Here is a 288,358-nt window from a genome sequence, read left to right on the forward strand (position 1 = left end):
AGAGCAGTAAACAATTCTTTTCTTGTCCATTTATTCTATCTGTGAATCTCTCTAGAAGTTTATCTTTTCCTCAGTCCCCTGAGTGGCTTAACTATGAAATCTTATCTAGCACCTCCAAAAGAGGGTGCCCTATCTCCCCAATTAATAGAGTCAGAATTAGGTATTTATAAGTAGAAGGAGCCATCTTCATTATTATATTTCTTGCTTTTGTTTTGTTTTGTTTGAGGAAGAAAGGCAGGGCAGTTGGGGGTAAGTGACTTGCCCAAGGTCACACAGCTAGTAAGTGTGTCAAATGTCTGAGGCCGGATTTGAACTCGGTTTCTCCTGACTCCAGGGCTGGTGCTCTACTCACTGTACCACCTAACTGTCCCCACTATTATATTTCTATGAGAAATTGCTAAGGGGGTATCATAATAAACCTTGGCGTTTCCAGTCATAATTGCAGCTTTTATTACCTCCTCCTTTAACTTTCTCATACAGTCCCTAAGCAAATACCAGGGTCTATCTCCACTAGGCCATATAGAATCAGTAACATAATTGTTTTATCCATCTGCAGCTAAAGCTAACAGATTGGTTATGTTGCTACCTCCTTTCGTACGATAATCCCTAAAGCTTGCTGTACAAAAGGATTCTGACTAATACGTATGAATTTCAAACAATCTATGCTATCAATACTCCTGGCCTCTTCATCACCGATTCTCACCATCCAAAATATTAATGATTCTCCCATCCTTTGAGTGAACTGACTCAAAATATCTGTGACCTCCTGCTGAGTAAAATCCTCAGTTATCTCCCTCAACACTGTGTTTCCCTCTGCTTCTCCTGCTTTCTTCTTAGTATTGGATGAACATCTGCCTGAGAAGCCTCATCTAACATTGTTCCATTTTCCTCCCACGCATTCTCTTGGCAGTCGTTGGGGCAACTAGGCTCAGCCAACTCCCGAACAATAATTTGTTCTCCTGCCACCTGAGACCTTCCAGCTTGCTCTTCTAAAGGAGAGCCGGAACACTGAGAATTCCCATATAAACCAGCCAACTCCCCTTCCATCTGAGATTTCTCCTTCAGCAGCTCATCTCCTGTTTTTACACATAAGATGATAACTTGTTAGCAAAATTCAGCCTCTCCTACACACCCCTGCCAGTTCTTTCCTTGGTTTTATGGGTATTCCTTGCAAACATCTTTTCAAATCTCTAGGTTCTCCTTTCCCTAGCCTGGGTTCCCTGTTTTCACAGGGTCCGGTGCTTTTAGCCCATTCTCTTACTAGGGAGAAATGAGGTAAATCCTCCCATCCTGAGATATCCATTTCCTCCTCTAAAGCCTTCTTGCCTCTAAATAGAGATCTGATCCTGTTTGTGATGCCAAATGTATCGCCGGTGCAGTATTCACAGGGCCAAGTGACTGAATATGCTGGCATAGTTATGAATTGCAAAATATAACAGACTCTCTATATGGAAGGCAGAACTGAAACATTTATTCAAACACCAGAAAACCAAATCCACCAAAGCAACAAAGAAATTTATACACATTATGACTGCAGGGTACACCACCATTGCAAAGCCTTCCCCCTGCTTGGGCATTCCCACAAACACTCAGAATCCTGGCTGCCTGCTTGCTTCCTCTCTCTCCCTCTAACTGCTCTGACCAATTTCTTCTGTTCTGTTCCACCCTTCCTGCTCCACCCTTCCTGCTCCACCGTTTCCTGTTCTTCCCTTTCAGCAAGCTCCTCCCACCACAGGCTTTATGTAACTTAGGCTTCCATTAGCAGGTCACACAGGCCTATTAATGGATGGGAAGATCTTCAAATCTATATTACCATTACAACCCATGCTGAAGGATTTTGTATCCCCTGAAGATTTAGATCTTTCATTCTATATCCAGTCTTCCACATAATCTACAAAAATGTGAAATAAGTTGACCAGTGCCCTGAAATGTTCTGATGTCACTGTTCTCCATTCAGAGAAAAGTCACTTGGTTACTCCTGTTGTAGGCCAGGGCTAGTAGTTTGGCTACCATTTTGTAATGAAATGAGATATTTAAGGAATATTTGTCACTTAACGAAATGAGGTTTATTTAGCCGTAGCCAGGAGAGGACATTGACAACAGGAAAAGGCTCTTTTGTGAGGACACTGAGCTAATTCAGGGAGCAAAGCAGACAGAGCTCGCCTGCATCTGAATGCCTCGTAGTGGTCTGCTAGAGCCCACCTGGAGCTGTTGTGGCTTATTTTGTACTCAGGGGAGCAGGAAGTCATGTCAGTCCTAATTCCCTGAACCCGTTAAATCATAAAGTCATTCATTTTCTATACTTTTTAAGGAAAAGCTAGCTAACCTTAATGGGGCAGGGCCTTCAGTTACTATTCCTACCCCACCTAGCCTTTTGTTTCTTGAGTTTTGCTTTTTAAGCCATCTCTCCCTTTAGTTCTTGTGAACTTTTTAAAAAATTTGATAACTGTGTTTTAATATAATTGATTTTCTTTTGAATCTTTTGATTTTTGTGCATTTAAAATTATTCTGAGAAGGGGTCCATATGCTTCTTTCTACTTAAGAAGTTCACGACCCCCCAAAAGATTAAGAACCTCACTAGACAAAACATTCTCCCCCATCCTTAGGGTTTTATTTTATACAGGCTTGGTTGTGGAATGTTTAAATGCCATTAGATAAAAGCTCCTATTTCCCTGTTAATGTTTCTCTTTTCAGTAGATTAGCTGGGTGTGGAATGTTTTATAAAAGTTATGTTGCCTTTCTTCTAACAAGTTACCTCTACTTAGCTGTGTGGAGATTTTTTGAAATTGTGCAATCTGCAAGAAAAACCACTGAGGCAGAGCTCTGAGACAATGGCACTTTATTAAAGGGTCCATGGCCCCTTCTAATGAAGTGGACCTCAGATCTTCCTCACAATCTGAGATGCCCTCTTCTTCCAGGGCCTGCTGGACAATACAAGTGAAACCGACCAAAAATAGCACGTCTCAATGGTTGATAGACCTTGCCCTTGGAGGTTCTACACAAAATATGGAATCCCATAGGTTGACAAACAGGCTAGTGAGCAGACCTTAACCTATCTTGACCTTTCAGGAGGTCCTACCAAGCCCATGAGCAGGCTCACGAATGGGGTTAGAGTGATAAACAGATGTCAAAACAGTGACATGCACCAGCAAAAGGGCAGACTGCAGTTCAGCAACCAGGGTCACTCATTGGTCAAGCGCTCATGGTCATCTCCCCATGTTGGGAAAAAGAGGGTTGACAAGGGATGAGGAACAACAAAAATAGCTGCGGGCCCTTCCATGTCATTGAGTTACCTCTACCATACTGGACTTGGTCACCATAACAAGGAAAAACAAAGGTGGAAGTACTCTAGTTAGCTTCCTATGATTACTCAAGTGAGTTTACAATCTGCAGTTCACTGCTCTGGGGCCCACTATCAGACTTTCATCACTACCCCTATGGAATCGTATCAAACTGATTAATACTAATAAAATAGGGGTCGAATTGACCATCTATCGCAGCTATACAATAATGATAAGTAGCGTTTATAGCACTTTAAGGCTTGCAAAACACTTTCATGCAATATCTCATTTGATTCTTACAACAGTCCTGTGAGGTAAGGGCTATTATATTATCCCCATTTTACAGAGAGAGAAACTGAGGCCAAGAGAAGGTAAGTGACTTGTCTAGGTTCACAGCTGACAGAAGAGACCCCCCCCCCCCGAGTCCTTAGTTCCCACAGCTTCCTCTGGAGTCTTTCTAGAAGGGAAGATCCATGATAGGTTGTTCCCCCTGAACATGGACCACTGCTCATTTTTCCATCTGCACTACTTGACTGTTTCATCGACCCCTCAGCCCCCCAGGTTTTATTGCTTTCCAGTATTTAATGTGGACATCAAACACAAAGGTGGTTTCAAATTTCTCTCGCCTTTCAAAAGTTTGTATTTAGAATTCCCTTTTTACAATTGGGAATGCTAAGCAGGTTAAATGATTTGAGTAAGATTGTCTGGGAAATTGAACATGCCCACAATTAGAATTTTGAGCCTCTCGAGTTGCAATGTCGTTGCTTAGTCACTGAACCAAGCACAGCTGGCTCTTGAGAAAATTTTCCCTCCTGTGTTTGCCAGATTAAGCCTTTGGGGCCAGAGCTGAGCTGTGGAAGCCCAAGTTTGTTGCATCATTCATATCTAAATTCTGAACACAGGATTTATTTTCTCAAGGAACATTAGGCAATCGCCTGGGGAACCCTGGCAGTGCCAGGGACTCCTTGACTATCCTGAAACTTCATAGGTTTTTAAACAACCTCAAATAGTGTTCTGTGAGCACAGTATGATGCTATTAGTCAATGAACAAATATTGATTAAGCACCTGTTGTGTGCCTGAAGCTATGCTGGGGATACAAAGACAAGAGTGAAATAGGCCCTGTACTGAGGGACCTCACAATCTACCAGGAACAGGAAGCATCTTTATAGATAAATATGGGATATATGCAAAATAAAAAATGATTTGGGGGTGGCCCTAGGAACTGGGAATATTCGGAAAAGGCCTCTTGAAGGAGCTGGCCTGAGCTGAGCCTTGAAGGGTAACCCAGAAGCTGAGGTGAGAAGGGAGGAGCATTCCGGGCAGATGGAACATTGGGGTGAGGGAGAGTATGGTGGAGTCAGCCTGAAAGGCGGCAGGCTATTGTCATATTGCGAAGGGCTTTGAATGATACATAGAGAAGCTTGTATTTTATTTCTGAGGCAATGGGGAGCCACTGAAGTGTTAGATCTGGATTCCCTCGTACCATATCTGTCGCTCATCAGTTGTCACACAGACAGCTATATTAATAGCCTCCTAATCAGGCTCTGTTTCCATGCTCTTCCTTTCTCCAGTTTATCTTCAACATAGCTCTCAAAATAATCTTCCTAAGGCACAACTCTAACCATTTCATTTCCCTACTCAAAAGTCTTCAGTAGCTTCCTGTTGCCTGTAGAATAAAATCTGTATCCCCTGCCTGGCTTTTAAAGCCCTTGGGGATCTGGTTCCAACATTTATTTTTGGACTTATTTCACATTACACCTCTTGACACCCTCTATCTCAGTGGTTTTTAAATTTCTTTTGTGTCATGGACCCCTTTGGCAGCCTGGGAAACCATCTGGACCCCTGCTCAGGAGGTTTTTAATGCATAAAATAAAATACTCAGGATTACAAAGGAAACCAATTATCCTGAAATAAAGATGTTTTTTTTTCCCCATCCTCATTCATGGAGCTCAAAAGAGCCATCTCCCACTCTGATGGCTTCTTTCTGGCTGCCCACCCATGCCTCCAATGCACTCTTGCCTATTATAAGCCTGCCTTGGGGGCCCAAGCCTTCTGATCATAATGAGCTCTCCAAGTTGTTAGGGCTCTTTCCAACCGTCCATTCCCTTCTGTTTGCTTATCTTTGCACATGTTGTATTCCCCTTGCTCAGTGGGAGATATGCTTCTGGAAGGAAGAGACTATTTTGTACCCATATTTGTAACCCCAACCACTACTGATTGTGTTGCAGAGTGCAGCCTTTTAATAAACTGTTGAGTAGAGTCGAGTCAATGCAAGAATCTTTATGAGAGCATTTTAGTATTCTTGGCACATGATTTATCTAGTATTAGCTTAAGCACTTTTAGTGACAAGGGGATGGGGGGTGGAGGTAAGGGCTCCCTACTTGTTTATTCAATTTGTTTTAGTGTTTTCTAGTTCTAATTGTCATAAAGTTCTATCCCATTTTGAATCAGAATCTGCCTCTGTTGTCTTTCTCTTCCTGTTCTCTTTGGAACAAAATAGAAAAAGTTCCCAACTGCTTCTGCAGCATAGACCTTTTAAATGTTTGGGACCATTTTTATGAGCTCTTTCATTGTTTCTTAAGCTTACCACCTCCAGGGCTTTTAGCCTTGCCTCATATCAAAAGGTCTCCAGACCTCTTCACCTTCCCATATCGTTTGTAATATATGGCATGCAGAACTTGCCACAGTATCCCAAATATGATCTTAACAATGTAGGAGATTGTATGGGGGGCACAAAGAGTCCCACAAAAGTCAGATCTGCCAATGAATGTGTAAAGCAGTTGACCTATATTTTCTGGCACACCTTAACTTCCCCAAGGAAGGGCTTAGGGATTTAGGAGGGACTATGTGAGAATGGGACATGGGGGCAGGAGTAATAGGAATCCTAAAACTGGGGCAGGTCATGATACCCCAAAATGGGGCAACCACTGAAACCTCCAGAAGACAGTATTCCCATACCTTGGGACCATATTGAGAATTTAGTGTGATATAGGTAAGGGGAAGGAAGCATGTAGTGGAAGGAGCCCAGGCTCTGGACTCAGAAGGCCTGGTTCCAAGTCCTGCTCCTGATGCTTACTACCTGTGTGACCTGGGGCAAATCCCTTTATCATTCGCAGTCTCATCATCTGCAGCCTCAGTTGCCTCATGTGTAAAACTGAGGGTAATTGTACTGGGTGATTTCTGAGCTTCTTTCTGGCACAGCATCTGTGATTCTATGATCCCTGTAGTGCATCTGATTGGATACGATGGAACTGTTACTAATAGTGGGATTACTGAGGCTAATGGCATCATGACTCATTTGGGTTATTGCTATTCCTGTACATCTGCCAACATTGATTTTTATAGTTATAATTTATTTCTGCCACACTGAATGTTAAACCTCATAGTTTTAGTTTCTTGAATTACTAGTGAGGTTATGTATATATTTTTTAAATTGGTACCATTTGTGTTTCATTTTTTTCAATCGTTCTTTGACCAGCTGTCCACTAGAGATATTTTCAGGCATTAAAAAGAAAGAAAGAAAAGGTGGTTTTTATTTTCAAATAGTTGGTCATCTCTGGTTTTTTCTCTTTATAGACTCAGAATTTTAGAGCTAGAAGGGAATGTATTAGAGGACATCTAGTTTGACCCTATTTATTTTATAGGTGGAGAAACAAAAGCCCGAGAGGTTAAATGATTTGCCAGTGGTTACACAGCTGTCTGTGGCAGGGTTAGGACTAGAACCTGAGACTTTCTGACTTTCACTCTAATGCTTTTTCCACAATAACTTGATCCTGCTTCTAATTTTATTATGTTGTTGTCTCAGAATATGGTAATCAGGATTCTTGCCATTTTGTATTTACTCATTTTTTTTTTTTTGGTGTGCCCTGGCATTTTTGTTAAATAGATTTTATTGGTATTTTTATATCACTTAAATTTCCCCCTTCATTCCTTCCCTTCCCCCTCCTAGAGAGCCACCCCTACAATAGATCATTTTTTAAAAAAAGAAAGTAGAAAGAATAAGAGAATAAAAATTTAACCAAGTCAATCCAATACATCGAAAAAAATCTGGCATCATATACATTATTCACATCCAGAGACACTATGACCCTCCAAACTGTAAAGAATGGGGGAAAATGCCATCTTATAGTTCTTGTTTTTAATTTTGCACTGTTCATTTCTGTTTTGTGATTGTTCTTTCCAGTTACATTGTTAACAGTCTTTGTATACATTGTTTTCTTGGCTTTGCTTGCTTTACCTTGCATTGGTTTGTGGAGTTCTTTCCTTCCTTCTCTACATGCATCATTTATTGCAGCAAAGTAACAATCCTATACATTCAGTATCACACTTTGTTTAGCCTTTCCACAAATGATGCACATTTGTTTTGTTTCTAGTTCTTTACTCTCCTAAAAAGCACTTTGGCATACATAGAACCTTTTGTCAGTTGCCATGCCTCCAGGAATCTCTGGGTCAGAATGAAGGCATATTTTTGCCATGTTGTTTGGGCAATTTCAAATTGCTTTCCAGAATGATTGTGTAGTTCCAACAACAATGCCCATCTTGCAAGGACCTCTCTGACATTGACTATTTCCATTTTTGTCATCTTTGGCAATTTTTTTTACTGTGAGGTAAAACCTGTGTTGTTTTAATTTGTGTATCTCTATTATTAGCATTTTGGAGTATTTCACATTGGTTTTAATAGTTTGTATTTCTTCTTTTAAGATTAAAATTTTAAGATCCTTTGTGTGTCCCAGTATTTTTTTTTAGATCTGGTGGAAAGCTATGATTTCGTTGGTATGGGGAATTCCTGGTCTGAAAACTCCTTCCACCAATGCAGATCCCCAATTACTCTCGCAGCTTCTAGTCTTAGAGGATCATCTGGGGTACTGAGAGATTAAATGATTTGCCCAGGATCATTGAGTCAGCAAGTTTCAAGAAGCAAGACTTAAGGCCCAGATCTTGACTCCATTGCCAATAGACCAGCTCCCTATCCACAATTCCAGGATGCCTCTCATGTTTCAGCATATGGTCAATTTTTGCGAAAAGGAAACTCACCTTAACAGTGAATTTTGTGTAGCTTTATAAAGCTCCTAGCAGCCCTGTAGTCACAGTAGTGGCTCTATCACACTTTTGACGTTTACAAAATTCTTTCCCTACATCCTTTAGTGAGTACTGTTAGAGATAAACTGCTGCACTGACAATCAAGTCAGATTGTGCCCCTGATACTTACTAGATTCATAATTCTCGAAAAAGTCACAACCTCTTTGAACCTCAGTTTCCTCATCTGTAAAATGGGAGTTATAGTAGATTTAGTAGTTTGTAAAGTGTTTTCTTGCAAATGATAAAGCACATGTAAATGTCAGTTTATATGATTAATGCAAATATTATTTGAGGAAGGAACAGACTTATACAAATCATATTTATCCACAAGGGTCTGCATCTTTACAGTCACACTTAAGAACAGTCACAAGTAATATGAACAAGGAAATAATTGTATTCTCTGTATTTTTTAGCATATTGTTTTTATTTGTAAAAAGCACTGCTACCTTAAAAGCTTCTCCAGCAAGGTGCCTTCCATCTATGTGTCAAAATCATATAAACTTCTGTAAAAGATATGACAGCAGAGATAACTTTGTTCTATGACTTTCTGATGATTAATATTAAGCTAGGTATAAAACAAGAAAACATAGAGCATTTATTGCTATCATGGAAGATCAAAGACCAGAAGGACAGAGGAAAGAATGAATGATTATGAGAAAGTTGAGTGTTTGGAGCTGTGAGGCTAATGGATATCATTCTTCTTAGCAAAGGAGTAGGCTGAGTTATCTCCTGGAATCAAGGCAACAGTTGGGAAGTGGAGGAATAGAGTAAAAGTTTTGGAACAGTCACTGGGCAAGGCTTGATGATAAGCCTTGAGTAACTAAGCAATAATTAGGACTATGGATTGCAGGAGAAGGCTTGCCACGCAGCAGAGCACACTTGCTGATATGTACCGCACCTTCCTGTTTCTAGTTATTTGTTGCATTGCTGCAAATGCCTCTTGTAGAATTTTGTTGTTCTTAACCATGTTGAACAGATAGAGAGTGCTGACTAAAAGACTGCTGCAACGTGCCTTTCTGATTGCTGTGGGAGATTTTATTTTGAGTTCTGACTCCTTGTTTCCCCTGGTCCAGGCTTCACCCATTTGTTATCGGGGACAGACTTTAGCCACAGCTTACTTAGGCTTCTACTCCCTTTGTTAGCAGGCTTCTTCTTGAAGCCTTCTGGGGAAATGTGTATCCTTTCTGTGGTACATAAATCCATCACCCTAGAAAATTGTACTGTTAAGCTGTTTTTTTTTTAACCAGCATTGTCCATTAGCTTCCTTTTCTCAGTTCCATTCATATTTATTAAGCACTTTACATCAGTTATAGGATTTCAGGGAATATAAAGCTTTATTGTTGATATACAAAGCAATTTGTTGGACTCATACAAGAAGAATACAAGACATTTATATTGTGTCTCAGTGTCTCCCCGCTTTGTCCTGGCTAGGGACAAACTTTATATTTAGGTGCTATACTGTTAACAGGCCAGTTCTGGATGGACTGTGAAAATTAAGGGCTATGTGTTTTTTTACTGAACAACTTAGAGCCTCTTACAGATATATGAGCCTATAATTTGTAAGCAGAATTAAGAACCCTTTGAATACCCCAGTAATGAGTAGGTCAGATTAAATAGGATTCCTTTGGAGTCTGGGTCTACACTGATGAAATTCATCTTTTTGGTCACCTTAGCTGTCCCTCCATGGCCTTTCTCACCTTTGAGTTTAGTCTAAACAGCCTGTATCATACATCTACCCTTTGGTAGATGTTGAAAGAACTGGAGATAATTCATTCAAAAAGACCATAAGCTAGTTGTCTTCTTTTTGTGGCAACAGATTTGATGTGTAGACAAAGGTTTTTAAAATACAGTCCATTCAATACAGCATCTGAAGTAAACTTAGCTTGGAAAATTGTAATAGCAATGTCGCTAGCAGCTACTGTGGCTGTGCAAGACCAGCAACAACAGCAGCAGAAGGGCTGCCAGCACAGGTTTTTTTGATCTGCTTTTGTAAGGAAAGCAACTTTAAGGGGTTAACAATCTCACTTTAATTAAACATACATACATATATCATTCACTTAGTTCAGGAGGAAAAGCCAGTACCCTGAACTTCAGAGCAAATACAAACAGAAATTACAAGCATACAATATATAAACAGAGCAAATAAACATGAATCAACAGACAGATTTCTGTCTGACAAAGTCACAATACATACTTACCAGAGGACCACCAACATCTGGGTTCTTTTCAAATCTGGGGGACTCCTTAACAAGGGCTACCCAGAGTTTCATCTGATCAAATCACAGGACATTATTTCAGTGAGTGAGAGCCCCAAACAAACCACTAACCTTTGAGTTTATATACCCTTCTTAGGTCCCTGAAGGCTTCAGACCTAATCAGCAAAAAGGTGTGGGCCTGGTAAGACTTAATCAAAGGTACTTGATTACTTCCATGCTGAGAGGCACTCCTAAAGAAAAAAACAAAGGCAAAAAAATCCCACCCTGATTAACATTACAAAAACCTTAGAGAAGAAGGCCCTTTACCTTTTTGTATTCTGGACTCTTTGTTAGCCTGGTTAAGTCTTCTAAGAATTACATTTTTAAATGTATACAATAAAATACTATGAAATAGCATTATAGAGGAAACAGTTATGTTGTAATTTTTTTCTGCCATCCAAGTTCATGGACCACAGGTTAAAAATCCCTTGTCTTAGAGGCAGATCATGTTGAAAAGGGTAGAAGAGCTGTGTGTGTACTGCAGACCCTGTTTAGAATATTTATATCCATTGAGAGAGTTTTGATAAAGGAAGAAGAAAAAGTCCTTTGAAGGAAACCTTGAAACTTTCATCCCAGAGCAAACTTAGACTAGCTGCCAACATAAATAGCCTGATTTGAGAAATCCACAGCTCTTTACTATATCCTAAAATCTGATGGTTTTTGTTGAATCCAGTCAAATGTCAAACATGGATTTCACCCTAGAGCCTAATAGAGGTGCCATGAGACCATTCAGAAGAAATAATTTTAAAGCAATTACTAACAACAACAAAAACCATTGGAAATGGATGAAGTATGTAAATACTGAAGACATTTATAATAAAGGTATGAATGGATTTGATTAGAGGTCTTTAGAGTAGAGAATTTTGTATCAGGTTTTTTTGAAGGACTTGTATGTATGTGTGAGGCAGAGGTTCATTTTAGATGTAGGAAATGGCATAAGTTACAGAAGTAGGGTTTACGGAGTTGTTTTTCTGATTGAGGGCTGGGAAGAAGGATTGGGACAGAAAATGGAATCACTTAAACATGAGTAGAGAGTCTGTTTTCAAGGCATGGGCAGAAGGAAGTTTGTGGAGAATAGGTTAGTAGACTGAGGAATTTAGATTTTTAAAAGACTGGAATATATAATTAACTTTGTCAAATCTATAAGAATATGAGTCATTCTCTAATTGATAAATGGCCAAAGGATATAAATAGGCAGTTTTCCAATGAAGAAATGAAAACAATTTGTAGACATATGAAAAATGCTCTAAATCATTATTGATTAGAGAAATGCACACTAAAACAACATTAAGATATCATTTTATACCTATCAAATTGGCTAAAATGATTGAAGAGGAAAATAAAAAATGTTGGAGGGGATGTGGAAAAAATGGGACACTAATTCACTGTTGGTGGAACTGTGAACTGATCCAACCATTTTGGAGAGCAATCTGGAACTATGGCCGTAGTTGTTAAACTGCCTATGCCCTTTGATCTAGTAATACCACTACTAGGTCTGTTTCTCAAGATGATCAGGGAAAAAGGAAAAAAAAACCCTATATATTCAAAAATATTTATAGCAGTTCTCTTTGTGGTGGCAAACAACTGGAAACTGGGGATGCCTATCTATTGGAGAATGGCTGAACAAGTTGTGGTATATGATTGTGATGGAATAGTTCTATTATAAGTAATGATGACCTTGATGATCTTAGAAGAACATGCATAGGCTTGCATGAAATAACGAAGAGCAAAATGAGCAGAACCAAGAGAAGGTTGTATACAGTAATAGCAATGTTGTTTGAAGAACAATTTTGAGTGAATAAGTAATTTTTACTCTCCAGATTATCTACAAAGGACATATGAAGGAAGGCGCTATCTGCATCCAAAGAAAAACTGATAAATAGAATTATGTACAGAATGGTGTTTTACACACACACACACATACACACACACACACACACACACACGTGTCTAATGGTAGCCATGTCTAGGGTGGGGAGGGGAGGAGACGGAAGAAAAAAAGGGGGGAAAAGTTACATAACTGTTATATTTAAAAGGAATATTAAGTTGTACATAATAGATTTGCAGTGTCATACACAATCATCTTTTTTTCCATATTCTATTATGTTATGGAAATCTGTTTCTAATTTCTTAAGTTCAGAATAAAATAAATAAAAGAAAAAATAAGTAAAAGACTGGAAGAAAGGTGTCAATGAGGATTTTTGAGTAGGCAAAGGACAGTCATAGAATGTGAGCTAGACCAGATCTTAGAGGTCATCTTGTCCTTTCTCCTCATTTTTCCCAGTTAACTTGTATTTGTACTTTTTAGATCATCCTCATTTCCTGACATGCATCTCTCAATTAACCTTCTATTAAAATATTTGAACAAAACCCAACTGACAAAACCATGTCTGCGACATGCTATACCCATAGTCCTCTACCTCTCTAATGACAGGAGCGAAGTGTGTTGCCCCCTATTCTCAGTGGGACCCAGGGTAGTCATTGTAATTAATCTGGACTCAGTGGTAACATTTTAATGTTCTCTTTATTTATGGTATTTTAGTCATTGTTTTTATGGAAACCAAGGAAAAAAGTGAGAGTCTCAGGAAGATTCTCTGAAATGTATGAAGGAGAGCTTAGGAGTTATATGTTGGATGGAGAAACTGTAGCCAAGGAGACCACCTAGGAAGAGACTAATGGAAGAGGAGAGGGGAATAAATATTTATCTAGTACCTACTATGTGCCAATAACTGTGCTATGTGCTATGTCAGTTGATCCTTACAACAACTCTAGAAGATAGGTGCTATTATTATCTCTATTTTTCAGGTGAGGAAACTGAGGCAATTTGGCCAGGGTCACACAGTGTCTGAGGCCAAGTTTGAACTCAAGTGACCAGCACTCCATCCACTGTTCCACCAGCTCCCTTTGAAGTACTTCAGATAGGTGATAAAGAGAATCTGATTAAAGGAGGGATACAAACTAACTTCAAGATAGAATTCTAGGGGTCTTGGAGGTTGATTATCCTCACTGACATTAATGGAGATGTTGGGAAAGGAGTATGTGTAATTTTCATAGTGAATATTTTGACTTAGGGATAGTTTCAGGTGTCATAGGGAAACTTCGTGGAGATGCCTTTGAAGGAGTTAGAAACACTACTGGTACTGGAACAAGGATGCAAAGCCAGGTGTAGATGTAAGTTACAGAATTATTTATGTGCAAGTAGATTGTGGTCAAAACTATGAGAATGATTGAGATCCAAGAGAGTTATGAGTGTAGATTGGGAAGAGTAGAAGTGTTAAACCTTGAAAAAATGCCCAAGGTTAAAAGGTAAAAGCAATCAGAGAAAACTGGGAGAATCAAGAGAGCAAGCTAAGGGTGGAGAATGTTTCAGAAGACAGGGGTATAGTCAGCCATATCAGATGCAACTGAAACGTCTAGACAGGTAAGAACTGAGAGTAAAGGTGACCTTGGGTGAGTCATTTTCATTAGAAAGGTGAAATGCGGAATTTTAGAATGCAGAAACTGGGTTACAGGTAGTGAAGGAGAGTGTTGAAGAGGGGATAAGAACAAAGATGCAGAATCTAATTTACTGTTAGATATGGAGTTGAGAATATATTTCATTGCTTTTGTTGTTCCAGAGGAGAGAAAAATCTCCACTTTTTTTTTTTTACAGGAAATGATGCCAATACTTATAAAAACCAGATTTTGAAGGTTCAGGAAAGACTGTTATCTTTACAAGAAGAAAATAAAAAAAGATCTCTGGAGTTGTCAAATGCCTTGAATAAGATCAAATGTACCACTTCAGAAAGAGCGGTTCCTGCTGCAGAACTTGAAGGTTTGTTCCAGAAAAGGCTTTTCTTTTATTCCCCCTACTCTCTCTCTCTGCAGAATTTTGATTTTCAAATTCAGTCATCTTCTATCTGCATGAATATCAGGCCTGATCATTTCCACGTTAGGGAGGCAGAATTCAGGGAAGTGATTGCTCTTTCCTGGCTGGATGGCAGTGTTAACTTCCCTCTACCACATCCCACAGTGGCCTTGGGCTTCAGGAGAATGTTGAGATCAGGCACATCTGAGACTCATTGTTGTCTTTTGGAAACCCAAATGAACTTCCAGACCATATAGCACCCCATTTGACCTCTTTCTGGATGCATGTTTGCATCATCCCATTCTTCCTCTCCCAGCACTCTCCTTTTATCCCTACCCCAGATGCCCCCTGCTGCAAAGCAGGCAGGAGCAAATTACTTCACTACCCACGTGCATTAAACCTTACAGTCACTACCTCATGGCTTCCAACTCCACTTTGCCTCTTAGTGGTAGTTATAATTCACCCAATTATTTATTTTTTTTTCTTTCTCCTAGTCTATCCTAGTTCTCAGATAACCAGTCCTTTTTCTGTTTCTTTTTTTTAAATTCAGTTTTTTTTATTTTCTGTTCCAAATTCTCTCCCTCTCTTCTCCCCATCCCCCACCTATTGAGATGGCATGTAAAACAAACCCATTACAAATATGTATAGTCATACAAAACAAATTCCACATTAGCCATGGATAAGGAAGTAAGGAAGGAGAGAGGGGAGAGAGAGAGAGGGAGAGAGAGAGAGAGAGAGAAGAAGAAGAAGAGAAGAAAGTAAAGGAAAAGAAAAGAAAATATACTTCAGTTTGTTCTCTGATTCTACTAGCTCTGTACCTGGAGGTGGATAGTCTATTTCATCATTAGTCCTTTGGAATTTTGGTTGGTCATTTTGTTGGTCAGAGTTCCTCAGTCTTTTGCTGTTGATTATCTTTACTATATGATTGTCATTGTTTTCTTTGTTCTCTTGGTTCTGCTCACCTCACTTTGCATCAGTTCATACAAGTCTACCCAAGTTTCCATGAAACCATCCCCTTCCACATTTCTTAGAGCAAAATAGTGTTCCACCATATTCATATGCCATAACTTGTTCAGACATTCCTCAATTAATGAGCATCCCTTCAATTTCCAATTTTTTGCCACTACAAAAAGAATTGCGGTAAATACTTTTGTATGCATGGGTCATCTTCCTCTTCCTTTGATCAGATAACAAGTCTTCAGTGCTTAGAATGTGGTCAGATCTGCTAAGCAAGGGTTGAGTAGGGAAGAGAAGGGCAGTTTCTGTGGTTTCCTCTAAGCCACCAGGTACATTATGAGACAGAAATGAAAACCAATCCCTTGCAGGTTCCTGTTGGGTGATTACATATAAGAGGCATATAATATAAACATATGCATATAAATAAATACGAGGTAATCCTAAGGATGGAGAAAGCAGTAACAACTAGGAAGATCTTTAACGTTTTCCCACAGAAAGTAGCATGTAAGTTGAGACCTGAAGGACGCTGAAGGACAAAGAGGTGAGAGGTAGATGGTGGGGCATTCTAGGCACATGGGAAAGCCTGCACAGAGGCTGAAAATGGAACACTGAATTCTGGGAACAATAAGTTGGCCAATTTATCGGAAAGGTAGAGTGCATCAATCAAGCAAAACACATTTGTTAAGTACTTACTGTGTTCCAAGCATTGTGGTAGGTTCTGTGTTTGCAAAAACAAAGAAAAGTAACAATTTCACCTCCTGCATATATATTCTATGGGGGACACAACATGTAGTATAATAATAATAAAAGCTAGTATTTATATAGCATTTTAAGGTTTGCAAAACGCTTTATATGTGTTATCTCATTTGATCCTCCCAACAAGTCTAGGAGGTAAGTGCTGTTACTGTCCCCATTTTACAGATGAGGAAACTGAGACTGAGAAAGGTTAAGTGACATGTCCAGAGTCATACAGCTAGTAAGCATCTAAGGGAGAATTTGAATTGAGGAATCCTGATTCACACACACACACACACACACACACACACACACACACACACACACAGAGTCTTTGAATACAATGTTATAGAGGTAGGGTAGCTCTAGTAGTTGGGATCAGGAAAGGTTTCATCCAGAAAGTGGTGCTTGAGCCTACTCGTCAAGAAAGCAAAGTAAAGAGAAACACACTGCAGTCACGGGGGAGCACCTAAGCGTGGAAGTCAGATCTGGAGTGCAGCAGAAGTGAACAGAGAGTATAGGAAAGGGAGTCTGGGAAAATCCACAGGGAAGAGTTTACATTTAATATTTTTATATTTTATTCTAGAGTTAATGGGGAGCTATGTGAGTTGATTGAGTAGGGGAATGCATGGTTAGAGGAAGATGGATTGTGATAGAAAGATGAGGCAGGGAGCACATTTAGGAGGCTGTTGCCATAGTCTGGGTAAGAGGGGATGAGCCCTGAAGGAGGGCAGGGGCTATATGAGTGGAGAGAAGGGGACATAGAAGAGAGGTCCTGTGGAGAAAGAAATGGTGAGGGGGACTGGGGAGGAATTGAGGCTAACAGTAAGATTATAAACCTGGGATCTAGGAATAATGGTGGTGTCCTCAGCAAAAATAGGGAAGTTTGTTAGAGGACTGGGTTTCTGGGAGGGAGGGGAAGAAAATGATGGTTTGGGGGGACATGCTGAGCCTCAGATATCTGTGGAACATCCAGTTTGAAATATCTAGTAGTGTTGGGCTTATTGGTGCATACCTGTAATTCTCACTACTTGGGAGGCAGGTGCTAGCAGGCATCATGAGCTGATCTAGATCAGAAATATGTTAGGCATTAATGCAGTGAGTCCTGAGGAGCAGAGGCCACCAAGTAGTCTAAGGAGGAGTAAACTTGCCTGTAATGGAAATTGAGCAGGTCACACTCCGCTGCCAACTAATAGTGGGACCGAACCTGTGAGTAGTTTCTGGCCTTTCAGCTTGGACAAGATAGGAGGAAGAAAAGAAGGAAGGAACCCATTAAAGCTCATGAGCTCAGCAAGAAAGGAAAAGATGGCTATGGATAATGATGGAGTCAAAGAGACTGAGAAAGAGTGCTCAGACAGATAGGAGAACCAGGAGAGAGTAATGTCATAAAAACCTAGAAAGATGAAATTATCCAGGAAGAGAGAGAGTGACCAACAGTGCCAAGTGATGCAGCTGAGAGCTGAAAAAGGATGCAGACTGAGAAAAGACCATGAAATTTGTAGTGGAAAGGGTGAAGAGGAGGTGTGTGTGTAGCATGTGCAAGAGTGCGTTGGCAACTTTGGAGAGAGTAATTTCAGTTAAATGATAAGGTCAGAATAAGGGCCAAAGAGTAAGACAACAAAAACTGAAAGCACCCAGCCTAGATAGCTTTTTCCAGTAGTTTGAGAAAGAGAGAAGCGATACAGAATGATAAATTGAAAGGACTGTAGGGCCTACTGAAGTGTTTTTTTGTTTAAGAATGGGAAGACTTGGACATCTTTGAAGACAGCAGGGAAAGAACCAGTACCTTGGGAAAGTTTGAAGATTAGAAAGAGAAGGGGGTGATTAAAGGCCAAGGAGTGATCTCATGGAGAAAACACGAGGGTATGGGATTAAGGGCACTGTAGAGTGGTTGGCCTTGGTGAGTATTAGAGTCTGAAGAAAAGGGGATGAGAGTAGATGAAAATGTCAAGGGGGGTTGAGTAAGGAAGAAGATGGAGCTCAGAACAAGTAACCTCAATTTTCTGAGTAAACTAAAAGATGAGGTCTTCAACTGAGAAGGTAAGAAGTGGGAGAGTTGTGGGACCCATGAGGAGAGAAGAGAAGATAGCATAACATCTATGGGGAGTAGGATATGGAATCTATTAGGGAGGAATAAAGAGATTGCTTTGCTGAAGTGAAGGTCCAGTCAAGGTTAGATGAATGAATGAAAAAATGAAGAGCATGTATTAATATTAAACATATTACCATGTGCTAAGTTCTGGAGCTCTAGATACAAAAGACTCCCCTTTCCCTCAAAGAACTTCCATTCTGATAGAGGAAAATAGAACATTTAGGGCAGTGATAGCTAGGGAGGGACAATTTCATTTGGAGAGTTTTAGGGATGATGATTGGAGCTACTGGGGTTAAAGTTGTACTTATTAAGCTTCTAAAACTAGAAGGGATGTGGGGGGGGGGTAGGGGAAGAAACAATAGTGGGTCTTCTATGTATGGTGGCATGATAGCTGGTAAAGAAATAACCAGGGTGTGAAGAGTAGCTGGAGCATACACATAGCACCATCCATCACAGCAGGGCTCCTAAATGGGAATTCTAAGTGTGAAAAGGCTAAGTCTTCCAGGGCTTGGTTTCTGGGCTGGGCAGCATAGCAGCTCGTGAGGAAATGGCCAGAGAGTGAAATTTGACTGTGTAACTTCATAAAGAGGAGTATGAGATATAAGTCTGGAGGGGTAGACTGGAGCCAGATTGTGAAGATTCTTCGAGGCTAAGTTGAGGAGGCCTGTTACCACGACTGAGCTGAGTCACAGGAGACAGTGATGCTGCTTAGGTGTCCCCCTGATCTCTCCATTACCCTGCAGCCTCCCCACCCCCGGCCCCCATCCTCTTCAGGATGTGAGCAACAGGGTAAGGCCACGACTTTATATTTTATAATTATTAATAGTAATATAGAGTGATTGAAGGTTTGAAATGTGCTGTTTCATTTTATACAAAAATTAAATCCTATTTCATCCTAGAAGCAGGATAAAAGAGTCTCCTGAGCAGGAGCTTGTATAGTTAGATCTAAGCTTTAGGAAAACTCTTTTAGCAGCTGTGTGGAAGAAAGACTGGTGAAGAGAAATAGAATCAGGGAGACCAGTAAGGAGGCTGTTGTGAAAGCTGATAGGGTGCTGGTCTTCCATGTGAGAGGAGGTGAGGGGATGGATGTGAGGGAGGAGGTGGAGGCAGGACCAGTTAGATTTAGCAACTGATTGGAAACGGAAGTGGAATGTGGAAAAGAGGTGAAGGATGACTCTGAGATATTACACCTGAGCATTTGGGAGAGTGGTGGTGGTCTTGATGCCAAATAAGGAAGTTTGAGGCAGATGTTGGGTCTAGAGAGGTAGATAATGAGCTCTGTTTTGGCCATGTTGAGTTTGAGATACTTGCAGGACATGCAGGTGGTGGTCCAGGTCTATGATGATGAGGCTCTAGCATAAGCCTAGATATGCAGATATAGGAGGTCATCTGCAAACAGATCATAACTGAACCTTTTGTAGCTAATGGGATTACTGAGAAAGAGGGTATGGAGAGAATAAAGAGCCTAATACAGAGCCAAGAAAAAGAAAGTTTTATTGGAGACCTCTAAAATGTTCCTGTTTTCTCCATAATTACAAGTCAAATGAAGTAACATTGACCAGATTAAATTGATGCAAGGAAGGAAGCAAGCATTTATTAAACACCTATTGTGTGCTGTGTAGGGTGTATGGGGTGTGCAGAGGACCAGCATATCTGGTTTAAGGGCTGCTGAGCCCTTTTTTGGGCTACTCATCCACCTTTGGTGTCCACCTGTCACCCAGCTCTCACCTGTGGCTCCAAGAAGCTGTAGCATGTGCAGCGACCACCCCTGGGCAAAAACCATCTTGGCTGACAGGCTAAACCGGGTTGAGGGTAACTGACTGGCCACAAGTCCATCAGTGAGTTGGGGAGATGCCTACCCCAAGCATGTGAAGGCCAGAATGGGTGGATAAGAATGATTTGTTCCCACAGCTACGAAGGTGGCTAAGAGATCAAAGATGCCAAGGTCATCCCCTGCATCCAGAGCCATTGCCAGTTGTCCTGACTTTTGTCTTTCCACTGGACTTTGATGACTCAGGAAGAGAGAGTGTGTCTGATGACTTGGTGCTACTCTTCCTCAGTTCAATCCATGCATGAGTCAAGACATTAAGTACTTCACAAATGTTGTTTCATTTGTTCCTCAACAACTCTGGGAGCTATATGCTATTACTGATTACTTATTAACTGAGACAGAAGTCCAGTGACTTGCTCAGGGTCACCCAGCTAGTAAATGAAGATTGATATTATTCCATTTGAAGATATTCGTGACTTACAGGCCTAGCGCTCCATATTCTATGGTGCCATCTAGTTACATCTAATTGGGGTGTGTTGCAGCCAAAAGAACCCTGGATTTAAATTGGAGGACCTGGGCTCAAATCCTGTGTTTCCTACGCATATCTCTTAGGGTTAGATGATTTCTATACCGCGTTCTGTCTTTAATGCCTATAATCCTAGTGCATTTGGAAAGTTAATGGGAGAATTAACAGAATTAAAGACTATCAACCAGGTTATTCTGTGACTATTTAGTCTATTCATTTGAATAAAAAATAGATATGAACTCAAATCTTTGTTTCCACAGCAGGTAATTTGACTGTGGAATTAGGATTGACATTAAAAGGAAGTTGGTTGGCTTAAAAAGGAAGAAGTAGATCTAACCTTTAAGTTGGAAAACCAAGATAAGAAATAAAGGAAGAATTATCTGGCAAAGATTTATGATTTTAATTTCCCTTGCAGCTTTTTGTTACTATAAGTCTTGCTTTGGAAAAAAAGTGTCACCCCAGTGCAAATATACAGTAGAAGTTTTATTTGTGAAAGTCAGTGCAAGTACAAGCCCAAGGGACATTACAATGTTTCTACATTAATAACTCAAGACACAAAATTACCAAAAGAAGCAAGGGGTAGAGATCATGATTGTTAGTGAAGTAAGTAAGGCAGGGCATCTGAGCTGTGGGGACAGCAGGGTAGCAGCTCGTCAGTAACCCCAAGGAGTACACCTGCTTTTATCCTATTGGAGTGTGGGGGGCTACTTGTAACCAACACATAGTCAGGGAGGGGCAAAGTTGCGCTTTCCTTTGGGGGGTTAGAAAGTAACCTCTTGATACTGATGTATATTATAGTGTTGGAGAAGGGAGAGAAGATGAAACAGGTAGGACTTTGTTACTGTGTGACTGTTGGATTCAGGTGTTTGGAGGAATTTCCATGGGTGTGTTTCCCCAGAGGAGCCTTATGTGCCAGGGCATACTGCCAAGTGAACTGAGTTCTGGGGTTTGGAGAAAGCTGCTGATGACACACCCTTTTCCTAGGCTGATCCTGTAGCATTTTCCAAGCCACTCCATTACAATTTGTCAGTGACAAAGGTTGGGAGACTCTGACATTTACAATACAGCATATTCCTTTTAAAGGTTGCTCATTGGTCCTAGGAAAAGTTAGAATGTTACAGATGGTAGTTACTTCTTGGTATTGAACTGGTGCAACAGTGTTACCGTAGGGGTTTGTAATGTTGTTCATCCTTCATTTTAGAAGAAGGCCAATGACATCACCATGTCTTGACTTGGAGTTAAGTGAGGCAGGGTTGCACAAAGTCATCAGCCTCACTCACTCTCTATTTCCTCAGTCATCAAAGTCCAGTGGCAAGACAAAAGTCAGGATGACTGGTGATGGACTGGGATGTATGTATGGCTTTGCTTTCTTCTATGTCTAACCAGGTTCTAGGTGCTCCACAGTACTTGCTCCAGCCTCAGTCATGGCCATTGGAACAAATTCTCATCTGCTCATTTCTGCCCACGAAACTCTTCACATTCTTGGAGTATACATGCCAGGACAGTTCACCAAGATGTGGCTGATGAGCAAGTTATAGCATGCTATGTAGTGGGATTTGGAAGAACTCTGTTAATGTCACTGTGAAATGACCTTAGTGTGCCTGTTTGAAAATAAGCATGGCCTTGTTTTTTTAAGATTCTCAAGACATTGAGAAAAAAGACATGATAGAAGGCCTGGTGACTGTAAAAGTCAAGTATTTCTGGGGCAGTGGATAGAGTGCCAGGCCTGAAGTCAGGAAAACCCGAGTTCAAGTTTGTGTGCAGATCATTACTAGCTGTGGGATCTTGGGCAAGTCACTGTTTGCCTCAGTTTCCTCATTGTAAAATGAGCTGGAAAAGGAAATGGAAAACTACTCCAGTCTCTCTGTCAAGAAAATCCCAAATGTCGTAATGAAGAGCTTCTGAAACAACTGGACAACAACTGTACATTTTATACAAAGGAATGTTGGGGTTTTTTTTTTCCTGCATAGGATCCCACCAGTTGATGTAAAATGTCCCAAAACCCAAACATAAGTAAAATTACAAAATAAATTTTAAAAATAAATGTAGGGTTTTACACTTGAGGCTTATTCTCCAATAGGAAGAAGGGGGGGGGGGGCTGGAATTATGACCTGACAAAAGCTAGGTGGAGCTGTGGATAGAGTGCTGGACTTGGAATCAGGAGGAGCTGAATTCAAATTCAGCCCCAGGCTGTTAGTAGGTGTTACCTCAAGCAAGTCACTTATCATTTGCCTCAGTTTCTTCATCTGTAAAATGAGGATAATGATAGCAACTACCTTCCAGGATTGTTGTGAGGATAAAATGGGATAAATTTGTAAAGTTATAAATAATAATAAATTACTACTACTACTGATTTCAACCAACATCTATTTATGATCCTTTGTAAAGTATCACTCTCGTCATTAGGGATGGAGTACTTCAATGAGTGTGTGTCCTCACAGATGGGGGTGTTCTTTCTGAGGATGCAGAATCAGGCCCCCTCTACCATCTCATTTTATGTTATTCTCCCCTATTTTACTCAGTTGAATGGCTGCCCATGGTGTAGGAGCAGTGCGATATTCTTTGGTTATTTTATTGGTGCCCGTAGAGCACTTGAAGAGTTACAAAGATGAAGGAAATATGACATGGCCCTTACCCAATACTGGGTTGAGTGATTGCAGAGTTCACAGTCTGGTAAGGGGTGATGACAGATACATAGTGATAAAAGATGAGTGCATCCTCATCTGTAAAATGATGTGCTGAGTAAGATCTGAAGAGAGTGAGCATTGTAACCAGCTAGAGTTGGGAGCAGGAGAGACTTGTATTCCCCAGGAGAAGGTAAGCCCCTTGAGGGTAGGGAATGCTTTTCATTTTTGTCTTTGTATTCTCTTCTAGGTCCTAGCTTAGGGTCTTGAAACTAGTTCATACTTAATAGAGGCTTTTCAGTAGACTAAGTTGGCATTTTTCTTAAGCCATCACAAATATTTTTTGAATTAATGTTACAGAGATATCATTGTTTAGGGAACGGTTAGGCAGAAAGTGGTACGTGAATAGAGTGGATGTTCTTGCATTTTAAGAAATGCTCACTCAATCAAGCATTTATTGAGTGACTACTGTGTGCCAGGTATGTTGCTAGGTGCTAGAGAACACCAAGTCCAACAGTGCCTACCCTCAAGGAGCTTATATTCTATCAGCAAAGACAATGAGGACATATTGAAGTATATGGAAGAAGTGCAAAGATGAAAAAATGAAATACAAATACAAGGTACCCACAATGATGAGGGTGGGTGGGAGTGCATCAGGAAAAGCATCATGGAGGAGGTGGTTCTTGAGCTACATCCTAAAGCAAGAGGGATTCTAGGAAGGAGGGTGCCTTCCAGACCTGGAGTAGAGCAAAGGTCAAAAGAGAGGAGATGGAGGCCACACACAAGGAGCACAGTGCCAGCTTGGCTGAATCAGAGAGTGTGGAAGAGGGAATAATGTCCATTGAGGCTAGAAAGGTTGCTTAGGGCCTCAACAGGTCTTTACTATCGTGAATGGCTTTCAAAGCCAAACAGAGGTATTGCTATTAGAGACAATAGGGAGCCACTGGAGTTCATTCAGTAGTTACCTGGTCAGAATGGTGAATGTGAATTCCAAAAAACTTGGGAATACTCCTTTGGGCTGATGCAGAGTAACAGAAAGAAAACCTGAAAAATAATACATACTGACTACATAATCTAGTATATATGTATAATAATATATAATAATACATATAAATACTATGTAATAATACAAAAAATAATGACTGAAACAACATAAAAATGGTAAGGATAACAACAAGAAAGAGTGAAACTGAATGCTGTGTAATTATGACCCCCAGTCTGAGAGAGGAAATGAAAAAAATATCCAATATTTAAAAAACAATTTCATTTTTGTCATTCAGAATTTAACTAACAGCAATTAACATACATTTCCCTATATAAAGAACTGAAAAAATATTATGTATATGAAATCAGAAATCTATTACAGCTTGCATTTTCAAAAATCATAATAAATTTGGCATGTTGATTTCAAAGTTAGTCTTCCTGTAATTGTCACCCTCTGAACTTCTTTTTTTTTCCTTCTTTTTCTTTTAAAATACTCCAATGAGATCTTTCTTTTCTTTCTCTTTTCTTTTCCTTTTTGGCATTACTGTCTCTTGCTCCCTTTCCCCTTCAATTCCTGCCCTTGATTTAAAAATAACATGAACCTTAGTGACAAATAACCACAGCCAAGAACAAGTCCACACGTTGGCCAGGTCCAAACATGCACATCTCATTTTGTATCTCCCATTTCTGTCAGGAGGTTGGGGAGTATGCTTCATCTGTCACTGGGCCGCTGGTGTCTTGGTCAGCCTTTGCTTGCATTGTTCTTAAGTTTGAACGCCTTTTCTGGACCTCTGTTTATCCTTTGCAGGAGTGAGGAACTATAGCTATGGAATTTTGCATATGCTCTCAGACTTGGTTGATGTATGGGTTAGTTATTTGAATTTTTTTTCATTTCTTTTTTTATTCTCTGTTCCAAGAAACGGCTAAAGGATATATTCAGAAATGAAGGTGATGTAAAAGCAAAAGATATAAATAAATGTCTTTTAAAAAAAATACAACTATAGAAAGCAAAAAAAAAAAAGACATGGATACTTTATTTGCCTTGTATGTGGTTTTTTTTTTTCCTTTACGTACTTTCTGATACTAAGTTTTCTGATTCTTTAGTGGACTGCAGGAGTTCTGATATTATGTTGCACCAGAACAGCAATCTTGCTGCCTATGTAGACAACACCTAGAAATCAACAGATTCAGATGAAAACATTCAGTTCTATTCCTGAGATTGGGAAGTTTAGAAGAGACGCAGATAAGATGGCTATGGTGTTTTGATCTAGGAATAAAGGCTTGAATTACAACGCATCAAAGAGACAACAGTTCCATTTTAGATGATTTCATTTCACATGAGAATATTCTTCAGTGTTTTTAAAACCCCTCTAAAATGATAGGAAAGGTTTACAGATGTTGCTTACTTATTGCCTGAGTTTGTGCCCTATTGGGGCCCTTTGGCTAGTTCTCTTAACATTCCTCCCCTTTCTCAGCCCTTTAAACATTTTGGGTCTCACTAATTTACCAGTCTGATGCTGTGATATGGGGAAAGGAAAAAGGTGAAATAAAATCTATTGACTTTGCTTTACGTAAACAGCTTTAAAACAAACAAACAAACCAACAAACCACACAGGGCAATGGAGGACATTAAACCGCATGCATGGTTGCAATGTGTTTTTCTGATTATCTATGGATTTCTGTTACCTGTATTTCTTCCTGCTTTCATGACCAGAAAAAAAATGGCAATTGATGTTTGTTAAATTAATGTTTACACATGGTTAAATGAGGTCCTTAGCCTTCTCATCTTCTCATTTAACTAGTAGGCCCCAGAAGAATATTTCTTAGATGTTTATGGTAACTGCTGGCAGGAAGAAAACCACTCAGATTCTCCATGGCTTAATTTTTCATGTGAACAATCTTCAAACCTTTCTCAATCTTGAAATATAACCAAAAAGGTAATCAAAAGAAAGGAATCAAAATGAGAAGAATCATGAATGAGGTCAGTTTTCATTAATGACAACTATTTTCAAGTGAAATAGTGAGATTCAGAGGTATTGTTGAGAAATAGGGAGTAAAAGGGAGAGAAGATTTGTAGCAAGAATGGTCAGATTATATAGAGGAATAAGGAAATGGAAAGAGCCCAGGGTCAGAGGACCTATGTTTGAATCCAAACTCTGCCTGCCACTGAACCTGGGTGACATTGGGTAAGTCTTTCTTTGGGCTTTGATTTCGTTGTTTGTCAAGTACCTTCTAGGGATACATCAGGGATGGTAGGTATAGTGAAACTACATTTTGTTAAATCCAGTTTTCTTGACTAGATTGAGGTTTACTCCTTTAGATTTCAAAATGCAGAGGGTCAAGGAAGAGGATTTTATGGTAGTGGTAGTATAGTGAATGGAGTACGTCACTTTGAAATGGGTTTAAATCTAACCTTTGACCCTTTTTAACTGAGTAACTCTGGGCAAGTCACTCAGTTGCTCTGTGCCTTAGGCAACTTAATAGGATTTTCCTGTTAGTGAGTTCAGAGGGATGTCTGTCCCGAGCATGTGAAGACTTTCCAGGGTGGGATGGGGCATGAGAACAATTTGTTCTAGTGGTCATGAAGGCAGCTTAGAGCTTGATCAGACAACAGAGATGCCAATGTCATCCACTGCATTCTGGGACCATTGTCAGTTGTCCTGACTTTTGTGCTGCCACTAGACATCGATGACTCTAGAAAAGAGAATGAGGCTGATGACTTTGTGTAACTCTGCCTCTCTTAAATCCAGTTCATGCAAAAGTCAAGAAATCACCCCATGATGTCACTGGCCCTCTTCAAAAAGGAAGGACAAACAACGAGGATTTTCCTGTTCTTTTATATATGGATTGATTAAACCCCAAATTTATGGCCTATTCCAGGGGTTTTTTTTAACCACAGATTTAGCAAGAGTCACTGGCCACACATTGTTTGGACTTCATTTAAAACATTAGAGGAAAGTTCATCATTCATTTAGTTTACCTCTTGATGTATACTCTACCCCAATGGCCCTTTCCTTTGACTGGTCAGTTTTTCCCACAGTCTCCATTTTAAGGAAAGTTATGCCCAGGCCAGCCAGGTTTTCATTCCTTCTGTCTCTCTTGACTTTGGTTGGATGTAGGTTAGATTGTGGTATATTTCTAATGGTGACTTTTATCTAATGGTGACTTTTCAAAGATTTTCAAGAGAAATATAACTGGAAAAGGAGGTAGTCCAGTCCTATAAAGATAGGGACAGGTAGCAGATGCAAAAGCCAAGTGCTGCGTTGATATATTTATGACATTTTAAAAGACTTAGTGGAAATGTATTGGCTAAATCTTCAACAAAGGATATATAGAAGCGCATGCACAAAAATCATACAGGATAAGGAAGCATGGACGGGTGACCATTTGTACTGGTAGAGGGAGTATCTACATCAAAGATGCCACTGATTCATCTGTACACTAATCAGAATCAGAAAAGAAGGAAGACAAGTGTGAAACATCAGCCCACCCAAGGGAGAGATGTTAAGGCAAAGGAGGCAAATGATTTAACTGATTTTTTAATCTACTTCTTGGGGTGCCAAGGTAGCATGGTATAGTGGATGAAATATTGGATTTAGAATCAGAAAGACCTGGGCTCAAATCCTGCTGCAGATATTTTTTAACCTGTGTCACCCTGGGCAAGTCACTTAACCTCTGGGTCTCAGTTTCCTCATCTGCAAAATTATTCAGTGATGCTCTGAGTCTCTTCCAGCTCTGAATCCAGGATCTCATCCCAATACCTCATTTGATATTTCTCCGAGCCAGATCTCATTGACATACCTCCACTTTCACTCCCTTTCCTCTTTCATAAACTCACTCTTTATTTTCAGATTATAATTCCATTGTTTGCACAGGGATTGCATGAATCCTTTGAGATATGTTTTGTATGTTCAGTGTTGCAATGTCTTTTGTTTGTTCTCTCATTCTTTTGTGCTACCAAAACTGAACATCAGCTTGCTTGTAGGTGAAAAAGCCATGCTTTCCTTTCTGGAGGGGGACAGCATTTTTTAGTGTAATTGGGAGCCCTTTGTAAAACTCTGCTTTATATTCCACTAGAAATATCAGGGGCTTAAACAAGTCAGTTTACCTTTAAAAACATCAGCTTTTCTTTTTTTATGCTTGTGCACATCTTTACTAAGGGACACACTTTTAACATGAAAAATCATTAATTAAATTCTCATTAGTGGAATAAGGATTTCATTAAAACTTCCTTAAACAGAACATGTTATTATCTTTATATTGGAGTCATGGAAACGTGAGGTCAAAGATGATGTCTGGGTAGTATAATAGCTAGAATTCTTTATTAGAGTCACTTAGACGTTCTGGTTTTCAGAGTCATAAGGAAATTAGAAATTGCACATTAAAGAAGGATGTATGAAGTGAAAATTGAGCTAACCAATTTTATTTTGCCCCTTCTTGCTACCTACAGTCCCAAATATCACTGGCTCATTGGCCATTTAATTTAAGAGTCTCTCTAGTAAATTCTAGGAAATCTGTAGCTTCTCTCCAATCTCTTTGATAGGTATTTTTTCCCCTCACTATTTCCACTTTTTCAAATGTGTCTTCAGATAGGTGGAGATCCTTTTTACTTTCTCTTGTTCAAAGTGTTTTGTCAATAGGCCAGGTGTGTGAGGGGAGGAGAAAGGATTATTTTCATTTGGCAAATGGAAAAAAAACCAAAATGCATGTAGATCTGTAGAGGTGATTCCCTACTCATTCAGATTAAAGCTCTCTGAGAGTAGTGAGTACCCCAAGTGGGCCTTAAGGAAAGTGAAGGATAGTAGTTCAAGATGTGGAAGGAAGGGAGTGCCTTCCAGGCAAAGTGGGATGGCCTACACCAAAACAGGAGACTGCAGGAGGAGATAAGGAGACAGCTGCAATTTGGCTGAGGTGTGTGTGGCATGTGTGAAGAGACACAGTGTAAAAGAAAACCTAAAAGGTTTTTTGGAGTCAGCAAGGGGAGAGAACCTTAAGTGCCAGGCTAATAAATAGCCAGGCTATTTATTTCATAAATAATAGTCACCAAAGTTTCTTGAGCAGGGGGTTGTCCCTGTGTTTTGGGAATGTCAATCAGCCATGTGGAAGATAGATTAGAGTGAGGAGAGAGTAGAGGAGGGATACTACAGCAGAATTAAGAGATCGTTGCAATAGCCCAAGTGAGGAGTAATGAGGGCTTGGACGAGGGTGGTGGCTGGCTGTGTGGGTAAGAAAAAGGGACAGAAGTGAGACATGTTTGGAGGTAGGGCCAATTAGATTTGGCAACTGAAGGAATGTGGAGGGCGAGGGAGAGTGAAGTTGTGAATCTGGGTGACGAAAACGAGGGTCATACCCTTAACCTTCTCCTGAAAAGATTCCCATCTCTTTCATGAATCATAAACACAATCAATTATAAAAGGAACTTGAGGAAAAACTTGAATTTAGGAGGGATCATTAGCATCTTCTAGGTGCAGTTTCTGTTTTACTTAAAAAGCATTTTTAAGGGATTACCACCTATTAGACACCCAAGAGGCAAAGACAAAAATCCCTGTCCTCAAGGACCTTACATTCTTTTGCTTTTTGTTTCTCATATGACACATCATTACATTATTCTAACACCCTCTCCCTCTGACACCCTGCCCCAAAACTTCTTGAAAGCAGGGGCTATCCTTTCCTCATCTATCTCTCCTAGCCCTCATACAATACTTTCTCCAGCACTTTAAGCATCACTGATTTTGTCACCACAGGTACTGTCTGCCCTAACCCCACTTACAATCCTCTACAAGTTTGTGTAGACAGCCTTTGAGAATTGCTGTGGCTATTTTTTTTTTCACTTTATGCTCCCTTTAATCCACTCTGGTCATTCTGGTTTCACTTTGCAGTCACTCCTAGCTAGACTGGCTCTTAGACATAGTCCATCATCAACCTGGTACTTCACCTCTTTCTTATAGCATCTGTCAAAGCTTCAGCTCCGTTGGCAGAGCCTTGAAGGATTCAGGTTCACTGCCACATCATGAGACATCAGAGGAAGACTTTAGTGTGGGATACATGATAGACACAATAAGACAATGAACCTTTGCTATTTATACAGCTAAATTGATACATGGATAGAGCTTATTATGCCCTGGTCAGTATGCTATACATGGAGACTTAGAAGCAAATATGAAACAGTCTGCCCTCGATGAACAACTTATGTTTTATGAATTCTTTCAGGGAACATGAACATGAATAAATACATACAGAACAGATGCAAAAGGAATATAAGGTATTAAATGACAAAAAAATCATTGAATTGGGTGCTCTGTTCTATTAATTTTAGAAGCTTTTATTTTGGGTTCGGTCATAACTCCATTATAGTAAACCCTCTAGCTTTTCTAATTGATAGATATATGAGCTGCAGGAACTGTCAAGTGCTGTCTCCTTTGATCCTAGATTTCAGGAAACTTTGTCACATACTGGTGAATAAGGACAATTAGCCTAGGTGAGGCAAGAAATCTGGGGGCCCACTAACTAACGTTGCCAATAGGGCCCCATCCATCCATCCATCCACCCACCCACCCATCCATCCATCCATCCGTCCACCCACCCGCATCTCACATCTCTCTCTCTCTCTCTCTCTCTCTCCACCTATTTATCTGTTTGTTATCTGTCTGCCACATACACTTATTTATTTCATTTGTGCTGATTCTTTATGCTTATGGCATACAATTTGAGGTGTTCAGTTCTTAATGTGGGAAAAACTTTTATCTTGGGAACTTTTCTTCTTCAGCTCCAAATAAACTCTGTCTTTCTTCAGCACTGACTTTTCAGTTCTATTTTAGAGGCAGCTCAGAATATTGGGAAAAACGGTGGATTTGGAGAAAGGAGATCTTACTCCTAGTTCTGCCATCTAGTTCTGTGATTCTGGATAAGACAGTTAAGTTTTTTCCTCATCTGTAAAATGGGTTGTGCTGTTATTTACACCTTACAACAATGTCATGAGGAAAATGCCTTACCATTTTCTTTAAGACATTATATCAATTTGCATTATTTTACATTCCTTAGAACAAGAGTTCTTAACATGGTGCCCATGGATGTGTGGATAGATTTCAAAGGATCCATAAATGTGTATGAGAAAACAAAATTACATACTTGCTTTTATTAACCTCTAACTAAATTTTAGCATTTCCCTCCATTTAAGTTTTTTGTTCAGAAGTTATTCTGAGAAAGGGTTCAGAGGCTTCACCAAAATGCCAGAAGCGTCCATAACACAATAAAGATTAAGAACCCAGTTCTAAAGACTCAAATGCTTTTGACAGCAAACAGTTGCCCATGCTAGGTGGTGTTATCAGCAACTTCTGGGGTGGGTAGTACGGAGAATCATAGATTTAGAACTAGAAAGATCCCAGAGACTATCATTTTATGTCTGAGAAAACTGAGGCCCAGGAAGGTTAAGTGACTGTTTCAGAACACACAGATATGTGACAAATTGGATTTGAATTTCACCTCCTCTGACTGCAAAACCAGTACTCTTTCCAACTTAGGATCCTCAACTTGTAATTGAATTCTCTTGGGAAATTTAGGATAAAAAATTAAGATAGTCTAATTTCAGTAAGAATCTATTACCTAATGCTTTTCTCTCCAGATGTAACATGTTTTATTTGTCTCTCAAGTGCCTATCATAGTGCCTGGTACCCAGTACCTACTTAATAAATGGGGGCTAATACACACACTTATCACTAATAAGCAACTTGTTTGTAAGTGCAGATTCATGTAACATAAACTTTAAGTGCTAATGAGAGGTAAAACAAAATACATAGTCAAGTGGCTAAAGTAGGGAAAATATGCTTCAAGACCAGCAACGATATTTTGGGATACGCTGACAGCATTTGGCTCTGCCAATTTGTGATGTACGATCTTGTTTTGTGGCCCCCTGGCACCCCAGACTAGATGATGAAGGGTGCTACAATAGAAACCTAGAGCCTGGTGAGGTCAGTACTGCCACAATTTAGGGGAATTCTAGGTTAAATATTCTACTAGATTGTAAGCTTCTTGAGGGCAAGGATTAGCTCTTATCCCCAGGGCCCAGTATAATAGTAGGTGCTTAATAAATGTTAATTGGATGAATAAATGTTTTAAAGTTATGGATAGGTCACGTTGTTTTGAGGTTGTATAATATCATGATTACACGTACTGTATTGTATTTGCTTCTAAAGGTGACACAGTGAATAGAAAGCTGGGCTTAGATTCAGGGAGACCTAAGTTCAAATTCTGCTTCAGACTTGCTAGCTGTGTGACTCTGGGCAAGACAGTTAACTTTTTCTAGACCTTAATTTTTCTTATCTCCCTCCGAATGAGAGAGTTAGACTCTGGTCTCTTAGGTTCCTTTTAGGTCTAGATCTACGGTCCCATGAATGTTTTATTTCTGTATCATATTATATTCTATATCATACTAATACAAATAATACACCTCATCCAAGATATCTTTGAAAGAAAAATATATAATGAATAAGTTATTATATCATAGATGTTATACTCATATAATGTTATAAAAATATAGCGAATAAGTTATTTTGATTATTATAAATACCCAAATTAACTGTAAAGGATGTATGAAGATACTATCTGCATTCAGAGAAAGAATTGATAAATAGAAGTATGTATAGAATAATTTTACACGTGTGTGTGTGTGTGTGTGTGTGTGTGTGTGTATAACCATCACTAGGGTGGGGTTGGATAGAAAAAAATTCACATGATAAATTTGTTGTAAATGATTTGAAAGAAATAGCAAGTTGTACTTAGATTTGCAGCTTCATATCCAATCACCTTTTTATTGCACTGTTATAGAAATGCTTATTTTTTCCATAAATATGTACTAATGTAAAGAAATGAAAAAGGAAAAATATATTTATACATGAATACATATACATATGTATGCACATATGTGTATGCGTGTGATTGTCTGGAAAATAACACATTATTATAGCACTCAGCTTTTAGATAAGCCAGATTCGAGAAAATGTGTGTTTTGTGTTTGAACCAATACAATATTTTCATCTATTCCAAAAAGTCTGCGCTGTAATATAAGAGGAAAATGCAATAGCAAATCTTTAAGATGCTGTAACAAGCCAGTAGGTTCTGTGATGCTGAGCTATTTCAACTTGACATACCATTGCAGTTGTAAAACGTGATTTTCCAAAATTCTGATAAAGGATAAGGTGATTTGAATAGTTGATTTGACACGCTTGTCTCTTCTTGCAGGTGATATGAATTTGAAAACTCTTGGATTTTCCAGCATGAAGTTTAGCAGCCTGTATTATCATCTGCCTCATCTAAGGGCTCATGAAAACAATATTTACCCAAATATTATCTTTGGGAAAAATAGAACAGGAGGTGAGGCATAAACTTTAATTAGTGAAGTAAATTGCATCTGTGTTAAAGCTAAGGGGATCAAGAGAGAGCCTGGTGTAGGCTACTGCAAGGCTACTTGGAGATAACTTAATTCATTCAGTAACAAACCTCTGCAGGGTAGTGTCAGCGGAAGCCTTCAGGCAATGGGCAGATGGCTGCTTATCTAGGATATTGTAGAGGGGGGTGAGTCTTTTTGAGATGCAGGTTGGGTAAGATCAGGGGTAGGGAACCCGTAGCCTAGAGGAAGCAGGTTCTCCACCGTTGGACTAGATGGTCTCTGAGGGTCTTTTTTTTAACTCAGAGATTGTGTAATTGATCATTGTCTCACTTTGAGTGCCAGCCTGTTATGTAATAGGAAGATGATCGCTCAATAAAGGGTAGCTCCCTTGGAGCAGCAGAAAGAACCCTGGCTCTGGAGTCAGAGGATCAGGGTTCAAATTCCCTTCCAGCTATAATTCTAATAAAAGAAGGCCTGGGACTAAATACTGCAAACTGTATATGAAAAATATGACTTCCTGATAGGCATAAATAAATGTACGAAATAGTCCCCAAGCCCTCTTTTTTCCAGAGATGAGGGGTAGGAATGGTTTAAGTTGCTGACATAATATGACACAAAATGAGTCCTTTCCCATTTACTAATATGGTTATAACAAATATATTTCATACATTATTTTGTCACATCAAAAGAAAAGTCTTGTTGTTAAAACAAAAGTTTCTCTATTACTTGAAATGATATGGCTCTATCCTCTTGTGTCTGCAGTCTCTGTGGTGATGGGTGTTCCCACCATAAAAAGAGAGAAAGAAAGTTACCTGATACGTACGCTGACTTCTCTCTTCTTCCAAATGTCCAGATTAGAAGAAGAAGATTGTCTCGTGGTTATCTTTGTAGCTGAGGTGAGTATGAAAAAGTGGCCCTTTGATGAAAGATAAAACACATCCTCACACCCCAAAACAAATGTTTTGGTCAGGGTTTACTAAGATTTCATCCCCTAGTTCTCCATCAGAACTAGTCTTAGGAAGCCTGACTTGAGGGAGGCACTTATTGGCAGATTCTCACATGTGATAAGTTGCAAACTAACAAGTTGTAAGTATATTGTAGGTAAAAATATACCATGTTACTTCTTGAGGAATTTTAGCTCAAAAACAAATATTCCAATCTGCCAGTTGACTTATTTGTATAGGAAATATGTTTGCAAATGAATACACCAATAATAAGCAAATTCCCTCTTCCTTTCCTTTAGTTTGTTAGTAGGGTTGTATTAGTTTCCTACTCTCCCTCTGGCAATGAAAATACTTTACATAGGTATCTTAGAGGTCCTTCTGCTCACCTCCCACAAATCATTCAGACAACTAATCAATCAGGAAACATTTCTTAAGTGATTACTGTGTGCCAGACACCTTGCTAGGACCTGGAATATAAAGGCAAAGTGACAGCTGCCCCTGCCCTCAAGGAGCTCATTACATTCTTGTGAAGGAGACAAGAAATGTGTATGTATGTGTATCTGTGTATGTTTATATGTGCACACATACATACACACATGGATGTGTGTGCGCACACACGTATGATACATGGAAAGGTAGGTAGTTGCCTTAATGTGTTATAATTTGAAGCTTGTTTTATTAATTCTACTCTGAATTGATAAATAGACATGAGGCCATAACTACTGCTCCAGATCCTCTTCCCTATTATCTTTTCTGAGGAAACTATTGACACTTTTTTACATCATCATTGTTCTTTCTATGGTGTGCCCCTTGTTTATAGTATACAGTTGTATAGCTTTATTCAGGCATTTTTCTTTCTGCCCCTAAACTTCAGCTTAAAACACTCTTGGTAAGGTCACAAACCTCTTGCCAAATGTGTTGCCTGCTTTTGCCTGACATGGCCCATCTCTTGCCAGGAGCCCATTGTTCTGATACATAAGACATGGTAGTGGAGAGTCAGCCGTTCATGTCCCATACTCTCTGTTCTTTCAGTGGTCTGACCTTCAACGGGAAGGCAAAATAAAAACATCACCCATGCTCCCAGCCAGAATTTCATAGTCCCTGGAAAGATGTCTCAGGTATCTTCTGGCTATTTTATCCATGTGTACCTTTGTGGATCAGCTTTAATAACAGGATTCCTCTTAGCAGTGAACATTCACAAGTCCCTCCTGTTGTAATGTGGGACTCAAGCTGGTGCTTTTCAGTCACTCAGCAAGCCCTTATTGAGCCTCTGCTATGTTCTAAGCACTCTACTAGGTGCAGGAGATACAAAGTCAAGGCCAAAATGATTCATGGCCTCATAGAATGTCCATCCAGCTCTGGGAATGCATATGGTCCCATATCAGTACATACAAAATAAGTACAAGGTCATTTCATGTAGGTGGTGTTGCCTCTGCTTTGTTTGGAAGGAGCTTCGGGATTCTCAGAAGTAGGAGTGAGGAGGTGTAGCACATTCCAGAGATGGGGGACAGCTACTGAAATGTATAGTAAAAGCAGAAAGGACATTCTGGTTTTTGGTTGGGTTTTTTTTTTTTGGTTTTTTGGTAGGGCAGTTGGCGTTAAGTGACTTGCCCAAAGGTCACACTGCTAGTACATGTGTCAAGTGTTTGAGGCTGGATTTGAACTCAGGTCCTCCTGACTCCAGGGCTGGTGCTCTACTCACTGCACCACCTTGCTGCCCCCAGAAAGGACATTCTATATAAAAAAGAGCAAGAAGGCTAGTTTGACGGAACTGTATAGCGTGCATGAAGGGGAGTGATGTATATAATAAGCCTGGAAAGACAGGTCAGATGCAGGGTGCAAAGAGCTTTGATACTAGGGGTAGTAAGGAGCAACTGATGCTTATTAAATGAGGGAGTACAGTGGTCAGAGCTGTGCTTCGGGAAAATCATTTTGGCAACTGTGCGGATGTTGGATTTGAGAGGGGAAAGGCTTGAGGCAGGGGACTTCATTAGTCCCCAATAAGTTCCTAATTGGAAAGCTGTTGCATTTGTCCAGGTGAGATGTGATGAGTACCTGATCTAGCATGGTGGCTGTCTTATTGGAAAATGTGACAAGTGGTGTAGAAATAGAATTGACAAGACTTGGCAAATGATTGGATGTGTAAGATGAAGGGTAATGAAGAGTTGAGGATTGTTCTAAGGTGGCAAACCTTCATGACCAGCATCATGTTTGGTGCTTTTGACAAAAACGGGGAAATTCTGAAGAAGGGTAGGTTTTCAGGAAAAGATGATGAGTCTAGTTTGTGTATATTGGGTTTGAGATGCTATTTGACATACAGTTTAAAATGTCCAAGAAGTTGGTGATTTGGGAATCGAACTCAGGAGAAGGAGCTGGGTTGGCTAAAAGATATACATAAAGCATTTATTTTATTTTATTTTTTGATAAAGCATTTATTAACCACCAAGTGCTGCTCATTGTCCAAGACTTAGCTAGGTGCTGGGAACACACAAGGGGGGGAGCGGGGATCCAAAGAATAGTCTGGAGATTCAAGGGCTGAGCCAGGTTTGAATTGAGCTTTATTGGTGTGGCTACTTCCGCAAATGGAGGGTTCTAGGAGGAAGGAACTTACCTATCAGAGGAGGAGGCCATGAAGGTGGAGTTAATGCAGGGCTGAGAGGGCCACCCATGGCTCATGCTCTTCTCTGTGCCTAGAGTGTCTTTTTCTTTTGAATTTTTATCTGGAAGGAACTTTAGAGATTAACTAGTCCTCCTTTTACTGTGAGGAAGACTAAAGCCCAGAAGATTAGATGACTTATCCAACATCTCAGAGACTGTATTTGAGCTAGGATTTGAGCCCCTTCTCTCAGGCTCCAAAGACAGTTCCTATTCCATATTCCTATGTAAGACATGCTTCTCACATAAAATCTTTAATATAATAACTATTATGAAACAGGTCCCTAAGTGTCCTTATTTTACTTTACTCTGTTGCTAGAATGATATAGATTCTGCCAGAACCTTTTCTTGGACAATGACAGTTCTTGCAAAGGCAATTGAGAATTCAGGGGTAGCCTTCTCTATCTCCAAGACAACTGAGGGGTAGCCAGAGGGTGTTGTAATGCAGTATGCTGTTTTTCCTGCATGTGAATTGACCTCGTTGGAAATTTGCTTGACACTGAAATTCAGGTATCAAGGGCAATTTATTATTATTGAGGAATCCAAAGGAATTGGTAAACTTTCCTGGTGAGGAACTGACTCTGCCCTTTGGAAGAGGGAGTGGAGAATACAGGAGTGAGACCAGCTTTATTCTATTAGACTGACACAGATTGATGTACCATCAGCTCAGTACCTCCCTTCAGAGAAATGATTGGTCTTTCCCCTTCTGGGTTACAATCTTCCCTATACCGCCCACCTCCGTCCCCCCATATGTAACTCCTTGGTATGTTCCCCCCACCTCAACATATGTCCCATGTTCAAAAATGGCGGAAAACTCCTCCCTCTGGGTGTGTAAGGTAATATTCAGTTAGCCAATTAAGCATGCATGGTAGCCATTTGACCCAGTTTTCTCTTCAACCCTGACAGTTATCTGCCCGGTTTAAATCAGTTTTCCTAACATCCTGAATCTGTGTTTTCTACAAAACCACAAACTTTATTCTGTTTGGCTGGGGACCCTCATCCTGGTTAATTTTTACTCCTTCTTTGTTCAAGCTGACACTTCATTAATTATTCTGTGGAACTTAATTAGCTCACTGTGGAAACCTAACTTTTATTAATTTCTCACAACCTCTTAAGAGCACTGTATCATATACAGTTATAGTGCCAGGACTGTGAATTTTTTCTTTTTTCATCATAAACTCTTGTGAGACTTTATTAAGATCAACAAGTTGGAAGCATCAACTTTTTTTATTTTTTTATTCCACTTTTTAATTTTGGAGGGGGGATGGCAAGGCAATTGGGGTTAAGTGACTTGCCCAAGGTCACACAGCTAATAAGTGTGTCACGTGTCTGACGCCAGATTTGAACTCAGGTCCTCCTGACTCCAGGGCCAGTGCTCTACTCACTGCGCCACCTAACCACCCCAGCATCAACTTTTGAGCAGCTTTTCACCTTATCCTTTATTTTTCAGAGTACTGTTATGCTTTAATCACTGTATTTCAATGTTGAAGGTATTTTGCTGAATTGTCACTTTCTGAATATGACAAGTTTTTCTTTTTCTGGGAAGCTGTGGTAAAGAAGAGTTGTGTCACTTAGCCAGTATCATAGAGAACCAATATTAGCATTCAGTATAGTTGGGGTTTAGACTGTGGGAACCCCCTTGAGCCCCACCCTGAATCTTCTCACTTAATCTGGCTTTTCATGGCCAAATAGCCTAACCTAGCCTTCCACTCACCACCCTAGATCCCTTCCTTCACATTATTCCCCTCCATCTACTCTATCAACAAGTTAGTCTCCTCCAGTATCCTGAATAAATTCCCTCTTCTTCCAGTTCCATGCCCTTAGTCATTATTGTGGTTCAGTCCTGACGCTGTGACCTCATTTGGGACTTTCTTGGCAAAGATACTGGCTGTTTCCTTCTCCAGCTCATTTACAGAAGAGGAAACTGAGGCAAACAAGGTTAAGTCACTTGACCAGGGTCACAAAGCTAGTAAGTGTCAGAGGCTGGATTTGAACTCAGGAAGAGGAGTCTTGACTCCAGGCCCAGCGCTCTGTGCACCATGGCGCCACCTGGCTATTCAGGCTGTTCTTTATTCCTTCAATGTTCTTACTTCCTCTCTTTCCCTGTTAAATTCCTTCCTGTCATTTTAAAGGGCAATTGACATACCAAGTCCTCCAGGAAACCTTTCCTTATTCGAGTGTCCCTCCCACTTTTGTGCCCTATTCTGGCAGTACTGTGTTTTCTCATCAGACCTCACGTAATATTTTATATTAGGATGTTCTACTGTATTCATCATGGAACATTGGGTATTATAGTGTCTTATAGTTCAATACTGGATGGTAAGCTTCATGAAGGCGGGAACCATATCTTTAAACTTTGTGTCTTCTGATTTTAGCAGAGTGATCTATACTCAGTAGGTATTTGATAAATGAATTTAGGGTAGTGAAAGATGACATGGCCCCTAACCTTGAAAAGATGATGAAATTAAGGTCTATGAAATAGATGATCTTATGATGACTCTTCAGAACTATAGATACTTCAGAGTGTCTTTTTTTTTTTTTTGAGGGGAGAACCTTCAGCACTCTGTTTTGTCCCTCACAATTCTTGCCTGGGTCTTTGTGCCTCCCAATTCAAATATCTGTGTCTAGTAAGTTGTCCATAGTTCATACCTGAGCTGGTAAATCCCATACCTGTCTGGCAAATAAAAGAGCCTGTGGTGGGAATCACAGGCCTAACTCAGTCCCTGCTTGTGTTGTTTTGTGGTGACTGGCAGGGCACCAACCACAAGTGGTTTTGTATTAATGCTGTGTTTTGGACCATTTTCCTTAGAAACAATGGTTAACTTATAAGGGGATTAATGGTTTATGGTCAGACTATACTATAAAAAAAGACCTATGTAGTTGTGGATTGAGATTGGACCTAGTGCCAGAAGTTCTGGATTTGAATCATTTACTTTGGATAAGTCACTTAAAATCTCTGATCCTCTTTGTTACCTCATCTGTATAATGGGTGTAATAATATCTGCCTCTTGCGATTGCTGGAAGGATCAAAAAAGACTATGTAAAGAGCTTTGTAGCTACAAAATGTTATGCAGATGTCATCTATTATTATTCCTAAAGGGGTCCTTGGTGTAGGTGTAGAAGTCTCGGTGGCCTTCAGGACTGTCACTTAACTTCTCTAAACTCAGTCTCTTCTTCTGTACGATGGGCATGATAATGCCTATTGCACCCATTTTGCTTTGCTTACTTTATTGTTTTGCTACCATGAAATAATGTATGTACAGTACTTTGCAAAGCTTTAAGCCCTGAAGTGGCAATAACCCAGCCACTCCTGGTATCGCTACTTCAATTGCTGCTATAGATTAGTTTATTTACTAATGGTAGTCATTTGAATTTTATCAGAACATTAAATATTTAATGTAGAATTTGGCTTCCTCTTTTTCATTCTCAGATCTGATTCTCCTTTTTTTGCCGTGTTAATAACATTTTGTGCATTGAAATTACAATTATAAAAATAACTTATTCTAAATTGGGTGAGGGATGACATGAATCCTAATTATGTACCTGTCTACCACTTTAAATTCTCGCATTTAAATTCAGGCTAACCACTGAATTTTCCATGCTGAAATTAATCATTTAATGACTCCCTCAGGAAGTCTCTTGTGGTAATCTCTAACCTGTATGTTCCCTGGTCTGCTAAGCCTGAACTAAATTCCTAAATTTTAAGTAGCCCCAGGCAAAGGAGACTCATCTAGGGTTGATTTGTTCACTCATTGTTATTCAAGGAAAACCAACATAGCCAGAAAACTTTTTCTCATGATTAAATGAAGTGGTGGTATCCATAATGATATTTTGCTTTTAAAAAATTAACATGCCAGGCATTATATATTTAAATATATGCTCTCCCCTTTAGGTCACCACTATTCGAGTCCACATGTGTATTTCAAAGATGCTGTCCCTGCTTAAAACCCCTTTGGAACTGCTTTTTTGTATTTCCTTCAGTGTCTTAACTTTCTTTTAAATGTTCATCCAATCCTAGCATTTCAGAGTTGCAAGAGACCTCAAAGGCCATTTAGTCCAGTCTATACTTGGCTAAAAATATTCCTTACATCCCCAACAATTAGCCCACCTGAGGTTTGAAGATGTGCATCGAAGAAAGGCCACGACTTTTTTTTAATAGTACTTTATTTTTTCCCCCAGTTACATGCCAATAAAATTTTTAGAATTAATTTTTACAAGATTTTGATTTCCAAATTTTTCTCCCTCTTCTGAAAATGGTAGATGGTTTGATATAGTTTATATATGTGCTATCATGTAAAAAATATTTCCACATTAGTCACAGTTGTGAAAGAAAAAGCATTTTTAAAAAAAATAGGAAAGATTAAAGTAGGTGAAAAAGTTTTGATCTGCATTCAGAGTCCATTAGTTCTTTATCTGGTTATGGATAGCATTTTCATTTGTGAGTCCTTTGTACTTGACTGGGATCGTAGTATTGCTGAAAAGAACTGAGCCATTCGTAGTTGATCATCATATGGTGTGGTCGATACTGTGTACAATGTTTTCCTGGTTCTGCTCATTTCACTTTGCATCAGTTCATATACATCTTTCCAGGTTTTTCTGAAATCCGCCTGTTAATCATTTCTTATTGCACAATAGTATTCTATTACATTCATATACCACAGCTTGTTCAGTCATTCCCCAACTGATGGTCATCCCCTCAATTTCCAATATTTTGCAACCATGAAAAGGGCTGACAGAAATATTTTTGCACATGTAGGTCCTTTTCCCTTTTTATGATCTTTTGGTTACTACCTTTTCAATTGCTTTTCTAGTCATAGATTCATTAGAGTGGGAAGTAGTCTTAGGCTCAACTAGTCATTTATCTTCATTTTACAGTTGAAGAAAGCAGACCCTGGCGGGGTTAAATAACTTGCCCAGAGTCACACAGGCATTAAATAGTAGTAGGATTTGAACCCAAGTGTTCTGATTCCAAATGTGGTATGCTTTCTAGTGTACCACATTGCCTTATGTTGAGCAGAAATCTGTCTGCCTTTAGTGCCTCTCCAGTACTCCTCTCACTTATCTATAAGGCTAAGTAAAAAAAGTCTACTCTGTCTTGCATATGACAGCCCTTCAAGTATCAGATAATTTCTTTGATATTCACCCCCTAAAGTGGTCTCTTCTTCAGGTTAGGCATTGGAGAATTCCTTCCACAGATATTAATGTGGCCTTCCACAGATGTGGTGTAGACAAAATAGTCCCAACTGTGGTCTGACCAGGACTGTCATCACCTACTTCCCTCGTTTTGGGTAGTGTCACACACTATACCTTTGTTAAGGCATCTCACTCTTACTTTAGCCTTTTTGACTACCACATTGCACTACTGGTATTATGCCATTCTCATTTATGGTAAATTGGTATTCTGGGAGGATAGATTTTAGTTTTGAAAATAGCCCAAGATCATTCAGAACCAGGCTTGTTGGCTAAGGTGAGTGTCAAGCCACAGAATTCTATTTTGGCCTGAAAATGAGACTAAATGAGCATAAAGTCACAAGATTTAACTTTTAAAAATGTATCCTATTCATTCATCCATTTGTTTATTTTTAAGTTAGCTTTATTTGTTTATGATTGGTAAACAGGGCTTTAAAGGCCCTTTGAAAAGAAATATCAGGTCCAAAAAGGTTTGAGAAACAGCAGCAAAAATTGGGGAACAGATATGGGCTTCCACAAGTATTTGTGGTGGGAGCAGCACTTATGTAGGTGCATAAGTTTGGGAATGTTTATTTTAAAATGTAGTTTCACAGCTTTCAGTCCACGCTGTACATATCCACAAAAGGGGAGGAAAGGAGTGGCTGCTACATTCAAATGGCAGGTTTTAAGCCCATAGAAAATCTGAAAATTGTGGTTTTGAGAAGTGAAAATTCCAAGAAATGGAAGATATATCAACCTTTCATACTTGCATTCTGTTTGCAGTTGGTGAAAATATGGACTTGCTGAAATAGTGAAGCCCTTCTAATTTTGACAAACTTTTTGTTTCCTTATTCGTTAGGTTGACGAAACTTATATTAATGATCTTGCAAAAATGGTCAAATATAAGTAAGTATCCTATGCAAGTAATCTATGTTATAAAGTGAATCACTTTTCCATTTTATCTTCATCTCTCCTCCTTACCCTTCACCTTTTTACTGCTTTTTGCTTTTTCAAACATTTCTGCTAATGATTTGGTGCCTATTGGTAAAATGAGCTGTGTGGTGTGATCATGAGCAGGGGTTGATGTCCCTTGTAGATGAGTGGTTCTGTCCATTTCTTTGCAGGGTTTCTTGCATCTGAAGCTCTGCTTTTACCCCTTTCCATTTATTCATGTGAGCATTTGAGAAGTATCTGGGGGAGAGATGGAGGACTGGGAAAGGTGACACTTGATCTGATGGAGCCTTGAAGGACGTTAGGGTTTCTAAGAGGTGGAGGTGAAGAGGGGAATGTGTGGGGGACAGCCCACACAAAGGAATAGAGGTGGGAACTGGTATACTGTATTAAAGAAACTACTGGAGGTTGGCCAGTTTGTCTGGAATGAAAAGCCTGCGAAGGGGAGTAATTTAAAATCAATTTGGAAAGGTAGCCTGAAGCCAAATTGTGAAGGGTTTTTTTTTCAATGCCAGAGGAGTTTGTATCTTATATCATAGGGACAATAAGGAGCTACTGGAGGTTCTCTTAAAACAGGTGATACATAGATCTATAATTAAGACCTATCACTTTGGTCATAGAGATGGCGAATGCATTGAGCAGTCATTTGACGTGCTTGTACCAGAAGCAATGGTGGTATTTGTTTGGTTTCTATTCTAGAGCAAGAGGCAGAAAGTAGCAGAAGGGGAGAGGGAGCTAGCTGACCTCCAGTCTCTTACAGAACCAGAGCTGGAGAAGACCTAAGAGGCCATCTAGTCCAACTTAGACCAAGGAGAAGATTCCCTTCTCTAACATACCCAAGACATGATCACCTTGCCTTTTCTTGAAGCCCTTCAGTGAGGGGAAACCTACTACTTTCTGAAGTTATAATTGTCAGACAGATTATCGTTAAAAAAAAAAAGGCAAGAAATTGACAGATGTCCAGATATTTAAAGTCTCCCATCACATCTAAATCATGACCTGGTGTCAAGCTTATGTGTGATTTCCCAAATTTGTCTGTTTACTCTTTCTGCCTGGGTGGAGTCTATCATATTCTGATGACAGTCTCACTCTTCCTGCTTGTATCTATCTTCTTTCACCCAAATGTTCTTTGCACTGATTTCCCTGGCTGGTTCCTGGATTTCCTCATGAGTATATCTTAGTATGGAATTTCTCCCCTCTCCCATGCCACTTCCCTTTCCCCCCAGTCCTTTACCTGTTTTGTTTCTTATGAATAAGGTATTGCAGTCAAGGAATCCCATGAAATCTCAGAGATATCTGTGAAGTCACATTTTTCTCCTTGCATTTGGATCTGTAATTCATCTTTTTCATTACCTAAACCTGGTCTATCAGATTAAATATCTGGTGTTAATTTTGATTACAAAGGAAATAAAAGAAAATAATGGATAAAATTTTTCATTAATGTTTTCTAAGTATCCCAAGGAACCTATAACTAAATGCTTCATTAGTAAATTTGTTTTCTAATATTAATAGCTATCCTATTTATTAGCTGTCATTTATATTCTCAGATTACATAGCTTATAATAAAATCTTTCTCTTTTTTTAAGTTTTAGAAAGAAATTTATTAAGTCATTTGGTATAGGAGAACAAGCAGGAAAGGAGGTATGGCTTCCTCTCCAGACTCTGGAAGGTTTACATTATATAGGATTTGGACAAGGGAACCAGGGAACCTGCACACAAACCACACACGTGCAGTTAGGCAATTTTGCTGAGAGGGCAACTTGAAAGTAAGGTAGATTGAGTTGAATATTAGTAAATCTAAACATCCAATAAAATTTGGGTAGAGCAAAAACACGAAGAGAAACCAAAACACAAGTTTAGGTTGACCCAAAATATGATTTAGGTGTGGGGATCCAAAACAAGAATGTTTTGGGTAGATCCAGGACCTGGGGGAGCCCAAAATTCTTTGTAGCTATCTCCAGCTTTCCTGGAGAGTTACTGAGGTCAGGGTGACATTCTGGGTTCGAATAATCCCTGATCATAAAAAAGTTAATTTAAACAGTATTAATAAGTTTTCTGAACACTATAATAAATGGTAAATAAAAATCCACAGGAAATGTAGTGGGAAACATTTAAGTGAAGATCAAGAAGAGAAAAAAAAAACCAAATAATATTGTCATGAAAGTATGCTATAGACCACCAGGACAGAAGGACGAAAGAGTGGAGGGAGCATCACAAACTTTACACAGAGTATTTGGTAGCTTTCTTTAGTCTTTTTTTTTTTAATTTTAAAGGCAATTAATTATTTAATTATTAATGTTTTTAGTTTGCAACACTCAAGAGTTCCACAAGTTTTTGAGTTCCAAATTTTCTTCCTCCTTCCCCTCCCAAGATGGTATGTGATCTGATATAGATTCTACATACACCTTCACATTAAACTTATTTTCCCAATAATCAAGTTGTAAAGAAGAATGATAGCCAATGAAATGAACCATGAGAAAGATAAAACAAAACCAAAAATCAAATCAAATCAGATTTTAAAAAAGAGAGAGCAAATAGTTTGCTTCAATCTGCATTCAGACTCCGTAATTCTTTCTCTGGATGTGAATAGCCTTTTCCATCATTAGTCTTTTGGAGGTGTCTTAGAACCTTGCATTATTTCAAGAACCAAGTCTATCAAAGTCATCACAGAAGCAATGTGTCTGTGGTTGTGTACAATGTTCTCCTGGTTCTGTTCCCTTCACTCATCATCAGATCATATAAGTTTCTCCAGGTTTTTATGAAGTCCCATCTGCTCCTCATTTCTTATAGCACAATAGTATTCCATTATATTCATATGCCACAATTTGTTTAGCCGTTCCCCAATTGATGGGCATCCCCTTGATTTCAAATTCTTTGCCATCACAAAAAGAGCTGCTATAAATATTTTTGTACATATGGGTTCTTTCCCCCCTATGATCTCTTTGGGATATTGCCCTAGAAATGGTATTGCTGGGTCAAAGGGTCTGCACATTAAAATGAAATCTTATTTATTAGGAAAATGGTGTGTGTTGAGGGAGGAGACCTTGTTTTTTTGTTTGTTTGTTTCAGGAAATGTAGTATTCATTGTCGATCTACCATTTGTTTCTGTTTACAGATTCCCTGAAAAAGTACAATCTGGAGTCTTAGAGATGATTTCTCCACCAGCCTTTTATTATCCATCTTTTTTAGACATCAAGTTAACTTTTGGGGACTCAGAAGAAAGAGTGAGGTATGACAAATCTGGGCAACAGTGTGTTTAAATTGGTAGTGATTCATTTGGTGAAAATTTATTCGTAATGTTTGAGAATCTGCATCCAAGTAGTATATTCCAAATGTTGTCGGTATTTGGGTACATTTAATGAACTTCCCAAGAAAAGCCTGGATCCAATGGGGAAGTCTTGGGGCTCTGAATCAGGGAACCTGCATTTTATTTCTAGGGCTGCCACTCACTTAGCTGTGCTACTTTAAGAAAGTCACTTAGGTCTCTGAGACAGTTTATTTAACCTTTCAAACGAGTACACAAATACCTTCCTCATAAAGGTGTTGAATCACCAGAGGCAACAAGTATAAAAGAGCTTTCACAAATTAAAAGAGTTTTTTGGCTTTGCGGTTGTGTTCCTGTTGTTGTGAATATCATAGAGGAAGTATTATAAAAATGCTAAAATGTTGGTTCCTTCCCTGAGTATTTTTCTTGAGAGCAAGACTAGGCAGGCTTTCTTCCTGAAGCTTACAGTTCTGTTTGACTTTAGTTTGGAAGTGGCTATGGTATGTCAGACAGTGGATGCTTATTATCGGCTTGACATAATGATTGCAGAATCTTAGAATCCTAGAAGCTCAAAGCTGGAGAGAGCCACAGAGGCCACTTCATCAACTCTTCCCCTGAACAAGAATATGCTCTTTACGTGATTTATTGTTCAACCTCAAATTTAAGACCAGCGGTGAGAGTAGGTAGGAGGTTCTACTTAGGCTTAATGGTTAGGAAGTTTTTCTTTATTTTGAGCTTAAATCCCCCTCCTGACAATGTCCCACAGTTACGTGCTATCCTGTAGACCGGTGTAGGAAGGCGACCTGGGATTTAGAGGGAGAAGGTATTATCTTTCAATTTTTAGATGAGGAAACTGAGGCCCACATGGTAAGTGATTTGTTCAAGACTACCTGGAACTGGGATTCAAACCCATGTCTTCTGACCTAACACCCTTTCCACTGTAAAGTGCTGCCTTCCCAGGCTCATTAGTTTATTTTGAAGTTTTTTGTGATTCCGGTCACTCTACTTTGGATCCTGCCAGCTGATCAACATCCTTCTCAGAATCTAGTGCTCAGAACTTAGCATATTCCAGATGTGGTCTGACCAAAATAGAGTGCAGGGGGACTATCCTCTCTGTCTTTCTCATCACTGTATCTCTCCTAAAGTCTCTCTAAGATTGTGTTAGCTGCTTTGACATCCACGTAACACTTACGTCTAGCTTTAAGTCTACTGCTACTCTTAAGATGTTTTTCAGAAGAACTATTTTCTGGTTATACCTGCCCCGTCTTGTGAAGTTGATTTTTTTTTTAATCCCAATATAAGATTATTACATTTATCTCTCTCAGATTTCATCATTGCCCAGATTCGGGCCAGCGGTCTAGGTACTGAACCATTTTTGAATACTGATCCTTTCATCCCATATGTTAGCTAATCCTTCTAGCTTTGTGCCACCTTTTATTGGATAAGGACAGATCCCGTAAGGAACACCATGAGTTCAAAGTTGATATTGAGCCATTATTGACAAATGTTTATTGTTGTTAAGTTGTTTCAGTCATGTCTGACTCTCTGTGACCCCATTTGGGATTTTCTTGGCAAGGATACTAGAGTGGTTTGCCATTTTCTTCTCCAGCTCATTTTACAGATGAAGACCTGAGGCAAACAAGGTTAAGTGACTTGCCCAGCTACTAAATAGCTGAGGTTGAATTTGAACTCAAGTCCTCCTGACTCCAGGGCTGATGTGCATTAACTGCTGTGCCAGCCGTGTAGCTGCCCAGCTAACACATCTTTGGTCTGACCATTCAGTCAGTATTATCTCCACCTCACTGTACCGTTGATTAGTCCACGTCTCAACAGCAAAGAGACTTTGCCAAATACATTGCTAAAATCTGGGTGTAAACTATATATACAGCTTCTACATGATCTACTAGTCTATTTTTCTTGTCAGAAAAAGAAATCAAGTTAGTCTCCTGTGAAAACTAGTGTGGCTTATTCTTGATGACGCCATGTTGATTCTTTGTAATCCCTGGTTCCTTTTTCAGTTATTCACTAAGCATTCTTTCAATAATACATTTCAGAATTTTGTAAAGAGCAGAAATCAAGCTCACTGATATACAGTTTGCAGACTCTACTCCCCTCATTTTTTTTGAAAATTAAAATATTTGTCCTTCTCCTCATGTGACCTATCTCCTCTTCTCTGTGATGTTGAGTTTCAATTCCTTATTCGTCACTTTTGTTCTGTTTTTTCTAGTCCAAAGGTCATTCTCCTATGACTTCTCTGTTTCTCCATTAGTTTTCAGCATTTCCAGGTCTGTTTCTTTAGACAACTTCCCCTTTTCCTCCATGTAGGTAGGAATTGTTTCTCTTTGTATCTGTAGAATTTCTTTCTTGGACTACCCATCTCTCTTGTGCTAATGGCCTCTAGCTTAAGTCCATCCTTTCTCTGAACCCTTTGAAATCTTCTTGCCCTGGGTAAATGTTCAGCTCTTCCTGGTTCTCATCTTCATTTCTCTCAGAGGTTCTCAGAAAGAAAGGGAGTGGTCACTTTTTCCCAAGCTTTCCACCGTTTCTACTTCTGCAACGTCTTTCTCCTTGCTTGGTGAGATTCTGGTCCTTCATCCCTCATCTTGGTCTTTTCCACAAGATAATCACAGAAAAGAAATTCGAACAGCTTCTTATGTCTCATATTTCAGAGGATTTATTTTCCGAAAACATTTTAATGGTTTGCACTGGTTGAGCTAGTCCCCAGCTTTTTATCTAACCTAAAGTGAAGTTAGATTTCTCTTAATATTCAGGTCAATTTAGCTAGTTTTGGATCAGCTGTTCATTCATGCCAAGTGCTATGGGAAATATGCATGCTTTGCCTAACAGTGCCCTTCCCTCAGGAAGTTTATAGTCTTTTTTTTGTCAGGGGAATAAAACTTTTGTATATGAAATTACAGAAACATGAGCAATAGTAATGCATGCTAAATCATATAACGCTGTATTATCAGATAATTGGTACAAGATGCAGCATTGACATAGTGGATAGACACCTGGCCTTGAAGCCAGGAGCACCTTTGGTTCAAGTGCTGCTGCCTCTGACCCATATTGACTGTGTGACCATGGGCAAGTCACTTAACCCTTCAATGTTCTTGGCAGTTCTGTAGGACTAGAAGTTGTTATGTAATGGCAGAAGGATTTCCTTACCCAGGAGTTTGTGGTATCAGTGTAATCACGGGTCTAATTCCTATCCCTATATTTAGCAAAATATTTCAAGTCATGAAAGGGAACTGATGGAAGAGACAAGAATCATGAGTTGGAGGGGAAAAATCAATTAATTTTCCTTCTGGAGAGCATATTAAAACAGTTCATTATACACAGAGAATAAGGTTCTTTTAAAATCTTCATTTAGAAAATACCTAATTAGGAGTGCATGGGATTACCAGCATATGGTTTGAATGAATGAAAACATTTATTAAGAGTTTTTGGTAGGGGAGCAACTAGGTGGCACATTGAGTAGAGCACTGGCCCTGGAGTCAGGAGCACCTAAGTTCAAATTCAACCTTAGACACTTACTAGCTATGTGACCCTGGGCAAATCGATTAATTCAGATTGCCTCCAGAAAAGGGGGGAAAAAGTTTACTGTGTGCCAAGCACCAAGGATACAAGTAGAAAAAACAAAAACAAGACAGTCTCTGCTCTCCAGGGGCTCATACTCCGGTTGTGGAAGACCACACTTATTTGATCATTTAATTCTCTGGACCTCAGTTTCCTCAACTTTAAAAGGAGGCAGTTAGACCAGATGACCATGGATTCTCAAAATGATTTAATTGTTAACTCTACTCATAAGATCATAAAATCGCATATCTAGAACTAGAAGTAACCTCAGAGGCCGTCTTGTCTGAACCTACCACCCCATTTCATGGATGAGGATGCCAAAGCACAAAGAGGTTTAATCATGATTTGTCCAGGATCATACAAGTAGGAAGCATCAGAAGTGGGATTTGAACCAACCCAAGTCCTCTGACTTTATAGCCAGTGCTTTTTTTCCCACTGTACCACATTTGAAAAATATTAATTCATTCTGCTTCTTCTGAGTTAATGATATTGCTGCTAGCCAGAGTTAAATATAAATCAAATGTGCTTTCATTTCAATATATTACTATTACATTACTAAGTGACCATTTTCTGTGCCCTGTTAGTGCCTGCTTTTGCCACGGCAATAGATTTTAAAGAGGTGTGGGGTGAGAAAGGTGCCCTTAAGAGGTCTTGGTTCTCCCATCTCTATCAGTATGCAAATCATTTGGCTGGAATGCAGCCAGGGTTGCCAAAGTAAATCATTGACTTTGCCTCATTCTGATTGCTTTTCGGTTATTCTAAGACTCCAATGTGGCTTTACTCCTTCAAATTACTTTTTCATTTATTTTCATTTAGGAATTAGCTGCACTTATTCAAAATATTATTTATTTGTTTTAGTTTTGGAATGAACTACTATGAGCCAATTACAAAAATATGTTAAGGAGAAAAAAACAGCTAATTCTTTCCCCTACTGTTTTCTGAGCCAAATGAGGCACTTCTTCACTTTCCCTCTGTCACCTAAAAATGCCCAGGATATCAGTATATTATGCACACTGTGGATAGCTAATACTATCTTTTTATGTACCTTATGTATTGCTTCATGTGAGGATAAGTATAAATTACCTGACCTCTCAGAAGGTATTGGGTGTCCCCAAATCCTAGGAAGTAGCAATTGAGGCTGCTTCGAAATTGTAGAGAGATTCCATAATTTCTGGCCCTGCTGGCATCATAGTTGTTAAATCAGCAGGCAGCCATGCAATTCATTCATTCACTTAAAAAAATACTTGTAAAATGTTCCTTACCAATTGCTGGGGGAGCTGGGGACTGATTGGAAAGGCAGGAGGTAGAGAACCAATGGCATGGAGGATGAATCCCAGGATGTGGGTATGTTAGATTCTCAGGTATGAGACAAATCCATATATAAAGAATTACATATGCCTGAATGTGGGGAGAGGGAGAAGTTGGCGGGGGGGTGTTCCTGAAAGAAGGTCAGCAGGTACCATGGGCATGGAACAAGGAAAGTTGTTTCTATCCACCAGCAGCTAGTTATTGCATTCTGCATTTTTTTTCATTGCATCATTTATACACACTGATTCACTTGTACTGTAACACATGAAGTTTATATTTGAGCAGAAACTAGACCAGAAGAAATAGTGTACCATCCTTCCCCCTTCTCCCACCCCTCCTTGGCCATACTTCTACCATGATAGAAATGGATTTTAAGTTTGTGTCATATTTTATGGCCTGCTTTAGTATATGTACTGTAGGATAAAGTAATTCATTTTTAATACCACTGAAACCCTTATTAGGAAGGGCAGATTATTTGTAAAAATGCATAAATTATGCTGGTTGAGAAACTCATTCTTCTTATTTATGGATCTTGTTCATCCCATTTAGATCAGTCCCATGTCAAGGTGCCATACAAGTATATCTTTTAAGCATGACAAATTGTGCCAGATGGCATGGAAAAAACTATCTGTGAGAAGATTTGTATGCACATCTCTGATAGCCCTAGGTCTCTGTCCTAGAGGGCATCTTTCATTAGGACTCATACAGTTTATATAAAATGTATATAGACTGACAATCCATAGAGAATTGAGAGGATAGCAGAAATGAAGCATTTTCTTTTACTCCAGTTGACAGCTTTCTTGGTCCTCATGTACCTCATAAATATAGGAAAACCTTTTTTTTTTTCCTTGCCACCCATTAATTGCACTGGTAGGAAGAGAATTCTGGTGGCTCCAAATGATAATGACTCAGATTTATTATTTGTAATAAGTTAGAGGCATCTCAACAGGAAACAGAATAACAAATTAGATCGGAGGAGTCCAGCTCAGTGCTTTAAACTCCCCTAGCCTAATGGTGGTCAATCATAGCTCAGTAAAGAAGATAGTACCCTTTAGCATACAAAAATGGCAGCTTCACTTAACCTAGGAAGCACTTTCTTCCAACAACCATCTTGAAGAGTTTGTCAGTTCTTTTGATCCCTAAACTATGTTGCATACATCGTACCTTTAAACAATAATGGAAAAAAATATTAATGGAGATTTTATTGCTAACCTTTAGGTGGAGGACCAAACAAAACCTGGATTACAGCTTCTTGATGCTGTATGCCCAAGATAAGGGCAAGTTTTACCTTCAGGTAAGGTGATATTATAAATCATTCCCGCAGGACCATTCACTTGGGAAGTATATCAAGCAGTTGTTCTATGGGGGGTAGATGCTAAGATCAGTCTCTGACTTGTCATATCTCCCTACCCCCTTACAGTTGTATGGGAGAATAAGCTAAAAACTGTTGTAAAGTAAAAAAAAAGGTAAATGTGTACATAAGAATAGAAAATGCTATGTATAAGGACTTGTCAGCTGTGGAGAACCTGAGACAGATTCATCGAGGGAGCAGCCTGTGCACTGGAACTTGGAGGACAGCAGCATAATATGTCAGTAGGCAGCAATTGAGTGAAGGCATTCCAGGCATAAAGAGTATTGTGAACATATATTTAGAGGGAGGAAAGAAAGTGTATGCCATGTACAGGGATCATCCATTTTTTCTCATGAGATATTGCTGGGAAGGTTGGTACCAGGTTCTGGAGAGCCCCCTTTGTTTTGCTGTAGCAATGATCATTCTTTTTATTGTTTATTCTATCTTTTTCATTTTTTATTTTGGCAATTTAATGTTTTTTCTTTTTGTTCATGGTAGCTACCAATTTATCACTTTAGCTTGTCTTTAAAAAAAAACCATATTCCAGTGATCATTTCTATCATAGTTTATCTATTTCTCCCTTAATTTTCAACATTTTGTCTTTTGTGCTTGCTTTGGGTTTGAGTTTTGTGGTTTTCATACATGGAAATAAATGAGGCTTACACTTGAAGAAAAGTGGAGGTGTTTTTTAGCTCAGAAAGTGAAAATGGTAAGCCTGATTCTTCCATTCGTGTGCAATGAGGTGGCTCTCTCAGTTTCCTTAAGCATACTTATGTTTTCCTCTGTGGCAGAAATACCATATTACTTCCTTACAACCCCCCAACCAGGAATCATAAGTTGCAATGATTCTGTTCCAGGACTGACAGTGTAGCTCCCAGATAGGGTTAAGACCAGAGGATTAGAGACCTTGCTTCAAATCACTTCAGTTATTAAGCACCTACTTGTGCAAAGCACTGTGAGTCCTGGGGGTTTTAGTGAAGCCCAAGCCCAATATGACGAGAGTTGTAACTTCAAGAGCTACTGTGTCTCCCTCTAGTCAATGTGGGGATGATCCCTTTTGAATGTAGGCAGGCTGGTCCTTGGGCAGCATACCTAAGAAAATTTGAGGATAGAAGGAAAACTTAGAGCTGGGGAGACAAGGGACAACTCCAGGGAAGAACTGGCCCCTGGGTGGAGCCTTGGAGGTAGATAAAGAAGCCATGGATTTGTGGGAGGACATCCTATTTTCGGATGGCTCTAATTGCTAGGGTAGAGCCTGAATTTCCTTCCTTGAAACTTGTATCCTTAAGTTCTTTTTTAGTTCTGAAGCCAAGAACAAGTCTTAATCCCTCTTCCAAGGGACCAGCTCTTCAGATGCTTGAAAAGAGCTGTCATGTTCCCCGCCCCTCCCCCCCCCCACCTGGGGTCTTTAACAGTTCCTTATAGGGCATGAATTTGAGGTGTTTCACCACCCTGACTATCCTCCTCTTGACTCTGACGTCCTTCCTAAAATGTGTTGCTTAGGACAGAAGATGGCAATCGAGGTATAGTCTGATTTTGAGGATTGAAGGCAATAGGACCAACACTTCCTCTCTTCCTTGCTTCACCTTAGCCAAATGACTGTACTAACTTCCTCTCTTGCCCCATGATACACTTAATGCATTTGCATTAAACTCATTTAATGAGTTTGCATTTCAATATCCATCTCCTCCTCCAGATCTATTTCCAGGTACAATATATCCATACTTCCTCCTCTCCTCCCCATCTTGTAATTATGAGTTGATTTTTTTAAACACAATTATGAGACTTTACATTTATCTTTATCGATTTCATTTTATTAGATTTGACCCAGCATTATAATCTGTTTGGATCCCAATTTGGGGATCTGACTTGTGAGTTTTCCTTTCCAACTTTGTGTAATCTGCACATAAAGGACTTATTACTCCATCAAATCAGATGACCATGTTATATAATAATAAACCTAACAAATAATACCAATAGCAACTCAAATTCTTGCAGTGGTACAGGATAGGGGTACAGGATACTTTCCTTAGGATGCTCAGGGATGACACTCTCCATTTTTCAGATGAGGAGACAGAGGCTCAAAGGCTGACACTTTTCCAGGGTCAAATAGGTATTAATTGTCAAGAATAGGTTTGAACACAGGTCTCCTGAGTCCCAGTCCAGTATTCTTTTCATGATACTGTTCTGTAGCTATAACAACTTGAAAGCAATATTTGTTACAAACTGTTTACTTTTTCTTCTTTCCTTACTTTTAGTTTAATCATCTGTAACTCAGTTCTTCTAGCTTTCCTTTTTGAGAAACTTCCACTATATCTTAATTCCTGACTACTTTGACCATTAACCTCCAATCTCTTTACCTTCACTTTCCTGAGAAGTACGGTCCCCAAAGAGTCAACTGAGAATTCCCAAAGAATAATGATCTGTTGAGTGCAGTGCCTGACTGGTTATTCTAGTTTCTAGTCATTCTAGTTTCAGTAAACAATCTGTTAAAAAAAAATCCTAGGTGCCCAGAGTTGTTATTTGTTAAGTAAACTGCCTGGTCACAGTATACCCTGCATCCATTCCCATTGTGCTGTCTGGAGATATCTCTAATATTTTTATTTCATTTATCTAGAATTCTTTATTTAAATAGTGCTGGTTTGTCTTCCCGATTGGATTATAAGCTGGGTGATAGCAAAGACACTCACTGTGTGACATACTTCTTTTTGTCTCTACTGGGCCAAGTGTACACTCAGAAGTATCAGTATTTGATGATTGATTGACTCAGCGGAGATTTGGAAGAAGGAAAAGCTGCAGGGGGTGCTCCGCTCTGGACTTGTTGAGTTTGAGATATCTCTGGGACATGCGGTTTGAAATGTCCAGTAAGTGATTGGTGACATGGACCTGAAGCTCAGGAGAGAAACTAGGCCTAGAAGTGGTCAGATAGGTAGGGGAAGAGGAGGGTAGAAGCATGTTATAAAAATCCAGAGAGAAAAGAGTACCCAGGATGACAGTGGACAACCATGTCAAATGCAGCAGATCCGTCAAGAAGAGTGAAACCCAAGAAAAGGCCATCAGATCTGGGAAAGAAGAGACCTTTGTCAATTTTGGAGGCAGTGTTTCAGTTGAGTGATGAGGACAGAAGCTGTATCACAAAGGATTGAAGAATGAGTGAAAAGAGAGGGAGTAGAAGACAAAAAGAGATTTAGGACAATAGCTTGAGCAGGTGGTAGTATCTAATAAAGGTGGGTTGTTTTTTTTTAAAGGATGAGGGAGACTTGGCATGTTTGAAGATTGCAAGAAAGCAGCTAGTAGCTAGGGGTGATTGGAGACTTGAGAAAATAGAGGATGCAATTTCTCCTCACAACAACCCTATTGTACATGCTACTATCTCCACTTTCCAATTGAGGAGACAACTGAAGTATATAGACATCAAGTGACTTGTCCAGGTTTACACAGCTTGACTTGGTTTTTTTTTTTTTTGAATGCTTCACTTTTGTTATAGAACCCAAAATACAAACTCATTTCCAGGCTTCATATTAACATCACTGAATATGGTCCAGCTTGTTAAGTGTCACAGGCATGATTTGAACCCAGGAATATTGTTATGCTAGCATAGAGCATCAGCTTTTTGGTATCATCCATGCTAAGAGATTTCTTCCCTCCTAAAATCTGTGTTCCTATAACCAAAAAGATAATGCATATTTATTTGAGTGTTGTAGTTACATATTTTTAATCATATACAAATGGATTTAAATCACCTTGATGGGTGGGGGAGGCCAATTAGGAGGCTGTTGCTACATTCTAAATAGTATTGTTTTTGGTGAGATAGAAAATTTTCCCTTTTGTTTCCTGGTGTGATCAACCATAATGTGTACAGCACAAAGGATCCTGGATCTGGAGTCAGTGATTCTGGATTCAAATCCTCACTCTCCTCCTTTCCATCTCTGTCACTTTGGGCAGACCGTTTCACAATTTATTCATGGATAAAATAAGGGTATTGGACCAGATGACCTCTAAGACCCCTTCAAATTCCATAAATTCTGTGATTCAAGGAGTAGATTACCAAAAGTCAGCAAAGAAGCCTTGACCTCAAAATCACAAGCATGTAGACCCTGGGGGAGGGAAAGGAATGGGAAGGGGAATGCAAAGGGAAGAGGAAAGGAAAAGGATTATCTGTCCCTACTAACTTCTTTGCAGCCTTACTTAACATCCACTTAAAGGTTCGGTTGTTTCTCATAAATATTTGTAATAGAAAATTTTAATGTTCTGTTTAGAGAGATTTTTTTTCCCCTCTTCAGGTTATAGTCTTATCATCCCCCACTCTAGTACTGTTTATTAAGGTTAATTGACAATGAAAACAGATGGTTCCCCCCCCCCCACCACACACACACACACACACACACATGCGCACACACACACACACACACACACATATATTATATCCCTCTGTGCTCTTTTGTCATGCAGTTATGAGATATAATCTGATTTATTGTTCCTGAGGCTGTGTCCATAGCAGACTTGAGTCAGAGTCCAAAATTATGTTGAGATGTTGCCCTAGCCAGTGTGGGCAGAAATATCAGATAGTCCTAATAACTGCTTCATAACCATCATCATAAAATTCTTGAACATGTTAACTTTTTTTTTTGTCTTTCTCTTTTTTAAAACGAAATTTTATATAAAGCTAACCTACATTTCTCCTTTTACTGACAAGGGACATTTGATTCTAAATCCCCATGCAAGTACAAATGAAATGTGAGAAGCTTTATGGAATGATTAGATAAATTTTATATGATCAGAAACCTTTATGAAACATGAGTTTCTTGAGACAGAGCCTAATACCAAGCTCCAGCCGAGGTTTTCCTGAAAAAAGCTTTGCTTTCAAATTGCATGATCTGATCAATGATCTGCCCATTGGACAAATTATTGAGTACGCACTGTTTGTAAGTCTCCCTACTAGACTGCTTTGGGGGATGAAAAGTCAAGGCCTGGTCTCTGTGCTCATAGAAATTACAGCCTGGGAGAGATAGATGAGGAACAGAGATCATTTCAGATCATATAACGGGAAGGTGGAAGTCCAGGAAGAGAGAGGAGAGTGCTGTTTTAGTTCAAAGTAAGGCAAGCTTACTCCCACCCTGAAGGAGGGAGAATTGGCCCCATGAGGTGGTAGAAATAGGGTTGGATTTTCAAGTCAAAGATTATCTTGATCTCCCTCCTGGTACTTTCACTCGCCACCACTGTGACGTTTAGTAATCCAGTTAGATTCACTGGCTTCAGTTTCCTGCTATGATCTGTTATGTGAGAGGGTTAGAGGAGATGGCTTCTGAAGTTTCTTCTAGCTCTGTTACATCTTCGGTCTCCTGACTCAAGGAAAACTCTGGGGAAGAGATGACACTTGATATTTGCTCTGAATTAAGCAGATGGTAGTGGGAGGAAAGAGCAGGGGCACAAGGATAAGAAAACAGGGGGCATTTGTGGGGAATTGTGAGTCCTCCAGCCAGGCGGGTCTGGGTGCCCTGAGTGTTACAACAGGGAGTGGCGTGAGATAGGCTTGGAAAGCTAGGCTGGAACCAAACAAAGAATGGGCCTTGAAGATGGCAGAGGAGTTCAGAGTGACTGTAGCTGGGAATCAGGGGCCTTCAGAGTTTGGGGTTTTTTGCACAAGGAAAACGACTGCTCAGAGGTACTTTTTAGGAAAACTAATTTGACAGTTGTGTGTAGGATGGTTTGGAGGGAGGAAAGACTGAAGACAGGGAGACCAGTTAGGAAGCTAATGCACATGTCTGGTGAGAGATCGTGGTGGCTTGAAGCAGAGAAATGATGGGGAGGAAGAGGAGGCGCTGGTCCTGGTGTCATACAGTGGCATTGGCTCCAGGACCTGGAGGTCCTGGTTTCAGATCTCACCTCTAAGATATGTACTGTGTCACTTAATATCTTTGGTCCTCAGTTCCCTCGTCTCTAAAATGAGATCACTAGATGGCCTCTGAGGGCCTTCCTGGCTCTGAAGGTGTGAGCCTGTGATCCTGTTACATTGTGCTATTGTTTGGTGGGAGAGCAGGAACCCCCCAAACTAGAATGCAGTGGTCAGTTGTCTGAACACCCCAGGAAACAATATGAGGGACAAAGAGTATGAAGTTATCAGAGGCAAGGAGCAGGTGAAGAGGCAACAATCCAGCTTGTTGTTAGTAAAAGTGCTGAGGGACCCTCACTTCTCATGTGAATGTCAGGAATCTCGGTAGCTAAGTCACAGGATAAAATACCAGGCGAAAGGTACATGATCCAGGTGCTCAGGCCAGTTGGGTCACAGCCCCGTCATCCAGAGAGCCCTGGGATGTCAGTGAAATCCTGAAACCAAGTTTGTTTCTGCCAGAGGCCTCCTCTGTACGTACACACAAGCTATGGAGTCACCAACTCACCTCAGATGGTAAAAGAGCATCGGCTGTGTGTTCTTGCTAGATTAGTAATCAGTCTTGATCAGTGAAAAATGGTGCATGGTTATTTAAAAATTTTTAGCAATTAATGAGAACTTTCTCTCTTTGCCATCCCCCGTAAGGAAAAAACAAAACAAAATAAAACCCCTGTAGCATATGCACATAGTCAAGCAAAACAATCCCCTTGTTGGTCATGTTAAAAAATAATAGACATAGTGTCCTTCAAGGCTTGGCTGGCTTTAGGAGTGCAGGGTCACAGATTGAGAGGGACCTTAGGGCTAGATCAGAGTAGTCCAGACCCCTCATTTTTCAGAGAAAGAACCTGAAGCCCAGGCTAGTGAAGTGATTTGTGCAAGGTTAGGTGGCACAGGGGACAAAGCACTGGGCCTGGGGTCAGGAAGACTGCTGTCAGATACTTCCTAGCCTTGCGACCCTGGGCAAGTCACTTAACCCCATTTGCCTCAGTTTCCTCATCTTTAAAATGAGCCAGAGAAGGAGACGGCAAAGCGTTCCAGCTTCTCTGCCAAGAAAACCCCAAATGGGGACACCAAGAGTGGGACAGGATTGAAAAACACCTGAATGACAGCAACACCGCACAGGTAATGACTGACAGAGCCAGGGCTCAGACTCAGGTCCTTGGACCCTTAAGTCCAGTGGTCTCACCCCACTTACCACCATAGCAGGGAATTAAAGGCTTCAGTTTTCTCAGCATGCTTTACTATTGTTTCTGTTGATAATTCTATTAATGGTATATAAATGGCAGAAAAGATAGAATGCTGGATCTGGACTCAGGAAGACTGCATTTGAATCTTGCCTAGAGGCTTCCGAGCAGTGTGACCCTGAGTATGTTGTCTTTCTGCCTCAGTTTGCTCCTCTAGGAAACGGGGCAAGAGCACCCACTTGCCAGGGTTCTAAGGATCGAATGAGAAAATAAATACACACAAAGCTCCATATAAATGTTATCAGGTGATGAAGTCCCCCCAGCCCTTCCTGCAGACGATGTGGTACTGATTGAATTTTGCACCTTTAACCACTGCAGTGCCTCCTCAAAAAAAAAAAACCAAAACCAGATCCAGAGCCCCTCTAATGCGGCGTAGTGGATAGAGTGCTGGACTTGGAGTCGAGAAGACCTGAGTTCCCGTCCTTCCTCAGCCACTTACTAGCAGTGTGGTCCTGGGCAAGTCACTTAACTCTCCCCATCTCTTGTTTTCTCCTCTGTATAAAATGATGATAATTACATGACCTACCTGACCCAGCTGTTGTCAGAATCAAATGAGATAACATGTGTAAAGCACATTGGGGAAAAATAAAGGTGTCATCCAAATGATCCCTATTATTGTTAACGATGTTATGTTGATAAAATTCTTGAAACTTTACCTCTATTTAACCAATTGAGTGGGCGCTATAGGTATTGTCCCCATTACGCAGATGAGGATACTGAGGTTGAGAAAGGTCAAGGGGTAAAATTCTCTTGGGTCAGGAATCTAGAGAGGTGAACTATGGGTTAAATTACCAGACAAAAGGCATAAAATCTGAGTAAGATGGGTCTGAGCCCAAACACTCAGAAAGCACTATGTTATGAATAATTTTTTGAGAAAAAATTTGTCTTATATTTGTCTTATACAGGTTATCTCAAAATTTAGTGCTGTTTTAAGTTTTAATAGGGCAGCTGGGTGCCACAGTGGACAGAATGCTGGCCTTAGAGTCAGGAAGACTCATCTTCCCGAGCTCAAATCCGGCCTCAAACACTTACTAGCTGTGTGACCCTAGACATGTCACTTAACCCTGTTTGCCTCCATTTCCTCATCTGTAAAATAAGCTGGAAAAGCAAATGGCAAACCACTCTGGTACCTTTTCCTGGAAAACCCCAAATGGGGCCTTGAAGAGCTGGACACAACTGAAAACGACTGAACAAAATGAAATTTTAATAGCTTTTAATAGAATTCAAATTCTTACATCAGTTTTAAACTATTGAAACTCAGAACAGCACTAAATTTTGGATCATCCTATCTATCTATCTATCTATCTGTCTATCTATCTATCTATCTATCTATCTATCTATCTGTCCTATCTGTCTGTCTTGTCCATCCATATATATGCCCACAAATTAATGCATTCTTAACTTACCTAAAATGGTGATTGTCTGGACTTTGGCTGAATTTACTGGCCTTAGATAGCTTGTAAGAAGTCACACAGCTAGTAAGTATCAGGATCAGAATCAAACCCCGGTCCTCCTAGTCCAAGTCTAGCTTCTGTCCATTATAACACGCTGCTTCCAGCTCTATCCACTCTTCTCCTCTGCTTTCATTACATTTGCCCCCACCCCCTTACTTTTTGAAACCCACTAGCTGGCCATCTCCCTCACCCTTGCCATTGATGCTCAGTGTTAAGACTCATTTCCACTGACCTTTGGAGCTCTAAGTTTAGCTTCCCATTAGTAACAGACATTTAAAGTAAAATGCATCAGGCCAGACTGATTTCATCATGACTGTCCTTCCTTCTAAAGACATGGTTTTGCCTCTGATAGTCTTAAGTGCACAAATCCCCAGTAATGCTTCCATGTTACTCTTATACATAATTCAGGTAAGTAATGTGTTTACTCTATACTTCAAAGGATCCATGACCTTATTAGCATTGGTCCTTGCTCCAGTGATGCAGATAATAACCCCTCCATGCTTTCTCAACTGATGTAATTCTTATTCATGTGTTTCTATAAATCCCCAATGCAGGAGCTACCAAACACATCAGAGGTCTTCCTCTTATATTTCAATGTTGCGTGGTTGCCAGTGACTTGCTTGGCCCTATTTATCAGTTACGTTACATCCTTGCTGTCAAGGATCACCTCCTTTCCCTGTTACATAATAAACACAGTGATGGCTTTTGTGGACAGATGACAAAGAATTGGAGGCAGTGAGTATAGTAGCTCAATCATTCTAGTGTTTGTTAGTGAAGGGAAAAGAGAAATGGGGTGGTGGCTCAAGAGCATAGCCCAGCCAAAGAAACGGGAACATTTCTGTAGATGTTTTTCAAGGATACGGCAGAGCTTAGAATGTTTATGAGTAGAGAGGAAGGCAGCCCCTGGAGGAGAAGATGCAAGAGGGTTGGGAACGGGAGCATAAGTCACTGTGGTGAGGGTGTAGGAGGAACAGAAAGGGATACAATGGGATTAGGCAAAGATAGAGGAATTAACTCTGGAAAAGGCAAAATGATTCTTGGAATCATAGAGTTTAGAACAGGAAGAGACCTTAAAAAATCATGGAGTCCAATCACTCTCATATTAAAGATGATGAAATTGAGAAATGAAGTTACTTTCCAGGGTTACAAAGCTAGTAAGTATCAGAGGAAGGTCTTCCTGACTCCATGTCCAGCATTCTATCTAGTATACCACACTGCCTTCTTCATCTGAGACTCTGGGAGTATAAAGAAGGCAGTGACTGAACAGCAAGTTGGAAATGCCTTAAAAAAAAGTAAATCCAAAAGACATTGGCTGGGGCAGTATCCATTCAAGTTCATGTCCCATGCCATCTCCATCTGCACAGACAATCACAATGTCTGATCACCCCAAGGAGTCAAAAAAAAATTATACTTGCGATTCTCATATTCCTGAGTTCAAATCCAGCCTCAGACACTTACTAGATGTGTGACCCTGGGCAAGCCATTTAACACTATTAAAAAAAACCTCAGTTTCCTTATCTGTAAAATGAGCCGGAGGAGGCAATGGCATATCGCTCCAGTATCTTTACCCGGAAAACCTGAAATGGGGTGATGGAGAGTCTGAAATGACTGAAAAATGACTGATCTTTTATAATATTGGCATATGCAAGGACTGTTGACTTGCCCTTATTCTGTTTAAACCCAGAAGTAATTCTGAAACTTCCTATCAGTTTGAAACTTCAAAACTGTCTTCTGAAAATACAAGTGGTTGATTGTTAAATGTTTTCCCTTCTCAATTCACACAGGACCAGAGGCAGACATTAAGAACCACTCATGGAACATGATTCATGTGCCTTTGGTACGTCTTAAAGAATGGTTCCATAACTCTGGAGCCTGAGAATTTACTGAGTCCTTTTTAAAATTTTATTTTAATTAATTTATTTTTAGTTTTCAACATTCATTTCAACAAGATTTTGAGTTCCAAATTTTCATCCCATCTCTCCCCTACCCCAACCCCAAGATGGCATGCATTCTGATTACCCTTTCCCCAGTCTGCCCTCCTTTCTATCACCCTCCCCCCATCCCCTTCTCCCTTTCTTGTAGGGTAAGATATATATACCCCATTGTCTATCTCATTGTCCAGTTACATGTAAAAACAATTTTTAACATTTGTTTTTAAAACTTTGAGTTTCAAATTCTCTTCCTTCTTCTCCTCTCCCCACCCACCCTCATTGAGAAGGAAACAATTCAATATAGATTATACGTGCATCATTATGCAAAACACTTCCATAACAGTCATGTTGTGAAAGACTGTATTTCCCTCCATCCTAGCCCACCACCCATTTATTCTATTCTCTCCTTTGACCCTGTCCCTCCTCAAAAGCGTTTGCTTCTGATTACCCATCTCCCCCAATCTGCCCTGCCTTCTATCACATCCCCCCTATTCCATTCCCCCCTAGTTTCCTATAGGGTAGAATAGATTTCCATACCCAATTGAGTGTTTATGTTATTCCCTCCTTAAGCCAAATCTGATAAGAGTGAGGTTGAAAAATTCTCTTTCACCTCCCCCTTCTTCCCCTCCACTGTAAAAGCTTTTTCTTGCCTTTTTTATGTGAGATAATTTACCCTATTCTACCACTGAGTCCCTTTTTTTAAGGTAATATCAGACAGAGATGAGCCAATATTGTACTCACAAAGCGATGTCTCCCCATACTTAGCTTTTTAAAGTAATGGATAGAGGTTTCTTTCCTCATTTAAATATAGGTCAATCTTTTTGCAGCTCTGCCCTTTGCCTTCCACTAAAGGAATATTGGAACCCAAATTATCTTTGGCTTGGAGAGCCTCTGGCCCAGGGATGAGCAGTGATTGGCCCAAGGTCACAGAAGTAGGAAGCATCAGAGCCCATACTTGAGCCTAATCCAAGTCCAGTGCTCCTTCTGGTTCTTCTGTTGTGCAAGCCACAATCCCCTACTTTACTGTGACTCAGCTTGTTATTCAATTATGCTCAATCTACCAGTCAATCAGAAAGCATTTATTAAGCACTCTAGGAAATTATTAGAGTGCACAGGGGGAAATGCTCTCAACATCGATGGCCTCACCCTGGTGCTGTGGGCTGTTACAGTTATTCCTCAAATCCATTTACATTTAGCTCCCTTCATCAACTAATTGTGCTTTTCTAAAGCTGAAAGCATCTTTGAGAGAGGCTCAGTTACAGTTAAGTGCTTTCTATGCATGCACAAGGGAACTGTAATAAAAATGTGAAGTGTGACGGCTACTTTGAGGCCCTCATTTGGAATTTGTCATGAATTCAGGCTTATCAGTATAGGCTGTTATTTTAGCCAGTGGTTTATGCCTAACTCTGTCATGGATTGAATAAATGTGTTCTTATTTGCTATAATTAACTCATTGCACTTGATAGGAGAGGATACCAATAAGGATGATCTCTATATCAGCTCAATTAGCTGAAGAGGAGAAGTTTGAGCTCTTAAGGACAGAAATTCATATAAGCATGCATCAAAAGTAATTGAACAAATTTTTAATAGACTGAAAGATATAAAATACTAAAGGATCAGAAAACCCAGGGTTAATTAGGTACAAATTGAATGGTGGGGGAGGTTTTTTTCTGTGTCGTCCACATAAAATGGAAAGAAAATATTAAAAAATGAGTGCTTTTCTTATCTCTTAAAGGAAATAAGCCTAGATGAGGTATAACTGTGCTATTTAAATATTTTAGCATCTACATACATTTCACATACTTAGTATGTGTCAGGTTCTGTATTAAACCCTGCAGATACAAAGAAAGGGGTGAAAATGGTCTCTGCCCTTAAAAAGCTTACATTTTACTGTGAGGTGAGTGGTAGGGTGGGTGGGGAGAGACAAAATGCAAAAACTTGTACATAAAAGATATGCACAATATCAATGGAAGATAGTCTCAGAAGGAAAGCACCAGCAGTGGGAATGACCAACCCAAGGAAAGGCCTTTTGCAAAACATGGGATTTGACCTGAGTTTTGAAGGAAATCAGGGGAACCTGGAGGGGGAGATGAAGAGGGAGAACATTCTGGGCTGAGGAGACACCCTATGCAGAGTCTGGAGGTAGAGTGTTGCATGTGAGGAGAGGTTAAGTTACTTGTCTAAATTCTCACAGGCAGAAAGCATATCTGGGATTCAAACCTAAGTCCACCCCCCACTGCATCTGCACATGTGCTGCTGTCTCTTTTTTCGAAATGCTAGGTCCTGAGAACAAAGCTGTCGTGCAGTGGCAGGGCCCTTTCCTCATTTCTGTGGCTGCCTCCTTACCCTGAGAAAGGAAAGGGAACCATAGCCAGAAGGCAGGGATCCCCTGCCCTAACGGGTGAACACTCCCTTCCCAACATCTTAGGGAGGAACCTGTGGCTGCAGCTGAAGTGGGGGAAGGCCACAACTTCCAAGTGCATCTTCTCCCAGTTCCCAAACTGAACAGCTGCCCTATAATCCCGTGGTCCTGGTTTGCTTTTGAGGTGTCAGACCTTGGGCTCTGCCCCATTCTCTTGCAGTGGCAATGAAGCACACTGGGAAAAGCAAAGCTAAAAGGAGATGATATACCACCGGTGGAAAAAATAGTCACAATTTGAAAAAAAAGATTCTGCAGAATAATTTTACTGCCCTGTGTGATAGTGATATGAGTACAGTTTCCAGTGGTCTCCATTCTGCTCAAAATTTTACTTGCACCTTCTGGTCCTAGCACCAGTCTGTGAGCTGGACTTTTCATTCAAATTGGCTTATAGAATCAAGTCATACTGGTTTATAATAAGAAGAATAGTATATATATCACTTTTTAAGCTTTTCAAAGCATTTTGCAATTTTATCTTCCTAACCATGGAAGGTAGGTATTATCTCCATTTTACAACTAAAGAAACTGAGGCAGACAGAGAATAAGTGACTTGGCTATGTAGTCACACAGCTAATAAGTGTCTAAGGTCAAATTTGAACTCAGGTCTTCTTGCCTGATTGAATAATGGAATCATAGACCCACTAGTTGAAGAATTTTTCTGATCATGGCTTACTATAGTGCTTAGTAGTGGGTTTTTTTTTTTGTTTTTGGACACTGTATAGCTTGATGGAGAATTAGAACATCAAAAAAATCTTTTGTTCTCTGAAGATGTGAACATACCTGTTTGAATCTCAGTTAGTGTGGCATGTGATACAGTTCACATAGGTGCTTAGTGACTTTGCTAGTGTCTTCATGTGGAATTTGTCTAATGTGTAAATCAACTACCAGTAAAAATCTCTTTAAAACAAGTACCATTCCAAAGGGTTCTCTACACACATGAAGAATAAGCTATTTGGATATTTTGGTGGATGACCTACAACTAATTCTGTTTTGTTTTTTTAAATATCAGTCCACCAAGAAATCCTGCCCAAGTTGCTGGTTTTTTTTGTCTTTTTTTTTTTACTTTTAAAAAAGCCATCTTCTAGCCCAACTTTTTCATTATGCAAATATGAAAAAAATCAAGTCTGGGGAAGTTACCTGACTTCCCCAAGGCCACCTAGCAAGACGTAGTGTCAGAAAAAGGAGTAGAATTTGATTCTTCTGAGTTCCCCACCCAATGCTGAGTTGGGGGTTTAGGCCTGTGAGTAATCAATCAGCCATTTACAATAATATGAAAGAGAAAAGCTAAGTAAAAATTCAAAATACTTTATAAAGACAAGCTAACTCTTTTTCTTTATCATAACATGGGGATAGTATACTGCCAATAACAGGATGATTGATTCATCTGGTGAGATTGCTTTGTATCTTTAATTGTACCACTTATATGAACAAAACTGATTATTCTCTGGAAATATGGTGCCAACTTGAATTTCCACTAATTTTTAGGTTTTTGATGGAAGGAGATTTTCTAGAGCAAGAGTCTTATTCTGTGGTCCCTGGACCCACAAGGGGTCTGTGAATACATTTTAAAATGTCTGTGTACTACAATGGGGAAGAAATTTTATTAATCTCTAACTGAAATTCATCATTTTCTTGAGCTATGAATTTAAAATTTTTTTAAAAAAGCAATAATAATAGGCTTCAACAGACTGCCAAAGGGGCCATGACACAGAATAAGTTAAAACCTCCTGTTTTAGAGCCAAGACCAAGAGGGCAGGCTGGGCAGAAGGGCATTAAGGGGACATGCCACGGTGAATGGAAATCACTGGGTAGCTGGAAGCAATATGGGGCATGAGGGTCAAGAAGTAAGGATATAAAGAATGCTGACACCTGTGGTCTTAGCTATGTGTATGTGTAATGGGCAAAGATTACAGAGTGCTGGAAGGAAGGTGGATGGCAATATAGTCATAATTTGCTTTCTTCACAAAATTTCCCTAGACATAGTTCTTCCCCCTACCTCCCCCACGAGGGTCTTTGGCTCACATATTTTGAGTCTTGTCCTCTTCCGGAAAAGAACTAGCTGCTCCTTTGACTTCCTTCCTTCCTTCCTTCCTTCCTTCCTTCCTTCCTTCTTTCCTTCCTTCCTTCATTCTTTCCTTCCTTCCTTGCTTCATTCATTTGTTATTTATTTTTTCATTTATTTATCCATTTATCTATCCATCTATCTGTCCATTTATTTATTTATTTATTGGGGGGAGGGGCAGGCAAGGCAATCAGGGATAAGTGACTTGCCCAAGGACACACAGCTAGTAGGTATCAAGTGTCTGAGGCCGGATTTGAACTCAGGTTCTCCTAACTCCAGAGCTGGTGTTCTAGTCACTCCTCCACCCACCTAGCTGCCCCTATTTTACTTATTATTTTTAAATTTTTTTTTTACTTTTAAACTGTATGAAATGACATCATTTTATTTGGATTATAATTCTGTAGAACAGAACACTTCCCTACCAAATATCCCCAGGCCTTCCTGTGATATTTTTCTATGTTGTTATTAGCTCCCATAGTGCAAATACGCAGTTCTTGGCAACAGTCATTTCTACCATAGTTCTTTGCTTCCTGTAGTACAAAAAGCCTATCTATAGCATTTAAATGGACTTTTTGAAAAAGAAAAATTGTATTAATTGTGTGTTTACTCAACAAGTGTAATGTTCTTTCCTTAATCAGGTTTGGCTTTCTGTAGCCAAATGTCAACATACATAACTGCTGTTTCCTTGTTCATGTTTGTGAAATAAAATGATTATTGTGTTCTATCAGGGGAAAAGCATGCCAAAAGGTTACTTGTCTACTTGTAGATTCCTAAAGTGGAACAGATGAAAAAAAGCTTCCCCCCAAATTCTTGTATTCTATAATATTTAACCTTAAGTCTTTGGGGAAAAAAATACAAAATAGTGAATAGAAAGAATTTCATCTTTATTTCCACTGCCATAATCCACATTTCTGGAATGAAAGTCTAAAAAGATTATGGGGCATGAGTTGTCATCGGGTTTGGTTGAATAATCAGGTCCAAACATGCTTTGGGACTTTAATACTTGCATAAATCTTTGATTTTATCAGAGTGGGTTGTTATTTTACCGATGCAGATCATAACTCATTTATGTCTTCTCATTCAGTTCAATCCTTGCCCTTGTCCTTCCATGAATATGCTGCAGAAAGACCTACCTAATGTGCTAGAGTCCTTCCTCTGGTTCTTTTAACAATCCAGTTACCACATCATTGCTATCCTTCTATAAGTTATTACTTTCCCTTCCATATAAACAGCCCACCTCTGTTTCCATCATATATATCCTTGATGCATTTTATATCATTTCTTCCATTTCAGTTCTTGTTGCCTTCTCCTTATAGATAGTAGATTCCTTCTATTGTCCTTTGAATTACCTACAGCTTTTATTCTTATAAGATGCTGGTATTTCATGATCTATAGTCATGTCATTATTGGGAAGATGTTGGTGTTAGGTTTTGCTGATGTGAAGTCATTTGGAGTCATTGAGGGTACTGTGAGACGTGCATTGTTGGGCAAACTCAGTAGGTTTCCTACTCGAGTATGTGACATGATTAATCTGAGCAAAAGGCATTCCTCATCCATTTGGGTTTTCCTAGGTGGATTGCTAGACTGACCTTAGCTAAGATTTATAAAGAGCTTTCTGCTCTTGGGAAGTGTTTTGCATATATTATATCACTTGATCAGTCCTAAGAGATAGGTCTCCATTTTTTACAGATAAGCAATTGGAAGCAGAAAAGCTTTAAATGGATTGCCCAGGACCACAAACCCAGAAGTGGCTGAGACAGAATTTAAACTAAAATCCTTCAGACTATGACACTTTTGAGTGATTATAGATCTTTTCAAGGAAGGACTGAAGTATTCTGAAATTGAATTCAGTCAACATTGTGTCACTTGCAAATAGCCCTTGTTTGGAGAACTTCATCATTTATAGTGAATCTTTCTTACATTTATATTTTATGTGACATCCGTGACATTGGCAAACATATTTAGAAAATATTTATCTCCCTGGCTAATGCCTTGATTGATAAGGATAATCAGGCAGTCATTGAACTGAATTACCTCTGTGGTTGAGGCAGTTAGATGGCACAGTGCATCGAATAGTGGACATAGAGTCAGGAAAAAATAAGTTCAAATCCTGCCTCAGACACTACTAGCTCTGTGACCCTGGGCAAATCTGCCTCAGTTTCCTCAAATGTAAAATGAGATAATAATAATAGCAGCTAACTACCAAGGTTGATGTGAAGATCACATAAGATAATACTTATAAAGTACTTAAAACAGTGTCTGGCACATAGTAGATGCTTAAAATATGCTTATTCCCCTTTCCCCATTTATCTGTCAAGGAATCTTTTTTATTTAATCTTAATATATACAAGGCTAACAGATGGTTGAAGGAGAATCTCTAGGAGACCATTGAGAGAGAATCTTTAAGGATGCATTTGGCAATATGGAGTCATGCTTTGTTATAATTAACCCACATGCACACACATACACATACACCTATGAAATCTTGTATTCTATAATTCTCAGTCAATTCTGTAACTTTGAAGATGTGGTTCTCCTCCACTTCTGCTCTATACCACCTGATTCTCTCTACTGTGCTCCACTGCCTCTAGGGTTGTCAATCTGAAGATAATCCACATTCTTTTCTGCTCTTAGGGGTGTGTGTGTGTGTGTGTGTGTGTGTGTGTGTGTTTTAATTTAATTTTTTTAAGTTTTTTTTTATTTTTAGTTTACAACACTCAGTTCCACAGGTTTTTGAGTTCCAAATTTTCTTCCCTTCCCTCCACTTTCCCTTCCACCCAAGATGGCATGGAATCCGATATATGTTCTACATATACCTTTGCATTAAACATATTTACATGGTAGTGAAGTCGTAAAGAAGAACTATGATCAGTGGAGTGAATCATGAGAAAGAAGAAACAAAACCAAGAAAAAAAGATAGAGAAAAAAAAAGAGAGCAGATGGTTTCCTTCAATTCGTATTCAGACTCTACCTCTTTATCTGGATGTAGGTAGCTCTTTCCATCATGAGATCTTTGAGGCTGTCTTTGAACCTTGTGTTGCTTCGAAGAGCCAAGTCTATCAAAGTTAGTCATCACAGAATCAATATGTCTGTGGTTGTGTACAATGTTTTCCTGGTTCTGCCCTACTCACTCAGCAGCATATCATGCAGGTCTTTCCAGGTTATTATGAAGTCCATATGTTCCCCATTTCTTATAGAACAATAGTATTCCATTGCATTCACATGCCACAACTTGTTTAGCCATCTGCCAATTGATGGGCATCCCCTTCATTTCCATTTCTTTGCTACCACAAAAAGAGCTGTTATAAATATTTTTGTACATACAGGTCCCTTTCCCCCTTGTGTGATCTCTTTAGGATTCAGCCCTAGAAGTGGTATTGCTGGGTCAAAGGGTATGCACATTTTTATAGCCCTTTGGGCATAGTTCTAAATTCCAAACAATGTAACAATGTTCCAATTTTCCCACATCCTCTCCAGCATTTATCATTTTCCTGTTTTGTCATGTTGGCCTATCTGACAGGAGAGATGTGGTACCTCAGAGTTGTTTTGATATGCGTTTCTCTCGTCAGTAGTAATTTAGAGCATTTTTTCATATGCCTATAGATATCTTTAATTTCTTCCTCTGAAAACTGCCTGTTCATATCCTTTATCCATTTCTCAATTGGGGAATGATTGTTATTCCCATAAATTTGGCTCAGTTCCCTGTATATTTTAGATATGAGACCTTTATCAGAGACACTACTTGTAAAGATTTTCCCCCAATTTTCTGCTTCCCGCCTAGTCTTTGTTGCATTGGCTTTGTTTGTACAAAAACTTTTCAATTTAACATAATCAAAATTATCTACTTTGCATTTTGTAACATTCTCTATCTCTTATTGGGTCATGAATTCTTCCCTTTCCCATGCTCTTAGGTGTCTTGACGCCTCTTACTCCACTTGTTAGATGAAAGTAATTTCTGGTAACAAAATATTTGCCCCCATTGCACCTCTTTTCAGTGCCCTTTTTAGTTATATTTCATTTTAATCCTCTGTAGCTTGTGATATTCCATTATTTGTACCAAGAGAGTATCATAGGGAGAACACCGCTATTCAAGAGGTGAGACTCTTTGAGCACTTTAGTATCATTGGGGGCACTGGGCAATTTCCCCCCAGCAACCTAGCTTGGAGTCCTGTGCCTCCAGACCTGAAGAGTGTCAATGAATAGAGGGATTAATGTTAGCCTAGGAGGCAGCGTTAGAGTGACACGCTGTGGGCACCTATTCTATGCAACATTTTATTAGGGAAACTATCCCTGCTCTTAAGGAGTTGGCATTCTCACTGGGAGAGACTGTGTGTGTGTGTGTGTGTGTGTGTGTGTGTGTGTGTGTGTGTGTCTGGAGGCATGTCTGTGTGTATATAGAAAGGACATACACAGGCATAGCAGATTACAAGATAATCTCAGATAAGGAGGCACTAGCAGTTGAAAGGAATTAGAAAGACTCCTTGTAGAAGGTGCTTTTGAAGGAAACTAGGGACTCACCTAGATGGAGGTGAAGAAGGAAAGCATTCCAAGAATAGGAGACAACCAATGCCAAGTCACAGAGGCAGGAGGTGGACTTGAATAGAATATGTATATTGGATGACATAAGCCAAATCTAAAAAAAGAACTCGATAGTCCAGTCCAACTCACTCCAATAAGATGAAAGTGTATGCTATTTCTCCCTCTTATTTGCTGTATCTTAGCCTGGTAGATCAGGTGCGGATTAGCGGAAGTGTAAGTAGGCCAGAACAATGCGATCAGCTAAGAGCTGCCCATCTACTGAAGAGCCCTGCCCATACAAATTTAGTTTACCATTGTATGCATAGCATTACAAATGCTTCCATAGCTTGGTTCATTGACTCCTTTTTCCTAATTTCATTTCATCAATGTTGATGTCCATTGTTAGAAAAATCTGCCATCATCCTGTTCTCTGACTAGGTCTTATTGTGTGATGGAGCTGACATTGCATCTCATTCCTGTAAAACGTTAGTACCCTCTAAACTATGGCAGCCACTCCCCTGCCAGTTCATAGTATTTCAAATGCATGCAGTCCAATGCAATGCACATTTATTAAGAACACTGATGATAAAGAACATTTGGGAAAGGCTTCTCAGAGTAGGTTTCATGTGGGCTAAGATTTGAGGGAAGCTCAAGATTTTAAGAGGCAGAGTTGAAGAGGGAGTGCCTTCCAGACTTGTTCCCAATGTTAAACCTGAAAGTTGGTTGAAGGAAACAACAGGCTAGGTGATAGAAAAATTCATATTACTTATATTTATTCATTCATTCATGCCCTTTAAACTTAGCAGATACATGCATGCTTGGGAGCCAGACTAAGTCTGACTCCCCGAACAAAGAAATCAGTAAGCTTAAATACATTTTTTAGTCCCGACACAGCAGCCTGCATTACATCACTTTTATGACCCCTATGTATGTTAATTATGATACAAGACAAGGATTTTCCTTAGTGGAATAGATTGTAAATACAACAAATCAGATAGTTGACAAAGTATCAATTGAAATTACAACCCAGGATCTCTGTGTTTAATTTGCCATTAACATTCCATAACATAGCATATGCCCATAAAATATTAAGATAAGGAAAAGTCACATAATTCAAGATAGTGTCTGTGGTCAGCGTTTTCACCCTTAATGGCCATGGACAGAGCAAGGAATGCTCCATCTGGGTTTGTTGACATAAGATAGAGACATCTCTGAGCTTACTCAGAGAACAAAGAGACTGTTAGGATCTGGCTCTTCTTTTGGTTAATTAGTTCAGGCTCTGAGTCTTATTGAAATTACAAAAATGATATAAAATGGTATAAAATCTTCCACACCAATGACTATAATGTTTCCAGTGACTGCTTCAAATTTCTACAACCCAGAGAAGTGTACTGCCTCTCACCCTATGGTGGTGTGATCACAAAGTTCTAGAGTTCTAAAGCTGGCCGAAATATCTTTGTAGAAGCTGCCCACTTCTGACTACAACTGGAGTGGTTCCAGAGTCTGTTGCATTACAGCTATCAATCCCAAGCCAACTGGCCAAAGGTATTGCCTGGGTTTCTGTTTTAGATCAAACTATTCTCTGGCCATCTCTCATGAATTACCTGATGACCCAACTAAAGTTGCTCTGGTAGTCTCTTACTTCTGCTGAGATCTCCCCTATAATGGATGTCACCATTGACAATGACAGAGAGCCCCCTGCTAGGTAACTTTGACATGTTTGTTTTGGAATACTTTGGAATGTCTCAGCACCCTGGGTTAGGAGAAAAATTCCATAGAGAGGTTCAGGACCTGAGACAGGGACAGAGGTCAGTTATTAATGTTTCCTACCCATTCTAGACTGTGAGTCAGTATTTAGCTTGCAAGAAAGGAAATTTAAGAGATTAATTTGCCAAAGGATTTCTCCCATGTAATTTAGGTTGAAGTCACAGGCAGGGAACCCAGTCTCCTGGCTGCCCTGATTAAACAGTTTCCGTGCTGAGTACTAGCTTTGGAAAGGAATAAGTCATATGGCCAGCTTCACAGCCCCTTTACTGTAATCCCAGGACCTTGTCATCCAACTTTACTTCCATGTATCTGCAGCTACTAGATGTCATTGAGTGAAATGGTGAGATAGATATTTTTTGTCCCCCCTGCACTTCTATCAGGTACCTCATTGTTCCATAATATTGGGCATGATTTTAAGGATGGCAACGGAGAAACACTTTTCCAGGGTCCTTGTGGTGAGGAGACACCCATTTTGTTTGTTGTTTTCTTCCTAAGTAGTTGGCATACCATGTCAGCGACCATATCTTTAGTGTACTGCCCCTTCCCCCTGCCCTGGTCTAGAATACCAGTCGTGTCCATTTTCATTTCCAAATAGTCATTACCTGCCCCTGCTTCTAAGATTCCTAAGATAGGCTGAAGTCCCTTTTGGAAAGGAATGTGACTGAGGAGTGGCATTTCAGAGCAGTATACTAGCTGCTGCTGAAGCACTGAATGGAGGCTCTGAGGGCTTGAGGAGATAGGAAATCATATTTATTTAAAGGCTTCTTGTCCTGATGTGCCACTCAGTGACCTCCTTCTCCTAATGTCCTTCAGTGTCCTCTTCCTGAAACCTTTCTGGCCAGTGAGCCCCCATTGTGAAGAGGTTCATTCTTAGACAATACCTGGGCCATTTGGGAGATGATAGCTTCTTCCCTATCCCCTCCAGGGCCAGGCGTGATTCTTTTCTAAGTGCCTAGCACATAGTAGGTACTTAATAAACATTCATTGTCTAATGATGTCTTCCCAGAACTGCACAGTGATAGATTTAGAGTCAGGAAGACACAGGATCAATTTCCCCCTCCAACATGACTTTCCTTGTGACCACAGACACGTCATTAGATCTCACTGAGTCTTGGTTTCTTTATGTGTAAAATGAGGACAACAGCATCCATAGAACTCACTCTACGGTTGAGACCGAAATAGCATCATGTGTGTAAAGTGCTTTGGGAACTTTAAAGCATGAAATAAATGGCAGTTGTTTTTGATTTCTCGTGACTCCGAGGCTAACAGGCAGACGCTCTCTATGGAACTGTCAGAAGTTTCAGACGTTAGCTTTTAAGAAAAGCTAATGCTATTGTGAGTTGCAGTAAGAGACATGCTGTCAAGGATGTCAGTCCTGGTTAAGACGAACGTGGTGTACTACGGTCACCTCTACTTTGAGAATATTTAATATGAGAATGAGTTGAAAGAAATGAGGATATTTAGTCTAGAGAAGAGATTTGGAAGGCACTTGAAAACTATTTTTAAATATTGGGAATGCTGTTAAATGGAAGGAGAAATTGGTCTTACTGCTTGATTCCAGACAGACATTTAACACAGCCAATAACCCTTCCACCCATTTTAGGACCGATGGGTGGAAGCTGCAAAGGGTTTATGTTTTGCCTCAATGAAAAGGAAAAAAAAACTCCCTAAGAATTTGAACAATCCAGACATGGAAATGGGAGGTAATTAATAGTTTCCTTGTCCCCATCACTGGCGCAGCAGGTAATTGTGGAATGCTCAGGTGGAAGCTGGATGTCTATTATAGTTGTTAAAAAAGGGTCAGGTATCACTGACTAGAGCAGTGGTATCAAACTCAAATAGAAAGGGAGCTAGCTGGGTAGGTCTCATACTGACTTAGAAAACTACATTATATTAACATATTTTTTTTTATTTGTTAAATGTTTCACATTTAAATTTTATCTGGTTCTGGCTGTACCTGGGATGTGTTCGCTGTGTATTTGATGCTTCTAGTCTAGAAGGCCTGGTAGGTCTCCTTGCTGCTCTTAGATTCAGTTTGGCCAATCACCACGAGTTTATTAAAAATACCTGACATGTGTACAGGCATACCTCTTTTTATTGCACTTCACTAATTTGTGTTTTGTACAAATTCTTTTTTTTTTTTCAATTGAAGGTTTGTGGCAACCCTTCATGGAGGAAGTTTATTGGTGCCATTTTTTCAAGAACATGTGCCATGTCTCTGTCACATTTTGGTAATTCTCACAATATTTCAGACTTGTTCATTATTTTAATGTTACGGTGATCTATGATTAGTGATCTTTGATGTAACTATTGTGATTATTTTGGGATGCCACAAACCACTTTTTTTTTAGATCGTATTTTACTTTATTTCAGCTTATTTTTTATTTAATATTTTTATTCTTCAGCATTTTCACAAGAGTTTAAATACAAATTTTCTCCCCATTTCTACCCTCCCCCCACTCCAAGATGGCCCCATTCCCCAGTCAGCCCTCCCTTCAGTCACCCCAATCTCCCCCACCCCCTTTTCCCTTACGTTCTTGTAGGGCAAGATATAGATCAGCAAAAATAAGATAAAAAATGAAAATTACAAAATGGAAATTAGTTATATGGTATATTTTTGTAAGTGAATACAAAGATCAGAGAGACAGAAGGAAGGAGGGAGGGAGAGGGAGAGAGGAAAATACAGGTTTGAATCCTTCCTCTCTCTTTCTACATGTGTGGACTTGGGCAAATCCTGCTAAAAATGTTATCTCTTCAAAATAGGGCGATACAAACAGCCTGCACCACATATAAGTAGATTGTATTAATTTCCCCCTGCAGAATACTAAAAACTGCAAATGTTTATTTTAGGAACTATTAACATGTCGAATTGAATCCTGAAGTACGATGCTGTGCCTACAGAGGGTTTGTTAAGAGCTTTAAAAAAAAATTGACCCACAAAAAGAAATTTATGAGCCAATACTTTCCCCTTCCGCTAAATACCTCCAGTAAAATGTTTGGATCAGTAGGTTGCAGGTATGGAGACGTTATACTTATAATAGTGTTTTCATTTCTAACGTAAATTTTGGGCCAACAGTTACATTTTACTTATAAATTGAGGAAACAAGACTTTATAAGTGAAAACATTCCCTAGGGGAAAAAAGGAAATGGTTCCCTGTTTAGTAGCTTTTGGCTGTGCTTTGCTGAGACTTTTAAGAGATTTTTCTTCCCTCTTCAAACCAAAACTTCCTCAGCAGAGTTGAGAAGAAATGAGGAAATGGCTAGCAGCTGTGAGCTGGAAGAAAGACTAGTGATGAGCAAGGCCTCCTCATGCTTTTGACCACTGGCCATCAGTTGTGGAACTGCTAGGTCATTGAACACAGCCAGTGATCCTGGTTGTATTGATTGCCTTGACAAATGGACTTCCCCTTTCTGGTCCTTCATTTCTCCATCTATAAGATGGAGGGGGAATACATCCCATGAAAAACATTTAACACAGCCAATAACCCTGGTTGTATTGCATTGACAAGTGGACTTATCCTTTCTGGGCCTTCATTTCTCCATTTGTAAGTTGGAGGGGGAGAAAAATCCCACAAATAAACATTGACTCACCTATAGGTGGGAAATTGTGAGGTTTTATTCATCATGCCAAGGACCACCTCTCCACCATCACCACCACTCAGCTTCTGCCTTCACTTCTGTCTCCTTGCATACATTTAGAAAAAGTTCTCTTACTAGTCTGGTCTCCCTGTTGTCACTATTTTGCTGTCCTTGGCAGCTGTATTCTGAGCTCTGTTCTTTCCTCTTCAGAACATGTTATTCCATTCCCTCTTACATTTTCTGGTGGATGTAGAATAGTCTCCTGTTATTGGAATTTTCCTTCCCTTTGCATTTGAAGGTCATTTTCCTGGTCATTTGAAGAATTTGTTGTTTCTGATAAATTTAAGACACCATGTGTCTTGGCTTTGGCAGCCTGGTTTTTTGCTTTGGTTTTGTTTTGTTTTCTGCAGATGATCTATGCATTCATTCAAATGTTATTTCCTTTTTTGTGTTTAGGAGTTTGGGGCAGTTTTCTTGTACTATTTCTTGTATTATAGTAATCAAATTCTTTGACTTCTGGAGACCTGTAATCCTCAGGTTGTTTCTACACATGCTATCTTCGAGATCAATATGAAGAGCATGTTTTCTTTGGTGTTACTACTTTTCATTTCTCTTCAAATCTCTTTTTCCCTTCTTTGTATTTGTATTCCTAATGAGTTGTTCTCTCCTTTGTTTCTTTGGTGAGACTTGCCATTGCAGATTACCATGTGGTCAGTGAGGGAAGAGGTATTGAGTAATCTCAAGGCAGGCATTAGTTCATAGGAGGTTTTTTTTAATGTCCTTCTTGGGTTTTTAGTGTCATAGACCATGGAGGTAGCTAAAATTACTTCATCTGTGGCGTATAATTTCTATTTTGTTGAGGTTTGAGAGGTTGTGAATATCAGAGATAATATTTAGTCCTTCCTCTTGTTGGTCACATGGCTGATCCAGTTAGATATGCATTTCCTATCATAGGGTCATAGATTTAGGGTTGGAAGTGGCCTTAAAGATCCACCTCCGTCATTTTACAGATAAAGAAACTAAGACTCAAAAAAGCTAAGTGACTTCCCCAGGGTCTCACAATAAGTGTCTGGGGTAGCATTTGAACACCTTTCTTCCTAACTCCAAATCCAGTGCTACACCCTGTATATCATACTGTCTAGGCATTTTCTATCCCTTTTTGTTTTCTTTCAGCCTGTATCCCAGTTAGTAAAGTTGCTTCTTTGCCTTTGAGGCTCCAGTCACGGAGGTCTAAACCTCTGTGTTTCCCAGGTTTCCCTGAAGGACAAAAACAGCTCTGGTGAGATCACCCAGCTCAGTTCCATTACCCCTTTGTCTAGAACAAAAATGTTTAGCAGCCACACTACTTGAACCTTGGGCATATGATAATATCAAACATAAATAATGTCAGGATACTTCACCAGTGCAGTTTTATGTATGGTACCCGATTATGTAGAAATACAAGGATGAGAATGAAAATAAGTGGGGGAAAATTTGTCTTTGAATGATAATGTTGGGGTGGGGGAGGATAGCAATTTAGTCTGTCTACTCTCACTATCAGAAAATAAATTCACAGTTCTTTAGATGAGTGTGAAAGTAAAACCAACAGCATTACCTCATCAGATTGTATTCTCATTTTGGTCCTGTGAAAGCAAGTAATTACATTTCAGACTTAAAGTTCATTTTACTTATTTATCACAGTCCATGAAGGACTAATGTCATTTGGGTATTGCCTTTTTTTCCAGCTAGAAGATGATATCATAGCCAAACCAAGGTACTTTATGGCACTGAAGGATTTTGCATTTACACAAACCTCCGACTGGCTTGTATTGGAGTTCTCAAAGCTTGGGTTTATTGGTAAGTAATTTCTCTGTTTTGTTGGAGCCAAGATTTTGGGTTGTTGTTGTTGTTGTTTTAATAGCCATTAATCCTGAGAGTTCTTAAGAATTTAAGAAGGGACTTACTATTGAGCAAATAATAGAGGCATGACAAGACATAGTTTTAATAAAATCAATTGTTTTAACAGAACCATTGGTATTCCGAATAAAACTAATATGCCTAGATTTTTTTTCTATGAAGAAGAAAACAGCACGCCCTGTCTAAAGAGATTTAATTCGGTCTCACTCATATACAGAAACCCAAAATAGTAGTGATATTTTAGGCAGATGTATTCCTGAAAATGTCAAAGGAAAAATTCCTTCTATTAAGCCCTGTTTTCCATCTAGCTTGCACCATAATAAAAATAAGAGCCAACATTAATAAAGCACATTAGGGTTTGGAAGATGCTATCTTCACATTATTTCATTTTGTCCTTCTACCCACCTTTTGAGGTAAATGCTATGATTATCTCCATTTTACTGATGAGGAAACTGAAGCTCCTCCTAACACAAAGCCCAGGGCTTTATCCTCTATATCACCGGGCTGTGAAACATTCAGAATCATAATAAATGCTGGCTCAATTTTCAGTATATTAGGGAAGTGATGTTTATCAAAGCAAAGAGCCGAACTGCTATTTAAAAGAAATGGGAGGTAACATGACCGAAAAAAATAAGGCAGGGCTGACGCTTTGTTACCTTGCTTCTATTTTCTCTGTTAAGGATGACCTTTGGATTGGAATGGACCAAAATCCAAACCAAAACAAAAGACCAATAGGGAGTTGAAGCACAAGAAAACTAAATAACCTTGACCTCATAAAAGTCAAGTCAGCAAGCCTTGACAGACCGTATTTCAACAATATAGGAAGAGCTGGGAAATATAATCTTCAAGGGCTTCTTGTTGCTTCTAGTATAAAGTAGAACCCCTTATCCTGGAATTTTGAGCCTCTCATGTACCAAACTGACTTATTAGCTGTTCCTTGAATTCAACCTGCCATCTCCTATCTTCATGCAAAGGTACATGGAAGTTGCCTCCCATTCCTAGAATGTACACCTTGGTCATTTCCTCCTCCTAGAATCCTTTACTTCCTTTAGGGTTCAGCTTAAATGTCAGCAATTATTATTGTTAGGCAAACCTTCCATGATTTTACAATCATTAGTATTCTCTCCTTCCTGAAATAATTTTCTATTTACTTTTGTCTGCATGAGAGGCAGCACAGCCTAGTGGATGGGGAACTGGCCTTGAAGCTAGAAAGGTCTGAGTTCAGATTCCTGCCTGTGACACACATTAGCTGTATGACTGTGGGAGACTCTCTTAACCTCTCAGTGCTCTAGGCAAATCTCAAAAACTCCCAAGTTGTTTTGGTTTTTATCTTTTTATTTTTTAAAATGTTTATACTCTTACATTTTGAGTTCTAACTTATCTCCCTTGCTCTACCCCTTCCCCACTCATTGAGAAGACAAATAATATGATACTCATCATACATATGAAATCTTGTCAAATATATTTTTTTATCAGGCATGTCGCAAAACAAAAAAAAATTTTAAGCAAGGAAAAGAAAGAAATTTCCCTCCCTGGAGGTAGATAACATTTTTTTCATCATGAGTCCTTTGGAATTGTTATGGATCATTGTATTGATCAGAGTAGCTAAGTTTTTCAGAGTTGATCATCCTTACAATATTGCTGATACTGCATACAATGTTCTCCTGGTTCTGCTCTTTTCACTCTGCATCAATTCATAGAAGTCTTCCCAGCTTTTTCTGAAACCATCCTGTTCATCATTTCTTGTAGCACAGTAGTATTCCATCACAGCCACAACTTTATGGACACCCTCTCAATTTCCAATTCTTTGCCACCACACAAAAAAAGCTGCTATTAATATTTTTGTACAAATAGGTCCTTTCTCTTTTTCTTTGATCTCCCAAGGACTCCTAAGTTATGGAGAAGTTGTAGAACTGCATTGGTGGAGAGACTTTCCTCAGTCAGTGAAATCTGTCTTTGTGTATACAGTCTAGCCTTACAGTAGAATATATGTTCTAGGACTCTTGGTTTATCTGACTTTGTATTCCTAGTATATACTGAGTAATAAATATGTAATAAATGTTGATTGAAATGAATTGAATGCAATTGCTAAACTTATGTCATCAAATGGGAAAGAATAAGGCAAGCCCAGAGAAGAGAAAATGTTCTGATTAAAAAAAGGATATGGGGAGAGACTATAGTATATAAACTATAGGCCAGGGAGCTTGACTTTGATTCCTCAAAAAGGGAACTTTTTACGTATATGTGTATGCATGCCTACCTGCCCATACGGATACATACATGCACACACCAGTTTCACATATGACCATAACAATGGATTAGATGATTCCTCTGTTGGCCAGCACAGGTGTAATGAGGATAAAAGCCTCCCATGAGGCACTAAGGACACAGTCACCCTGCTGGTGAAGCTGGGAATTGAAGCTGTATCTATTGGGAAAATAATCTGGTGATATATAATAATAGTTAGAAAATGAACCACACATTGCTTTTACCCATAATTTTATATTAAAACTATTCCCCTAAGGATGTTTTTTTCAAGGGGAAAAAAGACATAGCTACACACAGATATTTGGAATGACTTCAGATTTAATAGCAACTAAGTATAAACAACCTGCATGGCCAACAACAGGGTAAGAGGTGGTTGTTGCTGTAGTGGTGGTGTATCCATTTATCTTCAAATAGCTATGTAAGTTCTATCTCACATACATGGAACACAAGATCAGGAAGGGGACTCAGAAATAAATAAGATTGTTTTTTAAGTTGCAGACCTCAAATCACTATATAAATGCTAGCTGTTATTAAATTTTAATATGAAAATATTGCAACAATTCTGTACTTCACTCAAATCATCAGATGTAAATCTAGGCTAAAAATGTGGTATAATATCAAAGACGTGGTGGTAAGTGTATCTTAACCTGGTTCATTCACATGGTATTCTCATTACAGAGGTAGCTGTGTCTTTTACTCAAGTGGTTTTTAAGAATATGAATATGAATGCAATTCAACAGGCATTTCTTTACTAAGCACCTCTTATGTGGCAAGCATTGTGTTAGGTTCTAGAGATAACAAAAACAAAAAACAAAAAAATCAGTCCCCATTCTCAAGAAACTTGCATCTTTTACATTGGTACCATTTGGATATTAGGAGAATTCCAGGAAGGCTCACCCCTTTAGGGGATCTGCAGGAGGCCATGCTCAGGAAATGCACCGGATGAACAGACCCAGATATTTTGCAGTTTGCATGCCACTGTGGCCACAGATCCAATGAGGCCTCCAAATAAACATCTGATAAATACCAACAATGAGGAACTGAGACTTGAATTCTAAGGCTTAGTCATATTCCCTAGAAGCTACTGTCTCTTGCAAATTCATCAAGCAATATATTAGAAGAAAGTATCTTGACCCTGAGAGGAGAACAAGTGAGAAGTTTCTAGAGGTGGAAGGAATCTTCAAGATTGATCCTCTAGAGCAACTCTCTCATAGGAAGAAATTGGAGGCCCGGACAAGTGAATTAATTTATCCAAGGCTGTAGAGAATTTTTTAGACTCAGTCAAAGGGTCTTTGGTCATTCTCTTCCCCCTTTACTACACCTGGATTTATACTAGCCTCAGGCTGCCTTAACTTTGTACTTAAGGGAATCCTTTAAATTTTTTTTTTACTTTTAGGTCATTTCTCATTCTATCCTTTTGAAGAATTATCTATAGCTAAAGCTTCTTTCCAAGCTCAGCACAAGGACTGCCTCCTACATGAAGCCTCTCTCAATCCTCCTAGCTGTTCCTGCCACCCCCTAAGTTTCCCTTGTAGTTTCTTTGTATATATTTTATATAGAATTATCTGTACTCATGTTGCTTTCTCCAATAGCATGTAAGTGCTCCTTGAGGACAGGAAGTGTCATGTCTGTTTTTGTGTTCCTAACTTAGTGTAGGTACATAATACATACAGATTAATTACTTGATGCCTATATGATATATGTGTATGGATATGTATAGTTTACGTACATAATTGGATTAGTTATTTCTTTTCTCCCCCCAGGAAAGCTGTTTAGAACCAGAGACTTACCTTTGATAGTACAATTTTTAATAATGTTCTACAAAGATAAACCCATAGACTGGCTTTTGGATCATTTATTTTATGTGAAAATATGCAATCCAGAAAAACATAATGTGAGTATTTCTTTGTTTTATGGAATACCAACTATGTGGTGACAAAATAAGGCGACATTATCGGGTTAAGAAAATGTCACCAGTCACGCTGAATGCCTTGCTGAAACGGAAGTAGACGCCATTGACAAGAGGCCTTTCCTGCTTTTCTTGGTCATTAGCGCCCTCAATCGCACTCTCCTCCAATATTTTGTATTCACCTATTTGTGTACGTATTTTATCTACTTTGTAAATTGTAAGCTTCTCGAGGACAGGGACTATTTTACTTTCATTGTTTTATTCTCAGTGGCTAGCACAATGCCTTTCACGTTGTAGCTGCATAGGATGAGGCGAGGGACTGAGCCCATTATTTTGCTGGTATAGGGAACTCCTGGATGAGAAGACCTTCTGGTGATGAAAGTCAGTACCTTCTTTGCAACTTAGAATTTTTGAGAGAGTTCTCTCTCCTCAGGAGGCACCAGACATTACCAGTGAGCACCTAAGGCAGAACCTGAACCCAGTCAATCTATGAGAAATTTAACTTTGAGATTCCTTGCCCTCACTGTCTTATGTCCTGCCCCAATTCCCACAGATGGCTGGTTTGTGGTGTAATGGAAAGATTTAGAGTCAGAGGTGGTTGTTCAGTTTGGTCTCATCTGACTCTTTGTGACCCTATTTGGGGTTTTCTTGGAAGAGATACTGGAGTGGTTTGCCATTCCCTTTTCCAGCTCATTTTACAGATGAGGAAGCTGAGACAAATAGGGTAAAGTGACTTGCCCAGGGTCACACAGCTAGTACATGTCTGAGGTCAAATTTGAACTCAGAAAGGTGAGTCTTAGTGACTCCAGGCCCAGCGCTCTATTCACTGAGTCAAAGGACTTGGCTTCAAATCTCAGCCTTGCCACCTGCTAAAAAGCCGAAGTCATTTTTCCTTGGGCCTCAGTTTGATCATTTAACTCATAAGAAGCAGAGGTTGCGATGGATGGCATCTAAGGTCCTTTCTGGCTCTAAATCCATGATCTTAACTTTTTATAAAAATAGAATCAACTTGCTTTCTGGAAAATGTTAGCACTACAGCATTAACTGGGAGAAAACGAGGAGATGGGTCCAAGTTCATAAGATTTAGAGCTAGAAGGGGAGCTTCCTTTCTGAAGTCCAACACCTCACCACTCACTCACCACCTCCCTCTACTACCTACCCCCTGATGCTTTTTTACAGCTGGACTATAGCTTCTGATCATTGTTAATCTATCAGATAAGTAATCCACCAGAAACTCAACTCTTTGAGAGTAAATACTTCATTTTTTGCCTTTGTATTCTCAGCACCTGGCACATAGTAGGCACTTAATGTTTGTTGATTGATTCAGAGATTTCCACTTTTATCACCCCCAAATCTTCATAACCTCTAAAATGCCACTAGTGAAGTAGCTCCTCTTCCACATTTTCTTTCTTGCTTTTGTCCTTACTCTGAGTACCAGAGAGAGAGAGAGAGACAGACAGACAGAAAGAATGAAATCCCATGAAGTTATTAGGGAAGTGAGGAAAAACAAGGAATTATGTACTATAATATTCTATTATTTGTTAAAATAACCATTTATCATCAATTACTTATTTTAGGTGAGTAATTTAGCAGATTTCTTTTTTAGTTCCTCTTTCCTCATTCTTTCATTTGTATCTAATGAAATGACTAAAGTCTTAGAACCTGTCTGAGTTCACTGGATTGTTTTAGACTGACTTTTTCCTCCATGAGGGAAGTTGCAGGTCCATGGTTGCCACACGTGGAATTTTATCCCTTCTCCAGAGTTACTTGTTTTCTTCTTTAGATGACTTTTTACAGTAGCATTATGGTGTAGGGCAGAAGTGTCAGCAGCCAAAACAGATTAAAATATAATTGGGAAATATTTAACAAAATAAACAAAAATCTAGTAACATATAGATAATGGGAACATATAGTTTTCGAAGTCAATATGTTGCAGTCAGGGATCCTTGTGTATGGTTTAGTGGCCCCTGTTTCTATGAGTTTGGCACCTCTGGTATAGGGGATAAAGGGCCAAACTTGGAATCAGAAAGAGTCAACTTCAAATCTCACCTCTGACATTTAATGATCCGTAAGATTCAGAGTGTGTCACTTAGCCTCTCAGAGACTTGTCCACACTGTATGTAATACTTCTTGTCTTGAGTTAAGTATAGTTTCCTTTGGGGAAGTAAGTTCCCACATATCTCTACAATCCTAGTTATTGCCAAGGAGGTCCAAGTCCTGAGTCCCCTCAGGCAGATGATAACCTTGCTAAACTTCAGTTTTATCATCTTTAAAAGATGGTTCACAATTCCTGTGCTGTGAACCTCACAGGCTTGTCTTAAGTAAGACCAGAGGAAGCAATGAATGTGTGTGTTATGTAAATAATGGTAGTAGTTTTATTAAAATAAGTAACCAATCACCTCTTATCCAGTATAAGATATTCCAACATAACAAGGAAGCAAGCAAGAAGCCACTTATTAATCCTCAATGATGTAACAGGTGGAGCAGCTAGGTGGTGCAGCTTATAAAGTGTCAGGCTTAAGAGTCAGGAAGATGCATCTTCTTGAGTTCAAATCTGGTCTCAGACATTTATTAGCTGGGTGACCCCGGGCAAGTCATTTAATCCCTTTGCCTCAGTTTCTTCATCTGTAAAATGAGCTGAAAAAAGAAATGCCAACCACTTTAGTACCCTTGCCAAGGAAACCCCAAATGGCATCACAAAGAGGTTGGATGTGTTTAAAACAACCGAACACCAACATGTATCAGGCACTATGCTAAACACTAGGGATAAAAATTCTGTTGGAAGAAAAACATGTATACTCAAGTAAATACATAAAAAGTAATTTGGAGGGAGGGATGTTAGCAACTGGGGAGATGAGGATAGACTTTGATCTTTGAAGGAAGCAGAGATTCTTTGAAGCAGAGATTAGGAGGGGGGGCATCCCAGGGGGGAAAGTCTGTGCAAAGGCATCAAAGTGAAAAAGCAGGCTTTAGTTAATAGTTACTGTACAAAGGTATAGTATGTGTACATACACATACAGACATACATGCACACATATGCGTATGTGCATATGTATGCATATGCATAGTGGGAGAGGGAGTGGGGGCAGATTCTTTAAAAAAACAATTTAATAAAAATGTATACATAGAATGATTTGTCTGTGATATACATATTATAGATCTGTTTCCAAGGAATTAAAATATAATGAAATGAAATTACTGTACTATACTAATACCATTCAATATTAAGGGCAGCTAGGTGGTACAATGCATAGAGAACCAGGCCTGGAGTCAGGGAAGACTCATCTCCCTGAATTGAAATCCAGCCTCAGGCACTTACTAGCTGAGTGACCCCTGGCAAGTCACTTTACCCTGTTTACCTCAGTTTCTTCATCTGTAAAATGAGCTGGAGAAAGAAAAAGCAAACCACTCCAGTTTCTTTGCCAAGAAAACATCAAATGGGGTCATGAAGAGTCAGACACCATTGAAATGACTGAACAACAAAGATTTACTATTAGCAGTATGTTGAATATAATTCGAATTTAGTATACCATTCAAAGCAATAGCATAGGGTTATCTTTATGTGCCTCAAGTATCATTGTCTGATGAGTCATTTAGTTGATAAACATTTATTAAGCACCTACTGGGTGATATTCACTGTGCTAAGCACTGGGGATTCAAAGAAAGGTGAAAGATGGTCTTTGCCCTTAGGAGCTCAGTCTAATGGAGGAAATAACATGCAAACAGTAAATATAATTCCCAAGCTGGTTAATAGTTAATTACAATTTATATGTAATATGATTATAATATTTAAAAATAGCAGTTAATTAATAATTAACTATGGAATAGTTCATACAATGCTGGTTAATTGAATTTCTGCATAACTGAGAACTTTGGAGCTATAACCTGAGGGTCAACCTTTTGATTATATGGCTTTTCTCTAAAAAGATATCCAGCCTCACTGCTAATCAAAGAAATGGAAGTTAGAATTACTTATTGGCAAATTACTCATCATAATTAATATTTCTAAAAACATTTAAAGTTCTATTTTTTTTTCCACTTGAACATTATTTCTCTTCTTCCCCCAGCTTGACTGTGAGAAGCAAAAACAGAAGCTGCGCATTCAATATAAACCTTCTCTCTTTCAACACATGGGAAAGTATTCATCATTGCGTGGAAAAATACAGAATTTGCAAGTAAGTTATTTTCTTTTTTTTTTCTTTGTTCTTAATCATTTATTTATTTAATATATTTCGTTTTCAGCATTGATTTTCACAAGAGTTTGAATTACAAATTTTCTCCCCATTTCTACCCTCCCCCCCACTCCAAGATGGCGTATATTCTGGTTGCCCTGTTCCCCAGTCAGCCCTCCCTTCTGTCACCCCCACTCCCCTCCCATCCCCTTTTCCCTTCTTTTCTTGTAGGGCAAGATAAATTTCTATGCCCCACTGCCTGTGTATCTTATTTTCTAGTTGCATGCAAAAACTTTTTTTTTTTGTTTTTGAACATCTGTTTTTAAAAACTTTGAGTTCCCAATTCTCTCCCCTCTTCCCTTCCCACCCTCCCTCCCTAAGAAGTCAAGCAATTCAACATAGGCCACATGTGTATCATTATGTATAACCCTTCCACGGTACTCATGTTGTGAAAGACTAACTATATTTTGCTCCTTCCCAACCCATCCTCCTTTATTGAATTTTCTCCCTTGACCATGTCCCCTTTCGAAAGTGTTTGTTTTTGATTACCTCCAACCCATCTGCCCTCTCCTCCATCATCCCCCCTTTTTTTATCTTCTTCCATCTTCTTTCCTGTGGGGTAAGATACCCATTTGAGTATGTATGGTATTACCTCCTCAGGCCAAATCTGATGAGAGCAAGATTCACTCATTCCCCCCTCACCTGCCCTCTCCCCTCCTCCCACAGAACTGCTTCCTCTTGCCACCTTTGTGCGAGATAATCCACCCCATTCTATCTCTCCCTATCTCCTTCTCTCAATATATTCCTCTCTCATCCCTTAATTTGATTTTATTTCTTTTAGATATCTTCCCTTCATCTTCAACTCACCCTGTACCTGCTCTCTCTCTCTCTCTCTCTCTCTATATATATATATATATATATACACACACACACACACATATATACATACATACACATTCACTTATATATATATGTATGTATATATATACATATATATATATGTATATATATATATATATATATATATATAAACACACACACACACACACACACACACAAACATATATATGCATATTCCCTTCAGCTACCCTAATCCTGAGGTCTCATGAATCATACACGTCATCTTTCCATGTAGGAATGTAAACAAAACAGTTCAACTTTAGTAAGTCCCTTGCAATTTCTTTTTCTTGCGTGATACCCAGTTTTGCTGGGTAGGTGATTCTCGGTTTTAATCCTAGCTCCATTGACCTCCAGAATATCGTATTCCAAGCCCTTCGATCTCTTAATGTAGAAGCTGCCAGATCTTGGGTTATTCTGATTGTGTTTCCACAGTACTCAAATTGTTTCTTTCTGGTTGCTTGCAGTATTTTCTTCTTGATCTGGGAGCTCTGGAATTTGGCGACAATATTCCTAGGAGATTTCTTTTTGGGATCTATTTGAGGAGGCGATCAATGGATTCTTTCAATTTCTATTTTGCCCTGTGGCTCTAGAATATCAGGGAAGTTCTTCTTGATAATTTCTTGAAAGATGATATCTCTTTTTTTGATCATGGCTTTCAGGTAGTCCAATAATTTTTAAATGATCTCTCCTGGATCTATTTTGCAGGTCAGTGGTATTTCCAATGAGATATTTCACATTGTCTTCCATTTTTTTCATTCCTTTGGTTCTGTTTTATAATATCTTGATTTCTCATAAAGTCACTAGCTTCCACTTACTCCAATCTAATTTTTAAGGTAGTCCATTGGACCTCTTTTTCCATTTGGCTAATTCTGCCTTTCAAGGCATTCTTCTCCCCATTGGCTTTTTGGAGCTCTTTTGCCATTTGAGTTACTCTATTTTTTAAGGTGTTGTTTTCTTCAGTATATTTTTCAGTATTTTTTTGGGTCTCCTTTAGCAAGTCATTGACTTGTTTTTCATGGTTTTCTCTCCTTCTCATTTCTCTTCCCAATATTTCCTCTACTTCTCTAACTTGCTTTTCCAAATCCTTTTTGAGCTCTTCCATGGCCTTGGACCAGTTCATGTTTTTCTTGGAGGCTTTTGGTGTAGGCTCTTTGACTTTGTTAACTTCTTCTGTGTGTATGTTTTGGTCTTCCTTGTCACTAAAGGAAGAATCCAAAATCTGAGACTGAATCTGGGTGTGTTTTTGCTGCCTGGCCATATTCCCAGCCAACTAACTTGACCCTTGAGTTTTTCAGTGGGGTATGACTGCTTGTAGAGTTTAGAGAACTATGTTCCATGCCTGGGGGGATGCGCCAGCTCTGCCACACCAGCACTCCTCCTTCCCCAAGAACCCCCAACCTGGACTGCACTTAGATCTTCAGCAGGCTTTTCACTCCTGCTCTGATCTGCCACTTAATTCCTCCCACCAGGTGGGCCTGGGGCTGGAAGCAACTGCAGCTGTACTTCTGTAGCTGCCCCACCTCCACTGCCCCGGGGCAGTGGCCAAACCGCCAACTCCTTCCACTCCTGCAGCTTTTCCCACTAACCTTCTCCACTGTCTTTGGTGTTTGTGGGTTGAGAAGTCTGGTAACTGCCACAGCTCACTGATTCAGGGCACTAGGGCACACTCCGCCCAGCTCCTGGTCTGGTTGGTCCGTGCTGCTCATGCTGGGCTCTGCTCTCCTCCCAGCTCCATGCAGGATAGACCTCAACCAGAGACCATCCAGGCCCTGCTTCCCTCTGCTGTTTTGTGGGTTCTGCAGTTCTAGAATTGGTTCAGAGCCATTTTTTACAGGTTTTTGGAGGGACTTGGCAGGGAGCTCATGCTAGTCCCTGCTTTCCAGCCACCATCTTGGCTCTGCCCCCAGTAAGTTATTTTCAATTTAAAAGTTGTTCCATTTTTTCCACATAGTTTTCATTTAATAGATATCAGATAAATATCAATACAAGATAGTTTTGATGAGAGTCACTTTGTTTTAAAGTCTAGGAGTAAAAAGAATGTTGGGCTTAGAGTCAAAAGTACTAGGTCCAAACCCGACCTTTAACACGTAGTGGCTATATGACTGACCACTGAGCCTCTGTTTACCTATGTATAAAAAGGAAGTAATAGTACTTACACTTTCTACCTCACAGATTTATTGTAAGGAGTATTATATGAACCTTTGAGAAAAATGAGAGTTTGATTTCACAAATGAAGTGTCTTCAGAAGATTGAAGCACTTACTACTAAGTCATCCTTACCACGTGAAGATACTGGACATGAGCTGGTCTTTATTTTATGCATATCTGCCAATATAAGTCAAATTAGGGAGACATAAATGCACAAAAACAAAATATTATATTCAAGAACTCTAACAAGGCTATATGTGCGGAATCGAATGCCACAGACAATAAGTAAAATAATAAGAAATAATAAAATAATAAAGGCTAACTGCCATCAACTCAAAAGATAGTGACAAGACTGTGTCCTGGGGAAGTCTGAGAAGCCTCATTGGTTAATTAAGACAGTTCTGCTTGTAATTACCTGTTTGGGATATTCCTTGGTCTCTCTGGGCTTCAGTTTTCCTCACTTGTATAATAAAATGGGAATAGCTGCTGTTTAAGGTGGCTTTGTAGCATTTTCGGAGGACTTCCTGCCAGGATAGCTGCCTAGCTCGCACATATCTCTTCAGCCAAATCCTAAAGTTTGCATCAGACCAAATAGTGACCAAGAAATCTGAGGAGAAAGCTACTTCTTCCATGCCAGAGCTGCACAAAAAATCAGCAGTCTCTTCACCATCCCCAGCAAAGCCAAGCTGGAGCAGGGCTGCTTCAAGGTATGACCAGAGATAGCCAGGGACACATGTGACATTGAAGGTTCTTTTTCCCAGGATAAAGCCACAGGGTGGTCAGAAAGACCCAGCAGGCCACAACCAGCTGTCAGGGTAGCCCAAGCCCAAGGAGTCTGAAGTCCCCACCACTGTTCGGAGATGCCAGAGCAGGCCCTGAAGATCTTCTGCTCCTCTGAGCCTCAAAGACCTAGAGCAAGGCTTAATTTCAGGAATCGGAGGCAGTGCAGGAATCTAGGAGACCCAGGGCAAGACTAAGCAGGGCTTACTGTTTCCTTGCCCTGGAACAGAGCCCTAATTCAGGTGCTAAAGCTGGAGAGATAATTAATTTAAAAAAATACTACTCATTATCAAAAATTACTCCAAATTTAACTCCATGACAATTGTAACCAGAGATTCAAAGGAAAAGCTGAATTTTCCACAAGGACTTCATAAATAACTAGAATTGAAGGAAAATATTAAAAAAAAATCTCTTGAAGAAAAACTTGGAGGAATAAGTAGCCTAGTCCAACAAGTAGCATTTATTAAGTTCCTACTATGTCCTAGACACTGTGCCCTCACCCAAGAAATATACTTACCGAAAATTTAATAGACCAAATAAACCAATGATTCCATGAGAAAGGAAGAAATATTAAAATAAAATCAGTATCTATATATAAAAAACTGATTTGAAAAACACGTCAAAGAGATAATTTAGGAATCAACGGAATCTCTAAAAACTATATTTTAAAAAAATCTTCGACATTACACATTTCACAAAATGTAAAGAAAAAATGGGAAAAGGCTAAAAAATGCTGGTGTGTAAAGTAATATTATTCCTCCATAAAAATTGATAAAAGAGGCAAGTTCAGAGAGTCCTGGGTCATATGAACTAAAAGAATGAAATGAGAAGAAACAAGAAAATAATTTATACAAGGATACCGACATTATAAAGGAAACTGACCTTGAAAGGCTTAAGAACTCTGATGAAAGCAATAACCAAACCATGTCTCTTTGTCATGTTAATTGGGAAGGATCATTGTAACACCTTGTTAAATGCACAAAAGAGAACAGAAGGAAATACAGGTTAATAGGACAGTTTTGAAATTTACTGTAGAATTTATCATATATTTAAAAAGGCAAGTCATATGAATTTGAGATTCATGCCTGCATGAGTTTTCTTTTTATATTCTGCTCTATTTATAGAAATGTTCTCTCTTTTCTGGTGTTTAAGTGCAGCATTTTTTAAAAATCAAATTTTAAATTTAAAAAAATGTAATTATACTATTTTCTTTGTGTCTTTGCTGTTATTGCTTACAGGTCTAGAGCTGGAAGGTATATCACAGGTCATCCAGTCCAGCTCCCTCATTTTATAGCTAAGGAAATTGAGGCCCAAGGCAGTTAAGTGACTTCTCCAAAGTCCCAGAATTAGAATCCAGATCCTCTGTTTCCTGGCCCTATTTTGAGCTATGCTATAATAATTTTGAAAGTCCCACTCCCCCACGCACAAATTATGCAAAACAGGTATAGAAACAGGAAGAAAGCGTGTGTATTCAGTAACACCCATGGTTTCCCAAAGTGGGTGATACCTCTCCCTGTGGGGCACTGGAACAATGGGGGTGGAGGGCAGTAGTAGCCTTGCGGGCAATTGAGGGGTGTTGAATGAAAGTAAGGGGGTGTATTGGCAAGTACCCTAGCACACCCAGGATGGCCTGCCGGCACAGGTTCTTTGGTCTGCTTTTCTAAAGAAAAAGACATCTCAACAATCTTACTTTAATTAAACAATGTCATTCACTAGCTCAGGGTAAAGGTCAGCACTCTAAATGTGGAGAAAATATATGCAGAGAAATTAGCACAAAGATCCAATAGACAGGGCTCCAACTGTCTAGTAATCTTGGTACATACTTTTATGTTTACATACATCACTAGATGGGAAAGCACCAACATCTGAGTAGTAGTGGGGGTGGGGGGGGGGTCCCTCCTTAACAAACGTGTTTAAAACACCTGTTAAACCCAGAGTCAGGTCCCGGAAAACAAAACATCCTTCTCTTGAGCAAGCCCCCAAAGCAAAATCTCACCTCAGAATATATATACACTTTTGCCTAACAGGCTCAGAGCCAGAAGGCATCGCAACCCTCTTGACTCAGTGCCTAATTAGCTTAATACTGAAAGGTGTGAAAGCCTTGCAAGCAAGCTTTCCCTAAGCAAACTTCTCCTTAGGCAAATTCTTCCCCCAGTGGGTTCTGTGTGACTCAGAATGTATCAGAGCTAGGAACTGGGCCAAAGCTCAAAGCAGCAAGACATCCATGATTGAAATACCTGTGTACCTTTAGACCTGGGAACACAACCCCTGTTCCAAGGAAAAAAGCAACACTTGTGGTTACCTAGGCCTGTTAATGAACAGGGAAGATCTTATATTCCATTAACCTTAAAGCGGACAGTAGAAGCATAAGGAAAGAAGAAAAGATAAGAAAATTTTGAAAAACCATTTTTATATGTTTCATCCATTGTATAACAGAGTTGATTACATTATTTTCCAAATTAACACACAAAATGCAAGTTGTAACTGATCAGTGTTCAAGTCTGCTGATGGGCCTTAACAAGCAAGTGTTGGAGGCAGCTGTATTGTTGGGAAATCTAGCATGCATTGGCAGGAATATGTACGTGTAGTGACTTGTTTACAATATGATACTATATGGTTACAAATGAAATCTTGTGCCATCAAAATTTCAATGCAGGAAAAAACCACAAATTTAGAATAAATGATTAAATTTAAGATGTGTCATTTAAAAAAAATATATGTTTTGTATTTTTTTGAGATGACACAAATTTCAAAACAAAACTGTTAAAGGATTAAGAAAGTAGATTTCTTTGGGGGGTGCTGAGTAATTTTTTTTCAAATGGGGTGTTGGGCCAGTTAAGTTTGGGAATCTCTGGGTAACACCTATAGACTACTTTGAACTCTGTATTTGCATAATGTAAGCACAGGTATGTGTATTTTAGTCCATTTTCCTTTTTGGTTATAGGATGCTGATTTTGGAAAACAGGAACTCTATCCACACCATTCCAATCCACCTGCGAGTCTGCATACTTCTTTAAAAGCCCATGAGCACTATTCTTTGGAAAATGCTTATCTAAGAAGAGGGTTTTTCTGGGCTATCTCTCCAAAAGCTGGTGACTATATCCTCATACAGTTTAATAACCCATTGAACATAAAGGAGTAAGTATTACTGCAAAAGAATTTACTTGTCAACATCCCATTATGGTGTTTTGTTCTGTTTTTTTTCCCCAATGTTAATCCTTTTTAGTATTTTATTTTTCCCTAGTTAAATGTAAAAACAATTTTTAACATTTGTTTTTAATTCTCTCCCTTCCTCCCTCCCCACCCCTCTCATTGAGAAGGCAAGCAATTCAATATAGACCATACCCATGTAGTTGCGTTCATCCTTTTTGACTAATTCGACCCTGTTGACCACCCTCTCCTCCTGGATACTTTCTATTTTCTGGGTTTTCCTAATAGTGCTGTCTCCTGCTTTACCTCCTAACCTGTTTGATCACTCCTTCTCAGGCTCCTTTGCTGGTTCATTTTCCATGTCAAGCACCCAATGTGTGGCTGTTCCCCAATCCAAGGTTCTCTCCTAGGTCCTTTTCACTCCTCCACCATCAACTCCCATGGGTTTAACTCTCATCCTGATACCTATAACAACACCCAGTCTCTCCCTGAGCTGAAGCCCACATGACCAATTGCTCCTTAACACATTTCAATTGAATGTCCAAGAGATACCTCAAACTCAACATGCCTAAAACAGGACTCATTCTTTCCCCCAAACCCTCTCCTTTTCCAAATTTTGCTATTTCTTTTGAAGACCATACTGTCCTTTAAGTCACCCAGTGTCAAAATTTTAGTACTATTCCTTACTCTTCACTGTCCCTTACCCCACATAACCAAATCACTTGCCAAATCCAGCTGTTTCTGCCTGTCTCTGGCTTCTGATGCTTCTCTTCCCCCACACAGCTCCCACCTTAGTCTAGGCCTTTGTCATCTCTCCCCTAAGTTAATGCAACAGTCTCCTGATTGGGCCCTGTGCCTCATGCCCCTCCTCACTCCACTGTGTCTTACACAGAGCTGCTGAAGCCTACTCAATCAACTTCAGGGACTGCCTTTAGGATGGATTGCTTGGTTGTTAAAGACCTGGTCCCAGCCTGTCTTTCCAGACTTGAGGGGTATCACTGCATCTCCCAAACTCTGTGATCCAGTCCAACTGGCTGGCCTTCTCTCCTTGTCTCACTCATGCCACCCCATCCCCCAATTGCGGAGATAAGCTGGTAAGATGGTCTTTGCAATGGCCATCCCACATGCCTAGACCCTATTCTCTCCTCAACTTCTCCTCACAGAGTACCTCACTACCTCTAAGACTCAGCTCAAGCTTTATCACTTACATGAAACCTTTCCTGATTCCCCAAACTATAGTAACGCTTTCTCCCCAGTGGCTCTATATTTAACAACCTTGTATGCATTTAAGCTTATTCACTTTATATTGTATTATTTATATATGTACTTGTCTCCCTAACTAGAAGGTAAACTCTTTACAAAGTAGAGATTACGCTATTCTTTTACTTGTCCCCTCAGTGCCTAGCATAGTGCCCACCACATAGAAGTGCTTAGTAAATATTTGTTGATTGATTTTTCTCCCCTGTTGGGATCTGCAGCCACAAGCTTGTTTTTTCTTCTCCTTTCCTTTCTTTCTGGAGCAGCTAGGTGGTGAAGTGGATAGAGTGCTAGGCATGCAGTCAGGAAGCCTCCTCTTCCTGAGTTCAAATCTGACCTCAGACATTTGCTAGATATGTGACCTCGGGCAAATCGCTTAACCCTGTTTGCCTCAGTTTCTTCCTCCTCTGTAAAATGAGCTGGAGAGGAAATGGCAAATGACTCCTGCGTCTCTGCCAAGAAAACCCCAAACGGGGTCACAAAAAGTCCAACATGATTGAAACGACTACACAAACAACAAATTGTTGTACCAATTTCATTATATCTCCTTTTATTGCCACCATCAAACAGGCCCAAACTTCCCTTCTTGAAACATATATTCCTTCCTTGTTGAGTTTTGAACTCATGTACACTCTTTAGTTGGACTCTAATATTCCTAAGGATATGTGTTCTCATCGATCTGTATATTCTCGTTAGCAGTACAGTAACAATCCATTGATCCCTTTCTGTCCTATGTGATTCTTGTCTCGAACCTCACTTCAATTTGCCAACATTCTGGGAAGCCTTTCTCATTTTTCTTGATATCACCAGGGTGTCAGTGAAGTGCACAGGCTGTCCACTAGTTACCCCTCACATTTCTCTACCCTATTTGTGCAAAAATTCTCTTTTAATTTTGTCTTTGGACAGTTTTCTTGATGATCAAGACAAGTAAAGATTGTGTCATTTTTCTACAGATTGCTACAATGTATAGTTTTGTTTTTGTTTTTTTTTGGGGGACAGGTATGTTTTTACAAGTGGAAATGTTCAACATCCAGGAGATATACTGTCCAATACCATTGTTGAAATTTTACCTGAAAATGTAAGTATTCAGCTTCCAGTTAGGATATATATTTTATTATGACTGAGACTTAAGAAGAAACCACTAAATGTACAATTTTTTTTTCTCTGTTTGTTGCAGGAAACAGATTTTTTGTCAAATTTGTTAAGAAATGGAAGTAAATTTGACTACGAAGCAACCAGTCATGGGTTTTTTAAAATAGGTAAATTATCTACTGCCATCTGGAGATTGAAACATTTAGTTCTTAAGCAGATTTTTAAAAAATCTGAGTTGTTGAAAATCTGTTTGGTATCTCCTGGTATGAATTTTTATATATTAAAACGAGGTCCGCATATGAAACAAGAATGGTGATAGACTTTGATTTTTTTTATTGTTCTTGTAATTATATATTGAGAAATGCTTATTCTTTAATGTTGCATTCTCTTCCTTGAGATGACTGGCTGTGATTCCAGTTCAATATACTGAACAAAGGACTGAAAAAAGTTAGATTGTCAAGATTTTGTCATGAAACTTCCTTTATCAAGAAACAGTCTTTGTTTCTCCCTAAATGTATTTTTTGCATCTTTTTAAATGCTAATACTACATTCAGATATGTAATAATTAGCACAATTGGGGTCATACAGATGAAAAAGTATACATTCTAATCTGAATTAGACTGTACTATGTAATTGAATCAGGTCATTTTGGTTTTTTTTTTGAAACATGAGCACATCTATTCCAAAAAACATTTGTCCTGTCATTCATTACATTCTTTTAGGTGAACTGTGAGTATACTTATCCACTTGTTTATTTAAAAATTTTATCAATACAATTTTTTTTATACCATAGATGTTTTCCTTTCTCCTCACCCCACCAATCTCTCCTTTTTCACAAAGTATATTCACTTTGAGCAAAACCAAGAAACATGATGTCCACATTTGAAAGCATATGCATCATTTTGTTCCCTAGTCTACCAATTCTGAACTAAAACTATAAGGATCACAGGTGACAATCTGGAAGTGACTCCCAAGGCCATTTAGCCTCCTTTGGTTACATAAGTCATAGGCATCAGAGGTGGGAGTTGAACCCCTATCCCTTGACCCTGCCCTTTCCAGGGAACAGGATGATGGGGGAAAGGGGTGGGAAGGGGTTGTCCTCTGGAACCAAAATTGATCATTGCCTTTAATCTGAGTTCAGTTGCCTTATAGTCTTGTATTCATTTGCTTTATTTTAGTAATCTGCATCAGTACGTTTAGTGAATTTTAAGTTTTTCCTAATAGATGAATATCTGCACATCAGTAGCCCAAATTCCATTTATCATCTTTAAATTACCACTGTACTTTGCAGAATTTTTTTTGTACTCCTATTGCCTTCCTTTAACTGTTCTTTCATCTTTAGTTCCTTTTTTTTATTTTTCACCTCTTTCATAGATTTGGTATAATTCTTTATCACTAGTCAAAAATGTGTGTGTATTCTGAACTAATACTGTTGGTTATTTTAATTTTTTTTGAGAGAGAGCCCCTTTTTGTTCAGAATACACAACTGTAGTTCCTCTTTGGAAGCAGCATGGTACCTTAGAAAGAACACTTGATTTGGAGGCAGAGGACACAGGTTCAAGTCCAGCTCTGCTACCTGTGTGACCTTGGTTTACTCACTAACCCTCTCTGGACCTAAGCTTCCTCATCTGTAAGATGAAGGTGTTGAGATTATCTCATTCTTTGTATTTGTATCCCCAGTGCTCCTCATAATGCTTGGCTTAACCTCTGATTGATTGAATAGATAACCTCTAAGATCCCCATCATCTGCTTTAATTACTTGACCATTTAAGGAGAGAGTAGTATAGTGGAAAGAATCCTAAACTTAGGATTTGGGAAGCCCTGTTGAATCCTACCTCGGCCACTTTGTTGGCCTTAGACAAGTCATTTAACTTCCCAGGATTTCACTTTTCTCTTCTATCCAATGAAGGCAAGATCCCTTGCAGCATTAACCTCTGCTTAACATCGTTCCAAGCTGATCTACCTTCTATGTTACTGCCCTAAAATCCACATCAATTTTAGTGAACTAATATAAAGTGTTTCTTTTGGTGCATCCACTGAACCTGCATTTCCCAAGAATTCTTTTGGAAACTTTTTCATACATTCTCAGAGTGTGTTCTTTCCAGAGGAGCTGAATTTTTTTCCCCTTAAGTTTCATTTTATTTATTCATTTTGTTTGGTACGTAACAATCTGCCCCATCGTACCCTCTATTACATAAAAATTTTTAAAAACCCAATAATTCCATCCCACAATATGTTAGAAGCAAAATACAGTTTTCTGTAAAACCAGTTGTTGGAACAGTGCTTTGTAAATTATAAAGTCCTATATAAATGTGAACTGTTAATTTAAAAGATGCAATTTTTGAAAGATGAACAGCTATATAAAAACAAATTCAAATAATTGACAAAGGTCATAAAAGAGAAAAATAGTGTTCTCTTTTTTTAGCTGACGGTGGCAGGTGAGATAAAAAGGTGGGTTCTTTTGGTTGTTTTATAATTGTTGGTTAGTTTTGCTGTATTACTTTTTTCTCTTAAAAAATTTTTCAGAGTGTAGCTTGTTAGGTAGAAGAGGGGGAAGGATATATTAATGAATATGATGTAAAAACAAAAAACAACAAAAATAAGATTTTAAAAGGTCACATACAAAAAATTTTTTTTTGCACAACCACAGCAACAAAACTATATACACATGGATGGACAAGAGATGAGAAGTATATATGCAACAATTAAAATGTTATTTTACTAGGGTTTACATTAAAGTATTTCTCTTTATATTAAAATAGGATTTCGTAGTTTTATTTAATATTCAATTTCTTATTGTGTTGAATTAAAATTTTAAAAATTTATGTGAATATCAAAATATAGTCCTTTTTTTCCATTTCCCAAAGGTACATTTGAAAATGGAGTAGCACAAGGCATCATCAATCCTGCAGTAGGAAAAATCAAGGCTTTTCGTTTAACTGTGCTATCAGATTCACCTGTGTGGGCTATGGTGGGTGAGGTAAGATCAAAACTAGTGTTGCTACAAAATCTCCTTCACACATGGGATACAAGTACAGTCTGAGCTTTAGGGGACTTGCCTGTCATTTGGCAGTGGCTGAATAAAGTGAAATTTGTCCTCATAAATATTGCTTCATTTTTCAACAGCAACAAATTCCCTTTTACTTAAATTAACATAGAAGATTCATTAGTATTTTTAACCATGCCATATATGTATTTCCAAGTTGTCTATTGCTAGTAGAATATTGAATTAGTCTAAACACCCAAATTCATTTTGAATTTACATTAGATTTTCTCTAGGTTTTTTGTGTCTAGCAGAAATTTTAAGCAGCCTCTATAAGTCCAGTTGTCATATGAGTTTATTAATAATTATTTCATTCAAACAACTGTGATTGGTAGGTTTCCTTATGATAATAATTCTCATTTGTTGATATCTTTAGGCAGTCATCACAACAACCTTTCAGGGTACGTAGTAAAAGTATTATATTATTGTCACTTTGTAGGTGAGGAATGTGAGGATTAAAAAATTACAAGAGACATAATTTCTTGGTATTTTGATAATTTTATTAATATGGCCAGCACGTTTATTTATAAAAGGATAGTCACATGGCCATCTCTCTTAGAACAAAGACAGTTATGGCAGTGGACTCAGTTTACATGCTCTGTGAAGAGTAGGTGTTCCCCAGGTGGGAGTCAACCCTGATTGGTTAACAATTAATGAATGAATACTATTATGCCTAGCTGAGAGTGACCTCCTGTCACCCTGGGACAGAGAAACCATCTCTATGCCCAGACCATCCCCAGCCTTGGGCGGTCTATTCAAAGAACCTTACCCAAGCCTGAGCAAAACACAATAGCTACTGTACCTGGGTGGAGTCTGAACAAGAAAGTTAGTCCAATCTCATTATCAGCTATATCCTTCAAGAGACTTAACTTATAAAAATCAGGACTTTTAGCAAAAGGGGGAAATTGGATCTCCCCAAATGATTGGTTGTTAATAATAATTTTTCTCAGGAAACTGAGGTTCTGAGAATGTGTATCTTGTCTTTAATTACACTGTCAACTGTACACTTAGTGGTGTTCATGGTTTATCTACTTTCCTTCTCTGCCCTACAATGTAAGTTCCTTGAAGACAGGAACAGCTTCATTGCTGTCTTTGTAGCCTCAGTAGTTCATAGGACTTAAGTACCCACTATGCTTTCACTAAGTACTTTTTGAATTGGAAAAAAGCTAGAACTGGATCCAAGAATTCAGATCTTTCTTTAAAGGACTATTGCCCTCACTGAGACAATTTCAGAGTAAGAGTAAAAGCAGCACCTGGTCCACTGGGGTTGAATTCTTTTGGAGACCTCTCAGAAGTCCTGGCAGTACAGGCAAATCCACACGCGAGCTGTTTGATTGTTGGGAAGTAGTTGGAGTTCAGAAAGAACTGGCCCTCCCCTCCATCTGCTTTGGGACCCGCAATTCTAGATGTTCTACTAAACTCAGGTTTGCTTGTGTCCTTCCTCATGTAAATTGTTTCCATTTTTATAGTGAGCAAAGACAATGATCTAATTTGTTTTCCTTGTCATATCAATATCATTCCCCCCAAAAATTTCTTCATGCTATAGGAAAAGCCAGAAGATTGAAAATTCTAGCAGCTAAAAAGTACAATATTTCTTTTCTTCATTAGGTGTTAATAAGGAAACAATAATAAATTTTGTGCTTAATATACTATTGCTATTGCTAATCAGTACACTTTTATACTGAGAAATGGGGAGGGGAGGGAGAACTAAAGAACTGGTATGTCTTTTCTGTATTGCATTCTTTAGCTATTTTCAGCTACAGCAGAGGTAGGGAGATGGTATAAGCCTTCAATTCATATATTTTCTCTTTATTACATGGACCGACAGGCTAACATCACTAGCTCAAGCTGTGGTATCAGCTTTCAGTGTTCAGTAAAATAGCCAGGGTGTCAGCAATTCTGACTAAGACTAATTCAATAGACTAAGACAGCAATAACATGTTCGAAAAAGTTGGGAAAAGTTCTGAACTTGGAAGAGTACCAGGTTAGGGAAGAGTGTGGCTTAAAGAATATCACGAATATAACCACCTTAATTATCATTATCAATCCTTCAGATGAACTAATCTGACGTTATTTTCAAATGATAACCAGCTTCTTCTGTTTCTGTTTCAGATATTTATCAAGGCACATTGAAACTATAAACTGCCAGGCAAGACCAAGAGTCATGATGCATTTCAGAAATCTCTCTCATAGACTACCGTGAAAATCAGACCATCTATTGTTGGAAACAAATATCTGGAAATAATAATTGTGGGGGAAAACTAGCAACAGTGGACTTTAAAATGTAAACTTTTGAGGGTTTTTTTAAAGAAAAATTTGAACCTTTTTATGCAGAATATTTTTGCCCTGGAGAACTTGAATACTAAGCAAAAATGTGTAATATAAAAATAATGAAGTCAGGAACCTTTTTAAAATTAAATAATATTTTTTATTCACTTAGATAAGAATTTACTATGTAAATATCTGTGTAATATGTACATATATATGTACACATACATACACAATATGCATGTATATAAAATTAATTTCATAATACTAGAATTTGTAAACTTGATAAAGCTAGGCTTTCACTCACCTGAGTCTCCTTGGGTGGAAGTCAGTCATTAGTTTGGGCATGAGCTGGAGAAGCATTGAATCCACATTAAAAGTGGCCACAGATTGGGTACAGCACCTGAGTCATGCTGCTTATCTGACCTTCCTAGTCAGCCTTCTGCCAAATATTGAGATCATTTTATATTCCTGCTATTTCTTCCCTCACCGCTCCCTCCTCACCCATGTTGTGTACTACCTTCACTACACCACATTCAGATGATTTTCATGGGGTGCTGCTTATCATTCTCTCTCTCTGTGTCTCATTTGTTAACTGAAAGATAGTTATACATTTGTTTTTTAAATGAAATCTTCTAAAGAGCCTAATAGGTTATTAGGAAGGTAAAAGAATGATTTTATATGGTTTGTCTGATGTTCATACCATCTTTTCTTGGGGATTAAAAAAAGGAATTTAGTTTTCTTATCTTTTCCAGGACTAATAGAGTGAATTTCAGAAAACTTGTACTCTTCTACTGTAAAAGGAATATAAAATTATAGAATGTTACATATTCCCCACTTAAATTTTTTTGTATATTTTTAAATTTGGAAGGAAATAACTTTTTACATTTTTCTACCACGTAGAGTATTAAGTTCCTTGGGCAGAGGTGGTTGAGGGTGGCACATTCTGCTAATAGTATTTCTGTCAATAGTACTACTTTCCTCTTCTAATCTGAGGATGGTGCACTTTAAGAGATAAATGTTAATAAAAATTCAAGCGAAAATATCTTAAAATACAGAGAGTTAAAAGAGGTAATATTATAGTAGGTGAGGGGAGGTGCCTAAGAACTATGGATGAATGCCCCCCCAAATTAACACTTTAATGAAAACAGTTAAATTGTAAATTTTTAACTAAAAATAAATGTGGGTTCCTTTAAAAATGTATATATGTTTGTATATATGTACATATACCACTGTTTATTGTTTAAATTATAGAAGAGCTATATAAAATCTTTGTTTTTGTCTTTGTCTTTTTTTTTTCTAAATAATAAATATGTATATGCAGCGGACTATTTTCTGATAAAAGTTTTCCAACATCTTTTCCCCTCTTCCAAAGGCTAAATGTTTAGGTTAGGGTGGAGTGTGCTGACCGAACTCTGAACAAAACACTCAGCATTTCAGCCTCTGAGCTAAGGAAGCTTAGTAACTAATTTCCAATTCACTTATGCTTCAGTTTCACAAACCAGAAGTCACTTTAAGATTGACAGAAAGTTCTGCAATATTATACTATTATGATTCCCTAGATGCCCAGGGGAAGGGAAGAAAGTTAAGCTCATGAATATCATTTTCCTTCAGATTGAATGTTGCTGATGCTGTTGTGCATTTCCACACTGGGTATTGCATGAATCTGGTCTGATTTTTTTTTTCTTTTTGCATAGCTCCTCATTATTTTCAGCCCATTTACTGGAGTGGCCACATATCCCCTTTGCTCAAAGTTTGCTTCAAATATTTTTTGATATTATAGAGTCCAAAATAAAGAGTACTCCTTGGGAACAAGTTCAGTCCTATACAGAAAGCTGTATTTCCCAGGATACTAAAGACAGCGAAAGTCATTAGCCAGGGCAGTTGATGCAGCCTTCAGAGGTACTTTGTCATATCTTAGGGCACTTTAAGTCCTGTCTATGACACATACACTGGCCTAGGCAAGTCATGTAACCTCTCACTTTTCCAGGGAAGTCTCTCAGAGTAGAAATTGTGGAGAAAGTAGGACCTAACTCATTGGGATCTGCCTGTGCCAGCGCAGGCCTGATATCCTCCAAAAGAACCTAGTAACTACTAGGTGCAGAGGCACAGCTAAAGTAAGGCAGGGAACAGGGATAATTAAATTATTTTTAAAGGAAATAGTTACCTGTCTCTTGTTACTTTTGCTGAGGAAACAGCACACTGTTAATAACAAAGGATGCTTAACAATTCTGTAAGGTTTATAAGAAAATCTCAAAATTCATTAAAATAAAATTCAAAAAGGTGGGGATGTAGTTGAAGAGATTTTCATTTCCCTCTCTGTAGAAAGTTATATAGCCACTGATGGGGTATTACTTTATAACAAAGTAAGGCCAAAAACGGTATCATTTTATTAGTTGAAACTTTAATATTTAGCAATAAATGTCTGACCACTCAGGGTCATTAAAAGAATTGCCAAGGAAAGCTTTGGATTCTCCTTGAAGGAAAGTTTTAAGAAATACTGTTTCCATTAAAAGATTTTAATACTTAGCAAGATTCATCATATTGTGGGAAACGTTTCTAAAATCTCATTTTTCTTTTTCCTGTTTCCTTGCCACTTTTCTAAAGTTTTAATTATGAATCGAGTATGTTTTCCCTACCAGGTATGTACTGCAAGGGCATATTATAATAATGACTTAAAGCTCTTGATGATTAGACTCTGTTGTCTATCAGAATCTAATGAACCAGATCAGGACAGGATTGTCCAATCAAGAGAACTGAGCCTTTTTCTGCATGGTTTTCTTCATAGCTGCCAAATCTAATCTATTCTCAGTCTTCATCCTTTTCAGTCTGTGTGCTACATTTGACACTGCTGACTGCCCTCTCCTCCTGGATACTCTCCTCTCTGTGTTTTCATGACAGTTCTCCTGGTTCTCCTTCTGACTGCTCTCTCTCAAACTTCTTTGTTGGCTAACATCTCTATCATGTTCCTTTGATTCTGGGTGCTTTCTCACCCAAGATTTTGTCCTCCCGTGTGTGTGCGTGTGTGCGTGCGCGCACGCGCCCATGCCCTGTGGGTTTGACTATTCATTTCCATGCAGGTAACTCCCATGTCTATATATCCACCTCTGATCTCCCTCCTGAAGATCAAAACCTTATTATCCATTGCATATTAGAATTTCAGCTCATTCAAACTCAACATCTCCAAAACTGAACTGGTTATTCTTCCCTCCTAAACTTTCCTCACTTCTAACTTTCTGTATTTCTCTTGAAGTCACTACCAGTCTCCTGGGCTTGTAACTGTAGCATTATCCTACAGTCTTCCATTTCCTTCATCCCACATATCCAGTCTACTGCCAGATTTTGCCATTTCTTCCTTTACATCTCTCACATCCCACTCATATCCATGTCTAAGTAACTACCACCTTGCCTCTGGTCTCCATTACCTCTTTCCTGGGTTACTTCAACAGCTTCCTGGCTGTTCTCCCTGACTCAAGTCCCTGCTCACTCCGATCCATCCTTCAGACTGCTCCTGGTTATTTTCTAGGAGCACAAATCAGGACTGGGGCATTCCCCCTCCCCTTTCCCCACCCTCCAAACTCAACTGTTGCTTCTAGGATAAAGTGTAAATTGCCCTACACCACCTGGCCTAAACCTATCTTTCTGGCCTTACTGGTCATCACTCCCTATCAGGTACTCTGCAGTCCTGCCACATTGGCCCCCGCTCTATTCCTCACACATGATACTTCATCTCTCTTCATGGCTTTGCATTGGCTGCTCCCCATGTCTGAAATGCATTCCCTCCTTGTCTTCACCTCCTCAAGCACCATCTTTTTTTTTTTGCATGAATCTCATGCTCGATTTCCCCAAATAATGCCCTCCTTCTCAAACTACCTTATATGTAATTACTTTGTACATGTTTGTATTTATTATAGCTTTATGCTTACGCCAAATATATTTTCATATTAATTTATCATTTTCCGCCATTGGAATATAAACCCTTTCCTAACAGGAATCGTCTCATCCTCTGTACTTATATCCCCAGCGCCTAGAACAGTACCTGGCACATGGGCAGGTACTTAGCAAACACTTGATTGATAAAATTTCAGAGGCAAAATTTAGGAGTCATTATCAAGTGCCATAGTTTGCTACTCAGAATATAACTCAACTAAATCAATATTACTGCTTTTTCAAAACTACCTCTTTGTGAAAGGTTAGAGACTGGATGCAGATAAGGAAACTACCTATTCCAATTCAGGCCAGCACAATCTTTACCACTCAGAGTTGCTTAGAAGCACTGACATAATCAGTGATTTGCCCAGGGTCCTAGCTGGTAAGCAACTGTAGCCAGAATGGACTTTGTTTTCTTTGAATGACTCAGCTCGCTTCGTTGAGCTTCCCTGGATGCTGGGGCTTGCTCTTCCAGGGCAGGACCAGACAACTTCCTGTGTGATGAGTCATGGGGCTGGCTGAGGGGAGGTGTTAACGGCTACGCTAGGGGGAGGGGCCAAGTCAAGAACCAATCGGCCCTGGTCGTTCAGGCGGTGCTTGATGATGTCAAAAACTCTATAAGAGGGGAGAGGACAGCTTGAAGATCCTCTTTTCCTTTTCCGGTTGGAGCCAGCGACAGTTACAGCGACAGTTACAGCGACAGTTACAGCTACAGTTGGAGCCAGAGGCAGTTACAGAGGCAGTTACGACAGTTACGTCAGTTACAGCCACAGCCACAGACACAGCTGAAGCAGGAGCTGCCAGTAGCAGAGCTGACCTACAGGAGAAAGCTGAACAAAGACTTCAGGCCAGTGGGTAATCTTATTACCATAGAGGGGGAAACATGATTTTGCTTTACGCAATCATGCTTCTCTGTAGCCTCCTGGTTACTCTTTCAAGGCGTACTTATTGGGCCTGGAAGCTTTTGATCAATATATCAAAATGGGGTTGTTGGTTCATGGGTTGGTTACTGTGGAGCCTAAATAAATGTTTTGATTCTTCTGCCTTCTACTTTGAGAGTTTCTTATATCCGGCGATTCCGAACGTTTCAGACATGTTTATGATCCTATTTGAGATTATAAACTCTGCCCTCCTAATACATTTGGCGACGAGGATGGGATCGCTAGGTATAAGATCTCTATTTAGAAGCAGAACAATTCCAGAGGAAGAGATGAATATCCCAGGATGGGAGGATCCATTTTATTCCTCCCTAGCAAAAGAATTGGCTAAAAAAGCTGGACCCTGTGAAAACTGGGAACCAAGACTACGGAGAGGAGATCCTAGGGATTTGGAAAAGTGTTTACGAGAAGTTGGGATTCAGTCAGGGGCATCACTATCTAGGCAAAGCTGGATAGTGTTATCAGCCTACCGGCTAGTATACGAAAGATTGAGATTAAGTGAAAGACATGGGGGCACTCCTACCCCACAGGAAGAAGAGGAATCTCAGATAGCAGGAGACCAAACTGACTCAAATGAGAACTTTTCTATTAATGTGGCTAAGAGCAACAGGAGACCAAAAAAGCCCAGAGTGCATTTCAACCCAGCCCAGAAAGAGCCTGACTGCCTGCTTCGTCCTAGCCATGGTGGCAGAGGAAGTGAGTGGGGAGAGAATGAGACAATGTTAGGGGCTGAGGCACAAAACACTACTAGGGTTCAGGATGTGCATCACACAGAGAATAGGAGATGGTTAAATGATCAGACAAGGGCTCGACCCATACAAAGGAGGAAGACAGAAACCCGAGGTGAAGATTCAGTTACAAGGGAAATTCAGGAAGATTTCTCACCGCAAGAGGTCACAGATATTTTGAGTAGATTCAGCCAAAGAATAGGAGAACCATTGATATCTTGGATGGTAAGACTCAGTGATCAAGGGGCCAGTGGAATATCAGTAGATGGGACAGACTGCATGAGATTCATAGGTATCAGCCATGATCCTCTAGTTCAACAAGCTTTTAGGGAACATCATCAGCAAGGAGATGGTGATAGCAGGACTACTCTGTTGGCATTAGCCGCTGTGGGATGCAATAAGAGATATGCTACTGATTCTATGTGGCCCACTGAGCACAGACCCTGGTATTCACTTAGAGATTGTATCATGAGACTAAAGGAGGAGGTAATGAAGACTGCCATTATGATAGGAACTGCAGACAAATATTACAATGATCCAATGGAACTGCCTCATAGGAATTTAATAATTAGGACAGCTCCCCCTGCTTATAAACAACTAATTTTGAATTTATTACTTGGAGAAGTAGGGAGCCGTCTTACAACAGTGATAAATAAGATTTTACAGTTACATGACTTAGGTGACTGGGGAAGGGATAGATCTCCTCGAGAGAGAAGGGTGAATAACCAGCAAACTTGGCGCCAAAGGAGAGTAACAAGGAAAGAAATGTTTACTGCTTTATTGAGAGCAGGGGTAGGTTTTGAAATGATAGATGGAATTCCAACCAATGAATTATATAGAATGTACAGAGATAAAGGCCTTGATAACAGGAGAGATAGGGAAATAAGAACTGCTCCTGCAAATGCTACAGATGTTGAACCTTCAAACCCAAGTGAATCATATGAAAGGGAATACTAGGGAACAGGCCAGGCCCCAGCCCAAATTAAGGAAATACGTAAGCTGGATTGCAGACCTCACATTAACTTGACCATATATTGGAAAAATGGGTCAAGTACGGTAACTGAGGCATTAATAGATACTGGGGCCGAGGCCACCCTTATTTATGGAAATCCAGACAAGTTCAGCCATGGAACTCCTATTACCATTACAGGACTAGGAGGGACTGAAATATCAGCCAGGCAAGTTAAATTAATGATGAAAATTGGACAGTTGCCCAAGAAAGAATATAGTGTGGTTATTGTGCCTATTCCCGAATACATCATTGGAATAGACATATTGAAGGGTATGACCTTAAATTTACCCGAAGGGAAATACCAATTTGCTGTGAGGAAAATGGGCATTAATGCAGTCTTAGTGGGGAAAATCAAGATGGATCCAATCACTTTGCCCGAACCTTCTAAAATAATTACTTTGAGGCAATATCGTGTGCCAGGTGGGCAAGATGAAATTGCCAACACTATAAGAGAATGTGTTGAGGCAGGAGTGTTAGTCCCTACAACTACTCAATGGAACAACCCTGTCTGGCCAGTCCGAAAGTCAGATGGAACATGGAGGATGACAGTAGATTATAGACAGCTGAACAAAGTGACTCCTCCCTTGTATGCTGCTGTTCCAGACACGGTTACTTTAATAGAGAGAATACAAAAACGTGAAGGGACTTGGTATGCAGTTATTGATTTGGCCAATGCCTTCTTTACGATCCCAATAGACCCCAAGCAATGGAATCAGTTTGCTTTTACTTGGCAAGGCCGACAGTATACATTTACACGCCTGCCGCAAGGATATATTCATAGCCCAACTATTTGCCACAGGATTGTAGCTGAACATTTGGATGAATTAAAGTTACCTGGTGTACAGCTTACACATTACATAGATGACATCATGATACAGGGAAAGAATATAAAGGAGGTGGAGGAGAGTTTAGCATTATTAATTGACCATATGAAAAGCAAAGGATGGGAAATCAACCCCGCAAAGGTTCAAGGGCCAGCTCAAACTGTAAAATTCTTGGGGATACAGTGGAATAGAGGACTGCGAGAAATTCTCCCACAAGCTCGACAAAAAATCCAGGATTTTCCCACCCCTACCAATAAGAAAGAGGCCCAAAAGTTCATAGGGCTGTTTGGTTATTGGAGACACCACATCCCACATTTGGGACAGATTTTAAAACCCTTGTATAAAATCACCAGAAAGAAATATGAATTTGACTGGGGACTTGAACAAAGTAGAGCTTTTGAGGAAGCAAAGGCTGCTATTCAATTAGCTCTAGACTTATGGCCTATGCAAAATGGGCCAGTGGAGTTACAAGTGACTGTACAAGATGACTATGCAAATTGGAGTCTGTGGCAAAAACAACAAAGCCGAAGTGTACCTTTAGGCTTTTGGTCAAGGAAACTGCCCTCATCTGGAGTGCAATATACACCTTTTGAGAAGCAGCTGTTAGCTGCATATTGGGCTTTAGTAGAAACTGAGCAACTAACTCTGGGTCATGAAGTGGTATTAAGGCCTGGAATTCCAATTATGACTTGGGTAATGAGTACCCCAGCTTCTCACAGAATTGGACATGCACAAGAGGCAAGTATAATCAAATGGAAGTGGTATATTCAGAATAGGTCCAGAGCAGGCAAAAATGGAGTTTCTGCTCTACATGAATCTGTGGCGAACATTGATACTGAGAGCAATGAAAAGCCCCTTGAATCTAGGCAACAGATGGTACCATCCTTAGTGAAATGGAATAATGGATATGACGGACTAAATGAAGAACAGAAGAAACATGCTTGGTTTACTGATGGGACAGCAAAATATTTAGGACAGAAGAGACATTGGAAAGCAGTAGCCTATAACCCCTGTACAAGGAGAACTCTGGAAAGTTCTGGGATAGGTGGAAGTAGCCAATATGCTGAACTGATGGCAGTGCATCAGGCCATCAGAGCAGAGAAAGGAGGACAGTGTCATATATTTACTGACTCGTGGGCGGTAGCTAATGGATTAGCTACGTGGATGCCTATATGGAGGAATCAGAATTGGGAGATTCATGGCAAACAAGTTTGGGGTAAAGAGTTATGGGAAAATATATGGGACATGTCTTTGGTTACAGATCTGTCAGTTTTTCATGTTGATGCTCATGCAACCCTGACCACACCAGAACGTGAGTACAATGCACATGTGGATCGACTAGCAAAGATTGCTACTGAATGTATTGTCCCTACTCCGACTCCAACTGATGACCCAGCCTTAGCAAGATGGGTCCACCAGACTGCTGGCCATTTAGGGGTCCAGGCCACCCATCGATGGGCACAGGATCGAGGTATCAGTATTTCTCATGCGTTGTTAAAACAAATAACAGAGGAGTGTTGTATATGCCAATTAGAAAAAGAACGAACTCTTCCTAGGATAGTTACTGGAGAAATAGCAAGGGGAAAAGTTCCAGCCCAAATTTGGCAGATAGATTATATTGGCCCACTACCCCAGGATAAAGGATGTAAATATGTATGTACGTGTGTTGACACCTATTCAGGTGTACTAGTGGCTTGTCCTTATAAAGACGCAACTCAGAAAAACACCTGTAAAACTTTAGATATTGTAAGTTTATATTATGGAACCCCAATGCAGATTCAAAGTGACAATGGGTCACATTTCAAGGGCAAAGAAGTGAAAAGATATTGTGTGTTGAATAATATAGAATGGATATATCATATTCCATATTACCCACAAGCATCTGGGCTAATTGAAAGAATGAATGGATTGTTGAAAGAACAGCTGAGAAAATTAAGCTCAAATAATTCATATCGACATTGGAAGGATAATTTGTCTATTGCCTTACGTAATTTGAATAATAGGCCCTTAGGGGGGAGTACACCTCTAGCCAGAATGATGACCCCAAATCTGCAGATCAGAGAACAGCAAACATGTGAGATCCAAAACATTGAATTTTGGACTGTGAGGGAAGATGTCCCACTACCAAGTCCAGGAACACCTGGTTCAGCAGGATATGATTTACATTGTATAGAGAATTTTAGGTTAAATAGGAAAGAGATAAGAAAAACCCCTACTGGAGTATGTATGAGAATCCCCAAGAATCATCTTGGACGGATATTACCTAAACCAGGATTAGCGGCTCAAGGAATACATGTATTGGCTGGAGTGATAGATTCTAATTATCAAAAAGAAATTGTTGTGACACTCCAGAATATGGGTAAAAAACCTGTACAATTTTGTAGAAATGATAGGATGGTTCAAGTCATTATTATCCCCTGTGAAAAAATACCCTTTGTGAAAACTAACCCTCCTCCCAAAATAACTACTAGAGGGGCAAAAGGGTCTTGCTCCATTGATAGAATAAAGTCAGGAGCTAAGGTATGGGTAAAACGGAAGCCAGATGATATTCCAAAGGCTGCAGAAGTTATAGCCCATGGGAAGGACAACACTGTAACAGTTGTCTATTCAGGGGAAAATAATTACCAAATCGTACCCCTGAACCATATATTTTACCGTGAATAGGTTATAATAATAGATTCACAGACTCCACACGTATGGCTGATGCTGGTAAATGCCATAAGCCACTCAGAGGAAAGGTAACTTTGTGTGATTAACGGGTGAAAACTTGTACATTTGGGGAAAGGCTGAGAGGACAATCTTAGTCTCTATCTAGGGTGGGATCCTCTTGGCTTCCTCATTATGTTCCTTTTGAAAAGAAACATTTCCCACCTGAGTTTGGCTCTGATGTTGGATCTTTGCATAACTGAAATCTCAACCAAACTTGAGATGATTTTATTTGAAGAATTATAGTCCATACTTGTCTATTCTTTTTGTCCTTTGTTTTGGCTAACCTTGTTGCTAGTTTTGTTTCCTTCAGGCTTAAGCACCCTGCACTTTCCGGTGACTGCCTAAGCATGTAGCATTCTTGGAATTCCTGCCAGCTCGTTAAAGAAATGACCTCTGGAATGGGACTTTTTGGGGGCAGGGCCATCTCTACATCCAATTTCAGCATGAAGAAGCTATGGAAAATGAGACCTTCACCCCTCACCCCAAGATTTTGAGCCCCAATCGTTCAAGGGGGGTGGAAATGATGATAGTGTTCTGTTTACTTATTTTGTGTTATCCTTGCTGTGTTGTTTTATTGTTATGATATTATTGATCCTATGTAATGGATACAAGGATTTAGGGGTGGACATTTGAATTATTAATAATTATTTTGGGGATGATTGATTGAAGAGATTATCTTGCTGGGACCTAGGGGTGGATCACATTTGAATCGTAAACCAATATTTAGGAATGTCACCAAATGATATGTTTTGCTTTATAATGAATGATATGTTTTAGTTTCCTTTGTAATTGGATCACAATGTATGTTCTAGGATACATGGCTGATTAGATTATGTATCCTATAACAAGGGGTGGAGTGTAGCCAGAATGGACTTTGTTTTCTTTGAATGACTCAGCTCGCTTCGTTGAGCTTCCCTGGATGCTGGGGCTTGCTCTTCCAGGGCAGGACCAGACAACTTCCTGTGTGATGAGTCATGGGGCTGGCTGAGGGGAGGTGTTAACGGCTACGCTAGGGGGAGGGGCCAAGTCAAGAACCAATCGGCCCTGGTCGTTCAGGCGGTGCTTGATGATGTCAAAAACTCTATAAGAGGGGAGAGGACAGCTTGAAGATCCTCTTTTCCTTTTCCGGTTGGAGCCAGCGACAGTTACAGCGACAGTTACAGCGACAGTTACAGCTACAGTTGGAGCCAGAGGCAGTTACAGAGGCAGTTACGACAGTTACGTCAGTTACAGCCACAGCCACAGACACAGCTGAAGCAGGAGCTGCCAGTAGCAGAGCTGACCTACGGGAGGAAGCTGAACAAAGACTTCAGGCCAGTGGGTAATCTTATTACCATAGAGGGGGAAACATGATTTTGCTTTACGCAATCATGCTTCTCTGTAGCCTCCTGGTTACTCTTTCAAGGCGTACTTATTGGGCCTGGAAGCTTTTGATCAATATATCAAAATGGGGTTGCTGGTTCATGGGTTGGTTACTGTGGAGCCTAAATAAATGTTTTGATTCTTCTGCCTTCTACTTTGAGAGTTTCTTATATCCGGCGGTTCCGAACGTTTCAGACATGTTTATGATCCTCTTTGAGATTATAAACTCTGCCTTCCTAATACAGCAACACAGCCATGTGTCAGGAAAGGGACTTGAGCTCACGTCTTCTTTACTACCAGGTCACTTCTGTATCTGCTATTCTACTCTGCCTGTAGATATATCTCATATGTATGTGTATGTATATGCATATAATATTAACAAGTGATATTTATAGCAGCATACACTGAATTACCACCCACGCGAGCTGCCTTTTGGTTGAAGATAAGCATCTATTGACCCTGTTATTTCGTTTAACTTGAAAATTGTGGTGGCTGACCTGAGGTTTATAAATCAAATGATTTGTAGGAAGAAAAATCAGGTGGCAATATGGTATTTATTATAAGACCTAGCAATAGATCCATCTTTTTAAGCAGCCATTTGTAAATGTGAGCCAAAGAATCTCAATGGCCTGTTGGTTACTATTAGTAAGGGGCATAGTACCAAAAATTGATGAAAAATATTACCTATACAGAAATATGCTTGACATTTTGATAATCTCCTTGATAGTATGAAGAAATCAAAGAAAACAGAGAACTATAGAGAGAAAACATAGTTCTGAGACTTACTAAATATTTAAGTACTTAATAAAATTTGAATTTGACATAATTAAAATAGGGTTCCCCCCAATTTTTGTTTTATCATATCAACAAGATAGTAAGGCCTTAGTATTAATTAACTGTACCTACTATAATATAGGCATTCCTCATTGCACACAAGATTTCGCCATTTACAGAATTGCTAAATCTAAGTAGGAACTCGGGCTATGTTATGAAAATCTTGACGTGTAGAATTTTGAGTCATTGGGCATGTATTCCTTTGCCTCTGCCTCTCCTTGACAGCACCAGATATCTATGGCCAGCAACCAAGCTATGTCTTCAGGGTCCTGCCCACTCCTACTGTTACCAAAGCAACCTCTATGAGTTCCTTCCTAGTGTTACAACTGGTAGATCGCAAGTGGCAAAAGTAATGCAGACATGTCACAGGTCAACAGCCAAGACGGAAGACCGGCAGGCAGCTGAAAGATGACCTCTCCACTTCCACCTTAGCCTCCCTTGTGCAGTTCTTCAGTATTATTTGTTGCGCCACTCTAAGCCATAAAATCAGTTCTTCGACCCTCCTGCACCTGGCCACCTAGCTAGCTGTCCTAGGCAGCCTTCCCAGGGAAATCACTGGTGTTACACCATGTTGGTTGAGCTCAAGTATGTATTCTTTTATAAGCATTCTAATGATTTTATGTTAATAAAGAAAACTAAATATATTTTGAGTCCTAGTGAATGTTGTATTCAAGTCACTAACTTTTAAAGTTGTGGAGATGTTTATTGTGTCCAAATTAGACACCCTGAGTCTTTCCAATTCAACCAAATAAGCATTTTTAAGCATTATGCTAGCAACTGTGGAAGACAAAGCATTTAGGAAAGGGATAGTATCTACTCTCATTCAACTTACCAATCAGCCTTTCTTTTGAAGTGTATAGGAACTGCAGGCATCAGGAATATGATTGTCCTTCATGTACAAGTCATTGCTGATAGTAAGGCACATTAACTTTTCAGGTTCCCAAGGACTCATTGAATATACTAATATGTCTGTCTCCCTGAGCACCTAATTACCAGTGCATGATTTAGGTACCTCCTGAGCTCTGTGCTATCCTTTACTCCCTGAAGAACACTAGCTACGTGACTTCATGCAGGTGAAGAGGGAGAACAGGTGCTCTCAGGTGTCTTACCTCTTGATAGAGGGGAGAATTCCACAGTAAGCTGCATTTGTGTTACGTGTACCTTAAAGATGGGCCGTGTCTGCTTTTCTGAAGAGAGGTCAAGTGCACTCACAAGACTGCCTTAACTATTGCCTTTTTTTATCCTCTTGCTCATTCTAGACTTTTTACTAAGCACCCACAATGTGCCAGGCATTGTGCTGAGAACTCGATTTTGACTTTGGTTATTCCTTAAGGCAAACTTGGCCCAACTAGACAATGAGGTGTAGAAACTGTGATGAGTTAAAACTGGGGAATGGTAACTTCCCCCAATAATATCAGTGACTATAAATTCCCAGGACTTTTGCATGTGCTTTTATCCTGACCTGCTTCTGTAAAAGAATTGGGCCAGTCATATAATCCCTTTGGGCCTCAGTTCCTCAGCTGTTTAAAAAAAAAATGAAGACCAAATAGCTTATAAGGTCACTCCCAGACAAAGATCCATGAACTTAATTGTGGTGCAGCTTTTGCAGTCTCCAAACCTCCACTTGCCAGGACTGGCAGGTTGGGTCCTTAGAAGGCAATGACTAATTACTTCAGGAGGGGTGACCCTAAGGGTTTTGAGGTTTCTGGTTACCATTGTTCATGACACCCCCACCACCCCTCCAATGTTCTCAGTCCTCCAGGAGAATTCTATCAGCATTTAGAAAAAAGGACTTACTCCAGGCTTGGAGTCAGGAAGATCCGAGTTCAAATCTGGCCTCTGACACTAGCTATGTGACTCTGGGCAAGTCAGTCACATAACCTTTCTACCTTAATCCACTGGAGAAGGAAATGGCAAACCACTCCAATATCTTTGCCAAGAACTGCCCACAGACAGTATCGGTATGCTATGGTCCATGGTGTCTCAAAGAGCTAGACACAACTGAATGACTAACAATTTACTAAGAAGGCATAGGAAGAATCGTAGATAAAAACATAATACTGCACCTGCTTCCCCCAAAATAAGTGTTCTCTACCCTTGCACATACAAAATTCATGGGAAGATTGGACCCATACTTGGCCCTGGAAGTCCTTTTCTCCAACGGTGGAATCATCCTGAAATTCTCCTGAGAAACAGCACCCCGCTTGTCTCTGAGGATCAGTGCTTTTTGAATCCACGGCCAGTATTTCTATCACAAAACAAAGTAAACCTTGAACTATGGCTGTCCTCCCACCTCCTGTTTCCTCTGTCATCAGCCATTACTACTTCGTCAGATTCTGGGACTGCCAGATGGATGACTTGGTTACCTGGGCTCTTGCTTCTCAGAATACTCATTAACCTGAGATCAGGGAAAAATGCATGCAACAGAAACAGAGGTGATGTGCTTGCATATGCAAGCAACCAGGTGAGAGATAGGGTAGCTGTCCTTAGCATTACCTACCTCACTACAGTTCTGTCCCACTTTCAGCCAAGAAGAAAAAAAGAGATCCAAGTCATGCTTTTTGTGTGCAAACGCATCTCTGACTCAACCCTTTCTGAGTCAGCAGTCCTGGCTTCTCAGACAATTAGGAGACTTTGTCATGCCACTATAGCAGCTCCGTATTGGGACCAGGTAGAACTATCTGCACATACTCTGTAGTATTTACCAGGAAGGACAAATCCAAGCATACTCTAAAGACTGGGTCCTCACTGACCAGTCTCCCTTTACTCATAGTTATGAGCACACAAACTGCAAAAGTTTGGTGGTAAAAGGTTTGACCCTTTCACTCAGCATGTGAACGCTATCAAGATCATAGTCTACAGCGTGGGATCCTCAATCCTGTGAAACTTGTACTTATGTCTTAGTGTGCGCAGCTAGGTGGGGCAGTGTATAGAGAGCCTGTTCTGGAATCAGAAACTCCTCTTCCTGAGTTCAAATCTGGCCTCAGACACTTACTAGCAGCATGACCCTGGGCATGTTACTTAACCCCGTCTGCCTCAATTCATCATCTGTAAAATGAGTGGGAGAAGTAAATGGCAAATCACTCTAGTATCTTTGACAAGAAAACCCTAAATGGGGTCACAAACAGTTGGACATGACTGAAAAATGACTGAACATATATTTTAGTGTACATGTAAGGTTAGGTTTGGTAGAATAAGTTTAAAACTTAAGTTCTCAAACCTGACAAAGGAACATATATGTATAAATATATATATATGTATGTGTACACATACACACACACACACACACACATTTCCCCGGTGTGAGAATCCGCATGTTCTGTTAAAGGCAACAATATTAATTCACTATTAAAAGCATATTTATAAATAACATAATTTAGCAGGCATGTGCTACATCACAGATTTATATAATTAGGTAGTTTCCTGAAAATATATATGTGGCAAAGTCTCAATGTATCTTTATGCCAAATTCTAATAAGGACAAATAAAAACTTTAGTAAAAACATAATAGCAATGACACATTATTACTTTTACAATGAATTACTTTTTAATTTAGATTTTTCAAAATGGGGGAGGGAGAGATAAAGATCAGGAAAGATTCTAGCAGAGAAAATATACAAAATACAGTAAATTATTCCTATACAAATGAAAACATTCAACATAAATGCCCAAGACAATCCTTCTGGTAATATGTGAGATGACAATCACACAATCTGCAGCAGCCAAAACATTAATTTCTAATGCTTTTCCCTTTAAAAAATCATTTCTTGGATTGCCTGACACACACAATAATTATTCAAATGTGATTCTTGCTAGTGGGAACTTCTCATAAGAAGTTTATTGCTTGCAGAAGTGGATACTATGAGAAAAAAATATATAATTTTAGGGAGAGGAATAAAAAGTGGCAATATGTTATAGACTAAGTGGGGTATCAGTCAAAGGTAACTTACATCACAGAAAGCCCATGTTATGGATATGATTTATTTTAAGAATTTACTGAAATAAAAGGAAATGTTTCTATTTATGCAAGGTCAACAGAACACTCTACAATCCTTTGAAGCAGGTGGTACAAGTTTTATTATACTATTTTTGGCAAATTCAGGTTTTTTTGTTTATTTTTTTTTTAGTGGGAAGGAATCATATATTAGGTCAATTCCTGATTCCATTTCCCTGGCACACATCTGGAGCACCAAAAAGATGCCTGTCTCTCTCTCCTTACCACATCCCGCTTCTTGTGTATGGTGCTGCCAGTGTCTGACCAAGCTCTCAGTACTTCACAGCATCTGCTTCAGCCACCTTCATGGCCGTTGCAATAAGTTGCTCCCATCTGCCCATTCCACCACGGGAAGTCTTCACATGCGAGGAGGTAGACATCCCCCTAACTCACTGACAGGTTTGAGGCTTGCTGGTCATCCTCAACCTGGTTTAGCCTGTCTGCTGAGATGGTCTATTCAGTCTCAGTGTCCTTTCCGGTAAAATATGAATATTTGTTAACTGTGAGGATAAAATAAGAAAACCAAATGTATATGGAATTTCACTGATTCAAGCGTTTCCTTCGACAATCCAGATCACAACCATCCAAGTCCTTGCTAAAACTAGACACACAGATATCTCACCCAATGTTTCAGAGGCCTTTCTGCACCTCCCTATTGAGTTGACAGGGTACAAGTGAATTGGTTGACCTGTCATCCCTCATTCTTGCCATACAAACAGCTTATCTTCTCTCCTAGCATAGGGAATGGGATAGGGACTGGAACTGTGATATCATTGGTATAGGGCAGGGCTGTCCAACCTTGGGTTATCTTAGGGCCACATTAAAACAAAATAATTATTCGAGGGCCGCACCTAGAATAAAAAAATACAGTACACTAATAGAAAATGGGGGAACGGGCATCATCAACATGACAGATGAAGGCACATAGCGGGAAAGCAAACACAAAACAACAAAGCAACAACACAACAGTATAAAGGTAGGTGCATACTGACCACTTTGCATTGGACAGACGGAATGCATCCCACAGATCGACTGAAAATTCCATGCAATGTGTTCCCTCTGTAATACTGCTTAAAAACACCAAAGGAAATTAAGGTCAACGAGATTATTTATTAGTGAAAGAATTAAAAACTCTAATATGCATTTCATGCAAATTATTATTTTTTTGCTCATGAAAATTAAAACCCACAGGCGGGCCCCATAAAATCATACTGCATGTGGCCCATGGGCCATATTTTGGACAGCCCTGATTTAGGGAATTCCCGCTTAAGTGAACTTCCTCTACCAACACAGGCTGGCCCTTTCTCTGAAATTTATAGCTGCCAGAACAGTGGCCCCAAAGTCAAATAGAAACAGGGGGACACTAAACCTTCCTAAGGATCCCTGTAAGCGCCATATTGACTTAGTTTTAAAATGTAATGTTATTTTTTATTGGATTTTTATTTATTTTGTTAAATATTTCCCAATTACATTTTAATCTGATTCAGGTTGTATTCGGGAGCGTTGTGGGTTACATATTGCCTGCCTCTTGTCTGACACCTCTAGCCTAGAATACAGAAAGTTTAACTGACTCCGTCAAGCCAGGTTTTCCTGACTTCATGTGTATATAAAAGGCAGCTGGTGGCACAGTGGATAGAGCCGTGGCTTAGAGTCAGGAAGACATGAGTTGAAATCCAGCCTCAGAAACTTACTAGTTGCGTGATCCTGGGCAAGTCACCTCTGTTTGCCTTAATCCACTGGGGAAGAAGTGGCAAACCAATCCAGTATCTTTGCCAAGAAAACCTCATGGACAGTATTGCTTCGGTTCATGGAGCCCAACATGAATAGCTGGATGTGACTGAACACCAATAAAAGGCATTGGATGAGTAATATACAATCAGGGAATTTCAGATGCCATTCAGCTCCATCCCTGCCTGAACAGGATTCCTCTCCAGCACACATCTGACAAGCCTTTGCCCTAATGCTTTTAGTGAGGGGCCGCACTACCTCCTGAGGCCACCCCTTCCACTTCTGGATGGCTCTAATTGTTAAAAAGCGTTTTCTTCCATCATACATAAAGATCTTTCTCTGGCAATGTATATTCAGTCCGCTCTGTTGTGGCCTCTAGAACCAAACAGAAGAGAAAGCAGCCTGGTACACGGGCAAAGACACTTGAATTTGGGGTCTGGGGTGGTGTCCTTGCTTCTTACTGCCTAGTCGACTGCGGACAGCTCATGTCACTTTGAGCTCTTCTCCAGGCTAAACGTTCCCAGGTCCTTCACCCTCAGATACTCCCAAAGTGGAAGCCTCCACTTTCCCTGGCCATCCAAGCGCCCTTTCTCAGGCTGGGCTGGGCTTAGACATAGGGAGACGTGCATAAGGTATCTCCTCGTACAAGGTGAACGAGAGGCCTGATCTGCGGAAAAATCTGGATGTAAGAGCTGAAACCGACCTTGTCGGGCATGCCTGCCCCCCTCTTCGTTTTACGGATGAAGAAATTAAGGTCAATCAGAAAGCAGTTAATAAGAACTCGCACAAGGGTGCACAGTTTTTGCACTCTAAATTGCACGCTCTTTTCATTGCACCAAGTCCGCCGGTAATAGCAAATGCAAACACTGGGTCACAGTAATTCCCCAGGTCCTACCCCAGCCTAAACGATCTATCCCCTCAAGGCCATCTGATTCCCCTTGCTCAGCTCCGCTTCCACGCTCGCTCGGCAACCTTCGGTTTCCCAGATACCTGGATACCAGGCAGGGGGAGGGGCGGGCAGATCGTAGACACAAGGGCTGGGATGCCCCAGAAAGAAGCCCTATATAGGCTGACATTGGGTGAGGGTGCACAAGAAAGACGCGGTTTCCACGAGACGCGACTAAACGCGAATTCTCGTGGGTAAGAGCCGGTCCCTTGAGTTCAGCTCGTGACTATTTCCCACAGCATGACTGCTCCTGCGTGAACTGATAAAATCTAATTTCGGAGCCTGCTAAGCTAAAGGCTCGTGCAGGGACCCGCAACTGACACCTCCGCACCAAACTCCAGGTGGTTTTTTTGCAAGTCCATTCGGACCCAAGAAGCCTATCTGCTCAAGAGCAGTCGCCGCGACTGCTTCATTAAAGGGGTGGGGGCGCAGGCAGGTGCAGACCCTACACACCCGCACGACTGGAAAGAAGCGGCAGCACGAGGGACTCGAGAGCGGTGGGAAAGCGGGAGTGCGCGCGTGCGCCGGCAAGCCCGTCGGGGGCCAGGCAGCCCGGGCTGGCGCTCCTCCACCCCCTCACCTCTCAGCCCCGAGGGGCGCGAGCCCGGCGAGAGTCGTCGCGTGCCGCTGCTCGCGCATGCGCCGTTGGAAGACGCCGTTGAGTGGCCGGCGGCGACTTTGGTTTTGTGGTGGAGTAACCACCCTGTGGCCGCCGGCCGGACAGCGAAAGTGCAGCCGCCGAGAGGCCCCCACCCTTGGCACAGGTGCGTGACTCGGGCCGGGCTGCTGAAGAGGGGACGGAGCGGCGGGCGGGGCAGGGGCGAAGGGGCGGGCGTCGGAGTTGGAAGAGGAGAGTCCGCTCGGAGCCGAGAACCGCCGAGGGGACCCGGAGGGGGCGTCCACGGCCCCAGAGAGGGAGGAGGGTTTGAGTGAGCTCGGGGGGGGGGGGGGCCGGACCGGGTTTCCCCCTCGCCTTTGCACAGGACGTGCAGAGAGGGGGAGGGGGCCGGCCCAGGCTGGACGCAAGTCCGTTATAACGGTGGTTACCGCCCCCGCCCCCATCGTCCGTCCGGCCGACGTGCCCGGGCGTTGGGCGCTCGAGCCCCGCCTCCTCCCCCCTCGCTCTCAGGAGAAAGCGCGCGCCCCCAGGGCCGGACTGGTCAGCGGCTGGACGGGCGCGAGGGCCTAAGGGGTGTCCGGGGCTGGACGGGAGCGCCCTTGGGGGCCCAGAGCAGCGGGAAGCGCGAGCGCCAGTGGAGCCCAGGACTGGACGGGCGCGCGCCCCCACGGCGAGGGGGAAGGGGGCTGGATGGGCGCGCGACCGCGGGCTCTGCCACTTACCCGGGCCCGCTCTGAACTCTGGTTAGAGGGAGCCGGGCGGTGCAGTAGAAACGCGGGGATCTGGAGCCAGGGGGCGCTGCCTGCCTCCGGTCTGGACGGCCAGACTCTGGGCTGTGAGGCAATATTCGACTTTGCAAGTATTCATTTAGCGTCCACTGTGTGCATTGCACTGGCGTTGCAGACACCGAAAGGGAAGCGTTCCCTGCCCTCGAGCTTATGTTTTGATGGAGTCGCCTCTCTGGACCTTTTTGCTTCACCTGCCAAAAGAGGGGGTTGGCCTAGACCAGGATCCTTAATGTTTATTTCATAGATCCGCCCCCCCCCTCCCCCGTCCCCCGCCGGGCAGTCAGGGGAAGTCCGCACCCCTTTCAGAATATCTTAAAATGCATAAAATAAAACACCAAAGGAAACCCAATCATATTGAAATACAGTAATAAAAACATTTAGAAAAACAAATTGATGGACCCTCGGTTAAGAGCCCCTAGCTTAGCTGTTCCTTCAGGGCCCTTTTAAGCCCTAAATCTGTGGTCCCTGTCCTCCAGTTTGGTGTCAAGAGCGTTGGATTCGAAGTCTTGGTCCTAGTTCCGGCCCTTTACCACCTGCATGACCTTGGGCTTGGTAGTTTCCCCTTTCTGACATCAGTGAGAAAAGAGGTTGAATTCAGTGATTTCTAAAGGTCCTTTTCAATTCTAAATCTCGGACTCTTGAACCAGATGGAACTAGGAACCCTGTGTGCGCCTGGGGGAAGAAAAGAGGAGGAGGGCAGAGTTAATTCTAACTTTAATTAATAGCTGTGGGTAAGAGACTCATTAGCAAAGTGACTAAAACTTGTTTGTCTCTTTGGGCAATCAGTGGTTTGCCTGTTTCGTTTATGAAGCTTGCCCCAAGCAAAGAAGAGGTAGAAGGAGGACGTTAGGCAGTTAAAAATTTCTCCTGGGAAAGGAAGAGCAGGTAAATCTCATTAGGCTTAGAAGGAAAAAAAAATAGGTAATTTTAGAGTAGGGGAGGATCCAGTAATATCATGTTGTGGTCTTGACTTCCTTTGAAATATCATGCAGTTAATATTACTTTGCTTTTAGCCTACAGGAGGAATAAGAGGTACTACTCTTTTTGTTTCTGAATTTTAAGTTTGATCTCTTCCTGATTCATTTTTCTGGCTGAACACTTAACTAATATGATAAATTTAGCCTATAAATCTTATTCACTGACTTGGTGACATTAACTGTATTTATATGAAGTAGCATATTCTTTAAATAGAAGATGTTTTTAGAGTATATTATTCGATTTCAGTCCTAAACAATTTTCTCTCCTTTTTAAATTGGAAAATTAAAATTAATTTGTGGTAACAGTTGCAACAAACCTTAACAAATACCTTTTGAAACTTATGAAGTACTGTTTGGTGATTTTGACAATTATTTGATTTTTGGGAGGCACTGTTGTTGGCTGAGTAACAGACATCTATTTCATCCATCCATCCCCCCCTCCTTTATATTGATAAGCTCTTCTAAGAATGGGAAGATGGAAAAATTCCTAGCTCTGGAGTAAGATGACTTGGGTAGGTTCCCATGCTTCCTCTGATACTTATTTATTACCTGAATGACTTTGAGTAAGTCAATTAACCTCCCTAGAAGACCTTGGTTTTTTCCTACTTCAGATCCATGATCTCTTTGAACATTTTAAATAGAGTGAAAAGCTCTGCTTAATAAATATTTATGAAATAAAAATACTGAATAAAAAAGACAGCATGGAAAAAAAAAGTGAACAAAACAGAGACTAGAAATAGCTATAAATATTGGAGCAAAAATCAGAAAACTCAGTGACTGGCAAAATGTTGAATCTTCACAGCTTTTGCAGTTACTAAAGCCAAAATTTTGTGACTTTGGAAATTTGACTTGGAGATTAATTGTAAGAACAAATGGCATTTTAGACCCATTCTGTCATGGTCCGTGGCTTGTGAGGATGTGGATAAAGAAAACACTTGTTTTATCTTACTAGTTTTCTTTGACATCCAACAGTTCATTTTATTTTTCCATATGCTCTTTTCAGGAGAAACAAACACTTTTTTGGCTATTCTAAACATTTATGGATGAAAAAACAATTGATTATTCCATTAGAAGTTATCCTGGTGATCTTAATCAGCTTTATTTTAATAGGTACCCCGTCATGTCAGTCGGTTCATGCCTGTTGTCTGACACATATACATCCAGCAATCTCATCATCATGAATAGTACCTGACATTCACAGTGCCTTAATGTTTGCAATGTGCTTTACATACATGATCTCATTTGAAAATGCCTGATAACACTGAGTTAGACATTATAAGCACTATTTTCCCCATTTTATAGATGGAAAGTGCGTGTATAGGGATTTTCTTTACCAAGGAGAAGGGAGGATGAAAACTAAAAAGGAAATATTGGATAAAATAGTGAATTAAGAGGCCATTGATTACTGTTGTGAACAATTTCAGGAGAGAAAGGAGTAAGAGCAAGAGCTTAAGAGTGGTGAGGCAACAGAGACAAGTGTAGATAACTTTTCAAGAAAAAATAGTAGATCAGTGGACCTAGAAGCCAGAAGAGCTATATTCAAATTCTGCCTTCAACATTAACAATTGTGTGACTAAAATTTGTAAAAGGGGGTTGTGTTAGCAGGGAAGAGATTGTGAATGAGTTCTGTTTTGGACATGTTGAGTTTGAGATATGAGACATCCAGTATGAGATGTCCAGAAGGCAGTTGGCAGTGGGAGGAGACTGGAGCTCATGAGAGAGGTTAGGGCTGGGTATGTAGATATGTGAATCATCTGCATAGAAATTAGTTGTTCATTGAACTCATGGAAGCTGAAGAGATCACCACGCAACATAGCAGAAGAGAAGAAGACCAAAGACAGAGCTTTTTTTTGGGGGGGGGGGCAACCATACCCATAGTTATTGGGCATGACCTGAATGAAAGTTAAGCAAAAAAGATCTCTTAGAAGGAACGGTTGGATAGTTGGAGAACCAGAAGAAAAAGTGTCATGAAAGCCTATAAGAAGAGAGAGTATGCAGAAGAAAAGGATGGTTAGTAATATCAAAGGCTGCAGAGAGGTCAAGAAGGATATAGATTGAGAAAAGGCAATGAATAGATTTGTCAATTAAGAGACTGTTCAAATCTTTCTGAAGAGTAGTTTTAATTGAACGATGAGGTAAGAATGCAATTGCTGAGGGTTTTGAATCTATTGAAAGGAAAGGAAGTAGAGACAGCATATATAAACAGCATTTTCAAGAAGTTTAGCCACGCCTTTGACCTGGCAATACCACTAGTAGGTCTGGACCCAAAAAGATAAAAAAAAAAAAAAAGGACCTACATCTACAAAATATTGATAACAGCTTTTTCTGTGGTGGCAAAGAATTAGAGACTGAAAGCATGCCCATTATTTGGGAAAAGGCTAATAAACAAGTTGTGGCATGTGATGGTGATGGAATACCATTGTGTCGTAAGACATGGTGATTTCAGAAAAATCAACTACATTTCTTTCTCAAAGGTAAACTTAGTCAATTAACCACAACTCTTTGGTCCAGTTTTTTAATCAAGTCTGAATCCACCTAATGAACTTTAATTTAGCAGATTTAGGAAGGTAGAAAGAATAGGATCATGAGTACAGATGGTGAGATTTGCCTTATTAAGCAATAAGTATGCCAGGAAGAAGCAGGTGATAATGCTGAGAAATTTGGGTGAATGGAGGATGGGAGGCTAGGGGACCAAGTTCATGTTTGGATCATAACAGTTTCTTTAGAGAATTAAGCTGCTGTTATCTCTTATAAGGGTGATGGTTTCGATGGAGGAAAGAAAAAAAAAACTGAAATAGTTGCATGGATAGACAGAGTAGGATTGTTAACATCAGCTCAAGCCAAGCTAACGTTATGTATCATAACATTTGTAGTGTATTCTAGAGTCATTTTACATGATCCTTGGTTACATACTTAATAATTTCTTTGAAGAATTTTTTTCTTGTTGTATAGTGTGTCGAAGATTTACTTATCCACCATTCCCTGTCTAATGTATCATGTTTATTATCTCTTACTATTTCACGGCTTCAGGGTTACCTTGGTCTCTACTGTATTTTGGTCGTCATTTTTGCTTGCAAACCTTCAGTACTGTATAATTGTTACCGTTGCCTGTTGTCTGATTTACTCATCACTTTTCAGACCTTTTAATCTAGCTTTTTAGTGTAATTTGAATATTTAAATATTTTACACTCTAATTTGGCTTCTGGTATACGTATCTCTCAATTTATCTACCAGTTGTACTTTTAAAATTTGTTGGCCAGTCGACAGTTTTATCCTCTACATTGATATATAAAATTTATTTTCTTAGTCGTTTATGTTTTAAAAATAAAGCTGCATCTCATTTTTTATTGAACTAAATGGGAAAGTTTTGGCAAGTAAGTAGTTAAAATGGATATAGTTTATAGCATATTTACTATGTGCTGTATGTAATACTTTAAAAAAGATATTGTTATTAGGAGTTTTGGTTCCTCAAATCACTTTGCTATGGGGAATCTAAATAACACTTTACTTGATCTCTTTAAAAAAAGGTCTAAAACAGAGAAAGGGCATCTTGGTCATGAATTGGAGCTGGACCTCAACTAATTTTCTCATGTTCAAGAGCTAATATGATTTACATTTATAAGTATGAAAACGTGTTCTAAAAGTCTGTAGTAGGAATTCCCTGACAGGCAAGTATTAATTAATCCATGAGAGTAGGTGACTGTAAAATGAAATAAAACATTTCCCCCCTCCTTTCTAGAAGAAATTAGTTTTATCCTTTAATTCAAAATGAAGAAAAGTGAATGTTTCAGGTACATCTCTTTTTAGGTAGGAAATAAAACACTATAGTGAATTCATAGTGTTTACTTTTTGCCTCTGCCTGAAAATAATTTAGAGGGTGGTTTTTGAAAAATAGTAATTGTATTAAATGAATTAGAATTTAGGCCAAAATTCTGAGACTTAAGAGGAGCAGATATTAGCTACCAACCAATAGGGGTGAAGGGAGCTGTGGTTTTAAAATTTTAAAATTTCCTAGATAGAATGTCTGAAAGTATCTGTCCACCTGAGTGAAATTTATTCTACCTTGACAAGATATAGTATTAATCAGCTATTGGGCAGTGTTGGGGGGGGTGGGGGAGGGGGTGTTAAACTGTTTGGGGCCAAGTGAGAGAAAAGATAAAGGAAAAATCTAATTAGGAATGGTTACTATGACAAAATGGTTTGAAATCTTTTAGTTAGCGTAATGCATGACATCTTAGGAATCTGTGGGATAAAAGAAACTGTAGGTCTGGTGATGTTATGAATCAGTGCCATGAGTTAAATCCTCCAGTCTCACATCTCTCCAATACATAAGGTCTCATGGTGGGAGGGAGGAGATTATATTCCCTAAGTTAGGTATACTGGAAAAATTTTTCCTTGTTCAGATTTATTGGTGGTTCCTTGAGGTGTTAGGAGGCAGTCCTAAATGAGTGGTTCTTATTAAGCCTTAGAGCAATCCCAGTACAAAATGACCTGCCCAGAGACAGCCTGGAGTGACTGTAGGGTCTATGCAAATGTGCTAGCAATTTGTGTTAACTGCTGATGTTTTTTCTCTAGTATATAACATTGTCCAGATTTATCTTTGCTCCCTACTGGAGTGTTCATTAGACACTCAGCCCTCATCTCGTTCTACCATTTTTCTTTTGTCCTTTGTTTCCTAAATATCATACTTCATTTTCCTGTTATCACTGGTAAAATTTACATATATATCTATATATGTGTTTGTGTGTGTACATATATGTATATACATATTTTTTCTGTTTCCTCAAAACTCTGTGTGTGTGTGTGTGTGTGTGTGTGTGTCTATGTGTCTGTTTTTCCACAGCTGATCCAAACACCAAACAAGCTTGTTTGTCTTTTTATGTTATTCCACAACTAACTGTTGTTATCACTTTTTATATACTTTATATATACCAGTTTGATTCATTCAGGTAGACCTTTTAACTCTCTCCTTGTTTGTGATACTGCTTTTGGATTTTAAACTTTGCCTAAGCTGTTGTTCAGATCAAGGATAATAACCAATGAATATCTAGGAGGAAAGGAGTTGGTCAAAAAAATTGACAAATGTGTATAAAAGTTAAAAAGAAAACCTGATAGCCTGTCATAATTGATGTGGTCTTGTAGCCCTGGGGTGGTAAAGTATTTGGCCAATCTTTGTCATTGGAATGGCATTTTAAAAATTTTGTATATAATAGCATAAATATTTCAGAGTTGGTCAAGAAGAATGAGAACTTAGAAGAGTTTGTTAGATTTAGCTTTATCATAGCTCAGACAGTCCCTTTCAGACTAGTTTGCCTTAGCCGTGGTGCCAAAAGTTGTTGCTGTTATTCTTGATGTTCAGTCAGTCATTAAGCATTTATTAAAATAGCACATACTACGTGCCAGGTGTTTTGCTAAGACTACAAAGACAAAAATGAAATTGCTCTGTGCCTTAGCCCCAGATGTAATTTGTTGTGTCATCCGTCCCTCAGATCATCCATCAGGGGAAGGTGGCTGCTTCTTCCACAAAAATATGTTTTCTGGGCCACAACTGTGCATTTAGCTAAAAACTACAACTTCAGGTGGTTAAAAAAATCGTAAGAATATGTTAAGCATTTATGGAATTCAGTTCACTGATAGGTTGGTTCAATAGCAGCCCTGTTCACAACAAAGAAGTATTAGGTTAATTATGTTCCACCTAGCAAAAGAAAAATGAAGTTTTTAAAAGTTTTCAGGTTCTTTTCTCCTAGATCTTTAGGTTTAACCCAACTCAAGTTCTGAGCCATTATTCTCATTTGCCTGTCTCTACCTCTAGACTCAAATAGAGTCAAAGAACAGGATTTAGTTTCTGAGTCATGGCTATAGTTCTAGTCCCTTGCGCCTTGTGTCATATTGCAGTAAGGTTTAGCACTTTTTCATCTGAGGAGAATGATTTGATTTTATTTTATTTTTTGTAATTCACCAGTTGCTTGACCTTTTGATTCCTTTCTGTCCAGATGTAATACCCAGTTTTCCTTGGTGACTAGCTACACACATCAGAGATTCCCTTAGTAATTTGAAATGTCACTTTGATGTCGAGTCAATTAGCTTATCCAACTAACCCTTCTCAGAACAGCCTAGTTGCCATGATTATATAGTGATAGATCTCTGTAAAGACTGATTTTAATATATAGTTTAAAATCTGAATTACAGCCCCATATGGCTCTAGTTTTTATTTACTTATAGCATTGTTCACACGGCTTTAAATGTTCCCTGTGACTAGAATATTTAGACACATTTTCATAGAATCAGTAACATTTGATGGTACATATTTTATGTTTGTGTGTGGATGTTGCATCTCAATCCATTTTTTTCCCTTTTCCAAATTATTTTCCATTCATCACCTTTATGGTATGTTCCTAAGTGCAATCAATAGATAAAGAAGGTGAACTTTTTTTTATGGAAGCTATTTTATTTTTACCATAACTTGGATTAGGAATAGCATCAGGAATAATCCCCACAATCTTGATATTTAACTGTATAATCTTCATACCCACTTTTGATTATTCTAATTGTTATTATTTTAGGTCATTTTCCATAAAACACTACTGTGATAATTATGTCATGGAGTTAACTCTAGGTTCTCAAAGATTATATACTACTGGAGTATAAGATTGGGCAGGTCTCAAGTCCTACCATGCTATTAGGGGGACAGGTCTTGAGAGAAGACAAGTCGGCTGAGGGTAAGCCAGATTTAGTTACCACAGAGAGGTTTGTCAGTATTGGGTTAGCTATTTGAATTCTTTGGCCATAGTATACTGTGAATCAAGACAAATCATGGCTCTTGGTACTATGTTGCATTTCCCCTTCCATTTTTTTTAATAGAAGTTAACATTTAAGTTAATATAGATGGGTCTACTTCCTTCTCTGCCGCTGTGTATGTGATAAATGTTTCAAGATCTTTGCCAGTGAATTAGTATACCATTGGAAATTCCAAACCACATCAATACTTAATTTAACAATGAAATAAAACCAGAAAAAGACAAAAGGAAATTGCACTAAATGTGAAGGTGGCTCATAGTTTCTCCTTTAGGGAAATAAGCAAAGGAATTGATGGAGTTGGTTTCATGCTTTCAGAGATAAGGAACATCATTTCATAAGACATTTGGTCATATCGCCTTGCACTGCTCATGATGATCATAAGCTTCAAAAAGGTCATTATGAAAATAATTGTAACTTATCTGCGTGGCGTAGAAAGAGGGCAGGATTTGGAGCTAGAAAACTTGAATTTCAATCCTGGCTCCTCTGCTTACCGGTTCTTTGATCAAGGCCTAGTTAACTATATGTAGTTGTTATGTAGATAACAAATTAGCAACCTCTTCTGGCCTGTTTCTCCTTAAAATGAGGGTGCTAGAATAGATAACCTCTAAGTTCCCTTTGTGTTCTAAATCTGTAATCCTATGATCTGTTGCAAAGGATGACTGGATAGAGAATCTCTGTAAGGAACTTCATGAGATTCTGCAAACCAAGTCAGCCTGTGTTTTGGTAGATGATGTTTCTTGATTTTAAAAGTGGGCTCAAAGGAGTTGCAATAAAAAAATTGTTGAATGTGATTTGGGTTTGAGAGATATAGATTAACATAAAGGGGCCCCTTAACAACCTCGTATATCATGAATAAATCTTTTTTAAAACCAATACCTTTTGTTTTTACATAATATTCACTTATGAATAGATCCTCCCTCTTCCTGTATCCACCTGTTAAGATTTTCATGTAACAAAATTTAAGATAGAAAAAAAAATTTAGCAAAAAGGACCAGTACAACAGTAATGTCTGACAGTACCTCTTGAATGAAGAGATGCACTTTTATGACTATATTTTCAAGAAGAGAATTGGAAGGCCCTGGGCATGAGGTACACTGAAACACTTCATAACAAAAGAAAATAGACCATATTTTCAACAGAAAATGACTACTGATATGGAAGTCAGCAGAATAAGCTGCTTGTGTACTATTTTCAGATCAGTTGGGTCAAAATTGACATCAAGTTAGAAAATAGGCTTAAGATGGAAAAGAAAGCATTGTAAACAATTGCAGCAATTAACCCTCAATGTGATCCATTCAAATGATGCTTCCATACCAAAAAGTGGGAAATAGACTAAGACAATTTGATTGTCAATAATTCCAATAACAATTTAAAGAGTATAACACATTTTCCACAAGAATTACACTAAAAGAGCCCCCAAAGTGCCTTAGCCAGTTTGTCTGATCTCTGCCCAAGAAAGAGCTAGTAAGAACAAGATTGGTTTTAGAATACAAATTCATTTGTAAATACTGTGGGGAATGATGGGGGGGGGAAATTAAGAGCATCATATCCTTATAAAATAATGAAATGCAGTAAGAATTAAAATGAGTCTAAAGAAGAATTGGCATTTGAGTCTAACAAGCCATATTAGCGTAAGAACATTCATAGATGAAAGTGGCTAGGAGGACTAGAGACAGATGAAAAATTGGATAAATTTGTCAGCATTTTCTCTACTGAGCTATTTTCATCACCAGTGATATAAGAACCGTTGTTTGGATGTATTCTTCAAAACGATATATGAAAAAGTAGAAATAGCGCTTTTACAAATTTGGAAAGGGACTGCCCCGACCAAATAAACAGTGAAGATGATAGCCATGCTAGGGGTAAACCAATCAAGTACTGATGAATGAATTTAAAAGATATCTCAGTTAAGAAAAGATGGCATGCGTATCAGGCAATAAGCATGTAACACCAGACTAAGAGGGATAGCTTACAAACTGGAATGAAAGTCAGGTTCCAAGAAGATCTTGAAAAGTTAAGAGCATTGAGTTGATTCTAATAAGATGGAATTCTCATATAACTGTAGTCTCATTGACTTTAAATTCCTTTTAATAGTGCAAATTCATGCCTGCCCATCCTATGTGAATCGTCCTGTCTGTAAGTTTGCCAGTAAGGGTCTACCACCATGCCAAATGTCCTCCTCTCTTTCTATTGATGTGAGACTACTAGTGGAACCTTTTTGTTTTCGTAGATTATGTTTACATCTTGTTTTTCTTGTTCTTGTTCTTTGTTTTTGTAAATAATGTTATTTTCCAATTACATGTAAAGATAGTTTTCAGAATTCATTTTTTGTAAGATTTTGAGTTTCAAATTTTTTCTCCTTCCCTCCTAACTCCCCTCCCCAAGATGGCAAGCAATCTGATATGTTATAAATATGTAAACATATTTCTACACTAGCCATGTTATGAAAGATGAAACAGTCTTGTTCTTGTTCTTCTTCAGAGTTCTTCTTTGGTTATATGTTGCTGCTTATGCACACCCACCATGTTTCTATTGCCATCTAATAATTTTTTTGAAATTTTTCGGAGACTATTGTATATTTGTTTTGCTGCCATATATTAGGTCTGACAGAATGTTATTAAAAAGATGGGCTTTTAGAAAGAGTGTTGTTGTTGTAAAAAGGGAAGCTTGGGTTTATTTTTTTCTTTTTATTTTATTTAATATTTTTAGTTTTCAACATTGATTGCCACAAGAGTTTGAATTACAAATTTTCTCCCCATTTCTACCCTCCCCCCACCTGAAGATGGCATACATTCTGATTGCCCCTTTCCCCAGTCTGCCTTCCCTTCTATCACCCCATTCCCCCCTACCCCTTATCCCCTTACCCCTTACTTTCTTGTAGGGCAAGATAGATTTCTATATCCCATTGCCTGTATATCTTATTTCCCATTTGCATGTAAAAAAAACCTTTTTTTAAACATTTGTTTTTAGAACTTTGAGTTCCAAATTCTCTCCCTTCTTCCCTCACTACCCACCCTCCTTGAGAAGGCAAGCAATTCAACATAGGCCACACATGTATCATTACACAAAACACTTCCATAATAGTCATGTTATGAAAGACTGACTATATTTCCCTCCATCCAATCCTGTCTCCCTTTATTCACTTTTCTCCCTTGACCCTGTCCCTTTTCAAAAGTGTTTGCTTTTGATTACTTCTTCCCTCTATCTGCCCTACCTTCTATCATCCCCACCCCCTCCACCTCCCCACCCCCATCCCCTTACCCACTTCTTTCCTGTAGGGTAAGATACCCAACTGAGTGTGTATGTTATTCCTTCCTTAAGTCACATCTGATGAGAGCAAGATTCACTCATTCCCTTTCACCTGTCCCCTCTTCCCTTCCATTATAACTGCTTCTTCTTGCCACTTTTATTTGAGATAATTTACCCCATTCTCTCTCTGCCTTTCTCTTTCTCCCAATATATTCCTCTCTCATCCCTTAATATTCAACTCACCCTGTACTCTCTGTCTATATATATGTATATTCCCTTCAACTATCCTAATACTGAGAAGGGTCTCATGAATTAGAAATACCATCTTTCAATGTAGGAATGTAAACAAAACGGTTCAGAACTTACTTTAGTAAGCCCCTTATGATTTCTCTTTTCCTGTTTACCTTTTCATGCTTCCCTTGATTCTTGTATTTGAAAGTCAGATTTTCTCTTCAGCTCTGGTCTTTTCTTCGAGAATGCTTGAAAGTCCTCTATTTCATTGAAAATCCATATTTTGCCTTGGAGTATTATACTTTTTTTTTAATTTTAATTTATTTATTTATTTTTAGTTTACCACACACGGTTCTACATAGTTTGAGTTCCAGATTTTCTCCTCTCCCTCCCCCCTCCCTCCCCAAGACATCATGGAATCTCATATAACTACCATGTATAACTTCGCATTGAATTAATTTATGCACTAGTCAAGTTGTGGAGAAGACTTATGATCAATGGAATGAATCATAAGAAAGAAGAAACAGAACCAAAAAAAAAAAACAACCCAAAAACAAAAACAAAAGAGAAGCAAAAAGGGCGAGCATGTAGTGCACCTCGATCTGTATTCAAACTTCACAGTTCTTTCTCTGGATGAAGAGAGCATTCTCCTTCGTGAGTCCCCTGGAGTTGTCCTTGCACCTTAGGTTGCTGAGAAGAGTGCAGTATGTCAGGGTTGGTCCTCATGGAATCCATATATCTGTGGCTGTGCACAACGTTCTCCTGGCTCTGCTTCGCTCACTCAGCATTATGTCGTGTAGGTTTTTCCAGGTTGTTACGAAGTCTGCATCATCCCCGTTTCTTATGGCACAATAGTATTCCATCACCTTCATATACCACAGCTTGTTCAGCCATTCCCCAATTGATGGGCATCCCTTTGATTTCCAATTCTTGGCTACTACAAAAAGAGCTGCTATAAATATCCTTGTACATATGGGTCCTTTTCCCGCTTGTGTGATGTCTTTGGGATACAACCCTAGAAGTGGTATTGCTGGGTCAAAGGGTATGAACATATCTGTAGCCCTTTGGGCATAGTTCCAAACTGCTCTCCAAAATGGCTGGATCAGCTCACAACTCCACCAGCAATGCAACAATGTTCCAATTTCCCCACATCTTTTCCAGCATTCATCATTTTCCTGTTTTGTTATTTTAGCCAATCTGACGGGAGAGATGTGGTATCTGAGAGTTGTTTTGATTTGCATTTCTCTAATCAGTAGTGATCCAGAGCATTTTTCCATATGCCTATAGATAGCTTTAATTTCTTCCTCTGAAAACTGCCTGTTCATATCCTTTGACCATTGTTCAATTGGGGAATGGCTTGTATTCCTATATATTTGGCTCAGTTCCCTGTATATTTTAGAAATGAGGCCTTTATCAGAGATACTTGTTGCAAAGATTTTCTCCCAATTTTCTGCTTCCCTCCTAATTCTTGTTGCATTGGCTTTTTTTGTACAAAAACATTTCAATTTGACATAATCAAAATTATCCTTTTTGCATTTTGTAATGCTCTCTATCTCTTGTTGGGTCATGAATTCTTTACTTTTCCATAAATCTGATAAGTAAACTATTCCTTGCTTTCCCAAATTACTTAGAGTATCAACTTTTACTCCTAAATCATGAACCCATTTTGACTTTATTTTGGTATATGGTGTAAGATATTGATCTATGCCCAGCTTTTGCCCTACCATTTTCCAATTTTCCCAACAGTTTTTGTGAAATAGTGAATTATTAGCCCAGAAGCTGGCCTCTTTGGGTTTATCAAAGAGTAGATTGCTAAACTTGTTGATTTCTCCTACTTGTGTACCTATCCTATTCCACTGGTCCACACCCCTATTTCTTAACCAGTACCAGGCAGTTTTGATGACTGCTGCTCTGTAGTACAGTTTAATATCTGGTGTGGCTAAGCCACCTTCTCTAGCATGTCTTTTCATTAATACCCTAGATACTCTAGACCTCTTGTTTTTCCAAATGAATTTTGTTATTATTTTGTCCAGCTCAGTAAAATAATTTTTTGGTAGTTCGATTGGTATGGCACTGAATAGATAGATTAATTTAGGTAAAATTGTCATTTTTATTATATTAGCTCGGCCTACCCATGAGCAACTGATATTTTTCCATTTATTTAGATCTGATTTTACTCGCGTGAAAAGTGTGTCATAGTTATGTTCATATAGGCCCTGGGTTTGTCTTGGCAAATAGACTCCCAAATATTTTATAGTGCCTTCAGTAACTTTGTATGGAATTTCTCTTTCTATCTCTTGCTGTTGGGATTTGTCAGTAATGTATAGGAATGCTGAGGATTTATGTGGGTTTATTTTATATCCTGCAACTTTGCTAAAGTTGTTTATTATTTCAAGTAGTTTTTTACTTGATTCTCTAGGATTCTCTAGATAAATCATCATATCATCTGCAAAAAGTGATAATTTAGTTTCTTCTTTTCCTATTCTAATTCCTTTTTCTTCTCTTATTGCTACAGCTAATGTTTCTAGTACCAAATTGAATAATAGGGGTGATAATGGACATCCTTGTTTCACCCCTGATCTTATTGGGAATGCATCTAGTTTATCCCCATTACAAATAATGCTTGTCGATGGTTTTAGGTAGATGCTATTTATAATTTTAAGGAAGGTTCCACTTATTCCTGTGCTTTCTAGTGTTTTTAATAGGAATGGGTGTTGTACTTTGTCAAAGACTTTTTCTGCGTCTGTTGAGATGATCATATGGTTTCTGCTAGTTTTGTTGTTGATATGGTCAATTATGCTAATAGTTTTCCTAATATTGAACCAGCCTTGCATTCCTGGAATAAATCCTACCTGGTCATAGTGTATTATTCTCGTGATGAGTTGCTGCAATCTTTTTGCTAATATTTTATTTAAAATTTTTGCATCAATATTCATTAGAGAAATTGGTCTATAATTTTCTTTCTCTGTTTTGACTCTACCTGGTTTGGGTATTAGTACCATATTTGTGTCATAAAAAGGGAGTATTATACTTTTTAAGATGTTATTTTCTTCAGTATTTTTTGGGTCTCTTTTAGCAAGTTGTTGACTTATTTTTCATGGTTTTTTTGCATCACTCATTTCTCTTTCCAATTTTTCCTCTACTTCTCTTACTTACTTTTCCAAATCCTTTTTGAGCTCTTCCATGGCCTGAGACCAATTCATATTTTTCTTGGAGGCTTTTGATGCAGGATCTTTGACTTTGTTGACTTCTGGCTGTATGTTTTGATCTTCTTTTTCAGCAAAGAAAGATTCTATAGTCTGAGTCCTTTAATGCTTCTTGCTCATTTTCCCAGCCAGTTACTTGACTTTTGAGCTTTTTGTCAGGGCATGACTGCTTTCAAAGTGGAGAGTGCTTTGTCCCAAGCTTCAGGGGTCTTGCACTGCTGTTTTCAGACCTCCTTCTATTCTGAGGCGGTGTGATACTCCTCTCCTGGCCTGTGCTCTAGTCTGTGAGTGCAGGCACTCCTTTCTGCCATGTAACCACCAGGAGGACTTCCTCTCCACAGCCATCGCAAAGTTCTGCCACAGCAGCGCTCCTCCTCCCCCAGGAACCGCCAACCAGGACCACAACCCAGATCCAAGCAGGGCAAAGCAAAGAAACCTTGCTTCAGCACCAGCAGTGTGATCTCTGCACTCCTGCTGTGATCAGCCACTTTATTACTCCCACTGTGTGGGCCTGGGACTGGAAGCAGCTGCCACGCTGTTGCTGCCACCGCCACCACTCCGGACACCTGGCAATGGGACCATGCATTTCCCTCACCCAGATCCAGCAGGTTTCCCCACAGACCTGCTGAGTTGTCTTTGGTGTTTGTGGGTTAAGAAGTCTGGTAACTGCCGCAGTTAAGTGATTCAATGTCCTGAGGCCTGCTCTGTCCAGTGTACTCCGACCTGGTCTGTCCTGGCACAGCCCATGTTGGGCAGCACTCCGCTCCCAGCAGGGTGTAATAGACCCTTCCCAATGACCATCTAGGCTGTCTTGGGCTGGAGGCTTGTTTCACTCTGTTGTTTCATGGGTTCTGTAACTCTAGGATTTGTTTAGAGTCATTTTCACAGGTGTTTGCAGGGATTTGGGGGAGAGTTTAAGCAAGTCCCTGTTTTCAAGCCTCCATCTTGGCTCCCGAAGCTTGGGTTTGTTAAAGGTGCATGTTCTTGAAACCATGCCACCCCCTTCCCCTCCCTCTTATTCAGTTTTGGGCCCAACTTGTCCATTTGAATTTTAAGTGTGTATACCTGGGGTAAGCTGGCTATCCAAATGCAGGTTATAATCTAGGCAATAGATATTCTTCATCCATTGAGCTATGCATTTTTTTTAACTAATTAACATCTCTTTTGGGAGGCTCTGAGTTCTGGGGTGTTCCAGGACTTGATTAAAGTAGCACAAGGTCATCCACAAACAATTGCATTTGGAGGACCTCACCATCCACAGGAAACTCCCTTCAACATAGACTGTGCACAGTGAGTTTCCTCCATCGTACTGGTAAACAACTTTGGCAAGCATAAAGTTCCCTGTTTTATAATTTAGTATTTACCATCAGAGGGTCATTGAATAGGTTTAAGGAATCTAGACTGATTTTCATATGTGAGTAGGTAGGACATCTTTTTTAAAAAAAGCCTATAAGTTAGCATTTTGCTCTGCTTAATCAAATACTTGAGGTCTGAAATTTTGTCCACACTTTTGTTATCTCCCTACCTTCTGATACCTTGAATATTGATTCCTCAAAGTCTTCACAATTGTGTCATCTCCAGCATGGATCTCACATGTAAATATAAACACATGTCTATGTGTGTGTGTGTACATCTAATTGTGTGTGCGCATCCATCTACCCATGTATTCTACCCTGACTGTTTTTCATGTTTTTGTGCTCTAGTTCCATTTTTGCCTGCCTGGTAAGTGGTAAGGATATCTAGGACTGTCATGTTAAGGTCCAAGTATGATGGTCTTACTGTCCTTGGAGGACAATACTGCCAAAATAATTTTTAAAAATATTTTTTGGGGGGCGGAGCCAAGATGGCGGCTGGAAAGCAGGGACTAGTGTGAGCTCCCTGTGGAGTCCCTCCAAAAACCTGTAAAAAATGGCTCTGAACTAACTCTAGAACTGCAGAATCTATAAAACAGCAGAGGGAAGCAGGGCTCCAGCCCAGGACAGCCTGGATGGTCTCTGGGTGAGGTCTATCCCACACGGAGCTGGGAGCTGGGAGCGGAGTAGAACAGAGCCCAGCGTGACCTGCTCGGACCAACCAGACCAGGAGCCGGGCGGACGGGCCCTACTGCCCTGGATCAGTGAGCTGCAGCAGTTACCAGACTTCTCAACCCACAAACACCAAAGACAGTGGAGAAGGTTAGTGGGAAAAGCTGCAGGAGTGGAAGGAGTTCACAGTTCGGCCACCACCCCCAGGGCAGTGAAGGTGGGGCAGCTACAGCTGCAGTTGCTTCCGGCCCCAGGCCCACCTGGTGGGAGGAATTAAGTGGCAGATCAGAGCAGGAGTGAAGAGCCTGCTGAAGATCTAAGTGCAGTCCAGGTTGGGGGTTCTTGGGGAAGGAGGAGTGCTGGTGTGGCAGAGCTGGCGCATCCCCCCCAAACGTGGAACATAGAACTCTTTAGTCTACAAGCAGTCATACCCCGCTGAAAAACTCAAGGGTCAAGTTAGTTGGCTGGGAATATGGCCAGGCAGCGAAAACGCACACAGATTCAGTCTCAGACTTAGGATTGTTTCTTTGCTGACAAAGAAGACCAAAACATACAGCCTAAAGAAGTCAGCAAAGTGCAAGAGCCTACACCAAAAGCCTCCAACAAAAACATGAACTGGTCCCAGGCCATGGAAGAGCTCAAAAAGGATCTGGAAAAGCAGGTTAGAGAACTGGTGGAAAAATTGGGAAGAGAAATGAGAAGGATGAGAGAAAACCATGAAAAACAAGTCAATGACTTGCTAAAGGAGACCCAAAAAAATACTGAAAAATACACTGAAGAAAACAACACCTTAAAAAATAGACTAACTCAAATGGCCAAAGAGCTCCAAAAAGCCAATGGGGAGAAGAATGCCTTGAAAGGCAGAATTAGCCAAATGGAAAAGGAGGTCCAATGGACCACTGAAGAAAATACTACATTAAAAATTACATTGGAGCAAGTGGAAGCTAGTGACTTGATGAGAAATCAAGATATTGAAATCAAGATATTATTAAACAGAACCAAAGGAATGAAAAAATGGAAGACAATGTGAAATATCTCATTGGAAAAACCACTGACCTGGACAATAGATCCAGGAGAGATCATTTAAAAATTATTGGACTGCCTGAAAGTCATGATCGAAAAAAGAGCTTAGATATCATCTTTCAAGAAATTATTAAGGAGAACTGCCCTGATATTCTAGAGCCACAGGGCAAAATAGAAACTGAAAGAATCCATTGATTGCCTCCTCAAATAGATCCCAAAAAGAAATCTCCCAAGAATATTGTCGCCAAATTCCAGAGCTCCCAGATCAAGGAGAAAATACTGTAAGCAGCCAGAAAGAAACAATTTGAGTATTGTGGAAACACAGTCAGAATTACCCAAGATCTGGCAGCCTCTACATTAAGAGATCGAAGGGCTTGGAATACGATATTCCGGAGATCAGTGGAGCTAGGAGTAAAACGAAGAATCACCTACCCAGCAAAATTGAGTATCATGCTCCAAGGCAAAATATGGATTTTCAATAAAATAGAGGACTTTCAAGCTTTCTCAGTGAAAAGACCAGAGCTGAATAGAAAATTTGACTTTCAAGCACAAGAATCAAGAGAAACATGAAAAGGTAATCAAGAAAAAGAACAAGAAAAAGAAATTGCAAGGGAATTACTAAAGTTGAACTGTTTTGTTTACATTCCTACATGGAAAGATGACATGTATGATTCATGAGACCTCAGTATTAGGGTAGCTGAAGGGAATATGCATATATATATATATATCTATGTTTATGTGTATATATACATATAAGTGAATGTATATGTATGTGTATATATATGTGTGTGTGTGTATATATATATAGAGAGAGAGAGTAGACACAGGGTGAGTTTAAGATGAAGGGAGGATATCTAAAAGAAATTAAATTAAGGGATGAGAGAGGAATATATTGAGAGAGGGAGATAGGGAGAGTTAGAATGGGGTGGATTATCTCGCATAAAGGTGTCAAGAGGAAGCAGTTCTGTGAGAGGAGGGGAGAGGGCAGGTGAGGGGGGAATGAGTGAATCTTGCTCTGATCAGATTTGGCCTGAGGAGGGAATACCATACATACTCAATTGGGTATCTTACCCCACAAGAAAGAAGAGAGAAGAAGATAAAAAAAAAGGGGGAGATGATGGAGGGGAGGGCAGATGGGCGTGCAGGTAATCAAAAACAAACACTTTCAAAAGGAGACATGGTCAAGGGAGAAAATTCAATAAAGCGGGATGGGTTGGGAAGGAGCAAAATATAGTTAGTCTTTCACAACATGAGTATTGTGGAAGGGTTATACCTAATGATACACATGTGGCCTACGTTGAATTGCTTGACTTCTCAGGGGGTGTGGGTGGGAAGGGAAGAGGGGAGAGAATTTGGAACTCAAAGTTTTAAAAACAGATGTTCCAAAACAAAAAAAAAAAAACTTTTTGCATGCAACTAGAAAATAAGATACACAGGCAGTGGGGCGTAGAAATTTATCTTTCCCTACAAGAAAGGAAGGGAAAAGGGGATGAGAGGGGAGTGGGGGTGACAGAAGGGAGGGCTGACTGGGGAACAGGGCAACCAGAATATACGCCATCTTGGAGTGGGGGGGAGGGTAGAAATGGGGAGAAAATTTGTAATTCAAACTCTTGTGAAAATCAGTGCTGAAAACTAAATATGTTAAATAAATAAATTTAAAATTAAAAAAAAAAGGTAGCTATTTACTGGGGGCGGAGCCAAGATGGCCGCATGAAGACGGCGTCTTACTGGAGCTCTCTCACAAGGTCTGTCAGATTCCCGTAAAAAAGTGAATTTGAACAGATTTGAGAGAGTCAGAAACCGCGAGCAGTCTGCGTGGGGCCAATTTCCAAGCTGGGAGAGTCTGAAAGGCTGAAGACACGATCCTGTAGGCTCGGAGAGTGCTCGGCTGTGGAGCTGCTCCAGACCAAAGCGGAAGCGGCCGGCGGGGAAATCCAAGTGGGAGACAGGCGGGGAGAAAGCTGGGTGCCCGAAACCTGCGGAGATCCCCAGGACTCCCAACACAGGACGGCAGTCTGTGGGAGCGATGAGAGGCAGCGCAACTCCACCGGCTGTGAAAACACCCACTCCTGACGCTTGCAAAACCCAGGAATTTGGCTTCTTGAACTTCCGGAAGACTCAATGGCCAGGTAAAAGGCTCTAATCCCTCCCCCCCTCACCCAGAGAATTCCTCGGGGAAAAAAAAAAAAGAGAACTGAAACAGAGGAGAAAGTAGTGGGGCCTCAGAGGACAAATACTAGAAGCTCATTAGTCCCAGAGGGGCAGAGTCGGCAGGGGTCAACACCGGAAGCCCAGACATAATCTTGCTCCCCCAGGGGAGGCGCCAGTCATCAGCTCAAACAACAAACAGCTGAGACCATTGCTGAAAAGCAAGTGCTGGAGAGCACCCATAGGGAGTGAGACGCCAGGGAGCCAGACCCCTCCCCCACACCTCAGGAAACTGAAGGTTATAATTCTAGACTCACAACCCCCAGAATAAGAAAGCTAGGACAGAGAGCCCAAAGCTAGAAATTTGGGGTAAAGCCAGCAAAAGGCAAACCAACATGAAGAAGAACACAAAAAAACCGAGGACAATAGATTCTTTTTATGGAGACAGACAGGAGCAAAATATCAATACGGAAGAGGATGGCAATGATACTATAGACGTGTCTGATACCTCAAAAAGTAATATGAACTGGTCTCCAGCCCAAAAAGCATGGCTGGAAGAGCTAAAGGAGGATTTTAAAAACCAAATTAGGGAGCTAAAAGAAGACGAAATCAAGTCCCTAAAGAATAAGATTGGTGAAATGGCTACAGAGATACAGAATCTAAAGAGAGAAAATGACACCCTGAGAGGTAAAATCAACCAAATGGAAAAGGAGACTCAAAAACAAAATGAAAACACTAACTCATTAAAAATTAGAGTTGAGCAAGTGGAAGCTAATGAATCTATGAGGCACCAGGAAGTAGTAAAACAAAATGTAAAGAATGAAAAAATAGAAAATAATGTGAAATATCTGATTGGCAAAACAACTGACCTGGAAAACAGATCCAGGTGAGACAATTTAAGAGTTATTGGTCTACCAGAAATCCACGATGAAAAAAGGAGCCTTGACAGTATCTTTGAAGAAATTATCAAAGACAACTGCCCAGAGGTCCTAGAACCAGAGGGCAAAATAGTCATTGAAAGAATTCACCGATCACCCCCTGAAAGAGATCCCAAACTGAAAACACCAAGAAATATTATAGCCAAATTTCAGAGCTATAAACTCAAGGAGAAAATACTGCAAGCAGCCAAAAAGAAGCAATTCAAATATCGTGGAACTACAGTCAAGATCACGCAGGATCTCTCAGCTTCCACATTAAAAGACAGGAGAAATTGGAATATGATATTCCGAAGGGCAAAGGAGCTGGGACTACAACCAAGGGTCAACTACCCAGCAAAACTAAGCATAATTTTTCAGGCAAGGCGATAGACATTCAATGAAATAAGGGAATTCCAGATCTTCCTGATGAAAAGGCCAGAACTCAATGGAAAATTTGATCTCCAAATACAAAACTCAAGAGAGACATAAAAAGGTAACTGGGGGAAAAACCCCACAAACCTTATTAACCAATAAGGCAGGTTGTTTACATCTTTATATGGGATTATATCATCTTATGTATGTGTTATATGTATATGTGTATATATATATATATGTGTGTGTATATGTGTATATGTGTATATATGTGTGTATATGTATATATGCACGCATGTATGCATGTGTAAATATATATATATATATATATACATATGTAAGTCAGTCTTGAGAATGGTACAGCTATTTTGACAATTGAAAGGGATATACATAGGTTGTGAATGCCTGTATAAATTAACTGATGTAAAGATATAAAATATAAGTAGGAGATATAAAGGGAGGGCTATGAGAGGAGCAGTAAGGAGGTAGTAGAAAAGGGTAAATTACACCAAAAGAAGTGGCACAAAAACATATTATAGTAGAGGGAAAGAAGGGAGGGAGAAGAGCAGTATTTGTGTTTTACTGTCATCTGATCTAGTTCAAGAAGGGAATAACATACCCTGATAAGTTTAGAAATCTAACTTGTCCTACGGGATGTAGGAGGGGAAGGGGGAAAAAGGGGAGGGGAGTGGTCAGAAGGGAGAGGAGAAGTAGCAAGTGGGAAACGGTAAGATAAGGGAGGGGAATAAAGAGGGAGGGTAAACTGAGGAAGGCGGCGGTCAAAGGCAAAACTTTGTTGAGGAGGAGAAGGGGAAAGGGAGAAATAAAAGCATAAACAGGGGGAAATAGGATGGAGAAAAAGACACAGATAGAAATCATAACTCTGAACGTGCAGGGGATGAACTTTCTCATAAAACAGAAGCAGATAGCAGAATGGATTAAAAACCATAATCCTACAATATGCTGTTTACAAGAAACGCATCTGAAACGGGGGGATACACATAGGGTAAAGGTAAAAGGCTGGAGTAAAATATATTGCGCCTCAGCTAAAGTAAAAAAAGCAGGTGTAGCAATACTAATCTCAGACAAAGCAAAAGTAAAGATAGGTTTAATTAAAAGAGATAAGGAAGGACACTACATCCTCCTAAAAGGCACCATAAACAATGAAGCAATATCATTGCTTAACATATATGCACCAAGTGGTAAGGCATACAAATTCTTAGAGGAGAGGTTAAGGGAGTTACAGGAAGAAATAGACAGCAAAACTATAATATTGGGAGACCTCAACCTCCCCCTTTCTGAACTTGATAAATCTAACCTCAAAATAAATAAGAAAAAAGTTAAGGAGGTAAACAGAATTTTAGAAAAGGCACATATGATAGACCTGTGGAGAAAACTGAATGGGGATAAAAAGGAATATACTTTCTTCTCAAAAGTACCATGTACTAGGGCATAAAAACCTCACAATCCAGTGCAGAAAAGCAGAAGTAGTCGAAGCATCCTTTTCAGATCATGATGCAATAAGAATCATTTTTAATAAAGAACCATGGAAAAATAAGCTAAAAACTAATTGGAAACTAAATAATTTAATTCTAAAGAATGAGTGGGCCAAAGAACAAATCAGAGAAACAATTAATAACTTCATTCAAGAGAATGACAATAATGAAACAACATACCAAAACTTATGGGATGCAGCAAAAGCAGTTCTCAGGGGAAGTTTTATATCCCTAAATGCCTACATGAATAAAATAGGGAAAAAAGAGATCAATGATCTGGGCATACAGCTGAAAAAGCTAGAAAAAGAGCAAATTGAAAATCCCCAATTAAATACCAAATTAGAAATACTGAAAATCAAAGGAGAGATTAATAAAATTGAAACCAAGAAAACTATAGAATTAATAAAACAAAGAGCTGGTTTTATGAAAAAAAAAACAATAAAATTGATAAACCTTTGGCCAATTTGATTAAAAAAAAGAAAGAAAATCAAATTACTAGTATCAAAAATGAAAAGGGTGAGGTCACCTCTAATGAAGAGGAAATCAAAACAACAATTAGGAATTATTTTGCCCAACTGTATGCCCATAAATTTGACAACCTTAAAGATATGGATGAATATCTACAAAAACATAAACTGCCCAGGTTAACAGAAAAGGAAGTAAAATTTCTTAATAACCCCATCTCAGAAAAAGAAATTGAGCATGCTATCAATGAACTCCCTAGGAAAAAATCTCCAGGGCCAGATGGTTTTACAGGTGAATTCTATCAAACATTTAAAGAACAACTAATTCCTATACTTTGTAGACTATTTGGGAAAATAGGTGAAGAAGGAGTCCTACCAAATTCTTTTTATGACACAAATATGGTACTAATACCCAAACCAGGTAGAGTCAAAACAGAGAAAGAAAATTATAGACCAATTTCTCTAATGAATATTGATGCAAAAATTTTAAATAAAATATTAGCAAAAAGATTGCAGCAACTCATCACGAGAATAATACACTATGACCAGGTAGGATTTGTTCCAGGAATGCAAGGCTGGTTCAATATTAGGAAAACTATTAGCATAATTGACCATATCAACAACAAAACTAGCAGAAACCATATGATCATCTCAATAGATGCAGAAAAAGCCTTTGACAAAGTACAACACCCATTCCTATTAAAAACACTAGAAAGCATAGGAATAAGTGGAACCTTCCTTAAAATTATAAATAGTATCTACCTAAAGCCATCGACAAGCATTATCTGTAATGGGGATAAGCTAGAGGCATTCCCAATAAGATCAGGGGTGAAACAAGGATGTCCATTATCACCCCTATTATTCAATTTGGTACTAGAAACATTAGCTGTAGCAATAAGAGGAGAAAAAGAAATTGAAGGAATTAGAATAGGAAAAGAAGAAACTAAATTATCACTTTTTGCAGATGATATGATGATTTATCTAGAGAATCCTAGAGAATCAAGTAAAAAACTACTTGAAATAATAAACAACTTTAGCAAAGTTGCAGGATATAAAATAAACCCACATAAATCCTCAGCATTCCTATACATTACTGACAAATCCCAACAGCAAGAGATAGAAAGAGAAATTCCATTCAATGTTACTGTAGACACTATAAAATATTTGGGAGTCTATTTGCCAAGACAAACCCAGGGTCTATATGAGCATAACTATGACACACTTTTCACGCGAGTAAAATCAGATCTAAGTAAATGGAAAAATATCAGTTGCTCATGGTTAGGCTGAGCTAATATAATAAAAATGACAATTTTACCTAAATTTATCTATTCAGTGCCATACCAATCGAACTACCAAAGAATTATTTTACTGAGCTGGACAAAATAATAACAAAATTCATCTGGAAAAACAAGAGGTCTAGAATATCTAGGGTATTAATGAAAAGAAATGCTAGAGAAGGTGGCCTTGCCAAAGCAGATATTAAACTGTACTACAGAGCAGCAGTCATCAAAACTGCCTGGTACTGGTTAAGAAATAGGGGTGTGGACCAGTGGAATAGGATAGGTACACAAGTAGGTGAAATCAACAAGTTTAGCAATCTACTCTTTGATAAACCTAAGGAGGCCAGCTTCTGGGCTAATAATTCACTATTTCACAAAAACTGTTGGGAAAATTGGAAAATGGTAGGGCGGAAACTGGGCATAGACCAAATAAAGTCAAAATGGGTTCATGATCTAGGAGTAAAATCTGATACTATAATTTGGGAAAGCAAGGAATAGTTTACTTATCAGATTTATGGAAAAGTAAAGAATTCATGACCTAACAAGAGATAGAGAGCATTACAAAATGTAAAATAGATAATTTTGATTATGTTAAATTGAAAGGTTTTTGTACAAAAAAAGCCAATGCAACAAGAATTAGGAGGGAAGCAGAAAATTGGGAGAAAATCTTTACAACTAGTATCTCTGATAAAGGCCTCATTTCTAAAATATACAGGGAACTGAGCCAAATATATAGGAATACAAGCCATTCCCCGTTTGAGAAATGGTCAAAGGATATGAACAGGCAGTTTTCAGAGGAAGAAATTAAAGCTATCTATAGGCATATGAAAAAATGCTCTGGATCACTACTGATCAGAGAAATGCAAATCAAAACAACTCTTAGATACCACATTTCTCCTGTCAGATTGGCTAAAATAACAAAACAAGAGGATGACAAATGGTGGAGAGAATGTGGGAAAATTGGAACATTGCTGGTGGAGTTGTGAGCTGATCCAGCCATTTTGGAGAGTAATTTGGAACTATGCCCAAAGGGCTATAAAAATGTTCATACCCTTTGACCCAGCAATACCACTTCTAGGGTTGTATCCCAAAGAAATCACACAAGCGGGAAAAAGACCCATATGTACAAGGATATTTATAGCGGCTCTTTTTGTGGTAGCCAAGAAATGGAAATCAAAGGGATGCCCATCAATTAGGGAATGGCTGAACAAGCTGTGGTATATGAAAGTAATGGAATACTATTGTGTCATAAGAAATGGGGATGATATGGACTTTGTAACAATCTGGAAAAACCTACACGATATAATGCTGAGTGAGTGGAGCAGAGCCAGGAGAACATTGTACACAGCCACAGATATATGGATTCTGTGAGGACCAACCCTGACATACTTCGCTCTTCTCAGCAACGTAAGGTGCAAGGACAACTCCAGGGAACTCATGATAGAGAATGCTGTCTTCATCCAGAGAAAGAACTGTGAAGTTTGAATGCAGATTGAGGCACACTTCATGCTCGCCTTTTTTCTTCTCTTTTGTTTTTGTTTTTGGGTTTTTTTTTTTTGGTTCTGTCTCTTCTTTCTCATGATTCACCCCATTGGTCATAATTCTTTTCCACAACTTGACTAGTGTATAAATTAATTCAATGCGAAGTTATACATGGTAGTTATATGAGATTCCATGATGTCTTGGGGAGGGAGGGGGAAGGGAGGGGAGAAAATCTGGATCTCAAAATTATGTAGAACCGTGTGTTGTAAACTAAAAATAAAAAAAAATTAATAAAAAAAAGGTAAATATTTTTCTTCTATTGATCATTTATTTTCATCCTTTAAAAAAATTTCACGGTACTTTAATCTGGGTAAATGGGGAGGGGAGGCATTGTAGCAAGTGATACAATGCAATCTTTTTTCCCCTAATTTCACAAATATCTGTCTGTTGGTTGGATTCGTTGGTACAATTTATGCAGCCCCATATGAGAATTTTTTTCATCTGATTTGACCTCGACTGAGCAGTGAACCACAGAGTCCTCTTTTTCAGTACTCTAGAATTTCTACTTTCCCATCCTTTCTTTTGCCCCACCCCCACCCCCCCCATTAAAAAGAAGAAATGGAAGGGGAGCTCTTGCCTTCAGCCATGTATGACAATTGACTATTTTTTTAGTTTAACATCTATTAGGACTCTAAAGCTATTAAAACTAGGAATCGAAGCTCCTGACTTTTCTTGGGCCAAAGTGCTTCATTTCATCCTGGTAAAAGGTAAAAAGAACATTCCCCCAGCTCTTAAGATTTTCAATTACCATGTTGTCATTAAAGATACAGAATTTGAAGGAATTCCAGAAGACCTTTTAGTCCAACCCATGCAAGAGCAATAACTCCTACTCCCCATAATATCCACCAGCAGATAATCTTTCAGGTTCTGCTTGAAGGCCTCTAGTGGTAGGGAGTTCACTGCATTGTTACCCTGTCCCCTCTGTAGGAGTCTTCTACCACTGCTTCCCTTAATCTATCATTTTTCTTATCCCTCCCCATCTTTCTGTTTTCCCTTGCCAATCAATTAAACTTTTACTATGTCTGCCATGTTCTTCAGAAACTTCCTGGCTATGTGATCTTGACCAAGTCGATTAACAATTGTGTTTGCCACTGGAGAGGGAAATGGCAAAGCACTTCAGTATCTTTGCCAAGAAGCCCCCCCCCACCCCCCTCCACCCCCCACAGAGGTCCACAAGGTCATGAAGAGTCAGAAACGAACGAAACAACTGAAACAACAGTAGTGTTCCAGGCATTGTCCCATACACTTGGATTACAAAAAGATAATCATGGTTTTGGTTTTTTAATTCAGTTTTTTTGATTGTTTTTCTAATGCTGAACCATTCTTACATTCCTAGTACAAATCCCACTTGGTCATGATGAATGATTTCTTGAATAAGTTGCTGTAGTCTAACAGCAACTTTGTTTAAAATTTTTGAGTCAGTTCATTAATGAGGCCTATAGTTTTCATTCTGTGTTTTATTCTTCCCTGATTTAGATATTTATAAAAGGACTCATGTTGAGTGTTTTCTTTCCCTGTTTTTGAGTGTATTAATTATGGAACTAGTTCTTAAAAAGTTTGATATTCTCCTCTGACTCCATCTGGACCAGGAGGTTTTTTTGGGGCACTTAATTGACAGCTAGATTTATTTCCTTTTCTGACATGGGGTTAAGATCTCTATCTATTCTTCTGATGGGTTGGGTGTTTTATATTTTGGAAAGTATGTCTATTCCTTTTGTTTTCTTGGTTTTGTTCACATATAACTGTATAATGTTTTCTGATTCTTTTCTGGTTTTGTTGTGATTTCACCTTTTCATTTGTTATTTTATTGTTTTGATTTTCTGTTCTATTTGATTAGATTAAATCGCTAAAAGTTTATCAATTTTATTATTCTTTTCAAAGAAGTAGTTTTCATTCTATTTTTGATCATTTCTATTTTTTGTTTCCAAATTATCAATTTCTTTTTAATTTTTATATGTCTTCTGTACTTAGGTTTTTTGTTGGCATTCTGAGTTTTAAAAATGCATATTCAGTTCATTAATCTTCTTTGTTTCTATCTTAATGCATGTTTGTAGGGATATAATTTTTTTCCTGAGAACTGCTTTAGCTGCATCCCAGACATTTTGGTATTTTGTTTCATTGTTGTGTGATGCACACACACACACACACACATATTTTTTTCTTACATAATTCTGTGTTTTTGTGATTTGTTCTTTGAAGCACTCATTCTTTAGGATTTCATTGTTAACTCTCCATTTGAATTTGTGTCTTTTGTATGTGGACCCTGAATCAATGGCTTTTTATTTCATTATTATCTGCAAAGGCTGTACTTACTGTTTTTTCCTTTTTACATTTGTTTGCAATATCTCTGGTCAGTTTTTGTAAAAGTTCCATGTGATGCCAATATATTCTTTTGCAATTCATTTAGAAGATGCCATAAGTCTTTCAGCTCTTAATTTTTCCCAGCAGTTCATTGAGTTCCTTATTTCTCCCCCTTTTCTTATCCTTTTGTTAAATTTATCCAAGACTGAGAAGGGACCATGGAAGTCTCCTATCAGTATTGTGTTGCTCTCTATGTCTTATAGCTCATTTAATAATTCCTTTATGAATTTGGATACTAAGGCATTTGGAATATATAAGTTTATTACTGATATTGGTTTGTTGTCTAGATCTTTTCACATAATATAGGTTCCTTGTTTAACCCTTTTTGTACTTTGAATGTTATTGCATTGTCGGATAGCATGGTTGTAACTTCTGCTTTTTGGGATTGATAATATGTTTTGTTCTATTCCCTCAGTTTTTATTTGTTGTATGTTTTTGTTTTTTAAATGTTTTTTGTAAGCAGCAGATTGTAGGGCTTTGTGTTCTTACCCAGTCTTTGACTCTTTCATTTTATTGGCTTATTTATTAATCCATTCACATTTAAAGTTAAAAGAGGTTAGATTTATATTTTCTTCCTTTTGTCACTAATTTTTTTTTCAGGTCATTTCCCCCATTTTACATTGTTATAAACTATGTCTGTTAAGGCACTTTAATCTTCTTTTAAGGTAGCGCTACTCTCATTGGCTCTCTTTACCTCACATTCGATTCCCCCCTCCCATTTGTTACCATTTCTTCTTTGGAATTCTGTTTATTCCTTTCTTTACTACTTTTATCTGATTATTCAATTCTTCCCCTCTTTTCTTCCTCTTGGCCAAGTAGATCCCCCTTCCTCCTCCTCCCTTTTAACTAGTCCTGTTCATTAGTTTTTAACATTTTATTTTTTTGCAGCCCTTTACAGAGAGGATTTTTCTCATTCTCTTCATTATCCGTCTTCTCTTTCTGTGTCTTCTAGGTCCTCCTCGGATTCATGACCTTTGTACTTATCCGTTTCTCTGTTCTCTGCATTCCTCATGGAATCTTATCTGTGCTTGACTTTCTACCCTCTAACCAGTTTCTGCCACTGCCTTGTAAAGCTTGCTTTGCAGATTCCCCTTTTCAATTGCGCCTCACTCTAAGAAAAAGTCCAGTTTTGCTGGTGATAGAGAGGACATGGCCCCATGGTAGGACTCCCTCCCCTGCCATGCCCCTCATTATGCAGCACACCACTCTTTACTTCTTTGTGTGTGGGTCAGAAGACCACCAACTGAAGTGAAAAAAAGAGGTTTCTCAAGTTAGAAAAACAGAAGCTTCATTTGATCAAGTCTTGTGAGAGTTGGGCATCTCTCTTGCTATCAGGGCCACCTAGCAGTGATGAGGGAGGCAGGGGGGAGAAGGCAAGCAGGGACACATTATACCCTTGTACAAACAATTCTAAGAAATCCCACCCCAGATGCTGGACCCCCATCCCAATTGGCAGGAGACAAGTGGCCTCACAATCTAGCCAGGAATAAGGAAATAAGTTTTTACCCAATACAAGCACAGAAACCACAGACTTACCTTATAATAGGGGGAAATAGGTGAGGGGAGGGAGAGAGGGGAATACCATCTGATTTCCCCGAAATCATATGATTTACAGGAAAACGAAATTAAGGCCTGCTGAGGTCCTTGCCTGAGTTATTCGTAGGGAAGCTCTCACAATATTGTACTCCACTCACAGCTGAGGTGACATCTATAAATCTAAAGAAAGAGAATAGGGAAAAAGGGGAGGGGGAAACCCTCTTCTCTTTCTGACGGTAAAGAAAAGCAGGTCACAGTGAACCTATTCTTATTTGGTAAATCTTTAAACCAGAACCAGAAGAACGAACAAAAACTTAGGGGAGACATTCCTAAAGGCTAAATAATCAGATTCCCACAGACTCAAATTTATCCCATTTCCGTTTTCCCTAACTATTCATTCTCAGACATTTCATATATATGTGTGTGTGTGTGTGTGTATGTGTATATGTGTATATATGTGTATATATATGTATATATATATTCCCAGTGAAACCTTCACACTTTATTCTCTCACTACCTCACACACTTGCCTCTAAAATCTCCTCTGAGTCCATGCCCTCCCATTCCTTTAGGTGCCACTTGCCCACAAGTTTGACCCACTCCCTCCTCCCCAACACACACATACACGCACAAGCACATACACTGCTGTAGGAGTGGTCTTTTAAAGTACTAAATTCCCACAGATAACTAGCATATGGTCTCCCATCACAGAACTTCTCTTTTCACCTACAGGAGCATCTCCTTCTCACTCATTTCCCCTACACTCTCTTTTCATTCTGAAGCCCTCAATTTAGCACATCATCAGCTATGTTCTATCCTACTCCCCACCTATTCAGCCTCCCATTTTGTGATGTAGTCCCACAAAAAAAGATTCATCTATAGGTGAGGTGTCTCAAGGTTCTGTTCATAATGCCCCAAGCTTGCCTCTTCCATCTTTTCCTTTACCTGACTGATACCTTTTCAGCTGACCTTGTGTTCATTTAGGAAACTGTCTCTTACTGGTGCCTCTGTTACCTCAGTCGTTGCTGTCTTTGGCTGCTACATTCATTCATTCATTCCTCCTTCATTTCTATTGTTTGGGGGTGTTGGAGAGGCAAATAATCTCTTCAATTCTTTTTTCCCCCAAGAATGTTTTGAATGCCTCTTGTTATTGAGTGTCCATCTTTTTTCAATTATAATTAAGCTCAGATTTGCAGTGTAGGTCACTCTGGGCTGCACCCTGAGCATCTTCAGAACACATCCCAATCCCTCCTGTGTTTTTCCTGGGTTGAATAGTCTTGTGATATTCAAATTCATTTCCTTTGTGTTTGAAGGTCTTTTTCTTGGATTGGTTTCTGAATTGGATTATTAAATTTAACCACTATATTTCTTGGCATTTGCAGCCTTGAATTTGTTGTTGTTTTCTGGAAGCCTTCTATGGATTCTGTCAACTAGTATTTCATTTTCTGTGTTCAGAAGTTCTAGGCTATTTTCGTGCATTGTGGCATGTAGGTTTTGACTTTCCATATTCTTCTGGGAGACCTGCAGTCCTTAGATTGCCTTCACGTTTTCAAGATATCAAGAGTGAAATTTAACAAAAAGCTAAACTGAGACACGTTTCTCCAAGCAAGATAACATTTTATTCACAGGGCATGAACTTGGGAATAATATGGGTAAATGGATGTCTCAGTTTCCAACCAAAGACCTTGAGTAAAAGGATAGCTCTCTCGTCTTACAAGTTTTGGGAGAAGTGCAGGACAAAGAACAGAACAGGTTAAGTTGGAGTGGAGGACAACATGATTGGTTAATGTAGTTGAGGGGCAGGGAACAATATGATCGGTTGGAAGTTCATTGTTTGAGTCCACCTATAAGGACAAAGGTAATTACGCACCAGATTTCTTTAGATAACAAAGATCCAAGACCTGACTCCCCTGTGTCCACCCACATCCCCCAAGGATAGCAGAATTCCTTGAGGCAAAAATGGAACAATGATTAGCAAGAGAACTGCATTTCTAAACTTAACGCTTTATAGACCAGCTAAACTCTGAACCAAGGTCAGAGACAGAGAACCATGACTTAAGCAAGGTATAGGACAAAATTTGTTAATTGTAAATAGGATTAATAAAAAGATACAGAATCATTTTAATTATCTCAAAGATTAATATGTTTTGCTTGAATAGAGTGGTTTTAAAAATATTAGTTTTTGCTTTTCTTCTTTTAGATTGTCCTTTATTTCTGTGTATTTGTTTTCCCAACCTATCGTTCTTGTTTGTTTCTTTGGTGAGACTTGCCATTGCAAATTTAAGTTTTTTATTCTGCTAGTTATTTCTGTTATGCAGGCCATAAATTCTGCTCTCATAATTCTTTTTCCCCCATTGGTGAAAAGTGTAATAGAGACAATTTTAAAGACTTGTGTTAAGAAAGCATAGCTTCATAGAAACCTTTTGATGATTTGTTTTATAATGAGCAAGTAAGACTGAATGCAATTAGTACATTCATTCTCTTTATATTAATCAGGTTGAATAAGAGGGTGGGGATGGGTTTCAATCTGCATTTACACCTCAGAGACCATCAAATGCTACAGATCGGGACTTCATTGTTTTGTTGATGGTCTTCTCTAGACTAAAGAAAGTGATGGAGAAATTATTATGTGGATTAAATATAAAAGTGTGTCCTGCAGTTTTTAAAAAGATACTTGTTGTTAAACATTTATTGGCACACCCCATATACACACCTCAGTTTAGTTTTCTTTCCTTTGTAGGAGAGAGGGATGATTTTATGTGTGCTTGTGGGGCTAGGTTTTATCAAAATTTCATGGAGTCTCCTTCTCAGGCAGGAAAAATTGTGCTCAACAAATTTGTTTGCTCCGGGCATGAAGGATGACTTCCCTCAAAGTCTGGTTTGAAAGAGGCATTCCTTAAAGGTAGGAAGATCCTCCAGATACTCTGATATTGAGGGCATCAAATCCCCAGACATTACAGAATATCTTCAATGAGAATCATGATTATTTAAAAGAGAGTAGTCTAATCTCTTTAGTTAGGAAAAACTAAATGTATAGAAAATGTCTCTTATCTGGATTAAGATACACAATGGCTAGTTCATTGAGTTTAGTATGTTACTTAGTATGTTACTACCTGTAATTGGGAGAGACATTACACATGGATGAGTCGGGCTGAAAATTGAAGAGAAAGAGTAGGTGGCATTTGGGAAGTTAGGTGAGGAAGTTTTAATAATCCCAAAATGTGTACAAAGGGCCATATTTTCAACAGAAATGATCTCTTAGTGATGGCTTATGGTTCGGAAGCATAGGATACCACAGTTTCCAAGGAATTAAAAGTTGTATGTGATTCAAAGCTTTATCAAGCAAGTAAGTATTAAGTGATTACTTTGTGCTAGCTATTATGCTAATTGCTGGGAATACAAATACATGCAGAAAAAAAGAAACCCTCGTCCCTCTTGGGGTGTATATTTTAGTGAGAGAAGACTTAGGACACATTAAAAGGAAATTGAAAAGCTGGGAGTAGGAATGAGGTGGGAAAAAGGTGAAGCAAGTATTGGGCATGGGGGCATGATAAAGTCTCGGGCGTTAATGAAGCCTGAAGAAAAGTGAAAAGGTGGTTAGTCTGAGTGGTTTCCTGAAAATGGAGGTTCTTTGTAGGTATAAGTAAGCTGCAGCATATTTCTAATGATGACCTCTGAACTAAGAAGTAAAGAAATAGCTAACTCTGAGGAGCTATATTATCAGAAAAGTAGGTGGGCCAAATAGATGAATCCAGGCAGGTTCTTCCATTGGCACCCTCAAAATATTTTTTAAAAGACCTGTAGAAAGGCAGTGTGCATGTGGGTATGTAGACACACATCCACGTACACATGTAAATATGCACATATGTTTGCTGGACGACTGTCTATGGAGGGTCCACAGAAGAACATGGATCTTTGCAAAAGATGAGAAGTCATATGTAGGGATTGTTCTTTGCACTGAAGGAATAATCATATAAGTGAGACCACAGATACACTGCAGTATTTTAGACAGTTTTGGCTACAAATTTTTATTGTTCAAGATAATATCATTAAAACCTTATTGTTTAGCAGTACAGATTTTAAACTTATTATAAGGTGGTAATTATCAAAAACTATTGTACTAGCTAAGAAATAAAAAGGTAGATCAGTGGAATAGATATACAGCACCCAGTAATAAATGAATGCTAAATGTAAAGATTTAAGCTTTGGGGTTGAGTTCACTATTTGGTAAAAATTGTTGGGAAAAAAATGGAAAGCAGTCTGGCAGAAACTCAGCATAGAGTAGACCAACATCTTACACCATTTACCAAGATAAGGTCAAAATGGATATATACCTATATATATATATATATATATATATATATATATATATATATATATAAAGGGAGATATCATTGGTAAATTAGAAGAACATAGAACACATTACTCATCAGATTTATGTATAGAAGAATTTACAAATAAAGAAGAGATTGCATTGTGAGCTGTAAAATGGATAATTTTGATTACTTTAAATTAAAAAGATTTTATGCAAATAAAACCAATGTAGCCAAGATTAGAAGGAAAGCAGATAATTGGGGGGATTTAATTCCTCAATTAAAGGCCTTATCTCTCAAATATATAGAGAACTTTGTCAAATTTATAAGAGTAATTACACTCCCTAATTGATAAATGGTCAAAGGAGATGAACAGAAAGTTTTTGGAAGAAGTCAGAGTTATCACTAGTCATAAAAAAATGCTCTAAATCATTATTGTTTAGAGAAATTCAAATTAAAACAGCTTTGAGATATCTCATACCTTTCGGATTGGCTGAAATGATAGATGGGTAAAATGACAAATACAGATGTTGGAGAGGATGTGGAAAAATTGTTCCTTGTTGGTGGAATTGTAAACTGATCCAACCATTTTGGAGAGCAATCTGAAATTATACCCAAACAGTTAAAAAAAAAATTGTGTATACACTCTGACCCAACAATGACACTATTAGGTTTGTTTCCTAAGGTATCAGAGAAAAAAGAAAAGAATCTATATGTTCTAAAATATTTGTGGTGGCAAAGATGATGCTCATCAATTGGGGAATGACTGAATAAGTTGTAGTATGTGATTTTCATGGAATACTACTGCACTGTAAGAAATGATAAGCAGGTGGTTTTTAGAAAAAATGGAAAGACATATGAAAAAATGAAGAATGAAATGAACAGAACTAAGAGGATGTTGTATATATAGTAGCAGCCATACTATTTGAAGAATTAACTGTAAAATGACTAAGCTATTCTGAGCAAAATGAACATTCAAATCAACTACAAAAGACCTATGAAGGAAGATGCGATCTACCTTCACAGAAAGAACTGATATAGCAACTATTTATTTTATGGTTTTACGTTTATATCTGTGTCAAGTGTTGGGCTTCTCTAGTGCAGGGTTGGGAGGGAGAGAGGGAGATAGCTTGAAAATTTCAAAATATAACCAAAAAAATTTTAATCAAGTTAAAATTTTAAAAAACTTTATTGCTTGATTAGATTTTTGACTTGAAATTTTTTGAAAATCTTTTCTACAGTAAATATTTCAATAGCTTTTTCTTAAATATTTAGAAATTCTAGAACTTTTTCCCCCTCTAGTTTGTCCTTTTACTATCACAAATAGAATAGGAAAAAGAGATTTGGCTGGATTGCCCTTGGGGGATTGTATAGCACTTTTCAGTGATGCTAATCTGGTAACCTCTATAAATGCCCATCTTTTATTACCAGTATTCTGCTGGTGATGCTATCTTGCTGTAGATGGCAGATGAATCAATGAAAGTGACTCCAAGTGTAATGGGAAGAAATACATGGTTGTTGTAGATAGGATTTTTTGTTTTGAGAAGTGGCATAAAAAACATTCATTGAAGACTTGTATATATGAGTGGAAAAAGCGGTGGGCCAATTATGTAATAAAAATCAAGAGTACATGATTTACAACCCAAGTGCTGTATTGATTTTCACACAATGGTAAAAAGAACCAGGGAAAAGCTTCCAAGTGCTGAATACTTAACTAGCTGTTTAACCCCAGGCAGGTCATTAAATGTTTGTCTGCTTCAGTTTCTTCATCTTTAAAATGAGGATAATAATAATAGTGCCTTTCTCCTAGGGTTGTTGTGAGAATCAAATGATAATTATATAGCAGTTTGTAAACTTTACGGTACCATAGAAATGCTAGCCATTAATCATTATTTTTATAATAACTTATTCATCTATGTACTACATCACTACTTAGCAGTTGTGGTGCTGAGCAATGGATGGACAAATACCTGGAGGTTATCATTTTCCATTTTTCTGAGATAGCTGAGACAAGCACCTGCTTTTTTTTGGTGCGTGGAGCTTTATCATACCAGTCCCATGAGACTCCCTCCACTCTTAGATCTAGCTAGAAAAAATTTTCAGTATTTGTCTTGTGTGGGTCAAAAGACCACTGACTCAAGTTAAAAATAAAAAGAGGTGTCTCGGTTCCTTAAGGCAGAAAAAAAACCCAGAAGCTTTATTGGATCAAATCTCGCAAGAATTGGGCATCTCTCACTACCAGGGTGGAGATAGCAGTGAAGAGAGGTGAAGAGAGAAGGCAAGCAGGGAGATATATACCCTTGTACATACAATTCTAAGAAATCCCACCCCAGAGACTGGACCCCAGTCCCTATTTGCGGAGACGAGTGACCTCACAATCTAACCAGGAATAAGTTTTTACCCAATACAAGCACAGAAACTACAGAATTACCTTATAGGGAAACTTTAATGCTAAGATGGCTGTTTGTAAGTAGGCTAGGGGAGGGGGAGAGGGGAATATAATCTGGTTTCCCCAAAATCATATGATTTACAGGAAAACGAAACTTGGGCCTGGTGAGGTTCACATCCTAACTAAATTTGTACTATCTCTATTTGAATATTGCCTTGCCTGAGTTATTCATAGGGAAGCTTTCACAATCTTGTATTCCATTCACAGCTGAGGTGACATCTATAAGTCTAAAGAAGGAGGGGGAGAAAGACATTCCTAAAGGCTAAATAATTAGATTCCCACAGACTCAAATTTATCCCATTTCCCTTTTCTCTAAATATTGATTCTCAAACATTTTAGATATAAATACATATATACATATACACGTATATACGTACACACACACACACACACACATACATATATATTCCCTGTGAAGCCTTCACACTTTATTCTCTCACTACCTCACACAGTCTAGCAGGTGCTAGTTGTTGATGGGTAAGCAGGGGCCCTTACTCCAATTTGTTACTGTGTTGTGAAAGGATTTGCATTGAGGTTATGTTGCTTTGGGGCCTTTGAAAATTTTCAACATGGTGTGTTTATGTGGAAAATTTTAAATGTATGTTTATTGTTTTATTGAATTAACAAATTTACCTTCCGAAATGATTAGGAAAGTTGCTCATGTTTACCTTTGTTTTCTTAGCAAGCAGTGTGTGTGTATCAAGCTTTATTCTTCCTCCTTCAATAAAGAGCTGATGTTCTGCACTGTTTTGCCCCTTCCTCCTGCCTCTAGTTTCAACACCTCAGGGAATTCTAAGCTGTCTTAATTCCTAACAAAACAACAAAGGAAAAGTTCTTGATTATAATACAGTAATAAAGAAGGAAATACTTTGTAAGTTGAACTTTAGCAGTATCTCTTATATTCAAATTGTTTGCTTTACCAAAGTCTTAGAAGGTGTTAAAAAATGACAAAAACAATTCTTGTAGTTACCATTTTAACCATCCTGAATAATAATAATGCCTATGGTAAATTAGCAAACCAGTAATCATTGTGGAGAATTATGTGGTTTCAAAAAGAATGCTCCAGATAAACTGGTAAATAAATGTTATCAGTTATAAAACAAGGTTATTCCACAGTGATAATCTTAAGTGACTGTGCCACACACTGTGCAAGGTACTGTAAATAGACAAAAGAATGATGGCTCTTACCCTCAAAGATCTTATTTTGTACTGGAGTGATTATCACGTGTACATAAGAATAATACCAGGTAGAGAATGATGGAGACAAAAGAAAGACCCAGAAAAAGTGATCTAAGAAAATTTGAGGAGGGGGAGAACACCTTGATCAAGGGAAGGTTTATAAAGGAAGACTGTACTGGCAAGATGTTACTTGCCCTGGCTTTAAAGATAAGTATTCTTAAAATACAAAGATGAGGAACAAGTGCATTTGAAGCATGCAGAATGGCTTGTGCAGATCGGGTTTGGAGACCAAATAAAATCTATTTAGAGGAATAATGTGAACTAAGGTTGTAAAGATAATATTGAGGTAGATTACAGGGACTAAAGAATGTGTGTTTTAGCCTAAAGTAATTCAGGAATCATAAAAGTTCTTGAACTGAGAAGTGATAATGCTAGTTGTTGTTACTACTTGGTTTTTAGGAAGATTATTTTTGCAGCTGTGTGGAAGGTATGGAGAGCCTAGAGTCAAGATCCCCAGGTACAAGTCTGTCAGGATAGTTGAGCAAGAAGTGATAAGGGCATATGAATAGCTAATTAATTTATAAAATTATGAAATGGGGCAGGCACACTTGCTTCTTTGTATACTCGCTGGGAAAGACAATGATGACAGGGAGACTTGAGCTGCAATCACATTTTAGCAAGGCACAGAGTGTATAGGAATGAGTAGTCACAGAAAATACAGAGCTACATGGCGTAAGGGAGACAGGGTGGCAATAGGGCACACTAAGGGAACCTGACAGCTGTAGTCAGAAAGATATTACTATGTAACCCTGTGCTAGCATTGGACACAGGATCAGATGCTGTTTGGCAACTTCATTGCCTATACCCATTTCTGACTCTGAGTTTAAGGGTGGAGAGGAGCACTTTCAGTCAAGAGGGAGTGGATACCCTGAGGGTTAGTATCACTTCTACCCCAAGGGAGGAGGGAGCTTGAGGAGCAGTATGGATTCCATTCGCAGGGGATGGGAGGCCCTTCTTGGATAAGGACCAGACTGCATGCCAGTGGAGCAGAGATGACCACACCACTCCCCAGATCACACTACCATGGAAGTACTGAAAACTTCCAGCTCCCCAAAACTAGCTCTGAAAACAGTAAGTGAAAAGATTAAGGCAGTCCTCCCTCTCCCCTCATGCTGGGAACAGAACCCACCATTAACATAAAGTTCCATATCAAGAAACAGGGTGGGAAAATGAGCAAACAACAACAACAACAAAAAAAACCTAACCATAAAAAGCTACTGTGATGACAGGAAAGATCAAGATACAAATTCAAAAACAGATAGTGAAGTCAAAACAGCTAAAAGTGAAGCATCAAAGAAAAATGGGAATTTGACACAAGCCCACCAAGAATTCCTGGAAGATCTGAAAAATGATTTTCAAAATTAAATAAGATTGGTAGAGGAAAGATTGGGCAAAGAAATGAGAACAAAGGAAGAAAATTATGAAAAGACAAATAATAGCTTGATGAAAAAAGGAACAAAAAGTACTGAAGAAAATAACACCTTTAAAAAGCAGAGTTGGCCAAATGGAAAAAGAGGTATAAAAGCTCACTGAAGAAAAGAATTCCTTAAAAATTAGAATTAGGCAAATGTAATGAGTCCATGAGGTATCAGGAAATAATAGAATAATCAGAAGAATGAAAAAATAGAAGAAATATGAACTATCTCTTTGGAAAAACATCCGTCACCTGGAAAATAGATTGAGGAGAGATAATTTAAAAATTATTGGACTACTTGAAAGCCATGATTAAAAAAGAGCCTAAAAACAAGGAAAACATTATCCTAGAACCAGAGGATAAAATAGAAATTGAAAGAATCTACCAATTATCACATGAAGGAGATCCCAAAATGAAAACTCCCAGGAATATTATAGCCAAATTCCAAAGAGAAACTAAGGAGCCAGAAAGAAACCATTCAGATACCATGGTCACGGTCAGGCTCACCATGTTAAAGGAGCAGAGGGCTTAGAATATGATGTTCTAGAAGGCAAAAGAACTGGGATTACCCCAAAGAGTAATCTACCTAGCAAAACTGAGTATAGTCCTTCAAACTAAAAAATGAATATTTAACGAAATTGGAGCATTCCTAATAAAAAAGATCAGAGCTGTATAGAAAGTTTGACTTTCAGATACAAGACTCAAGAGAAGCATAAAAAGGCAAACATGAAAGAGAAGTCATAGGAGACTCACCAAGGTTAAACTGGTTACCTTTCTATATGGGAAGAGGACACATGTATCTCTAAGAACTTGATCATTATATTAGGGCAGTTAAAAGGATTCTACATACAAAGAGGGTGCAGGAGTGAGTTGATTATGTTGGGATGTTGTTTAAAAAAATGGATAGGAGAGAGAGATGTCCTGGGAGAAGGGGAAAAGGACAGGAAAAATAGGGGGGAATATCTCATCTAAAAAGAGGCATGTAAGGAAGAGCTTTTATATTAGAAGTGAGAAATGAAATGGTGTGTATGTGGGGGGCAGTGCTTGAACTTCATATTTAAGTTGGTTCAAAGAGGGTAAATAAATGAATACATATTTTATTGGTAATAGAAATCTATATTCCCCAACAGGGAAGTAAGGAGGGAAGAGGATAAGAGAAGGATGGTGGTGGTAAAAGAGAGGGCAGATAGAAGAAGGCAGTGGTCAAAAGCAAAACAGACTTTAGAGGAGGGATAGGATATAAAAGAGAGGATAAACAGAAGAAAATAGGATGAAGGGAAATGCACCACTAGTAATCATAACTGTGCATGTGAATGGGATGAACTCATAAAACAGAAGCAGATAGCAGAATGGATTAGAAACCAGAACCTAACAATACATTGTATACAAGAAACATACTTGAACAGAAAGATACTCACAGGATTAACATCAGGGACTGGAGCAGAATCTGTTATGTTTTAGCTAAAGTAAAAAAAAAAAGGCAAGGAGCAATCATTATCTCAGACAAAGCAAAAAGAAAAACCTAATTAAAAGGGATAAGCAGGGAAACTGTATCTTGCTAAAAAGAACTATAGATAATGAAGTAATATCAGTACTAAAGATATATGCACCAAATGGCTTAGCATCCTAATTCTTAAGGGAAAAGTTAAATGAATTACAGGAAAAAAAAAAGATGATAAAACTATACTAGCAGAAGACCTCAATTTTCCCTTCTCAGAGCTAGATAAATTTAACAGTACAATAAATAAGAAAAGTCAAGGAGATTAATAGAAGCTTGGAAAAGTTAGATGTGATAGACCTCTGGAGAAAACTCAATGGGAATAGAAAGGAGTATATACTTTTTTCTCAGCTGTACTTGGCATTTTCACAAAAATTGATCATGTATTAGGGCATAAAAAACTTACAGTCAAATTCAGAAAAGCAAAAATACATTTAACAATGTACCTCTTTTGGATCGTAATGCAATAAAATTATATTTAATAAAGGGCTATGGAAGCATAAATTAAAAGTTAATTAGAAACTAAATATAATCTAACCCTAAAGAATGAGTGGGCCAAAGAACAAATCATAGACGCAATCGGTGATTTCAATAAAGAGGACAACAATGAAGACGTTCCAAAATTAATAGGGTACAGCCAAAGTAGTACTTAAAGGAAATTTTATGTGTCTAAAGACATGCATCATTAAAGGAGCAAAAGAACAGATAAATGAATTGGGGATGTGACTAAAAAAAAACCTAAAGAGCAAATTTTAAATCCCTAAAGAAACACCAAAAACAGAAATCCTGAAAATTGAAGGAGAGATGAATTAAAATTTAAAGTGAAAAAGCCATTGGAGCTGGCTTTATGAAAAAAAAAATCAGTAAAATAGATAAATCTTAATTTTACTTTAAAAAATAGCCTAGTATTACTAGTATCAAAAATTAAAAGGGTAAAGGTACCATCAGTGATGAAGATGAAATTAAAGCAATTATTGGGAGTCTTTTTGCCCACTTATATACCAGTAAAACTGATAATCTAAGTGAAATTGATAAACATTCACAAAAATATAAACTCAGAAGAGGAAATACAAATAATCCTATCTTAGAAAAAGAAATTGGACAGGCCAGCAATGAGCTTCCTAAGAAAAAAATCTGAGATACTGTCTCATACCTATCAGACTGGCTAACATGACAGAAAAGGAAAATGACAAATACTCAATGGGGTGTGGAAAAAATTGGGACATTTATGTACTGTTGGTGGAGTTAATGTAGTCCAACCTTTCTGAAGAGCAATTTGGAATTGTACCCAAAGGGCTATAAAACTTCATAACCTTTACATACCATTTGACCCAGCAATACCACTACTAAGTCTTTATCCTAAAGAGATCAAAGAAAAGGGAAAAGGACTTATTTGCACAAAAGTATTTATAGCAATTCATTTTGTAGTGGCAAAGAATTAGAAATGGAGGGGATGTCCGTCAGAGGAATGGCTGAACAAGTTTTGTTACGTGGTTGTGATGTGCTACTATTGTGCTTATAAGAAATGACAAGCAGAATGGTTTCAGAAAAACCTGGTAAGTTTTATATGACCTTTTGCAAAGTAACATGAGCAGAACCAGGAAGACATGGTAACAGCAACATTTTACAATGATCAACTTTGAAAGACTTCGTGCTTTGATCAAGACAATGATCCAAGACAATTCTAAAGAACTTTGATGAAACTTTGATGATGAAAAATGCTATCCACCTCCATATAAAGAACTGATGGAATCTGAAAGCAGCTTGAAGCATACTTTTTCTTTTATTTTTTTTACTTTATTTTTATTGTTTTGTTTGTTTTCTCTTTTTCAACGTGGCTTATATGGAAATGTTTTGTGTGACAACATGAATAATCAATATAAAATTGCTTGCCTTCTCAAGGAGGGGAAAGGGATGGGAGGAAGAGAGAATTTGGAGCTCAAAAATTTTTGAAAAGGTTATTGAAATTATTTTACATGTAATTAGGAAATATATAACAAAATAATTTTTTTTAAACTAGGAGTTAGGATAACGAACAACACAGTCAATTATTCTGAAATACTAGGTAGATATAACAGAAGGAGGCCTCTCAGGATTGGTAGGGTGGAGACTAGTGGTAGTTCAAGACAGTGAATGGTTTGCTGCTGGGTTAAATCACTATTCATTGCTTTGATTTAATTTGCATAGAAAAGTCACTCGACTTGAAACTAGATGGTATTTTAACTGTGTTATCTGGTATTCTACCATTAGGAATTCTATGTTTGCCAACATTTATTTAAACTCTGAAGAGGGAGCATGCTGACTAAAATACAGTTTTGAATATATGAAATTTAAAAACTTTTGCACAAATAAAGTTAATGAAGGCAATTGGAGAGGAGAGTAGAATGTTAAAAAAAATTCCGTCACTGTTAAGAGTGTGGCGAATAGGTGATAAAACATATTTCCTTTTTCATGTCAGAGACATGGGGGACTGTTAAGAATAATATATATTGATATTAGGCAAAATCTATAGCATGTTTTGCTTTTCTTATTCTGGTGGAATGGGAAATGACTGTGATGTAAAGAGAAAAAGCATCAATAAAAATAATTTTTCAGAGGGCATCATTCTTCTCACCAATATTCTAAAAGCCTGTAAGTTTTGTTTTTGATTCTTTGTCCCTAGTACCTAGCCTAGGTGCTTAATAAATGCCTGTTGAATTGAATCAAAGTTAAGGGTTTATTTTTTTCCCTCTGTTAAAAAGAAATCAGGATCAGGAAGAACCAAGCTGTTTTCCTTTTTTTTTTTTTATAGTGTAGTCTTACATAGGTCCATCATTCCAGATTTGATAATTTCATTTTTATATATGGGGGGTTCTTTAAGGGGATTTGGGAATTATTAAAGAAAAATTAACTTATTATTATAGTGTTAGTGGAGGTATATTTTATTATAGTCTACTAACTCAGTGTGGGTACTGTTCTCTATCAAAGCAGATGGTCCATGACCTAGTTATATTGTTAGCCAACAATACTTTTTACACAGTCATTCTTGATTAAATTACAGGGGGTTTTTATGTGCCTTTTAAAAATAATGAAATGTAAATGAATATTTTTAGATCAATCTGCATGACTCCTGGAGTTTAAAAAAAAGCTTCTAAAAGGTGTGAAAATATATTGTGGTAGAAATTTGAATCCTTTTCCTTTTCTGTATCTTTAAAAATTACAGCAATAACAGTAGAATAAGAATAGATTAAAGAAGTAGCCTTATGAAAAAGTGGTGGACTAGGTTTTTGGTGACTGTGTCTGTCTGGTTGTAGCCTGTGAGCTAGGACACTTAACTACTATGTAAGTGTCATCATCCATAATAAGAAAATAATATTTGTATGCTGTCTTATAGGGTTGTTTTCAGGATCAAGTGAGACATGGCATGTAAAAACCCTTAGTAAAATGTCATGTGTCATTACAAATAATAGAACCTTATAAGACCTGCCATTTTACAGGTGAAGAAATTAAGATCCAAAGAAGTTAATCTTCATTATCATTTTACTCATCTCTGCTTCACTCAGTGAAGTAATAGTAACTCAGATCTCATAGCGTTTTAAAGTTTACAAATCCCTTTTTTTGACAGCCTGTGAAGTATGTAATGGACAAATTGGTCAGACAAATCACTGTGTTCTAATATGACTGGCTATGGTCATGACGTGGATGGTAGAGCAAAAAAGTGTTGAAGAGCTTAAATTTAGATGTGCTTGGTGACTTTGGAGCCTCAAAAATTTAATTATCAACAACTTGCAAACATTTACAGATGCACAGCTTTTTTCACTAATAACATTCTTTACCCAAACCTCATTGTTACTGAATAGAATCTTTTTGTGCCACTGTTTGTCTTTCTAAATATAGTTATTTTTGTCACTTAAAGGCCCCTCTTACTAACAACTGACATGTTTTTAATTCACTAAACTTTCTTTGTTCACACAGATAGCATTACTGACCCTTCATAAATATGACAGGCACTTAAAAAAATAAAGTGATAGCGTCTTTTTCTTAATTTCTCCACATGGCCTCAGCAGGCATGCATTACAAGATAGCTAGCTCTCTAGGGTCAAGAGTGAATTCTGATTTCTTAAAAAAAAAAAGAATACATGGATGAAGCCTCTTTAGCCCATTTCTGTAGTATGTTACTCTGTAAAAACTGAATTAATCATTCTTTCTTATAGTCTTGTAGTTTAGACTTCATGAGACTGGGAAGCATTGTATTTTAAGTAAGAATACATGCACTGTAGATCTGTTTTCTTAGAGGTTTAGAGTTGTACTTATTCATAGCTTGATAGTCAAATGTTTTTGTACATGCTTTGCCAACAGGCTGCCCTAAAATGAGGAGGGGGTGGGGTGGGGAAGATTGAGTTATTTGTAAAAATTGTAAAAGTAGCTTTATATGTTATAGTTACATTGGCAACTTGATCTTAATTTTACAGATAAGCAATATGCAATTTCAAGGTTTTTGGTTGTGTTTGAGTCTTTTGCTGCTCACCTTAGTAAACGCAGAATTTCAGGATGAAGATGCTGAGATGGAGGATTTTGATGAAAGTTCAGAAGAAATTATGACCAATGAAGATAAACTTCCCCCAGAGGTAAGATTACTGTGCAGTGAAATTTAATTATAAAATGTGCAGTTATCTTTTTTTACCCTAACTCATATATGTGATTAATCCCTGAAGTTTTCTTATTAGATCTACAATTCTATATGATCTCTGAAGGGACTTACTCATGTCAACATACCTATGACCAGGTTGTCTAGATTGTCAACCTACCAACAGTAATTGTTTTGTTCTCTTTTTTGCTTTTTTATTAAAGTAACCTGAAGGATGTTAATTTTTGGAAAAGAAAACATCAAAATAGGACCTTTTGACTAGGTTAAAAAAATTACTATGAGAATGGTTTTGAACTTTACTATTTCTAGGGCTTCTAAATCGTAAAGTTCTCCAACAAAAAAGACAGTGTTGTAAATTCTTATCTGTTGCAGGGAAAAATAACACTTTTTTCTCTAAGAAAAGATTTTTCTAGTGAAAAATGAGGTTATATTGGAATCTGAACACTCATTAAAATTTGACATGTGTTCGGAGTAATAAATAATCTTTATAAAAAACTCATTGTTTCATGTTTGGATTTTATACTTAGAGATGCAAGTGTACATATTCTTGAGTGTTGTGTTACCTCAGCTAAATTGTAAGCTCCCTGAAGGCATGTCTTTTGTTTTCCCTTTGGGCCTTGTACTATTTTGATTGTGTTTTCTTTGTTATTCCTCTCATTAAATACAGAATTTTAGAATCTACAGAAAGCAGGCAGTCTCATTTATTATTGTCCAACTAACTGGTTTAGTCAGAGCTATTACGTAATCCTCTAGAGCCATGGTGTCAAACTCAACTAGAAACTGTACTTCAGGATCCCTCTGGGCAGTGTAGCTTATTGCCTTAGAAAACCACATATTAACATTAGGTTCTATTGTCTTCTTATTTATTTTGTTGAATATTTCCCAGTTGTGTATTTTAATCGGCTTTGAGCAACATTGGGAAGCATAGTTGCATGGCTGGTGTTTGACACCTCTGCTTTAGAGAATTGTACTGAAGAAACTAGCAACTATCTGGAGTCCTAAACTTACATATTCATGCATGAATTAAGCTTCAGGCAGGAATTTTTCTCTGCTACTGGCTTTTCTGCCTGTAGGGTTAGATTAAACTAGGCTGTCTCAATAAACATGTTTTTTGGTTTTTTTTTTTGAAGTGGAGAGGTCCAAAATGTGAATCAGTTGTAGAGTAAGAGAGAGTTGGTGTGTTCTTAGGAAAGGCCTACTAGAAAAAACCTTACTCCTTTCAGTGTCATTCCTATTCCCCAGATCACCAAAACAACTTTCACAGTTTTTTGTTTTGTTTTGTTTTGTTTTGTTTTTTCAGAAAAGGAAGCTGCTAGAGCAGATGTATTTCAGTAAGCTGGGGGTAGACTGAATCATATTCCATAGTTGTAATCATAATCCTGCTAATGATAAGTATGTAGAATCTTACTTGTTTACTCATAATCTCTTTCTCCTATGGGAACTGGAAATTTTTTCTGCTCAAGCCACAGTGTTGCTTAATTAAGCTATAGTTTTTCCCTAAAATCTAGTCTCATCATTGATAGGAAAAATAATGTATAAACAAAATTACACAGTGCTCACATAAAGGAAGACTTAGAATTTGTTTGTTTCTAGCAATTATTTTCAAGTTTCATCTCTGAGTTGTTAGTAAATGTTAAATTCTTTTTTTTTTTGGTTTGTTTTGGAGGCAATGGGGGTTAAATAACTTGCCCAGGGTCACACAGCTAGTAAGTGTTTGAGGCTAGATTAGAACTCAGGTCTTCTCTACTCCATGGCTGGTGCTCTATCCACTCCACCACTTAGATGCCCCATAAACATAAGTTCTTTTGAAAAGCTTTCTTTTTATTTAGACCTATGTGTAACATGTCTTTTAGGTAAAATACAAGACACCGCAACCTATAGGAGAAGTATATTTCACAGAAACCTTTGATAATGGAATTTTGACTGGGTAAGTTTATAGTGAATATTAAAAAAGATATTTTAACTTGATGTTTTAAACTAAGGGATTTTAGACCATTGAAAACTGCTTTTAATACAGACCATTTTACAAAAGTACGAACCTTTCAAGTAACTGACAAGTTTCTGTGAAATGTAGTGACCCCCTTGCCTTTTGCACTTTAATCATATCTCCATGGTCTCAAATCTATGATCTTTTTACCCCTTCTTTTAAAATTTCTTCTCTCGTCCCTCCCTTTAGGGAAATAGGCATTGATAAACTAAATCACTCTTAGCTTTTCTTCTACCCTTATTCCCCAGATGCCATCTCTAGGGGCAGTACAGTAGGTAGGCCCTGGAGTCAGGAAGACTCATCTTCCTGCTTTCAAATTCTGCATCAGACTAGTTGTATGACCCTGGGCAAGTCATTTAACCCTGTTTGCCTCAGTTTCCTCATCTGTAAAATGAGCTGTTAAAAAAAATGGCAAACCACTTCAGGATCTTTGCCAAGAAAATCCCAAATTGGGGTCATGAAGAGTTGGACATGACTGAACAATACCCCCTCCTACTTGAAACCTTTCCTGATTTCTCTAGTTATTAATATCATCTCCTTCCTTGAATTTTCTTGTATTTACTTATTTATGTAAATATATGTTTCCCAACCTCCTTGTAAGCTTCTTGAAGGCTGGGAATTTTTGTTTTATCTTTCTAGCCCTAGCTGCAAGCAAGGTGCCTTGTGCTTTGTAGGTACTTCATAAATAAATGTTGAATGTTGACTGATCTGTGATCCCATTTATGTAAGTGCTCAATGAACGGAGAAAAGGCTTTTGGTAAAAGTTAGGATTCATATATAGTAACAATCACTTAAAATATTTTAACTTATTTTTCAAAAGTAAGGACTGGAGGGATTTTTCAGTCATCCTTATATACAATGGACAAATACCAGATTGCTGATAAAAATAGGTAGAAAACAACAGTTCACTCTCACTGCTCTGATTTGCCATAGTATTAGAAATGCTAGCATTTGTGAGAGTGAGAAGAAAGAGTAATTGCTCTAGGAAGTAAAGACAAATTATGTTGAATTACATAATTATAAAATTCCGTAGCTTCAACAAAATGTTGAAATGTAATATGAATTCAACAGAATTCCAGCATACAAGGTAAATCTACATAACATTTACATTCCTGTAGGTTCCTGAATATAAACCATGCAAGTATTATAAAAAGAAAAATCTTTTAAAAAAACCACACATAAAACATTAAATATTTTGATGTTAACTATACATACATATTACCTATAAAAGTCAGAAATAAAAGATCCAAGTTAACTGGAAGGAAATTCATTGTTCATGGATGGGTTAGATGAGTATAGCAAAAATGACAGTAATTCCTAAATCATGCAGTATTACAAGTAAGAAAAAAATTATTACTGGGGTTCGGTATAGAACTTAATAAAGTTATAATAAAATGTATATGGAAAATAAGCTATTAGGAATATCAAAGTAATTACTTTGAAGGTGGAGAAAATTTCAAATGAAAGTAGACTAGCCTTTTCCGAATTTATTATATAAAAGCACTGTCCTTAAAATTATTTTTATTGTGTAAAATATAGAAAAATAAGCCAGTGGGACAGAATAGCAATGCAGAAATAGAACCAAAAGCATATAAAAGATGAGTATTTGATAAACTTTTGTGGATAATAATAATATCTGAGAAAAAGGATACATTATGTAAGGAATGTTGGAAAAATTACATTGTAATATGGAGGAAAGTAAATGTGGATCTTTGTGTCACATACCATAATAAATTCCAAATGGATTCTATATTAAATTAGGAAAAATGTGATATCTTTATCCTAGTTTTGTTGAATAGATACATTTTAAACTGTTAAATGATAGTGAAAAGGTAGATAGATTTTATAATAAAATTGTTTACACCAAAAAAAACCCACCATATAATCAAGATAAAACAAGAGATTGGGAAAATATTTGTAGTAAATTTAGCATACAAACTTATTATTCAAAATGTTTTAAAATGCTATGAATATTTTAGGTAAATAATCTAGTTGTTAGATAAATGATAAAAGGATATGAAAAGGCAATTTACAAAGGAGAATGGATATATGTATTATGAACAACCACTTAAAAATGAACAGTTACTTGAAAAAATGTTCAGGCTCGCTAATCATTAAGGAAATGCAAATTTTAAATAACTTTGAAGTGCTGCTTTGTATTCCCTTTACATCAAATTGGTAAAAGCAATTAAAAAGAACAAAACTCAATTACTCATGGTATTTTGGAGAAATTAGTACAATCCTTCATTCTGGATGAAATTGCCAATTGGCAGTGTCTCTCTAAACAATAAACACACTAATTACAAAAAATTATTAACTTCTGACCCAATAATCCTGTTATTAGTGATAGAGAAAAAAAGATATATCTTCAGATAGAGTTATAATTGAAATCAAGGTAAATCAGGTCACAAAGTTTTGAGTATGTTAAATTTATTAGTAAGGCTAGCAGTTATCAGTAAAAAGGGTCTTGTAGCTCCTTAACAAGCAAAAAAAAAAGGACCCCAAATGAAGGCAGATACATCATTTTTATGAACAAATGAAGGCATCCAAAAACTAGAAGGCAGAAGCATTGTAGATGGGAAAAACAACGTGATTGGTTACAAAGTCTGAAGCATCATGGGCGTGAGGAACAATATGATTGGTGGTATCCACCTTCATGGCTAGTATCACAGTGATAATAGACTAGACTTTTTTGAAGGAGAAGCTAGCATTGCAGAGGTAACAGACTAGACTATCTGGCACCTACCTGCATCCTTCAAGGATAACAGATTTCCTTGACATGAATGGAACAGTGATTAGCAGGAAAGCTGAACTTCTAAACTTAACTCAGAGAGGAAAGCTGAATTTTTGAGCTTAACTCAATCTGACTTAAGCAGTATACAAAATGTCAGCAGTGATCCATAACAGAATCAGTTACAAAAATGGAGACGATATAAATTTGATTTCCTCAGTAGAGAGGTTTGTGTGTATATTTATATACATATGTCAGCATTTTTTATAATTGAAAACAAGAAATCTAAATGTCTTACATCTCTCATCTGTCTTTTCTTGATTCACACATTACCACCATCCTAGTTCAGGCTTTGATTATTTCTGAGTGTTATTATTTTTATTTCTCAGATAGGATATTATTAAATGTTGTAATAAAGTCTCCCTCCTTTATTTCCTTCTCTAAGTCATACTCCACGTAGGTCTCCAAATAATCTTCCTAAGACACCTATCAGACAATATTCCTCCTTGGCTTTCCTCCATTTTTTGGCTCCAGTCTATCTTTCTAGATTTATTTTTCATTGCTCTTCTTCAGAGCCTCTACTTTTCAGCCTTGACTACTGGTTCTTGAACTTGACATCTCTCATCTGTGTTTAGTTTGTACCACCTTTCTCCATTCCTGGAATGCACTCCCTCCTCAACATGGCTTTTTCCGGAATCCTATTAAGGCTCAATTCAGAGGCTACCTCCTCTGTGAAATCTTTCCTAGTACTCCCAGTTGTCAGTGTTTTCTCCCTTTTCAAATGACCTTTTAAGAAATTTATCTGTATAGTTCCTTAAGCCCTGCTGCACTTGGCACAGTGTCTGGTGCATAATAGTAGTCATGCTTGTTGGTCGAATGTAGGGACTATGGAGTTTGCCTTTATCCCAAGCACAAGAGAATAATTACTCACACAAAGTAGATGCTTTAGTAAATATTTGTTCAACTGAACAATTGTTAAAATGCTGAATAAATGTAATATGATACGTAATATAATAATAGCTTAAATTTGGGTAGTGCTTATTCTGTGCTAACCACCTTATAATTATTATCTCATTTGATCCTCAAAACAACCCCGAGAGGTGGGTGCTATTGTTACCACCATTTTACAGATGAGGAAATAGTGGCAAACAGAGGAGTAAGCTAGTCTGTATCTGGCTGGCTTCAGGCCTAGTGCTGTATACGTCATGCTGAGTAATGATATTGAATAGCTGGGAGAAAAAGGAATTTGGGAAAACTCATGTCAAGTAATATGAAACAAAGTTGTATCTCAAGATAATGACTAACTATAAAAAGAAAAATTTACTTTAAAACATAAGAAATAAATGACCAAAGGCTGGAGATTCAGAAAAAGTATGTAAATGATTTGTCATGGATGTATGTCTGAGAAATATTCTAAGTGTAAATAGTTGTACATGTTTATTTGGTTTTATTTCAAGTTATGTTCACAATTACTTTTAGAAATAAATAATTTACAGTATTTTCAGTGGAAAGTGAACCTTATTAGGTCTTTTTCTTTATGAAATACAGCTTCTATGGAATTTATTCATTTGTCTTATTTCTAAACTGTCTGAAAAGCTGATGAACATGTGTGCCATTCATTAAAAAATACTAATTGTTTACAGGTGGGTATTATCCAAAGCAAGGAAAGAAGATACTGATGAGAACATTGCTAAATATGATGGTAAACTCCTTAAATATATACATGTTTAAGCCATATTTTGTGATCTGTTTAGTATATTTGACTCAATTACATTTTTGGTGAAATTTGCCAGTAGTCTTTAAAGAAACTTTAACAAGAAATTAATTGTAAGTTTTTGGAAGATGTGTGTGATGTACACTTATCAGCGAAGGGGTGGCAGTGTGGCAGTAAAATGAATCCTGTCCTTGGAATAAAGAGACCAGGAATCAAACCCTGTCTCAGTCACTTTCCAGCTGTTGTGACCAGGAGCAAGTTACTTACTTCTCTGATCTTCATTTTCACCCTCTACAAAACAGAAAAAAAAGTCACGATGCTTATGTTACATCTCTTATAGGGTGTGTGGTGCAAAAAGTGCTTCATAAACTTTATAGAAATGGGTTATCAGGTTATTTTTAAAATAGAGCAGTATTAACTATTCATAGTTGTAGTATAAAGACATTTGCCAGTGGTACAGGTAATTTAAAACTTAGTCATGTAATTATTCACTTTGACATAGAGATTTAAGCTTTTTACAAGGTTTTCCACAACAATCCTATAAAGAAACTGATGTTATGAAAGCTTAATTGTAGAGCCAAGATTTGAACCCAGGCATCTGTATTTCGATTGAAAACACCCTTGAGTTGCTAATATTTTAAGAAGTACTTCTTTTAAGTAAAAAGCTGCTAGGTGGTACCTAGTACTTGATAAATCTAATCTCATCCAGAAATCTTAGGGTAGCAGTGTTGTGTTTCAGAAAAAAAGGAAGGACAAAGGATTGGGCCCTTTTTGGAGGTACCCACTGGGAGGAGTCAGAAAAAAAGTTAATTTGCTGTACATTTTATCATTAAGTAAAAATTAGTGTGTTCCTCTTTATGGAATAGGAACTTCATTTACAAGTTTTCAGTGATTTGAATTTCTGACTACACATGAAAACTTAGCAAATTTTAAAAAATGTATATGTGTACATTAAAAGAAACTATGTTTAACAAACTTAAGTCATTTTCAACTAGAAATTTGTGGTCTCCACGTGAACATGTAACTCAGCAAAATAGGAGAGGAAAAGAATACTGTGGTCATCTTTAGTCTAGATTGATCTACTAGCTTTCCCACTGACAGATTAGTATAGCAGGCATGAGGAGTTACTTTGTCTTATGATACCTTAGTACTTTCATCTAGTCCTAGTTCTGCTATTTTTTAGTTAAATTATCAAGCAAGACTCTTCATCCTTTTCTATTAGTGTAATTTACATAAAGTAGAAACAAAAAACACTAGTCTGCAAACTTTAAAAAGTTTATTAAAATAATAAAAATCTTCTAATCCCTTTACTTTTCCTATCATCCATTTCCGAGCTTAAGAAATTTTTGACATACACATACTAATAAGTGGCATTTTTTCTTGGCTGAGTACTATTAATCAAAACTCCAGGAATGGATTAGGGAACCCCTTGATTGCATCAAATCAGATTTTCAGTTCAACTTTTATATATTAACATTTTTGCTCTTTGAATGACCATCTATCTAAGGATTGTGGTAAAAGGTGATTCAAGGTTCCTATTTCACTTGTTTCTCCTTGCCCCAAAAAGTATATTGAATTATAATTGGAAATATAATACTGATTTTGCTGTTACACTATGGAAGTTTTGAAATATCATAATATTTTAAATTTAGCCATAAACCAGGTCTTTATGAGTAATACTGAGAACCGTTGGACTTTACTAAATTCTTGCCCTGTGAAATTCTTTATATTAGTCTGGAAATAGGGTTTCCTGATCAGTTAAATATTTTGATTGGTAGTTAATATATACCATGGAGTGGAGAATCCTTCAGTCCAATGGCCAAAATTATTCCTCAATTTGATTTTGTTCTACCCACTCAAAGTTTTCTAAAGTTGTATCTGTCTGCTGCTTGTTCCCTAGTTGATACATTCCATTTATTGCTTGCAGTTGTGTAAACTCAGCATGGTTTTAAAAATGTATAGCCATGATATCCTAAAAGTCCACAAGATGGAGTTATTACTCAATGAAAGGAGACTGCTCTGTTAGTGATCACAAAAGAATTAAATTAACATCCTTGTGGGAGAGGGAGAATTAAAGAAATTTACTATGTAATTACTCAGTTTTTAGCAAGTGTTACCAATTTCAAATGTCAGCCAGAAAAAAGGTGAAAAATCAAGCCAAAAAAGTGACCTTGTAGGGAGCCTTGAGACTATTTTTAGACTTATTAACTACAGCCCCAAAGAAGGGAACTCTAAAAGAATGATGAAGAACACTCATGGTGCTTTTACCAAAAAAAGCACTTGAGAAGATAACCGCGAACCCCTACACATGCCTAATTCCTTATCTCTGTAAAAATACCAGAAAGAATTGAATAGTCATGTATCAGTTGTACATAAAGAAAACATTAAAAGGCGGTTTTTCACAGGTGCTTTTCTATAGTACACCATTTCTTTGTCATCATAATTACTGAGAGATACAGAAAATATTAGAGCCCACTGGGTTTATTATTTTTTTAAGAAGGCATTTCATTTGGTATGGAGAAAAATATAGACTTAAAAGCTCTTCCTTGGACTGTGCTTATGAGAGAAGAGGATGATCACAATACTGATAATAAATTTTTCAACATATGGAGTATTAGAATCCTTGGACAAATAATGGACCAAGTCTCAAAAATACCAGACTGTTAAAAATATACTTCTTTGTCTAACTGCCAAAGTCAAAAAGGCACTTAAAATGCTAAAAGAGTAAAGAAAAGAGGGAAGACTTGAAAGGTCAAGTCCAAACCAGAGATTAGGCTAAGCAAAAAAATTTGAGGGTACTTTGCAAGGGACTAGAGCTAATAAATAGATAATTAGGTACAGCAGAGGGAGGAAGCCAGCTAGAAAATCAGGGAGACTACTCGATGATCATGGTGCAGAGTGACTTGAAGACAGCGTATACTGAACATAATTTAATCCCCACATTTTACCACTTCAGATTTTATAGTTCCCCACAGACACTATCAGTTAAAAACGTGATAATCATTGTGTGGCAATGATTCAAAAATGCCACCTAAAAGAATCTTTTGGTTGAATAAACCTGTTTTAACATAGTGAGTTGCCTTCTAAAGACAAAAGATGCTTGACTAATATAGATGTTATAATTATTAGTATATATGCTGCTTGATTTTTCTTTCATAAAAATAATTTTTCATTGTCCTTTTTTTTCCCTTTAGGAAGATGGGAAATAGAAGATTTGAAAGAAAATAGAGTGCCTGGTGACAGAGGACTAGTTTTGAAATCACAAGCAAAGCATCATGCAATATCAGCTCTATTATCAAAACCATTTATTTTTGCAGATAAACCTTTGATAGTTCAGTAAGTTTTGTGACTGCTTTTTCAGAACTTAAATTTTGTGAATTTGAAATACTTACTATATATATATATATATATATATATTTAGATATTAGATAAGAGCACTAACTTTCCATGGCAAACTTGCCTCCCTTACAGAAATTCACTATCCTGCTGAGTGTGAAACTAGTTAGGTATGAAATAGCTGATATATTAATTTGTTACACATTTAAATATGTTTAACTCCTTACAACAAAATAATGCAACCTAAATTTGTTATATAAAAAAGTGCTATTTGAAAATAACACAAATTATATTGTGATATGTGTTTTTCTCACAACAGTCCTGTGAGGCAGATAGTAACTTTGTGTGTAAACTCATCCATAAAATGGAAACTGATAGCAGAATTGATTAAAAATTAGAATCCAGTAATATGTTGTTTATGAGAAATACGTTAAGAATGAGGGGGATTTTCTTGGCAAAGATACAGGAGGGGTTTGCTGTTTCCTTCTCCAACTCATTTTACAGATGAGAAGAATGAGGCAAAGAGGATTAAGTGACTTGCCTTAAGATCCTATTTACTCTTTTAACCAGGAGGGAATGTAACAGTCTGAGGCACACACAATAGTAGAAGATTCATGAAAAGAATCTCATTCCAATTGATGCTTTGCCCTAAATCTGGATATGTGAAGATTGTGAAAAGTTATTAAAAGGTCATTAAAGAAAGGTATAAAGTCTCTTTTCATAGAAGTGTTTAACTGAATAATCAGCTACTATAGGTTTAGGTTAGCTGAAAGACAGGTAACCTAAATGGTCTGAATTCTAGAGATTCCATTAGGTATTTTATTACTGAGATAAAAAGCAAACTATCATGAACAAAATAAGCCTGTGGTTCTGTCTCTTTTGAATTATGAATTTTAGTTTCATTGATATTTAAAGTTCTGTCTTGAAGCTTTGTCAGAGCATATTGTGGACATATAACACTTTTTTCAATTTCAATTTTGTATTTTGCAAGTGTTCTTAAATATTCTCCTGTGTTTTGTGTGGGAGAGAATTGACTTTCATTTTTGTATTTCAGGGATTCAAATTGTATTTTAACAGGAAATATTGAAGTTCATTTGCTGTAGGAGTTATTTTGAAGTCATTTACTGACATGCAGCATGCTTTACCTGACAAATAGGAATGAAGTAGCCATTTTAATGGTTTCTTCTTTTTTCACTTATGCAGATATGAAGTAAATTTTCAAAATGGTGTGGATTGTGGTGGTGCATACGTTAAGCTTCTGACAAACAATGATTATTTGAATCTGGTATGATCCTTTAATATTTAATATTATTGAATTGGTACATGTTTTTAAAGAATATATTTGGTAAACTGAACAAATACTAAAATTAAGGGTTATCAAAATGAATTCTGAAAGTTATTTGTTAGAAATCTAATAAAACTTAACAAAAAGCTTTTATTTTTTGTTTTTTACTTGTTACTATCAACTTTATTAAAATTTTACTGTAATTGTAAATTATAAAACAGTTTTAAAATACTATTGGTGGGAGTAAAATAAATTTGTGTATAATTTGAAAATAAGATTCACAAGTTCAGAAAAGTAAAATACCACAAGTGAAAATGAAGCATTCTGTTTATATTGTTAAGACAAAAGTTATAGAGGGAATCCACAAAAGATTTAGAAAATTGTAACTTTGGAATACACTTTGTTTAAATAAGGCCTATAAAATAGTTTTATTCAGTCCATTTGAGAGGAGGGATAACTTAACATATAGTTTGATAGAATTTTCTGTAGTAGGGTTTCTTAATTTGGGGTCTACAAGCTTGTTTTAAAATAATTTTTATAGAACTTTCAGTATTTTATGCATTTAAAAAACATTGTTCTGAGAAGGGATCCATATGTTGTTTAACTTCACTTTGGGGAGTACAGGGCAACTTTATAACACAAAAGAGGTAAAGAAGACTAGTTCTATCGAATGTGACTTAGTGCAATGTATCAAATAGGAGTCCTGGAGCAGCAGTTTGTAGTAGCTTTCACAAATGGTCAAGATCACTTCAAGATACAATCCCACTGGGAGGAGAAATGCTTGGGAATAGGAAGCTAGTTTGTATGGTTTCTCTGGCCCTTCTATGCCTGTTGGAGTAATACTTTTGCTGCTTTTTCCCTTTTGTGCATTAAAAGAAAAATGAAATCAATTCTTAATGTACACAATTACTCTCTTCCATAGAAACTTTTAATATATCAAATATTATTAACATAACATTTTAATATTCTATTAATATAATTTTCATATTTTAGTATTTTAAGCCTTATGATGTGGCAGCATGACATAGCTGATAGTTGGCCTTTTAGTCAGGAAGATCGAGGTTTAAGTCCCCTTACACATACTGGGCAAGTCACTTTACCTTTCAGTGTTTTAGGCAACTCTCTAAGACTATGCATTGGGAGCCAGGTGCCCATCTGCATTGGTAGAGGGATTCCCTTACAGAGAGTTCCCTATACCAGCGAAATCACAGATTCTGTTTTTTTTAAAAGCCAGATTATAAGGTGAAAAGGAGCATATAAAAATGTTGATTGATAGGGTAACTAGGGTAACTTCACATTCTTCCTTAGTGCTTTCAGATGATAGGCATTTGCGAAATGTCATTGTTCTGACTTGTAGTTCAATGCTCTTTCCATTGCTGCCTCCTATATTAAAATTTTTTCAATCTAGTCTATTAGTGTTCATAAAGTTATTCTTTTCAAGTAGTTTTTGTATGTTGAGAATAATTTTCTTATATAAAATATATCTTAAGGGTTGAACTTTTTATAGATTGAATAAAGAATAGGAGTTAATTAAATATTTTCTAATCCTGTACCTCATATTAAGACATCTCTCCCCTTCCTCTCTTTCCCCCCTTTTGCAGGAAAATTTCTTTGATAAAACACCCTATACCATTATGTTTGGACCAGATAAATGTGGAGAAGAGCATAAACTTCATTTTATCTTTAGATATAAACATCCTAAAACGGAAGTTTTTGAGGAGAAGCATGCTAAAATTCCAAATGTAGACTTGAAAAAGTTTTTTTCTGATAAGAAGACACATCTCTATACGCTTGGTATATCCTTTTAATTTCATATAAAGTAATTGTTTAATAGATTAGGTTGGAAATGGAACTGCTTTACCAAATATTTCAATTTTTATTATCTGTCAAAGCTGTGCTTTTGTGTATTCTTGCCTTGTTCTGAAGTGGGTTGTAGTTGTTGAGAGTTACAAAAAAAGATGATTCTTAAAACTTTTTTTATTAAGAATTGTTTTGAGAAAACAAAACTATTTCTCTGTTAGGAAGAATATAGGATTTATTTAGTGAGGTCCTGTCACTTCTTAAGCAGGAAATTACTAGTGGCTTAATACTGTTTTTATATTATGCCTTCTTGTTTTGGCTTTGGTAGTTTTAAGTTAAATTTAGAGCCTGAAGCTATTTTCAGAATCTAAGTTGCAGTGGGAAGGAAAGTATTTTCCAACAAATAATTATTAGTTGTACTTTTTTTCAAGAGGGAATGGAATATAGCATTACTGAATACTTTTGTTGCTAATGAAAGGATGCCAGGAATCTAATTCTATGTTGAGTGTGTGTGTATGTAAGTATGCGTATATGTACGTATGTATGTATGTGTATGAACACGATGACATAAAGTTCCTTATTCTGACTGTCTCTCAAAAGATCTTATAAGAAATGGCTAGGCTGAGATAGTAACTGCCTTTGTCAGTTTTATGCTGTTTCAGCAAGAGGATACAAATAAATTTAAACTATTAAGCTTAAAACCACACTGAGATGTTTGGGACACTATTTGTATTAGGAAGTTTAGTATTTAACTTAACCAGCATGGAGCATTGCTGGTCAAGTGTCTGATCTTTTCACTGGTGGGCTCCTCCTTTTCTACGTACTCATTTATTTTTAAAGTTTTGGTGTATGTGGATTTATTTAATTAGACTTGTATCTCACAGTACATTCTCCCCATTAGAAAGTAATACCATCTTCCTTTCCTTGCTTTTTTAAAAAAAAATGCAGTTACTCACCCCATCATGGTTTTAACTATATGCAATTGTTTACTCATAACCATTGATGAAAAAAGAATAAAAATCTTATATGTTAAAATAAAGACCATATAGACCATATATCCATACCTGGTTCCTTGTAGCCCAACCCTTTTAGAAGAAGGTATGTTTTTAAACTCTAAGAAACAAAGTTTGGTCCTTAGATTCACCCTCTGCCTAACTTGCTTCCACAGGGGGAGCTGGGAGGTCTGTTTTTCTCTTCAAGGCCAATTTTCTTGGAGAACAGGTGTTCAGTCATTTGGAGGAGACTCATGACGTAGCATATTCTGATTGATGGTCCCTGTCTAATTGAAGGGCAGCCACCAACAATCTGGTTTATTCATAAAATCTGCCTCCAGCTAGTCCTTTTTCTCCCAGTCCTTTTTTTCTCCCAGTACCCAGCTTTGCTTAGGTACCACCTTCATCTTCTTCTGTCTAGGGGCTTAGTCTCGTCACATGACAATATCTGCTGGGCCTTCATGCTCACAGCTGCCTTCATGCCAGTGGCCATTTTGTCTCCATTTCCCTTTCTATTCTTGACCAAATTCACCTGCTAGTGATTGCCAAGGTCATTTTTCCACCAAACCAATTCTTACTCCCCTGTTTTTTGGATCTTTCCTTATCATTTTGGTAGTCAACGCTTTGTGGGAATGCTTACCTTCTACTTTCTTTAAAGCTTTATGTGCAGGACAAGCATGAGACATGGGGCTTATCAACTGGGGGGAAAGGGCAGAAGTGTACCTACCTAGACCTTCCTCTATATTTAGTAATAGTAACTTGTTTTTTTTAAGATAATAGTCTTTACTATGTTCTGTCTTAAAATAGATTTTTGTTTTCCCTTTTCTTACCCCTTTCCGTGCATTTGATATCCTGAGGGACTTTCTTTCAAATATAGGAAGCAACCCTGAAAACAGAGCCTAAATGAATGATCTTGAAGGTATTAGGGATTCTCAAAGCAAAAGGGATGATGGTGTCTTATACCTTTTCATTTTTGCTGACCCTTTTGAATGTGGCTTGTGATTTTTAGTCTATTGAGTACTATTCGGTGTGCTGCTGTAGATTGATTGGTTAGTTTGCTTGGGCAGAGGGGAAGGTTTGCAGGAAGTTACTGATAACCAAACAAATTTTCTTAAATTTTCCTTCCTTGGTAGAGGAAAGAACCAGCATATGTATAAATATATGAAAAACAAAATTGTATACATATAGAATGAGTTTATTTCGGAATTTTTATGAATACTAAAAACGTATTCTGTACCTAGAAAAAATAATGAGAAACAACAAATAGATTACAAAATAGAAAATTAAGTTTACTTGATGAATAAGAGAAAGTTGAAGCTGGAAGGAAACTCAGATTTTCATTTCTAAATCCTATTATCCTATGAACTTTAGGGCAGCATCTAAATGATCTGAAGCAAATACTTATCTAGCCCATTTTTCTAGTCTTTTTCTTTTAGAACCACCTATCAACCACTATGTATTATTAAGTGCCTACTATCTGTCAGGCACTTTCTTAAACATTGGGAATACCAAGACAGAAGTGAAACTGTCCTTGACATTAGTGAGGTTACGTTCTAACTGAGAGAATGTGTACACATAAGTGCACACAGAATATATAAAATGAAGACAGGTAGGTTTTGGAGCAAAGCTGGGGAGGAGGGATCAAGAAAGGTTTCATATTAGAAGATTGTAGTTGAACTGAATCTGGAACTAAATTTGGGATTTCAAGAAGTGGGGATGCATTCCAGGTATGAGGACAGAAAATACAAAAGTACATAGTATGGTGAGGGAGTAATGTATGGTAGCTGAAAAGGCAGAAAAGAATTAGCTTGTGAAGAGCTTTAAGCATCGAGACAGGAAGTTTATATTTGATTTAGAGTTTATTGAGTAATGACATGGTCAGACGTAGGCTTTAGTAAAATCATATTGGCAACTGTGGAAGATGGATAGGAGTAGAGAGAGATTTGAAGTAGGAAGACAAAATAAGAGGTTTAATCTGGGTGAGAAGTGATGAGGACCTGAACTGAGATGGTAGGTATATAAATGGAAAGCAGATAGAGGACATAAGTGATGTAAAGATACAAAAAAAATTGACAATAGATTGGACATATAGGGTGCGTATAAGAGAAGAATAGGGGATGATAATAGAGGTTGTGTACTTCAGTGGCTGAAATGATGGTGGTACCCTCAACAGTAATAGGGAAGTTTGGAAGAAGGATTAGTTTTTTAAAATTGAAAATTGATTTTAATTCTATTTTGCTAAGAGTTAATCAAGCTAGATTTTATATTTCCTTCTTGTAAATTTCATCCATGACCCACATCCCAAAGAAATTTGCCTAAAGGTTGAGCTTTTGTCTTCTCATTGTTGTTCAGTTGTGTCTGGTTTTTCGTGACCCTGTGGACCATACTGTCCATGGGGTTGTCTTCGCAAGGATACTGGAGTGGTTTGCCATTTCCTTCTCCAGTGATTAAGGCTCAGTGACTTGCCCAGGGTCACACAGCTGGTCAATATTCTTATTGTAATTACTACCACTTTTGTAACCCCACCCATCACCCACCTTCCAGAGAAACTTGGTTAACCCATCTCCAAAAGACTGCTCCCATGGCCTAGGATCCTTTGTCATGGGACCATGTCTTGGTTGTGCTTAAGGGGGTTTGGGAGGGGAGGGCCAGATGATGTACTCTCACTTCTGACTATGTCAGCAGTAGCCAAGAAGACATACTTTGATTGCTTCAGATTTTTCTCTGTCATCTTGCTAATTGTTATAAAAGAACACTGTCAGCCCTCATCTAAGGCCCTCAGCTGTAAAATGGGGATAACACCCACTTCTGAGGGTTGTTGTAAGGATCAAATGAGAGATTTGTAAAGCACTTGGCACAGTCCCTGAAATATAGTGGGTACCATGTAAATGCTAACTATCATTATTGTTGTTGTTATCATTATTATTAACCAAAATTATTTTAATTTAAACTTATTGTAAACTACAGACTCAAAACATTAGAGCTAGAGAGGCCTTAGGGACCATCTAGTGAAGGACATTTGTTTTACAGATGAGACAGCCCTCTGCCCCATATAACCTCTTCACATTTATGAAACTAGCAGGATATCTTAGGCTTCTGAGAATGGTTACCATGGTACTATCTTTATACTTTATTTTTTAGGAAAAAAAATCTAACCTGAGGGATAAAAACATTATTGTTAGAAGAAGGAATCTTCGCCAACAGTGGGGCTGTTGCCATCCAACTACCGTGCATAGGGATAGGCACTTTGTTAAATTTTACTTTTGGGAAATGCATAATGATTCCTCCTGCTGATTAGGTTCTACTGTAGATGACAGCATTGTGAAATAGCTTTTTCCCATAGCTTTGAAGAACTGTAATATGGGGAAATTGTATTTAATAATTGGCACTTGTTCATTTGAAAAGTCATTAATGATCATTATAAATGGCTTCATTTCAGTGACACTTTTCATTCTTTCACTTTGTGGACATTAGGTCTTAAATTCTGCTCACTGCCGCTGTTTAGAAATAACACAGAACTAGGCAAATATTTTCTTTAAGCTATTTCAAAGATTTTGGGTTTTTTTCCTAAGAATTTTATATGTGTTATATGAAAATAACTCATCTTTAGTGGTAGGATATGTACTTTTTACATATCATATAGCAATGAAACTTTTTTCTGACCGTGCATATTCTCTCACAACGTCTTTTTCATGGTGGAAAGGTATGCTGGCTGGTGTTAGGTGGTAGTCTTTGGCCATGGGTTTGTTGAGGCATTCTTAAAATAGGGTCAGTGAATTTTTTTAGAATATAATATTTTGGTCACTATATTCCAAGAGAATTGGTTTCTCTTGTAATTTTCTGTATTTTATACATTTATAAACATTCTGAAAGGGTCCAACACACACATATTAACACAACTGTTCTTGGATGTGAGTGAAATTAACTAGCCATGCAGGACTCCTTAGCCTATCTGATTAAGCACCATGCTCTAAAAACAGAGATATGAAGTGTTTTGCAATAGAAAGATAGTAACGCCTAGTGTTTCGATCCCTGACAGAAAGTTGATTCTAATTCTAGCCCATATGCTGATTTGCTGAGTAGACCTAGGCAACATTTAATCCTTTAAAAATAAATTTTTATTGATAACTTTTTTATATTTAGTTTTCTATTGTGTACATCTTCCCAGCCATCCCAGAGAACCATTTCTTAAAAATAAGAAAAAATCAGCAAAGTTAGCATATTTAAGAAGACATATTATATATAGTATTTCATACCCATGGCCCCCCATCTCTGCAAAAAAACAGGGACAAAGAGAGAAAGGTATGGAGGTATCTTAATTATATCTCTTCTTTGGATTTCAAAGTATTTAATTTTGGTGATTGTTACTGTCATTTGTATTGTAGTAACTGTATATTATTTTCTTGGTGCTGCTTAGTTTACTTTGCATCACTTCTCATCAGTCTTTTTATGCTTTTTATATTCACCATATTTATCATTTCTTATGACAGCAGTATTCCGTTATATTCATGTACCATAATTTGTGTAGCCATTCCTCAATTGATGATCATTTGCTTTCTTTCTAGTTCTTTATACAACAAAAAGTTCTTTTTTGCCATTGGCTTTCTTGGGCAATGGAATCCCTGAGTCAAAGGGTATGGACGTTTTAGTCATTTTTTTGCATTGCTTTCCAGAATGATTGGACCAACAATGCATTGTCTCTGACCCCTGCAGTATTGACTTTTGTCATCTTTGCCTATTTGCTGAGTATTAGGTAAAATCTTGGGGTTATTTTGATTTGCATTTTCTGTCATTATTTGTGATTCGGAGAATTCTTTCACGTGGTTGTTTATAATTTGCAATTATTTCTTTGAGTACCATGTTTTTATATGCTTTGACCACTTACCTTTGGGGAAATAAATTCGACCTTCTATTTCTGTTAGTTCTTTGTATATGTTAGATATCAGGCCCTTGTCAGAGATAGTCATACCAAGTTTTTTCCTCAGCTAACTGCTTCACTTCTTATTCTAGTTGTATTAATATTATTCATGCAAAAGCTTTTCAATTTCAGCTTATATTTAATTTGGATAATTTGTTATCACTGTGAAAATAACAACCAATGATTTTTTTGGAGGCAGTTGGGGTTAAGTGACTTGCCCAGAGTCACACAGTTAGGCCAGATTTGAACTTGGGTGCTCCTGACTCCAAGGCCAGTGCTCTATCCACTGTGCCACCTAGCTGCCCTACAACAAATGATGATAAAGTATTTGGCAAGTGCTATATAATGACAGGTTGTTATTCTAGTCTACCACATATACATTTTTTTCATTATTAGGTAAAGAAAGTATCGTGTGTCATAGTTCAGTGGTCTAGTACAGTAGTTACCAGCCTAGGGTAATGGATACTTGTCTAGAGTATGGAGATTATCTGGTAATAACTATTTTCTGTTGATATTAATTTTTATTACTTGCATGAGAATGGTAACCTTGAGGTTGAGGTTCTATTTCCTTTCATTGTGATTAGGGAGTACAAGAAAATTTCCTGAGAAACCTAAAGTAGCATGGGGACTGAACAAGTTTGGTAACACCCCTGGTCTAGAACATATTGTGGGCTTGCTTTTGCCTGTCTCCATGCTGCTGTTGCTATTCTCCAGGGGAGTATCACAAATTTGAATTCCAAACCATTATGATTCCTTTTCTTCAAAATAACAGTGAGTCAGCTACTTCTAGCTGGGAAAGAGCCAGAAGTATAGTGAGTTGTTTGCATTTGTTATTTCAATTGCATTTTTACCTGACTGTCACCAAATTATAACTTTTTCTGTTTTGCTTGTGATCAGTTTTCTTTTAAAAAATTGTCATTATAATGTTGCCACACAAGCTAACATGTGTTTAAATCCGACTTTAGTGATGAATCCAGATAATACATTTGAAGTGTATGTTGACCAAGTGGTTGTAAACCAGGGAAGCCTTTTAGAGGATGTGGACCCTCCAATCAACCCTCCTAAAGAAATTGAAGATCCCGATGACAAAAAACCTGATGATTGGGATGATAGAATAGAAATCCCTGATGATACTTCCGTTAAACCAGAAGATTGGTAAGTAAGACATTGATTTCTAAAATGCAGCTACAACTGCATTTGTAACTTGCACATATTAGGTACTCAATAAATATTTATTAAATCAGCCAATAAGTGAATGAGATTGTTGTACTTATTAACTTTTCTGCTTTTATGAATTTTATATCACTTTTAAACACCAAAAGTTTTTTTTAAAGAAACCATTATAATGAAAATATTCCTATGCATTTCCCTCTCTTCTTAAAACAGAATATGATGAACATCATTTAACCTTATCTTTATGTCTCAGAATCATCCTTACAGCTTTAATATAGAAATCCCTATAAGAACTACTGAAGTATTTGGAGCTAACTGTGGAACAGCTAATTTCTAAGCAGTCCTTATTGAATTGTCTTTCTGATGTATTATGAAAAGTCAGATTATAGCTGTTTTTTCATTAGGGAGCCTGAGGGGAAGAGCTATTACACGTATAGTTTAAGTCCCTAAAACAAAAATCATGATATATAAGATAGTGATGTCCTTGCACCTTGCATTTTTCAAGCATCTAGACGGCGTATTAGTTTGAGCTTTGTGTTCTACTGGGTACCTTGGTGACATGATAAATTTCGTTTCCGAAAAGTGGGAACATTTATTACCCCATTTCTTTTAAACAATAAAACACTTAAGTATTACATTGCCCCATTACCATTCTCAGTCCTACATAGGTAAAACTCTTCAGTCTCAGTATAGGCGCAAAGTAATATAAAATGGAAATGGTGGGCACTTGTTTGTCAGGAGTTTAGATGTAAAATTAGAGTGTGTGGACAAAAAGAAATATTTTCCGAACTTGAGATAAACACTTAGCTTTTGACTGAGTTATTTTGAAAGATACGTTGTTGGTTTTTTAAACTACACTACAGTTAGTTGAAATCCAATTTGCTCTAGTTTCACAAACTGGAGACACACTGTTTTTACACAATTGGCAGTAGAGAGTACTGGGGTTCAGCTGATACAGCAATTAACTGGGAGGCATTCAAAAGAATAATGCTATGTTAAAATTGAAAAATTTAGAGAACAGCTAATATGATCCATTTACTTTAACAAGGGAATTGGGACCCAAGGAAGTTAAGTAAATTTTTATAGAATAAAACCTAGATCTCCTGATTTTTAGCCTGAGACTTACTCAGCTACACCATGTTGTTACTTGCTTTAAGTTTGGCAGTTGCATCAAGGGAATACTTATTTGTGACAATGCCTTCTATTTCAAATACATGAGGTACAGGTAAAGTGTTTTTTCATGTAGCAGCAAGAATGATCTACTGATTTTTTATAAGGAAAAATAATGGAAAAAACACTGTAAATATACCAATACAGAGATGTAGGAGTTAAAAAAATTAACTAAGACAGAATCATATATACATACCAGTTTTACTTTCATATGTTATATCAGCTATTTTGTGAATAACAGATTTACTTTTCCTAGGGAGCAGGGTGGTATTTTATCAGAATAGTTCTTATTTTGAAGTTTTGGTCATCCTAATGGTATCTTTTCCAAAATGATCAATCAAGAAAGATAGTATTGATCATTGTAGTCTCTTGTAAATATTGTAGTTTAGTTATTTTTTTAAACAATTAGGTAGTGAAGAGAACTAAATCTCTAATCCTGCCTACCACCACCACAAAATCCAAACCTAAAGGAAAAGCTTTGTAACAATTACAATTGTCACAAAATGGAATGGGCTACCTTGAGAGATATTATTTATCCCCCTCAGTGGACTGGAAGCCATGATGCTTAGATGATCTCAGTGGCCCTGTGAGCTTAAAATAATAGGCCTATGATACATATATATATATGGATATGTACTGCTATAATATGTTATTCAAAATGATTTTTTAAAAATTTCCAATTGGTTATGGCCTTTAGGCTTTCTAGAACTAAAGGTGAAAATAACTTAGAGGTTGTTCTTTTAAAATACTTTAAATATATTTATTTAACATTTATTTATTTTTAAAAATCACATAGTGTTAATAGTATGTATAAAATAGCCACTAAAGGCATTTTGTGAAAATTGAATTAAATAATGACAGCACATTTTAAGAATACATACTACTTTGGATTTATAATAATATTAATTGATTCTCTATTTAAAGGGATGAAAGTCAGCCTGCCCAAATAGCAGATCCTGATGCTTTTAAACCTGAGGGCTGGCTTGATGATGAACCAGAATATGTTGAAGATCCTAACGCTGAAAAACCTCCAGACTGGTAAGGATCCTTGAACTCTGGATGTACACTTAAGGTCTTTTTCTCCCTTTTTTTGGTAGCAAATATTTTACTTAGGCTAGAGGAGAAACAAGTGAAGACTATTTTTCGCTACATTCTGATGTATTCATATCTACAGGAATGAAGACATGGATGGCAAATGGGAAGCCCCTCGTATTCCTAATCCAGCATGTAAGATTGGATGTGGACAATGGCAGCATCCCATGATTGACAATCCAAAATACAGAGGAAAATGGGAACCTCCAATGATTGACAACCCCAACTATCAGGTAATGTTCACTTGTCCCAGATTCTCAAATAAGCATTTTTGTGATCTATCCTGATAGATAGTTTTGATTTTTATAAGTCCACATCGACTTCGCATAAAAATATTTTGTAGCTCTTTGTTAGAGCACTATAGTCATAATTCAGACCAAAATGTTAAACCCTCAGTGTAATTTTCCAGTATTAATTTAATTCATTTAGAAATTTTTTTCAGAAAAAGAATATTTTATTGTGATTTTTGTATTTGGGTATAAAACTTCATACAGATATATGTTTAATTTACAAATTAGCACTAAGTAAAAGTATGTAAAAAGTCAGGCAGTTGGAAGAATAGTGGACTGATTCAGAAGAACTGGTTTAAGTAAGTTCAAGCTCTGAGTGAAAATAATGATTTTGGGATGCAGATTTGGATTTGAATTGTGATCCAGGTTAGCTGTAACCTGTGTAATCATGGGCAAGACACTTCATCACTTTGGACCTCAACTTCCTCCTTTGTCAAATGAGGAGTTTAGAGCTAGATGGTTTTCTATGGTCTCTTTGAATGATAAATAATATGATGCTACCTTGCTTTATGATTTGGGGAGGGGGCATTTAAATGCCCTGAGGCTCAGATTACAATTTTGCAAAATGTGAATTACACCACCTAGCGTAACAAACTCCATTGGACTGTAGTTGAGGGCCAGATGATGAGTTAATGAAGGTTAAAAACTCTGATCTGTAAAATATCATATCAACATGTTATTTTATGTCATAGTATTATAAGTAGAGAAAGAGCCAAATTTAATTATTAAAAACACATGTTTTAGGGGTTATCAAAGAACAAAATCAGTTTTAAAATATGATTTAGCATGTTAATTTTTCATCAAATAATTGTATTTTATTCTCTTACCACTTATACCCTGCCGACTTTTCCTTCTTAATTTTTATAGCTAATAACACAAACGCTAATTTTTTGTTAGTAATATAAGGGACTAACATGACTGCTTTTTGAATATGCTTAGCTTTTAATGTCACAGCTTTTCTTTTCCTTTTCATTCAGAATGATAAATTATATATTCATTTTTATTTAAAATTTTGATTGTTTTTTTTGGCCTGTATATTTTATTTCCCAGTTGCATGCAATAACAACCTTTTTTTTGTGCATCTGCTTTTAGAACTTTGAGTTGTGAGTTCTCCCCTCTTCCCTCCCCAGCCACTCTCCCTAAGAAGGCAAGCAATTCAACATGTATCATTATGCAAAACCCTTCCACAGTAATCATGTTGCGAAAGACTATATTTCCTTTCATCCTATCCTGTCCCCCTTTATTCACTTTTCTCCCTTGAACCTTGTCCCTTTTCAAAAATGTTTGCTTTTTTGATTACCTCCTCCCCGTAGATGCCCTCCCTTCTATCACCCTCTCCTTTCTTATCCCCTTCCCCCTACTTTCCTGTGGGGTAAGATACCCAGTTGAGTGTGTATGTTATTCCTTCCTCAAGTCAAATCTGATGAGAGCAAAATTCACTCATTCTACCTCACCTGCCCCCTCTTCCCTTCCAACAGAATTGCTTTTTCTTGCCACTTTTAATCACCCCATTCTATCTCTCTCTTTCTCCCTCTCTCAATATATTACTCTCTCACCCCTTAATTTTATGTTATTTATCATCCCTTCATATTTAACTCACCTTGTGCCCTTTGTCTATATATATACACGTATATTCCTTTCAATTATCCTAATAGTGAGAAAGGTCTCATGAATTGCACACATCCTCTTTCCATGTAGGAATGTAAACAAAACAGTTCCACTTTAATAAGTCCCTTATGATTTCTCTTTCTTGTTTACCTTTCATGCTTCTCTTGATTCTTGTATTTGAAAGTCAGATTTTCTTTGCAGCTCTGGTCTTTTCACTGAGAAGTCTTGAAAGTCCTGTATTTTATTGAAAATCCATATTTTGCCTTGGAGCATGATACTCAGTTTTGCTGGGTAGGTGATTCTTGGTTTTAATCCTAGCTCCTTTGACCTCCAGAATATCATATTCCAAACCCTTCGATCCCTTAATGTAGAAGTTGCTAGATTCTGTATTATCCTGATTGTGTTTCCACAATACTCAAATTGTTTCTTTCTGGTTGCTTGCAGTATTTTCTCCTTGATCTGGGAGCTCTGGAATTTGGCAACAAGATTCCTAGGAGTTTTCTTTTTGGGATCTTTTTCAAGAGATGATCAGTGGATTTTTTCCATTTCTATTTTATCCTCTGGTTCTAGAATATCAGGGCAGTTTTCCTTGATGATTCCTTGAAAGATGATGTCTAGGCTTCTTTTTTTGATCATGTCTTTCAGGTAGTCCAGTAATTTTTAAATAATCTCTCCTGGATCTATTTTCTAGGTCAGTGGTTTTTCCAATGAGATAGTTCACATTGTCTTCCATTTTTTCATTCCTTTGGTTCTGTTTTATAATATCTTGATTTCTCATTAAGTCACTAGCTTCCACTTGCTCCAATCTAATTTTTAAGGTAGTATTTTCTTCAGTGGTCTTTTGGACCTCCTTTTCCATTTGGCTAATTCTGCCTTTCAAGGCATTCTTCTCCTCATTGGCTTTTTGGAGCTCTTTTGACATTTGAGTTAGTCTACTTTTTAGGGTGTTATTTTGTTCAATATTTCTTTGGGTCTCCTTTAGCAAGTCATTGACTTGTTTTTCATGGTTTTCTCACATCCTTCTCATTTCTATTCCCAATTTTTCCTCTACTTCTCTAACTTGCTTTTCCAAATCCTTTTTGAGCTCTTCCATGGCCTGAGACCAGTTCATGTTTTTCTTGGAGGCTTTTGGTGTAGGCTCTTTGACTTTGTTTAACTTCTGCTGGCTGTATGTTTTGATCTACTTTGCCATCAAAAAAAAATTCTATAGTCCGAGACCTTTTAAGCTTGCCTGTTCATGTTCCTAGCCAACTACTTAACCCTTGAGTTTTTTGTCAGGGTATGGCTGCTTGTAGAGTAGAGTGCTTGTCCCAAACTTTAGGGGCTGCGCTGCTGTTTTCGGAGCTATTTGTATTCCAGTCACTACAAGCTCTGCCACACCCATGCTCTTCCTCCCCCAAGAACTGCCAGCCAGGACCACGACCCAGATTCAAGCAAGGCAAGACAAGAGAACCCTGCCTCTGCGCCAGCAAAGCACTCCCACTCTGATCCACCGCTTGTTTCTTCCCACTGTGTGGGCCAGGGACTCTGGAAGCAGCTGCAGCTGGAGCTCTTGAAGCAGCCACAGGAGCTTCCCACTGCTGCTGCCACACCACTGCCACAGCCTGGGGCTGAACTGCGTGCCTCTCTTGCCCCAATCCAGCAATTTTCCCATTAACCTTCTACATTGTCTTTGGCATCTGTGGGTTGAGAAGTCTGCCAATTGCCACAGCTCAGTGATTCTTGGCCCTACAGCCTGCTCCGCCCAACTCCCGGTGTGGTTGGTCCTGGCACAGCCCACGCTGGGCTGTGCTCCCAGCACGGTGTGATAGACCCTTCCCAGTGACCATCCAGGCTGTCCTGGCCTGGAGACCTGCTTCCCTCTGTTTTTTTTTGTGGGTCCCGCAGTTCTAGAATTTATTCAGAGCCATTTTTTTGCAGGTGTTTGGAGGGACCTAGAGGAGAGCTTAAGCGAGTCCCTGCTTTCCAGCTGCCATCTTTGCTCCACTAAAATTTTGATATTTTTGTAACTTAATGTCAATTTTTGTTGATGTTATACATTTTGATTTTTTATACTTCTATTTTGTTGATAGTATGACAGTCTATAGATAGACAAACATTTTCTGAGTAATTCTTAACTCTATTCACTAACAAATTTGGCCATTTTCTACAAATGTCTTCCTTAGAATAGCTTTATAAAATAATACATAAAATTTCTTCAACTGCATGTACTTCAGAAGTGAGAAACTTTATCATTGTGAATATTACTTTATACCAGTCCAGACTCTTCTACATTATAATTAACTTTTTTATCTATTGCTATAGCCAAAAAAGTGACTACTTTGAATTTTTAGAATAAAATTTACTTTAAGATATTCTACATGTAAACAGCTGTGTGCATGCCTCTTGCCTAAAGTATTGTCTTAAAATACATTTATTTGCTATGTATTTTAGATTTTTATATAGTATCTTTTATATGAAGCTCAAGGCGTTACACAGGTAACTTAAATTGCCTGTAATACTCCCAAACAGTATTGTTATTAGAAAATAGGACAAAATAAGGACTGACTAATGAAATAATTGAATCCAGCACACTTACCAAGTTAAGTAAAATAATTGATGTGCTTTGCGCAGAGTTGGAGTGCTAGTCCTAACTCTCTCCCTGACCATGAGCAAATTGCTTAACTTACAGACCTCTAGTTTTCTCATCTTTGAAATGAGGGGTTTGGTTTTGTGCTAGGTTTTCAGCTTTAAATCCTACTCTAAAATTCTGAGTTTCTGCACCTTTTTTTCTAGTTGTATGAATGAATGAATAAAGCATTTATTAAGTACATGCTATGTGGGAAGCTCTGTGCTAATCCTAAATTTAGGGATTCATGTAGAACATCAAGTCTCTGCTCTCAAGGAGCTTACATTCTAATGGAGGAAACAACAAATGGAGGTTTCAACTGCAAGTCATTTGTCAGGGTCCTATGGTACAGAGGGTATAGCAAGCTAAGCAGATGATAGTAATGACTCTTCTTTAGTGTCATTTCCATTAGGCTGTCTCCATTAGTGTCTGAGGGTAGATGGTGGTCAAAGTGGTGATGGTGGTGACTTGACTTGCCTCATACATGCTAACTCTTGTCTTGAGCAACTTCGTTGCTTCAGTTAGCATAACTAACTTAGTTAAGTCAACATTTCTTTTTATAAGTTGTATAAAATTATATTATCTATTGTATTGTACCTACGTTACCTGTTCTTTTTTGTATCTTTGTGTTGATATATAAATCTTATCTCCTTTTGGTTTTGTTTTTTTTTTACCCAGGGAGAATGGACCCCTCGAAAAATTCCAAATCCAAATTATTATGAGGATAGAAATCCATTTCTTCTGAGTTCTTTCAGTGCCCTTGGCTTAGAACTGTGGTCTATGACATCTGATATCTACTTTGATAATTTTATTATCTGTTCAGATAAGGAAATAGCAGATCGTTGGGCTGAAGATAGTTGGATGGTGAAAAAATTGGTAGCGAGGGCTAATGAGGTATAGTATGGACTATAATATTAGTAGTAATAATTATATAAATATGTGTGATAAAATTCCACCCTGAATTTTTAGTGATGAAATGATTTGTGAAAAATTTTCTTTTTAAAAGGTAAGTAAAATACCAAAACTTTGATATAACTTACTTTATTAGGGCATGAAATATTTAATTTGTCTTTTATGAGACTACATTTTAAATATATATCCTTAAGTTTATTTAGTTAGAAGTAGTATCTTTTTCAAATGAGATTTTAACAGCATTTTTTTTCTGTTTGGAAGAGTGAAATTTCTAATCATTATAGACATTTCTTACTTCACAAAATTAAAGCAATGATAATTTTTTTTAAAAAACACTGACAAATATTATAGTTGTTAAATTTGTTTTCACTTTAGTTATCTTTTATTCAGGGTGGATATAATGTAGATCTGACTGTGCCACCTCCCTGCTTGTCGGGTTCCAATGGCTTCCTTTTACTTTCAGGATCAAATTTAAAGTCTTCTGTTGGCATTTACATCTCTTTATAACCTGGTGCCTTTTTACCTTTCCATTCTTCTTATAACTTATTTCCCTCCATGATCAGCTTACCTACAGTTTTTTGAATATCTCACTCTCCCATCTCTGTATTTAGCACAGGCTGTCCTCCATTCCTGGAATGCTATCCTCCTCTCCTCCTTTTCCTAATGCCCATTTTTCCTGTATTCCTTCAAGATTCAGCTCAAACCCCACCTTTGCAGGAGGCCTTTCTCAGTTTTCCCAGTGGTTTTGCAATGGCCATGATGGACATTTGGAAAAAAGACCACTATGGATATAATTAAGTTTATGTGTTAACTAAAATACATCTTTTATAGCGGGCAGGGAAATTGAAAAAAATTCTTTTCCACCTAATAATATAAATCTTGTAGGAATTTGAAGAAGAGATCATTTTGGCTGGGAAGCCCTAAATTTGAAGAATCTAGGGAAACCTTAAAGAAGCAGTAGGATCTAAGCTGAACATTTAAGGATATATGTAATGACATGGACGGTCAGTGTCATGTGACTAGTTAATAATAGCTAGGACTAGAACAGAGGATTCCTGATTGCAACAAAACACATCCATTGTTTTACCTTACTTGATAGGTAAATGCATATTCTTTGGCAGTTGGAAGATAAATAAGGCTGGAGCATAGGGTTAAGTTTAGCCTAAATTATATAAAACCTTGAAAACCAGTGGCCAAATGCTAGTTCTTCAGTAGTTTATGTTTAGCAGTAGAATGAAATGAGACAGGGGTGGGTCATTTAACAGTTAAGAAAAGGAGAATTATTTCTCCATAGCAGGAGAAAGAGATTCAACAAAGAGAGACTTTCAGAATACCTTGAGTTGATTCAGCTCATCAAAGTTCCACTGCCTTTGAATTGCTCATCAAAGTCTGACAGCCAAGTATAAAGGAGCATTTGAGCTCTTTGTGGCAGTTTTGTACTCAGATGGCCAGATTAAATCAGTATATATTTAAGTACTTCAGCACAAAAGTGGGCATAGTGTATTCCAGGCCAGTGAGAAAGCTGGTTAAGTGTCATACATCTGTGTGATGGAGTGTCATGTGTTAGGAATAGAGAGAAGCTTGGCTACATCTTAGGGTGCAAGAAGAGAGGTGGAGAGTAATGCTTATCAAAGCTGTAAAGATAGATTGGAACAAAGTTGTGTAGAACTTTAAAAGCTAAATAGGATTTTTTTTTAATCCTAGAAGCAATAGGAAGCCACTGGATTGATTAAATTGAGGGATTATACTTAAGGAAAATTTGAAATAAGGAGGAGGCTGTTGCTATAATCTAGGGCTTAAACTAAGACAGTAGCTGTGTGAATGATAAGAAGTCAAATGCAAGTGATACTGTAAAGGTTAAAGTAACAGGATTTTGGTAATTGATTGGTTATATGAGGTGAGGGAAAGTAAGGAATCCAAGGCAATGTGAGTATTACAGGCCTGTGAGACTAGAGCCTTCCAGTGGTGGTGGTGATGTGATGCCTTCTGTTGGTACCTTTGATAGAAGCAGGGAGATTTAAAAGATGTGAGGGTTTTTGGAGAAAGATAAGGAGTTTAATTTTAGACCCATTGAGTTTAAGATATCTCCTGGATATCCAGATTAGAAGGAAGAATAAAAACAAAACAGTAGGGCGTACAATTGAAGTAACTTTCCAAGGGCAGTTGGTGATGAGGGATTAAAGATGGGGAGAGACAAATACAGACATATAGAATACATATGTACGCACACTCACATATATGTTTGTGAGTTGTCAGCATAGAGATGATAGGTAAACCCATGGGAGCTGGTGAAATAACAAGAGAAAGAGTTCAGGGGAAAAAAGAAGAGGGCCTAGGACAGAATTTTGGGGAACAACAGCTGGTGCATATGTTAAGCCTTCGAAGGAGACTTGAGGAGTATTCAAACATGTAGAAAAACCAAGAGAGGATAGTGTCATGAAGAACTCAGAGGAGAAGAAGGGTAGTCAGATGCAGCAAATAGGTTGAGAAAGATGAGGACTGAGATTAGATTTGACAATAAGAGATTATTGATAACTTTAGAGAACAGTTTTTTAGAGAGCAATTTCAGTTGAATGATAAGACTAGAAGCCAGATTCCAAAGGGTTGAAGTGAGGAAGTGGAGGCAGTGATTGTAGATGGCTTTTTTCAAACAATTTGGCTTAGAAAGGGAAGTGAGCTGGAGGCCAATAGCTTGAAGGGGATAGTGAAGTAGGGTCTAGTGAAAGTTTTTTTTTAAAGGATAGGGAAGACAGGTTTGTCTGAAGGTGGTAGGGAAGGAACCAATAGATGGATTTTGAAGTTGAAAAAGTGGGATAATTAAGGCTCTAAAAAACATGTGTGCTCGGAACATGGATGTTTTACAGTGGAAATCAGTACCAAATTAGGAGAGAATAAAAATGAGAAAATATGGTATGCAATTGAAGAGGAACTGCAATTTAATGAAACTACAGGTGTCAAGGAAATGGTAATGGGGGGGGGAAACTTAGATTGGCATAGACTATCACCATTTTTAAAGGAAGTTTTACACATTTAGTTGCATTTCCGAAGCCAGAAATCTGAGTGTAGAAAATGCCTCTGCAAACATTTAATCAACTTCAGGAAGATAACAGAGCCAAGGCCACTCTTTAACATTACAGTCCTAAGAGTGTTGGTGCACAATGCAGGAGAAAGTTGAAATAACACTAAAGAAAACAAAAGTAGGAAGAACAAACACTAGACCAAACCTATAAGAGATTTTACAAGAGGATATACAGTTTTTAAGATATCTGAAAAGAGGGAGGATACAGAGCCCTCAGGGAAAGTCTAGTTAATTGTAGAATTTCTTGGAAGAAAGATACTGTTTGAATGAAACATACAATTATTGTGTGGTATAACTTTAGGACTAGCTTCTTTGAAATGGCACAGTAAATTATCCCTGGAGAGATAATAGCTTTATATTTAGCCTGTGAATAGGGGTAGTGGCCTAGGATTTCCCTAAATTTAAAATCATCCCATCTCCAGTGTAAATTCTAATTCTTTTTTGTGGTAGGGCAAAAGTTTCTATGATTAGGATTTCCCTCTTTACTGGCTCTTACATGATTTCAAATGTTTTAAAATATTTACCAGATATCAGTGTTTCTGGTTCATAATTTTTAAAAATGTCAAATACAAGTATTTTTAAAAATTAATAATCCTTCCTACTACCTCTGTCTTCTAGAAAATTTTGAAACAAAACAAACAAAAATCAAACCCCTTAATACAGCTCTAGACTGTCTAAACAAATTCGCACTTTAGTCATGTGCAAAAATATGTCTTTTTCTGCATTTTAAAATTAAATGTTTCCTCTTCACTCTTTTGTTTATCACTCCAGATTTCCAAAGTATTTCAGAGTTGTTTTTCTGTGTAATCTTATCATAAATTGTTCTCAGTGTTCTTCTCACTTCACACTGCGTCATTTCATAAAGGTCTTCTCAGTTTCCTCTGAAATTGTCCATTACATCATTTCTTGTGTCACAGTTTATTTAGTCATTCCAAAATAGGAGGACAATTCATTAGTTTCCAATTTTTGGCTGCTATGAAATTAGTTTCTAAAAATATTTTTGAACATAAAGACCTTTTGCCTCTTTGTTTGATTTTTGTGGGGAGAATAGGGTTAAGTGGATGAAAGGGTCTGCACAGTTTGGTATCTTTCTGGGCAAGGTTCCAAATTCCTTTGCAAGAATGACTTTACTGAGCCGTAGTTCCCCCAACAGTGCTCTAGTGTACTTGTTTTTTCACCACTCCTGCATTTGCCATTTTCCTCTTATATCATCTGATAGTTGTAAGGTAGAATCTCAAAGTGGTTTTAATTTGTGAGTGGGATAAGTGAAGACCCCTCATAAAATCTGAGCCTCAGCCTTTCTGTAGATTGAGTGGGATGAATAGAGGTGTGGACTTTTCACATGGCTCAGGGCTTCTGATTGACAGCTAGGCCTAAGTTTTGAATCAGCTGACCCGTTAGGAATCTGAAACTTAGAGCAGCCTGACCCCACCCCCAGCATGAACCTCACCAAATAAGGATAAAAGTGTTCTCAAGAGTTGTTATTGGCTAAATTAGCGTCTCCTTGTTCCTTGTACCTGGGTTAGATTTCTTGTAAGATTGTGAGCCTGAACTCTACCAGTGAGAGTGGGGGGCAGGGGAGAGGGGAGCATGGAACTCGCTAGGGTATGTAATCATGCCTTGCTTTCTGTACTGTGCCTCTCCTACTAGCTCGCTGGTAGTGGTAATGACACCTTTTCTTGCGAGTTCATAATAAAGAAGTTTTCTGTTTCTACCTTGAGAGACCTCTGACCCTTTTAATTAATTGCTGGTGTGTGCATTTCTCTAATTAATAACTTAGATTTCTTCCCCTGACGACTGCCTGCTTCTTCGTATCCTTTCACCATTTATCTAATGGGGAATGGTTCATAGGCTTATTAATTTGAATCAGTTACTTACGTATGTGTTGTAAATGAGACCCATATCAGAGGAACTTGGTGCAAAGATTTTTTCCAATTACCTGTTTCCCTTATAGTGTTTACTACTTTAGATTTGTTTGTGCAAAAACTTTGAAATTTTGCATAATTAAAATTGTGCATTTCTATGATCCTTTCACTTATTTAGTCATTAACTCTTTCCCTATTCATAAATCCAAAAAGTACTTTTTTACTTCTCCAATTTGTTTACGATGTGACTTTTTATATCTACTAAGAACTTATCTCATCATATTGTGTGAAATGTTGGTCTAAACCTAATTTCTGCCTGTCTTCTGTCTAGTTTTCTTAGCAGTTTTTGGTGAAGTAATGAGCTGTTCTCCCAGTAATTAGGTTCTTTGGGTTTATCAAACACTATGCTACTGTACTTCTTTGCTTCTGTATGCTATGTACCTAATTTGATCTGATCTAATCTCTCCTTTCTCTTTTTAAAAATGATTTTTAAATCATTTTAATGATTACTGCATTGTCGTATAGTTTGAAATCTGGTCCGGATAGATCCTTTTCCTTCCCTTTTTTTTTCTTTCAGTTACTCCGCTTATTTTTATATTTTCTTTTCCTGATCTATTCTCCAAATCTGTTGTTTTTCTTATGTTTCACTTTCTCTTCTATTTTTTCATTAATCATGTTCTGTCTTATTATTTATTATTTCTTGATCTCTTATAATTTAACTGGCTTCACTTAGCCCAGTTCTAATTTTCAAGGTGTCATTATCCTCCTTGATATTCTGGATCTCCTTTTCTAATTGGTTCACCTTCCTTTCATAACTTTCTTGTTTTTCTTGGATTGTTTTTATTTTATTTTTTCAGTTTTTCCTCCCTCTTTGTCATTTGATTTTTTTAAAGTCTTTTTTAAGACCTTCTATAAATTCTTTTTGGGCAAATGACCATTTGACATTTCTCTTTGGGGGTTTCTTTACTTCAATATCCTCCTTTGAAGATGGACCCTGGTCATCTCTATTCCCATAATACGTGTCTATGGTTGGATTCTTTCTCCTTTGCCTGTGGCATTTGTGTGTGTGTGTGTGTGTGTGTGGTAATGACTTGATTTTTGTAATACATCTAACCTTGGGGTATGGGAAATGGTGCCTCTTGCCTCAAATCTTTAGTTCTCACCTCTAGCCTGGAACCAAAGCCAAATCTCCAACCTCCTGTAAGTGCTTACACAGGGGCTTTCTGCCCCACTGCTTATGCACTCATCAGGCGTGTGCTGGTTCCTTCTTGCCCCCACTTGCCCATAGAACAGCTGGGGCTGGCATTCCTCGTCAGCAGAGGTTCCTGCAGTCTTCCTAGGTTCAAACTCACGACTACCCTCACTATCCTGGGGTGAAAAGTTCCCGTGGCTGGGGCCCAGGCAGCCTCTCAAACCAACCACCCAGGGGTTTGTCACTAGTTATTTAAGCCGCTTACCACTTGTTGTTAAAACGGAACCTAGCCTGGAGGTATTTACTCATTGCAGGGACCAAATCTGGTCCTGGGGTTTTTCTTCAGATCTTCTCAAACTGTCTGAGGAAGATCCCTGTTGTGCTGCTATTTTTCTTTGTCTCCGCCCACACTTTGTTCGCTCTAAGGTGCTATTTTTGTGGGGGAAAATCTTGAGAGCTTGGAATTTTCTGACTTACACTGCCATCTTCCCAGAATCCTCTCCTTTTTTTCATCATTACCCATGATATGCTTGGTCTTTTGTTCTGCCATATGAATTTTGTTATTATTTTTCTAGTTTTATACATATTCATTTGGTAGTTCAATTGATATAGCATTGAATAAGTAAATTAATTTAGGTAGTATTATCATTTTTATTATATTGGTTTGACCTTACCTTGAGTAGTTAATGTTTCTCTGGTTATTTTGGTCCATCTTTCTGCAGAGAGTATTTTATAGTTATACTCATAATATTCCCTGGGTGAATCTTGGTAGATACTCTCCTCATATGTTTAATAGTTTCTCTAGTTACTTTGAGTTTCTTTTTTTAGCTCTCCTTGCTGGGTTTTGTTGGTTATATATGGGAATGCTGATGATTCACGTGGATTTATCTTACATTCTGTAACTTGGGTGAAGTGATTAATTATTTTAATTTGTTAGTTCATTCTTTAAAGTCCTTTAGGTATATACCATCATAGCAGTTGCAGAAGGTGATAATTTTGTTTCTTTTTCTATATGCTTATTTCCTTAATTTTTTCTTATTTATTGCTACAGCTAGTTAAATAGTGGTGATAATGGATATCCATATTTTACCCCTGATCTTATTGGAAAGGCTTCTAACTTTTCTCCATTACATAAGATATACTGTTTACTACATTAATGAATTTATTCCTATGATTTCTAGAGTTTTTAATAAAAATGAGTGTTATATTTTGTCAAAAACCTTTTTAGAATCTATTAATATGTCTTTCATTATTAATATGGTTTATTATATTTATAATCTTTCTTATATTGATCTAACCAGTGTTTCTAGTTCTGTGGATTGTTTTCTACTATTAAATTATGCTAAATTAAATTATATTGAAATAATATTAAAATTTATTGTATTAAAATTTATTACAGATTTAAAATTTTTCTTCGTAAGTATGTTGTGTTAGAGTAAAACATTCTGTTGCTCACATATTGATGCCTTGGTAAAATCGAGTGTCTTTATTTTGCAAGAAAGAATTTTGATATATGACAGTGTTTTTTTCTTTTCTTTTCTTTTTTTTATGTAGCCTGATGTATTCACTCAGTTGCTGACTGCTGCTGAAGAGCGGTGGTGGCTTTGGATCATTTATGCCTTGACAGCAGGGCTGCCTTTAGTATTGATTACTTTATTTTGCTGGCCAAGAAAGGTAATGGAACAGGATTCCTTTTTTCAGTTTTTTCAGTGTTTAGAAGTTTCTGTTGGCTGGCCAAGTGACTCATTTAAGTAGTAAACTAAACTTTCTGAAAGATTTTAATAATGCTTCATTATTGGTGTGACACACTAATTGCAAGTTATAGTGAAATTAGCTTATGTTAACCACCACAGAAAAAAGATGAAGATGCAGAGTACAAAAAAACTGATATACGTAAGCCACAAACCAAGGGAGCACTAGAACAAGAAGTGAAAGAGGAGAAAGCAGCCCTAGAGAATACTACAGACCCGGAAGAGGAAAAAGAAAATCAGGATGTTGGTGAAATTGAAAAAGGTATGATGGTAGTGATTTACATGAGTATTTATATGGGGAGATGACCACATAAAAAGATTAGTGCTATCTGGTAAGTACTAGTTTTGGTATTAGTTATAATAACTTATTCAAATATATGGATCCAAATTAGCTAATAGGCCAAAAGCCAGAGGCAGAGGAGGAACATATCTCTCAAAGCAGTTCCAGACATAGTGGTCTGAGAGGCCTTTCCATGGTTTTGATGATGTGTGGTTGGTGACAATCTTAGTTGCTGAAGTTGGCCTCTTCTCATTTGCCATCTATTGCTTCCTGTGCCACAGTTCATCAGCAGGTTTCTGAAGAACAGATGGCAAAGAAATAAGAAGACACTATCTGTGTTGACCTTAAAGAACTTTGATCTCATCAGCAGCATCTCTTAAAAGACTAAAAAGAAATGCATTTTGGATGTCTTTAAATATTTGAAAGGATCATTTATTGAGAGCTGGAGGGAATATCAGAGGCCATTTAATCCAACCCCTTCAATTTACAGATAAGAAAATGAGGCCCACAGAGATTTAAATAATTTACCTATAAGTTATAGCTCACATAGAGCTAGTAAGTGTGAGTCAGGACTTGAACCCAGAATCTCTTATCCTAAATTTAGCACACTTTTCATTGTGGCACTTTGAAAGATTATTATGTAAAAAAGTGACAATACTTTGTAGGCTGCAGATGGCAGAAGTAGGACCATTGTGTAGAAGTTACAGAGAGACAGATTAAGGAAGTATAAAAATTGTGAGTGGAAACGTCATAGTAGTTAGCACTAACAAATAGGTCCTATATGATATCTGAAAAAATAAAATTAAGGGGTGAGAGAGGAATATATTGGGAGAAGGAGAAAGAGAGATAGAATGAGGCAAAGTATCTCACATAAAAGTGGCAAGAAAAAGCTGTTATAATGGAAGGGAAGAGGGGGTAGGTGAAAGGGAATGAGTGAATCTTGCTCTCATGGGATTTAGCTTAAGGAGGGAATAACATACACACTTAATGGGTATCTTATCCTGCGGGAAAGTAGAGGGGACAGAGAAAGGGGGAGGATAGAAGGGAGGGCAGAGTCAGGGAGGAGGTTAATCAAAAGCAAACCCTTTTGAAAAGGGACAGGGTCACGGGAGAAAATTGAATAAAGGGGGACAGGATAGGATGGAAGGAAATATAGTTAGTCTTTCATTGCATGACTATTATGGAAGTGTTTTGCATAATGATACATGCATGGCCTATGTTGAATTGCTTGCATGCTCAAGGAGGGTGGGTGGGGAGGGAAGAAGGGAGAGAATTTGGAACTCAAAGTTCTAAAAACAAATGTTAAAAAAGTTGTTTTTACATACAACTGGGAAATAGATATACAGGCAATGGGGTATAGAAATCTATCTTGCCCTACAAGAAAATAAGGGGAAAAGCAATAGGGTGGGGGAAGTGGGGTGAGAGAAGGGAGGGCACACTGGGGAAAGGGGCAATCAGAATATATGCCATCTTGGGGTGTGGGGGAGGGTAGAGATGGGGAGAAAATTTTTAACTCAAAATCTTGTGGAAATAAATGTTGAAAACTCAAAATAAATTTAAAAAAAATTAAAAATTAAAACAAAAACAAATAGGCCCTATATCAGTTCCAAAAAAGGAACAAGTTGCTTCATATATTTATGAGTTATCCATCACTTGGAGGTGTCCAATGAGATGCTAGATAACAACTTGGAATATTGTAGAGTGGATTAATAAATTAGGGTGGAAATTGGAGTAGGTGACATCTAGAATTCCTTGCAATATTAACTTAGCATGAGGCCATAAATCCCTAATATGTTGGCTTCCCAAGAGCAAGTTACTTAGATGAATTTCTAGAGATACAAGTCAAATGCCCAGAGTTTCATTCACTTTAATTATTTTCAAATGATTTGTTTATTATATGGGCCTATAAGCTGGCATGGAGGAGTGCAGATGTAATGGGTGCCAAGTAGCCACTGCTTAGGGGGAACTAGATCACAGATAACTCGTCCTACAGTGGCAGATGCCCCCCAAAATGTTCATCCCACAGAACATGATTTCCACTGTTAAAGGATTACCAGAATTTTCTTCCTACCTGCTCTCTCCCAAACTAGTCTAATTGAAGATGCTAGATCTGAACTAAATCCTAGGTCCTAGTGTCTTCACAACAGACTGTGCTGAGTGCTTATAATTTGAAGGAACTCTTCTGAGGTCTGCTCTAGTTCTAATCTTGAAAGTAGAATCAACCTCAATGCCAAAAAAGTACTTTAACTGCAAATGACCTATTGGGTTTTGTTTCAGTAAAATTACTCTTTGAACACTCTGCCATGCCTTGACATTACATACATGCCACATAGTTTATTTCCTGAGATAGATAAAATAGGAATGCAAACATAAAATCGAAAAAAAATGTGAGAGATTTTATAATATGATTTACGTTCATCTCCTGTGCCCTTAAAGTTGTTTTTTCTTTTGTTTGTTTTCATATCAGAGTATTAGTAGATCTTGAAAATAGAAGGGTGTTTAAAGAGGAATTAATTGATTTTATCAATGTCTGCTGTGCTTGTGTATCTCAGGTGAGCCAGAATTAGGATAAAGGAAGAGTAGCAAATCTTTAAGACACTGGAATTAAACAGAGCAGCAAGTATGCTTATTAAAAATCTAATATTTATATATCTAGGAATGTATTCAAATTTTAGAACACAAGCAACGTCCATAAGTTTTACTTCTAAATCAAAATAAGATGTACTCTTTCCTCTTACATTAATCCTCTATTACCCTTTTAATGCCTCAGGAGAAAGATATGGGATTGGATCTTGAATTTTGTGTTTTCAAGTAGATTTTGCCGTGTCTAATAACAAGAGAAGTATATGGCATAGAGAAAGGAACACTGGATTTTAAGAATCAATGGATTTCCAGTTCCTACTTTTGTGTTAATGTTTTCTTTTGGACAAATCTCTTACTCTATTTGTTATGCTAACATAGAAAATTGGTGTTAATAATATTTGCCCTATCTGAAAGGGTTTTTTTTGTGAGGATCATATGATAAAATGATTATGAAGGGTTCTGGAATCATATAATGCACTGTGCAGATTATAGATGTTATTGAGTTGTTTCTGTGAGGTCAGCCTTAAGTTTTTTCTCTCCTCTACTTCATCAAACTTGACAGCTTGATATGGTATTTAAATCTTTCCTTTAGAAAGTCACCTGATACTTCAAATATAAATAATTTGTTTCAGAATTTTTTAACAAAAGTCAATGTTTAACAAAATAAGGGATATTATAATTAACACAGGAAATTTTTGAATGGAGGGGTTTTAAAAAATGTTGGATTCTTCACATTTACCCTTACTGTATCTTCTTTGCAATACCATATCTCTGAGTTTACAGTGAATCATTTCTGTGACATCTCTATTCTAGAGGAAGATGATGAAACTGAAGAAAAAAGTGAAGAAGAAAATGAAACTATAGATGGGCAGGAAGAAGGCAGTAAATCCAATAAATCTGGATCAGAAGATGAGGTGAGCTCTTTAATAGGAGGAACTAGTTTCAATTTGATATGGTCTTGGATTCTTAAAAATAGCCTTAGGGGAAAAATCTGATCCATGTCAATCTTTCATCACATTTTCTCTTAACAGCATTCCAAGAAGTCTTCAGTATTGATGTACATTTGTCTTTAAGAAAGTCAGGAAAATATTGCAGTTAATATTATCTTAATTCCCAATGCAGCAGTAAAGAGGCTTAGTCATTGATATGACTCCTAGAGATACAGTTTGTACTATAACCATTTTTAAATCAGCAGAATGGTAGTAAAGGGTGTCAGGCCTTGTAAGTTTTTTTTTAATGTTTTTGATATTAGAAAATAATTTTTATTTAATGATAGCTGTGAAAATAGATTTGTTCTTTAATATTAATGTTTTAATGACATACTTTAGGAACATAGCTCAGTAAGTAGTTATTGAGCACTTTTTGCCTGGAGTATTTTGTTAGGTGTTCATAAACCTCTTCATATGGGTTTTGGCCCATGGATTTTTAGTATAACATTCATTTTGCCTGGTGGTGTAGTGGAGAGAGCTCTGGACTCCAATCAGGAGACTCCTGCTCTACCACTTACTCGTAATGTGGCTACAGATAAGTTATCTAGCCTACCTTGGCCTTACTTTCCTCATCCATAAAATGGTGACAGTAAACCCTATTTATACCTTATAGGGTTCTGAGGATCAAAGGAAATAAGATCTGTTAATGCATTTGGTATGCAATAGCAACTATTTTTACCAAAAAAAATTTTGTATTGAGATTTCAGATGGAATTTCATTAATAATTGAATGTCCCTTTTTAACTAGAGATATAATTTCTTTAGTACTTTGAAGTGTTATAAAAAAGATAAGTTCTTGCTGGGATTTTTAAATTATACAGGTCATAATTCTGAATAAAATTGCATTTTAAAGTCTTTTCTCAAGTCAATAGATACGAAGAGCTACAAGAGAAGCTGTTTTTATTATATTTTTGGGTGCAGTCATAGTGTGCATCAAGGTCTGGACCTTTGATTTCATTGGCATACGGATGGATCTAATGGGGAGGAAACAGTTCAGGCTCACACCTTCACAACTTGCCCAGGGTCAGGGTGATACAGCCCAGAAGTGTTAGAGCCTTGCCCCTATGTGCCACACTGCCTCCCCAAGGTTAGAGGCAAAGAGCTGGGCTCTGAGAATCCAACAAGACTACCCTTGTCATTCTGTAGGTGAAGAAACAAGTGCTTGTAATTGAGTGGTGGTGCAATTAAAAGTGAAATAGCATAGTGGTCTAATAGAAAAGTTTCTTGTTCATAAGACCAGCTCTGTTCCCTTTATTTCAGTTTATTAAGTGTTGATTAAGCACCTATTATGTTAGCAATCATTGTGCTAGATGTTGGGATATGATAACAAAAAGAAAACCTCAAGAAACTTATGTTCTGTTGGGAAAAATGTGGGAAATGTATACGCATGAACAAATAAGGAATTGGAGGGGACCATGAAGAGATCAGACAGTGCTCTTTGATTTTGAAGAGGAAGAAAATACTAACAGCTAAGGAGAGAATTCAGCACTTGAGCTGAGCCTCAGGAGCGGGTTCAGGGATCTTAAAGGTGGACTTGAGGGGAGTGAATGCCAGGTATGGGGGACAACTGTGCGTACAAACAGGAGGCAGCTGACAGAAGGCCACATTCTGTGGAATAGCAAGTAGAATTTACTTTCAGGAGAACACAAAGTGTGACAGAAAGCTAGGTGAAATCTTGTAAGGAGGACAGGAATCCTTGCCATTGTGATGAGAGTTGCCCTCTTTCCATTTGTATTTTTCCATCATAGGGGCTTGGAGGAGCAGCTGCCCTTATCTCTGTGAGGCAGCTAGCTGGTACAGTAGTAAGAGTGCTGGACCTGGAGTCAGGAACCTCAGACACAATAGCTGTGTGACCCTGAGCAAGTCACTTCACCTGTTTGCCTGTTTCTTTATCTGTAAAATGGAAATAATAATAGTACATACCTCTCTGGGACATTGTGAGGACCATACAAAATCATACTTGTGAAGTGCCTAGCACGAGGCCTGACACAGTAAATGTTAGCTCTTATTATTATTTCTGATGGTTTTTCAGGCTTCTTTTGAGCATCAAGGCAATTTCTATGGGTTACCTCCAGCTGCACTGTAGAAATAACATGGGAAACGGCCATTGGAAATGGGATGTATTTTTCCCTGGTCAAGAAAAAAGATTCTGAACAGCTTGACTGATTAGGAGAGGGACAAGATGAATGGAACTTTTTAACTCAGGTGTGAGATAGACTGATAGGGCCCAGTGTGTGGAAGGCAAAGAAGATATTCATTAGTTGATGTTTCACATTGTTCTCTCACTCTAAAAGAGCTGTAACACTTCTCTGAGAACAGAAAAAGTGGGAAACAGCTATAGCAATCAAGAATTGGAGCTACAGTGTCATTGATTTGTGGAGGAAAGCCAAACCAATGAAAAGGACCATAATCCTTGCCAGAATGGCAAGGCACATGAAGCCAAGCAGCAGAGAGCCATGGACAGAAAAGGGTATGGTGTCAGAGGGCACAAAAAGAGGTGGCTGGCCAAGGAGGAGTAAGGAACAAAGTCCTAGTGGAAAGGGGAAAGAGGATGACACAAAGTGGAGTTATGGAGCTGTTGCCTAGAGGAGTGCTTGCCCAAGGAGCCGTGAATCACTGAACCCTGCCTTAGAGGAACAAGGCTCTACTTTGCCCCCTATTCATGCAGGTCCTTATCCAAGGTGGTACTGTAAATCCCATGGACTGTGCTGGTTAGAGGAGTAAAGTTACTTATGCACATATAGGGGTTCTCCAAGTCCAAGAATGCTGTTGGAAGTCCTTGGAGAAGGTAGGGGCACACCAGAGGTTAAGGCAGCTTGATTTTAGTGAACCCAACTCCTTTTTCCTTAAATTTAGCCAAACACCAGAAGAATATGTCTGTCTTACAAGATGGGTCTCTGTTGGCAAGACATTATAAGTTACAAGGTCCCTCAGAAAAGGGAGAGAAATTATCCTGACTGTATATGCTTTGCTTATAAATAAAACCTGGTTTACTTTGATATAGCCTCAGTGTTTAAGAGAAACTAAGCAGCCATTTTGGGGAAGTGGCATTTTCTAATGTTCTTAGCTGTTTTGAAGGTGAGAACAAGGGAACCCGTCCCCCCTTTTTTCCTAACACCAATGGCATTTGATAGTATTGATCGATCTCTGTGTTCCTAACTGTGTTTCCTCTCTCTTGTTTTGATGACACTGCTGCCTCTTAACATCTCTGAATGCTGCTTCTTTGTCCCCAGTCATCTATATCACATCCCCTGTACTCTAGCACTCTGATTTTGTGGATCATCTGTGTTCTCTTGTGGGGTGACTTCATCAACTCCATGTATTGTTATAATTTGTATTCAGATGATTCTCAGATTCTGCTTACATTCTTTTTCTCAACATCCTCACCTCTTTATCTCCTGCCTTCTGGCAGCGTATTTGCTGTTCATCACATAAAACATTCCATTTTTTTTTGCCTTTGTGTAGACATTATGTTTACATTTGTCATTCAGTCATTATGTCATGTCGGACTCTTCATGACTCCATGGACTGTATCATGCCAATACTGTTTGTTCATGGGGTTTTCTTGGCAAAGATACTGGATTAGTTTGCCATTTCTCCAGTGAATTAAGGCAAACAGAGGTAAAATGACTTGCCCAGGGACACATAGCTAATATGTGTCTGAATGAACTCAGGTCTTTCTGACTCCAGGCCCAGCACTCTATCCACGGAGCCATCTAGCTGCCTCTTAAATTTATATACATACATACCTAAATACATATATACATATACACACACATTTTCCTTTATAAAACATGAGGTTCTTAAAGATGGAGACTATAAATCTGTATTTTCTCAGTGCTGGCACAGTTCTTAATTACTGATTAATCACAAGGAGTAAAGAGGATGTGCACTCACAGTTACTTAAATTCCTTTCTATGTATTTAGCAGTGAAATAAACTTCGAACAGTAACTTAAGGAGACGGCAGGGTTAAATAAGAAAGTTTTTAAAGAATTATTTAAGATTTTATTTTTCCCCAATTACATGTAAAAACATTGATTTTTTTTTAATTTTGAGTTCTAAGTTCCCTCCCTTTCTCCCCTACTCCCTCCTTCAGAAGGCAAGGAATTTTATATAGATTATGTACAGTGATGGAACACAATATTTACATATTAGCCGTATTGTGAAAGAAAACACAGACCAAAAGAAAACCACCTCAAGAAAATAAAGTATAAAACAGTATTCTTCAAACTGCATTCAGACTCCATCATTTCTTTCGAGATTGATAGCATTTTTCATCACAAGTCCTTGGGGATTGTCTTGGATTATTGTGTTGCTGAGAATGTCATTTGCAGTTGATCATTATACAGTGTTGCTGTTACTGTACATGGTGTCGTCCTGGTTCTGATCATTTCACCTTGCATCATCAGTTCATGTAAATAAGCCTCTCCAGGTTTTTCTGAGAGTATCCTGTTCATCATTTCTTATATAGCACAAACAGTAGTGCATCACAATCATGTACCACAGTTTGTTCGGCTAGTCCCCAATTAATGGGCATCCCCTTAATTTCCAATTATTTGTCACCACTAAAAGAGGTGCCATAAATGTTTTTGTATGTGTACCTTTTCCTTTTTGCTTTATTTTTAATTTCTTTGGAATACAGACCTAGTCATGGTATTGCTGGCTCAAAAGGGTATTCATTGGTTTTATAGTCCTTTGGCCATAGTTCCAAATGGCTCTCCAGAATGGTTGGATCAGTTCACAACTCCACAAACAGTGCATTAGTGTCTCCCCATAACCCCTTCAACATTTGTCATTTTCCTTTTCTGTGTTATTAGCCAATCTGATAGATGTGGAGTAATATCTCAGAGTTATTTTAGTTTGCATTTCTGTAATCAGTATTATAAAGCATTTTTATGACTATAGATAGTTTTGATTACTTTGTCTGAAAACTGCTTATTCATATCCTTTGACTACTAATCAGTTGGAGGAATGGCTCTTATTTCTATAAATTTGACTCCATTCTCTATATATTTGAGAAATGAGGCCTTTATCAGAGAAACTTTATTAAAAAAATTTTTCAGTTATGTTTACTAACTGTATTTCCCTCCCTATTTTCCCCATGTTTATCCTTCTGTCCCTCTCTCACCCTATTCATCCTCAAAAGTGTTTTGCTTCTAACTACTGCCTCCCCCAGTTCTGGCCAGATTCTTCTCTTCATTGGGTTTTTGTGCCTCTTTTACCATTTGGCCTATTTTGTTTTTTTCAGGTGTATTTTCAGTATTTTTTTTGTGCCTCTTTTACCAAGCTATTGACTTTTTCCACAATTTTCTTATATCACTGTCATTTCTTTTCCCAGTTTTTCCTCTACTTCTCTTATTTGAGTTTTAAAATGGTTTTTGAGCTCTTCCAAGAGTTCTTTTTGGGTCTGAGAGCAAATCACATTTTTCTTTGAGGCTTTGGCAGTTTTCACTTTGTTGTCTTCTTCTGAGTTTGTGTTTTGATCTTCCCTGTCACCATAGTAACTTTTTATAGTCTGGATCTTTTTCTGCTGTTTATCCATTCTTTTAGTCTTTTTCTTTACTTAAATTTATATTAAAGTTGGGTACTGCTCCTGGAGTGGAGGGGCCATTGTCCCAAGCTTCAGATTTTTATGCAGATGGTTCTGGGGGTCTTTACATGTAATTGGGAAAAAAATAAAAAATTTTAAAAAGACGCTTACATTCTTCTGTCAGGTGTTGTGGATGACATTGAAAATGAATGGGATCTGGATATGAAGTAGTCAACAAGCATTTATTAAACATAGATACTAAGTACTTGAAATAGAGACAAAAGTAAAATAGTCTCTGTCCTCAAGGAACTTACATTTTAATGGGGAGATGGCATATTCATATGTAGGTATGTATAGGATGTATACAAAATGAGTAGAAGGCATTTTTCAATGGCGAACATTAGCAATTGGGTCATTAGTAAACTTTTCATGAAGAAAATAGTGCTTGAGTTGAGTCTTGAAGGAAACTTGGAAGAAATCCTAAGAGGCGGAGGTGAATACGGAGTGCAGTCCAGGAATGGAAGATGGCCAATGCAAAGGCACAGAGACTGGAAATGAATTATCAATGTATCTAACAGCAAGTTGGCCAATATGGATGGAAAACAGACTGCTAGGAGAGGAATAAAGTGTAGGAGGACTGGAAAGGTAACATGGGGCCAGATTGTGAAGTTCTAAATGTCAAACAGTGGAGTTTATATTTGCTTCTATAGGCAGTCACTGAGTTTGTTAGCTATGGGGTGACAGGATTTATGAAAATCACTTTTGGCAGCTGTATGGAGAATGAATTGGAGTGGGAGAAGCTTCAGGGAGGTAGGGCAACTCAAATACAAAGCTATTATGGTAGTCTAATCGACAGGTGATGAAGAAGGCCTAAACTAGGGTGTTGGCTGTGTGAGTGGAGGGAAAGGGGCATACCTAGATAGGAACTGCAAGATCGGGAAGTTGATTGGATAGGTAGGGCTAAATAGATGAGGGTTGTGACCTTGTTTGGCTTGAAGGATGGTGGTGCCATTAGACACAGCAGGAGGGAGGTTCAAAAAGGCATGTGTATGGGAAGAAAGGTAATGAGGTCTGTTTTGGACATGTAGAAATTGGGATGCCTCCAGGACATGAAGTTTGAAATGTCCAGTGAGCAGTTGGTAATGTGGGACCAGAGCTGTCTGCATAGAAACTAATGGAAACTGGCTGCACTGTTACTGGGAGTAAGAAACATTGATAGGCCATGTAAATGGTACCTAATGATGGTACTGAGATTGCTAAAATTTAGTACTTGGCTAATTTGTTAGTAGTATACTAGTCAGATGTCTTTCAGGATAGCTCATTCATAAAAAACTGTTTGAAAACAAAATTACTAATATACTTTCTTTTTTCTTAGATGAAAGAAGCTGATGAAAGTACAGGGTCTGGAGATGGGCCAGTAAAATCAGTACGTAAAAGAAGAGTAAGAAAAGAGTGAAATACTTTCAAGTTTTTTGTAGTTCCCGAAAGAGAAATATGGCATGCCAGCATAGATATGCCAATCACTGGACTTGACCCTTTCTCCACCTCCTGCTCCCAATAGCCAGCCTCTTTCTTCTTAAACTTTCCTTTAGGCTTCTTTATGAGGAAGAACACTATTTGTGAAGTTGTGTGGTGTTTTAATTTAGAATAAAAGAAAAATGGCAAGTCGAATAACACATTTAAGAGCATAATATCAGAATTTATTTAGTCTGAGTCATTTGGAGGTAATTTTAGTTCTTTAAAACATGTAGCAAATGAATTTGTTCCATCTTCTCCACTGCAATTGGATAGATCAATTTAAGTGTTTCCCATTTAATGAAAATGGCTAAACTACAGCACAGCTAGTCAAATTGCCTACTCAAAAGTGGGATAGGGTTTTTTGTTGTACAGAACTAAATGTAATAAAGGTTTTTTTGTGTTTGTATTTGGTTCTCAACAATTCAAAGTATTTGTACATGGCCTACATTTACCTAGTTTGTGTCAGTTTATAGTTATGGTCAGTTGTTAACAAGTGAATTTATTAAATTACTATAAATAAATTACTAAGTAGTAATTTAAGAGGTGCTTTGTTGACAGACAGGTTGACTTGTCTGAATGTCATTCATGGAATCACTGGTTATTGGTGCAACCTATTTTACATTTGAATGCAAAGATGTTAAATTTTATTAAAGAGAATGGTGTACAGATTAATTTTTCAAGCTTTTGTAGTTTTGAGCCAGAATGGCCTACTCCTGTTGGAAAAAAAAAACTTGCTAAATGTACATTGCTCTTAAAATAGAAATGAAAATAAATATTTTTCTTTAAATTATAACCTTTTCAACAGATAAATTATTGTGGGGAAAGCTTTTGAAAATTTCTGTTTAGATGGTCATTTAAGATGCTGATGGCTAAATAAGACATCAGTCACAACTACACTTTAAAAATTTTTTCTGCTGCCTTTTAAGATTTCAAATCCCTTTCATACACTGTCATCGTCTCCTGAAGTGGGTAGTGGCAGGTATTTTATTACCATTTTAACATGTCTTAAATTAAAAAGTTATTTGTCCAAAGTCATATACTAGCCAATATTAAAATGTCTTTTTATAACTACTTCAGAACCTTTTGCTTTCACCTAGTTAAAAAGCCCTTTGTTTAACAAAGGAACCATTGCTTTAACGAAACAATTTCTGTCTGAAGGACCTTGTACAATTTATTTTGGATTCCTTCATGTTTCCTATGAATTTCATTTTTGTACAATGTTCCTAATTCTACTAAGGGGAACCTACTTTCCCTTTTTATTAAAATAAGCTAGATTTAGCTTTGTTTCAAAATACTTGACGGTTGACAGTGATTGTCATATACTGAATTGGTGGTGGTGTTTAATATATTTATAGAATCTTCATATAAGAGATGATAGTATATAGTCAGCCTCTTGATTTTGAAAGGACTTTCCCAAACTAATTAACACTCTGGATTTTCTGTAGAGTGTGTTAATGAACAATTGTAAATTAAAATCTTTTTCAAAAAGTGAACCTCTACAACTTAAGGGATTATTCACATCTATATTTTGTGGAAGCTCTTTTGCTGATGTATATGCTTTATGATTTTTTTAAAAAAGTTTTATCTGCCTGATTTATAATAGACTTGCTCTGGTTATAATTTTTGATCGTTAATGAGTCCACAGAGGCCTGATTTGAGAGAAAATTCTTAGTCTTTAAGTTAGTGCCCAGTCCTGGATAGTTAATTGGTTCAATAGTTATTATAAGTCTGTGTAACAATTCTTTTGCAATGTAGTAGACCCAGCCCAACTTCTGTCATGTTTTTATCATGTACGGATAAACAGCTTTTCTCTTAATACCTTAACTAGCCTTTTTGTTTTAAAATAGCTTGCATTTCGTTCTCTTCTCAAATAAAGGAATAAATAAGCACATTTTGCTTTTCTTTCAAGTTAGCCTTGAAATGGAGGCTTTTTAACTTGAGAAGGACAAGCCTTAGCTAGTTTTCCTTGAATTCTTTTTAAGAATAGCCTTCATTTCATTTAAAATTACTAGTTACAAAAGAGACTGAATTTCACTGGAATATAATATGTACTATTTGCCACATTATTTGAAAACAACTTTTACATGTTTATAAAGCTGAATAGATCATTTGCTAAACTTAGCCATTACAAATGAAATTTGGGTTAATGGTCTAGTTAATGTACCAGTGTTCTCTGATAAGCTGTTAGGTTACTTAAAACGTAAGTTGTTATACTTGTAGCATTTGTGCACAATTTTTATAACTTTTAGTTTTAGTTATAACTTTACCAGAATTAGAGCTGTTTGGCCAGATAGCTAACAATCATGTTTCTATTATTCATTATATTATTATATTCATTAATGCTAAAACCTAACATGCCTACTCAAATTGTAGGTCTCTCCCACCCCTACTGTTTAAGAAAGTGCACAGTGAAGTTTGGGAAGTAAGCTTATTCAAGAATTCTTCTTCATATACAAACATTATCTCTTTTTTTCTTTTTGCCACTGGAGGATTTAATTGGCCCTTAATTGTCATCAAACTAGCATTTCTTCCTCTCCAGCTTTTCCTAGGTCCCATCTACTATTTTAGCAACCTTCTTTCTCAGATCAGCCATCATAGTAACTGGAAAATGTTTTGTGTTGCATTATTGAATGAATTTAAGATCTTTATCTCGTAAATTTTGTGAGAGAAATCTGAAGGAAAATTTAGTCAGACAAATATCTTACATCAGTATAGATGTACTTTTCATTTTAGATGTTGTGACAAAAAAGGGAAACTTTCTGACAAAGATGTTAGTTTTAAGAAAATTTTGTCATTTAAAAAAAAATTAGATTTCTTGGACCTACAACCTGTTCTTCAAACTTAAAGTCTAAAAATTTACAGCAAATTAGAATGGTATATAGTTGCCAAGTTAAAGTTAATCATTCACTAGGGGATCAAACCAGCATTTTGTGAAAAAGGCTGCTTTGCTTCTCATCTGAAGGAAGGCTCATGTTTTACTGGAGGGTTGGGGAGGCTGCAGTGTTAGTCCTACTGTTTAGGCTGGCAATGTCTGGCCGTAACCACAATCTCACTAGAAATGCCTACAGGCTGAAAGGAATGAAAATGAGGCAACTACAGCCAGTTAAGGATCCCTGAGGTACCTCCCACATCCCTGTGGCATGTACTGGACATTTTAGAGGGGAAAAAAAAAAACTACATACACATTGACAAGCACATTGAGTCACACAAAATCAAAAAAAAAGCTTTTATTTAACAGAAATTCAGAATTGCAATACAATTTTAAGTGTTCATAAATTAGATAAAAGTTCACAAATGGGATGCAAAATGTTTACTTTGACTACTGTATATTTATATATCTGTGTATGTATACCACACACATACACACACGCACACAACACATACAGCTAAAATCAATCACTTTGTCTAATTTCATATCCATACAAAAAAATAAGATCACTCCTTGATTAAAAGTGGCTCTAGTCTAATAAAAGCCAATATTGTAACAAACAATGGAGGGTCTATTTCCCTTTGCCATAACTAAGTTTTACGTTTAATTCTCAACAGATACTCAGATTCCCATGCTAAGTGGAATCTGTACTGGAATTTAAAAAAAAAAAAAACATTTACGAAAACATGCCTAAAATCCAAATAGTTGAGTTTGGAGATAATTAGGGAGTTCAAAAATTGATAATTAACTTGTAGAACAAGCAAAACTCTGCCATTTTAAGTATGTAATACTGATAAACTCCAAAAAATTTTTTGCAAATGTTACTCTTTCTGAACATTAGAAACCTTGAAGACTGACATTTAACTAATGGATAGTCAGGCTTAAACTACTTAGGACTCCTACCCAAATGACAACCCCAGCTGGATCAGAGATTAGACTGGGATTGGGATGGATTTGGAGTTAATTTGTTTACAGTTTGCTCCTATATTTCCTTTTGAGACCTAATCTAGAATTATTTTTGTGAAATACATGTGTCCCTATCATGAATATACATTAATTTCTCATAATAAATGAAGGTTCCAAAGAGGAATCTTAATTTTGTAATCTTAATTTCCCTTAATACCATTTGTCTATTTTCTTCAGTTTGTTAGAGGCAAACCAACAAGCCTAACTCATTAAATTACGATATATATCCCAGTCGAGAAAAGCTTTTATTTGGTTCATCACAGCTAAGGTTTGGCTTCTTGTATTTGTTTTTAAGTTAAGTGACCAAATTTTAGGGTAAGTGGTGATGAGAACAAAGATCACAATGGAAAGAGGCACAAGATGGCTGGCAAGTTAGATAAAGCTATACATTTTAGAATATAACTTGGTCACTTTTCCACAAAATGGAAGTTATTTTGCTAACTTCCAGCTTTCAGTGATTCTATTGTAATGAGTTAGCCATTTGCTTAACCCTACAAATTAAATCCAATATTGACAAAACATCCATCTTCAAGTTTTCTTAACAAATATATGCAATTCTAATTATAAAGTGTCTACAATACATTTGCACATTTTCAAAGTCTAACATACACATAAACTCACTGGCACCTCCAATTATGTTAATGCTCTCAACTCGCCTATACCACAAACTAATGTTTTTTAACTTGTAGAGAGCCTACATAGATTGAAAAGGAGAAAAACAAGCAAGCCCAGCAGCAATACCAAGAAAGAAACCAGAAACTAACTCCTTACTTCCTTTTGCTTTTTGTGTCGGTTGTTTGGAAAACACTAGATGCAGACATAAGGTTTTCTATATACTGTCCAAGAACTTGGTTTTCTGATTTCAGTTTCAGATTCTCCTCCTTGACTGCATCTACTCGTGCAGAAAGATCTAACAAAAAATTTAAAAACAGCAATAAATTGTTTGAAAAAACTCCACATTATTTCACATACCAGTCAATAAATGCTCCAGAAATTTCATTGTAATAAACTATCTGGTTTTCTCATTTCTGTTTTATCCTAGAGACAAAGGAAAAGCTGACTAAGTTAACACCAGAATGGATTTTTAGTAAACAAAATATATTTATTAACCTAAAAAATCATGTGATTTGAGCAGGCTGTGTTTTGAGGCAAGCCAATAACAGGGCATAATACAAAAAAGTTGTACTCCCACTTTTGTAACATTCTGCAAAGCTTTTTACTTGCAGATATGGAAATGCAATGGATAAATTTATCAATAAGTGGCCATTACTAGTCATACGATGTTCAAATAGGCCAATTATGTCCTAGAAAGTAATGTTAAAAAAAAAGTAATTTTACCATCAAACTCCGGCTTATTCAAACCATATTGCTTTTTTTGACAAGCATATCTTTTCCCATTCTGTCACAGTATGTACACATTTTACATTAATTTTCAATAGATTCCTATACTAAACAGAACTACACTGTAATAAGAATTTATTTTGCTAAAATATGCCTAAAATACCAACAGTTGGATTAACAGGCAAGTTGGGAAGAAAGGTTGAATTAAAAAAAGATGGGTTTCAATCCCAGCTCAGTCACTTAGTAATCATGTGATCATAGGCAAGTCACTTAGTCTCTGAATTGAAGTGGTGGTAAATAATACTTGTACTACAAACTACCTCACTGGCAGCTGTGCTGTACGTGAATACTGTCGCCTCCTCGTTTCACGTATACAGGGTGAAGCGGAATAGAGAGCCAGTTTTGAAGAGTGCAAGGCTTGGGTTCAACCATAAGGCCTGTGTAACCTGGGCAAGTCACTTAGTCTCTCAATGCCCCCATAAAAATCACAAAAGTTGCACAGAAGGTACTGACCTGCATCTGTAGAATTTCTTCCTATACCAGTGAAATTACAGGTTCAATCCCTATCCCTGAAGTCACCTCATCTGGAAACCATATTAAGCTTCTCTAACATCCAACCTTATAAACTTCAAAGGTTCCATGCAACTCCTAATCATACATTCAAATTAAATAATGTGAATTCTACTAAAGAAAAACTTAGAAAATTAAAAGAGATTTTAATAATAAAAATCAGAGAGATTAAATATGTCCCATGTGTCATCTTTATTTTCTAGATTTGAGATTTTTCTTAGGAAAAGATAATACATAGGTGTTAGTGAAAATACTCCTCTCTCATGGGCACTGAGAAATATTAACACAAAGAACATGAATAAGGGAAAAATATCTGGTGAGTAGAATTTTTAAAAATCCAGCTACCTTCACGTAGGACAAAATGGGAAACGGAGTTCCAAATACAAGACAGAAGCAAGAACTCAATCTGATAAAAGCAGAAATTGAACTCACAAAGCATTTTTTATGTATTATTTCTTTTGAGCCCCACAACAACACAAGGTACTACAGCTAGTATTATTACCTCCATTTTGTGGATAAAGAAACCGAGGCTGACTCACCTCTGATAACCCAACTAGTAACAGTCACTGATGAATTTTAGCTCAAGTCTCTCCTAATTCAAGTCCAACTCTTTTCACTATACCTTACTACCTCTCCATATTTGAGAGACACGCCCTTTCCTTCTGTCCAAATATCTCTGCTGACTTAGGAAGGGCAACAAAGTAAGCAATGCATCCCACAAGTTTTGGGTTTTTTAGGGTTTTTAAGGTATTCACCTAATATGCTGTACACTGCCAGCGAATCCTGTTGACAGACATCATTCAAGAAAACTACAATAGGTAAGTTTCTAACCTTCAAGGGTGTGCTGCAGTTCCAACACCTGATTAATAAGTCGTGTTTTCTCTTCCAATTCCACCTGATTCTCAGCCTCAACAGCTGCGGTTAAAAGAAACAAATTAAGATACTAATGGCTATGGAGCAAAATCAGCCATTAAACAATGAACCAGGATAAAAGCAGTAACCATACCATCCATGTCAGCATTCATCATCCTAGAATGTAAACTTTCTCTTGAATATAGTGTCCTTGATGAATATTCTGCAATAGGAAAAAAATAAGAGGCATATTTGTGTAAGAAAAACTTTAAGGTGGTTGTTTTATATGTTGTATCATGACTATGTAAGAGGCAGCCTGGCAAAATGATTAGAAAAGCTGGCATCAGAGCCAGGAAGACTTGGGCAGAAGTCTTACATGTGATGGTAGGCAAATCATCTAACCTCTTAATGTTTCTAGGCCAGAGATCAAACGCACAGGCCACAACACCCTGCAGCTTGAACCAGATTAAAATATAATTGGTAAATATTTAACAAAATAAAGACACAAATAAAGAATACATTTTAAAACTAAGTTAATATGCAATCTGCAGAGGGCCTTACCTACAATAGTCGATCCCACCACTGTTCTAGGCAACTTCTCTTAAAAACTCTTTAAGTTTCAGAGAAATTGCAGTCCTTCCTTGGTAGATGACTTTTTGTTCATCTGGGAATTCACTATACCAGTGAAATCGGAAGTCCAGTCCTTACCCCTATCCCATCAGATGACCAAACAAAGGTCCTTTCACTCTTGAATATGGGCTGTTTCTATATAAAGGCCCAAACAAATATGGGGGGAGGGGAGAAAAGAGGGAATGAATCTTGAATATTGATTCAGCTTTGCAGTCTTTGGCATAGGATTCAGTATTGTCAAAAAGCAATATGGATAGAATAAACTGGAGTTGATGTTAAAATATTGCATTATTTTCTAGGACATTGGCCTATTTGAGCATCATGTGAACGCAATAATAGTCACTTTTTGATAAATTTATCCTTTGCCAGGAAAGAACAAAGCAGCATCAAAGAGCCATTCATCTTAGGACCCTTGGAAAGTTCCTCTACAATAGAAGGCTGCCACTTGGGCATTATCCTCACAGTCACATGTGCTTTAACAAATATTACTTCAAGAGAGATGCGGGCAGGAATAAATGCTGTAAACTTCTAATACAAGTGACGCTCTTGTGTGTAGTTTTAAAAACTAAAACAAATATGGTTTGGCATGTGGGGAGGGGAGGAGTGTATAATACAAAGCAGGTAACCCAAAATTCCTATTTAGGAAATGCATTATTGTTACCCTATTTTTCTAGTGTAAAATTAAAATTAGATTTCAGTCACTAAGCATATAATGTCTGTCAGCACGGACAAAAAAAGATTTAAAACATGCCAGATTGTAGGGAAATAGTTGCTAGGAAGGAAAGTGAGATCTTAACCTCCCCCCTTTCTTAGAAAGCCTGTACTTAAACCCTACCATGCCCTCAAACTTTCTATTTGGGTTTTCCCAATGCTTTCTCCCTGATCTGCTTATTTGTCCACTATCAGTCACCCTCTGCCAGATCACTGTCTGTCTCACCTTCTGTGTAGCGAAGTAACCCACCAATCTATCTTGGACCTCTTCCTCTCTACATCCTTGGGGATTTCATCAGCTCCCATAGATTCAACTAACCCCTGTAGACCAGGAAGAGACTGGTGATTATTTAGTTCAACTCTCTCATCTTACAAGTGAGGAAACAGGTCCAGAGAGGTGACTCCAAGTTCCATGACCTTTACATTACACCATCACTCCCACATATACATATCCACCCCTAGTGGGTCCTGAGCTTGTGTCTCATGCTACCAAAGGGATGGAAGTCTAGACAATTTAATCTCAACATCTTCCAAACACTCCCCCTAACTCCCTAACTCCCCTTTTCTGTTGAAAGTACTGCATCCTTCCAGCCACAGATTTACAACGTTGGAGACAGCTTCAATTCTACCCTATCCTTCCCCTCTCCCTAACCAAATGTCAAGTCTCAATTCTATCTCAAGATCTCTCCCTTTCTGTTTACAGACCATCACCTCTGGTCTCCTAATCCCTCTCCCTGCCTTCAGTCTTTTTCCTCTCTAATCTAATACAACGCATGAGGCTTCCAAGTTGATGTTACTAAAGTACAGATGAAACCATGTCATTTTTTTCTCTAAAGAAGTTCCAGTGGCACCCAACTGCCTCTGATAAAATATGAACTCCTCTGGCAGGGAAAGCCCTTTACAGTCTGGCTCTGGCCTACCGTTCCACATTTACTGCTCATTACTCTTTCACATGTACTGTGTACAGGCGAACCAGTCTACTTGCTGTTCCCTATAAAAATTATTCCATTTTTCATCTCCATGAGTGTGTACAGTCTCCCACATGCCTAGAGTTTATTCACCCTCTTAGAATTCCTAGCTTCCTTCAAGGGTCAGCTGAAGTGTTACTTCCTGTAGCAAGCCTATCATATTATGTTACTAGTTCCTTCCCCTACCAAGAAATTAATTTACATATATTTTGTACTTCCTTATGTGTTCATGTTGTTTTCCCCCAAAGAATATAAGCTCCTTACGGGCAGAAATGGTTTCCTTTTCTCAGTTTTTAGCACAGTGCTTGTTGAATGAACTGTGGTAAAACAGGTTTTACCACAGGTTTTATTACCATATGGGAAAATTCCAACAAACTGACTTAAGAAAGAAAAATTTGTTTCCAGACAGAAAAGTCAGTCAACAAGCATTTATTAAGGGGCAAAGCATTGAACTAAGTGGTGTGGATACAAAGAAAGGCAAACGAAACAGTCCCTGCTCTTAAGGAGCTCCATCCCAAGGTTGAAAGGAGTCATGGTTGTAAAAAGGAAGTTTTTTTTTTTTTAATGGCAGTCATCTTTCTTTTTAGAGTAGGTCAGAACATTTTAATACAGAATCATCTGCAGTAATTGTCTTTTGTGACATGATTCAACAATTGGTCTGAATATGTCACGTCTAGGATTTTATGTGTTCATATCCTTTCGTAATTTTGAAGGCAAAATGCAATAGGCTGTACTGTTCTACTACTCAGGACCACAGGATCAAAGAATTAGAGGTAGGAGCAACCTCAGAAGTCAGACAGTCCAACTCCCTCATTTCAGAGACCAAGAAACAGGCCCACAGAGATTAAGTGGTGATGTACTAAGTGGCAGAGTTAGGAATGAACCTTCTTGGACTAAATCCAGCCTTCTTTTTACTCATAATAAATTTATTTGCAAAATGACACATGAATATTTTGGCCAGAAATTCAGGCTTAGTATAGCTTTGTGTGTGTGCACCTTCCAAAGTGATCATCAACTCCCAGAATGCTAAATTTACAATGAGATAGTAAGGCCCTTGAGGCCCAATTCTTCCTTCACTCCAACATATAAATGGAAATGACAGTCTGACAAAAAATTCAGATTAACTTATCTCAACTGTAGAGAAACATTAATTCTAAGATGAAATTTGGAATTTTTGGATCTAACCCAAGATGAACTATGGTTATTTAAAATTCAGGACTCCTATGGTCATTTTGGAACTGTCCTGGGTAGCCTTGAACTCCCAGGTCGGCTGTGAAACTGAACTGACCTTCTCTGGTCCTGATCAGGTATGAAGACCTACAGGTTTTCTCAACCACAACTCTCATGTCCACTTTCGGCCAACCCTAGGTACCACATAATAATTCAAAATCAAATTAGCCTTGGTAGCACAAGGTTCTGAACACAAGTTCAGGACAAGAGAGAGAGAGAAAAAGCAATAGTATAATCCATTTGTGACACTGAATTCAACTCCCTATCTGCCCATAAATTTCAAAGCTAAGTACTACCACCCTTCCTAAAAAAATAGTCTATATAGTATTTTCCAGTATCAACAAGTCTGCTATCTTTTAAAGCACTATAAACCTCATATCACTGTCTCACAGAAAATGGCTATAGCTAAAAAACTCTAGGTTACAATCTACATGTTAGCATGTTTCTCACTGATCACTTCTGTCATGACTTTTCCCCACTTTACTCCCAACTAATGGCACACTTGCCTTCATTCAAATTCAATTTTATATTCATACTCTACACTCTTCTCATCTGTTATAATCAGCTACAAGATACCTTAATCCATCATCTGATCCAGCCCTCTCACGTTAGAGTAGAGAAAGCAAGAGGTCCTGGGAAGAGAAGTGATTTACCCGAGGTCACCCAATTAGTATGTAACAGAGGGTGGTCATAACCTGTGCCTTTTGACTCAGTCCAGCATCCTTTCTGGCACACTATGCTACGACCTTTCACTTAGAGGCGAAGGATAAGATATTGGCACAAACTGTAACATGGGCCCAATACATTATTTACCTGATAGTTTATATGTACCCCGTCTCCAACATGTTTTTCCCTTCAAATGTAAAATATAATACCAAAATTTGCCTTTTTAAACTTTACTTGCTTTTAACAGGGTTACCTCGTTCCCTAAACTACTGCCATTAGCTTCACCTAGGTCAGTCTTTTTTGTTGTGTCTCTAGTTTCAAATTTCAGACAGGGTAAGCAGAGGGATCTGGTGAGTTCATCAGAAGTACCCCAGGAAGGGACTATATGGAGCTATACGTATATACATACGTATATGCATATATACGTATACACTCTCATACAGATAGCTTTTACATATACATAGATGAACAAAATATATTACTTCTCCAGGGTCTATAGCTATACATATATACACAGGCATACATACACATATGGCTTTTACATACATATGTAAATATATTAATTCTCCAGGAAGGGGCTGTATGTAGCTATACACACATACGTGCATGCATACACACGTGTATAGATGCATATATACACTCATACATATAGCTTTTACATACAGATAAATGAAATGCACATATTCAGCTTACATACAGCTTAAGTTTCATAGGATTTAGAGCTAGAACGGCCTTTAGCCTGGTCAAACGCCCTCATTTTTAGGATGAAGAAAACAAATAACCCCCTAACCACGCTGTCAAAGCTTGCAGGAGGCTCCCTGCCCGGAACACGGTGGGGATTCCCCAGCTGTGGCCCGACAGTTACGGGCTACGCACAGCAGATGTTCGGGACGCCACCCTGGGGGGGGTGGGGGGGGCCGGAGAACCCATCAGGTCCGACCCCCTTATTTCACAGACCACGAACAACAATGGGGCAGCAAAGCCCAGTGGCTAGCTAAGGCGGCCAGGGCAGCCTCCCGCGCGGCGAGGTGGATGACCGAGTAGTTAAGAGTGCTGGACTTGGAGTCGGGAGAGCCCGAGTTCAAAGTCGACCCCTTAACCTGTGTCCCTCGGTTTCCTCAACTGTAAAATAGGGGTTACAGCGTCAGGGTCACCTACCTTGCAGGGGTGCCGTGAGGCTCGAATGAGATATGTCAAGTGCTTACTTCAGCACAGTGCCCGGCACACAGTAGGTGGTTTTTTCCCTTCCTCCCCTCCCCTTCCAGGCCCGTCACTGAAGCTCTCATTGCTAGGTTACAGAGCGGATGCAGAGGGGCATCGGCGACGGTGGTTTCCTACCCCACGGGTCGGGGAGTCGTGGTCGTGCCAGTCGCCTTTCTGAAGCGCCCGACAGTGTCACGTGCTCCAGACCCACCGCCCCGTATAGGTACAGGGAGGGTCTATGACCCCCATTTTACAGATGAGGACAATGAGGCCTAGAGCGGGATTCTCCGCCTGCAAATGCCGTGCGAGCTCCTCGCAGGCCGGCACCACCTCGCTCACAGCCTCCGCGCCCCGCCGCCCCTCCCCCCACCCCGGGGCCCCAGCGCCCCGACCTCCCACCGCCGGGGCCCTCGGCCGCCCCCCGCCCTCCGCCTCTCTCCCGAGCTCGGCTCGGCCCAGTTCCGGCGACTCCTGTCAGCTCGGCTCGCCTACTCAGTCCCCGCGGCCTTCAGCGCCTCCTACTGAGGACTGCTCCCGCCCGGGGCCGGCCAGGCCCCTGCGGGGCCTCACCTGCCGCCGGAGGCGCCGGGAAGGGGGGAGGGATCACACGACGCCGAGGTCTGGAGCCCAAGCCCTGAACCCAACAACCAACACCAACAGCCCCGCCTCCGCCGCCACTGAGCATGCGCCTGATGCCGTGGCCCTGATTCTCTCTCCCCCTCCCTCCGCACGCCGCTACCAAGCCCCCTCTCGTTTGCCCCTGCGCCTGCGCTTTGCCTGGCTGCCGCTCCTAACGGCTCCTTTACCTGCGGTCGGTTGTTCCCGAGCCCGCTCCAGTTCGCGACTTTGACTCCCAAAGCTCCGGGGAAGGGGAGACGGGCAGGAGCGAGGAGGAGAGGAAAGAGCGAGGCACCCCGGAGGTGCGGACGGCCAATCAGGAGAGGGAGGATGGGGGCGGGGCGAGGCGGGGCGGGGCGGAGGGAGGCAGAATTTAGGCTGCTCCCGCAGGGATGCTCTCAGAGGCAGCGGGACCTGAACTGTGTCTTGTAGCTGGAGCTGCTGGGCCTATGAAAGGCGCCGAGTCGCCCTGAGCTTCAGTACCCCAGCTGTAAACGGAGGGCGATTGATTGGCATGGCGTCTGAGGCTCCATTCTGCTCCACAGATCTGGTCCTGTGATTCACCCCGAGGTCTCAGTTTCCTCCTCCAAGGCCCTTTGCCCTACCCCGCGATGTCAGGCAGCTGCTTCTCGGAAATGAAGTCCGTTCAGCCTCCGGGGGCCGAGTCAGTAAATGCAGCCCGCGCCACTCGGGGTCTTAGGACAGGAGTGGTTTGTTTTTGCTTTGTTTTGTTTTTTGCATCGACTGCAAGAGGTTGCATCTATTGGGAAAACTATACCTTCTCTGCTAAAAGGAGCACAGATGAGAATCCCAGGGCCCCCTACAGTGTCCTCCCCTGCCGGGCCAGAGGGGATCCTCAGATCAACGGGAATCCAGAAACACGTGCGGGGCGGAGCAGGATAACCATGTTAATATAAATAGGATCCTAGATTTAGACCCGGGTGGACCTAAAAAGGCACTGAGCCCCTTCTTGATCTCAGAGTGGAAAGAAACGGGGAGGGGGGGGGGGGAGAGAGAGAGAGAGAGAGAGAGAGAGAGAGAGAGAGAGAGAGAGAGAGAGAGACAGATTGAGAGATTTGAAGGCAGGGCCTCTCACTTAAATTCTTGCACTCTCTCCAATGCAGGAGGAAACTGGTAGCAGAGAAAGAAGCTAAATGACGACTTACTTGCCCATTCTCTTGTAGCTAGTATGTGTCAGAGACAGAACTTGAACCCTTTTCTTTCTGATTCTAAGGCACCCCCTCTATCCACTGTGTCCGTGTTTCTCAAAGTGAAGTCTGAGGATCTCTGGGGGTCCCTGAGCCCCTTTCAGGAAGTTCCTGCGGTCAAAATTATTTTCATAACAATACTAATGCATTTTAATTTCTAATATGTAAATATCCACAGGGATAACCTGCATGAACAAAAGCTTCTTGGGGTGTTCTCAATAATTTTTAAGAATGGAAAGGGATTTTGAAACAAAAAAAATTTTAACTATTGCATTATACCATGCTGCCCCTCATTCTCATTTTATAGATGAGGGAAACTAAGACTCAGAGACCGAGGTTGGACATTTTACTAGTGGCTATGTATTTAATAAATTCAGGAAGTTGTTAAAGTCAGCTAGCTGGCCCAATGGATAGATTGATGGACCTGGAATCTGGAAGACCTGATTCTGGCCTCGGACACTTCCTAGCTATATGGCCCTTTGCCTGCCTCAGTTTTCTCACCTATAAAATCGGGATAATAATAGCATCTGCCTCCAAGGATTATTGTGAGGCTCAAGTGAGACAGATGTAAGGCATTTTGAAAACTTTAAAGCAGTATGTAAATATTATTAAGTGGGATCTTGGCACAGTCTGTAAATTCATCCAACAGTTACAGATAATAATTCAAAATTGTACAAGAAAAGTTACTAAACTATTCACACCCTTTAACCCAGTGTAACAACAATGTTACTAGCAGCTGCCATGGAGGTGTAAAACCAACAACACCAGCACACAGGACGACTGCTAGCACAGGTTTTTTGATCTGCTTTTCTAAGGAAAGCAACTTAAAGGGGTTAACAACCTCACTTTAATAAAACATACGTACATAATTCACTTAGTTCAGGGGGAAAAGCCAATACCCTGAACTTCAGAGCAAATACAAAAAGAGCAAATAACACAAATCAACAGACAGGCTTTTAGCTGTCTGACCAAAGCTATACATACATAGTTACCAGAGAGAGAAATACCAACATCTGAGTTTTCAAAGGTGGGGGGGACCTCCTTGATGGCTACCCAGAACCTCCACACCAACGTTCTTCCAATGAATGAGCCCCAAACAAAATGCTAACCTCAGAGTATATATATACTTCTTCAGGGTCAGAGTGTTTCACATCTCTCCAGGGCTTCACACCTCTTAGTGACCTAACTAGCAAAAGGGTGTGGGCCTTCCCACAAAACAAAGGTAAGACTGAATCAAAGGCACTTGGTTGCCTTAGTGCTAAGAAGCACTCCAAAAGAAAAAACAGCAAAAAGTCCCACTTTGCTTGCCATTACACCCAGTGATCCTACTATTGACCAGGTACCAAAAGAAGGTCAAAGGCAAGTCTAAGATACAGGTAAATACTAATAGGAGGGCACTTTTTTCTGGTAGTAAATTGTAAACAAAGGCAGTGCCCATCAGTTGGAATAATGGATGATAGAGTCTAGTGCAGTTTTTTTCAAAGGAGGGGGAAGATGGTTTATTTGACGATAATAGGGAAGGAACCAACCAGTAGCTACAGAGAAGTTGAAGATTTTAGATAATTGGGGATGCAGATTACAAGAGAAGACAGAAGAGGGTGGGATCATGCACACATGTAAACAGATGGGCCTTGGCAAGTTGAAGGACCGCCTCCTTATCAGAGACTAGTTGAAGGGAAGAGAAAGTGGGAAAATGAAGGGGTTTTGAGATGCATAAAATGGGAGGAGAAATCACTTTACATGACTTCAATTTTCCTATATTCACAGAGGGTTAGTTGTTTTTGCTTAATTGCTTTTCTTTGTTTCATGGGAAGATTTGATGAGGGAAAGAGGGAGGGAGTGTTAGGCCTTGGAGGGAAGGTAAGACAAGTAACCTGAAATGACTTTAATGAAAAGCAAAGGGCATCTAAATAAAACATATTGCCAAAAGTGATAAAGGTGCTGTGGACAATCCTGCCATAGTCTGAATACTTTACTTCTAGGCACAGTCTTACGTAATGTGACCTTGATTTTTTTTGTAGGTTTGTTCATTAAGATATTTCAATACTTTAATGGATCTATGATCAAACTAATTTGGTACCTCCCTCCATAGGTGAGATAACAATACATACATGTATACATATGTACATATATATATATATATATATCTACCTATCTATCTACCTCTCTACATATAGATATATCTTTTCATCCTGTGGTTCATTTATCCATGTACTCCATAAATCCCCCACAAAGGTTCTTTCTAATGCTCTTGGTCTTTTATTATAACTTGCTTTAAAGAGTTATGTTACAGGTTATGTATTCAAGTTGTCTCTGCAGTAATATCTCCCATCCAGTTTAATCTGTCCATTCATTTAAGGCAGAAAGTAAAACATTCAACTGAAGTGAAATCTGGGATAGATTACAATGTAAATATAAATCAAAACAAATTACTTTGGGCTTATCATAACCAAATCTATGATTCTAATTCCTGTGGCAAGCATATCTTTAAACAACCTCCGACAGTCATTGCCCATGACTCCTATCTGCTGGAAAACCTTGTGTGCCATGATACTATATAGGGGACTTGTTTCTTTCTGTCCATCTTTATGACTGTCCATCTTTCCCTCTTCCATCAGCTGGGTTCTTTCCATAGTACCTTGACTACCATGGCCATCTTTATGAGCTCCCTGTCTGCTGGAATTAGGAGTATAGATATACTTTACTATAAACAACTCCACAGTGTTGTGTCTGTATCTGTGTGTAATTAAAATTAAACCTGTTGGAGAATTTGCTGTCATGACTTGCATGACCACAGGCTCTGGTTTCATGCTAAAAGATTCAAATGCTTTGGGATGATGAAGCAATTACCCTACTGGTCTCTTAGCCGAGGAGGGTGTCAGAAGGACTATATTAGTCTAAGAAGGAGAGACAGCTTCTGGCTCAACCTTTTTCTTTCAACTCTCCTGTGTTCCACGTTCTCCCTCTGGGGTGGAGGAGGAGCACTCTTTAATGAGCCTATTACATTCTCAAGGAAATGTATGTCTAGCAAAGAAGGTAGGCCGGACATGGATTAAGGAGGAATAAATGCCAATGGAAAAAAACTATACTACAAAACAATTGAAACTGAATGTTGTAAAATTATAAAAAATAATTTTGCCCTCAAAGAGAAGAGACATAAGGGAACTCATTTTCCTCTGCTCATTCCTCTTTCCAAGGTAAAGGTCCGCAAGCGTGGAATATTGTATATAATATAATATTTTTTTCTTTTAAATAATTTTTAATATATTTTTTCAATGCATTAATCTTCCCCCCCTTTTTCCTCTTCTAAAACATTTTATTTTGCTCTAAGGGATGACATTCTGGGAGGAAGAGGAATATAAAAGGGAAATCTAGATGATGTAAAAACAATTTATTTTAAACAGAGGGATAACAGGTGGACAGTCTGAGTGCTGTGCTGGTCTTTACATAATATTAAAAGACCTAAAGGAGGGGGCAGCTAGTTGGTACAGTGAGTAGAACACGAGCCCTGGAGTCAGGAGGATCTGAGTTCAAATTTGGCCTCAGACACTTAACACAACACACTTACTAGCTGTGTGACCTTGGGCAAGTGATTTAACCCCAATTGCCCCGCCTCCCCCCTCAAAAAAAGACCTAAAGGAATACCTGTAATATCATGATATTGAAGATAAGTGATTCTTTATTAAGGAAAGTCTGGGTGTCGAAATTTAGAAGACATAGACTTAGATTTCTGCCAAAGAAAGGACAGAGGAGCTTAGTGACAGATTTGTGAAGAGGAACTGATTTAGTCTTGAAGGAACCTTTAATATAATACTATGAAGCATATTTGATTGTGTTATGTGGAAAATTGACTCTGCTCAGTATTCTGGTTAGCTTAGGTGTTTTTCAATTCATGTACTGTTCCAATTATGAATTATTATCCTTAATTCTTATTTATAGCTCTAGTAGTTCAAAAGAGCCATGGTTTCATCTGGAAACATGCCATTGATCTAGTGATTAGGAAAGGACTATTTCAATAAAGTGATGGAGTTATAAGCTAGATAGCAAGAGTTAAGGAGATAATAGGTAGGGAGCCAGTGCAGGCTCCAGGTACAGACAACTTTTCATTAGTTATCTAGCAGATTTGTGCCAGGAGAATCTTCTGCTTTTCATCATAGACTACATCTCCTAAAAGTATTTGAGGAGTATAAATTCTGAATTATTTCCTAGGATCCTGTGTGGGATAATGCATAGAGATCACAGGGCACACAGACTTTGAAGGACAAGGTTAGAAACCCTACAAGAGAAAGAGAAGGAGCAAGGGGAGGTCACTGTAATGAACAAGATCTTTTTTTTTTTTCTCAGAGACAGGGAGTATTATGATTAGGGCTTCCTGTAACTGCAGTGCTGTGCAGAAAGGATCTGGACTTTGGTGCGCACAACGGAGCATCCAAGTTCCTGTTCAGTCAGGCTAATGAGGGAGAAGAGAAGAGAGCCAATAGATACAGAATAAAAGCTTCTGTAGCATTTGAGCTAGGGAAGAATTCAAGTTCCCAGCAGGTACTTACTGACTCCTGTGAGTGACTGAACCACCCCTCCCTTACCCCAGTGGGGGCTGATTGTATTAAGCACAAAGCATTATTTCTTCATCCTGCTGAGGAAGTCAGTGGGAATGAGGCCTCTAGTGGGTGAGGAGAAATTGCTATATGGATTATTTCTGATAAATACAATCTCTTGCTTTTATTTCATTACTCTTTAATTCAATTAAACAGAACATAACGATGCTTTGCAGAAGTTGCTGAAATAAAAAGGGAGATCTGGGAGAGGAAAGGATGTGGCCGAAAAGGTGAAGAGATTGAATGAGTAATGGCCCTGGACTGTGTAACATCCTATAGTAGAAAGGGCACTTGGATTCAAATGCTGGCTCTGTCACTCCCTGTGAGTCTCTTAGCCTCTCTGGGACTCAGTCGCCCCATCTGTAAAATGAAGGCTTTGGGCTAACTGATGTCTACGATTTTTTCCACCTCTGTGATCCTATAATGCTTTAAGAAAGGACCCAAAGGGTCCTTTATATAGCAGTGTGGATGAGGTGTTGGGTTGACGGATAGCCACCGCTGTCCATGGTGCTGATATAGTAACATCCTCTGAGAGGCCCACACAGAGGCATTGCTTCATAGAATATTCATTAACACAGTACCTAGGGCTGTCCTAGAAGGCACTTATGAGAATACTTCTACACTGTCTTCCCTCTACTCTGAATCTTATAAATCTAAAGTTAAGATGGTATGACGGTAAACAGAGTATATAGATTTATATACAGAAAGAACTTCAAAGACTGTCTAATCCAACTCCCTCATTTAACACATGAGAAAATAGTCTATGGGATGTAAAGTGACTTGCCTAGTGTCACACAGCTAGTCATTGTCAGAGGCAGGATTTGAACCCAAGTCTTCCTGAGTCTGAGTCCCAACAGTCTATCCAAAATGCCATTTTTCTGTCAAGCTTCTATTATTCTGTACCTGCTGGCATCTGATTATTATATGTTGCAGCACTGATTGAAATCTGATTTGAAGAAGTCTTAATTGTATCTATCTTGACTGAAAAGTTTTACCCACTGGAAGTGTAAAGCAAGTATTACAGCTTCAGAGCTCCTGACCTACTTAGAGGCCTTATTTCCTCAAGAAGCAAAGCTTTGTACGTAATTCAATAGTGCTTAGTATGAAAGAATCAGTATTGCCTTTCAGTTGAGCAAATTAGGAAGCAACCAGCACCCCCTATAGGCCTCCACAATCTGGTGCCTCTCTACCTTTATAATGACAAAAATGATGTCATTTTTTTCTTCTACAATGTAAACATGGAAGCAATAAATGTAAGATGCACTTTCATTTCTTCTTCACTCAAAATTTAAAGAGTCATAAATCAGCACAGAATCCTGTTCTTTCTGCCTCTGTTCACAAAGTAACTAGAGGCTTACCAGTAGTGCCTAGATTGATGCCTTATAGATTATGCTCAATAAATGTTTGCTGGATGAATTGATGTGTTTTGCAAAATGTCACATTTTTAGGAAGGACATTGATAAATGGGAAAGGAGGAGTTGAAAGAACTGAAGATGTTTAGTCTAAAGAAGAGAACATGACAGCTGTCTTCAAGTATTTGAAGGGTTGACATAGAAAAAGAATTAACTTATTCTGTTTGGCTCCAGAATATAAAACTAAAGGCAATGTGTGAAGATTGCAGCAAGGAATCTATGCTTAATATAAAAAATATTTCCAAAAAATTAGAGCTGTCCAAAAGTGGAATGGGCTGTCTCAGGAGGCAGTGGGTTCCCTTTCACTAGAGGTCTTCAATGAAAATCTTGATGACTCTTGTTGAATATGTCATGGCAGAAATGGGTTTTCTTGATGTGTGATGGCCTCTGGGTACCCTTTCAATTCTGGAACCCTGGGATTCTGAGAAAATACCCTTAACAACAGTTATCTTGACTATATGGCATCCATTCCATTTTTGGTATAGATAGAAATCTGAACTGTTGTGAAAGTGACATCATCGAGAACCCCTATGAAAGGGGTGTTTTTGTTGTTCAGTTGCCTGACTCTTCACAACTCTATCTGGGGTTAGGAGGGGCCTTAAAAATCTGTCATGTTATAAGTGTTTAATAAATGTTTGTTGAATTGGATTTGAACGTCTAAAGTAAATAAAATCATTTTGTGTTATTTACTCCCCAGAATTTTTAAAAAGTCACATTATGTGTTTTACTACATAGAATTACATGGTTAAATTTTCTTCCATCAATATAAAAAATATGCAAGGGAGGGAGAATGGTGCACACTATTTCCCACCAAACACATGCATTTATATCATAGTGCTTCATGGTACAACAGTGCCCATGAACTATGTTTTAGGCTGGATCACATTAAAGGGGTTCATGGAACAGGACAGGAACTAGGCAGAGTTGGCTTAGAGAGTCAGCATAATGACTCTGCCAGCCTATTAACCTTTTGATATGTTGCTGTTTAGTCGTTTCTGACTTTTGTGACCTCATTTGGGGTTTTCTTGGCAAAGACACTGGAGTGATTTGCAATTTCCTTCTCCAGTTCATTTTGTAGATGAGAAAACTGAGGTAATCAGGGTTAAGTGACTTGTCCAGGGTCACACAGCTAGTAAGTATCCTAGGCCAGATTTGAATTTAGGTCCTCCTGACCCTGGGGCCAGTACTCGTACCCACTGTGCCACTTAGAGGGTTAAGCTGAGGAAGGAAACTATATGCTACCGACACAATTAAAGCCCAAAGATAGCTACTTATCATAGTGGGGGGTAATTCTCCCAAATCAAAGAACATAGGAACATGGGGAGACATGCACGATGCATATGCTATCTTCCTTAGCACTAATGAAAGAAACTGCTTAATCTATAAGTGAATCAGCAAATATTTATTAAGCTCCTACCATATGCCTGTCAGGCACTTTGCTAGGCACTGAGAATACAAAGACAAAACTGAGGTCAGTCCCTGGCCTCAAGGATTTTGTATTCCCTTGGGAGACCCAGGTACATAGCTTAAGTATATACAGAATAAATTCCAAAAAATAAAGAACTAGAATTACAGAACATTTTAAGGTTTTGCAAACCAAATTTTACATATATATGTGTATATATATATATATATACACACATATATAGACCCACACATGTGTGTGTCTGTGTGTATGTATACACACATATCTCCATGTATGTGTATATATACATATGTGTAATGTATATAGGTATATGTGTGTATACATATACATATACATGTATGTTTGTTTCATTTTGGGTGCTATAATTATCCACATTTTACAGGAGAGAAAACTGAAATTGAAAGAGGTAAATGGACTTGGCCAAGACCACATAATTAAATCAGTGTCTGCTGTGGGATTAAAACTCAGGTCTTCTGGACTCCAAGTCCAACTCTGTACTCACTGCACCACCCAGCTGCCTGATGGGTGCAAGGGAAGGAACGGCCGGGGAGATCAGAAAAGAATTCTATGTAGAAGATAACTTTAAGGGAGAAATTCTGTTTCTGCCCCTTCAAACTTATGTGACCATAGACAAATTAATTTACATCTCTAAACCCTAGTCTCCTCATGGATAAAATGAGGAGATCATACTAGCTAATATCTAAGGTGCCTTCCAGCACTAAATCTAAGGTCATAGGATAGAATCTATTATCTTAAACTATTGTTCTCTACTAGGCTGACCACTGTTGTTTACCTATTAAATTAGTAGCTGATGGAAAGCATGTTCTATTTGTGAAAATTCATTCAGTTAGACAGTAGTTCTTGTGTTTGAGACAACTTGAGGCATTCATCTGTATAGTGAAAAAGTGACTAATTACCAAATTTGAGTGAAAAAACCCCAGAGATTATGTTGAGGCTTCAGCTTGACATACTCACATCATACACATGGAAAATGCACCAAATCTCAAGTAAATAGATGGCCCCAAACACACTACATGAATATTTCAATAATGAAATATGCTAAATCAAGGCATTTTATACCTTTTGAGTGTAACCAGGTGTGTTCCCTAAAATAATCATTTTGCTTCATATTCATTACATGGCAGATTGTGTTTCTTCTTGCTCCCAAATAAGAACTTGAGTCTTCTATTTTTTCCCTTTTAAAAGGTTACTGAGTTCATTGGCAAATCAATATTTTATTCAACTTATTGCATGAAGAAACAAATCCTACTCCATTTGGAAACTTTTTTGATGATAGGAAGAGAATCAGGACCAGTTTTCACTTATGCAACCCCTAGTGTCATCTACTGAGTCAGGGTCCTCCAAGTATGTCTTTGTCAAGAGCATAATTACTGGCTAATATGTCAAAAAAGGAAAATGTTGGATGTTGGAGGGGATGTGGGAAACCTGGGACACTAATGCACCGTTGGTGGATTTGTGAACCTATCCAACCATTCTGGAGAGCAATTTGGAACTATGCCCAAAGGGCTATAAAACTGTGCATACCCTTTGACCTAGTACCACTACTAGGTCTATACACCAAAGACATCAAAAAAAGGAAAAGGACCTATTTGTACAAAAATATTTATAGCAGCTCTTTTGGTGGTGGCTAAGAATTACAACTCAAATAGATGCCCATCAATTGGGGAATGGCTAGACAAGTTGTGGTATATGATTGTAATGAAATACTATTGTGCTATAAGAAATGGCAAGCAGGACGGTTTCAGACAAGCTGGAAAGACTTACATGAACTGATGCTTAGCAAGGTGAACAGAACCAGGAGAATGTTGTACACAGTAACGACAACATTATTCAATGAAAAACTGTGAATGACTTAGCCATTCTCAGCAATACAATGATCCAAGACCACCCAAAAGGACTAATGATGAAACATGCTATCCACCTCCAGAGAAAGAACTGATATCATTTGAATACAGACTGAAGTATGCTGTTTTTCACTTTCATTTTGTCTTTCATACTAGCCTTCTTGTACAAAATGACTAATACGGAATGTTTTACATGATAGCACATGTATGACCCATATCTGATTGCTTACCACCTCAGGGAGGGAGAGATAGAATTTGGAACTCAAAACTTTAAATAAAAATGTTTAAAAATTGAAAAAAATTTTAAAGCGCATAATTACTCTAGAGAAACCAAAAGTCGATTGGTTTCATTGATATCATTAGCATCGTGGATTTAGAGCTGGAAGGGCCCATAGGGATCATCTAATCCAAGCCCCTCATTTAATGGGTGAAGAAAGATGAGGCCCAGAGATGTGAAGCAAATTTTTCCAAGTCACATAATAAGTGGCAGGGTCACTATGTGAAACTAGGTGGTCCAGCAGAGAGAGTACTGGATTTGGAGTCATAGAACCTGAGTTCAGCTTCCTACCACCATGATCTTGGATAAATAATTTCATCTCTCTTGGTCTAAATCTCCTCAGCAAAATGAAGGGGTTAATAGATTAGATGACTTCTGAGGAGCTTTCTAGCTCAAATTTCTCCAAGTCCTACAGTTTCTCCAAATCCAGATATAGTGTTGGTTCGATTACCCCCTACCTTTCATGTTCATATAAAGATGGTAATGGAGGATACTCAGTCTGTATAACCTCATTGATATTAAAGTCACTAGACAGGGAGGAAGAAGACTAAGGTTCCAGAGCCAGTCCAGTGTTTGCTAACCCTAGGCTTAATCTCTCTGAATCCCCTTTTCTTTTCTATAAAACAGGGGTGATAATACTTGCACCACCTATGGGTTGTTAGGAGAAAAGTATTCAAATGTCAGTTCTCTATAAATGGGAACTGCTATTAAGATGAGGGACCTAGGGGCAGCTAGGTGGCATGGTGAATAGAGCACCAGCCCCAGAGTCAGGAGGACCTGAGTTCAAATGCGGCCTCAGACTCTTGACACACTTACTAGCTTTGTGACCTTGGGCAAATCACTTAACCCCAATTGCCCTGCCTTCCCCTCTCCAAAAAAAATAAAAAAGATGAGGGACCTTGCAAAGAACTGAAGGACACTTTTTGAGTCATTGAACTTAATGGTTGTGTAAGAAGAACATTCAATTCAAATAAATAAACAGAAGAGACTATGGGGTTCTAATCTATGTTTGGAGTCTGAGACTAGGGAGGAGACAGCTGCAACCACTTTTTCTTTCCTTCTGACTGGTGTAGTAAAAGCAAACAGATTTAGAGTAAGAGGGTCTGGATTCAAATTCTATTTCTGCTAATTATGACTTTTGGGCAAATTGCCTAACTTCTCTGGGACTGAGTCTTTTCATCTGTAAAATGAGAGAGGGTTGGACTATATGACATCTAAGGTCCTTTCTGGTTCTAGGTTTGTGGTTTTAGGATTCTAAGCATGTGCAGAACCACTGGGCCTGGAATCAGGAAGACCCTAGTTCAGATACTACTGAGACACATACTAGTTGTGTGTCCCTGAGCTTAACTTAACTTCCACTTAACTTTTGTTTGCCTCAGTTTCTTCAACTGTAAAATAGGGATATTAACAGCACTTACCTCACAGGATTATTGTGAGGAGCAAATGAGATAATATTAAAGTGTTTAAAAATAAAAGTAAAGTGTTTACCACAGGGCTGGCACATAGTAGCTGCTTCTTGTTTCTCCTTCCTCAATGTCAACAATTGTCTAACTAACTGGTGTGATATAGGAGAAAGAGCAATATTTTGGGGATCAGGAGACTTGGGGTCTGGTTCTTATTCTTTCAGCAAGTCAATCACCTCCTTGGGCCTGTTTCTTTATGTGTAAAATAAATAGGTGACCTAAAATTCTTTCTGACTTGCAACCCTCTAGTCCTACAGCCAATAAGGTCCCTTCCACCCCTTCCATGATTTTCTGGAAATGACTCCACCATTGACTAAGTCTCTCAGTTTTGTATATAGCAATTCAATATTCCAGATAAACATTACACCCAGATTTTGTAGGATAACTTATAATTACTCATATTTGTACAGTGTTTCAAGATTCTCAAAGCACTTCCCTCGCAAAGGGAAGTTAGATAAGTAATAATTTACTTATTTTATATTTTGAATATAAATTTTAATATTTATATTTTACATTTAATATTTATATTTTAAATATAAATTTTAAAAATAAAATATATTTTAAATATTAAATTATAATGTTATTTATTATATATTTATTTATCTCATTTATTTCTGTAAGATAAGTAATAATATTAGCTGCAGTCTAGATAAATGAATGAATGAAAAAGCACTTACTATGCGCCACTCTGTGCTAAGAACTGGGAGTACAAAAATTAAAAAACACGCAAATACACAATCCCCGCCTTAAGAAGCTTACATTCTAATGGAGGTGGATAACACATCAAAGGGATCGGTGACCCAAGAAATGGAAATGGAACGCAGGAGTGGGGCAGTTGAGGGGCTGCAGAAAGGTGACCAGATGGACGGGGCGGGATGGCTAGACGGGACATGATGCTGAAATACTTGTCATCCATTACTTCATTTGACAATAACTCCCTCTCCCGGCACAGCTTGGCGACTGCTCTGTGACTGATGTTTTTAGAGCATTGAATGGGATAATTAAATGTCTCCCCCAAAGTCCCATAGTTAGCATGAAGAAGGCAGTGTGGTGCAGCGGAAAGACTGCTGTATTTGAAGTCAGAAGACCCAAGTTCCAATTCTGCTCCTGCCCCTTGGGCTCTGTGATGTTTCATCTCTTTGGGACTCCATGTTATCATTCGAACGCATTCATTTCATCCATAAAACGAGGGAGCTGGACAGACATGCACAAATCTGCAGGCCGCATTTTCTTCTCAGCTCTCAACATCATTTTTATTAAATGATGCTACTGCCCTCTCCTCTGGGCCAGGGACGAGGCAGAAGAGCCAAGGCTGCCATTTATCTCACTGATAAAGCCACTTTCTACTGCCCCTGTTGCAGAACCTCAGATGTGCATGGGAAGCGAGCCTGGTTTGTTTCGAGCTGGTACCACAGCACCCTGTGCCTGATGAGGAGAAACCAGGAGGGCTGTCCCTGTGAGGGGCCACCTAAGCTTCAGCTCCAATGGATTTGCCCTTTTTGGGGTCCCACCTGAATTATTTAGCATGGACATGGCCTTAACGCTAACAGGGCCTTGGGTCTGGAGTGGAGACAGAGCAGGGAGTAACGTGATGCAAACTTTTCCTTTAAAGTAAGAGGCTATTGTCTTTTGAGATGGAGCTCTAGCGACCTCTAGTGGCCAAGTAAAATATTCTCTGCCTTTTTTCTCTTGATAAACTAACTCATTTCCTATTTCACAATAGAAAAGCTTCCCGTTTCATTGCTTCATTTGTTTAAAACTCAACTTCACAGAACAGAACATCTTGCTTTTCAAAGAAGCCTGAGATAGCATCAACAGTAGCAGCAGTCATTTCTCACCCCCCAATCAACCAATTCCAGTGGCTTCCCACTGTCTCAAATTGAGTATGTTCAGCTTTTAAAGTTCCTTCCTCTCTGGCCTGAGCCTATCTTTCCAGCCTCTTTGGAAATTGCTCCCCCTCTGACGCTCTGCAATCCAGCCAAATGGATTTGCTTACTACTATTTATTTTTCTGGTCTCACTAGTGACCTTCCATTTCCTACTTTTGCACTGGTCGAGTCCCCAAACCTGGAATGCTCTCAGCCTCGCCTCAACCTCATTGGATTCCTCTATTCCTTTAAGAGAGTTCTCTTTAAGCTCAGGCACCGTGTTCTACAGGAAACCTTTCCTGATCTCCCCACCTTCTAGTACCTCCTTCCCAAATCACCTTGTATTTGGCTACTTCAAATATACGCGAATATTTCTTTATTAACTTCCTATTTATGCTACATATTTTAATATGTACTTGTCATCTGCTTTATCATAATGTAAGCTCACTTTGAATAGGAATTGTTTCATTCTTTGTACTTACAGACATATTTGCCTTGACCAGTGCCTGCCACATGGTGGGCATTTAATAATTACTTGTAGACTGATTGACTAACATTTGTATAGGGCTTGAAAGTTTGCAAAGTTTTTTTTTACATATATTTTCTCAGTTGATTCTACTAAGTATGGGTTTGTATGCAGTAGCTAAAATGAAAGTTCATTCTGTTTGTAGTTTTATTTTGAAAGACAGAGCTGTGCCTAGGAATTCTGTTACCTAGAACTAATTCAGCGGAATGGATGGTGGGGAAGCAGATGTCTAAGGTCTGACCATGTTTGTTTGTGGTTGACATAGACTGGATATAGAGACAGATGTGGCTCGTGTGGATTAGGGAGGCTGAAAAATCGGGAGGCCCAGGGTGTTTGAAGGGGTGGTGGGGTGGAGTGAGGAAGATGATGAACCAGGTACTTGACTTATTTAGGAGGGAGAAAAGGGAGCTAAAAGGTCTATAGAAGACAAAAATAAGAATTTGAACGAGACGAAAAGAAGAAAGGAGTGATGGTAGTGGAGGAAAGGTCTAAATGCAGTGGAAGGGAGCAAAGATTTTATCAACTCCACCTATTGGCAGAAAAGCAGCAGCTAGCCTTGGGGGGGGGTGGGCAAGAGATTGGATATCTTCAGGAGGAAGCTTGGTTACATCAAATACCTGCAGATGAAAGGAATGTGAGAGAGATCTAGGATGAAGAAGTTTGTTGACAATGGAAGAAGGTTCTGGAGGCACAGTGGAAAGGGAGGGCAGAGAAGGACAGGGCTGAATGCACAACAGGGTGGAGAGGTGACTAGCATATGTCCCCTCAATACTGTACCCCTACCAATCCTGGGTATCCTGTGTTGTTCAGATCCCCGGCTCCAGTGGGGAGGTGGGACCCTGGAGAAGGGTGGCATGGCTAGGGAATCCTGGGGCATGGCAATCTGAGGGAACAGACGGAGCAAGCCATCAGCCCTTTGCTGGGAGCATATCAATTCCTGGGACAGAGACTAGCTGTCCTCTATGACTTCTGCCTCTGGTGAAAGATAATATATAACTTGCATAAGTAATAGTCTATGATTTGCAATCCTGTGGAAATGTACTGGACTTGGAATCAGGACTTGGACTTGGGTTCAAATCTTGGCTCAGAATCTTCCTGGCTCTGTGGCCCTGGTCATCACTTAATTTTTACGTGCTTTAGTTTCTTTATCTGTAAAATGGGGATGATAATAGCATTTACCCAATGGTATTATCATGAAAGTCAAATGGGATGTTAAACGTAAAATTCCTTGCAAACTTTAAAGTACCACATAAGGGTCAGTTACTATGTTCGTTACTGACGTTCTTATTTCCTACCTTCATTCCTGCCCGTTCCCAGATTTGACTCTTTTTAATTTTTCCATCCTTATGAGGTAGCACCACTTCTTTCTCATTCTATAAGCCATTGGAGCTTTTTTTTTCTACAAACCTTGGAGCCATTGGAGTCTTTCCTTACTATCTGTAAGACAGCCTCTGATTCCTGCCAACTCTAGATTTAGAATGAGAAGGATCCTTTGAGGTCATTCAGTCTATAGATAAGGAAACGGAAGCTAGTGGAGGTTAATAGATTTGTCTAAGGTCACAGAGATAGAAAGGCACAGAATCAGAATTTGAACCCAGGTCCCCCGACTGCAAATTCTACAAACCTTTTACTGGATCAGTCTTCTCACAGATCTAGAGATAGACCTCTTGAGCTTGGAATTCAAATCCTGCCTTAGAAACTCACTAGTTGTATGACCATGGGCCAAGTCACTTAATCTTTGTGGGCCTCAGTTTCCTCATCTGTAAAATGGGGGTGATAATAGCACCTATCTCATAGAGTGGTTTCAAGGATCAAAGGAGATTATACATGAAGCCTGTTGCAAATGTCGGTGGCTCAGTAGATAGAGTGCTGGGCCTGCAGTCAGAACGACTCCTCTTCCTGAGTTCAAATCTGGCTTCAGACACTTACTAGCTGTGTGACCCTGGGCACTTGCCTCAGTTTCCTCATCTGTAAAATAAGCTGGAGAAGGAAATGGCAAACCACTCCAGTAACTTTGCCAAGAAAACCCCCAAAATGGTCACAAAAAGTTGGAAATGGCTGAAAAATGATGGAATGACAACAAATTCTAGCTATTATTATAGTAAATTTAATTCTAAAAGCAACCTCTTTCTTGGCCTTGCCGCCTCCAGGTTCTTCTTCTTCTTCACCCCTTCTCCTGGATCTTTCTTTGTAAGAATTCCATTCCTTAGGTGTCTTTTGATCATTCCATCCCCCTCTCAGATCTCTGTAGTAGCTTCCAATCGCTTCTTACATCAAATAAAAACTATCGGTCATGAGTTCTGGAGGCTTCCATTATTGGTATTCACTTCCTAAATCCCCAATCCCTAGCCATATTCCCGTCTACACTTATCTCATCCATCAATCAAACCTGTTTTCTCTTCCTTATGTTCACTCTCCCTCATCCCACCTCTCCATACCGAAAACCCCATTCCTCATTACCTTTCTTCCTTTTCCAAAAGTTCATTCAATCTGCTTTTCCCTTGAAGCCCAAGGCCCCCTAATTGAGGCATTTCTTTCTTTATTTTGTGGTCCCTATTTTCAAGCATTCATCCTTTACCTTTGCCTCTCCAATTACCCAGAATCACCTCTGTACTTGATTTTCATTTATTTACAATCTGTGTTCTCTCCTAAGCCCACTGGGAGGCAGAGTGGTTCAGGAGAAAGACACTGGAATTTGGAGCCGAAGGATCTGGATTCCAGTTCTGACTCTTCTCTTTACCACTTGTATGATCCAAGGCAAGTGACCTATCCCTCTGGACCTCAGTTTCCTCATCTGTAAAATCAGAGTTGTACTAGATGAACTCTCACGGCCCTCCTGACACTAAATTGATGCTCATAGGTTGTAAATTCATTCAAAAACATTTCTCAAGTGCCAACTGTGTGTAAGTCACGGATGGAAAAATCCATAGACATATATGGGTCAGAAGAGCATAAGAGATAGCAAAGACCTGGGTTCAGGTCTTGACACTGACACATGCTAGCTATGTATAATCATGTGCCCCAAAACGACTCTCTAAATATTGTTACAGATAACTTTGCTGAAATGTATCTGGGAAGAGAGTTTCCATGATAGGAATTTTCTAGGTTGAAGAAATCACAGGTTCCCTCCTTCTGCCCCTCTTCCTTCCTCCAGAAGAGCATAGAACCATAGATTTAGAGCTAGAAGAGATTTTAGAGACTTCCTCTTCATCCTGAATCATCACTCCAGCCATGGAATTCCCACATTGGAAGTACACACCTCCACTGCAGCCTCTTTCGCCTAGAACAGGGGTGAGGAACCTGTAGCCTCGAGGCAGCATATGGCCTTCTAGGTCCTTGAGTGCGGCTTGTTGACTGAGTCTACATTTTATGAAATAAATCCTTTTATTAAGGGGATTTGTACTGTGAAGTGTGGATTCAGTCAAGGGCTGAGCTTGAGGACCTAAAGGGCTACGTATGGCCTGCTAGGTCCTTGAGTGCGGCCTCTTGGCTGAGTCCATGTTTTACAGAACAAATCCTTTTACTGAGGGGATTTCTTCCGTGAAGTTTAGAGTCAGTCAAAGGGCTGCACTTGAGGACCTAGAGGGCCACATGTTCGCCACCTCTGTCCTAGAACCTTCATTTAAGGAGGGCTCCCATGCCAGCCGTGTCTCATTCCTCTCCAGGCTGCTTTTTGGCCTTTCTCTACCAAAACTTTGTTCCCCCCTCCCCCCCTTTATTGCAAACTCCTTGAGGGCAGAGACTGTCTTTCTTTCCACTTGTTTTTTTTTATTTCCAGAGTTTAGCACTGTGTCTGGCACCTATATAGGGCAGCTAGGTGGCACAGAGGATAGAGGGCCAGGTTTGGAGTCAGGAAGGCTCATCTCCCTGAGTTCAAATCTGGCCTCAGACCCTTACTAGCTGTGTGATCCTGGGCAAGTCACTTAACCCTGTTTGCCTCAGTTTCCTCATCTGCAAAACGAACTGGAGAAAGAAATAGCAAACCATTTCAGTGTCTTTGCTAAGAAAACCCCAAACAGGGTCACAAGGAGTTTGGCACAACTGAACAACTGACACACCTATAGGCCCTTAAAAATGCTTGTTGACTGAATCTAATTTAACCCTCTCACTTTGCTGTGGAAAAAACCAGAATCCTACAGCGTGTAAGTAACTTACCCAAGATCACACAACTAGTCACTGATCACTGCACAGCTCGCATTCGTACCCAGGTCCCATAATTCCAAATCCGTCTGCTTCCTGCTGATGAATTGACAAGTATTTATTGAGCTACTACTGTGTTTTTGCTACTACAGGAAATAAAGACATAGGATTTAGAGCTGGAAGAGACTCCAGAAATCATCTTAGATCATAGATTTAGAGCTGGAAGGGATCTCAGAAGTCACTAGGTCCAACTTCTAATTTTCAAGTTGAGGAAACTGAGGTATAGAGACTTGACCAAGGTCACAGAGATAGAAAGTGGCAGAGCTAGGATTTGAACTCAGGTCCTTGGACTCTTTCCAGTGTATCATGCTGCAGTCTACCCCCAGCTCCCTTGTTCTACAAATAAGTAAGCTAAGGCCCAGAAAAGGGAAGTCACTTGACCACGGGAGCAAGTAACTAAGGCAGGATTTGAACACGGTCTTCAGGCTTGGGGTAGAATGCTAGTGCCTCACTTATGCTGCTTTCAAAGAGCTTGTCTTCTATTTGGACAGAGCAAACTAACATGTAATTAAAAACCAATTAAGGGTTAAACCGTGTGTCCTCCCTGAACTTAAGTTTCCTTGTCTGCAAAATGAGGGGGTTGGACTAAATCTCAGAAGATTATTTCCAACTCCAGATCTACAATCTTATTTTGCAAAATAGTTCATTGGAAACCTTTAATCCCGTGCCACTTAAGCGTATTTGAAAAAAGAATCTATCTCTCCATATATTAAACATACATGTGTACATAGATATGTTCATACATGTGTGTATTTATATATATATATATATTTGATGTACAGATGGCACAAAGGGTAACATGACATAGCAATAATGGCTAACATTTATATAGCACCTACTATGTGCCAGGAATGGTGCTAAGCCAGGGGTGGGAAACCTGTGGCCTCGAGGCCACATATGGCCCTCTAGGTCCTCAAGTGTGGTCCTTTGACGGAATCCAAACTTCAGAGAACAAATCCCCTCCATAAAAGGATTTGTTCTGTAAAACTTGGATTCCGTCAAAAGGCCGCACTTGAGGACCTAGAAGGCCTCTTTACAATGATTGTCTCATTTGAGTCTCTCTGGGAGGTCGGTGCTGTTATCGCTCTTCTTTTACAGATGAGGAAACTCAAGCAAGTAGAGGTTAAATGTCTTGGCCAGGATCTCGGAGCTAGCGAGTGTCTGAGACCCAGTTCAAATTAAGGTCTTCCTAATTCCAGGCTCAGTGCTCTATCCACTGAGCCACCTTATTGAAAGAGACCATTAGGAAAACCTTGTTTAAAGTCCTTCTTCTGACACCTGTTAGCTGTTAGTGACTGTGGATAAGTCACTCAACCTCGCAGGCACCATGAGAATTCGGAAAAAAAGGGAGAGCTCGGTGGAGGGCCATTTGGGTAGGTTTTTCTTTTGGCAGGGGAGCAAAAGCTTGATAAAGTAAGAATGAGGCATCTAGGGACAGCTAGTGCTGTCGCAGTGAGTGGAGCACCAGCCCTGGAGTCAGGAAGACCTGAGTCCAAATCCAGCCTCGGACACTTGACAGATTTAATAGCTGTGTGACCTTGGGCAAGTCACTGAACCCCAATTGCCCTGCCCTCCCCCCTCAAAAAAAGTATGAGGCATCTAGGAAACAAAAAATGAAGAGCATAACCCTTCTGGAATGGCTGTTATGTGTCGGGGTTGTGTTCCGAGTAAGGCTGGATAAGTAGGGTGGGGTTAAATTAAATAAATGAATAAATGATGGAGGCATTTGCAAGCTGGACAGATCAGTTTGATGTCATAGGAAACAGAGAACCATTCCAAGTTCTTAAGCAGTGGAGGGACACAATGAAAGCAGTCTTTTAGGAAGATTAGACTGAGAGGGGGAGGGCGGGCGATACTATGTCCTCTTTTGTATTTTTCCCCAATTTTTTTCTGTGACCCCCGACTAGGGGTCGACACTGACCAGTTGACTTTCGTTTCTTTTAAACTTAAATACAAAATAAGAGAAGAAAAAAATGGATTGCCATGTGCACAGCAGAGTGTTAAAGAAGATTCAAAATATACAGCAATAAATTTTCATTTCAAGCCGTCCATCTTTTCTTTGCTTCCTTGTAAGTTTTCTTTTGTTCTCTGCTGTGCACTTTTTACTTTTTTCCTCTCCTTCCTCCCCACCCCCGAAGACTACAATTAAGCACAGATATATTTGACCCTCATTTCTAAAACAGCCCCTTGCAGCCTCATTTAAAGTCTACAATTCCAAGGCAAATCCCTAATTTAATAGAATATAATAATAGCTCAGTTTGAGCAGCATCATGGGGTAGTGGACAGCGTGCCAGCCTTGGAGTCAGAAATGCCTTGGTCTAAGGCTTACCTCTGACATATACTAACTGTGCGTGACTGTGGGCAAGTCACTTAACACCTCAGAATCTTAGGACCATAAACCCAGAGCTGAAAGGTTATTTCTTTTACCCAGGTCATCTCATCCAACCCCCTCATTTGACAGATGAGGCAACTAAGTCTCAAAAAGGTTGACTTACCCAAGGTCATACAAAGGTCATACAAAGCAGCAAAGCTAGGATTTGAACCCAGGTCCTTGGGACTTTAAGGTATAGATGAGTTGCTGATCTACATTGCTGGAAGGAGTTCTGGACCACTGATAACAACACTTCACAGTCATCAAGTATTTTACATACATTCTCATAAATATTTTTCCATTTGTTCACTCATTCACTTATTCATTTATTCATTTGCCCCTAAAAAAACAACTGTGAAATAGATGAAATTGCCAATTTTCCCATTTAATGGATGAGAAAACCGAGTTTAGTAAGGCCACCGACTTGCCCAAGGTGACCCAGATAAATAAGAAACAGAGCTGGGACTCCAGCCCAGCTCTTCTGATCTAGCACTAATTATCACCTACCACATCAACGCTCCGGCTTTCTGCTGCATGGTAGTTACCATTTTGCTCCTACGCTTTTTTGTGTCTCCTTTGGACAAGTTGCCTTGTATTCTGAGCAGTCCTCACCCAAACACTGTCAAACAGGATTATCTTGACATTAGACACACACTAGTTACAGGCTGGCCTGAGGTCATGCAGCCATGACCAGAATTAGGGATCCCTCGGTGACTAAACTGGGATTATGACTCCAGCCTGTCTAGCTCCTTAACACCGTGTTCCATCCAGCATGCTAATCTTCCTTATTGACTGGAGAGGGAAGAGGAGGAGGTGAGGAAGGTTAAGCATTTTTTTTTCTTCGAGACATCTCTTCAATGCGAATCATAGCACATGTAGTTTTAACAAGCACCGCTAAAATCTGATGATGGCGCAGCTTTGGTAACTAAGAGTGAGAGCACAGTGGCTTGGCTGTTTCATTGGGACACTCAAGATATATCAAAACTCAGAGGAAGGCCTCCAGCAGATTGGCTGCTCCCTTAGGCTTTAGGACAGAGCCCCAGGAGTTCTTTAGGGGAAGTCTTATATATGTGAGTAGGTATGAATGTTCAAGATCTCCAAAGATGGGGGGAGACCTCCATTGAGAAAAATATGGACCTCTTAAAGAAAGCATAAGCAATTCACTGAAGCAACTGAATTATTTGTGTGAAAAAGCATGATGAAGCTGGTGAGGGTGGGTGGAGGTGGCAGTGGTCGTAGACTAAGTGCAGGGTATCCTTAAAACCAATCTAGAAAGAGTTGTCCACAGTAGAACACAGCCTTGGCAATGATCTGCTCTAGGTTTTAGGGGGTACGCTCGACTCCCTTTTCTCAGCCCCTCCTAAGCTTTCTCTTTACCTCCTTTTGATTCTCTCATGCCCCTTTGGGACACCCTGGGAGTTGGGTACCTCTGAAGAGAGCCTGCCGGTGTGAGGGAGAGGGAATTGACCCGGGGTACAGAACATTGTTAGCAAGTCTGAAGTTCAGAGATTGCCTCAGATGCTTACTAACTGGGCAGTTACCCTGGGCAAGTCACTTAAACCCTATGTGTGTTTCTTCCTCTGTAAAAACCAGGAGCAATGATAGAACCTACCTCACAGCAAATGAGATAATATAAAATGCTATGCTAATTTTAAAAGGATGTTCTCCACTATGGTCTCGTTGTGTAAGCGATAGTTGTTATCATCATCATCACCACCACTGTTATTATCACTGTTATTATCGGTACCTATGAGAAGGAACCATTCTCTGGCATGGGAATGGGTTTTAGGTATCATAGCTAAGCAATCCTGGTGCATAGACCCTGCAGCCTCCAGGGGAGATGCAGAGTTTGGGAGCCCCAGTTTGCAGGGATTAGAATGAATTAGGCACTTGAAATAAAATAAGGGAAATAAAGATCTTGGTAAACCAGAAAAGTTTACTGCCCCTCTAATTCCAATATTTATGCGATCTGGAAGGAATAGAAGGGTAGGTCCCAAACTCCTTAGATACTGATCACCTATCCAGGTGATCATCTACAAAAATGTCATCTCTCCCAACACTGAAAATGCAGGTGTACAGTTTGTGGAATTTCTCAAAATAGCCTGGATCCTCAGTTCTGATCTTACACGTTTCTGCTTTGTGTCTAGAGGCACTGAAGGTATTGAAACCAGTACCCATGAATCAAATCCTCTGGGATGAACCATAGAGTACCATAATAAGGAATAAGCTATTGGGTGAGGTGGGTAACTAGAGCTTTGCCACACGGTGCCAAAACGTAGACGGTGCCTAAAAAATAAATCCTGACTACAACTTTTAGATTGCAGATTAAACATGAACATTAATGCATCCTGGCTTCAATGAAACCTGGGAAGACTTGTATGACCTGATATAGGGTGAAATGAGCAGAAGAAGTAGGACAGTTTATAGCATAAAGTTTAGTGTATAAACCCCTTAATGAAAGGATTTGTTCTGTGACGTTGGGATTCAGTACTTGAGGACCTAGAGGGCCACCTGTGGCTTGAGGCCGAAGGTTTCCCCACCCCTGGATTAAACCATAACCACTGTATAAAGCCTCAAGAACTCTGATCAATGCAATGACTGGCTGGTCATTGAGACTAGAGGACGGGTGATGAAGCCTGTGACCTGCCTCATGACAGATAGGTGATGGGTACATGAAGCAGAAAGAGACATAATTTTTTAAACATAGGCAATTTATGGTAATTTATTTTGCTACATTATGCATTTTTTAACCAAGGTCTTGTTTCCCTTGTCCTTTAATTGGGAGGTACAATGGAGGGAGAGAAGAGAAGAGGAGAGAGAAAATCGATGTTTTTTAGTCATTGAAAAAATTAAGATAAAAATAAAATAAAAATCAATGAATGTGTCCTCTAGGGCATTTTTGATGGTTGCTGCCTTGCAGAGTGGTCATGGTCCAATCATTTCATTAGGCATGCCTGTATCTTTCACCCCCACTCACTTCACCAACTGAAGGGAATGATAGCACCAGCTGGGAGATGCACACCAAAGAGTGGCACTTGAATAGGAAGGTCTCTGTTCCTGAGATGGCTTTGAGTGAAGAAGGGGGAACTACTTAACAATCATGGCAAAAGAATGAGGTTCTCCTTATCTAAAAACTTTTAAAGTCTGAAACAAGGAACCCAATTGGATTAGCATGGCGAAGAGAGGGGGAAGGTGGAAGAGTCAGAGTAGAGGGATTGGGAAGACACAATGAAGGAGAGGAAGATATAGTGGAACGGTTCCCTCAACTGGAGCCAGAAGACCTGTGTTTGAATCCTGTCTCTTTCACCTACTATCTGAAAAATCTTGGGGCCATCATTTCTCTCGGCTTTGGTTTTCCCATCTGTAAAATTAAGGCGTTGGACCACACAGTCTCTGAGTTCCCTTCAAATGGTAAATCCTGTGCTCTTTATGAATGAAAGGGAAAAGAGGTAGGAGGGAAAAAGAAAGAAAGAAGCGAAGAGGAGGAGGGGTAGAAAAAAGGTAGAGGTAGTCAAGGGTATGAAGAAGAGGATATAAAAAGAAAAAAGTAGGCATGGAAGAGAGTGAAAAATAAGGAGCATATGTGAGGAAAAATGAACTTGGATGAACCAAGTTCAACTGAACAAAGCTTTATCAAATACCTGTTGTGTGGAGTTTATTGTGCTAGGAAGGGAAAATTCAGATAAAATGTATTAAAGGGGGTAGGTTCCCCAACCTTCCTCCCCCCGCCACGTACACACCTACCCCTGTAGCATGATTATGTGTAGCAAAACATGAAAGGCCTTCCCTAGAACTAGTATGTGTAAGCTTCAGCTCTGTGGATTAGGAATTAGGCCTGCCTAGGCTTAGCTCATGTCTGCCTCGTTATGTGGGTGAAATTAAGGTGGGGAAGGGGGGACTGGTATGCGTACCTGGATGAAGGGCTTTTTAAGCTGGGCCTTAAATAATGAATAGGATTCTAGTAGTCTGAGAGGGGGAGAGGGAGGGGATTCCAGGCATGGGCAACAAGTTGAGCAAAGGCATAGGAATGGGAAATTAGGGATTCAGGAGACAGAAGAGGAAGCAGAGAAGATGACTCTAAATGACCATGATAAGGATGAAAGCTAGCATTTCTAAGGTGCCTTAAGGTTTGCATACATTATCTCATAGGACCCTCACAATAGCCGTGCTATTGCTACCTCCATTTCACAGATGATGAAACGGAAGCTGAGGGCAGTTATATGACTTTCCCAGAGCAGCGACACATCTAATGAGTATAGAATCAGGATCTGAATACAAGTCTTTTTGTCTCTAAGTCAACACTCTATCCTGTGTTTCTCTACAGCTCTATTCATCAAATTTAAATATTGAAAATAAGATCATATTTGAGCTTAAAAAATGGAATTTTCCTTAAAATAAGTACAGGATAGTACAGGTTAGAACTAAGGAGAGATAAGACAAAGAATGAAAGGCAAGAGAATGATTTTTTTTAAGGCTGTGTTTTCATTATCCTTTTCTCTCCCAAGGTTCTTAAACTGGAGTCCACGAACTTTAAAAAAAATTTTGATAACTGTGTTCTGATATAGTTTCCTTTTGTAATCTTCCACCTTTTTACTTTAAGCACTTAAAAACATGATTCTGAGAAGGTACAGTAAGCACTATAGAGATTATTATCCCCATTAGTGGCAAAGACACACTCTCCCTCCCACCCTCCAAGCTCAGTATTCTATCCAGAGCTCTGGGCTGCCTCTGCAGGTGAACGTCACAACAACGATAAAAAAGCAATATTGAGATACAGGGTGTCCCAAAAGTTAGTGCTGTTTTTTTTTTAGCTATTAAAGTTTTTATTCAGCTTTAAGGCCTTGGAGCTTTTTAAACTAAGCTTTAATAGCTTAAAACAGCACTAGGACTTTTGGGATGCCCTGTACAGAATGACTTTTGTGCATGATGTCACCGGAAGAATGGTAGATTTGGGGTCAGAGGACCTCGGTTTTGGAGTGAGAGAATCTGGCTCTGACCCTTACTACCTGTGGGACCTTGGGCACTCAGGATCCTGGACGTTTGGTCATTAGCTCTTCTTCTCCCCCTCCTTCCCTTTGTGTCATCAGGGGGCTAAGTGGGGAATGGGGTGGGGGGTCCTTGATTTACTCAAATATAAAATTTGGAGGTTGAACTAGATGACCTTTCTAAAGTCCCTTCTTGCCCAATACATTGGATCTATGACCTACCATGGACGCAGTGAGTCTTATCTCGGAGCCTGTAATAATATTTGTTCTCTCAAAAACCCTCAAACCTCAGGAAACCCAACTACCTTTTGGCTTCATTTGCATAGGATGATGTTTGCAACAAGGTCATAGGTCAAAGGTGACATTAGCTACTTCAGCATAGAGACTTTCCATCTTGTAGTGCCCAGTTAAGGAAAAGGTTGTAGTTCAAGGGTTTGTGTGAAGGTCAGTTGTTGGGAACTCAGCATGCAGTTTTCCCTAAAAACGGTGTTCTAAAGTGACAGTTGGATTACTAAGGTATTGAGAAAAAACTCAGCTCCGTAGTAATGTAGGAAGATCGTCTATACCAAAGGCACTTCAGAACCAGCATTGTTTCTACATGAAAATGTGTTCTAATTTCTATCACAGAATGACAGCCGCACACCTCACCTGATGTACTCCCCCAAATACACATTCCCCGGGGAAGTCAGTCTGGGAGGAATGGCAAGTCCTCAAGTAGGGAATTATGAAGACACAAAGAAAACAAATTCTGTCTGATGAAGAGAAAAGGGATAATTGCATAAAGACTGATGATCCCCAGGAAGTCAGGCTGCACACAGAGCCTCCTTTTATGCTTCAGCTGATAAAACTAATTAGCAGGTCACTGAGCCACACTATCACTCCTGTTACCTCTTGTTAAGTATCATATGTGTTGGACTATCCTTTCCTTTATGTCTCTACATCCTGTTCTTCCATTCTTTTCTCCCTCTTCGGTGACTTTTTTTCTCCCGTGGAAAGCTCTCTCAATTCTCCTGGATCTGGAGGCTTTCCCTCAGGTTTATCCTGTGGCTAACTTGTTTGTACAGAGCTGTTTGCATGTTGCCTTCAAGGTCAAGGGCCACCTTTTGCCTTCCTTTGTATCCCCAGTGATTAGCCAGTTCTTGGCATGAAGGGTGCTTAATAAGTGCTAGTTGACTAACTGACTTATTTTTATGCTCATGCCCTTGACCCATTTTTCCAAGCCACAATTCTTCCTTTCCCAAATTACCTGGACTGTGGGAAGGTGTCTTTCCATCTCCTTACCTTCTCTTCTAGAAGAGAAATCAGGTTGTAATTTGCAGATCACTGCAAGATTGCCCCTGCCTTCCACCCTGGTGAAAGCAAACCCTTTAATCCTCAGTTCCCTGCTATCCACGTGGTTGGCTGTTACTGCTTCTTACGGAGAATGCTGTTATAAAGTTCTTGACCTCACCTGTTTGCCTTATTCAAGGCTCAGTGGTTTACATTTCCAAGTACTTCGAGTTTGTTCTTTGCTCATGCCTGACTCTTCCAGACCCTATTAGGGGTTTTCTTTTTCTTTTCTTTTTTTTTTTGTTAAATAGTTGTTTATTGGAAAAAGTGGGCTGAGGAGGGGTCACTAGGTTCACCAGAGAGCAACAATACCATACAAATTAGGAGTGGTAGGAGAGGTCAGCACAAAGCTCTGGGATCTCAGCCTCTTTTTGGTCTGTGAGGCCTGGAATGTTAGGGCATACCCAGGCGGAAGACCTTGACTTAGTAAGCATAGTTAGAGACAAAGGGGGACTTGCTGGCTACAGCTCCTGACTCTCCATTTGGAGTATACTTGCCTTGAGCAGCTTGGCTGTTAGCCGTGGCCTGCTTAGTACATTCCTCTTGGGCAGCCTGGACATTTTCCTTCTTTCTACCCCAGGTCTTGAGGGCAGATGCCTGCAAGGCTTGGCCATAAGAAAAGGTCAGGGCCCATGGCTTGTGCAAGGGGCAGGTGTTGATGGCATTGAGGTTGATGGAGGCATCCTCTTCACTCTGACCCCCAGGGAGGAAGGTGATACCAGTGACTGCAGAATGCACAGTCCGGCAAAAGGCAGTTACAGTTGCCATTGTGATTTCCTCATGTGAATACTTCTGAGTACAGGCATAGCCAGGGGTGACCATGTTAGGCTTCAGCAAGGCCCCTTCCAGATAGACGTGGTAGTCACTCAGAATTTTGTAGACAGCAGCCAGGACCTTCTCATGACACACTGACAACATTTCAGATCGTCTTCTCCATTAGGGAGGATCTCTGGCTCCATGATGGGGACAATGCCATTCTGTTGGCAAATGCTGGCATATTGGGCCAGCACATTGGCATTCTCCATGATGGCAAGTGGGGAAGGTGTATTATCCCCAATCTTTACTATACAACACCACTTGGCAAAGTCAGCTCCATCCTTCTTATACTGGGCACAGCGCTCACTCAGCCCATCCAGACCTTGGGTGGTAGTCTCACCTGCCAGGGGACCACATTGATGCCCACAATGCCACCCTTTGCCTTTATGATTTTGGGGAAGGGACAACCTCCATTGGCTTTCTGATAGTGTCTTATGGAAAAGGATAACGCCTCCAGTACAGGAGTTCACTCGATTATCTGCTGTCAGAAGCAACTGTCTATGGAGGTGCCAATTTTCCTCTGTGTTCTCAGTTTCAATGCACTGCAGCCACTTTGCAATGCTACTGGTGTACTCATCTGTTGCCAAGATTCCCTTGCCTGGAGCAACAATTTGGTGAGCTATATCAGACAGTTCTTTTTTTTTTTTTTTTTTTGCTTGCTCTGGTATCAATGCTGGGTATTGGCAAGGCATGTTTTCCTTGGCTGTGCTGGTAGTTTCCGGCAGAAAGCAGACCACTTACAGTCAAGAACCGAACTTCTGCCCACTTGGGGTTTTCTTGACAAAGATACTTGGAATAGTTTGCCATTGCCTTCTCTAGCTCAATTGATAGACGAGGAAACTGAGGTAAACAGGGTTAAGTGGCTTGTCGGGTCACACAGTTAGTACATATCTGAGGCTGGATTTGAACTTGCAAAGATGAGTCTTCCTGACTCCAAGCCCAGTACTCTATCCACTGTGCCACCTAGCTTCCCTTCAACGGACAGCATGGTGTAGTGAAAAAACATTGGATGTGGAATCATAGGAGCTGAATTTTAATCCTGGCTCTGCTACCTACTAAACCGTGGGCGAGCTGCATAAACTTGCTGGGGCTTGGTTTCCTTGGCGATGAAAAGAAGCGGGTTGGAAGCCCTCTATTCCACAACTCTGTAATTTAGTTGATAAAGAATGTGCCTCAGAACAACCCTTCCAGGTATTCAGGGGGAGTATTCTCATCCACATGTTTGCATAGTGTGGAAAATCGGATGCTGCAGGGCACAGAAGGGAGTGAAGGTGGCAGGATGTTCCTCTGGGGTGATTGGTGACCCTGGGAATAACAGAGACATCTGGATTGGGTGACACTGATGTAGCTTAGAAAGGTTTTTTATCTTTGTAAATAAAGCTTTGTAATATTTAGAAAACGCAAAGCCCCTCTTAGCTCTCAGGTGGTACAAAAGCAGGCAGGTGGGCAAGATTTGACCCTCTGACTGTAGTTTGCAGATGCCTTCCACAGAGATTTGGGAGACCCATATACTGGGAAGGCGGCTGGTCCATTTTGAGCTAAACTAACTTTTTATACATGGTGGTGAGTAGGGCATGTGATGAGAATAAGAAATGGAAGGTGGCCGATAGAGCGTTTAGGTGTGGAATTGAGAAGACCTGGGTTTCAGTCCTGACTTAGGGCAGGAGGGAGAGACTGGTTGAGGCTGGGAGGGGCATGGCAGCTTCAGGATCCTTGGCATCTGCTCATTGGTTCTTCTTCTCCTTCTCCCCTTTGGGTCATTAGGGTGCTAAGTGGGGCGGTTAGGTGGGGTGGGCTGCACAGGGGTGCCTGGGTCACTTTAGAGTTATTGTCATGCTACTCTACAGCCCACAAATAGAAGACCTCAGAAGCCACAATGAGAACCTGTAGTCAGGTCCAGCGTGGAACTGCCTTTGGGAATGGTCCTAGCTGAGCTTACTCTGACTTTCCATCCCTAGTGAAGGAGGGGGCCTGGCATTGGGCATGAAGCACCTGATACTTCACGGAGGCAGAGCTAAGACATAGAGGAGGTTCGTTGACTTGCCCACTAGGAGCCAAACCCAGGCTACTCGACTTTGAAGTTCAGCGCTTTTTTCTACTACACCAAAGACAATTATAATAGCTAAACACCATCCAGCCCTGAACTTCTGTCATTCTGTGATTCTTATAGAGGATGGCTAGCTGTGTAATGTGGAGGGATGTCGTAGAGGATGCTGTCAGACCTGCCTCTATGGAGATCAGCCTCCATGTACCAGGATGCAGTGGGCTACTCTGATGCCACTTGGTTCCTCCCTTTACACCAAAGGCAGAAAGTTTGGGATCCCATTAGCACAATGATAGCACATTAGGCACTCTTATATTGGGCAGATATACCTGGGTTCCCCCACCCCAAACACTCCCCAGAAGCTGGGGAGATTTAGAATAAATTATTCATCATTCTTTTCTCTTAAATTCTGACTCCACTTGTTCTATTCAATCTAATAAGGAAGGAGGATAAAAACCATTACTAATAAAAGTCCCCCTCTAGCACCTACCAATGGCTTTGTTTCAGAAAGCTACAACCAAAGGATGGGGCAGTGATTAAATTTCTGTACTTGGCATAAGGACGATCTGGGTTTGAATCCCGCCTCTGGCACTTACTAGCTGTGGGAACCTGAGCAAATCATTTAATTTCTCTCAGCCTCAGTTTTCTCATCTATAAAATGGGGATAAGAATGCCTACCTAACAGGGTGGTTTGTGAGGCTCAGTGGGATAACACATGGAAAGCGCCTGGCCAACCTTTAAGCACTCCATAAATGTTAGCTATTATTACTATACGAGACCTCATCATTGCTTGATGGGAAAATTAGAAAGTGTTTTATATTATTAGAAATATTTAGGCAATATCCCAAGTACCATATCACCCTCCAGCTTCTTGATTTATTAAAACTCTTTTTACATTATACTAGATTATTTGCTTCGGTTAAGTGGATTTCCTCTGATCGGAGATTTACCCCAAAAAGAGATCTTATAATTTTGAAAGGAACATGAATGACCCAAAGCCACAACTCTTCTCCAAGATAACTCAGAGCCCCGGGTTAATCTCCCTTTTCTGGGATCATTCTTTTCTGGTCTCTTCATAAGTCTCGAAGGCATGTTGCCAGGCCGGAGGATGGCTCCCCAATGCCACGCTGCCCATGGTGTAGTCAGCTTACAGGAACACTCAGCCTCACTTTATTCAAGTCATTAAGTGTGCCTATGGATCCCCAAATGACAATTAAGATTTCCTGAAACTTCCTATCACTGTTAGTAAAATGAATACATTTATTCAACTTTGCTAAAAATAGCATTTCCAACACACCAACGTTGATCTTTCTAGACATCTTCAAGGACGGCCGCAATAGTCTCTTGAAGTAATAATCATGGTCACATCCACTTTAGAAAATGTGAATATACACAACACAGGCAGGGACTTTTTTCCTGGTCTGTCTAAGCCTGCTACCTTCTTTGGTCCTTGCTTGAAGGTGCTAAAGCAGGGGTGATAATCTTTTGGGGGCTTCATAGATCCCTTTGCAGTTTGGAAGGTCTATGGATCCCTTCTCAGAATGGCATTGAAAATACAAGAAATAAGATACCTAGGATTACAAAGTAACCCAATCATATTGAAATATAGTTATCGAGATATTAACAACCACAAAAAAATAACTCACAGACTTTTCTCCTCCCTGGGTTAAGAACCCCCCACTACTAGATGTGGTACTATAGTGGATAGATTGTCAGAGTTTCAGAAAGAGCTGGGTTCCAATTCTTTCTCCAGACACCTACTTGTGTGATAGTGGGCAATTAAATGAACTTTTCTGTGCCTTGGTTTCTGCGTCTGTAAAATGGGAATGATAAAAGCCCCTCCCTCACCTACCAGCTGTATGATGCTGGGCAAATCACCTAATCTTTCTGTGCCTCAGTTCTGCCATCTGTAAGATGGGGATGATTATAGTGACTCCTTCACAGGGCTGCTATGAGACTCAAATGTGATAATGTAAGTAAACTTCTTTGCAAACCTTAAGAGGAAATAAAATGTCAGTTTTTATTATTTTCTGTTTGGAAATTCCTCATATTTATTTGTAAAATTACATTTTATGAAGTGCTTTACCTACATCGTCTCATTTGAGCCTCATAACAGTCCAGTGAAGTAGGTATTATTATTATCAAACCGATTCTACAGCATGAGTCTCAGAGGAGTCCGGGGACTTGCCCAGATCTCCCCTGTAGCCTTGCAACCAGGCAGACCCAGAGGACCCGGTCCTGGCTGACAGACCCTGGTTTATTCACCACCAGCGAAGAAAGGTTTTCTCCCTCTTCACCAATCACAGTAGCGTAGTGACTGCTCAGCAGCCACAAGTCCATTTCCATCCTCAGGCCACATTATAATAGATAAACAGAAGAAAAGGGATACAGTGCCTTAATATTTCTTTTTTTTTATCTTATATGGTTTTCCTTTTAGAGCTGACAGATTCAGAGACTCTTGTCTGATCTTTTGTGTGGGTTGAAAGATGGCTGATGGACCTTCTCAAAGCTTTTCAAAGGAGGTTAAAGTTGCTTTCAGTGAGGGTCAGAGAGTTTTTGTTGTGTTCTCAATCAATCAATCAACATCTGTTACATGCCTACTATGTGCCAGGCAGCGTGCTAAATCCTGGGGTTACAAAAAGAGGCAAAAACAATTCCTGTCCTCGAGAAGCTCACAATCTAATGGGGGAGACAACATGCAAAAGAATATGTGTAAAACGAGTTATATACGATAGATAGGAAATGATTAATAGAGGGAAGGCACTGGAATTAAGAGAGGTTGGGGAAGGCTTCCTATAAGAGGTGGGATTTCGGTAGAAGGCATAGCACTGAATGCAGCACTCAACCATTGGGCTGCTTATTGTAACTTTTCAGTCGGGACCAGTAGGATAACCACAGAAGCAGATGAAAGAGGCTACTTGGCGTCTTATTTTGGAGAGCTCATGGGATGGGGGCAATGAGTGAGAAGGGGCAGAGATAGGGAAGGAGAGTAATGAGAAGAGGAGGACTGGAATGAAGAAGAAAGAGTTCTACATTTCCTGATCAAAGAAATCAAGCTTTTGCTTGCCATTCCCAGCCGTACTCCCCAATGACAAAAGGTGCCAGTTCTTAAGCCTCCTTTTTCTTTAAGCTGCCTGCAAACACTGGCCTTGAGAGGGCCATTCTGTGCCATACGTCTCAGTTCTTTATGTATTAAATAGAGATAATCATATTGGCATTAACTCCTCCCCCCAATTTTTTTTTAATGAGGAACATGCTTTGTAAGATGCTAGGTGAAAATGGGTTATTCCCATTTTAGAGATGAGGAAACTGAGGACTAGAGAAGCATCAGTGTTTACTCAACTAACCTTTGGTGTGCTAGCCTGGAAACCTAAGCATCTATTGTAACATCATTTTTTATTTTTTATTTTTACTTTTTTTTTGGAGGGGGAAGGCAGGGTAATTGAGGTTAAGTGACTTGCCCAAGGTCACACAGTTAGTGTGTCAAGTGTCTGAGACTGGATTTGAACTCGGGTCCTCCTGACTCCAGGGCTGGTGCTCTACTCTCTGCACCACCTAGCTGCCCCTTGTAACATCATTTTTTAAAATTTTTTTTAATTTATTTTTATTTTTAGTTTACAACAGATGGTTCTACATAATTTTGAGTTCCAGATTTTCTCCCCTTCCTCCCCCCTCCCTCCCCAAGACGGCATGGAATCTCATATAACTGCCACGAATGACTTCGCATTGAATTAATTTATACACTAGTCAGAGAAGAATTACGACCAATGGAACGAATAATGAGAAAGAAGAAACAGAACCAAAAAAAAAAAAAAAAGGAAAAGAAACAACCCAAAAACAAAAACAAAAGAGAAGAGAAAAAGGCGAGCATGAAGTGTGCCTCAATCTGCATTCAAACTCCATAGTTCTTTCTCTGGATGTAGATAGCATTCTCCATCGTGAGTCTTTTGGAGTTGTGCCTGCACCTTGTGTTGCTGAGAAGAGCGAAGTCTCTCAGGGTTGGTCCTCACGGAATCCATATATCTATGGTTGTGTACAGTGTTCTCCTGGCTCTGCTCTGCTCTCGTAACATCATTTTTATGGCAAAATATTTTGAATTTCAAAGGACCATCTTACAAAACAAACTATTTGGCTGTAAGGATAAGGGACTGGACTGGTGATTTCATTGTGTAAGGAACTCCCAGGGAAGGAAATTTCTTCTACTAATTCAGGTCAACATCTTCTCTATAACTTAGAGTCTTAGAACATGGAGTCTTAGAGTCTAGACCAGGGTGGGGAACCTGCAGCCTCGAGGCTACATGTGGTTCCCCATCCTGGGTCGAGAATATGGAGAAGTTACTTGACTCGTCTAGGGTCACAAAGCTGGTATGTGTCAGAGGTGGAGTTTGAATCCAGGACTATCCTGGTTTCAAAGCCATCTGTCTATACACTACACGCTACAACCTGCCTTAGAACACAGAGTGTTGATAGACTAGGTATTGTTAAATAAAGGAGTAATGTTATTACTCCTTCATCCAAGCTAGGAAGAACAGGAGAGCTTGGATAATTGAAATCCACCGACAATCCCAAAGCTTCATGTTAGCTAATGCCTTCAATCCTCTCTAAACAAACCTTTTCCCAGAGTTAACAAGAGCCCGCCTCTCCTTCTGCCCACTAACTCTAGATAAAGAAGGTCAGCACACATCAGAAAAGAGTTAGAGAAAGGGCCTGGGAAATCTGTAGACAAGAATAATCAGGCTCTGAGTCACTGAGAATTAACTGTGTCTTTAAACGTTCAAAGGACCAAATTTGGAATGGGAAGATCTTCCACTTTCTGGCAATGTTAAACACAGGCCTTGGGCAGCTTATGGCACCTAATTCAACTGAACGAACATATATTGAGCACCTACTATGTACAAGGCACTGTGTTTAGCTGCAAGGGGTGTGAAGATGAAAAATGTCACAGTACCTACTCTCAAAGAATTTACTATCTACTGAGGGCAGGCATAACGTGCTCACAAATAATTCCTCATCTGTAAAATGGGAATGTCGGATGTAAACCTTTATGATTTTTTCCACTCTAAACCTAGGAAGATTATATTGGCAGTTGTATAAAGGATGGATCAGGGAGGGGAGAGGCTAATGAAAAGGAGCCCTTTTTGGAGTATTGAGCCATAATCTAGCTGAGGGCCTCAACTAGGGTGGGGCCAGTATAAGTGGAGAGGAGGAGGTGGATGAAGGAGGCATCTTGGAGATAGAATTGATAGGAGTTGGCAATTGATTGGATTAAGGGAGTGATGGAGAAGGAAGAAGCAAAGGTTTCCACCTCGGATGCCTGATCTAGGGGACATAGTTGAGTTTGAGATGCCGGTGAAACATACATGTGGAAAGATCCAGCAGGCATTTGGACGCTGCAGAGATGAAGGCAGAGTGTATTCAGGTCATATTGGATGGTCTATAGTTGTTCCCCAAGGTCCCATCGTAGGCCTTTCTCTTCTCTCTCTGTCTTCTCTTGGTAACTTCATCAGCTCCCATGGATTTAGTTATCACCTCTATGCGTAAGATTCACAGAGAGATGTACATGCAGCCGTATGTCCAAAACAACTCATTGTATTTTCCCCCAGACCCTCCAGTCTTCCAAATTTCCCTGCCTCTATTGAAGGCACCACCACCCTTCCAGACTCCAAGGTTCATAACCTCAGTATGATCTCACTCTCTCTGGCCTGAGGTGTCCAGGCAGTTGCCAGATCTTCATTTCTAACTTCACATCTCTTGCATCTAACCCTTTCTCTCTGCTCACATGGACACCACTTTAAAGCCTCATTCTGTCTTTCCTAGATTATTGCAATAGTCTTCTAGTTATCAGCCCTACCTCAAGTATTTCCCCAGTCCAGTTCATCCTACACATGCTATCAAAGTAATTTTTAAAGTACAGATCTGACCACGTGACTCCCTTATACATTCAACTCTATGTAGCTTCCTTTTGTCTTTCGGATAAAATATAAACCTCTCTAGTTTTTAAAGTTCCACACTGACTGCCTCCAACCTTTCTTTTTTCTTTTTGGACATTACTCTGCCTCCCACATTCTCTGATCCAGCCACACAAGTCTTTTCTTGGTTCCTCACACACAACACTCCATCTTCTGTCTCCAAGCCTCTGCATCGTCCATCCCCTTTGTCTGGGATGCATATTTACCTTCCCTGCACTGATAGAGTTCACATCTTCCTTTAAGACTCTCCTCAGGTACCCTCTTCTTCATAATGCCTTTCTCAATCCCCCCAAATGCTAGGACCTTTCCCCTCTCAAACTACCTTGTGCTTAAGTACTTTTTATATGTTTTTGTTAACTTCTTATTTCTACGGTATATATTTTTATATGTACTTGTCTCCCTCATTTCAATATTACCTCCTTGTGAGTAGAGATCGCATCTTTCTTTGTACCTATAACCCCAGTGCCTAGCACAGTGTCTAATACATAGTGGTGCTTAGTAAATACTTGTTGATTGATTGGGGATGTAAGACTAGAAATCAAGGGGGGCACTGGATTAGTCATAGAGATTTGGGAGTCATCTACATAGAGATAACTGAACCAAAGATAGAGGATGAGTCCAGTAACACGAGCTTACAGAGAAGAGAAAGCTATGCAGGACAGGTTTGGGGAGACAGGTCTGATCACTGTAAGTCATCTCAAGAGATTGGGGCCTGTTGTTCCTACATTGTATCTGGGTTCTATTTCTTAAGCTCTCATAGAGAGGAGGGGTGGACAATTATGGTCTATAAGTCAGTATCAACAGCACGTATGATTGGAAAAGGGTGTATTGAGAATGAGGGACAAGAGAAGGAGGGATACAGTGGGACCCTGAAGATATTGAAAGAACCAGAGTAAGGCTTCATGTATATTGAGTGAATTTTTACCGACGATGGCTCTACCACTTAACATCTCTGTGACCTTGGACAAGTCACTTTCCTCTCTAGGATTCATTTTTCTCCTTTATAAAATGATAACACTGGACTAAAATGACCCCTAAGGTCCCTTTTTACACTTCTATGATCTTAAGACATGGGAAAGAATTGCCCAGGAAAGGCACAGAGAGCTTGCTATCCACAGGGTAGAGAGCGTGCCTGTGCAAGTGAGATCATAGCATGGTCGCATAATTAAAAGATTTAGAGTCAGAAACTTTGGGTTCAAACCCTATCTCTGCCTCTTACTACCTGGGTGACACCGGACACGTGACTTAACCTTTTTAGGCTTCAATTTCCTCATCTGTACGTTGATGGAGTTGGCCTAGATGGTTCTTCAGGTTGCTTCCAGCTCTAAAACCATGATCGGTCAATCTACAAGTGTTTATTAAGTACCTACTATATGCCAAACACTGTCCTAGGTGCTGTGATATAAATAATGAAGCAGCCCCTGCCCTCAAGCAAGGAGCTTACATTCTGCTAGCTCCATCTAAGTAAGCAAAGGAGCAGTGCTAATTCACTTTAGATTTTCTTGACAGTCAACTCCAATAAACTACTTCTTCTAGGAAGGAAAATGTAAATCCTAACAAATTGGGTCTTTATTGGTTAAGATTTTTTGTTTAGCAGAGAGGTAGTGTGTTTTAGTAGATAGAAAGCTGCCCTTAGACCCCGGAAAACCTGAATTTAAATCCTACTGTAGCGGCTTTATTTTTGGCCAGAATTTGATACTTATCTATTTAAAAAATGTTGTATCTCTTAATGAAGGGCAGCTACGATGGATGGAAAGCTAAAGTCAGGAAAATCTGAGTTCAAATCCAGCTTCAGACACTTACTAGCTATGTGACCCTAAGCAAGTCACTTAACCCTGTTTGCCTCAGTTTCCTCATCTGTAAAATGACCTGGAGAAGGAAATGGCAAACCACTCCAGTATCTTTGCCAAGAAAATCCTAAATGGGGACATGAAGGATTGGACAGGACTGAAATGACTGAACAACAGCAATCTCCTAATGAGAAATTACATGGCATTATTGACAGAGAACTAACCCCCACGTCAGGAAGACCTTGGTTTAAGTCCTATGTGACCCCAGGCAAGCCACTGAACCTCTCACGGCTATAAGCAGCTCTCTGAGATTACAAGTTGCAGAAGAGGTGCTGACTTGCATTGGCTGAGGGACTTTCTTCATCTGGGAGTTTTCTATACCAATATAATTACAGGTCTGGTCCCCATTCCTTTGCTCATTCTGGAAGGTGACCCAGCTCTGCTACTAATTAGGTATGGCATTAGACAAGTCATTAAAAATCCTTAATCTTCTCTCTAATTTTTCCTGTATGTATCTTATTTCTATATGGTTGTTTTCATATTGTCTTCCCCATTAGACTGTGAACTCCTTGAAAGCAAGGACTGTCTTTTGCCTTTCTTTGTATCTCCAGAACTTAGCACAGTGCCTTACTTGTAGCAGGTGCTCAATAAATGCTTCTTGACTGACTGACTTTGAGTTCCATTTTTTTTCATCTGTACTTTCTAGGGCTGAATTAGATGTCTTCTCACAAGTTTTTACTGTAGCATGGGAGTCACATGGATTTGATGCCCTATGTCCTTGGCCTTTGGGTTTATCACCTCACTGACTATGGTACCAGATATAGATTCAAGACGATAAAACTCCTTACCCTTTCTGAAATTGTTTGGTTTTTAGACTCCTTAGGTTAGTGTCTGTGGTATCTGATACCTTATCTAGAATAAATAAAAGGAAAAGTTTTCAGGGGGAGGGGGATGAGGAGGCACAGAAAAGAGCTTCTGAGGCCAAAGGGCTGGAACTAGAGTTGGGGAGGTCTGTGTTTGAATCCTGCCTCAATGACCCTGGGCAAGTCATAACTACACACAGCCTCAGTTTCTTCATATAGACCATAGAAAGATAACCATCTTTGTGCCTACAGAGAAAAGGCATCTATAGCAATTCCCCCCCACAGATGTCATAGACTTAAATGAGGTAGTGTAGGTTAAGCACTTTATAGACCTCAAAGTAATATGTAAATGTCAGTTATTATAGTCATTATTCTAATTTTTCTCTACTGAAAGTAGAGAGAAGCTCTTATAGGGAAAGATCATTGGGTTTAGAATCAGAAAAATTGGGTTTGAATCTTGATTTTGTCAATTATTACCCAAGACCAGGCAAGTTACTCAAACCATATGGGCTTCAGTTTCCTTTTCTGTAAAGTGAAAAGATTAGATCAGATGAATTTGAAATTCCAAATCCCACAAGTACTGAACAGAAGACAGAAGAGGTTTGAGGATGATGGGGGTGGGGGTGGGGAGGGGTGAAGCAAAACAAGGGGAAAAAAAGAGTGTCTGGTAGAGAATAGGAAGGGTGTTTGGTCTGGAGTTACTAATTTGCCAGCCAAAACTGATTTTTCTGACATTTAGAAATGGCCTTTTCTAAGATGGAGTAGGAAGCTTGGATTTAATTGCATCCTCATCAACCATCCTATCAAAGCCTGTTATTCCCAGGTTCCAAATTGCCTTCTATTACTCCTAAGTGTAGATGTCTTCTGGCCTCTGCCTCTTTTGTTGTCTACTGTAGCTAAGACCATCCTGGTGGGAGCCTATTAAGGCCAGCAGGATCCTATTGCTTCTGTAGACCTAATAACCTGCATTTATTTTTTCTCCCATATAAAGGCTGAAATTGACTCCTTTTCCCTCCCCCATCACGCTTGTAGGCTTGCAGAATGGGAACCTCATCCCTGGGTCATTGGTGCTAATTGTCTAGTGCACTTTAGAAAAAGTCTGTTTGAATCTGAGCATTTAGAGAGAAAGTGGAGAAATGTCCACATTAGGAAAGAGTAATCGATGTAAAATATTCATGGCTTTTTTCTCTGTTAATTGAAATCAGTAACCTCTCTGCCTGAGAAGGAGACTCCATGAAATTTTGATACAACCTCACCCCCCACCCACCCCCACATAAAGCCATCCCTCTCTCCTACAAAGGAAAGAAAACTAAATAGAGGTGTGTATAGGGGTGTGCCAGTAAATGTTTAACAACCTGTATCTTTTTTAAAAAAAAAAGAGTGCAGGACACACTTTTATATTTAATCTGCATAATAATTTCTCCATCACTTTCTTTAGTCTAGAGCAGACCATCAAGAAAACAATAAATAAAGTCCTGACTTACAGCATTTGATGAACTCTGAGGTACAAATGCTTATACTGAAAATTTAACAATTGGGCTCCAGCACATGACTGGGTTCAAGATCACCAAATTCAAGAATATGAGTGTAAGAAGGACTTCGGCCTAGACCAGAAACACCTCCACAAGCAGAGGCCAAGCAGAACCACGAGAACAGTTTATACAATTGTAAAATTATGAGAAAAACTACTTTGAAGACTTCAGAACCCTGCTCAACATAACGGTAAACCTTACACCCAAAAGACCGAAGATGAAACAAGCTGCTCCCCTACTGACAGAGATGCTGTGAACTTAAAAGGCAAAGAGAGAGAGAGAGAGAGAGAGAGAGAGAGAGAGAGAGAGAGAGAGAGAGAGAGAGAGAGAGACATGTATTTTCAGATAGGGTCAATATGGGAATTTGTTTTTTGGACCATGCTTGATTGTAACAAAAATAATTGAAAAGGCCCTTTTGTTCAATGGCCCTCTTGTTCAATGGCTACCATTAAAAAGAGCTTCCTGGAGAGCATCTCCTACTGGTGGTCATCTAATCTTTTTTTTTAACATTGAAAAAATTTTTTTGAGTTCCAAATTCTCTTCCTCCAAGCCACTCCCCCACATCTTTTTTTTAAAGTTACAACTTGTTTAATGCCAATTACATTGCTTTACGTGAAAAACTTACACTGTTCTCTTAATATATACTCTCTACCTTTTGATGCAATATGTGGGATAAGCCTCCAGCTCTGTGGACTGGCCTGTATAAATTCTGGGGGAAGAAATTCCCCACCTTCCCCCACTTCTTAAGAAGGCAAGTAAATATGGTATCAATTATACACGTAAAATCATGCAAAGAATAAATATGTTTTATATATATATATATATATATGTATATATATATATATAGTCGCATTGCAAAAAAAATAGCAAGAAAAGTAAAGTGAAAAATCTGTATTTCAATTTGTACCTAGAGTTCATCAGTTCTCTCTTTGGAGGTGGATGGCATTTTTCTGGACAGGGAGCCCAGGACCTCCCAAACAGCCCATTCCCCTTGTAGAAGGCTCTCACTGGCATGAAGTTTTTTCTAACACCAAACCTAAATCTGCCTCTCTCCAACTTCTACCCATTGCTCCTTGTTCTGCCCTTGGAAGCCAAGTAGAGCAAGTCGAAAACCTCTTTCATATGACAGCTGTTCGTTGGAAGACAGCTGTCACATCTTTCCTCATCCGCCAAGCTTCAATTCCCCAGGCTGAACGGGCTCCCTTCCTTCACTGATCCTCTGGAGGCATCATGGTGAGGCCCGTCAGAATGCTAGCTGTCTTTCTCTGGATAACCTCCAGCTTATAGATGTCCTTCCTAAAATGTGGTGGCCAGAACTGAACTTGATACCCCAGATGGAGTTTGATCAGGGCAGAGGATAGCACAAATCTCACCTCCTTGTTCCTGGAAGTTCTTTCTCTCAATGCAGCTGGAAGCTAAATTAGCTTCCTGGTCTGCTATCTCGTACTATTGATAAACACTGGACTTACAATCCACTGAAATCGCTAGATATTTTTCAGATGTCATTCCTCCTGTGGTTGACTCATGCCTCCCCATACCATACTGGCAGTGGTGTAAGATTTTAGATTTGTTCTTAGTTGACTTAGCCCAATGTTCTAGCCTGTAGAGATTTTTTGGAATTCCAATGACCTAGTTCATTAGCTATCCTTTTCAACTTCGTGTCATCTGCAAATGTGAAAAGTAAGCTTCATTTGTCTTCGTCTATGTCCTTGGTAATTAGGTTAAACAGTACAAAGCCCAGGACAGATTCCTGGAGCATTCTGCTTGGAGACCTCTTCCCAAATGGGCATCTAGCCATTATTAACTATTCCCTGGACTTCTCAATTTAACCAGTTCCAGGTGTGCCCTGTTAATAGTTTTCACTTACACACATTTTATCTCAGAGGTTGAATAACAACACAGAGGCAGCTAGGTGGTAAAATGCAAAGAGTATGTGACTTGGAGTCAGGAAGACCTGAGCTCAGCTATGCAACCCTGGACAAGTCACTGAACTTTTCTGTGCTTCCGTCTCCTCCATGAAATGGGGAGAATGATAGCATACAGCAATAGAATAACCCTGCCTCATAGGCTTGTTGTGAGGGGAGAAAATGAGCTAACATCTCTAAAGCACTTTGAAAATATTAAAGCTCTATATCCATGCTAGCTGTATTTTTCATCTTCCATCTGTATACATTTTTAGAACCACTTCCACATTTCCCCCTTTCCCCTCACTCAATTTAGCAAAGTTTTGCTCCCCAGACAACTCTACGAGATCCCAAAATACCTGGAAGCATCCTTAAAATGCATTTACTTGAGTATATTCTAAGTTTTTTCAAAATTGATGTAAGTGGAAAGTTAACAGGAAAAGCATTGGCTTTGGAGTCAGAGGCCTCAGGGTCAAACCCTGGCTCTTCCCCTTGCAAGTCACATCCTTCTCTGTCCCTCGTATTCCTCCTCTCTGAAATGAGTGGATTGGACTCTAACACTGTGTGATCCTATAAGGAGACTGTAGCAATGTCTTAGGTTGTTTCAGTAACACTGTACAGCAACATGACATTTATATAGTTAAAGTTTTCAGGGTCCTTTATGTGTATTATACCATGTGGTCTTCCCAACAACCCCATGAGGCAGGTACTCAAGGTATCACAATGCTCATTTTACTTAAATGTCCGAAGGCTCTGGGTTTTTGTCAGCCTTTAGGAAAACCATTCACTAATATGGATTCAAGCTATCTGTGACTTAGTAATAATGGCTAGCATTTAGATATTGATTTAAGGCTTACAGTCACTTAATCAATAGACTTTTATTAAACATCTACTATGTGCCAGGCGCTGTGCTAAGAGCTGGTGATACAAAAAGAGGCAAAAGACTGCCCTTGCCTTCAAGAAGCTTCCAATCTAATGGGGGAGAAAATATGTAAACAAATACATACGAAGCAAGCTATATACAGGATAAATAGGAAATAATTAACAGAGGGAGGGCACTAGAATTAAGAGGGGTTGCTTCTAGTAGGAGATGGGATTTTAGTTAAAGCATTTTACAAATATCTTTTATCCTCACTGGCAGATAGATGCTATTATTCTCCCCATCCTACAGACCAGGATACTGAGGCAGGTTAATGACAGCTGATACATCAGAAGCCGTCCTTGGAACCTGGATCTTCCTGACTCCAAGCCCAGAATTCTATCTACCATCCCACACTGCCCTATTATTGCCATTTTGGTATAAGAGGTAAAGGAGACTCAGAGAATTACCCATGATCCTTCATCAAGTCAGTGGCAACCGTAGGATATGAATTATCTACTTCGCCATACAACAATTAACATTTTCCATTTCTTCATGGTATTGTTTGTTTTATAAAGTTAGAGGTTAAAAGCCTTTTTTCTTTTATATTCTTTTAGAAATCGTTAAGAAATCCAACAAATTAATAAACCATATGTTGTTCTTCCACTTCCTCTCCCTGCTTTATTGGTATGCAGTGTGATACCATGGAAAGAACATTCACTCTGGGGTCAGAGGGCCTTGATTCAAATCCCTCCTTTAACGCTCTCTGCCTATATGACTCATGACTCTGGGCTAGTCACTTAATTTCCTGGGCCTCAGTTTCCTAATCTGTAAAATTAGTGGGCTGGACTGGAGGGCCTCTAAATTCCCTTTTGGTTCTAAATCTATGAACCTATGTGGACTTTTGCCTTCATGTAAATGGGAGTAAGCAATTTCTTACTGTAATCTACTTCTCTAACCAATGAAATAAAAACAAGGCTACATCAGATGATACACGTTTTCCTTTCACTTTCCCAAGAAATCAAAAGAGGTATTAGTGTTTTCAGTGGCGTGGTGCTGCCACTTAGCATTCATAATATCCCTCACTGTTCTCCCCTAAGCATTAATTTCCCTGCCCCCTCCCAAGAGTCAAGCCCTGGTCTGTACATGTAACATTAAAAGGCTTGACAAGTGCTTTCAAAATCATTTAGCAGGCAAGAGAGAGAGACTCTTAGGACTGTGTAATCTCTGGAATTTACATGGCTTTTACAAAAACCTCGCCCCCACCCCATCCTGTATTCCCTACCTGTGTCATCTGTCAGGGAAATGTTGGTAAAGGTGCTGTCCTCCTCCACTTTGCAAGGACTGTCCATCTTGCTTCAGTGTTCAAGACAGTGGATGGAGGAAATGGGAGAAAGGGAGATAGTCACCCCACCCCCCATACTCAGTGTCCGTGTGATTCTACTTGTTAAATCATTAATGAAGGAGTGAAATTAGTAACCTGGTGCTACCTGATCCTCCCTGTAACTGCCACGAGGCCACTGGCCTTAGCACTGAGTCCCAAGAAACTTGTCAAAGTACAGAGTTAAAGAGTTAAAAGCAGAAACCAGAGGGGCACTGAACAGACTCGAGTCTATGGCAGGAGGGCTGCATTCCAAAGACTGCTTCTTTAATTAATCAGTAATCATGTGAATGTCTGCTATGTGCCAGGCGTTGGGGCATCAAAGACAAACAAATGAATGTGTTAGGTGTTGAAGTACAAATATGTGAAGGGATGAAGTGGAACGGTCCCTACCTTCAAGCGAGGTGTATATGCAGAATAAATTTCCTTAAAAATACAAGGCAATTTGGGGAGGAAGAAACTCTCAGCTGGGCAGGAAGATGGGATTAGATTTATAGGTGAAGGAAGTTACAGTGTATGTATGTGTGTGTGTATATATGTGTATTTACACATGGACACATATATACACATACCTATGTGTTCGTATGTATATATCCTATGCTTATATATGTGCATATGCTACACATGTTCATGTGCACATATACCATATATTTATATTTGCATACTACATATGTTTATAACACCACACATGTTTGTGTGTATATACATGTTTATATATGTATATGCTACATATATTGTGTGTTTCTTATGTGTACATGCATGTGTATATATGTATATGCATGTCCATACATACATATATGTATACTATCACTTCCTTCAGGACTGAGTTCAAGCTGTACCACTCAACATGAAGCTTTACCTAAGCCCCTTTCCCTGCCCAGTTGCTAATTCTTTCCCTCCTAAAACTGCCTTATATATGTATATATACACATATGTGCATACATACAGACATATGTAGGTTGTGTGTATGCATACATACCTAATGGCAGAGAGGAAGAGGGAGTATATTTTAGACATAGGAAAAAGCCAGTGCAAAGGCAAGATGGGGGATAAAACTTTGTGTCTAAGGGGCATCAAGACAGTGTGTCTGGACTCTATAGTGTGGGAAGGGAATTAATAAAAAATGAGCCTGGAAAGGTAGATCAGAGCCAGTTTGTGAAGGGGTTTGAAAACCAAACAGAGCTTATGGTTTATCCTAGAGGCACCAGGGAACCACTAGAGCTTATGTTATTTTATTTTTTAGCTTTTATTTAGTATTTTATTTTTCCCCAGTTACATGTAAAAATAATTTTTTATCATTTGTTTTTAAAACTTTGAGTTCCAAATTCTCCTCCTTCCTCCCTCTCCACCCCTCATGGAGAAGGCAAACAATTCAATATAGGTTATACATGTGTAGTCATGCAAAACACTTCCATAATAGTCATGTTGTGAAAGAAAACATAGACAAAAGAAAAAGCCTCAAGAAAAAGAAAGTTAAAAAAAAGTATGCTTCAGTCTGTACTCAGACACCATCAGCTCTTTCTCTGGGTATAGATAGCATTTTTCATCGTAAATCCTTTAGAGATGCCTTGGATCATTGTATTGCTGAGAATACCTAAGTCACTCACAGCTGATCGTCAGGTAATATTGCTGTGACTTTGTACAAGTACATTTCACTTTGCATCGGCCCGTGCAAGTCTTTCTAGGTTTTTCTGAGAGCGTCCTGCTCATCATTTCTTATAGTACAATACTATTCCATCATAATCACAAACCACAATTTGTTCAGCCATTCCGCAATTGATGGGCTTCCCTCGACTTCTGATTCTCTACCCCCAGAAAAGAGCTGCCGTCAATGTTTTTATACATACTTCCTTTTCCCTTTTGTTTTTTATCTCTTTTGGGATACAGACCCAACTTCTAGAGAGTCAGACCTGTGATGAAGGAAAATCACTTTATTAGCTGTATGGAAAACACACTGGAGTGGGGAGAGACTTGAGGCAGGGGAACCAATGAGAATCTCCTTGCAATAACCTAGGTAATGAGGGCCTGAGCTACGATGGTGGCTATGTGAATGGAGAGCAGGGGTGGGGGAAGGGGACAGAAGTGGTAGATGTTATCAGAGTAGAAAAATAAGATTTGACAGTTGATTGAGACTCTATGAAATGAAGAAGAGTGAGGGGATGAAGAGAACACTGAGGATGTAAATTGGGGAACTGGAAGGATGGTGGTACCTGGATAGAATCTGCTAAGTTTGTGTCAAGTAGGCTGTCTCTTTAAAGTCTTTTTTTAAATAAGGAGCAGTTAATGATGGAAATGACAGAAAAGTGTTTGGTGTAAATGAGATTTATATTTATTGTCAACGGATACAAGATATTGCCACTTTTATGGATGAACATTTTGGTGCCTAAAACATGTAGAAAAAGGACTTTGTTTTAATATAAACTGCTAAAATATGTAAATTAAAAAGCAAAGCTTTCAGAGGGAGTTTGGATAGTTTTGGAGAGAAAATGATCTGTAGAATAGATGTGAGGGCTTGGAAATTGTTGTCAGTGATGAGGAGTGATGCCTCATTTGTGTGGGAACCGTTAATGTTCTAAAGAGGCAGTCAAAAAGCTCTTATTTACTGCAGAATAGAGAAACGTGAGGGCAAAAAACACAGTTTCAAGAACATCAGAGATCCTTGTTGGAGACTTCAGAACTAATGATGGATACCTCTCTAATTTGTACACACATATTTACGATGAAACAGGATGAACTAAAAGAAGAGAAATTATATAAACAGGTGGAGCCTGAGATATGATTTTAAAAGGACTTGATAGGAGAAATTTGGGGAGTTGTGACTTCACTGAGAATCAGGAGGCTCTCACTTAAGCCACTGAGAAGAGTACAAAAAGGGCACCACAGGAGAGGAAAAAGGATCCTAAGGAGAGTTGAAAAAAACAGCAGAGGGGTTAAAATATTACTCAACTGGAGCGGGGACAATTAGAAGCAGTCATTTGAGAGAAGGCTTCAGCTCAGTGATTCCTGATTGGTCAGGTCATTGAGGCGGGAGTTCCAGTGAACTATTGCTCTTTAGTGCCACCTAGAGTTGGAGAAAGGTGAAGCAACAGGTAAAGACCTGTTGCTCTCTGCTGCCACCTCTGACTTGAGAAAGAAAAACAGAAGGGATTTTTTGCGATTTATGTGGCATCCTGATGAGCTGGCTTCAGGAGTGATCCTGAACTGAGCAGTGCCTGATTGGACCCGGCAGCATCCGGGTGAGAATGACTGGTTGGGTTCAGCTGTATTGTCCAGAGAAAGCTATTTTGATGAGCATGGCTGTTCTCTGGCTTAAAGAGAACTGCTTTTCAGATAAGAGCTAACACTTTCTAAATGCCCTTTAAGGATGATGTTAATTGAAAGAATTTACACAGGCTATATTCAACACTATTATGATCTATGTACTAGAGAGGACTGCTGCACTTTCATTTCTCCCTCCCGGCACTGACATTGTTCCCGGTACATGTGCGTCTGGTAGTAGAACCAATGAGATGAGAAGCCATAGTCTTCTTCTAGTGTTCTACATACTTTTCTATTTTCTTTAAAAACTCCCATGTTGACTCTGAGGTTCCCCTCACATCTATCGGAAAGACAAAGACAACAAAAAAGGAAAGTGGCAAATGTTGGAGGGGCTGTGGGAAAATAGGCGCATTGATACACTTTTGATGGCACTGTGAATTGGTACAATCATTCTGGAAAGCAGTTTGGAACTATGCCCCAAATGTTACTAAACCATGCATACACTTTGACCCAGGAAATCATGACTAGGCCTATACCCTAAAGAGATCCAAGAAAGAGTAAAAGGTCCTATACACACAAAAATATTAATAGTTGCTCTTTTTTTGTGGCAAACAAACCTAAGGTTGTGCCCATCAGTTGGAGGAATGGTTGAATAAATTATGATTTATGAATATAATGGAATAGTATTGTGTTGTAAGAAATGTTGTTGGGGATGGTTTATACAACTCTATGAAGACTTGCATAAATCAAGGCAAAATGAAATAAACAGAACTAGGAGAACAATTCGTACAATGATATAAAAATAAACAATTTTTGAATCTCTTAAGAATTCTGATCAATGCAATATAGTCAACCATGGTTCCAAAGGATCAACGATGAAGAATATTACCCCTGTCCCGAGGACTGATGACAAAGAATATTATCCCTCTCCTGACAAACAGGAAATGCATCAAATACACAGAAGGGGACACATTTCTGCAAGAATCTATTTTGTACAACTATGCCTATTTTTATATGAGTTTTAGTCAATAAACACTTATTAAGTGCCTATTATATACCAGGCACTGTGCTAAGCACTGGGGATATAAAAAGAGGTAAAAGATAATCCCTGCTCACAATCTAATGAGGATTTTGTTTTGCTTTTCTTTTCACTGTGTGTGAGGATGGTGAGAGAGAAAATAAATGCTTGCTAATTGGGAAAAAAATTGAATATAGCAAAAAGTAAAAACAAAACCACAACTGACTCCCATGCCGAGTGAGACAACATGCTACATGTTCCATCTCCCAGGTACATGCCCAACTGGGACCTTTTCCCAAATCTTTGAGCCCCAAAGAATTGTGGGAGATATGGCTCAGAAAACAACTACCACCAACATCTGGGCCTATCCAAAGGTACTCCTTTTAGAAGATTTTAAATGGAAGAGAGTGGGAAGGGGGAGGGTCTAGTCTATGATTACACTGCATATTAGCTCACATGCTAACTTTTAAAAGCACATCCCCAGCATTGTCTGCAGAGGAATCTCCAGGTGTACTGGCTTCACTTTGTTCATCCATCCATTGAAATACAACAATAGGTGAAAAATAAATCAAGTGATGCTGGCCTCTGTTCACATAAAAAGAGAGGGTGAGAGGCAGCGCCAGGAGCCTGGAGGCCTGGTATTTGAGCTGAAACCCATTAGAACAGGAAGATCGTAACTGTGTCAGGCCGTCTTTACTCACTTAATTTTTAAAACATCAGTATCATTTATTTTACAGGAAATGCATGGGGAAATGTGATCTTCAAACTCACTTCTTGTCTTTGTCAGTGCAGGTTGAAGAAATCTCTATTGGCAGGAGGATCAAGATCTGGAATTTAGAAATCATGCTAAAAGGGCCCCTTTCTGTGTCGGAATCGCGTTTCCAAATCTACTTGCCGTGAATGAGACACAAAAAAAGGATCCCTCGTTTTGGGTCAGTTTTGTTTCCCTGACCAAATAAGTAATTCTGTTATTAGACTTGTACATTTTGAGCTGCATTTTCTTTTCAGCTCTCTTAGATTAAAGGGTGTTTTTAGTTTCTGTTTTCCCTTTTTCACAAAGTTAGGTCATTGAATAAGGAAATCTGATCAATTGTCTAATATTTGAATCATGACAACTATGAGTCTAGCTAGGGATCCATTGGGTCTCTTCAAGAGTCTGACTTTTGAAGACCCTTGGGTATAGTGTGTGCCTTTTGATGGTACAAAACTCCAGAGAAAGACTCCTTGCAACTGGGTGGGGTAGAGAGAGGAATAGATATGAATATGGATATATATGATATAGCCATATGATTGTGTGTATATATATATGTATGCATAATACACACACAGATATACACAGAAAGAGTACTTTTTATAATGCATATATTTATATTATTTTGGGGTTTTGACTACTAAATCTTTATTCTTTAACTAGAATGGATGAAATCATAGGCTGAGACAAAAAAAAAGCCAAGTGTATATATAACTGTATTTCACTTAGAGAAAATGATGGGTCCAGAATATTGCACAAGCTGTCTTCTGTGGTGGCTGTGTTGGCTTGTCTCGTTTCAATGGTTTTTCTTTGTTGTAAGGAAAGGCTATTTGGGTGGGTGGGAGGGAGTGTTGAGGGGTTGGTTTATCTGCAAATGATAATGATGTAAAAACAAAATGCAACAATTAAACATCACTTTTAAAAAGAAAGAAAAGTACCCAAAACAAACATTTAAAAAAGTTTTTCAGTCTGCTACACTTCAGAAACAGTGGAGTGGAGTGGGTCGAGAGTTGGCATTAGAGACAGAAAGATATGGCTTCTGGTCTTGTCTCTGACACATTACCACCTCATAACTCTCCAAGATGAGAAATTGCAGAGAAGGCACCAGCCTGCATTGGCAGCCAGGGTTTCCTCATGCAGGAATTCCTTATAACAACTTAACCACAGGTCCAGTGTCTAACCCTTTTCCTTATACTGAGCCAAATTCTGTCTCTATGTAATATCCACACTGGTTGTTCTGGCTCTACCTTCTAGAGCTTTGTGGGATAATCTAATAATGGCCCTTCTACTAAGTGCTGTCACTGTCCTAAGACTTTTGGGACACCCCCTATCCTCTCTATGTCATCCCCAAGTGTAACAGCCCTGGTTCCATCAGCTGTTCTTTGTATAACATATTCTCCTCAGTGTTCTGGTTTTCCCACTCTGGACATTCTGGAATTTGTCAATGCTACTCTAAAAGTGTTTCATTCAAGAGTGAAGTGAACCAAACGATATATTCCCGAGGGGACTATAAAGTCTTCTAAAAAAGATTATTCCTAGAATTTTCAAGAGAGGCAGAATGATGGAGTTAACCAAGTGCTGGGCCTGGAGTCAGGAGGACTTGGGTTCAAATCCTCTCTGATATTAGTTTCATGATTATGGCCAAGTGACTTAACTCCTCTGAGTCTTTGCCAACTATCTATGACTTAACAACCAAGTCATAGATGGGTTGTTACTTGCCTGGTAGAGGGAGTTCCAATACCAACAAAATCACAGACCCTTGGTATATTGATGTACCACTTTTCAAAAAACCTCAGCTCATTTTAGGTTTTAGTTTTTCTGACCCTGTTCTTACAGGTCACTAACTCTCTTTTGTATTTATAGTTGTGTACATGGCCCTTCTTCGATCTTTTTTGGAAATTTCATTTTAAAATCTGAGCTCATCACCATGCTGTTGTAATTCAAAAGTATTTTATTTTAATCGAGTTTATCACTTCCTGTAGTAGAGCTTTCTAACCTTGACCTTGTCTCAGTTGAATTAAAGGAAGGAGATTTTTGTCCAGAAAGCCAGGAAGTCTCTTTAAGGATCAGATTTAGGCAGTAGTGGGAGAGAGAACAGAAGTCAATACCTGGGGAGGTAACTAGGGCATTTGGCCCTGGAAGCTCTCCTGGGGGTGGTTGCCTTTTCATTGTCTCTCCCTTTTCTTCGTCAAAAAGTCATCTGTCTATTTATTGTCCAGATTTCATTTTTGAGAGTTTCTAGCCAAGCTTCTACATCATGTGATGGAGAGTGAGAGCTAGCAGCGGTGCTTGGGTGGAATTGGGGCAGAGAAGGAAAATCCAAGGAGACAGCTAAAACACCAAGTCTGTGGACCAGGGCCTGCACTTACAGTGGGGCCAGTCAACTGTCCCACTCTCCAGGAACTGATCCTTTAAGCATGATCCAGTCCAGGTCAGATCTTTGCTAATGAAGCTTTGTTGTCGATGGGAGACATAGCAGAGTAAATGGGAAGCCAGAAATGCTCAATCCATGGGAGAAGGGAGCAGAGAGCAAGGACAAATAAGGTTGGATTTGAGAGAAGGGTTTGACAGAGTGCTAAAACAGACACATAACTAGCTATTGTCCTGGAAAAGGCTTCACAAAGTCTACTTGGGGCAGGGGGAATGAAATGTGCTCTTGAATCAAATTTTAAAAGATAAATTCAGTTAGGTTGGAGAGAGATCTTGGCATAGGGATAGGTAGGAGGAAAATGGCGCTCCCAAGATGCTGGCTCCAATGGGTAGAGAGACCTTGGGACATCCCCACAAGGCTGTTGCAGGAGAACAATGGGGTGGGGGGTGGAGAGCAAAGTCAGGCTTCTATGGAAGTCCTATCAGTCCCCTCTAAAGCTCAATATTCTGGGAACAAAATCCCAATAACCTGCACTGAAGTCTGTTGACCACACCTAACTCTACAGGGTGTCCCTAAAGTCTAGACACACAGGAAAAAAAATGCATATTTTGAAATATTTGGAATATTAGCAGACTGTAGCCCCTTGACTTCTTTTTCTGGGGGCATGCTAAAGGAGAAGGTATACTCAATGAAAATCACAGATGCAACACACTCAATTGAACACATAAAGAGTGAATGTGCTAAAATTGACAGCAATGTGGAGTTGTTGGGTGGAGTTCACATGAATGTTGCAAAGCGCATCAACCTTTGCAACACAAATGATGGAAATCATATTGAAGATGTTATTTGTTAATATTCCAATTAAATAAAATGTTGTTGAAAATTTCATTCATTTCATTTCTTGAAAATATGCATTTTTCTTATGTGTCCAGACTTTAGGAACACACTGTATCTTGTTTTTTATTATGAATTTACTAAACATCAACAAACATGATTATTTCAATAAAAAAGAACAGAAAGGAGGATTATATATGAAACTGTGAACTTTTTTTTAAAGGCACATATACAATTTAACATAGTAACAAAATTGCCCTAATTGAGTCCCTTTCAAACTTCCTTCTGCCCCCTTTTTTGTATTTTTTAAAATGTTTCATTCATACTTTATATTCTTTGTTCTTTTTGAAATGAGACTTTACTTTTTTTTTTCACCTAGGAGATGGCAAATAAAGAGAAAAACTGGAAGCACCAAATTTTTGCCAAGGACAAGGAAGCACCAAGTACTTACCACTCATAGCCAGAAAATCAGACTCGTTTCCTGTAACTATAACTAACCTTAAATGGTGCCATGGAGAGGGCTTGGGATTTGTAATTGGTACAACTGATTTCAAATCCTGGCTTTTCTGCTACTACCTTCCTGACCTCGAACAAGAGACAATTTCTATGGGCCACAATTTCCTGATTCCAAAACAAAGCAGTGGAGTGATCTCCAAGACTGCTTCCAGCTCAAAAATTTGACGAGCCAATGATGCCAGGCCACTCCAGTGACCAAGGCATGCTTCAGTAGTAACTGGAGCCCAGACACACAATGAGAGAGCAGAGCCTTCCTCTGCAAATCAGACAGTCCACAGAGCCAAGTAAGAGAGCAGCTTTGGGTTTTCAGCAAACACGTCTCCATCAAGCAGCAGAAGCAGCATTGGGATAAATATAGGAAGGTGACGCATGAACTGTGTGCGTGTGTGGGAGGGGGCAAAGAGACCGGGTGTGCTTCTAGGGATGGAAGTCACCAAGATGCACTTAGTCTCTAGGAAGCAATCTTGAGACTTGCAGATTCTGAGCAGAATCTGTCATTGTGAGAGAATCCTCTGGAGGAGGGTGAGATGGAGATTGGAGCACAGTCATGTCCTCAGATCCTGTGGGTATGACGGAATGAGGTCATCCTCTGGTTAGCCCCCTAGATTATATATAGCTTGGTTCACTGCAGTCCTGAATGAAACACCAGAAAAGAGCCACATGGCTAGCATTGCATCATCTCAACAATATTTAGAGGTCTGAGAGAGAACAGTAAGGAAAATAGAGTAGGGGCTGATTGATTTTTGAAAACCAAACAGTGCTTTGGAGGTCTTTGGGATAAAGGCCAACTTTGGCTTGGCTAATTTTTAATTACCAGCTCAATTATCAGCCTAGTTTAACATCAGGCTTGTTTTGTCAAGCTTTGTTTAAAAGGAAATTGATGTGATGACATTAAGTGGATGAATTCCACCCACTTTTGAAATAAAATGATTAATCAGTCAATTAATAAGGATTTATTAAGTTCCTGCTCCATTCCAGGCACTGATATGCCTCGGGGACTCAAAGGTAAAAAGTGAGGTAAGCCCTCAAGGGGCTTACAGTCTAGCTGGGAGTGGGAGGAGCAGCTCTGCTTTGTGTAGGTGTGCCTCGTTGCATTCTAACCCTGAGCCTGAATCATTGGACTGGCCAGGCCAGGCCTGGCCCAGAGTACTGAGAGACATGTACATTTCAGGGCTTTGGCAGCTGGAGTCCTGACTAGGGCTTTGCTTCAGGGCACTGAATTTAGCAGGCACTGACAGCAGTTTTGTAGCTAGCACCAAACAGCTAAGAACCTAATTACAAGAATTTGGTAAATGAGAAATTAAGCAGGCAGATGGCAGGCTGGAGTCTCCTTCCCGGGTACAATTTGTAATGTTAGCCTGCAGGTACCAAAAAAAAAAATACCTAGTAAAGTCTCTAATGTCTAGGGGCATTTCTGGAGCCAACAGTAGGATTCAATTCTTTATTCCTTCCCCAGTTCCCCGCTCCTGGGACCCCATGTACCAATCACAGCCATCACTTAAACCCTACAGAGGAGCAGCTTTGGTGGGGATATGTGTGGATGCTGGGGGTGGTGAGAGGGAAAAAGAATGCCAGAAGGTGAGGATGGCACCCTTAATAGAAACTTTGGCTCTTTTCCTGTTTTGCCCAAGAATCACCCTCCCTTGGTAGCTGTGTGACCCTGGGCAAGTCACTTAACCTCTGTCAGCCTCACTTTCCTAAACTGTAATATGGGGATAACAGCACCTATCTTCCAGGATTGTTTGAGGATCAAGCGAGATATTTGCAAAGTGCTTAGCATATTTGTGGCACATAGTAGGTACTTAATAAGTGCTCATCCCCTCTGCTCCCCTTCCCTTCCCCCACTTGTGGAGATATTTCTCACCTGGTGGGGTTTCCAACAATTCTTGGGTCCTGTTACACCCCACTGCCATGCTATGCAGTCATAACTACCAACTTTTATTCAAATGTCAAACAATGTAAACCATATGTAACAAGTCCTAAAATCAATGCCGGGAAATTCAGTGGGGCAAGCTGAGATGTGGGGGCAGGGAAGATCCGAGACCCTGGAGCACAGCAGCACCCAACCTGGGAGGACTCACCTGAAGGGCAGCCATCAGTAGAAAGAGGCATTCTTCCATATGGCAGCTCAGGTGAGAAGAGACACTTTCTAGGAAGAGCATTGGTTTGGGGATTCAGAGGCCCTGGGTTCAAATCCATTTCCGTCACTTAATACTTTGGGTAAGTCATACTTGTCTGGGTTTCAGCTTCTTCACCTGTAAAATCAGGGGGGTGAGACTGCATGGCTCCCAAGGTCCTTTCCAACACTTAATCTCTGATCGGGTGAGTTTTATGCCATTATTCTTATTCATTACGAGCTGAGCTCAGTTTTTTTCACTCTGCTGAAAGACCCCAAATAATATCAGTGCTCCTGGGGAGAGCCTTGATTGCCCCACCCTGGTTACAGCCCTGGAGCTGTATTTGTTTATTGACCTGTGATTTCAAACCTGCCTGCTTGCATAGAGCCTGAGAGAGGTGGCCAGACTCAGCTGCCTGGTGGCTGCTGGGCACAGCTGGCTCGCTGCCCTCTCTACCTCCTTGCCTGCCTGCCTGTGGGGGCCTTCTTTCCTTTCCTGTCTTCTCAAAGCTCACCTGTTCTCCACTAGGAAGTACTTTCTACTTAACTCCTACCTCAGACCTCCTCGTTAGCGTGACTCATCCACATGGTCCAAGGATATCTGACCTGCTCCCTAATGCTCTGTAAGTGCAGAGACCATAAGGCTTAATGGAAAGAACGCTGGACTTTGACTTTAACTTCTCGCTCTCACTAGCTGAATAAAAGGTGTCTGGGCCTGGAGTCAGGAAGACCTGAGTTCAAATTTGAACTCCAACACCTACTAGCTGTGTGGCCCTGGGCAAGTCACTTAACCTCTGCCTGGCTGTAAAATAGGGATAATAACAGCACCTACCTCCTAGGGTTCTTTTTTTCCTTTTTGTGGGAATCAAATGTGACAATCTTTGTACAGTGCCTAGTACAGTGCCCGGCACATTGTCGTTTTTCAGTTGTGTCTGACTCTTCTTGACCCCATTCGGGTTTTCTTGGGAGAGACACTGGACTGGTTTGCCATTTCCTTCACCAACTAATTTTACAGATGAGGAAACTGAGGCAAACAGGGTTACGTGATTTGCTCAGAGTCACAGTCTGAGGCCGGATTTGAATTCAGCAGGATGAATCTCCCTGACTCCAGGCTCTGGACTCCATCTACTGCATCTCCGGCTGCCCTGGCATATTATAGGTACTTAATAAAGGCTTATTTTCTTCCTTCCTAGCAAGTTACTTGAATTGTCTGGGACTTAGTTTGTCCCTCTGTAAGATGGGGGTAAAAATACTCACATGTCACATCAAGGCTATCATAAACTTTGCAAATGATAAAAACCTAGATAAATATGATTTTTAAAATGTTTTCTTGAATGGAAGCAATGCAGTATAAGTGAGTAAAGTACTGGTCCTGGAATCAGGATGATTTGGGTTCCATTTTGTTTTTCAATCAATGCCAGGAAATTCAGTGGGGCAAGCTGGGACATGGTGGGGGCAGCGAAGATCTGAGACCCTGGAGCACAGCAGGACCCAACCTGGGTTCCATTCCTGGCCCTGACGCTTACTCAAGCCAGTTTCTAGGATTTCACTACTAAGTCACATGAGTTGCAATCTCTGTTAGGGAAGACAGTTTCCACAAGGGGAATTCCCCATCCTGACCAAGTCACAGATCTGTAACATCGATGTTTCTCTGTCAGCGTGTTCACTTTGTTTTTCCCCTCAAACCAGTTTAATTTTTTTCGAGGGGGGAAAGCAGGGCAATTGGGGTTAAGTGACTTGCCCAAGGTCACACAGCTAGGAAGTGTCAAGTGTCTGAGGCTGGATTTGAACTGACGTCCTTCTGACTCCAGGGCCGGTGCTCTATTCACTGCCCCACCTAGCTGCCCCGCAAGCTGGTTTAATTTTTAAACAGAAATACAGGATCTTAGTACCATAGATTTAGAACTAGAAAGAACCTTAGAGGTCATTAATTCCACACTCTCGTTTTACAAATGAGAAATCTGAGGACCTCCCCAAACAGCTGCTATGAATTTGCTATGGGCTTCTTTGCATATATTTGAATTTTTTTTTCTGCCTCTGACCTCTTTAGTGTACATGTTTGGTACTGGGATTACTGAGTAGAAATTGTAGTCGTTGGTTTATTTGTTTTACATAATTTTAAGTTGATATCCAGAATGCTTAGATCAGTTCAGGTCCACCAACAGTGTAGTAGTATGTCAGTCTAGCCACAGCCTCTCCTACCCTATTGTCTCTTTAGCAGCACATCCCTGACAGTAGTCAGCTGGAGGGTGTGAGATCTGCTCAACCATTTTTTTTTCTCCTCACTTATCCCTGGGCCTTTTGTGTTTAAACTGAAGCGGCAATATCATTTGTTTTCAGGAGGTACCAAACTCCTAAAGGGAATTCTTGCTGACGGCATCTGTGGTGGAGACAAGCTCATGCCTGGAGAGAGAAATTATTTATAGTGAATGATGCCTTAATGGACCGAGGGATCAATAATGCTTATAATAATCCAGTGGTGGACGAACCACTGACGGCCGCGAATACGTGTGTACCTCCCTTGGAGAAAACAAAGCCCACTGGGCAGAAAGGGGTACTGATCACATGATCCTCAAAGAGGTTTTGGATGGAGAGGGAATGAAACAGAGGAGACATACAGGCTTTGTCATCCATTATCTGCATGACCTTGGGTACATTATTTCCTTTCTCTGGCCTGCATTTTCCTCATCCGTAAAATGAAGTGGTTGGACTATGGGATTTCTAAGGCTCCTTCCCAATCCTAGATTTCCATGACTTTCTGATGCAAGATATTTTAGTTTAACCTCTTAATTTACCAAGATGTATGACTGGAGGGAAAAAGGATGGGCCAGCCATGTAACGAGAGTGCAGGGTGACTTGGGGGCTCCGTTGATATCCATTCTATGCCAAGGGAAGTTGAGGCAGGACCTCTGCAAACTGGGCGAACCACTTGTGCTAAAGTTATGGGAGGATATAGTTGAGCTTCGCAGAGGATGAGCGGACATGGCAGGGTCCCCATATCGATGCCCTATCGATTGCCCTAGAGGAAGTCCCTGTATCGATGAGATCATAAATCTATTGGAGTATTTTCCTTATTTAAAGGAACATATCCTTTTTTAATGGGAGGTGCAAATCACCCCAAATTAAAACGGAAATCACCTACTTACCTATGGTCTCAGTGGGCAGCACTGTAGCTGTCTTCCTAGATCTCTCTTCCATGTTGCTTTCTCAGGCAAAAAGAAAAATTCAGGAAAGAAAAACAAAAGCAAATGAAATTCCTCCAGATTTTCCTCCAGATGGACAAACGATAAGACCAAATAACAATTCTATGATGCTCTAAGGTTTACAAATCTTTGCCTACACCAAGCCTGCCAGGTAGATGGTACAATCTGTATTATTGCCATTTTACAGCTGGGAAAACTGAAAAAGGTGAAACGACTTGACCAAGGTCACAAAGCTGGTAAGAGTCAGGATTTGAACTCAGGTCCTTCTACCTTCAAGTCTAACATTTTCCCCACTCTGCCACACTTCCAATGAAGCATTATTATTTTCATGTCATAGAATAGTACTTTTTCTAGTTTTCTTCCAGAAATGATAGTAAGGAAAATGCTTGGTAAACCTTAAAATGCCACACAGAAGGGAGAATATTAGGTTAGCCTCAGATCCTAGGACTCAGAAGGATTCAGCCCAGGCCCCTCTTCTATGCACTTGAAACCCATTTAGACATGGAACTTTTGTGTCATGGACCTCGTTAGCTGTCTGGTGAAACTATGGACCCCTTCTCAGAATAATGTTTTTAACTAATTCAAGGGAATGCTAAATTTCAGTTAGAGGTTAAGAAAAACAAAGATGTATTTTTTTTCTCATCCAAGTTCATGGAACCCCTGAAATCTGTCCACAGACGCCCATGCACCATATGTTAAGAAAGCCTTCCTTATGCCTTCTTGTTCGCTTTGCCATTTGGATAATGACACTCCTGAATTGTTGACTTAGGCTCTGGATTTAAAATATACTCCTTCTGTCTCAGGCCTCCTTAGGTCTCTGTGAGAATGGACCCTGTTGCCTTGAATGAGTCACTGCTTGTGTCTAGGATCTCATTGCCAAAGTTTTTGGTGTTGCACTTTGCCCTGACCCAAACCCACCCGTCTTTCCTTATTTCTGCCCTCTTCACCATAGGCCCTCAGTCACAGCCCCTGCTCAGGCCAGCCCCAACCTCACCTACCAGCAGGATGAAGGAAAACTAGAAAGTCCTACAAAAAACTGGGACAAAAGACAAGTAAATCAAAACCTAGGGGCAGAGGCCTTGTGGTCTTGTTATCAATTCAGCCCCTGTGGGAGAGCCCAAGAGCACAGGCTGAGTTCCATTTGACAGGAAGGAGTTAGAAAGATGAGGAATTTCAACCCTATCCCTTCTCCCTGGAGACTCTTAAGAGAAGACAGAGAAGCAGAAAGAGTCCACCAGAGAAGTTCCCATGGTAACGAGCTGAGTTTGGGGACCTAGTAAATGTTACTCTAGGGTGGGGCAGGAGCTGAGGTTGTCTAGCCTGGGTTGGGGTGGAGAGGTTGAGCCACGGCTCCAAGAGACACCGTAGGCAAAATGGGATGGGATTTCCCCTCCCCCACCCTCCTCTCCAAGCCATAGCCCATTATAGGACATTTGGGGTCTGCAGGATTTTAATCTTCCAGAGCCATTAATAAGGTCCAGTTGTGAGATAATGGTTTGAAGGCAAGACCACAGGTCTTTCCTTTGTGGATTAGCTCCAATTTATCCTGGATAGATAGATTGTGAATCCTTGAAAGCAGGGAATAATTTTGCCTTTCTTTGTATCCCCAGATCTTAGCACACAGTAGGTGCTTAATTAATGTTTATTAGCCAATTCACTGATGTGTCCTTATTACAGAATATAAAATTATGGTTTTTATTCCCCCCAGCCCAGAGCTTGGCATATACTACGTGTTTAATAGATGCCAGTGGATTGGCTGACTGGTGAGGCCTCATTAGAGAATATAAAATTATGACTTTATGCTCCAGTATAGTTACTGAGAAACCAATTGGGGCCAATTATCAGGAAAAACTCCTTAATAATTAAAGACATCCAAAAGTGCTGCCTTGGAAAGACTGAGCTTCCAATTACTGGTGTTCTTCAAGCAGAGTCTGGATATCATTTAGTCAGTCACCTTATGGAAGGGATTACTATCCACATGTAAGCTGGACTAGATGGTCCCTGAGGTTCCCCTTCTGCTCTGAGAGTCTGTGATTCTGTGACTCCCCAACATAGAGTTACTACAGTTACTCTTGAAATGCTTATTATATATGTTATATATAGTTTTATATATATATATATGTGTGTGTGTGTGTGTGTGTGTGTGTGTGTGTTATTATATAGTTACTCTACATATGGTTACTATGGTTACTCTGACTATACTTACTATGTGTATATCTATATCTATATATACTTACTATACTTCTACTATACTTACTCTACATATGGTTACTATAATTACTGTACATATATTTACTATGTATATATACTTACTATATGTATACTATAGTTACTCTACATATAGTTACTATATATATATACTTACTATATGTATACTATAGTTACTCTACATATAGTTACTATAATTACTCTACATATACTTACTATGTACATATACTTACTAT

The 288,358-nt window shown here is 39.0% G+C and overlaps 3 protein-coding genes and 1 pseudogene across 7 annotated transcripts; 2 read left to right on the forward strand and 2 right to left on the reverse strand.

Moving 5' to 3' along the window:
• Positions 1–13,723: 13,723 nt before the first annotated feature.
• Positions 13,724–122,863, forward strand: MGAT4D (MGAT4 family member D). Its single transcript, XM_036765003.1, has 18 exons — positions 13,724–13,814; positions 14,269–14,430; positions 33,390–33,521; positions 34,300–34,433; positions 43,165–43,211; positions 46,372–46,485; positions 52,624–52,699; positions 79,345–79,456; positions 83,548–83,678; positions 87,761–87,868; positions 94,637–94,830; positions 97,099–97,177; positions 97,277–97,358; positions 100,059–100,171; positions 121,211–121,408; positions 121,508–121,701; positions 121,849–122,436; positions 122,491–122,863. The coding sequence occupies exons 1-18, from the start codon at positions 13,724–13,726 to the stop codon at positions 122,861–122,863; spliced, it is 2,928 nt and encodes a 975-aa protein (XP_036620898.1).
• CLGN (calmegin) lies at positions 122,015–215,286 on the forward strand. The gene is made up of 15 exons (XM_036764885.1): positions 122,015–122,271; positions 167,903–168,058; positions 169,932–170,005; positions 174,440–174,498; positions 177,705–177,846; positions 179,050–179,131; positions 180,733–180,925; positions 187,807–187,996; positions 190,109–190,222; positions 190,359–190,509; positions 195,461–195,676; positions 203,385–203,504; positions 203,684–203,843; positions 207,258–207,358; positions 214,339–215,286. Exons 2-15 carry the CDS (start codon positions 167,912–167,914, stop codon positions 214,417–214,419), a joined length of 1,830 nt encoding a protein of 609 aa, XP_036620780.1. The 5' UTR covers positions 122,015–122,271; positions 167,903–167,911; the 3' UTR covers positions 214,420–215,286.
• Positions 215,287–217,693: 2,407 nt separating this feature from the next.
• SCOC (short coiled-coil protein) lies at positions 217,694–227,485 on the reverse strand. Of its 5 annotated transcripts, none has more exons than XM_036764594.1 (4): positions 227,354–227,485; positions 221,294–221,362; positions 221,119–221,202; positions 217,694–219,286 (listed from the first exon to the last, which is right to left on the reverse strand). In XM_036764594.1, the coding sequence occupies exons 2-4, from the start codon at positions 221,313–221,315 to the stop codon at positions 219,144–219,146; spliced, it is 249 nt and encodes an 82-aa protein (XP_036620489.1). In that variant the 5' UTR covers positions 221,316–221,362; positions 227,354–227,485; the 3' UTR covers positions 217,694–219,143. The 5 variants fall into 5 exon arrangements, with proteins under 5 accessions (XP_036620489.1, XP_036620488.1, XP_036620492.1 ...); XM_036764593.1 differs by having other exon boundaries at positions 227,118–227,361; XM_036764597.1 differs by lacking the exon at positions 227,354–227,485 and adding an exon at positions 227,040–227,131.
• Positions 227,486–255,112: 27,627 nt separating this feature from the next.
• On the reverse strand, positions 255,113–256,197 carry LOC118853953 (annotated as a pseudogene).
• Between the last annotated feature and the right edge of the window lie 32,161 nt (positions 256,198–288,358).

Source organism: Trichosurus vulpecula, chromosome 6, assembly GCF_011100635.1.
Source record: "Trichosurus vulpecula isolate mTriVul1 chromosome 6, mTriVul1.pri, whole genome shotgun sequence".
NCBI classification, from domain to species: Eukaryota; Metazoa; Chordata; class Mammalia; order Diprotodontia; family Phalangeridae; genus Trichosurus; species Trichosurus vulpecula.

Coding starts and splice junctions, on each gene's coding strand:
- CLGN (XM_036764885.1), top strand. CDS start 167,912: ATGCAATTTCAAGGTTTTTGGTTGTGTTTGAGTCTTTTGCTGCTCACC. Junction 187,997..190,108: donor TCCGTTAAACCAGAAGATTG/GTAAGTAAGACA, acceptor CTCTATTTAAAG/GGATGAAAGTCAGCCTGCCC. Junction 203,505..203,683: donor TATTTTGCTGGCCAAGAAAG/GTAATGGAACAG, acceptor TAACCACCACAG/AAAAAAGATGAAGATGCAGA.
- MGAT4D (XM_036765003.1), top strand. CDS start 13,724: ATGCCTTTGAAGGAGTTAGAAACACTACTGGTACTGGAACAAGGATGC. Junction 52,700..79,344: donor AGGGCAAGTTTTACCTTCAG/GTAAGGTGATAT, acceptor CTTTTTTTCCAG/CTAGAAGATGATATCATAGC. Junction 97,359..100,058: donor TCATGGGTTTTTTAAAATAG/GTAAATTATCTA, acceptor CATTTCCCAAAG/GTACATTTGAAAATGGAGTA.
- SCOC (XM_036764593.1), bottom strand. CDS start 227,232: ATGCTCAGTGGCGGCGGAGGCGGGGCTGTTGGTGTTGGTTGTTGGGTT. Junction 221,363..227,117: donor CCCGGCGCCTCCGGCGGCAG/GTGAGGCCCCGC, acceptor TTCCTATTGCAG/AATATTCATCAAGGACACTA. Junction 219,287..221,118: donor ACTGCAGCACACCCTTGAAG/GTTAGAAACTTA, acceptor ATTTTTTGTTAG/ATCTTTCTGCACGAGTAGAT.